Here is a 236,310-nt window from a genome sequence, read left to right as displayed (position 1 = left end):
GAGCTGATATTGCGCCATTGCTCTCCAGCCTCGGCAACAAGAGCGAAACTCTATCTCAAAAAAAAAAAAAAAAAAAAATCAGAAATATTGGTATGGAGATCCAGACTTTCGGCTACTCCTGAAATTACAGAGGGTCTGGCATCTCTAGGCCTGCATGCCCACCAAGAGCCAAGGGCAGCAACGCTGTCTGGTGTGGTGGCATGCTGAAGTGCCCCTGCAGATGCCTTGGTTGGAGGCTGGTGAAAATGAGCCTTTTCACCTGTGCATCTAACACAGCTGTTGTTGAGTGTGAGAAGCACAGGTGCTGCATCGTCAGTGAGCATTCTTAGATCACAATGAGGATGTTAAGTGAAGTGGCTTCTCGAGTCTCCTAGATTCTCCTGATGGCACTCTGCCAGGGCAGGGTGAGCGACGTCGGATTTTAGGAAGTTCAAAAGTAGGACTTGACTAACCTCTGAGGCCCCCAGCTCTACCTTTTAAAACCCAGCACAATTACTTTATGTGGTTGAAAAAAATGAAGCAATGAAACCTTGATCCAACTTTCACTTTCCAGGTACAATGTCTTAGTAATGCCCTGGCACCATCCTGCTACGCTGCCCACAGGTTTTATAGTCACAGGTGAGCATCAAATATGCACAGCCTCATCAAGACTCTGCAAGGAGGACCGAGAGGTGGCCCCTGCATTTGAGGCAAGGTTATCCCCCAGATCTAGTCAAGGTCTGCCTCACACCTGCAGGACAATTTGGATTTCTCTTATACCTGGCCAACATACTCTCTACACCTATAAGGTGATTCTGGGCTTGACAATAGGTGGAAATTTAAAAATTGAGCCACCTGGATAAAAGCGTAACAGCCACAGAATGAGGAGAGGTAAAGCAGAGGGAAGGACAGTGACAGTCTGGGGAATTTTCGGACTGCTATGCAGGTATTCATCCACAGCAGCTTCTTGTGCTGCAGTGGCCAATCTCAACATCCTGCTCACGCCAGGGTGGTCAGTCCCAGCATGCCCTGGTGTGTAGCAGGTGCACCAGGAATTGCAGGTAACCTACTGCTGAATTGTCCACACATCATTCCCATTTCCGATGGAGACACGTGGCTGCCCGTGGAATATCATTTACTTGTGGTGCAGCAGGACAAGGTGGAGAACTGCTGTTTGGCTCCATGCCCATGACTACCAGGACAGCTAGGTGCGTTGAAGGGAGTTGGACAAAGCAGACACCTTTCCAAGCCTATGGGCCAGAATGAATCAGCAGGACATTCCCAGGTCCACAGCTGAGGATGAGACATAGACTGTGGACTGGCCTGTGGAAGGCCATGGCCCCCAGTGGGGAGGATGACAGTAGAGGATGCATCCTCATATTGTCTTCCCTGTCCCTTAGCATCCAGGAGGAGTGAGGCCATCCACAGACTGAGATCTGGAGGGGGAGGTAACATTTTGCCGAAGATAGCTTTTTCTTCTTATATCATTTTATTAAGTGTTCATTCTCACCAACCTTTTAGAAAACTGACTGTGGTCATGCCTGCTCCCTGTTGCAGATATCCCCAAGGGTCCTGCCCCTAAGTTCCACTGATGTTGCCTGGCAACTGTCTTTTGTGTCCACCCATCTCTCTCTCATCCCCACAACACTGCCCTGTTTGGGCAGCCAGCATTGCCTTCCTGGACCGCTGCAGTAAGACCTTTCGGTTCACGTTCAGCACTGAAGCCAGCGTGCTTGAAACCCTGCAAGGGCACCCTCCTGGTTCTGGATTTTCCGGGACAAAGTCTCAACATCTTTGTCCAACTTTGCAGGCCCTTCAGGATTAACCTCTTCCAGACCAACTCCCAAGTTCATCTCTGACCGCTCTCTCGCCGTGTCTCCTGCTCCCACCCTGCCTTCAGCCACAGTCAGCTTCCAGCTGCCTTTCATCTGGAACTTGGCACAAGTTGCTCCTCCAGCCTAGAACTTTCCATGACTCATGCATACTGATCCCTCAGGACTTAACCCAGATGTCACCTCTTCTGAGTAGTCTCCCCTGATTTCTCAAGGCTGGGATCCTGTGTTAGTCTGTTCTTGCATGGCTATAAAGAAATACCTGAGGCTGAGTAATTACAAAAAAAAGAGGTGCTGGGCGTGGTGGCTCATGCCTGTGATCTCAGCATTTTGGGAAGCCGAAGCGGGTAGATCACAAGATCAGGAGTTCACAGCCAGCCTGGCCAACAGAGTGAAACTCCATCTCCACTAAAAATACAAAAACTAGCCGGGTGTGGTGGCGGGCATCTGTAATCCCACCTACTCAGGAGGCTGAGGCAGGAGAATTGCTTGAACCTGGGAGGTGGAGGTAAGAGTGAGCCAAGATTGTGCTACTGTGCTCCAGCCTGGGAGACAGAGCAAGACTCTGGAAGAAGAAGAGGAGGAGGAGGAAGAGGAGGAGGAGGAGGAGGAGGAGGAGGAGAAGGAGAAGGAGAAGGAGAAGGAGAAGGAGAAGGAGAAGGAGAAGGAGAAGGAGAAGAAGAAGAAGAAGAAGAGATTTAATTGGCTCATGGTTCTGCAGGCTGCACAAGAAGTATAGTGCCAGCATCTGCTTTTGGTGAGGCCTCAGGAAGCTTGTAATCATGATGGAAGGCAAAGGAGGGGAGCCAGCATGTCACATGGCAAGAAAGAGAGCAAGAGAGATAAGGGGGGGGTGGCCAGAGTCTTTCAAACAACCAGATCTCCCACAAACTAACAGGGCAAGAACTCCCTGTTACCATAAGGGATGGGGATGGTGATAAGCCATTCATAAGGATCTGCCACAATGGTCCAGTCACCTCCTGTCAGACCCGCCTCTAAAACTGGGGATTACATTTCAGCATGAGATTAGGAGGGACAAGCATCCAGACTGTCTCAGTTCTCCGTTATCATCCCTCGTGGCGACTCATGTCACGCAGGCCTGCTTACTTCCCTGTTTCTCCCATTGGACTAGTGACTTTTTGAGGACAGGGCTCTTGTTTTCTTCCTCTCTGTTTCCTGGCACCATGCCTGGTACATAGAGGTCACATGGTCTCCAAGGGAATACTCTGGAGTTAGGTCACCAGAGGAAGGACCCTGGCTTGACCTCTTAAGAGCTGTGTGATCTTCAGCAATTACTTAACTTCTTCAGTTTCTTTATCTGAGAAATGGAGGAGAAAAATTATACTTAACTTAGAGGGGTTTTGTTGAGTATCAAAAAGAGATAGCCCAGCATGGTGGCTGGCATTGAGTAAAGGCTCAAGAAATGTCCGTACCTGCCAGGCGTGGTGGCTCATGCCCTATAACCCCAGAGCTTTGGGAGACCAGGGTGGGAGGATTGCTTGAGCCCAGGAGATTGAGATCAGCCTGGGCAACGTGGCAAACCTCCATCTCAGGCCTGGCATGGTGGCTCATGCCTGTAATCCCAGCACTTTGGGAGGCCGGGGAGGGTGGATCACCTGAGGTCAGGAGTTCCAGATCGGTCTGACCAATATGGTGAAACCCCGTCTCTACTAAATACAAAAATTAGCCGGGAGTGGTGGTGTGCGCCTGTAATCCCAGCTATTCAGGAGGCTGAGACAGGAGAATCGCTTGAACTAAGGAGGCGGAGGTTGCAGTGAGCTGAGACGCACCGCTGCACTCCAGCCTGGGCGACAGAACAAGACTCCGTCTCAAAAAATAAGATAAAATAAAAAATCCATCTCTACAAAAAATTTAAAAATTAGCCAGGCAGGAGGCTGAGGTGGGGGGATCGCTTGAGCCCGGGTGGTCAAGGCTGCATTGAGCCATGATTGTGCCACTGCATTTCAGCCTGGGTGACAAAGCAAGACCCTGGAGACAGACAGAGAGAGAGAGAGAGAGGAAATAACTGCACCATTATTAACTAATAAATAAATTGAGAATGCTCACGATGTGCTGAGTGCTGTTCAAGGTGCTGAGGACACAAGTGAATGAAACAGATAAAAATCTCTGCCCCTGTCGTTATGGGAGAGAGAAAACAAACAAATAAGTATAGGATAGAATAGATTTAATGTCACATGTAATAAAGGTGATCATGAAAAAGAGTTAGAGACAGGGATGACAGCAGTTGCTTTTCAGATAGAATATACTATAGGCCGGGTGCGGTGGCTCAAGCCTGTAATCCCAGCACTTTGGGAGGCCAAGACGGGCGGATCACGAGGTCAGGAGATCGAGACTATCCTGGCTAACACAGTGAAACCCCGTCTCTACTAAAAAATACAAAAAAAAAAAAAATAGCTGGGCGAGGTGGCGACGCCTGTAGTCCCAGCTACTCGGGAGGCTGAGGCAGGAGAATGGCGCAAACCCGGGAGGCGGAGCTTGCAGTGAGCTGAGATCTGGCCACTGCACTCCAGCCTGGGCGACAGCGCGAGACTCTGTCTCAAAAAAAAAAAAAAAAAAAAAAGAATATACTATAATGCTAATTTACTGTAAGTCAGGATTTCTCAGCATCGACACCATTGGCACTCTGGACTAGATACTTCTTTGCTGTGGGGAGCTGTCCTGTGAACCGCAGGGTGTTCAACAGTGTTCCTGGCCTCTATTCACAGATGCTTGCTGCATTCCATCCCCCATAGTTGTGACAACCGAAAAATGTCTTAGACATTACCAAACATCCCCTGGGGACAAAATTATTCCTGTCTGAAAGCTGCTGCTGCAAATAAATGTCTGCTGAATGGTGCCTCCCCCACAAAAGTGTATGTCCACATCCTAATCCCTGAAACCTGTGAATATTACTTCGTAGGGTGAAATATTTGCTTAAAGATCTAGAAGAAGGGAGCTTATTCTTGATTATTGGGATGGACCCTAACAGCTGTCAGAAATGCCCTATGAAATGACACAAGAGGTTTGGGAAAAAATTAAAATATCAAGTGCTAGAACAAGAAAAAGGCAGAGTGAGATTGGACAGACCCTCACAGAAGAGAGGCCACAAGCCAAGAGATGCCAAGGAACTCCCAGGGCCACCAGGAGGTAAAAGAGGCCAGGAACAGATTCTCCCCTAGCAACTCTTGAGGGAAGGCAGCCCTGTTAGCACCTTCATTTCAGACTTCCAGCCTCCAGAACTGTGAGGGAAGACATTTCTGACGTTTTAAACCACCGTGTTTGTCGTAATTTGTTACAGCAGCCTAGAAAACGAATATAGAAGGGATGCATCATCAATGCGGGTGATTTCACCATCAAGAGCTGTCATTCAAGATTCCCACGCGGTGTGGGGGCACCAAGGGGAAACTTCCCTTTTGCCCTCTGAAGGTTCACTGAAAAATCTCGGAGAAGAGGCAGATAAATAGGAGAAAAGGCATACAGATGTATTTAATGTGTATACACAGAAGCCTACAGAGTGAAGACCCAAAGAGACGAGGAAACTTGTCCACTTTGATGTTTAGGTTCAACAAAGTATGGACAGTCGTGTAGGTACAGAATTGAACAAAAAGGATATGATCTAATGCTCTACCGACTGAGCTATCCAGGCTCCCTAAGGCTATGATCTAATGCTAACGGACTGAGTGGGGAAACCCAGCAAGGCCTGTCTGTCTAGATTCTTCTTGGCCCCTCTGTGCTGCATTCCTTCCTTCTGGGTGTAGGACGGGGCTCTCTCTGCAATGGGAGTCTTACGACCTACATACAATCAAACAAGGCCTGTCTGGCTAGACTCTTCTAGGTATCCTGGGTTCTAGATCCTTCTTGGTATCCCGGGTTCTAGATTCTTCTTGGCCTCTCTGTGTTGCATTCCTTCCTTCTGGGTGTAGGACGGGGCTGTCTCTGGAATGGGAGTCTTACGACCTACATACAGTCAAACAAAGCCAAACCAAGATAATTTCTTGATGGCCAGGTTTTATACAGAAAGGTGGAGGGAAACTTAGAGTAGAGTAATATAATTAGGCTTTATGGATGACTTTGGGGGAAAAAGGTTCTGTTTCTATGATCTGCCTTGGGGAAGAGGGATTCTAGTTTCTATGGCGAATCTTGGGGGAGAATGGGACTGAGAGACAGGAGGGCAGAAGGTTGGAGAAAAGTGGTTGCTTCTGAGGCTACTGTGGAGGACTTTATTTGGGGTATCGTTTTCTAAGCCCCAACAGGGAATTTAGGAAAGAGCCATTGACATGGATGTATTCTATGTGCAGATCACATGAAGCTAGAAGCATTAGTCCATTTGGACAATGGATTCTGGACCACTGACAGGGGAGCTCTGTATGAATGAAGTGGACAGATCTGAATTATCAGGTCCCCTTCTTGGGAACCTAAGACCCAACTGGAAAGGGCCAGAATGATGTGGCTTAGCAGCATCAAGACAAAAAAATAGCCTTGGGATTTTTTTCAACAACAGTAAGTTCAGGAAGAGTCAACCTTTAGGCCACCCTAGGCTACAGCATGATAGTGGTTGTCAAGGTAATGTGACTGTAGGTGACTTTTTTTCATTTCCTAATTTTCCAGAGTTCCTCTAATATAGTTTGGAGGCTTTGATTGTTATATAAAGGTTAAATTTGGTATCAGGGACCTCACTCTGCTAGACCCCAGGCTGATTAGTTCCTTCCCAGACTGTTGGGTTCAGTGGACACCACACTTCAATGGAAACTGATCAGGCACCTTGGAATCCTATACATAAGGGGGAACCAATAGCTGGGCTGCCCCTTGAAGAGAGCATATGTGTCTCAGGTAATGCTTAGGAGAAGAACTAGGTCGGATGTTCAAGATGCTAAGTTTCGGCTCTGAGCACCATGGTTCTTCTCGTCCTTCTCAAAGTGAGGTTCGTGAACCCCTAAGGATCCCTGAAACCCTTTCAGTGGTCCATGAGTTCAAAATTATTTGCATATAAACTTAAAGATACAATTTGCCTTTTTCACTGACATCATTTGCCTGGAGCAAAAGCAATGATGAGTAAAACCACTTGTGCCTTCACATGAATCAAAGCCGTGGCGCCAGGCTGGGCGCGGTGGCTCACGCCTGTAATCCCAACACTTTGGGAGGCTGTGGCAGGCGGATCACTTGATGCCAGGAGTTCAAGATCAGTCTGGCCAACATGGCTAAACCCTAAAAATACAAAAATTAGCCAGGCATGGTGGCACATGCCTGTAGTCCCATCTTCTCAGAAGGCTGAGGCAGGAGAATCATTAAAACCTGGGAGGTGGAGGTTTCAGTGAGCCAAGAACACACCACTGCACTCCAGACTGGGCTACAAAGTGACACTTTGCCAAAAAGAAAAAAAAAAAAAAAAAAAGCAGTGGCATCAAGCTGCAGTAGTGCTGTTGGATTTTTTCATCCTCATGCATCCAGAGGATGCGTTCTTTTACTTAAGAATGTCCTCAGTGAAGCAGTTAAAATTATTAATATTATTAAAGCACAATCTTTATTCTATGTGACAAATGAGAAGTAAGCAAAAAACACTCCTGCTGAATACTACAGTATGAAGGTTGCTCTGGGAAAAAAAAAAGCACTTGTGCTATTTTTGGATTTGCCAGTTGAACTAGATTTTTTTCCCCCTGGAACACCATTTTTAGTTGAAACTATGGTTATTCAGCCTTAAAAGTTTGACTGACAATTGTTTGAAAATGAACATAGTGAGCCTGTCACTTGAAAGACAATGACAGTATTTGTTGCCAATGATGAAATCAGAGCTTTTAAGTAAAAATTCAAATGTTAGAAAACCCGTGTCACGATCTTGACATCTTCCCAATACTCAAAGTTTTCTGATGGGACCAGAGATGATATCGATGAATGTGATTTTCGATACTGTGTAAGGGAATATTTCAACCTGTTATTACAAAATCATGCCTGGATAAGAGATCCATTCAAAGTACAAGATAGAACTATGCACTTTAAAAATGGACTGTAAAACAGTATATTCTACAATGACTGAGGCATGTTATTACAAAATCATACATGGATACGAAATCCATTCAAAGAACAAGATAGAACAATAGACTTTAAAAATATATGAAAGGTCATTGGCATGATTTCAGATTTCATATTGGAGCTAATCTTTAGAAACTATCACTTGTGAACTTTTCTTGTAGTATCAGAGAAGAATATCTACAATTATTTTTAAAAGCTTATTAAAATGCTCCTCCTTTTATCTACTCCATATTGTGATATCAGATTTTTTTCCCACATACTTCAACCCAAATAACATATCTCCACAAATTAAATGAAGAAGTAGATATGAAAATCCAGGTGGCTTCCACAAAGCTGGATGTTCAAGACATTTTCAAAAATATAAAATAATCATATCCCAATAATTTTTTTTTTTGAGACGGAGTCTCGTTCTGTCATGCAGGCTAGAATGGTTGACATCTGGCTCCATCTTGGCTCACTGCAACCTCCACAGCCTGGGTTCAAGCCTTTCTCCTGCCTCAGCCTCCCAAGTAGGTGGGATTATAGGCACCCACCACCACACCTGGCTAATTTTTGTATTTTTAGTAAGGACGGGGTTTCACCATGTTGGTCAGGCTGGTCTTGAACTCCTGACCTCAGGTGATCTGTTCCCCTCGACCTTCCAAAGTGCTGGGATTACAAGAGTGAGTCACCATGCCCGGCCCCCAGTACTTTTGTGGGGCTTGAGATATATAGTAATTTTTCACAGAAAGTGTTATTTATATTGACATGTAATGAGTTTGTTGTTTATATTTTAAAATGTATTAAATTGCATTAAATATTTTAAATATCTTAGTTTATTGTTTAAACGTTTTTTATTTTTAATTTTTGTGGGTACATAGTAGGCATGTGTATGTGTATATATATATATATGTTTATGGAGTACATTAGATTTTTTTTGAGACAGCCTCACTGTTACCCAGGCTGGAGCGCAGTGGCACTATCTCAGCTCACTGCAACCTCCGCCTCCCAGGTTCAAGTGATTCTTCTGCCTCAGCCTCCAATGTAGCTGGAATTATAGGTGTGCACTACCATACCTGGCTAATTTTTTTGTGTTTTTAGTAGGGATGGTTATGTTGGTCAGGCTTGTCTCGAACCTCTGAGCTCAGGCAATCCACCCGCCTCGGCCTCCCAAAGTGCTGGGATGACAAGTGTGAGCCCCCATGCCCGGCCCCATATTTCTCTTTTAACTCACATCTATGGCCTTGAGAAAGCTCCTTCTGATAGAATTGGAAAACTTCAGACCTGGTTCACAAATGGGGTGGCCCAAGAGGTTGTTACTAACCAGAAATGGACAGAAGCTATACTATAGTCTCACTCAGAGGTGGCTCTGAAGGACAATGGTAAAGGGAAATACTGGCAGTGGGCAGAGATGGAATAGTATCTTTGTTCATTCACTGTACATGGAAACGAGTGGAGTTATGGATATCCATGGACTCCTGGGCAGAGGCCTGGAAGGAACAAGACTGGAAAATCCGAGGTAGAAAATCTGAGGTAGAGGCATGTGGATGGACACGATGTATGTTAACGCCCAGTAGAGAAGCTCTACCACAGGGAGGCCTGCGACTGTCAGGAGGACATTAGCCAGTTTCTCTCCATTTGCCACATCAGTGTTGGTGCAATGGGTGGTGGGAATGGAGACCACGTATGGGCAGACAGTTACGAGAACCATTTCAGAAGTCTGAGATGGAGTACTAGTTGTCCATAGTGTGGCCAACTCAATGGGACATCCTTTTATTGACTTTCCTTCTTTTCCTATTTCTCTTCTCTTTGTTCCTCAACCTGTTCCCTCAGATCACATTCACAAATAACCTGTCGCAAAAAAAACCTTGTTCTAGGCTCCATTTGAGGGGGAAGAGGCTAAGCTAAGCTATACTCACTTACAATAGTAACCTCTGTTCAGCACTCCTAGCCTCTCTTAAATGGCTGTTTCTTTTTATCCATATAATCTATTTATTGTGTCTATTGTTTATTATGTTTCTCTCCCACTAAAATGTAAGCTCTGTAAAAACAGGGATATTTGCCTGTTTTGGTCCGCATAGTGTCTCCAGCACCTAGAACACATGATAAAGTTGTGTTGAATGAGTGACTAAGTGATTAGAGTTAATGTATGTACATTTAGATGCTAAATATTTGGAACATGCTAGAAAATTCTGGGCCTCAGGAAACACAAGGTTTGGCTGAAGCTGGTTTGGAGACTGTGGTCAGGACTGAGAAATTTCAGGATTCAAGAGACTAAGGAGTGGGTTTGGCTTGGCCCAGGAGCAGGGCTGGTCCAAAATTTAGAGTCTGATAGAACCAGAGCCTTTCCTGCCCGTGGTGCCATGTTTCAACCAAAGCCTTTATGTTTGTGCCACAATCCACCCCTGTGGTTAAGAGCCCAGGGTCTTCATCCAAACAGACCTGAGTTCAGAGCCTAGCCCTACTACTTCTCAGTTGTGGGATCTTGAGCAAACTACCTCTCTAACTTCAGTGTCACTATCTGCAAGGCTATGCTAAGGACACAATGTACTTGGCTGAGTTGTAGTGAGAATTGAGGGTTAAGATTCCATGTAAAGTGTCTGGCACAGTAGGAAGTGCTCACTAAGTACCGTCAGTGTTAAACTTTCCCCTGTGCCACATGGTGCGGGTGGCAGCCTTTCAGTTCTAGTTCCTCTCTTCCTTCTGGTGGGAGAGTCAGGCTTCCCTCAATAATGTTGCTTATTCCAATTTGCTGGGTCAAGGTCAGGAGAGAGATACAGTCTGGATGAAAAACTCCTGAGCTCTCCACAGGATGCAGAGCCACTGGGTGTCCCTTGCAAATTGAGTTCACAAGGTCCTGCTCCAAGAGTTCTAAATAAAAATGAGCTCATTGATTTGCACACCCAGCTGGGTGCACTTTTCAGCTTCATTTTTGAAGCTTCAAGTCTGTGAAACACGGGCTTTTTGAGGTGTATCATGTCAATCCAGCCCCAGCAACACCCACATTATGCTGTCTTGCCTCTACTTACCCTGTGCCTTGCCAGGAGCATCCTTCCTTCCAGTCTACACCTGAGCTACCTGCCGAAACCTACTAACCCTTCAGTTTATCCTATTCTCCCTTTTGTTTCTTTCTTTTCCTTTCCTGCCCTCTTTGGCTTTATAGCAGGCTTCTCTCACCAACAGTTTCCATTTTATTGTTCAGCTAGTTTAACATGCATGTTTAACTGAAAAAGCTCAAACGCTAGTCAATATTTTGCCCTCCCACCAAATAATAGACCTTTCCCACTGTGATCACTCCTCACCAATTTGTTATTGTTTTATGGTTCTTTAGTTTTATCTCTTTTTTTTCTCCTTCCTTTCTTTCTTTCTTTCTTTCTTTTTTTTTTTTTTTTTTTTTGACAGAGTCTTGCTCTGTCACCCAGGCTGGAGTGCAGTGGCACAGTCTCGGCTTGCTGCAACCTCCACCTCCCAGATTCAAGCGATTCTCCTGCCTCAGCCTCCTGAGTAGCTGGGACTACAGGTGCAAGCCACCACGCTTGGCTAATTTTTATATTTTTAGTAGAGATGGGGTTTAGCCATGTTGGCCAAACTGTTCTCAAACTCATGAGCTCAAGTGATCCAACCACTTCAGCCTCCCAAAGTGCTGAGATTACAGACATGAGCCACTGAGTTCAGCCTATTTCGTTTTTTTCTAACTCCACAAATTGGACATTTTTGTAATTATTGTATGCAATCAGTGCTTATTTAATCCACTTCTGTGTTTACGTATTTCTTTTTTTTTTTTTTTTTTGAGACAGAGTCTCGCTCTGTGGCCCAGGCTGGAGTGCAGTGGCCGGATCTCAGCGCACTGCAAGCTCCGCCTCCTGGGTTTACGCCATTCTCCTGCCTCAGCCTCCCGAGTAGCTCAGACTACAGGTGCCCGCCACCTAGCCCGGCTAGTTTTTTGTATTTTTTAGTAGAGACAGGGTTTCACCGTGTTAGCCAGGATGGTCTCGATCTCCTCACCTCATGATCCGCCCGTCTCGGCCTCCCAAAGTGCTGGGATTACAGGCTTGAGCCACCATGCCCGGCCGACGTGTTTACATATTTCTTTGCTCACCATTCTTACTTGAATCCAAGACCTTTTCTTCTGAGATTATTTTTCTTGTTTTTGAAGAACGTCCTTTAGAATTCCCTTAGGTGAGAGTGTGTTAGCTATAAATGCCTCCAGTTTTCATCTGAAAATGTGTCTTTTAAACCTTATACTTGAAAGATAGTCAGGGTTGACAGTTATTTTTTATTAGTACTTTGAGATGTTGTTCCATTGCTTTCTGGCTTTAATTGTTGGTATTGAGATATTAGCTGTCCATCTACTTCGTAGTTCATCCATCTTCTGTCTAGTGATCAGCAGTTTTGCTACCAAAAGTGTTCGGTGTAGATTTCTTTTTATTTATCATGCTTGGGTTGGGGAAGCTTCCAGAATCTGAGGATTGTGTCTTTCATCAATTCCAGAAATTTTCCATTTTCTTCTAGATCTCTAATTAGATATTTAAATCCTTGTTCCTTGTCTATATCTCTTAGCCCTTTCATATTTTCCATCACTTTGTCCTCCTGTGCTTCATCCTGGGTAAATTCTTCAAATCTATTGTTCACCCCAGTAGTTGTCTCTTCAGCCATATTAATCTGCTGTTTATTTTTATGTATTTATTTATTTATTTATTTGAGACAGAGTCTCACTCTCTCACCCAGGCTGGAGTGCAAACGCTAGTCAATAAACGCTAGTCAACACATTCTCGGCTCACTGCAATCTCTGCCTTCTAGATTCAAGCAATTCTTGTGCCACAGCCTCCCGAGTAGCTGGGATTACAGGCATGTGCCACCCTGTCTGCCTAATTTTTGTATTTTTAGTAGAGATGGGGTTTCACTGTGTTGGCCAGGCTTGTCTTGAACTCCTGGCCTCAAGTCATCAGCCTGCCTCGGCCTCCCAAAGTGCTGGACCTTAATTTACTGTTTAATCTGTATACTGGGCTTCTATTTTCAAAAATTATGTTCTCACATAACTGCTTGCTTTTTTTCCCTCAATCTTCCTGGTCACTTTTAATAGTCTCTTGTTCCATATCTATACTTTCAATTACCAACTTTTAATTCTTGAAGCATATGAAACATCCTGATTCTACATTATATGTACTGTAATTCCAACATCTAAGATGTGTTTGAAGGTCTGCATTTTTAGTTTATTGCTTGGTGCCCCTGTCACCTAAAGCACCTCGTGTCCTGTGTTTTACGATTTTTCTGCTTTACAAACATGTGAACTCATGTTCCATGGAAGTTTCTCTGTGGGACTTCTTTGAGTCATGAATATAGGATGAGTTACTCCAGAGAGGATTTTCACCATTTGTTTCTGCCAAGTGTCTAAGGAGCTATTGTTTACCTTACTTTAAATTCTTATGTAATCTTTTATTTTTTCTGTGGTTGTTTTTGCCACACAGGCACCATGAGTTTCACCTCCAGGCCTATCAGTGGGTAGACTTGTGGTGAGGGGCATTCAGAGTTGACATTTTTCTCCCACTCAGAGTCCATGCTGAGTTAGGCAAGCTCTGTGTCAGCTCGCTTTAAGGAATTTTTCTCTCCGAGTTCTTCACTGTGGATGTTGTATTTCAGTGACCTTTGTTTAAGGCAGAGATTTTGGATTTTGTTGTTCACTCGATTTTGTTTTTCAGCTTTAACTTTTGTCCATGTTCACAAGACTAAAGCTCTTGGTCAACTGGATCAACAGATACTTCTCTGCTGGCTGTGATCTCTTTGGATTTTTGTTGTATTTATTTATTTATTTATTTTTATTTTTATTTTTTTGAGATGGAGTCTTGCTCTGTAGCCCAGACTGGAGTGCAGTGGCTCGATCTCAGCTCACTGCAAGCTCCACTTCCCAGGTTCACGCCATTCTCCTGCCTCAGCCTCCCAAGTAGCTGGGACTACAGGAGCCTGCCACCCTGCCCGGCTAATTTTTGGTATTTTTAGTAGAGACGGGGATTTCACTGTGTTAGCCAGGATGGTCTCGATCTCCTGACCTCATGATCTGCCTGCCTCGGCCTCCCAATGTGCTGGGATTATAGGCGTGAGCCACTGAGCCCAGCCCTGTTGTCTTTATATATTAACATATACAGGGTCTCACTCTGTTGCCCAGGCTGGAGTGCAGCAGCACAATCTTGGCTCATTGCAGCCTTGACCTCCTGGGCTCAAGCGATCCTCCCACCTCAGCATCCTAAGTAGCTGAGACCACAGGTGTGCGCCACCACACCTGGCTAATGTTTTGCACCTTTTGCAGAGAGAGGGTTTCACCATGTTGCCCAGACTTACTGTTGTTTTTGATCTCTGATGATTTTCTTCATTTCTCACCACCTCAGCTACACATTTTAAAGGATGGTTTACAATATTTTTGTGGTGTTTTGTATTACAGGAATTCTTCAGCATCTGCTGTCTACCATATTGTCAGAAATGGAGTCTAGCCATCCTTCCCGGCCCCATTTCAAACGGGTTTCTCTTAGGACCAGGAGACCTCACATTATGTGTGTCCTACCCTGGCCTGTGGTTTGGTCACATGTGTGTGAACTCCATGCTCCTTGAGGGCAGGAATATGGTTTCCTCTCTTTCGCTTCCACAGAGTCCTGTCCAGAGTTCTGCACACCAAGACTCTGTAAATGAATGGAATTGCATCTGGGAGCTTGAGGCACCCATGCAAACCTGTGCTGTCAGTGACTTCCACCAGAGGGCAGTGGCAGCAGGTGCCAGCACTGGGGCAGGACTGGGCGGGGTCTAACTCTGGGGGCGCCTGGCTCCCCGTGGCTCCAATACTTGCCACATCAAAGGCATACACCCACCTTTAGGACCGAACCCAATGGAGGAGGACCCCTCCCCATTCCACATGTTGGAGAAATGAAGACAAGCAAGGATGCAGGAAGTGGAGGGCCAGGAGAAGTGGACCTGGGATGGGACCAACTGGGGCAGGGCCAGGATTTGGAACCAAACCTCTTCTGGATTTGACCACTTCCAGGGTCCTGCTTGGACAACCGAATTATCTATTCCTTTTTTCATTCAAGAAACATTTATTCGCCTCCTACCGTATGCTCCACAGGGAGTACCGTGGTGAATTAAACACACTTGGTCCCTGCCTTCTTCCTATAGCGTCAGTCTGCTGCACTGCAATGGAGCAACTTGGGGTTTCTCAGCAGCCCTGGGCTTCCTTCCTCCAACCCTTCACTCCTGCTGTTCCTTCTGGCCCAGAGGCCTCCCACCATTGCTACTTATCAAAAGCCTGCTCAGCCTTGTAGATCCAGCTCCCATGCCTGACTCCCACAGAGGCATGCCCAGTCTGGTACCTGGAGATGGGATAGCTGGCCCCACTGTGCCATCTGACGGGGCGGCTCCCACAGGGCCTTGGCACCCTTCCCTGTAGAAGGACTTGTGGGATGGTCCTCTCTCAGGCCCTTCCCAATTTATGTTTCTCTGAGGGGAGACTTAGGCTCTTATCTCCAAAAGTGCATTAAGACCACACCCTCCTTCCCAACCACCATTGCCTCTAAGGTTAAGATAAAACTCAGGATTTAATCCATGAGAGCCAAATCGCGCAGACCGGGACAGGCAATGACAGGACCCAGAATGACAGGGTCATTCCCTCCCTCTTCCAATAGGTACTGATTGAGCAGCTACTACACTATCAATTTTTTCTTCTGGGCCACCAGAAATGAGGCATGGCCCCTCCACTTGCCTTCTTAGAAGCCCCTCGGGGAAGTGTGTCTGCATGGATGCGTGTGCATGCGTGTGTCTGGCTCCGTGACTCTTGGGGTGCCGCCTGGATGGGTGGGCTCCCAGCACCGGCAGCTGGGGCTCTCCCCACCAGCCCCTGTACCAGCAGCCCAGCTTCCTGCAGACCAAAACCACAAGCAGAACAGGGAGGCGTGAGACACTCACAGGTTGGGTTTGATCGCATGCGTGTCGGAGGGGAGAGAGCAGCGAGACACAGGAACAGGAACAGCGAAGGGCAGAGCAGACCTGCGCCAGGGGCGCACAACGGCCGTGTCCACCTCCCGGCCCCAAAATGGTGCTTCCCACAGGCAGCCACGTGTAGCAGCCAGAGACAGCTCCAGACATGTGGCTCTTCTTCGGGATCGCTGGATTGCTGACAGCAGCCCTCTCAGGTAGGCCGCCTTCCCTCATCTCCTGCCACTAGTGCTGGAGGAGCCAGATCCAGCCCTCTCAGTCCCCTTTCTGGTTGTTTGCCTGTGGTCACCTTTCTGGGATCTTTTAGCCAAGACTATACTCAGGTACCAGGGAGCTCCAGCATCTGGGGCTAGGATAGGACACAGGAGCCCCTCAAGGGGATGGGGCTGTGCCTGGGCAAGGCGCCCATCCTGAGAAGCCTCCTGGAGTGAGAGAATGTGGGAAGCATGCTTTGTGCCTTACCAACGGGTCCCCAGGGTGTGAGGAGGGAGGTGCCCCTCCCACCCTGAAGCTCAGGAACTCCCCCATTTCCTATGTCTTGCCAACTCTTAAGAAGGAACCATTCACCTTCCAGAGAGGCAGGACCATTGATGGTGGTACTTTCCATGCTGAAGCTGAGGCTTGGGGTCCAGCAGGCTTAGGCCAATCACAGCACAGCACCCCCCGAAACAGGACTCAGGGAAGCCAGGGAGAGTTCTGGACAGCCAGGCGCTGATGGCTTCGGCACAACCAGTTGGGGTAGTCTAGGGCATAAATGAGCATGAAGGCCACCCCCACGTCTCAAACTGTCCCCAAGTGGCAAGGCACCTGGCCACCCGGGCCAGGGAATCAGATGACCAGAAGGTTTGGGGCACTGGACTGTGCTCCCCAGATTCTTGCTGGCCCCTGTTGAACGCAAGGTCCAAGCTGGCCGGAGCTGGGCAGGGGCCTGGAGATGTAAGAGATCCTGACCCCATTGAACTCTCACATTTTGGGGTTTGGGAGACTGGTGTGGAAAGAGAATTCTGGGCCAGGGGAATCTGGGTCCACCCTGCAGCCGGGGAGCCAGGTGCTTTCATTTTGTGATGGGGGAGACCCAGGAAGACCCAGTCAGGAGGGGGCATCGAGCTGGCTTGGAGGACTGGGTATATGTCGGGAGACTCTGGGCAGGGGGTGCTCTCCTCTCTGCCTTGATCTCCTGTACCTTGCCTTGATCTCCTGTGTTCCAAGCCCGTGGCCTCATACTGGTTCAGGCAAAGCCATTCGGCTCTGGGAGCTGGAGTGTGTGTGCCTTCAGCTCTGTGCGTGTAGCTTTGCCCTAACTCTACCAGGAGTTTCCAGGGCAGCAGCTCTGGAATTTCGGCTGCCTTCTGTCCCTGAGCTGAAACAGACTGTCAGAAAGCGGCCCCCTTTCCTCGTCCCCATGAAGCCTAGCCACAGGCTCAGGAGTAAAGTCGGGTCCAAAAGATCTTCCCTGACCCGGGGCTTCAGACCAGCTCCTTCTCAGCTTCCCAGTGGGAATGAGGGCCAGGGGCTGAGCTAGGCATTCGTGCCCTTGGCGTCCGATCCGTGGCAGCTGGCCCAGCAGCCAGCCAGGAGAACTGGCTTTGAATGGTGCCCACAGGAGAGGCGGGAACCCAGAGACCTGGGCAGAGCTCAGGGAGGTCAAGCAAAGTAGTCCTGGAGCCTCCAAGCTCCTTCGTTCAGTCTGTCCCACCCTGGCAGCTCTCGCCCGACTTGCTCCTTCCCAGTACTGTCATCCACTTTATGTTTTTGAAACTCTGTTGATATTTACTTGACTCACTTGTTGTTATCAATGCAAGCTCAGTTTTGAAAGGAAACTTTACATCACTGTTATAAGTGGAAAATCAGTATCACTTGCCATAGGTGAAAGGTAAAGAGAAACATAAAAACAAATGGTGGCAAAATCCAATTTCTATTACGCTTTAGCAAAAAGTGAAAAGATCGTGAAGACCCAGAGCTCGTCCTCTCTGTGAAAGGGGTGACGAGGGAGGGGAGAGGAGATGGCCTCCTGGCTCTAGTAGCTATTTTCTTCTTGACTTTGCAGAAGGACTGAAAACTCCGTGGGCAGGGAATAATTTCCTCACTCTGCGATTTCAGAGCATTAAATGCGGCTTCTGTAAACTCTCCTGAGGGTTGCTAGGGGTGTATGTCCTACTGCTGAAAAATATGGCCTCTCCAGGCAGGAGGAAGACGGCACCTTCAAGCAGCCCCCTTGTCTCTCTCCAGGGCTGATGCAAGGGACACTGAGCAGCCGCACCCCAGGCCTGCCTGAGCTTTTCTTCCTCTGTGTCTGGCTCAGCAGGCCCAAACCCTAGCAGAACCCGACCTCAGAGGGCAAGGTTGACCCACATCTGCTTGTGGGGAGTTTGTGTTCGGCCTAACATATTGGGGAAAGGAGACTAGGACCTCCAAGGAGAAAAAGAAGGAGAAAGAAAAATGATGGCAAAGAGGGAGGAAAGGGAGCTGGGAGAATGAAGTGCGTATGGAAGTTCCAGGCCTTTACCCCAAGAACTATTTTGGGGTGGGGCTCCCTGGCTCTGCCCTGGGACCACAGGCGGGTGGAATCCTGCCCTCCTTTGCACTGGCAGACCTGGCCGAGGACTTGTTGTGCTCGGGCAGACTTCCCCTCTCCTTCTTCTTCTTCTTTTTCTTCTCCTTTTTTTTTTTTTTTTTTTTTTTGGACAGAGTCTTGCTCTGTCACCAGGCTGGATTGCAGTGACCCGATCTCGTCTTACTGCAACCTCCGTCTCCCAGGTTCAAGCGATTCTCCTGCCTCAGCATCCCAAGTAGCTGGGATGACAGGCACGCGCCACCATGCCCAGCTAATTTTTGTATTTTTAGTAGAGGCCTTCACCATGTTGGCCAGGATCGTCTCAATCTCCCGACCTCGTGAGCTGCCCACCTCAGACTCCCAAAGTGCTGGAATTACAGGCGTGAGCCACTGTGCCTAGCCTCCTTCTTCCCTTTCTAACCCTAGCACGAGGTCCTATCTCCTGGGCCTCTGCCCAGGCGGCCTGGGTTCTGGGCCTGGACTTGGTTTGTGTTGTTGGTTTCTGTTGCTTAGAGATGCAAGCCTCCAGTTCTCTGCCTCAGTTTCCTGATCAGACAACTCAAGATGAAGGAACAGAGAGAATGAATTAGAAGCCCTTGACAGGGGAGGTTGGGGTGGCATCATGAGACCCCAGGTTCTGCCCTGGTCGTGCCTCTAATTCACCATATGACTGTGCTGCTTTTCTTCGCCAGCTGTGTTTTCTCATCAGTGGAAGGGGGGTGCTTTGTTCAGACAATCTACAAGAAAGCTTTTGGCCAGATCTGACACTATGTCGCAGTAACAAAGACCCAGGCCTTTCCCGCCAGGGCAGTGCTGAGTTCCGTGACTCTAACTCCATCTGTGCTCTGGCTGGCGAGGTCCTCGAGGGCTGCTTTTGTGTATGAAAAGGCTGTTTGTGGCTACTTTTTAAAAAAATAGTAATTCTTTAATTAACAAGTTTTTAAGAACTTTTTTCTTAACTTGTGAGTTCAACATACTAATCATATTTTATTTTATAAGCCCTGTTATTTTGATCAATGATTTTCAATGGGCCTTTAATATTTGAGCAAATGAGGTTGAACAGACCTAACATCCTTAAATAATAAATGCCCTCACAAACGTAGCTAATCAAACTCCCTTAGTTCTGTGCTGTTCCATAGGGTAGCCGCTACAATCACGCATTTAAAATGTGAGAGTCCAAACTGAGATGTGCGAAGTGTAAAATATACAACAGGTTTTGAAGATGAGTTTCAAGAAAGAATGTAAAATATTTCAACAAATTTTGTGTGATTTATATGTCGAAATGATAATATTTTTGATATGATGGGCTAAATGAATTTTATTATCACAATTAAGTTTACATATTTGTTTTTACTTTTGAAAAATGGGATTCCTGGTCTGGTGTGGTAGTTCATGCCTATAATCCCAGCACTTTGGGAGGCCAAGGCAGGAAGATCACTTGAACCCAGGAGCTCAAGACCAGCTGGGGAAACATGGTAAAACCCCGTATTTCCAAAAAACACAAAAATTAGCCTGGGAGTGGTGGTGCAAGCCTGTAGTCCCAGCTACTCGGGAGGCTGAGGTGGGAGGATGGTTTGAGCCCGGGAGTTTGAGGCTGCAATGAGCCATTACTGTGCCACTGCACTCCAGTCTGGTCGATGAAGGAGACCCTGTCTCAATAAAAAAAGCAGGGGGAGGGTTGTCCTGGAATATTTAAAATTACATACGTTACTTACATTATATTTATACTGGATAGCACTGCCTTTGATATTCTAAACCACATTTACAAATATAATGAATTCCATATTTTATAGAGCAAGAAACAAAATGTTCCCAAGAATTTTAGAAAATGCTTTCAGAACTAAAAAACTAGCATAAGCGAAGTGAATATTAAGTTATTTTTTAAATTTTTATAGCTATGGGGGTAGAAGTGCAGTTTTGTTACATGGCTATATTACGTAGTGGTGAAGTCTGGGATTGGAGTGTACCCAGCACTGGAATATGGTACATTGTACCCAATAAGTAATTTTAATTCCTCACTCCCCTCCCACCCTCCCACCTTTTGGAGACCCTGATGTCTGTCACTCCATTCTGTACGTCAGTGAGTACACGTTGTTTGGTTCCTACTTATAAGTGAGAACGTGGTATTTGACTTTCTGTTTCTGAGTTATTAAAGCGAATATCAACTTCTCTTAAATATTCTAATGTTTACAGACATTGTCGAATTCTCTTAAATTTTCTGCTTCAGAATTGAACCGAAGTCAATTACCTGCTCACATTCCTGAGGAACTCAATGGCCAAATGTTTTTAAATATCACAAATATAGGATTTTATACAACTCACGGAACTTGACCAAACTTACATTTAACCCCAATGGATACATACTATGAGTGTTGGTTTATTTAATCATCTCTATTTTCTAAATTCTAATCTTCCTGGGTTTAAAAGTCACTTACTAAGGAGAAAACAATGTCGCCATTGCAGGTAACTTGGGTTATGCCAAGCAGGTTGGTTTTCCATCTCAGTGGACCGAGCTGAGGTCGGCGTTTTTGTTGTTTTGCCAAAACATAAGATACAGTTCCCCTGTGTTGCTGATGGATGCGCTTCTGCCCTTTTTGATAGTCTGTGCCCTCCAACTGGTCTGGCTTCTTGACCTATGACCTCTGAATCCAAGTTATACAAACCTAATCCCCTACATCTGCCCCGCATCTGGCCTTATCACTTGATTGGACTGAATTAAACACACATGTCTACTTTTCTATGCTGACCTCTTTTCACATTCTTCCTGCCTGGCAACACTTCATCTCATAGATACATAAATAATGTATGACAGGCTTCTGCATCTTTCTCCCAGCTTAGCTTGGCTCTCTGGCCACAGGTCAATGACCGATGAGGACAGTTAGCGTGGCCTTCACTGTATTGGGGCCATGGAACGGGGTAGCTCCTAGGGTGCTGAAGCTCGGACTTTACAGAGGGATCTAGAATGAGTGAGAAACACTGCCCACGACCCTCCTCATTCAGACCACATGAAGGCCTTATTTATTATATTTATAGAACATTCAAGAATTAAATTTGGCCCCCAGCTGTTAGATTCTGAGTTAAGGAATCAGCCTTCTCCCTGGGGCAAGGAGGAATAAACAGGTGGCCCCAACTGTCCTTTGGGACAGGAGCTTGAAGGATAAACCTCCCAGGTGCGTGGCCACCCTCTCCTTGCCTGGACCACAGATGGGACACCACGAGCTTTAACATCCATGCCACGTGCTCAGGCCCGCCCTGAGCAGACCCTGGTGGGGCTGGGATCCCCAGGCTGCATCTACTGCCTCAGCCACCATGGCCTCCAGGCCCTCCATCCTGTCCTCAGCACTGGCCCCTCTCCAGACTCATGGTAAGTTATCCAGAGTAGCTCTTCCCAGAGCACTTTATTCCAGTCCACCTTCCCAGTGTTGTGTTGGCCAACACATCATCCACCGGGCAATTTGCTTAACGTAATTTCCTTCCTTTTTTTTTTTTTTTTTTTTCTTTTTTTTGAGATAGAGTCTCCCTCTGTTGACCAGGCTAGAGTACAGTGATGCGATCTCAGCTCACTGCAACCTCCACCTCCCCGGTTCAAGTTATTCTACTGCTTCAGCCTCTTGAGTAGCTGGGACTACAGGTGCGTGCCACCACACCCAGCTAATTTTTTGTATTTTTAATAGAGATAGGGTTTCACCATGTTAGCCAGGATGGTCTCAATCTCCTGACCTCGTGATCCGCCTGTCTCGGCTGCCCAAAGTGCTGGATTTACAGGTGTGAGCCACTGCACCCATTTCTTTTCCCTTTCTTCCTTCTCTTCTGTTTTCTTTTCTTTCTCTTTCTTTCTTTCTTTTTGATGGGGTCTCACTCTGTTGCTGAGGGTGGAGTGCAGTGGCAAGACCATAGCTCACTGCAGCTTCAAACTCCTGGGTTCAAGGGATCCTCCCACCTCAGCCTCCCAAATAGCTGGGATTACAGGCGCCTGACACCATGCCTGGCTACTCTTTCTTAACGGATGTTTTAAAATGTAAATACATTTATTTTGAGAAGAAACTTTGTATCACTCCCTTAAATGGAAAGCCATTCATTGTAAATCACCATCATGATGATCATTTTGAAAATAAACATAATGGAAATAAAACCATGTCATTAAATGCTAGCCCAGATGCATTTGCTGCTTTCCCAGAAAGGGAGGGTTGTAGATCTCAGAGAGACTTTGGCAACTAACCCCATGGGAGATTTCCTCCTCCAAGTCTGTAATTAGAAAGGCTGACAGGGAAATAAAGAACATGCGTAACTTCCTCACCATGCAGGATAGTGGTAGATAATACCAAGGCAATCACCACCTCAATCATTTTGCATAGTTTCGTGTATGTGCCCTACACTTTGGAAACACTGATCCAGAGAAAGGACAAAGAAGGTGGGCACTGTGTCCCCTGACAAGACAGAGCCTGGGGACGCTGACTGCTCAGCAGCCTGGGGGACATGAGACCCCCATTTCAGGGGCTCCCCAGCACCCTGGAAAGTCCCTGGATTTTCCCAGTGAGCCTTGAGGTTGGGGGGCACCCAAGCTCATGTCCCTTGATTCAGCTCTGGGAAACTGGGCCCCTGCAGCCTGGGGAGGAGAAGGAACCTTGAGGAGGAGTAAGGTGGGTGTGGACTTTGAGAACTAGCTCTGGTCCTAACTTGCTGGGGAATCTTGGGCAAGTTCCTTCCTTTCTCTGGCCCTAGTTTCCTTCCTGGAAAACTGGGTAAACCGAACACTAAGGACCCAGCCTAAACATGCTTGTACTTTATGTACGTTCCTTGAGGTTTTACAGGTTATGGAGCAGGGCACCTGGCTATATGGAGCAGAGATCCAGCCACTAGACACTTAGCCCTAGGAAGGGCACAGTATCAACCCCAGCCGGCATCCTGTCGTATAGAATCGTGGACCCTGGAGCCAGGAAGACGTGGGTTCTGAATTCCATCTCTGCATGGCCCCAGGGTGGTTTCTTTGCCTGCATGCTAGAGATAATAATCTCCAGCTCACCAAAGTGTACAAGTTAACGTAGATGATGTATCTGAAAATAGCCGAACAAAATGCAGTGCTCAGAAATGTTAGCTTATAAATGCTCTACAGCAAGACCAAAGATAATCCCTTGCCTATGTGAATACAGGACTTGGTGGTTAACATAGTGCTGTTTGCACAAGGAGCTCTGTCACCCACATGGCAACCTCATTTTATAGATGAGGAAACTGAGGTTTAGCGAGGCTAAGAGACTTGTTGGGACTTGAGCTTGGGTCTCCCAGCCAGCAGGCTGGTGCTTTTTTCCATTGTGTGGGAGTTGCCTGGCTTGTGTCTAGCCAGCTGCCCTATGGGCTCTATTCTAGTATAGGGTTTCTTCCTTAGATGCCAACTCCTAGCCTTGCAGACTCACCACTGAGTCGAGGAACAGCCCTGAAGGACCTCTGAGGTCCTAGGGCCCCCTGGAAGTCTTAGCAACAGATGGGATCAAGTGTGGCTGCCTCCCTCATCATGGCACGCCCTCATGGGGTTTGCCTGGGGGTTGCCATGCACCTCGGGGCCAGGAGGAAGGCACAATTAAACAGGCACCATGAGCCAGGGGAGAGCTTGCTGCGCAGGAGCCTCCATATTTTGTTTTGTTTTGTTTTGTTTTGTTTTGTTTTTTCTTTTTGAGACGGACTCTTGCTGTTACCCAAGCTGGAGTGCAATGGCACGATCTTGGCTCACGGCAACCTCCACCTCCCAGGTTCAAGCAATTCTCCTACCTCAGCCTCCCGAGTAAAGGGACCACAGGCACCCACCACCAAGCCTAGCTAATTTTTTGTATTTTTAGTAGATAACAGGGTTTCACCATTTTGGCCAGGCTGGTCTCGAACTCCTAACCTCAGGTGATCCACCCACCCGCCTTAGCCTTCCAAAGTGCTTGGATTACAGGCATGAGCCACTGAGCCCGGCCCAGGCTCCATATTTTCTTATTCATTCAGTATCTGCTGAGTACCAGGCCCTGTGCTGGCACTGCCATGGGACATGAACGTTTGCCCTTGAACAGTTTATAGTGTCGTGGTAAGATACACCAGCACCAACCTGGGATAGGTGTGGCAACAGGTGCAATCCAGTGACAGCTGCAACCACCACCCATTACCGGGGACTTAATGTTCTCCAAGCACCAGCTACGCGTATGCTGTTCCACCCTGACAACATGAGGACAATCACCCCTTTTTTATGGGTGGGGAAACTGAGGCTCAGAAAGTTATGTATTTGTCCCAGGCTGGTGGCTAATGTTGAATTGAAATCCATGTCATGATATGTCACCACTGGGGGAAGCTGGCTGATGGGTACCCAGGATTTCTCTTTGCTATTTTGGCAACGTCTTGTGAGTCCATAGTTTGAAAATAAGAAGTTAAGGGGGAATAAAGGATTTCAACCCTTTTTGGTGGCTCACACCTGTAATCCCAGCATGCTGGGAGGCCAAAGTGGGAGGATCACTTGAGTCCAAGAGTTCCAGACCAGCCTAGGCGACATATTGTGACCCTCATGTTTACAAAAAATTAACAAGTTAGCCGGGTGTGAGATTCATGCCTGTAGTCCCAGCTACTCGGGAGGCTGAGGCAGAGAATCACTTGAGCCCAGGAGGTTGAGGCTGCAATGAACCATGATCTCACCACTGCACTCCAGCCTGGACAACAGAGTAAGACCTTGTCTCAAAAAAAAAAAAAAAAAAAAAAAAAAAAGTATTTCAGAAAAAAGCCATTTGAAGGCCAGGCGCAGTGGCTCAAGCCTGGAATCCCAACACTTTGGGAGGTCAAGGAGGGCGGATCATTTGAGGTCAGGAGTCCGAGACCAGCCTGGCCAACATGGTGAAACCCCGTCCCTAGTTAAGAAATACAAAATTTACCCGGGTGTGGTTGGGGGGATGCGGGGCACCTGTAATCCCAGCTAATTGGAAGGCTGAGGGAAGAGAATTGCTTGAACCTGGGAGGCAGAGGTTACAGTGAACCAAGATTGCACCACTGACTTCAGCCTGGGCAACAGAGACTCTGTTTCAAATAATTAATTAACTTAATTAAAAGAAAGAGAGACCCATTTGAGCAGAAACCTGGAGGTGGGACAGCCTGTGAGGGGCTGGCTGAGGGGAGGTGCTGACGAGCCAGCCCCGCTGGTCCTGTTGGTCACGTTGGGTGGGCAGGACCGAAATTCCCAAAGGAGCTGAGGTCCACGCTCTTTTCTGCCTCCTGACCCAGACTGGTGTGCCACGAGGATTCCATGAGCGCCAAGCACGGGGACGGCCCATGGAAGGTGAGCTACAAAATGTACATTTACAAGTGTTAGGCAGGCAGTACGAGGATCACGTCCTCCCGTGCAGCACTCTGCAAATATGTAAACCTGCCTTCCCCTCGTCACAGCCCTAGGAGGTATGCGCTATTGTTTAATACTTCCATTTTACTGAGTAAGCGGCAGGCTCAGAGAGAGAGACTGACTCTTCCTAGATTGCACCACTAATAGATGACAGATACTTGCTTTGACCTCATGACTCCAAACTCGGTGCTTTTTCCCAGCCCGGGAATTGGGACCCCTCCCCACCTCAAGACCCCTGCAGGAAAGGTCCGCTCTTCCCCCAGGGACTTTTCACCTCACCCACCAAGAGCTGGGCTGTCCTGGAACTATGTGGAGCCTGAGCTCTCCTCCTTCGGGCTGAGGGTCCATGCCCAGCCTTCGTTTCCCGGCTGTAAAGCACGGCTAATGGGAGCTCAGGGCTGTGTGGGGCTCTCTAGATGTTGGCGGTGACATGCTTGGAGAAATGCCAGGCTCCTTAGGGTGTTAGGAGAGAGCTGTGGCCGCCGCTGCTACTCCAACTGGGGCCGGGTAGGCGCGCTCAGGGACAACAGAGGGAGGCAGAGGGAAGCCCAGCTTCCCACCCTCCATTTTGTAGGCTCCTGCAGCCCGACCGCCTTCTGCCTGAAAATGGCAGCTGAGAGAGGCCGGGAGGCAGGAGGCAGGGCTGAGGAGGAAGTTCTGGGGCTGGGTCTCTGGTCCTGGGGAGATGCTGAGAGATAGGGAGATGGCCCTATCATAGGAATGTGGTCCCGTTTTCGCTTGTATGGGGGGGTCTCCCATGTGGGTCTTCACCGTGTGCTGGGGGTGGGGGCACACTCAAAAGTCTGTCCAATAAGTGTCCAGGCCAGCCCCAGTCTCCATGAAGACCCTGAGCTGGGCTGAGGTCTCCAGGAGGTGCCAGCAGATGGGCGGGGGGGGGGGGGGGGGGGGGGAGGGCGTCTGTGCCGGGGGCTGGGGACTAGGGTCTTGTGGGGACACGGGCTGTAAGAATGACGAGGGGTGTCAGGGCTAGGGGCTTCTTGGGGTGTCTTGGGAGTCCCATCTGAGGACCCCACTTCTGATTTGGAGTCATGTACTGAGCGCTGTGGCAGAGAGAAGGCAGAGATGAAGTCACTGTGTCCTCAGAGTCAGATGCAAAGCCAAGCATGACTTTGTTCATTCTACAGAAGGGCAGACGGACGCCCAGAGAGCTGAAGTAATGCGGCCAGTTGCTGACAGAGCTGGGAGCAGAGCCACTTCTGGTCACTGGGGTTTGGAGGGAGGATTTGTATCTGCACTTCACGACCCTTTTTGCTAGGGTGTTCACCTCTTTCAGGAGGGGTGCCCGGGAGCAGCCGGGGGCGGAGACAACTGAGGAAGCCCCCCAGGCCTGGAGGAGGCCCGTTCCCCACTCCGCCTGGTGTGCTCTCATTTTATCCCTCCCTCCCTCCTTCAGCCAAACTAAAAGATGCACAGTTGCCAAGTGGATTCAGCTCCTTGAAGAAATGTGTTGCTTTGCCAGGATGGGATTCTAGAAATATCATGACAGTGTCTGAGCTGGAAGAAACCCCAGCGAGCTGCCAGCCATCTCCTATTTGTCAGAGGAGGAAAGCGAGGTGCGAAGTGGGGAACGACATGCCCCAGGGTCTTGGAGCAGGGCTGAGAAGCCCAGGCCACAGGCCTTCTTCCCAGGGCCTCTGCCCACACTGCCTGCCCAGCAGGGCCTGGCGGGGCCTGTGTGAACCAGGCACAGGCTTAACTCCCCACCCTCGCCCCTAGAGAGATTGCAGGGGACTGCTATGGCCCAGTGTGGCCTGACGTGGTCTGACAGGAACACAGGTGACCCTGGGCAGTGAGGAGCTGGCTTCATGCAGCTACTCTGCCCAGCCCCTCCAGCGGCTCCTCCAGTCCTTAGGCTCTGCCTTCTCTTTGTTTTTTTACTTAACTTTTTTTTTTTTTTTTTTTTTTTGAGACAGAGTCTCACTCTTGTTGCTCAGGCTGGAGTGCAGTGGTGTGATCTCGGCTCACTGCAACCTCCACCTCCCGGGTTCAAGCGGTTCTCGTGCCTCAGCCTCCCAAGTAGCTGGGATTACAGTCCTGCTCCACCACACCCAGCTAGTTTTTGTATTTTTAGTGGAGACGGGGTTTCACTATGTTGGTCAGGCTGGTCTTGAATTCCTGACCTCAAGTGATCCTCCCGCCTCAGCCTCCCAAAGTGCTGGGATTACAGACGTGAGCCACTGCACCTGGCCTGTTTTTTCACTTAACGTTTAATTTCAGCCTAATTTCAGGCTTACTGAGAAGCTGCAAGAACAATACAAAGAATTTCCACATGCTCTTTCCCTAGACTCTCCAACTGCTAACAATTTTCCACATTTGCTTTATTATTTCCTCTCAATGTGTCCGTTTTTCTATTGCTTTCCCCGCAAACTGTTTGAGAGAAATTGTAATGTCCCCTTCTCCTAGATACCCCCATGTGTGTTGTTTGTTTTTTTTTTCTTTGTTGCATACAGACATTTTCTTACATAACCACGGTACATTTATCAAAACTAGGCAATTACTATTGATACAATTCTATTGGATAATCGACAGAATTTATTCAGATTTTGCCAGTGGTTCCAACAATATCTTCTAAGACAAAAGAAAATTTTGTTCAATATGCTGCGTTTAATTCTCATCTCTTTATTCTCCTTGAATCTGGAATGATTTCTCAGATTTTCTTTCTCTTTCATGACATTGATTTTTTGAAGCATAGAAGCAGTTATGCTGTAAAACGGCCCTTATCTGGATTGTCTGATGGTTCTTTGTGGTTCGATTTAAGTCGTGCCTCTTTGGCAGGAATATCACAGAAGCAAGTTTTGTCCTTCCCAGTGAATCGTATCAGGAGGCATGCGGGCTTGCCCTGTCCCCTCTCCGGTGGTCTAACTTGCTTGGCTAACGTGTTGTCTGCTAGATTTCTCTGCTGTAAAGATAATTTCCCCCTTTGTATTCAACATGCATCTTGTGGGTAGATTCTTTGAGAATATGTAAATATCTTGATCTTCCTCAAACCTTTGCCTGCTAGTTGTAACATTATTATTGATTTTTGCGGGAATCAGTTATTATAAGGATAGTCACCCGGTGGTGATGTTATAATTCCACTATTCCTTCTGCATTAATAGTTGCTGACTCGGTTCTCTTTGCTGCCTCAGTGGGAGGGAGGCAGGTGGCTCAGTGCATGGCAGGCTAGTGCTAATGAGGCCAAGGTTTGAGCTCCCCTTCCACTGAGGCTCTGGTGGTTGCTGTCTTGCCCCACCTCGGATATTGGAGTCTGGGTCAGCACCTGTCCACCTTAGAGCCGGTTCTCCCTCCATCTTTACAATTTTGCCATTCATTTGTTGAACTACATTATGTGTTGGGCACCTTTTTTCAACTACTGAGGATATGGGACAAAGTCCCAGTCTTCAAGAAGTTTCTATTCTAATGGGAAAAATAGACCAGTAAAGTAAACACATTTTAAAAATAGTGTCATTTCAGAGAGGGGTATGTGCACCAAGGGCAATCAGGCAAAGTAAGGGGACTGAGAGCGGTTGCAATGGAGACCCAGGCAGAGCCTCGGAGGGGATATAGACCTGAGTGATGAGATGAGCTGGGAATGCTGAGATCAGGGAGAGGACGTTCCCGGCAGTGGGAGGAGCAGGGGCTGAGGCCCTGAGGCAGGAATGAGATTGATTTCAGATGGATGGAGGAGTGAAGGAGATGGAGTTGGAGAGGCTAGCAGGGCTTGAGGGCATAGATCATAGAGTTTGGATAATCCAAGGGCAATGGGAGCTCATCAGAGAGTTTTAGGTGTAGAAGGATGTGATTTAATTTGCCCTTTATGCATATACCATTACTTAACAATTCTTTACATCAACTCCTTTTTTTATTCTTTTTTTAAACAAAGATATGCAATGCTTCACGAATTCACGTGTCATACCTGTACAGGGATCATGCCAATCTTCTCTATACCATTCCAGTTTCAGTATATGTACTGCCGAAGCTTACACTCACTCCTTTTTTTCCTTTTCCTTTTTCTTTTTTTTGAGACTGAGTTTCGCTCTTGTTGCTCGGGCTGGAGTGCAATGGTGCCATCTTGGCTCACTGCAACCTCTGCCTCTGGGGTTGAAGTGATTCTCCTGCCTCAGCCTCCCAAGTAGCTGAGACTACAGGCAGGTACCACCACGCTTGGCGAATTATTATATTTTTAGTAGAGACAGGGTTTTACCATGTTAGCCAGGCTGGTCTCAAACTCCTGACCTCAAGTGATCCGTCCGCCTCAGCCTCCCAAAGTGCTGGGATTACAGGTGTGGGCCACCGCACCCGGCCACCCACTCCTTTTTTAAACCTAAGTTTATCTGAACTTAGAAATCTATCACTACCACGTATCTCAAACCAGTACTACTTAAGTAAATAAAAAATATCTATATAAACAAATAAAACTCTGAAAACAAAAGTGTCATTAAATAGCCTGCCGTCCAAGCCTGAGCTGTCTCTCCATTCTTTACAAAGTGTCAGATGGCCAGGCAGTGGCTGATGCCTGTCATGCCAGCACCTTGGGAGGTCAAAGCAGGCAGATTGCTTGAGCCCGGGAGTTCAAGAGCATCCTGGGCAACACCGCAAGTCCCCATTTCTGCAAAAATAAAATTAAAAAAAAAAGTGTTAGGTGTTAAAGACTGAGTAGCGCCATGATGAGACTTTCTCCTTAAGGCAGACAGGACAGAAAAATTGGAAAAGGAATAATTTGTTTACTGCGTGATTCAATTCCATTTAATCTTATATCTTAAATTGTCTTTGTGACTCAGACCTGATTTGAGAAGCATTTTGCTAACTGGTGGAAGGATTTGATAGGCCCAGCCCACCCATTTAACCATGGAGAAACTGAGGCCTTGGAACAGTCCTTAGGCAAGGACTTACCCAAGGTCCTGATAAGGGCTGCCCTCCATTCTACTCACCCTCAGTATCACTCCCACCCAATGCTAGCTGAAAATTCAGATGTGATGTAAACATTAGTCATCCTTATTGTAAAAACGTTGTAACAACCACATTAGAAGGAATGCAAAGAGAGAGAACAAGTCTCAGCCAACACCTTCACACAACACGGCTGTTCGTTCTTGAAGGAGGAAGTTTTTGAGTCTGTGGAGCCTCACGGGCCTTCAGTCTCACCAGCAGGAAGGTGGGCGTGCTGATGGGTGCCGGGCTGGTGTTGATCCACACTTGGCAGGTGGCTCTGAGACCAGCCTCGACTCCAGGCTCCACCACTTCCGCCATGACCTTGGGCAAGTTCCCAAACCTCTCTGAGGTAAAATGGGTGTGGCCATGTCACTCCAGCTTTTGCGCTCTAGGTAGATGCTAAAGCCTTCCCTGAAGATCTCTCTGGAACTTTTCGTCACCCGCGTCTGTGGGGGCTGCCTCAGCCCTAACCATGTCAACATAACGTTGACATTCAGTTCCGAGAAACACTTGTGGGTTTGTAGACTCTGGCATCTGGAAGTGAAAGAGGGACACATCTCTCCCTCTTACGGGTTCCTTACCCCGCTCTCAACACCCCTAATCCAGAATGCCCTAGAAGCTCTTCTCAGCTCCCAGCTCCTGCCCTGGAGGCAGCTTTTGTTGCGGGTTCACCTGTGGTTTAGTTTACTAGAATTGCTACAACAAACTGAGTGGCCAGAGCAACAGAAATGTATTGTCTCTGCCGGGCACGGTGGCGCACACCTGTAATCCCTGCACTTTGGGAGGCTGAGGCGGGCAGATCACCTGAGGTCAGGAGTTCAAGACCAGACTGGCCAACGTGGTGAAACCCTGTCTCTACTAAAAATACAAAAATTAGTCGGGTGAGGTGGCAAGTGCCTGTAATCCCAGCTACTCAGGAGCCACAGGCAGGAGAATCGCTTGAACCTGGGAGGCAGAGGTTGCAGTGAGCCAAGATGGTGCCACTGCACTCCAGCCTGGGCAACAGAGCGAGACTGTCTCAAAAACAAACAAAAAACAGAAATGTATTGTCTCACAGTTCTGGAGGCTCAAAGTCCAAGATCAAGGAGTCAGTGGGACTGGTTCCTTCTGAGGGCTGGGAGAGGGGAGCTGTTCTCTTCTGAGCTTCTGGTGGCTTGCTGGCAATCCTGGGCATTTCTTGACTTATAGAAACATCATCCCAATCTCCGCCTTATCTTAAAATGGCATTCTCCTTTTGTGCATGTGCCTGTGTCCAAATGGCCCCCTTCTGTGAGGACAACAGTCATATTGAATTGGGGCCTGCCCTGATGGCCTCATGCTAACTTGATCACCTCTATAAAGACCCTATTTCCAAATAAGGTCACATTCTGGGGTACTGGAAATTAGGACTGTTTTAAGAAGAGGGGAACAATTCAACTACTCATAGCAATGTATGTAGTGTGTGTATGGCGTGTGTGTGTACACGTATGCATGTGTGTGGTGTGTGTGTGTGGTGGGGGGTAATGGAGGAAGAGGTGGGTCACTGCCCTGCTTAATCTCTGCTCCTAGCCCACTCATCCTCTGGAGAGATGCAAGCTACGTCTCTCAGGTCATCTGGCAAAGGCCTGGAAAGAGGTATCTTTCCATTGATTTCTTACCCTTAAGAACTCCTACTCATCCTCTAAAACCCTTCCCAATTGTCCCCTGTTCTTTGGAGTGAGTTATCCTAACTCTGTTTTTTCCAGAGTACTTTGTTCCAAGCCCGAGGATAGCACTTACAACTGCTCATAATCAACTAGGAGTGCATCTGTATCCTCTACCAGGGTGTGGGGCCTGGCCCAGAGCCTAGCTGAGACAATGGAGTGAATGAGTGGCATCTCCCTGACTAAGGGTTAAGATAGATGGGAACTCGAAAGGACTTTGAGCCACCTCAGAAACATCCTATACGACTTGTGGAGAGGAGTAGGGGACAGTCATCTGGGCTGATAGCTGAGAATATGAGATCAGATGTAGAGAGACCGGAAGTCTCGCTCCACTTCTTAGTAACTGTGGCCTTGGGCAAGTCATTTCATGCTGCAGAGCCTCAGTTTTCTCATCTGGAAAATGGAGCCTTCACAGACTTCTCGTAGAGATGAATAAGAGAGTGTGTGCTGTTTACGTAAAGTTGGGGCACACGGTGTGCATTCAGATGTTACCTTCCTTCCAGGGAACCCATATTTTTTTTCCTGAATTTGAATCCCTGAATCCAGTGGGACTCTGAGCCACATGGATCCATGTGGCCTTTGGCCACTGTCAGTCCCCAGCTGTTAAGGACACAAGGTGGCCACGAAGCATCAGTCTGAACATCCCCGGTGCCTCCCCCAGCTTCTCTTTGAATCTGGGTTTATTTAAAGAGAGGAGATGAGTGGTAGGTGAGGAGGGGGCTGTTCTTAGGATGTGGATGGCCACAGGACATGTGTCTGGTGAGCCTAGCCGGTCCCTGGTGCCCCAAGGAGACTTTCCGGTCCCAGCCCAGCCCACACTCCCACCTGCTCGGGAGAGGCTGTTTCCTTCCAAGGATGGATGCTGATGATGTCTGATGGCTTCTGGATGTCTGATCTCAACGGGGCTTTCTCTTGGGGGGCTTTAGGCCACCCTGGAAAGGTCTCAGCATCACTCCCTGGAGCGGGCAGGATTTTTACCCCTTGCCCACACACAAGCTTTATTCACCCTAAAACTGCTGCTGCTGCAGCTCTGGGAGACCTCGAACCAGGGCCCCTCCTGAGAGCCAGTGGGTGGGGGCAGGCCCCCTGGAAAATCGCTGAGAGCTCAGCAGTTTCAGCCTTCACTCCTCCTCCTCCCAGCCTGCAGAAACCTAGCCCAGCCTTTGCACAGAGGGCCATGCTCTGGGGAATTCTGTTCTTGAATTTCATACCTTGAGTGTCTAGCTTGGCTCACCAGCTTCTGTCCCACCTCCAGGTGTTTGCTCGAGCTGTGCTCTCTCCCTAGAATGCCTTGTTAACTCTTTACACTTGTTGAGGGTGCCTGAAGAGTAGAAAGAGTGAATCTGGGGAACAAATTCAAATTTGGATTTGAATTCTGGCTCTGTCAATGCCAGGCTATGTGACCGTGGGCTAGGAACTTAATTTCTCTGAGCCTCTTTGTCTGTAAAATGGGTTTCATAATAGCACCTCCTCACAAGGTAGCCATGAGGCAACGTCTGCAAAGCACTCGGCACAGAGGAAGTCCTCGGGAAATGTGGATCTGCTCCCCTTGCCTCAGCGAAATGCTCCTTGACCTTCAAGTCCTGGCCCAAAGGGCACCTCCCCCGCAATACCTTCCTGGACTCACTTACCAGCCTCACAACTTGCAGAGCAGCCCTGTCCCTCCTCCAAGTTCCTCAAGCATGTCTCCTGCCTCTGCACCTACCTCAGAGAGACGGGATTCGAGTCAGCTCTTAACGCCTGACCTCCAGGCTGGACCACGGGCTCTATTATCTTTGCTTTCCACGGCAGAGCCCAGCGTGGGCCTGGCCCTGGGCATGGCTCAAGAAATGCTGGGGGAGGTAAAGTGAGCTCTAGGGGCTTTCATTAATAATATGAGTAACTGGAATTTGTTGAGCATTCACAGCACATGCTGAGGTGTTTATCAGAGCCCAGGAGATCCTCTTTCTGGGTTCAAATCCCTGCTCTGCCTCTTAGGGACTCTGTTGTCCAAGAAAGTTCCTTGTCTCTTGAATCCTACATTTCCCCACCTGCACGGTGGTGATAACAACCGTGCCTACTTCTGAGCATTGTTAAGGAGATTCAGGAATTTAAAACTATAAAAATCCATGGCTTTCTTACTTAGAGAAGAGCACAAGAATCATTGGCAGGGTGCATTGATGTGACTCGGACAATTTACAAAGGTTTTTCATATACGCTTTTATTTAAAATTTTTTCTGTTTTTATTTTGTTTTATTTTACTAAAATTGTATTTAGTGAAAATAGTACAGAATTTAGAAAATACAAAAAAAAAAAACTTTAAAAATTTACCAATAGCTACCTTCAAAGATAACTGTTGTTACTAGCCTCTAGTAGAATCTTCCAGACATTTTGTTAGAGAGGAGTATTGCAAACACACAGAAATGCACTAGAATGGGGTTTGTTTATTTGTTTGTTTGTTTTTGAGATGGAGTCTCACTCTGTCACCCAGGCTGGAGTGCAGTCGTGCGATCTCGGCTTATTGCAACCTCCACCTCCTGGATTCAAGTGATTCTCCTGCCTCCTCCCGAGTAGCTGGGACTACAGGCACACACCACCACACCCAGCTAATTTTTGTATTTTCAGTAGAGATGGGGTTTCACCATGTTGGTTACGCTGGTCTTGAACTCCTGACCTCAAGTGATCCACTTGCCTCGGCCTCCCAAAGTGCTGGGATTACAGGCATGAGCCGCCGCACCTGGCCTGAGAATGTTTTAATGAACCCAATGCATCCTCACCACCCCGATTTAGAAAATGTTTACACTTTTGCCATATTTGCTCAGATCTGTATTAATAAAAAAGAAAACTATACAGATACTGTTACTGTTGAAATAATTCTTATCCTTTCCTCCCTAGAACACACAGTCCAAAGTGTGGTGTGTGTACCCTTTTCTCTCACATTTTTATACTCCTATTACACAAAAAACGTCTCCATACACAATGGATGGTGTTGAGACACGTGCTATATTTTATATAAATTGTACCCTACTGGTCATATTGTTCTGCAACTTATTATACTTTTCTCATTGTTTTCAAAATCTAACCAAGTGGGTAGATATGCATCTAGTTCATTCCTTCATCGGAATAATCCAGCCTATGATACAATACAGTCTGTTTATTTCCAGCTGATGGACGGTTAGATTACTTCTACTTTTCTTCTGTTACAAACAGTTCTGCAGAAAATATCCCTGCACACATCTGCACGTGAATATTGTTTTCTGTGATTTATACAAAAGGGTATAGCTTTCAGACCAAAGTATGAGCCTCCTGAAATCTATGAGATATCATCAGCCACGCCTCCCTCCCTCCCTCCCTCCCTCCCTTCCTTCCTTCCTTCCTTCCTTCCTTTCTTCCTTCCTTCCTTCCTTTCTTTTTATTTGAGATGAAGTTTGCTCTTGTTGCCCAGGCTGGAGTGCAATGGCTCAATCTCGGCTCATGGCAACCTCTGCCTCCTGGGTTCAAGTGATTCTCCTGCCTCAGCCTCTCAAGTAGCTGGGATTACAGGCATGCGCCACCACGCCTGGCTAATTGTTTTGTATTCTTAGTAGAGACAGGGTTTCTCCATGTTGGTCAGGCTGGTCTTGAACTCCCAATTTCAGGTGATGTGCCCGCCTCGGCCTCCGAAAGTGCTGGGATTACAGGCGTGAGCCCCGCGTTTGGCCTCATCAGCCATTTTTCTATGCATTATATCTAGAAGGCTATGATCATCTGAATATGTTGTTTTTCATCTGTTTTTTCCATCTACGATGCATATATGCACACATATTCATCTTTCACATATTTGCAGCTATAGTCATTGATTCCACAGGATCTTGGGCATTTGCCGTGGGCCAGGTATTGGGGTTGTTTTTGGTAATCTTACCTTAGCTCTGTGAGGTTTTTGTTTCGTTTTGTTTTTGTTTTAGAGGCGGAATCTCACCCTGTTGCCCAGGCTGGAGTGCAGTGACGATCATAGCTCACTGCAACCTCGAACTCCTGGGCTAAATTGATCCTCCTGCCTCAGCCTCCTCAGTAGCTAGAACTACAAATATGTATCCGGCTTATTTATTTATTTATTTATTCATGTATATTCATATATATATAGGGGGAGAGAGAGACAGAGAGAGAGAGAGAGAGAAAGAGAGAGACAGACAGAGTCTCACTCTGTCGCCCAGGCTGGAGTGCAGTGGCACGATCTTGGCTCACTGCAGCCTCAAACTCCTCGGCCCAAGTGATCCTCCAACCTCAGCCTCTCGAGTAGCTGGGACCACAGGTGTGCACCACCATGCCCAGCTAATTTTTTGCATTTTTGGTAGAGATGGGGTTTTGCCATGTTGCCCAAGCTGGTCTCGAATTCCTGTGCTCAAGCAATCCACCCACCTTGGCTTCCCAAAGTGCTGGGATTACAGCGTGAGTCACAGCACCCAGCCTCATTTTTTTATTTTTAAATTTGTTTTGTAGAGATAGGGTCTCTCTGTGTTGTCCAGGCTGTTCTCAAACTCCTGGCCTCAAGCGATCCTCCTGCCTCAGCCACTGAAAGTGCTGGGATTACAAGCGTGAACCACTATGCCCAGCTTGTGAGGCTTTTTTTAATATATGTAACTGTGAGGTGAGGAAGGCAAGTTGGGCATATGAAGAGATTTGCCCAAGGTCACACTATAGTAAGGAAGACGCTGGGTTTCTAACCCAGGCATGTTTAATTTCAACCCAGTGTTCTTTCTGATGCCTATGATATGGTAGACGGTTTTTTCCCAACCAAGACCTACTGAACGGGAATTCTAAAAGAGGGACCTGAGGGCCAGGCGCCGTGGCTCACACCTGTAATCCCAGCACTTTGGGAGGCCAAGGCGAGCAGACCACCTGAGGTCAGGAGTTCAACACCAGCCTGGCCAACATGGTGAAACCCCATCTTTACTAAAAATGCAAAAATTAGCCGAGCATGGTGGCATGCACCTGTAATCCCAGCTATTAGGGGGACCGAGGCAGGAGAATCACTGGAACTTGGGAGTCAGAGGTTGCAGTGAACCAAGATCACGCCACTACACTCCAGCCTCGGCGACAGAGTGAAACTCCGTCTCCAAAAATAAAAATTTTTTAAAAATTAAAATAAAAATAAATAAATAAATAAAAGAGGCACCTGGACATTCTTCTCCTCCTCTCAGTGGTCTAAAGTCTGGCCGGGGGATCAAGAAGATGGGGCTGGTGACATGCCAGTGTTTCTGGCCTGCTGTGCTCTCTTGGAGCCAAATCCCTACTCTTATCACTTGGGATTTTATTGAGTTGCTTGCAACCCTCCATGAGACCTTCTCATTTTACCGCCTGGTAGCTGGAAAGAAGGCACGGTCTGGCACGGGAGCCTGAGCCAGCCTTGGAGTCAGGACCCCAGGAGCCTTTTCTTTTAGAGGAACTCTGGTTACCACAGCAACTATAGCCCACATCTCCTCTCTAGGAACATTGGGTATTTGCAGAGCTGGGGAAGGATGCAGCCAAGCTGTGAGCCTGCAGCAGCTCTGATAAGGTTCACAAGAAAGGTGGGGAGTGAGGAGAGAATGCAGCCTTCAGAGAACCAGAGTCACCCCCTTGCAGAAGGGAAGGCTAAGGAGCTGTCAGCATCATCTTTCTGCCTGGGATGGAATGTAGAATCAATAGCCAGCTGCCATCCCATAGCCACCAAGGACCAAATGAGGGAAAAAAGATAAAAGCCTCGAGTTGGAGGAAAATAACAACAGCTGCCATATACCGCATCCTAAGCTTTTTACATAGATCACCCACCCGTGCGCTCTTCTTCAGTTCGCTTCATTTATCATGCCCCGTGCCAGGTTAAAGATGAAACCTAGCTGGGCTCAGCAACTTTCCCTAGGTCACACAGCCAGTGATCAGCAGAGATGGGTTTAGATCACTGTTCTATCTGTCCCCAGAGTCCCTGTCTAAATCATGAAAGATGAATTTCCTGAGAATGGAGGCTGTTACACAGATGAATTGGTGCCGGGGATCTCCTGCTCCCTCGATCATCCTGCTCACACTCATCTCCCTCATATCATACCTGCCCCAGTTCCCAGCATACTCAACAAGTTCAGCAGATGTTCATGGAACTGAATGCAGGCCGGCAACAGACTCATTTCTCAGCTTTCAGGAGAAGGTGGCTCACGCCCTCTCACTTTCTTGGGAGAGAAGGAGGGGGAGTCCCAGCAATTGAACATACCTCAAAGCCTACTAAGTTGTGTTGATCTTATCTTTAAGTTTTTTAGTTTTTTACAGAGGAGAGTAGGAAACGTTATCTTTTACTTCCCCTTGGATTTGGTGACAGAGAGGAGGGGAGATGAAACCTGGGCATGCATGGAAGATACCACGCAGGTGAACAGCGTCTGTCCTGTGACATGGGGGCAAAAGAGAGTTAAAGAGGCTGAATTTCTGGCCAGGCGCAGTGGCTCATGCCTGTAATCCCAGCACTTTGGGAGGCCGAGGAAGGTGAATTGCTTCAGCTCAGGAGTTTGCAACCAGCCTGGGCAACATGGTGAAACTCCATCTCTAGTAAAATATAAAAAATTAGCCAGGTATGGTGGCACAGACCTGTAGTCCCAGCTACTCAGGAGGCTGAGGCAAGAGAATTGCTTGAACCCAGGAGGCAGAGGTTGCAGTGAGCCAAGATCATGCCACTGCAGTCCAGCCTGGGCAACAGAGTGAAACTCCGTCCCCCTTCCCCACTCACCTCCCCCCGCCAAAAAAAAAGGCTGAATTTCTTTGACCTGAGTGACTACAGTCCTCTTGGGCTGGGGTTCTTTGAGCCTTTACTGCCATCTCTCTCTGTCAATTGAGCAAATTGTTTTATTTGAGTCCCCAAGCCCTGCTTTGGTATAACCAGGGAGTGTGAAAACAAACCAAAATCCTGTAACATAATGCCAAATAATACTCTCTTTCTCTTTCTCTCCCAAGAAAGTGAGAGCACATGAGCCATGTTCTCCTGAATGCTGAGAAATGAGTTTATTACCGATCGATATTCCATTTCATTAACATTTGCCAAACTTGTTCCACATGCTAGGAACTGGGACAGGTATTCGGGAGATAAGTGCACGTGTAAAATACCAAAGCACCGAACTGTTGACTTTCCTTTGGGCGCCGGGGAGAGAAGTCACCCTAGCCTTCCTGGCCTCGGAGAGCCAAGTGGGTAGAAGCTGGTCTAGTCACTGCAGTCAAGCACCTCTGCAGGCTGGGACAGCATTGTGTGACTGAGCCCTCAACAGCTGCAGTTTCTTGACAAAGTAAACTCAGCCCAACCGGGCGTCACAGCCTCTCCAAGTCCCCTCAAAGGTTGAACACAGGTATCCCCTCCCAATTGAATTGTGTTACTTGCATGAGCCAGCACATGCGTCTTTTTTTTTTTTTTTTTTGAGATGGAGTCTTGCTCTGTCACCCAGGCTAGAATGCAGTGCTGCAATCTCGGCACAGTGCAACCTCCTCCTCCCAGGTTCAAGCAATTCTCCTACCTCAGCCTCCCGAGTAGCTGGGACTACAGGCATGCACCACTACACCCAGCTAATTTTTCTATTTTTAGTAGAGATTGGATTTCACCATCTTGGCAAGGCTGGTCTTGAACTCCCGAACTCAGCTAGTCCGCCCACCTTAGCCTCCCAAAGTGCTGGGATTACAGGCGTGAGCTACCACGCCCAGCCAGCATCTTTCTAATTTTAATGGAATTACAGGCATTCCTTTCTTTCTAGTTGTTTTGTTGATTGCTCACCATTAACAACACCAAGGGCATTTCTAAAAAGAAAGTAGTTACGACAGTTCCAGCACCCTCTCACTGAGAGCCTCCTCCCCTAAATTCACTGGCCCTCCTCTCCCAGTTGGCCAGTGCATCCTCAGGCGCTGCACAGTGCTGGAGCGAGCCCCATATTCGACAGCAAGTAGGGAACGGGTGGGGGCAGTGCGAGGTGAGACTATTAAGTCTCATCTTTTCCCTGCTGTGGGGGCTGTGGGATGACACAAGCCACCCAGGACCCCCTGCCCTGGAGAAGGAAGGTCTCCTGGTTGTTGCTTATCCTTGGAGTCCGGGATCTTTTGGGAAATTAGTCCCGGGATCTTGGGTTCTGAGCTGTGTCACTGTTGCGGGGGAAGGGTGGGTTATCGCTTCTAAGCTCAGTGCTGGTTGACCCTTGCAGAGGAGAAAGGAGTTTGGAAAGCCTCCGGGGTTGTCAAAACTTCCTGCCTCTTGCCCTTGGCATGATCACCAAAGCAGAAATCAGGGTGCTGGATTCCAACCCCGGGCAGTGGCGTGGTTAAGAATGTGGTCTCTGCAAGCAGACAGCCTGGGTTCAATTCCCAGCTTGGCCATTTTCTAGCTGTGTAATCTTAGGCGAGTTACAAAACAAACAAACAAACAAAAACTCTCTGTGCCTCAGTTTCCCCATCTCGTGGTCTTGCTTTGATAATTAAGTCATACTGAATAAATGTCAGCCATTACTGCTGAGCTGTGCCAGATTTGTGATGGGTGCTCGACGTGCCTTGGGGCCTCCCCTTTTCCTATCAGAGCAGAAAGCATCACAACGTCCTTCCCTTATCCCTCTGCACTCTGGACCCCAGATGCCCTAGATAGGTAGCTGTTCCCATCATTGTGGGTTGGGAGTAGAAAACTAGGAGTCCATCTGGCTGCTTCTCAAATGTCCCCCTACAACCAGGAATACCAGTTCAGCTGCCCGGCCACTGGGCCACGGGCAGGTGAGTGTTTCTGGACAGCTCCCTGAACCAGTGCTGCTCCACTTGAATACCTGGAGCCTGAACCAGGGCCTAAGGAGGCAGGCCAACCAGGGCTCATGTAGCATCTGTCATCACTGCTCGGGACACAAAGACCAGTCTTCTTATACAAGACGAGTGGTGGTCTGCAGGTCAGCAGGATGCATGCCTCTCCCAAGGTTCGGGGACACTAGTCGCAAGGGCCTGGTGCCAGTCTTGCAGAGGGGCAGACCTTGCCCTGTCTTGGCAGTGCTCCTGAGCAGCAGCTGGGCTATCTGGGAGATCACTGCACTGCACTGGGAGCCTGACCTCCCCGTGGGCCTTGGGGATACTCTTCCCTTGGGCCTCAGATTTTGCAATAATTCTGACAAAATACTTGCTGACAAAAAGCCTTCTGAGAGAAGCATTATTAACTCCAGTTTATGGATGAGAATCTAAGGCTCAGACTGGCAAAGTGACTGGCCGAAGGTCACTCTACTAATAAGGGACAGAGCTGGACTCCAGCCCAAGCCTTTGGATGCAAGGCCTGTGTACCTTCCCTCCATATGGCACGGTCTGATGCCAATATGTGAGCCACATTTATAATTTTAAATTTTTGGCCTGGCATGGTGGCTCGTGCCTGTAATCCCAACACTTTGGGAGGCCAAGACAGGTGGATCACCTGAGGTCAGGAGTTCAAGACCAGCCTGGCCAACATGGTGAAACCCCATCTCTACTAAAAATATTTTAAAAGTAGCCAGGCGTGGTGGTGCATGCCTGTAGTCCCAGCTACTCAGGGGGCTGAGGCAGAAGAATCGCTTGAACCTGGGAAGCGGAGGTTGCAGTGAGCCCAAGATTGTACCACTGCCCTCCAGTCTTGGGTGATAGAGCGAGACTCTGTCTCAAAATAAATAAATAAATAAATGAAATAAAAATAATTAATAAATTTTTAGCAGCTGCATTTTTTCAAAAAAGTAAAAAGAAACAGATGAAATTACTTTAATAATATATGTAATTTAACCGAATATATCCAAAATATCATTTCTACATGACATTAGTAAAAAAATTATTAACGAGATACTTCACATTCTTTCTTCTTACTAAGCCTTTGAGACACAACCTGTACTTCACGCTTAAAGCGCGTCTCAATTTGGACACTCAAGTTTCATAAAAAATATTCAATCCGTATTTAGATTTCATACTAGCTACAATTGAAAAAGGAGAATCACGTATCTAACTTACTCCAGCTGTTTGAAAAAGTTTTCCAACGATTGGATTGATTATGCCTTTAAAATTCAATGGAAAACATTTTGTAAATTAAGTAGAAATGAATTGAATTAAACAAAATGAAAATTTGAGTTTCTTATTGGCACGAACCCTATTTCAAGTACTCAGCAGCCTCACGTGGCTGGTGGCTGTTATATTGGACAGCCCAGCAACATACGATTCTCTCTCCCAGCTGGACTAAGTGATCTCTAAGCCCTTCTACTGTAGGCTCCTCCCCTGCGTTTATACAGATGAGTACTTTGTGTACTATGGACCCACTTCTGTGATGATAAATGGACTGTGTAGGACAGATTTTCCATTTATATTGACAGCATACTGATAATAGCACGCTGTAGTGGTTAAAAGGGTGATTTCTAGAGCCAGACTGTCCAGGTTCAAATCTTGCTTTGATTGCTGACTAGCTGGGTGACCTTGGGTGATTTACTTAAGCTCTCTATGTCTCAGTTTTCTCAGTGATGACACTGGGATGATGATATTAGTAGTATGCACCTCATAGGGTAGTTGTAAGGATTTGCTAGTTCATGCAATGCACACAGATAACAGCTATCGCCTATGGGGCATGCAGTAAGTGCTCAATAGATGTTGTCTTTCATTACATATTTTATCTCATTATAATCAAAGAATGTAAGGACTGGATGAGATCAAAATCTCATCAATCTGTCATTATGCAAGTGAGAAAACGGGGCCAGAAAGTGAAAGAACTTGCCCAAGGTCATGTAGCAAGTTAATGATAGAAGTCAACCCTCATCTCCTGATGCCCAGCCCAGTGACCCCCTCCATTGTGCAGAAATCAGCCATCATCTCCTGATGTCCGGCCCAGTGACCCCCTGCACTGTGCTCCCAACAATGCTGACATTTTCCGAGAAAAAACACCGTGACCTGCCGGCCACATGAGCTCTTCATTTCTTCCCTGGGAATGAGTATGGCTTTGGCTGACATGGCCACACTGTCTGCCCAGGTGCTCTCTGAAGGCTCAGTGGAACAGGGTGACTGGGTAGTCAGTGTTAAAGCTCATTGTATTCGTACTTCAAGCTAGCCCAGGAAAAAAGATCTGTGTATTTATTTGGAGACCTTTAATTTTTATTTGAAGACCTTTAATTTTTATTTGACATAGAACATTTGAAAAAAGTAGAATACAAGGCAGAAAGAAAAGAGGAAAACAGGCCAGGCGCAGTGGCTCACGCCTGTAATCCCAGCACTTTGGGAGGCCAAGGTGGGCAGATCACCTGAGGTCAGGAGTTCAAGACCAGCCTGGCCAACATGGTGAAACCCAGTCTGTACTAATATATATAAATTAGGCAGGCATGGTGGCACATGTCTGTAGTCCCAGCTACTCAGGAGGCTGAGGCAGGAGAATTGCTTGAACTCAGGAGGCGGAGGTTGCAGTGAGCTGAGATCGCACCACTGCACTCCAGCCTGGGTGACAGAGCAAGACAAAAAGAAAGGAAAGAAAGAGAAGGAAGGAAGGAAGGAAGGGAGGGAGGGAGGGAGGAAGGAAGGAAGGAAAGAAGGAAGCAGGGAGGGAGGGAGGGGAGGAAGGAAGGAAGGAAGGAAGGAAGGAAGGAAGGAAGGAAGGAAGGAAGGAAAACTTATTAATACCATGTTGGCATGTATTTTCTTTCCCTATAGTAGAGATTAAATTTTATTTATTGATATTCTTTTAGCATCTCTCCAGGCCAAGGCACTGTGCAAGATGCCGGGTATATGGGGGTGATGCTTAGAATCTAGTGAGCCAATGGTTGTCAAACAGTTCATGACCAGGATAGCTATGTAATTAAATGTCACTGGGCCCACAAGAAAAAAAAATCTCAGAATACAGTGAGAGGACAGAATGGGGGATAGAACTCAGGCTCTCTCTGGGTCCTGGAAAACCTTCAGAAGCTCGAAACCTGGCTGGGGGTGAGGACGGGGACTGGAGGGGAGAGCACAGCCATATTTATAACACAACCCTGTATTCTGCTTCTGCCACTTAACATTGTGGCATAAACTTACCCCCGCATCATTAACTACTCCCTGTAATTTTTTTTTTTTTTTTTTTTTGGCAAGTATTTTTAATGTGCTATGTTTTTCTAACCAACTCCCCAATCACTTTTAGACAATCTGGTTGTCTCCAGTTTGGATTTTTTTTTTTTGGTGGTTTTTTTTTGGTTTATTTTTATTGTACTATCAGAAACAGCACAGGGTCGGGCGCTCACGCCTTTAATTCCAGCACTTTGGGAAGCTGAGGTGGGCGGATCCCTTGAAGCCAGGCATTCGAGATCAGCCTAGCCAACATAGTGAAACCCCATCTCTACTAAAAATACAAAGAAAAAAAATTAGCCAGGCATGGTGGTGGGCGCCTGTAACCCCAGCTACTCAGTAGCTGCGGCATGAGAATCGCTTGAACCAGGAAGGTGGAGGTGGCAGTGAACCGAGATCGTGCCACTGTACTCCAGCCTAGGCGACAGAGCGAGAACAAGACTCTATCGCAAAACAGAAAAACTAAAAACTAAAAACCAGCACATCACAGCATTCTGGGGCTCCAATGGATGGAAAAGGGAATCTAGAACCATCTAGTTCCAAAGCATGGACTTTAGTCTCCAGGCAGTGTGGTACTTGAGATAGTTTTCTTTAGGATAGGTCTCCAGATGTGGAATTACTGGATCGAAAGGGCCTGGTTTGCTGCTGTTGTTAAGGCTGTTGGCATCTGTGTTTGCAAACACTTTGTGCTTTTTTTTTTTTTTTTTTTAAACTGTACTTCTAGCAGGTGACACATGCACCTGGCTACACTGCTTGTAGATTCCACCTCCGTGTTTCCATCGTCCCTTCCCACCCTGCCTCTGGCTCTGTACGGCATCTCTTCATCCATCATCCACTCAACTAGCTTTCAGGATGCAACTGCGTTTTCCTCAGCACCTTTGACAGAGCTGGAGGACAGAGAATAACCTCAGCTGTAGCTGGTGTTGACCTGACACTGGTCACTGGGCATGGCCAGGGCGGCAGTCTGGGGAGTGAAAGTTTTCCCACCAGGCTTGCTCTGACACTGGGATGGCCAGCGGGAGGCTCAGCTTTCCCTCGATGTCTATGCCTCCTTTCTCCACAAGTCCCTCACCTCTCAGATGCCCGTGGGACATCTCAGGGGCCTGGGTGACACAACAGGAGTGTCAGTGTCCCGTTTTCTCAGATTCCAGGCAAGGCAGGTCTTTTGTGCCTTCATTCTTCCTGTGCTTACAGTCTCCTTCGCAGCCCGTTCCACTGGAGTCTTCTTCAGACTACCCCATCGGAGGTCCTGTCCCACTCGGAGGCATCTGCTTGGGACTGGCCTGAAAAAGCCGCCTTCTTCCTGGGCTGGAGTCGGGGCTCCCAACCTTTTTCTTCTCCTATTCTGAAACCAACTGCTCCCCTCCATCCCTTCCCTGTCTTGTTCCATCACTTTCCAGAATATGGGGCACAATTAGAGAAGATTTTCAGGGGCACACAGTATAACTTCAGGTAGTGAATGAACTTAGCATTAAATAACACTGAATCACATGGCAATAAAAGTTTAAATTTTTATTATTTTTTCAATATTCTGTCATTCCTTGTATCAGGTAGTCTGATGAGGATGTGGTGGTTTTTTGGTTTTTTTTTTTCTTTTTTGAGATGGAGTCTCGCTCTGTCACCCCAGCTGGAGTGCAGTAGTGGCTCGATCTCAGCTCATGGCAACCTCCGCCTCCCAGGTTCAAGCGATTCTCCTGCCTCAGCCTCCCGAGTAGCTGGGACTACAGGTGCCCGCCACCATGCCCTGCTAACTTTTGTATTTTTAGTAGAGACAGGGTTTCACCATATTGGCCAGGCTGGTCTCAAACTCCTGACCTTGTGATTCACCCGCCTCAGCCTCCTAAAGTGCTGGGATTACAGGTGTGAGCCACTGCACCCTGCGGACGATGTGTCTTTTAAAATCTTTAACATGGCTTTATTTTTAGTATGCTTATTTTTACAATTACCTTCTATTTTAGGCAAGTCATATAAATAGTCCCTTTAGTTTTAATATCTTCTAATTTTTTTCAAATCAACATACATACCTAATTTTACATACATAGAATCATATCATACATGATTTTTAAACTACAGTCTTTTACCTTCATTGCTTGCTTTTCCTCCCCTAATCTTCCATGGCTGTGATTGTGTCCCAGGATCAGCTGCGTAATTTGCAGGGCCTGGTGCAAAATGGAGATGCAGGGTCTTTGGTTCAAGAAATTATGAGGAATTTCAAGATGGCAACAGCAGAGCATTCAAGCAAGGGCCGGGTCCTTCTAAGCACGAGGCCCTGCACACAGTCCACCAGCCCGTGGAGCTAGTCCTTCTCGGCCCCTTCCCCTGAAGCCCACCCTTTTAATTTTTCCATTTTGATCATCTGCTGTGTGTTCTCCCACACTTGTCTTCATGTTCCTGTAATCATACCAGTTCACAGAGGCGGTTTTTGGCCTTGTTTTACAAAAATTGTATCATATTCTATTCTATTCTTTGCGTCTTGCTTTTCCTACTCGACACAGCTTGGAAATCCTGCCAACCCATCTGGGTCTATTTCATTCTTTATAAAGGCTGCATAAGATGCCACGCTGTAAATGGACCATAATTGATTCAATAATTTCCCCTGTGAATGGGCATTCACGCTGTTTCTAACTTTTTGCCATTCAAAAATCTGCAGTGGACTGGGTGCGGTGGCTCACACCTGCAATCCCAGCAGTTTGGGAGTCCAAGGCAGGCAGATCACTTGAGGTCAGGTGTTCAAGACCCAACCTGGCCAACATGGAGAAACCCCATCTGTGCCAAAAATACAAAAAAATTAGCAGGGTGTGGTGGTGGGCACCTGTAATCCCAGCAACTTGGGAGGCTGAGGCAGGAGAATTGCTTGAATCTGGGAGATGGAGGTTGCAGTGAGCCGAGATCACACTGCTACACTCCAGCCTAGGTGACAGAGCGAGACACTGTCTCAAAAAAAAAAAAAAAAATCTGCAGTGAACATTTTTATGTTCAGGTGTCTTTAATGATGTAAAAAAGCAAATTCACAGGAAAGGGTAAAGGTTTGCTCTTACTCTGTTTTGTGTTGCTTTAACAAAGTGCCACAGAATGAGTAATTTAAAACAAAAAGAAATTTGTTTCTCATAATTCTGCAGGCTGGGTAGCCCAAGATTTAAGGGCCACATCTGATGAGGGCCTTCTCCCTGCGTCATAACACAATGGAAGGCATCACATGGCCAGAGAGTGCACAAGAGACAGAGCAAGAGAGGGTCGAATTCACTTTTACAACAAAGCCACTTCTGCAATAACCAACACACCCCCGTGATAACCAGCATTAATCCATTCATGAAGGCAGAATCCTCATGACTAATCAGCTCTTTTCTTTTTTCTTTTCTTTTTTTTTTTTTTGAGACAGAGTCTTGGTCTGTTGGCCAGGTTGGACTGCAGTGGCATGATCTCGGCTCACTGTAACCTCCGCCTCTCAGACTCAAGCAATTCTCCTGCCTCAGCTTCCTGAGTAGCCGGAATTACAGGCGTGTGCCACCACACCCGACTAATTTTTGTATTTGTAGTAGAGCCGGGGTTTCACCATGTTGACCAGGCTGGTCTCGAACTCTTGACCTCAGGTAATCCGCCTACCTCAGCCTTGCAAAGTGCTGGGCTTACAGGCGTGAGCCGCCACGCCCAGACCTAATCAACTGTTAAACATCCAACTTCTCAACACATTGGGGGATGAAGTTTCCAGCACATGAACTTTGGAACACATTCAAACCATAGCAGGCTGCTTTTCAAATACATTTATTGTAGCAAAAAAGTGAACCAATTTAAAGAAAAGTGTGAGGCACAGGGCCAGGCAAAAGTGGTAACAACAGGCCGGGCACGGTGGCTCATGCCTATAATCCCAGCAATTTGGGAGACTGAGGTGGGCAGATCGCTTGAGCTCAGGAATTCGAGACCAGCCTGGACAACATGGGGAAACCCCGTCTCTACAAAAAAATATACAAAAATTAGCCGACATCGTGGTGAGCGTCTGTAGTCCCAGCTACTCGGGAGACTGAGGCACGAGAATCGCTTGAACGCAGGAGGCAGAGGTTGCAGTGAGTCGAGATTGCGCCACTGCACTCCAGCCTGAGCGACAGAGCGAGACGCTGTCTCAAAACAGAAAAGGTGATCATGATGTCTGAGAAACGCTGATCTTGCATTCGGCCCTCTGTGAAATGAGGCCTGGATGGAAAGATGGTTCCAGGTAATTTCTGTTTTTCTTCCTATAGCGCAGAAGTCAGAGAACAGAGAAGCCAGGTTCCCTTCCTGGGATAGGGGATGGGAGAATGCTCGTCGCAAAAATAAAGCCCTCGAGGTTATGTGCTTTCAACCAACTGCCTTGGAGCTGGCAGCTGCTGCTCACTTTTTCATTCGGTCAGTCAATCAACAAACACTGCCTTGGACACTGTGGGGGACACAGGGCGGACCCAGCCGTGGGCCCTGCCCTCTAGGGTTTTCTGATCTAGGAGAACTCGTTTGTGTCTTTATGCATGAGAGAGTGGTTTTCCAGACCCAGAGAGAGAAATGATACTAAGCTGAGTTAAAGCCCCCCCACCCCAACACACATCACATTCACACACACAGTCGTAATCACATATGCACAGTCACTCACACACACTCACATGCACACACCTCACAGTCATACACACTGCAGCCATCGTTCAATCCCCCTCCCCCACCGCATGTCGTAACATTGAAAACTATGCTGGAGCACTGGGACCGTTGCTGTGGGAACCGAGATTCTGAAATCCCAACTTGTGGGCATCTGAATTCTCACGCTGAATATTATAATACATCAGCCACGGAGTCTGTGCTCTGAATTTGGAGTCATTTCTCCTCTAGGCGGTCAGGCTGGGCAGATAGCCAGGGAGTTAGCGAGGACGGCAATTAGAGGGCTGATGACTTTCTGCCTGATGATGGAGAGGCCCACACGGTTTCCTGGAGAGGGCTGTCTGCCAGGGTGTGTACACGCACACGCACATGCTCAGGCTCAGGAGGCGTGTCCGTGGAATCTGCTCAGGTGAAACTCCAGGAATGTGTAGCGGTCATTCCAAGTCTTCAGCCTCTGTATCGGTCAGGCCAGGCTAGGCAAGGCTGTAGTAACAAGGACACCCCCAAATCTTCATGGTTTAACATGATAATGGTTTACTCCTCCTTACTCACACAAAATTCAAGCCGGCTCAACATCCCCTTCCCTCTTGCAGTTCCTCGGCAACCCAGGGCCTCTAATATGCTTCAACAGGGAAGATGTAAGTGGAAAAGGCTCACTGCCTCTTTCCTGCTTTGGCTCAAAAGTGGGCACACGTCTTCTGCCTAGGCTTCAACCAACCCACCCTAAGTGCAAGAGAAACCAGGAAATGCAGAGGAGTTCGTATGCAACCACAAAAGTCCCTGCCCAGAGCCTCCCTTTGTGCTTTGCAAGCCCAAACCTCCCAGCCCAGAGGGGAGGCAAGTCTTTGGAGACAGTTTAAATCCAGGCTCTGCAGCTTGCTCACCGGGTGGCCTCAGGCCACGCATCAGTCAGAGTCCCAGCAGGAACCAGGTGGCACACCTAGAATAGGAATTTAAAGGGGACTCATTTACAGAAGAACTATTTACCAAGGGTAATGCAGTAAGTAGAATCTAAGAGCAACTTCTGGCCAAAGGAGACACAACCAGGGAGCGGTCAGTGAGTCCGAGTAGGAGACAGTCAAGGAGAGGTCACCTTGAATAAACAATGTCCTTCACATGAGGGACACAGCCTACCTGAGGGACCTCACAGGTGGGGCCAGAGGAATAAGTGTCACATCTTCGCTCTCCTCACTTCTTCCTATCTCTGCTAAGGCTCCCCATTGGCTGAATCTGGCAGAAGCCATAAGGCCCAGGAAGACAGGGGTTAATTCAAACAGGTCGGCCTCCCAGGGCAGAATGGATAGTAGCTCTGGTGGAATAAATGGACCCTATCTGGCAGGGACAACTGAGTTTTGCTTTTGGAGCCTCCTTTTCCTAATCCGTAAAATAAGAACGCTAATACCTGCCTCATTGTGTTGTTGAAAGTAAATGGAATAGGCTGATGCGGTGGCTCACACCTGTAATCCCAGCACTTTGGGAGGCTGAGGCAGGCAGATCACCTGAGGTCAGGAGTTTGAGACCAGCCTGACCCACATGGAGAAACCCCATCTCTACTAAAAATACAAAATTAGCCAGGCATGGTGGCCCATGGCTGTAATCCCAGCTACTCGGGAGGCTGAGGCAGGAGAATCACTTGAACCCGGGAGGCGGAGGTTGTAGTGAGCTGAGATTGAGCCATTGTACTCCAGCCTGGGTGACAAGAGCGAAACTCCGTCTCAAAAAAAAAAAAGAAAAGAAAGAAAGTAAATAGAATAATATATGCAAATACCTGTCCTTAGCGAATGTTAGTTTCTTAGTGCCTGAAAACACTTTGCAATCCAGTGGTTCCCAGTTCAGGATGTGCCAATTATTCTAAAGTCTGGTATGAAATTCTCAAACAAATTCTACAAACAGAAATTTTTTTTTTCTAAATCGCTCCCATTTTCGAGCTTTTTCTATATGTCAAGTATTTCATGGGCTGTCTCATTTCAGTCTCATGATATTTTCCTAAGTATCATTGTTGAAAAATTGGGACTGGCACAGAAAGATTAAGTCACTCATTCATGGTCACGAAGCCAGTTTGTGTGTCTGGCCCCAATGCCCACTGCCATTCCTACCTGTTCTCCGATTTCTGAAGATGTGTGTGCAATGAATAGATAAAGCGGAGGATCTTGAAACACCAATGTTTGAGAATTTTCCCTACCCTGAAGGGAGGCAAATGCTGATGCACCTAAAGTTGAGGACCATGTCTTTTCCAAAGGCCTCATGTAGCCACCACAGGCTCCAGGAAGTGCCCCCTGCTCATCAGGGTGCGTCTGTGGCCTCCAGACCTGAGCTCACTCACCCACCACGTTGCTGCTGGTTCATTTCAGGTCATCTGTCTCCAGCCCCACCTGACCAGCTCAACGCCAGCAGTGCAGAGAGCGAGGTCTGGGAGCCAGGTGAGCAAACATTGTCTCTGGGGGTCCATGGTCAGCTTCCTGTAGGTGGTCCGCCATGGTAATAAAGGAGGGAAGGACGTTTAGGATACCAGGAGGCTCCCTGACTTCAGACAACACTTCTTCCTGACCCATCACCCGAAGTTGCGCTATCAATTCACTTTGAGATCGTAGAACTACCATTTTTTGAGAGGCCACTGATAAGTCATATACAGCTGGGCAGGTATGCCTGGAGCATTTTAAGGGGATTTGTTGAGAACAAGCTAGAGTTCTTGGTGGGGGTGGCAGGGTTCCACCAGATGGGTCCTTGATTTACTCAACAGACATTTATTAAGGACCTACTCTATGCAAAGCTGCATGCTAGCACCGGGGGTACAATCCTAGGCTAAAAGGGGCAGGTGATTCCCAAAGAAGGGGTTCTGGGGAAGTGAGGACCACCATCAGCTAAAGCAGCCCATCATCAACCCCATGGCCAGCCCTTTGGCAATCCTCCAGGGTTCCCTGGTTACTGTGGCAGCCTCTAGGACAGTACCCTCAGAGGAGCAGAGGGGCCTTCAGGGGAAGCACGCACCCATTGGACCAGGTGGCCCCTGAACTCACAACTCTGCCTTTCTTTCACAAACGGGTTCCCCTGGAGACAGGAGCAAGTGAGGAGGGTTTGTGGGGGCTGGACCCCTGGTTGTCTGTCACCCATCTTAACCTCTAGAGTCACTCCTGAGCCCCACCTTCGCCTGACTCTAAGGAGAATCACAAGGTCAGGCCTCAAGGGGGGGATCAGGGATGAGCCAGCCCGGCTCCATTTTGCAGATTGGAAAGCTGAGACCCAGAGCCAAGCAGGGCGTTGTCAAAGGTCACGCAGAGTCAGTGGCAGAGTCTGGGCAACCGCCTGCCCCGGCCCCACCGGTCTCAGCTCACTGGTCTGACACTTCCAGGGCAGCGGCTTCCGGTCCGTCTGACGAACGGGAGCAGCAGCTGCAGCGGGACGGTGGAGGTCCGGCTCAAGGCGTCCTGGGAGCCTGCGTGCTGGGCGCTCTGGGACAGCCGCGCCGCAGAGGCCGTGTGCCGCGCACTGGACTGCGGCGGGGCGGAGGCATCCACCCTGCTCCCCCGGCCGACCCCGGAGCTGCCTCCCCCGCCGGCAGCTGGGAACACAAGCGCTGCAGCTAACGCCACTCTGGCCGGGGCGCCCGCCCTCCTGTGCAGCGGCACCGAGTGGCAGCTCTGCGAGGTGGTGGAGCACGCGTGCCGCAGCGACGGGAGGCGGGCCCGCGTCATCTGTGCAGGTACGAGCGCACCCCCTCCACAGGCCCCCATCTGCCCCACTCCCCAGGCCTTCAGCCACTGCCCCGGCTCCAGCCCCTGGACCCAAGCCTGGCCCTCCAGACCTCCACCCTCACAGGCTACCAGTGCAAACGCACCGGGTTCCCACACCGGAGGACGACCTCGAGTCATTTACAGATCTGAGCATTTCCTTGGATCTGGCCCCCAGACTCCCCTACACTTGGTCCCTAGTCCCACTCCTGGGTTCCCAAAGTTAACCCGGTCTCTAACCCCACTTACTGGGCCGCTTCCCTGTCCCCGCCCGCTCTGGGTCTCTATCTCCTCCCCTTTCCCCAAATACATAAACATGCCAGGTTCACAGGATTCCCCTTAGCGCTGTGGCTCCCAGGATACCAAACCTGCCCTCCAGGCCCCGCCCACCAGGTCTCTGGACCTTCCCACCAGCCTGCTGCTCTCTACCTACCCCATCTGCAGTCCTAGGGGGATTCCCAGTCTTGCCTACCGGGCTACAGCCTTCTCACTGGGTCCACAACACGCTCACAACTCTCCTGCCAGTCCAACCATCACCCCAACCCTCCCTTCCTCGCCGGGTGCCCCAGCGTCCACAACCCCCTCCCACCCCTAGAGAACCGCGCGCTGCGCCTGATGGACGGTGGCAGCGCCTGCGCCGGCCGCGTGGAGATGCTGGAGCATGGCGAGTGGGGATCGGTGTGTGATGACACTTGGGACCTGGAGGACGCCCACGTGGTGTGCAGGCAACTGGGCTGCGGCTGGGCAGTCCAGGCCCTGCCCGGCTTGCACTTCACGCCGGGCCACGGACCTATCCACCGGGACCAGGTGAACTGCTCCGGGGCCGAAGCTTACCTGTGGGACTGCCCGGGGCTGCCAGGACAGCACTACTGCGGCCACAAAGAGGACGCGGGCGTGGTGTGCTCAGGTCAGTGGGCGGAGTCACTGAAGCGCGGTCACCACCGACACTCACCATAGGCCTACTGGGCGCCAAGCCTGGAGTTAGTGCCGGAGAGGTGGTCCCTGTCCTTGAGAGGTCACAGTTCAGGAAGTGAGATGAGACTGAGACAAACGTAATTCAGGAGAGAAAGTGGTAAATGCCGCCAAGAAAGGCAGTCAGGTGGCGTCTAGAGGCAGCAGGCAACGTGGAGCTGGAGGCTAAGGCGGACCACCTCCTGGAAGAGGTGACATTAAAAGTGAGACTCTTCCCAAGTGGGAGTTGGTCACCTGCATTCAAGCAGCAAGGAGAGACTGAAGGCAGGGAGGCCTCTGAGGAGGCTGTTGATCTGTCCAGGTGAGGCCAGAAGGTTCTGGACCAGCCAGTGCCTCTCTTTGATATGCAGGAGATGGGGGAGGTGGGAGTGTTAAAATGTGGATTCTGATTCAGTAGGTCTGAGGCAGAGCTCCAGAGTCTGCGTTTCTAACAAGATCCCAGGCAATGCCAATGCTGCTGCTCCACAGACCATACTTATCACAACAGGGCTGGCCAGAGCAGATGGGGCAGGTGACAGGGAGACACAGACACAGGAGGGAGAAGACACAAGATCTGGAGACCAAATGGCTTCATTGGTGCCTGCCCTGGTGGGTCTGGGCTGACGGGAATATCTGCCCAAAGGATCCTGACCTGACTCTGTCCCCTGCCCCTTTCCTGCAGAGCACCAGTCCTGGCGCCTGACCGGGGGCGCTGACGCCTGCGAGGGGCAGGTGGAGGTACACTTCCGAGGGGTCTGGAACACAGTGTGTGACAGTGAGTGGTACGCATCAGAGGCCAAGGTGCTCTGCCAGTCCTTGGGCTGCGGAACCGTGATCGAGAGGCCCAAGGGGCTGCCCCACTCCTTGTCCGGCAGGATGTACTACTCATGCAACGGGGAGGAGCTCACCCTCTCCAACTGCTCCTGGCGGTTCAACAACTCCAACCTCTGCAGCCAGTCGCTGGCAGCCAGGGTCCTCTGCTCAGGTACCCCATCCCACTCCACCCCCCAGATATAAGCCAGAATACTACCTGAATCCATGTCCTAAAAACTTACAGTCCAAGGACCACAATAGGCACCAGATCGGCAATGGCACATATGGCATAAGAAGGACCGTTGTCCTTACGGTGCCCAGGCAGACAGTGCTAATTCATCGAGGCATTTTCAGATGCTCCACTCAGCCCCAGAATGATGAATCGTATATGAAGACATATGCTAAGCAACGGTTCCTCTTGACTGGGATTGACTCAAGAGTTGAAACCAATTTGCCATCCCAGGCCTGGTGGTGATAGTAAAAATAATATTAGCAGGCCCTAGTAAAAATATCGGTGACAGCTTCTGGAACCCTGATGATATGCTAGGCATTGTTGAGCACTAAGAAGCTCTTATTTCAGCTAAGCCTCATACCTACTCTATGGGTTGGGTTCTACCATATTTCACCAAATCTAAGATGGCATTGTTTATAAGTTGCACCATTATTATTTTATGTACCGTAAAGAAGAACAAACGCTGCCAAAATAAACCACCAAACGTAATGATTGAGGCCATGATCCCAGTTTCAGACGTGTTAAAGTCTGAAAAAATGTGAGTGTTAGATAGATCTGAAGAAACATCATATTTACATTCTTACGGCATTCAGACACCTGGTTACAAATTCCAGCTCTGCCATTTACTAGCAAGGAGGCTTCCAACAGTCCCTTAACCTACAAGTGTGGATGCTGATACTAGGCACTTCGCAGGATAGCTGGGAAACCTGATGGTAACTGCTGAGGGACTTTTAAGCTCCTTTCTTTGTGAGCATACCTGCCCAACGGGAATGCCGATGATGATAATGAAGATAATGTCAGCTCATCATCTCCCTAGGCCGATTAAGAACAAACTGAAACTGAATGGAACAGGGATTTGTGGTCTGTAGCAGCTTACACAGGAAGAAGGGATAATTCTATTAGCCCTTTATTCTAATCAAAGAGCTTTCCCAGCATTTAATCCATGAGTTCCTCCTTACTGTTGGGGGAGGAGGGCAGGGATGTAAGTTTCCTTAGCCACGTGCCCCTGATAGGAGCACAACCCTAGTTCTGGGTTCCTTGTCTGTCCCATTCAGTTTCTAACCCAAGGCCTGGCACACAGTAGGTGCTCAGCAACATGCATTGAGTGACTGGGCGGTGTTTTCTGACAGCTTCCCGGAGTTTGCACAATCTGTCCACTCCCGAAGTCCCTGCAAGTGTTCAGACAGTCACCACAGGTAAGTGTTGCTAGGTACTACACGGTTTCTCAGAAGCTTGGACGTGTGTGTGTGTGTTTCTGTGCACACCTGTGTTGGGGTTGAGGATGGTTTGGTCCCCATCCTCCACCTCCAGCCAATGGACTTGCCTCCCCGGGGCTCTCCGGGCATCACTTTCTACTCTTTCTACATCCCCTCCTTGCCAAGTCAGCCCGTAGATTACTGAGTCCTGAGACTTCCTGGACAGGAGTCCATTCCCCCACTTTCCTGTGAGCTCCTGGAGGGAAGAAGGAAAGAGCTGGAGAGAGCTGATACCACCTCGAGCAGGGGTCAGGGTCAGGGGGCGGCAGGGGTAGAGTGATCTTGGCCCAGCTGGGTAGCGGGAACATTGGGACACAGCCCTGTGTTCATAACAGGCCAAACACTGGGCCTAGTGCTTTGTAGATTGCTGGCCAGAACTGACAACCAAGGCTCTGAATTCCAGATCCATTCTTGGTCTACCCACCAGCTGTCTGTAGCTTGGCTGGCATCAGAGCAGACTCCCAGGACTCAAATCCCAGCTATGCCTCTTGCTAGCTGTGTCCTGTTGGGCAACTCTTAACCTCTCTGAGCCTCAGATGCCTCAATTATAAAATGGGGGTGATACGCATATAGCACCTTTCTCCTAGCATTGCTGTGAGGCTCCAGTGAATTAATTTTTGTAAAGCACTTAGAACAGAGCCTCGAAGACTGTAAGAACTGTCTGAAGGTCTGCTGTTGCTATGAGTATTGAGTTCAGGCATAGAGCCCCTTTGCAGTCCTGGGAGACCCACAGGGGCTGGCCCAGACTCCCTTGCTGTGCCTCCTAGCTCTCTGTCATCTTCTCTCAGACACCCCAGAAGCAGTGAACAGGGGTTTGGGGAGAGGGCACAGAGGCCCTAGCCATAGATGACAGCACAGAGAGGAAATGAAACACACAACTGCACAGGCTGCCGGGCGAGCTCCTGCCAGGCCCTGCAGACAACCTTCACACACTTTCTCTTCCTGAAGTTGGGGTGGGGATCCACGCCATCCCGGAAGGGCAAAGAGTGAAGCACAAAGAGAGATCCAGGGACCACACCCCGGTCCTTGGTTCATCAGCCCCTCCCTCGGCCACGGCCCTCTCGGCCCACATTCACGGGTCTCCCCATGGCCGCAACACCCTGCCTCACTCTCACATCTACTTCTTGCTGCCAGATCCAGCTCCCATCCTGGCCCAAACTTCCCCCATTTGCAGACAGAAAGGGGAGAGGAGAAAATGAAGACAGGGAGAGGGCTCCCTCCTGGGGAAGCAGACACTGCCTCCAGCAAGGAGGTCTGGATGATCTCATCTCCCTCCCCTTCACTGTCACTACTAGTCATCTAGCCCTGTGGTCTGCTCACTCCAGGCACCCTCCTCACTGCCCCCTGTATCCATTCTTGTGCTTTGCATTCTTTTAAGCAGAGGGGAGGCTGAGGGAGGGGGAAGGCAAGAAGTCACCCCAGAGTGGGGCTGCAGAGGTGGGAGACCCTGAATCCCAGACCCCACTCCTGTCCTCGTGGAGGGGATGTCTGGTGGGAAGGAGGGGGTCTCAGGCACAGCTCTCCTGATGGTCTGTTCACTGCCAGAGGTGACTCAGAGTCGCTGTCTCTGGGAAGTCAGCCTTGGGCTTCCCTCACAGAGAATGGGGTGCCTTTTATAGGGCCTCATGCCCCCAGTGTCGCTGTTCAAACCTCCATCACAGCAGGTACCTCACCATATTGGATTGGGTTACTTATTGATCTCTCCACTAGACAGAGCCCCGCAAGGCCTGTGATACTGTTGTCATATGTGTAGCCCCAGGGTCTAGTGCCAGGCACACAGGGTACTCAATAATTGTCTATTGAACAAAGACTAAATACTGAAGAGCTAGCAGACAGATAGATATCTGCAGCCTGGTGGCCAGAGTTGTATTTCAGGCAGTAATTCATTTAATCAATTAATCATGCATGCAATGTGCATTTATTGAGCCCCTAATGTATACCACACACTTAAAAGCAGATGGGGAAAAAATAGAAAAAGGAAGCAAGGAGGAAGATAACATAAAAAGGGAAGCAGGTCAGCTTTATAGAGAATGGAAAGGCAAAAAAAAGGTTGAGTGCCCATTCTTCTTTCTTCCTGCATTGGAATTCTTGTTTCCAGAATCTTCTGTGACAGTGAAACTAGAGAACAAGGAATCTCGGGAGCTAATGCTCTTCATCTCCTCCATCGTTCTGGGAATTCTTCTCCTTGGCTCCCTCATCTTCATAGCCTTCATCCTCTTGAGAATTAAAGGAAAATATGGTAAGTGCAAGGTTCTGGGAGCCACTGCCATCCCAGGGAGGTGTGAGCCTCGGCAGAACCCCAGCAGCAGTGGTGTGGTCCAGCAATGGCCAACCGACCCTGGCCCTGGGGAACTCCCCATGGTGGAAAGGATTTTCCCAGCATGCCCAGCAGTCGTGTACCCACCAGTGGGGAGGACCAGGCTCTGTGCATGTGTGTGCGTGTGTGTGTGTGTGCGTGCGTGTGCCTGCAAGTGTTGGGGGAATGAGGAGGGTGGTGTCTCGATGAGAACAGAATGGAACCAGGTAGACTGGGAGAGGGCAAAAAAATGACTTGTAGAATTTCTGCCTCCCCTCCCTCAGCCCTCCCCGTAATGGTGAACCACCAGCACCTACCCACCACCATCCCAGCAGGGAGCAATAGCTATCAACCGGTCCCCATCACCATCCCCAAAGAAGGTAGGATGTCCCCCATCCTGGGTGTGGGAGGGCTGGGGAGGACAAGAAGGGTGCACTTTCTGGAAGGTCAGCACTGCTTAGGTCCAAGACGTACATACGGCTGGAGATGAGATCTGGGCCAGCCCATTCACAGCCCTGGGACCTTGAGCAGGCTCAAGTCATCCCTAGACGTTGAAGGGCAGATGACTTCCAATTCAGTCACACTAGGACTCTAGAGTTTTGAATTCTGAACAAATACAGGCTAAGCACGGTTTAGATCTTTGTTCTCAGAGGAAAACTCTGTTCTGCTTTGCTCTGCTAGTTGGCTGGTAGGCTTGTGATATCATCATCCCTGTCAGCGTCCTGCCCAATTGGCCTTGCGAAGCCCCATCAAGATTCTCCTAGAATGTGGTTTTATTTCATATTTCATGTTTCCTAAGCAAAAAAAAAATTGGGGCCAGGCACAGTGGCTCACACCTGTAATCCCAGCACTTTGGGAGCCTGAGGTGGGCAGATCACTTGAGGTCAGGAGTTGGAGACCAACCTGGCCAACATGGTGAAACCTCGTTTCTACTAAAAATACAAAAATTAGCGGGGTGTGGTGGTGTGCATCTGTAATCCCAGCTACTTGGGAAGCTGAGGCAGGAGAATCGCTTGAACCTGGGAGGTGGAGGTTGCAGTGAGCCAAGATCGTGCCACTGCACTCCAGCCTGGGAGACACAGCAAGACTCTGTCTCAAAAAACAAAAAATAGGTCAATCATTCATCCTTTATGATATGTGGACTTATGCCTCTTGAAAGTCTTGCAGAGGAATTTGAGCTTAATCACCTTGCATTATGAATATATTCAGTCACCTTTATGGGAAAGAGTTCAATGACATAAAAACTAATACCAAACTCAGCCAAATATTGTAAATATCCTTTGCACAGAGTGTCCATATGTTTGAGAAGAGAATGTGAATACAGCATCTAGCACAAGGCTTAGCACAGGGCAGTTGCTCACCAAATAGCACAGTCTAGAGGTTTAGAGCCAGACTGCCAGCTCTGGGCCAGGTAAGAACCTGTCTGTGCCTCAGTTCCCTCCAAGGTAAAATCGGGATGGTAATGTACCTACTTCACAGAGTTATCATGAGGGTTAAATGAGGTAATACTTGTAAGTGTTAGAATAGTGCCTCACATATAGCAAGTACTGTGTTAAGCGTTTGCTAAATAAATGTTTAGTTCTCCATATTGGAAATGAATGAAGGCAGCCTAGAAACTTCAGACTGGGTGGTTTGTACAAGATGGGCTACCCAGGCCGGGCACGGTGGTGGATGCCTGTAGTCCCAGCACTTTGGGAGGCCGAAGGGGATGGATCGCTTGAGCCCAGGAGTTTGAGACCAGCCTGGGCAACATTGTGAAAACCTGTCTCAATTCAAACATTAGCTGGGTGTGATGGTGCATGCCTGTGGTCCCAGCTACTAGGGAGACTGAGGTGGGAGGATCACCTGAGCCCAGGAGGTCAGTGCTGCAGTGAGCTGTGATGGCACCACTGTACTCCAGCCTCGACAACAGAGTGAGACCCTGTCCCAAAAAAGAAAAAAAAGAAAAAGGGCTACTTGGTGCTCTCCTGCCACTCTGCCTCTCACCTCTGCTGTTCACGCTCTTTACCATCTCTCCCTATACCTTTCTGCCCACCACTTTGCCATGCCCCCGACTCTGTTCTCTCCCCAGTTTTCATGCTGCCCATCGAGGTCCAGGCCCCGCCCCCTGAGGACTCAGACTCTGGCTCGGACTCAGACTATGAGCACTATGACTTCAGCGCCCAACCTCCTGTGGCCCTGACCACCTTCTACAGTGAGTGCCTGGCTGGGCTCCCGAGGGCCCACCTGCCTGAATCAGGGAGGGGACCCCGAGGGGACTGTTAGTAGTCCCACCTAGTAACCCCTGCATGACGCGGACAGAATCCCCCTGGTTACCCATTGGATTGACTGTAAATGGTCCCACATTGACGTTTTCACAGTGCTTTGTGACCCTGGGGTCATCTCGATGTCTCAGGACATCTCCACTCTGACCTCTGTCTCTCCCATGTTTGTCTCCGGCCATGTAGGGTCTTAAGACCAGGCCTTTGACACTCACCTAAAGATGGCTCTCTGTGTGAGAGATGGGGGAGTGCCGATGAGACACACAGTTGGCAGGGGTTCTTGTACGCCCATATCCCTCCGTGTCCCATCCTGCCCTGTCTGACCCCATCGGCCCCACCCACTTCCTTACCTCCACTCTCATGCCAGCTTGTGCCTCATAGCCGGCTCTTTTCTTTGCCTTCTGGGGATAGGAAGAGGAAAGATAACGCTGAAGGCAGGGCCCGGGCAATGCTGGGAGGTTGGAATAGACCAGCGCGTCTCACACCCTATTGTGGAATCACTTGGGAGCTTGTCCACAATTCCTGAGCCCCTCCCCACACCTAATGTATCAGTCAGCATGAGTTTGGCTGTGTATGACCGAAGGCTCCAAATGACAGGGTCCTGAGAGGTTGGCAGGGGCCCAGCCCCTTCTTTCTTGTTGCTGTGCAGCCCCTAAGATGTCACCTTCATCTGCATGGTCCAGAATGGCTCACCTCCATGTCCACGTTCCAGGCAAGGGCAAGGGAAAGACAGGATGCTGGAGATGGCCACAGCATTCCCGCTCACAACCCAGCGCCCAGCATACAAACCCACTAGCTGCAAGAGAGGCAGGGAAACGAAATCTCTGTCCTGGGCAGCTGTGTCCAGATAAAAGCCAGAATGGATATTGGGCAACAGACAGCTGTCCCGGCCCCGCCTGCTAACCCAGGGCTTCTGGGGCTGGGACACAGATGATTCCACTTCTTCTGGCCTGAGGACCAGTGTTTGGGAGCCACAGGGATGAAGTGTCTATCAAACCTGAGGTTCTGAGCCCAGGCATATAAGATGCAAGACTAAGAGTCCACAATGCTATAACATTGAAATTAAAGGTCAGTGATACCAGATTCAAAAGAGCTGACTCCAAGATCCCAGACAATCATATCCTCCAGACTCTATAAATCTGTTTCTGAAACTTGAAGATGCCGCAGAGCCTGTGATGCAGTGATTCCAGACCATCTGGGTTTCACTCTAGGAAGGCTTCTTGAAGGAGCGAACATCTGTCCTTCTCCTGCCCAGAGCTGCCAGGTCACAAGGACAGAACCCAGACTCTTGATACCTCTCTAAGTAGTAGGAGGGACAGCTGGGGCTGGGGGCTGGGAGATTGCAGGGCACTAGAGTTTCTGGGCCCAGGCTAGTTAAACACGTTGGTCCTAGATTGAGGCGAAGGGTCTGTTGGATTGGGATATGAACCTGGAATTTGATGGGAAATGCTAAGCCCTCTCTGCCTGTAGAGTTGTCCTCCCACCCTGTTCAGCCACCTTGGGCCCAAGGAAATCCAGTCCCTTCTCCAGACTCCTAAATGATGAAGTTGAGCCTTCACCCCTCTCCACCACTGCCTCTGCTTGCAGATTCTCAGCGGCATCGGGTCACAGATGAGGAGGTCCAGCAGAGCAGGTTCCAGATGCCACCCTTGGAGGAAGGTGAGTCAGGTTGGGGAGGGGGGTGAATGGCAGCCCCACCTCCGGACAGTAGCTCAGCTCACCTTGAGACCTTCCAGCAGGAACCTCCCTCAGTGAGTCTTTCTGGACTTTAACCAATCCTATAGGCAGTAAGTGCTTTCTGAAGTCTGACTTAAAGTCTTCTTGCTGCACTGCTTCTTTCGTCACCATTCTCCGTTTCCTGGCTTAGGACTTGAAGAGCTGCATGCCTCCCACATCCCAGCTGCCAGCCCTGGACACTGCATTACAGACCCGCCATCCCTGGGTCCTCAGTATCACCCGAGGAGCAACAGTGAGTCGAGCACCTCTTCCGGGGAGGCTTACTGCAATAGTCCCAGAAGCAAGCCGCCTCCATGGAACCCCCAGGTGTTTTCTTCAGAGAGGAGTTCCTTCCCGGAGCAGCCCCCAAACTTGGAGCTGGCCGGCACCCAGCCAGCCTTTTCAGGTAAGCTGTGCCTCCCCCGAACCCCATCCCATAGCCAGCCTGGCTGGAGGGGGCATGAAGCTGGGAGCCCTGAGCCAGGCCGAGGTCAGGATTCTACCCAGTCCCACAGCCATTCGCTGTGTGCCCTTGGAGAAGTCTCCTCCCATCTCTGAGCCTCCGCTTTGTCATTTGTCAAGCTAGGGACTTGGCTCTTGTGAGTCACGTGGGCCCCCCAGCTCTGGCAACTTGAAAAGTGGCTGTGTGCTGGCAGCGGGTGACTGGTTCTGGGGGTTTCCAGCAGGGCCCTCGGCTGATGACAGCTCCAGCACCTCGTCCGGGGAGTGGTACCAGAACTTCCAGCCACCACCCCAGCCCCCTTCGGAGGAGCAGTTTGGCTGTCCAGGTGCCAATATCTGGGGAAGCGATTTTGGGAGGGGGACAGAGAGGGACTGGGGAGTAGATGAGTGGGGAACTATGGGATACATTAACTCAAGGGGAAAAGGAGAAAGGAAGGGTGAAAGAAGAGAGGGAAAATAACTTTTTAAAAAACAAAGCAAGGCCAGGCGTGGTAGCTCAAGGCTGTAATCCCAGCACAAGGCAGGAAAATTGCTTGAGGCCAGGAGTTTAAGACTAGCCCCGGGAACATAGCAAGACCCAGTCTCTACAAAACTAAAAACTAATTATTAGCTGAGCGTAGTAGCATGTGCCTGTAGTCCTAGCTCCTCAGGAGGCTGAGGTGGGAGGTGGGAGCCCAGGAGATCCAGGCTGCAGTGAGCTATGATCGTATCACTACGGATCATGCCACCACAGGGCCAGAGCAAGACTCTCTCTCTGCAAAAGAACAAACACAAACACAACAAGAATACGAAGAGGTGGGGTAAATGGATATGGATGGCATGAAGAAATAGTGAAACAGGTTGCTTTGATAAGAAGTGAGCTCCCTGTTAGTGGAGGCATTCAAGCAGAAGCAGCTGGTTGGCCCCTTGGGGGAGACTGTGGTAGCAGAGGGGCTCCTAGCATTCAGCCATCCACCATGTCATGCAGCGTGCTATCGTGGAGACCACAGCCCTGAACCAGACAGACGAGGCTCTTCCCTTAGTGCTGATGTCCCAGCCAGGGACATGGCCGGAAGCAAGATGATCAGATGACTTCATGCAGCATCCCACAGGGATAGTGATGTGGAGCCACACCCACTCTGCTCTGTCCCGCGGGGCAGCAGGGGCAATGACTGGGTCTCCCACTAACCTGGGCCTCTCTGCCCACAGGGTCCCCCAGCCCTCAGCCTGACTCCACCGACAACGATGACTACGATGACATCGGCGCAGCCTAGGCCGGGCCAGCCGAGGCCTCTGGGGTGGCTCCAACCCTCTGGCCTCCTGCTCTACCTATTCCCTTTCCCCTTCCCCTCCCTTCCAGCTCACCTCCCCGTGGGGCTGAGTCCTCTCTTGGAGAGATGGAAGGAAACGTCACACCTTGTACCGCTCAGTCTCCATCCATCGAGCCAAACCTGCTGGCACCGCTCTCCCCCGGCCCCAGATAGCAGCCCCAGGGCGGATGCTGCCTCCAACAGGTGTGAGCCCTCTGTCTCGGGGATGAACAAGCAGAGTCTGGGCTACCTCTCGGCAGCTGGTGGAGGGGAGTTGGGGAGCTGGACTGGATGACTCTGGAGGCCCCTTCCAAACCTCAAGTGTCCGACGCTTTGATTCCCTGAGTTTCTGACACTTCAGGGCCCAGAAGTCCTGGGAGGGGCAGAACTGGGCCCCCGTGCCAGTGCTGCTGCAGGAGGACCCACGCACTAGGGGCTGCCGGGCTGTTGTCACTGATAGGTGACAACACCTATCAGTGTTGGGATGGGGTAGCACACCAGCTGTCCCAGGCTTTGCTCGGGGTGGTAACTGCACCTGGGCAGGGAATACAGCCTTCCTGGGCACAACCAGCTGACAATGACAGGTTGACTGTGTACCCCCAACCAAGGAACTGGGGCCCAAGGCCAGTCCTGCCCCAGAGACACTCCAAGTCCGCCAGGGGCACAGACCAGTTCTACAGTGACTGTCCCTGGACAATGGGTGTTTATTCTGAGTTTCCTATGGTTTACAAAGAAGATTCCAGCCCAGCCCCACCACAGACCCCAGAGATAGGGGCCCAGTCCCCATGGGGGCAGGAGCATAGGGATGTCTTCCAGTGAGGGGCTCAGAAGCTGCACTAGGCCCCGAGTCCCCATGTGTCTCCTCGAATTGATGAGGATGCTCCTGGGAGGGACGCATGAATACGCAGTGTTGTACTCCGTGCAGCCCCCAGAAAGAGGCCCACGGGCTCAGACCAGGCTTTGTTGTCCTGCTCTGAGTATCCTGAGATTAAACTGAATTGCTGAATTAAACCAGGGCGTGGAATGACAATTTCTTAAATGTCATAGAACCCAGGCTGCATGTGTGTGTGCATGCGTGTGTGGCATGTATGTGCATGTGTGTGGCATGTATGTGCGTGTGTGTGGCATGTATGTGCGTGTGTGGCATGTATGTGCGTGTGTGGCATGTATGTGCACGTGTGTGGCATGTATGTGCATGCGTGTGGCATGTATGTGCATGCATGTGTGGCATGTATGTGCATGCATGTGTGTGTGGCATGTATGTGCATGTGTGTGTGTGCGTGGCCTATGTTGGATACAAATGAGACAAAGAGTTGAGCTCAAATCCTTTATTTGGGACGTAATCCCAGGGACCAGCAGTAAGAAAATAAGGAAGGAAAAGGGGGAAGGAAGGAAGACAATGTTCATGAATAGGTTGCTATTATGGGCAGCCAGGGCTCAGTGGTGCTGGGGACCTCTGGGAGACATACCTCAGAATTGTCCCACCAAGGGGGCAGGGAGCTGAGATACTGACCCACCGTCTCTGCCTGTCATTGGTTGAGGAGCATTAACCCCCAGCCCCAGCACTACCGAGCGGCTTGTGAGTGAGCTGAGCGCGTGCTGTGTCCAGAGAAGCCACAGGCAGAGGGTCAGAGGCACGTGCTATAAGAAGCCATCTTCCATGGGAATGGTCCAGGAAGGGCACCAACAGCAACTGCTCCATGTGCAGAGTGTGTGTGTGTGTGTGTGCATGCATGTGTGTGTGCGTGGGGGAGAAGTCAGGTCGGGGCAATGGTGGGAGCAACTCTTACCTGTTTAGGTGGAAATGCTGGGGAACTGGAAAACCCACTGTGGCTCAGCGCTGTAAAAATCACTGGGGAGGCCAGGCACAGTGGTTCACGCCTGTAATCTCAGCATTTTCGGAGGCCATGTCAGGAGGACCACTTTAATCCAGAAGTTCGAGACCGGCCTGGGCAACATAGTGAGACCCCATCTCTACCAAAATAAAAATAAAAATTGAAAATCATCCAGGTGTGGTGGTGCACACCTGTAGTCCCAGCTACTTGGGAGGTGAAGCAGGGAGGGAAATTGAGCCCAGGAATTTGAGGTTGCAGTGAGCCATGATCACATCACTGCACTCCAGCCTGAGTGAGAGTGAGACTCTATCTCAAAGACATTTTTTTAAATACTGGGGATAGGAAAACAGAATCTGACAGACTCAGAGGCAGAGTCTATGAGAACTCAACCTCATTGCCTCCCTGGGCTGCTCCACAGCGGCCCTGGGCTCAGTGGCAGGGGTTACTGCACTGAATGAGTTCCCGCCTGAGCCCCCAACTGCTTCAAAGGTAGGATAATTCCAGGGAGTTGTATGCTTAGAGTTGCCTGGCAAAGGGCTGCACCACCCCAGAAGGAGGTGGGGATGAGGCCAGTGGAGCTGGAGGGGACCGGACCGGATCCGCACAGAGAAGGAGGTGGGGATGAGGCCAGTGGAGCTGGAGGGGACCGGACCGGATCCGCACAGAGGAATCGGCATTTCCTCCAGTCCTCTGCCCACTCAGGGCTGTGACTTTCATCCTGCTGCCGTGGCCAGTGCCCAGCTCTGCCTGCAGGGTGAGGGTTGGGGCTCAGGTTTTCTCAGAGCCCTCCCAGGAGGGGCAGGTGATGAAGGAGGTGGGACTGTGGGGCTAGGCGGGGCCTGCTTTCCATTCACCTGTTCCAGAGGTAGAGAGAAAGCCACGATCCCCAGGGCAACCGTCACAGGATGTGGCTGGCACTGATGGGCCCCCTCCTCGGGCGTTCTGAACCCTCCCCAGGGTGGCGGGGGATTCCTAGGGGAGGAGCCACTGCTGGGGTAGGTGGGGCAGACTCAGGGGCAGGGGGCTTGTGAATGCCTGGGTTCAGCTCCCCACTCCACCCATCCTGGCTGTGTGGCCTCAGGCAAACCACTCAACATCTCTGAGCCTTTGTTTGCTGTAAGTTGGTCTGTAGAATGTGTGGGCAGTCGTGGGTAGCTCGCAGGTGGTGGTGAGGGTTAGAGGGTTGGCAGTAAATGCCCATGTCATTGGTAGATTAATCACTGCAGGTAAGAGCACTCTTTAAAAGGAGAAAGGGGAAGCGAGGAGACACTCAGCAGCGCCTGGGTCTCCAGTGCGTTAGTGCTGGGGGTGGGGCAGGGCGGGGGCTGGGGGAACATGGAGAACATCTTGTCCCACTCTCATTTTACAGGTGAGGACAGTGAGACCTAGGGTGGGAAAGGACCTGTCCAAGGCCACTGAGAGTTAGTCACAATTCCATCTTTCCCCACCCCATGCCCGCCCGGCTCACACACGGAGATGGCAATGCCTTCTGAGTCACCCCCATTTCTCCAGCTTCCCCGGAGCTGCCTCTCTCACCGCAGCACTCCCACCCAGGCCCCCACCCCCACAGTCTCAGAGAAATTGGGACGCTCTGCCCCAGCTCTGGGCAGTCTGGAGACACAGCATCGTACACAGTAGGAGGCTGATCCCAGCTGGCCCCTTCTCTGTGCCCCCCAGGAACTCAGACCTGGGACCTGCTCCTTATTGAGCCGACGTGGGCCAGGCCTATGCTGGGACTGGGAAAGCTGAGATGAATGACAGCCAGGTTCTGACCTGAAGGAGCACCAGCCAGCCAGGGAAGTCACAAACATAAGCAGGTGGCTTCCCCGCCAGTCCTGGGAGACCTCGTTATAATACGCCTCAAGGATCTGGGAGAGGAAACACAAAGAGGCTCAATGGACTTGGCAACAGAACCCAGTGGTTTCAGAAACATTGGCGTGGGGGGAAGGGCTGTCCCAGAATGGAAGCACGCAGCAATTTGACTGACAGCTCTGCAGGCTCAGGCAGAGAGTGATACACAGGGAATTCCTGGGAAGCTGACGCCTGATCTGGGCTGTGGAGGATGAATAGGCGTGAACCATGGACGTGGAGAGGGAAGAGCATTCCAGGCCGAGGGAATGACACGAGCAAAGACAGAGCAAGAAACTGCACAGCTCGCGAGGTCAAGGGAGGTCCAGCTTGAGAGGAGATGAGGCTGGGGATGGTCGAGTCTCACAACCCCATTTCATGAGTGAGAAAATTGAGGCCCAGAGAGGTTAAGTAAAATACCAAGGTCACACAGCTAAATAATGACAATGCTGGGACTTAAATACAGCCTCGCTTCAGAGTCTGAGTGTTCATCATGACTCTTCCAGTGTCCCTGTGCCACCACAGCCACATGGCTGGGCATTACCAGAGCCCCGGCCTAGAATCTGGAGACACCGGCCTGTCTGCCCACCAACAGCACAGGCACTGGCTGCATTCTGGGATGAGGGGTTCGGGAATGTAAAATCAACACTATCAGGGCACCCTTATAGAGCCAGCTCTGTGCTGAGCTCTGGGAGGCACAGAAAGGACTGGGGCCTGGCCCTTGCCCTTGGGGAGTTTACAGGACCTGGGGCAGAGAGAGACCAGTAACTGCCATTCGTCACCATGGTGATGATGTTGGTGGGTAGCATTTACTATGTGCCACGCATGTGTTGTTTCATGCAATCCTCATAAGGGCACTCTGAGAAGGTATTATTCTCCCTAATTTGTAAATAGAGCAACCGAAGCCCAGAGAGGTTAGGTGACTAGCCAGAAGCCACACAGCTTGGCAGGTAGCACAACTTTTCCACCTAATGCCAAAGCCCCAATGTGAAAACACCACGCTGCACAGCGAGGGCTCATCATGAGCATGTTTAACCCCCATGAGCTTAAGTGTGTGCTCAGCAGCAAAGAGAAAGACAAGGGGCAACCCAGCCCACCACTTCCCTTGGCTGAACAAACACCCAGGAGGAGACAGACAGGAGCTGTGGACCCTCCATTCCCTCAGATCCTGGAAACTGTTCATCCTGTGGGTACCTTGCCACACGGGGTGAGATTTTAGCTGCTGGGGATTCGTTTTTCATACATGGTGGGCCTGAAACAAAGCCCACCATTTCAACGAGCTGCTCTAACGCTGCCGGAAGAACATCTGGTTTGGAGCCAGAGCAGGGCAGACTCACGTACAGGCGTCTTCCTAAGCGACTGCTCTTTCCTTTCCCTCACTCTCTCCCTCCCTGTCTGCCCTCCTCCCTACCTTTCTCCCTCCTTCCCTCTTTATCTCCCTCCCACCCTGCCTCCCTCTACACCCTCCCTCCCTCCATCCCTTCCTTCCTTCTTCTTTCCTTCCTTCCTCCCTTCCTTCTCTTTCTCTCTCTTTTCTTTTTTTCTTTTTTTTTTCTTTTGAGATGGAGTCTTGCTCTGTTACCCAGGCTGGAGTGCAGTGGCACAGTCTCATCTCACTGCGACCTCTGCCTCCCAGGTTCAAGCAATTCTCCTGCCTCAGCCTCCCGAGTAGCTGGGATTACAGGCACACGTCACCATGCCCAGCTAATTTTTGTATTTTTAGTGGAGATAGGGTTTCATCATGTTGGCCAGATGGGTCTTGAACTCCTGACCTCAAGTGATCATCCTGCTTAGGCCTCCCAAAGTGCTGGGATTACAGGCGTGAGCCACTGTGCTGGACCTTTTCTGTTTTTAAAATGGGAAATACCTTAACATCATTAAAACTCCAACAACATGAATTCATACCATTAAAATCTTGCCCCCTCCACCCTCTCCCTTCCTCCCCACCCGGCCCACCCCAGGTAAACACAATTGTGTCTCTGATGTAGAAACAAGCAGATGTGAACCCCTCTTGCTGCCTACCCCTTCGTATACAGAAATGACATCCAGGCACCCTCTTGGGCTCCTTGCTTCTTTTTACTTCTCTAGTATCCCACAGAACGTTCCCAAGGGCAGAGTGATGCTACCCGTATTTGAGTTTTCTCCCACATGCTGTCCAAGCAGATACCTTTTGCCTCACATAGGACTCCACCACACCGCTACAGAGGCTGTGTGGACAGAGAGGAAGGAGCCACTGCCAGGGTTCATTGGGAAAACCATGACAAAAGAGGGAACAATCAAGTCGGCCATTGAAGGATGCGTAGGAGTTTGCTGGATGGAAGAGTGAAGGATGTTCTCAGTAGCAACATGTGCAAGTATGGTGCATGCTGCCTGAAGCCCAGGGGAAAAGGGGGTGCGCAGGTGGGAAAGACCATGGGGAGCATCTCCAAGGGTCTTGTGTAACTTGACCCTTGTCATTGTCTTAAAAGTGTTGGGAGTCGCGAGCAGTTTCTAAGGCAGGGAAGTGATCTGATGAGATGGATGCTCTAGAAGGGTTGCCGCTATGAAGTGCAGGGAAGTTTGACGGGGCTGGGGCCTGAAGGAAGGGAGGCCAGTCGGGGGGTAGGGGGTGGTTAGCATTGGGAGATAGAGAAGAGGGAACGAGTTGGAGAAGGATTCAGGACTTGGAGAGTGATGAGAAACATGGGAGACAATTCTCCAACACAGCAGCCTCCAGCCATGATGACAATATGACAGTGACATTAATGATAGCTTCGATTCCTGAGTGCACACTCAGAACCTGGGCATCAGGCACTGTTCTGAGCACAGGTACTGACTCATTTATGCTCTCAACAGCCCCACGAGGAACCAGCACCATCCCCATCTTATGACTGAGGAAACTGAGGCTCAAGAAGGTTCAGAGTTTTTCCCAGGGCTATCAGCCGGTCATGCTGTGGCTGCTGCCCATGCCCTCCTCCTTCCCACGTGAAGGTACAATCCATGCCAAAGTCTCACTTCTGTGCCTCCCAATGCCCAGCTGGAGCCACACACAGTTCTTCAGGCCCCACAATTAACTGGTATCCTCCAGATATCTGAGAGAGCCCGAGGGGACCAGGTCACGAGCACGCTGTGGCAGGATTATGCCACCAGGACCCACATGGCTGTGGCTCCGAGGCTCTGAGGCCCCTCCCAGGGAGCACAGGTACGGGCTTTCCTTCCTTGGCAGGGCATCACCTGCTAGTCCCTAACCTTGTCCCCTGGAAACCTCACCTCCGACGTACACCTGTCCATCCCCCACCCCTTGCTATCGCCCCATCTGCGGTTTCCACTTCCGCCCCTCTCAAAGACCCTCTTGACGGTTCTGGTGAACGGACAGAGCGGCTGGAGCCCGTGTGGCTGCCTGGCATGGACCTCTCTTGGCCGCTGTCCCAGGTCCCTGTCCTCGCTTCGTTAGGATGGGATGGAGTCTCCAGAGCAGGGAGGCGCAGGGGAGCCCCAGGGAAGGGATGGGTTGAAAGAAGCCTCAGTGGAAAGTTCATCTCCCACCACATCCTTCAGCTGTTTACCAGTTTGACGGAGTTCGGGCATCCTGACATGAAAAGAGGCTCACCTCTTACCAACATCATCGAGGAAGGACCGAAATAGCAACAAAGGGAGATAAAGGAGCAGGGCGGGGGGTGGGGGATGGGGGGAGAGAGTCATGAGACAGAGAGGAAAAGAGGAAGACAGAGGGAGAGAGCGGCGTGTCTGCGCAGACAGTGGAAGGCAGGAGCAGCCAGACAACTTTGTCTTCCCTGGCCCCGAACCCTGCACTTGCTGGACCCCTTACACTGTGGCCTCAGTTAATAATTCTCAAAACCTCCCAGAGCCTTAAAGTCTCCTAATGTCTGTTACCTTCCCCACGAGAAAAGCGAAGCCCAGAGAAGTCATGGGACTAGTTCAAGGTCACCCAGCTAGGACCAGGGGAGCCAGGTTCACAGCCAGCTGGTGCAGCTACCACAGGCGAGCAGGAGGGAGGAGAGGAGAGAAGATGGAAAGGTGATAGGCTGGAGGGGCAGAGGGTGGGCGGGTGACCATGACACTTTCTTTCCTGGGGAAGGATCCCCCACCCCCTCCACAGACGACCCCAGCCCTATCCTGGCTGAGGGCAGGTGCCTCCTCCCTGGCTCCCTCCCCCCAGCCCCTCCCACCTGCCCAGTTGCCCACCAAGTGCAGGAGGAGGGGGGAGGGGAGGGAGTGGTCCCCAGGGCCATGGGCTCTGGCTGAGATTCATTTTCCTTCAAGCCCCCTGCTCACAAACAGCCCCTCTGCCTGTGGGGTCTCCTGCCTCCGCTCCCCGCGCTGAGCCCGACCAGGCCCACACTCACTGCCTCCTCTCCATCCTTCCACACAGTGGGGAGATAAAATGATCCTCGTCCAGACACTCACGAACACATTCTCCTCCATGGCCTCCAGGCCACACACACAGCTCTCCCTAGAAACACCAGCATTGGGCCCAGGGGACTCCGCTTCCCTCCCATGGCCTCCCCTCTGGGGTGACCATCCCTCCCTCCAGGCCTGCCTCTCTCCCCTGGTTTCGAGGCAGGTGAAGGCTGTTTCTTATCTGAGGATGAGATACTAAAATAACTGGGGTCAGTAGCCCCCCTCAACTTTTCTGCATAGCCAAGCAATACCCTTCATCGCATCACTCTGACAGTCACCCTCTTTTCCCCCTTCTGTGGCCGGTGCCGTGACTTCCTGCAGTCTGCTCCGCGTTTGCTGCCCTCGCCTGCATCCCTCCCACCTTCTTGGCAACCTGAAGAGTAGGTGGGTGCATCCTGCCTGCGGCAGGAGAGACTCGGCACACGCTAGAGATGCACAGCCCCAGACGCACGTCTGTCCCTGCAGGACCCCCTCAGCTCATGCCCACGCTCACGCTCTGACAAGAACAACCCATCCTGTGAAAGAGCTCTTCTGTGGTCCAGGGCCAGGCAAGGCCACCCACTGTGGCCTTTTGTCCCCAGGCCACCTACCCTGGGGATAGTTAGTGCAGGGCTGGAAGTAGCCAAGTCTTCCTGCTAATGTCAAGGCCCCTCTAGCTGTGGGGACCCCTCTGAAGTATAGGGGTGATGGCGGTAGCATTAGCCCTGGAGCTCTGCCCAGTAGAAACCTCAAGATCTCCTCCCTCCCTTCCTGTTCCAGGAAACTCACCTCTTCTGCCCATACTCAAGTCTTCCTACTGCTTTCTCAAGCTCTCTTCTCTATTCCTGATTTTATGGCTTCTTTCTTTCTTTCTTTCTTTCTTTCTTTCTTTCTTTCTTAGCCAGGGTCTTGCTCTGTTGCCCAGAGGGGAGTGCAGTGATGTGATCATAGCTCACTCAGCCTTGACCTCCTAAGCTCGATCAATCCTCCTACCCCAGCCTCCCAAGTACCTGGGATTACAGGCACACGCCACCACTCCTGGCTAATTCTTTCTTTCTTTATTCCCATTCTTTTCTTTCCTTCCGTCTTTCTTTCTTTCTTTCTTTCTTTCTTTCTTTCTTTCTTTCTTTTCTTTCTTTCTTCCTTCCTTTTTTATCTTTCTCTCCCTCTTTTTCTTCTTTCTTTTTTTCTCTCTGTCTCTTTCTTCTTTCTTTCTTTCTTTTTCTTTTTTCTTCCTTTCTTTCTCTTTTTCTTTCTCCTTCCTTCCTTCCCTTCCTCTCTCTTTTTTTCTCTCTCTCTCTCTTTCTTTCTTTTGACACGAGGTCTCACCACGTTGCCCAGGCTAGTCTCAAACTCCTGGGCACAAGCGATCCTCCCACCTCAGCCTCCCATAGTGCTGGGATTACAGGCATGAGTCACCGCACCCGGCCTGCCTGTTCTTTCTTTGAGACACGTTTGAGATTTGCATGTACCGTGCACCCACCCAAAGCATGCTTTCCTCCCAGCCCCTCACTAGTATCTGGTAGAGAGCCAAGAACCCTGACTCTGCCTCTGAGAGTGAGCTCCCTGCACACAGGCTGGGACAGCCTTGTGTCACCACTTTATTGACTGTTCTTAACTCAGTGACCCAAGGCCTGACCATCCCAGTGGGATGAAGCCCCAGGGGCAGAAGGAAGTTGATTTAAGGCAACATTTCTCAAAACTGTAATCCACGTACCTCTTCACAGTTTGTGCTTCATCTGTAGACCATTTGTTCTTTGGGTTGCTTGATAGTTTTTCTTTAAGTGGACTCACGTATTTAAAACTTAAATTTATTTAAAAAGGAATCTTTAGATATCTTACAAAAGATCTGGCAGGTACTTTTCAAAAATGCCAGTGTCATAGAATACAAAGACTCAAGGACTGTTTCAGATGAACAGAGTCAAAGAGACATCCCGCTTAAACGCAAGGCATGACCTGACATTTTCTTTTGCCATAAAGGACATTATGGGGACAAGCAGTGAAACAGGAAGGAGGTCTAGTGATTACAGGGTTATATCAGTGTTAGTTCCCTGATTTTGAAAAGTGTACTACACTTATGTAACAAAATAGTCTTGCTGTTAGGAAATACACACTGGAGTACTGACACATTCGGAGGTAAAAGAGGCCGGGCGCTGTGGCTCACGCCTGTAATCCCAGCACTTTGGGAGGCTGAGGCAGGCAGATCACCTGAGGTCAGGAGTTCAAGACCAGCCTGGCCGACATGGTGAAACCCCGTCTCTACTAAAAATACAAAAATTAGCTGGGCATGGTGGCCGACGCCTGTAATCCCAGCACTTTGGGAGGCTGAAACAGGAGAATCGCTTGAACCCAGGAGACGGAGGTTACAGTGAGCCGAGATCACGCCATTGCACTCCAGCCTGGGTGACAAGAATGAAACTCCATGGCAAAAAAGAAAAAAAAAAAGAGGCATCTTGACTGAATGCAAGGCATGGCCTGGGGTTTTCTTTTGCCAGAAAGGACATTAGCAGGACAGGCAGTGAAAGAACAGCATGCTTTTAAATAGTTCAGGAAAAAAGTGTGTGTGTGCGTGTGTGTGTAGTTAGGTAGGTAGTTTGGTGGGGAAGGTAGGGGGAGAGACAAAGAGAGAGAGGGAGAAAATATTGACACTAAGAGAATCTGGGTGAAAGGTATCCAGGAATTCTATTATGCTTGCAACTTTTCTGTATGTCTGAAATTGAATTAAAATTTTTAAAAAACTTAAGGGAAGGTACGTTGCCATTACAAATGGAAAACCAGTATCACTTGGTATACATTGAAGATAACTCTAAAGTAATGCTGTTACTTTTGTTGGACACATTCGTCCACCAGAGTCTGAGTCTAGGACCCGCCTGTTCTTGGTTCTATGTGGAGACGGGCAAGGGTGAGAGAGTTGTTGAAGACATCCTCGAACCAACCCGAGACACTCTTCTTGCTGTTACAAGAAGGACTGGATCATTCTCTCACTATGTGATTCAGTGATCTTCAGAGTCCTGTCCTATGGCTTCAAGTTCAGGAACATTCGTTTCGTGAAAGTTTAACAGACACTGTAGGGGCCAGTTCCAACATGGAGCCTTGGCTCTGAGAGAGAAAACAGGGTCCCTGCCCTCAGGAAGCTCAACAGCGTGGGCAGTCGTGGGTCCCGGGATGGAAGAACTTGCTTCTCTGGATCCCAAAGTTCCAAGAGTCCCAGGAATCCAGAGGGGTGATTCAGGGCCAGCAGATACCCCAGAAGCAGACACCCAGCAGTAGTGGCTCAGAGCCGGCGAAGACAAAAGAATATCATCAGTGTGCGAGAAGTGAGGTGGCAGAACCCAGGCCCACAACCTTTCACGGGGCAGCCCAATGCTCTCATCTGTTTAGTGTTTGTTCTGATTCTTCCTGCTACCTGCTTCCCATTCTGCTTCCTTCTGACTGCCAAGCAGCCTTTCTATCCATCTTTTTTTAGGGCATATTTCATTTTTTTAATTAACTTTTTATTTTAGAACTGTTTCAGACTTACAGAAAAATTGCTTAGTCATTTTGTACACCCCATACTCAGCTTCTCCTACTGTTAACATCTTACATTAGCATGGTAAATTTCTCACAGTTAATAAACCCATATTGATACATGATTACTCACTGAAGTCCATACATTATTTGGATTGCTTCAGGATGTTTTGTTTTGTTTGGTTGGTTGGTTGCTGTTGTGTGTGTGTTTTTTGGTGTTTGTTTGTTTGTTGTTTGTTTGTTTTTGAGATGGAGTTTTACTCTGGTCGCCCAGGTTGGAGTGCAGTGGCACGAGTGGCACGATCTCAGCTCACCGCAACCTCCGCTTCCCAGCTTCAGGTGATTCTCCCGCCTCAGCCTCCCAAGTAGTTGGGATCACAGGCATGCGCCACCACACCCAGCTAATTTTTGTATTTTTAGTGGAGATGGGGTTTCACCATGTTGGCCAGGCTGGTCTTGAACTCCTGACCTCAGGTGATCCACCTGCCTCGGCCTCCCAAAGTGCTGGGATTACAGGCGTGAGCCACTGCACCTGGCTGGTTGGTTGGTTGTTTTGTTTTGTTTTGTTTTTGTTTTTGTTGTGTTTTTCCATAGGAGCAGTGCTTTAATTATGGGATACACTTTCATCCAAAGACTCAACATCAAATATATCAGAAATGGTAAACAAAGAATGTCTCACAAAAGAAAAAAGAACTTCAAACAGTTGAATTATGTTCTGCCCATAATCAGAGGTGAAAAAGATCATGCATATCCTTGCTATTTAAGTGTGGTTTTGTTTTGTTTAAGAGACAGAGTCTCGCTCTGATCCCCAGGCTGGAGTGCAGTGGCACAATCACAGCTGACTGCAGCCCCTGCTTCCAGGGTTCAAGAGATCCTCCCACCATCGAGGCCATCCTGGCTGACACGGTGAAATCCTGTCTCTACCAAAAATACAAAAAATTAGCCGGGCGCGGTGGTGGGCACCTGTAGTCCCAGCTACTCGGGAGGCTGACACAGGAGAATGGCGTGAACCTGGGAGGTGGAGCTTGCAGTGAGCTGAGATCGAGCCACTGCACTCCAGCCTGGGTGACAGAGAGAGACTCCATCTCAAAAAAAAAAAAAAAAAAAAAAAGATCCTCCCACCTCAGACTCCCAAGTAGTGGGACTACAGCACGCACCACTACAACCAGCTAATTTTTTATGTTTTGTAGAGATGGGGTCTCCCTATGTTGCCCAGGCTGGTCTCAAACTCCTGGGCTCTAGCAGCCCTCCCAGCTCAGCCTCCCAAAGTGTTGGGATTACAGGCATGAGCCACTGTACCCAGCCCAGATTGCTTTAGCTTTTATCCAATATCCTTTTTGTTTCCGAGATCTTACCCCACATACCAAATCCCATTTAATCATCATGTCTTTCTACGCTCCTCTTGGTTGTGACAGCTTCTCAGACTCTGTTTTTGATAACCACGACGGTTTTGAGAAGTGTTTGCTCAGGTGTTTTGTAAAATGATCCTCAACTGCGATTTGTCTGTTTTTCTCATACTTAGATTTGGGTGGCAGTTTTGGGGGAGAAAGACTGCAGAGGACAAGTGCCATTCTCATCACATCATTTCAAGGGTACCTGCCGTCAACATGACTTGTCACTGTGGACGTTGGCCCTGATGACCTGGCTGAGGCTACGTTGGTCAGCTTTCTCCACTGTGCAGCTAGTCTTTTCCACACTGTCCCCTCTGGAAGGAGGTCACTATGCACAGCTCACACACTTAAGGAATAGGTTGGAGAGGAGGGAGAAAGCAAAAAAGGAAGAAAAGAAAGAAATAAGGAATCATGCCCAGGCTCTTTAAGGGCAGAGCAGCTACATAAATTATTTGCAAGTTTTTTTCATGGGATATTTGTCTACATTTATTTATTTATGTATTTTGAGACGGAGTCTCACTCTGTCACCTAGGCTGGAGTGCAGTGGCGCCATCTTAGCTCCCTGCAACCTCTGCCTTCTGGATTCAAACGATTCTCCTGCCTCAGCCTCCCTAGTAGCTGGGACTACAGGTCCACACCACCACGCCTGGCTAATTTTTGTATTTTTAGTAGAGACGGGGTTTCACCATGTTCGCCAGACTGGTCTTGAACTCCTGAACTTAAGTGATCCACTTGTCTCGGCCTCCCAAAGTGCTGTGATTACAGGCATGAGCCACTGCACCCAGCCTACTTTCTTTCATTTATTCTATCTTCTATTTATATCAGTATGAGCTCGCAGATATTGACTTTGGATTAGAGTCCAGCGCTACTTTGTGACTCAAGCTGTTCCAGGTTTGTAATTACGGGATACACTTTCATCCAAAGATTCAACGTCAAATATATCAGAAATGGTAAACAAAGAATATCTCACTAAAGAAAAAAGAACTTCAAACAGTTGAATTATGTTCTGCCCACAATTAGAGGTGATTGGGAGTTCGTTCCATGGGCTCCTGTGACAGTTTCACAGACCTCTGTCATTGTGGGTTCCATTGATCACGCCTTGATTTTCTGACACTACAAGATGCCCCGGGCTTTAAAAAGTAAGGAAATTCCGACACATGCTACAACAGGAATGAACCTGGAAGACATCGTGCTAGGCGAAATCAGCCAGTCCCCAAAAGGCAAATACTATATGGCTCCACTTACAGGAAGTACTTAGAATTATTAAATTCATAGAGACAGAAAGTAGAAGGGTGGTCGCCAGGGGCTGGAGAGCAAGGCTTGGGGTATTCATGTTTAATGAACACAGAGTTGCAGTTTTGCCTGATGAGAAGAGTCCTGGAGATGGAGGGTGGTGATGGTTGTGCAACATTATGCTTGTATTTAATACCACTGACTAGTACACTTAAAAATGGTTACAATGGACCAGGCATGGTGTCTCATACCTGTAATCCCAACACTTTGAGAGGCCAAGAGAGGAGGATCACTTGAGCCCAGGAGTTCGAGACCAGCCTGGGCAACACAGCAAGACCCCTTTCTCTGCAGAATAATAAATAAGTTAACTGGGCATTGCGGCACACACCTGTAGTTCTACTTGCCTGGGAGCCAAAGTGGGAGGATCACTGGAGCCCAAGAGTTTGAGGTCACAGTGAGCTATGATCACACTACTGCATGCTAGCCTGGGCAACAGAGCAAGATCCTGTCTCAAAAAAAAAAGGTAAAGAGGAGCTCATACTAATGCCACCAAATCTAAACCATAACACATGGATTATTCCACATTTTTCTTGTTGATCCATAACCTCCCACTCCAACAGTGAGAAACTGTCTCCCACTACCTGCCAACCGTTTCCTTAATTGTTTAATTCCACATGTCATTTTTCTATCTTACATGTTTCCTACTTTCTCCCCAAGATTATAAGTTCCTCAAAGACAAGGCCTGGGCTTGGTTTTGTTCTTTCTGCCCCCACTCCTGTAACCCAACATCCAGTAGAATGCCTTTAAAACAATAGACTTAATATTTTATGTCTGCTGATCTCTAGGGGTGCAAAGGTGGGTAAGACGTGGCGCTGGCTGCCTGGTGGATCCCAGTGCCAACAAATATTTGTTGAACACTGAACGCAATGGAGTGACAAGTCATGCACATCTCCCATAGAGAACCACAAGGAAGGAGAGGCAGACTGGAACGCCAGCGTTGTGCAAGCAGGCATGTGTGCTTGCTGTGGTCACTGGTCCCCCGCACCCAGAAGAGGGTCTGGCACATCATACATGCTTAATAAATGCTTGAGGAAGGCGAGTAGCAGGTCTCCATTTTTGCATGAGTGCCTTTCAGACCCCTTGCAGACATACACTCCTAAATGTCCCCTTCTGTGCGGAATCTGAACCACTCACATCCGTGGGTGAATGAGCTCCGGGGCTACCCATCCTCCTAGATACCTTTGCTTGTGCAGTTATTTTGACACCTGGTAAAGTATTACTTTACAAAGATGAGTGGAACATGGAGACATAAAGGGCCAATTCCAGTGAAAGGATTAGACCTCATTCATCTAATCCTGTTAGGGCAAAGTAGAAACATCTGGCCCACTCGCTCTGGGAAACTCTCGGGAAAATCCCTAACACTGTCTGCCTTGTACCCCGTGGCATGATTTTTCCCTGTTGCAGGGAAGGATGACATGAAGAGGCCCTGATTGGCTTCGTGTCAGGTCCAGCAGGCATAGGCCCCCTTCAAGAAATTGATTACATAGCTTTTATGCAGTATAGGAGGGTCTTCAGTTACTGTCTCTCTTTGTTTAAGAAGCAGGCTTGCTGTTCCTTTGACGTATGTTTCTATAAATAGGTTATGCTGCAACCAGCAAATCTGTGTCCCAAAAAGGTTTTTTTTTTTTTTTTTGAGACGGAGTCTCGCTCTGTAGCCCAGGCTGGAGTGCAGTGGCCAGATCTCAGCTCACTGCAAGCTCCGCCTCCCGGGTTCACGCCATTCTCCGGCCTCAGCCTCCCGAGTAGCTGGGACTACAGGCGCCCGCCACCTCGCCCGGCTAGTTTTTTGTATTTCTTAGTAGAGACGGGGTTTCACCGTGTTAGCCAGGATGGTCTCGATCTCCTGACCTCGTGATCCACCCGTCTCGGCCTCCCAAAGTGCTGGGATTACAGGCTTGAGCCACCGCGCCCGGCCTCCAAAAAGGTTTTAAAAAGTTGTAAATGAGCTGGGTGTGGTGGCTCATGCTGGTAATCCCAGCACTTTGGGAGGCTAACGCGGGAGGATCACTTGAGTCCAGGAGTTTGAGACCAGCCTGGGCAACAAAGCAAGAGACTCCATCTCTACAACAAATTTGTAAAACCTAGCTGGGCTTGGTAGTATATGCCTGTAATCCCAGCTGCTTAGGGGTCTGAGCTGGGAGGATCACTTGAGCCTGGGAGATCGAGGCTGCAGTGAGCCATGTTCATACCACTGCACTCCAGCCTGGGTGACACAGCAAGACCCTGTCTCAACAACAACAACAATAAAATAGTAAGTGAATGTTACTGTCATCCCTCATTTCTGCCCCAGTCTGAAACACTGAAAGAGCTCAGCCTTGCCCCTCTCGGGCCCCTGCCCCCAGCATCAGCTCCCTCTACCCCACCCCCACCCAGGCATCACGCCCTGAGTCAGACACAGGTTTTCTGAAGGTCCCAGACACGACCCTGGGTTGTCCTTCTCCAGTCAGTGAGTCCCAGGCTGTAGGAGCCCAGGCCTTGCCTGTGGAGGGGGGAGACCCCACTCGCCAGTGTAAAGCCCTGCCTGAGCCGTGAGCGACAGCTCTGAACCCCAGATTCCCTCGGTACATCGCTTTTTAATTAAGTAAGATGAAAAGACAAGACATAATGAGAAAGCAAGCCTTGGGGGCACGGCGGTGGGAATCATAATATGTTATTCCAAAGGCAGAAAGAAATCATTTCTGTATGATCTGTTTATAACGAATGTTACTCCTTCTCTCGTTTCTGTTTTCATTCAATTTGCAAACATTTATTCCGTTCCTACTCCAACGGCGCCTCTTCCTCCCCTTCCACACACTTGCGCTGTGCCAGGCATTTTCCAGACATCATTGCACTGAATCCTAACAACCGTCTGTGGTCGTTACTGTTATTATCCCTGTAGCTTAGGCAACAAACGGCTAGCAGCAGAACCAGAACTCACACCCAGATCAGAGGAGTCGGAGGCCTGGGCTCTGCCACTACCCACTGTGGTCCCCCGGGCCTAGGCTGGGCTGGGCACCAGGGGCTGCAGGCTTTTCTCCGGGGTTGTTCGCACACTGGCCTTGGCCCCCAGAGGAGGGAGGACAGAATGGACCCCTCTCATACATCAATTCAAGGACAACCGATTTTTCTCTAAGAGGAAGACACCCACACGAAAACCGGAAGGCAGCCTTGAGTGTCGTGTGATAAGTTTATCAGCACCATCTCACCAGCCACCCCCTCCCCAGGGTCTCGATCAATGGGACACAGTGCGCCTCCAGTCTGAGAGGCTTCCTTGGGTGGGTGGTGGAACTGCAAGGTGGCCCTTTGGCAGAGCCTACAAGAGCTAAATGAGGTCGCCAATTGGCCCATTACCCACGTAATCTAGCCTTCCCCTCCAGAGCAACTGAGAAATGCCTCGGTGGACAGAGCCTCAAGTCCACCAGATAACGGGCCCCAACTTGACCTCTCTTGTCATCAGAAATCACTGCCAAGTTTCCAAGCCAGGAAAACAGCAACATTCGTGAGGCCGGTTCCACGCACCCACCTACAATCCTCTCACTGGAGGCAGAGTTGAGCCTCAGCATATGCCTGCAAAGTCCAGGACCGTTTCCCGACTTCGGAGAGGAGGAAATTGAGGCTCACAGGGCTTCAGCCATAAGCCCACAGGCCACACGGCCAGTGCCAGAGCTGAGACACGAGTTCCTCCTCTTGAACTCAAAGTTTAGGTCTCAGACTGGCAGCCTGGGGACCCAATTTAACCTACGGATGCGCTTTTTGAGGACAGCTCAGTGTTTTAGAATTTCCTTTGGAATGAATTGCCAACATTTGAAACACAGGAGATTTTCATATAGAATTCCAGTTTCTTGGTTTCTTCGGAAAGATTGGAAATTCTGGCCACCCCAGGCCTGAAATCGTAACAGCAAGCTATAATCAGCTGGACTGGAGCCAGGAGAGGCTGCCTTCCCAGATGGGTTTGGGATCCTGTTGGTGTTTGAGTTTGTCACCCCTGCCCCACTGCTCATGGCCTCTCCCTCCCCAAAAGCCAGCTCAGGGATACTTGGCCCATGGGGTGGCCGAGCACGGCGGTATCCTGGCCAGCTATGCTGGGGGAGACCTTGAATGCCCAACTCTCCCCCTGGCAAAGACCACACTGCACAGCCCGTTGGAGTGGGTTAGGGGCTGCACAGTGTCCTCCCAGGCATCTGGAGTGCCAGGGCCTGCAGGTGTGACCTGTCCCAGGTTGGCCTGTACCTCACCTGGCACTGCCCACTGCACCCCTACAAGGCCTACACAAGGTCCCGCTCTGTCGCCCAGGCTGGAGTGCAGTGGCGTGATCTCAGCTCACTGCAACCTTCACCTCCCAGGTTCAAGCGATTCTCCTGCCTCAGCCTCCCAAGTAGCTGGGATTACAGGCGCATGCCACCATGCTCGGCTAGAGATGGGGTTTCTCCACATTGGTCAGGCTGGTCTCATATTCCCTACCTCAGGTGATCCGCCTGCTTCTGCCTCCCAAAGTACTGGGATTACAGGCATGAGCCACCGTGCCCGGCCGAGATGAGCTTTTCATAGACAAGGACAGAGGACATGAAAGGCCGATGTGCTGGCCCGATCCTGAGGCTGGCCGAGCACAGCACTGCTTCCAGTGAAAGGAGCTGGGCGCATTCCTCAGCCCCGAGCTCAAGACTCCCTGAGCCTAGTACAAACACATTCCATCCTCCCATCTCACCACATATCGCCATATATCTCTCAAACTCCCTGAGACCAGTATAAACACCACCTGGAAAGCCTCTGATAAGGAGACAGCCGTTCAAGGTTCCACTGAAAGCGCGGGAGCCAAAAGAATTTCTTTGTTCCCCTGTAACTTTCGGGCTATAAAAAGCAAACGCTCGCATTGTTCGAGGCCCTCTCTTGTATGCTGTAGAATGGAGGGACCAGGTTCGAACTTGTAATAAAGATCCTTGCCGCTTGGCTTTGACATTGGACTCTGGTGGTCTTCTTTGGGGAACAAACGGTCTGGGCATAACACCAGTCCCTCTGTGCCTGGCCTTCCCTGAGGCTTCTGTGGGGTCTGGGAAGTTTGTGAGCTTGGAATGGGCCAGAATTGGCCTCCAGGGACGTTGGCGGATATCTGTAAATGGACAGATTGATCTGTACAAACCTTTGTCTATTCATCACAAACTGACATCAACCCATGCTGGGAAAAGCCCCTTTGAAATCGCCACTGACAACCCATTCAGGTGCACGAAATCCTGCTGTTAGCACCTCACCCCTTTGCGTTAAAGGGGTTGCCTCCTCTGGGCTCATTTTTAAAGGCAGGCACTCCTGGGAAGCGTCAGCGGTTAATACCCGCGTATGAATCACTTTTCCAGACTTAAATTTTCAGAAAACTCAGAGGCCACTTAGTCCGAACAGTACATTCGCTTTTCTGATTTATCCACAGTCAGGAGCAGAGCAGGAGCCACAAGGAGGCTTTCCTGAGTCTGTGGTCTAGGGCAGCGGGTGGCAAACTCTTCCAGTCAATGGTCAGTAACAAATGTCAGGATTCGCCAGCCACACAGTCTCTGTTGCAACTGTTCAACTCTGCCATTAACTCTGTTAAAAGCAGCCAGAGACAGCACAGAAAGGAATGAATGCGGCTGGGTTCCCATCAAACTACCCATGCATGCTAAGATTTGAATTTCATATAATTTGTATATGTCACAAAATATGATTCTCTTTCCTTTTTTCCAACCATTTAAACATGTGAAAGCCACACTTGCCTTGTGGGCAGGACAAAACCGGGCACCGGGCCAGGTTTGGCTGGAGGGCCATAGTTAGCTTACCCCTGGTCTAGTGGAATGGTTTCAAGAAAGCTGCACTGCAGGCTCTCACACATTTCAGAGCTGTTTTCTAAAACGGTTGGCATTCATTTGGACGAAGCAGGATGTGATTCATATATCATATCCAATGTCATACTTTCAATACTGACATTTTAAAACTTATGTCATCCTTTTAAATAAACCTAGTGGAATACAATGTTGATACCCACCATCTTCCATTTTAAAAATATATGAGTACGCCTTTCTTGAGTGCCTAGTGCCATTACACCATTCCTTTTTCTCCTTGGGTTCTTGTTCCACCGTTTCCATATAATCTTTTTTTTTTTTTCTTTTTTGAGACAGAGTTTCTCTCTTGTTGCCCAGGCTGGAGTGCAGTGGCACAATCTCGGCTCACTACAACCTCCATCTCCCAGGTTCAAGCGATTCTCCTGCCTCAGTCTCCCAAGTAGCTAGCATTACAGGCATGTACCACCATCCATGGCTAATTTTGTATTATTACTAGAGACAAGGTTTCTCTATGTTGGTCAGGCTGGTCTCGAACTCCTGACCTCAGGTGATCCACCCACCTCGGCCTCCCAAACTGCTGGGATTACAGGTGTGAGCCATCGCGCCCGGTCTCACATATTCTTATCTCAATATATTTTCATGATTGGAAGTCCTGCAGTAATCATCCTTTGATTCTTCTTTTTTCTTTTCTTTCTTTTTTTTTCTTTTTGAGACAGTCTTGCTCTGTCCACCAGGCTGGAGTGCAATGGCACAATCTCGGCTCACTGCAAACTCCGCCTCCCAGGTTCAAGCGATTCTCCTGCCTCAGCCTCCAGAGTAGCTGGGATTACAGACGTGCACTGCCACACCCAGCTACTTTTTTTGTATAGACGGGGTTTCACCATGTTAGTCACGCTGGTCTCGAACTCCTGACCTCAGGCGATCCGCCTGCTTCGGCCTTCCAAAGTGCTGGGATTACAGGCATGAGCCACCGCACCCGACACCCTTTGATTCTTTGAAACAAAATGTATATAAATTAAAATGCTAAAACTTTATCATTTCCTGTGATCATAAGGCTCTGACAAAATTTTCCTCTAGATTATGTTGTCATTATGATTATTCACACACAAAGCAAAATAATAAAGGTACTACAAATTTTGATGCTATTTATTATATCAGTATAAATGATGATTAGCCACAGAAAGCTAAATGTTACTGGAAAGGTATCTGAATGGGGTATTTAGGGTTTTCTCTCTCACTTAGTTAACATACCCAGAGATGGATATTATTTGTCGCTAGAACAAGACAGGAATTAACATCCTGTTTTCATTTTTCTAGATATGACCACTGAGTCCATGGAGCTAGAAGGAATTTATTATAGTGAATTTTTCCAACTCTGTCCAAGTTGGAGGCCAAAAATGTCACAAGGTAATCTAGAGTCAAATTATTTTTTACTTTTTAAAATGATGTTGAAGGCCAGGTGGGGTGGCTCACATCTGTAATCTCAGCACTTTGGAAGGCAGAGGCGGGTGGATTACCCAAGGTCAGGAGTTTGACACCTACTTGGCCAACATGGTGAAACCCTGTCTCTACTAAAAATACAAAAATTAGCTAGGCATGGTGGCAGGCGCCTGTAATCCCAGTTACTTGGGAGGCTGAGGCAGGAGAATTGCTTGAACCCGTGAGGCGGAGGTTGCAGTGAGCCGAGATCACGTCCCTGCACTCCAGCCTGGGCAACAGACCAAGACTCTGTCTCAAAATAAAAAAGTAAAAGTAAAATAATAATAATAATAAAATGATGTTGGAGGTAAATATTAAAAGCCATCTGACCTGCAAAATGATTTATTACCTGTCTTAGTTCCAATGCCGACACCTCAAACTGTCCCTTTATTGGTGCCCCAGAAGTTTTTTCACCCACTAGGATCCAGGATGGGTTAGGTCTGCATCATTTTAAGTCAAGTAGAAGAGCAATTAAGAAAGGCAGCTGGGAAAGGCAAACTGATGGGATGCATTGGTGAGGAGGAAGGAAGTCCAGAAGGAAGCTGACTTGGAAATCCGCTCCCGTTAAGACTCCCCATACCCCTTTCTATCTGAAGATCACCAGCCTAGAACAAAGCTGAAGAAAGACAGACACTCTGTGTGGAAAATTGCAAAAGCTCTCTGCAAGAACAACTCCATCCAACCCTGCGCTAAGACCCTCAGCCAAGCTCTAGCAAAGCTTCTGGCAGCCTCAGGCCACGCCACAGGGACAGCCCAGCCCCGCTTTGCACTCCTGTGTGGAAAAGCTGGGGCTGCCAAAAGAATTTGTTCCAGCCAACACGTGAGGATGGACATTTATGTAAAAACTTCCAGTTGTAAATCCTTTCTCTCACCCTTTGAGTCCCATGTGTGCCTCCTACCGCCCAGAAGTATCTTTCTCAAGACTTGACAACCATTTCTTTGAAATGGTACCATCAGCAAGGGTAGGGTCTGTCCCCACCGCTGAGGGAGGGCAGGAGCCTGACTTTGATAGAGGCCAGTTAGTCTACACAGCTGGTCTCATTATGCTGATGTGTAATTTTTCACTTTTCTGATTGTTTGAGCCCCGGCTCACTCCTCCCTACTCCCTCATTCTCTCTTAAAAACAGAGGGCACCGAGGGAACCCAGTCAGAGGGCACCCAAGACAGGTGCGGTGGCTCACACCTATCATCCTGGCACTTTGGGAGGCCAAGGTGGGAGGATCCCTTGAGCTCAGGAGTTCGAGACCAGCCTGGCAACATAGGGAGCCTTCCGTCTCTACAGTTTTTTTTTTAATTAGCTAGGTGTGGTGGTGTGCACCTACAGTCCCAGCTACTTGAGAGGCTGAGGCAAGAGGACTGTTCGACCCTAGGAGGCTGAGGCTGCAGTGAGCTGTGATCACACCACTGCACTCCAGCCTGGATGAGAGAGCAAGACCCTGTCTCAAAAAACAAACGGAAAAACAAATCACCCAGTTACCTCTGCACAAATCAGAGTTGAGCTCAGCTTACACTAGAGCCTCTTCCCTACTGTAGAAGCTATCGCTGAATAAAATCTGTGTTTACCACCTTTAACGAGAGCCGATTTTGTTTATCTTTGACCATGTAATATCCCCTCTCCCTGGCAGATCGATGATCAGTCACAGTAGGACCCTTAATCCAGGTGGGGCTGGAGGAGCCTTTCTCCAGGGTGCTCGTGGCGATCGCTACACTGATCACAGAGGCCACCAGACCAAGGGGACACACAGCTGCCCATCCAGACAAAGCAGAAGGTGCCACTGCTCCCATGGAAGCCCCCTCCCACTGGAGCCTCTCTCTTTCCTCGGTGCACTCTTCACCAAGGATTTATGTGTGGTGCTGTGGGGAGCCCAGCTCAGATGCCCTGGCAGGACAGACTAAATTGCTTCTAAATTGAGGGAAGTGCCTCCTGTTGCGGAAGAAAAGGAACCAGCCACTTGGCTGGACCCAGTGGCTCACATCTGTAATCTCAGCACTTCGGGAGGCTGAGGCGGGCGGGTCACTTGAGGCCAGGAGTTCAAGACCAGCCTGGTCAACATGGTGAAACCCTGTCTCTACCAAAAATATAAAAATTAGCTGGGCGTGGTGGCACACGCCTGTAGTCCCAGCTACTCAAGAGGCCGAGGCAGGAGAATCGCTTGAACCTGGGAGGCGGAGGTTGCAGTGAGCCGAGATCATGCCACTGCACTACAGCTTTGGCGACAGAATAAGACTCTGCCTCAAAAATAAAACAAAACAAATTTTTTTTTAAAAAAGAAAAAGAAACAAGACCTTGACATTTTGGACTGTTAAGTGTTCTCCATAAGGCCCATCTACGGCACAGATCACATTATATAGCAAAAGTGGAAGGGGACGAGGTAGCAGACTTTCCCAAGGCCACTGAAGCTAGTCAGAGGCCACTGTCCTCTCCCACTTCAAACAGCCCTGATGGCTATAAACACTGCGTGGCCTGACACGTGGCCAGCAGAGGGTGACCCCAAGTCCCCTGACAGCACCCATCAGTTTGCCTGGGCAGACCCTAAGAGCCAGCAGCCCAAAGATAGTCCTGGGCATGGGAAGTCAACATGAAGCTGTATATGGTGAAAATACAGGTTGAGTCTCTTTTGAAACTGAGAAGTGCCCCCTCGCCCATGGGGATATAAAGCTGTCTCATGGTGGATTCTGGAAATCCCAAGACTCAGAGCCCTTCACAGGGCATGGCAGGGCTGAGGGGAATGTTGGATGACAATGCTGGGGGCATGGACTCTTGGGCCCTAAGGAGCCCCGGCTGTGCCTCCTGCAACTCCTTCCAGGCCTCTGGAGTGACAAGGCGTAATTCAGGTGCCAGGGCTGAAGCTGCAGGGGCCCTGGAGGGGGTGTGGTGGCAGCAGCCTCTGAGCTAAGAAAGTCGATCATTCTAGAGCTCTCACCATTCTATTTAAAGCTCAAGACGAAGAGAAGGCGGGAAGGGAAATGCTCAAGGCAAACAACCTCCGAGCAGCACCCAGAGACCACGCCTGGGGAGGAGGGGCCCGGGCTGCTGCCTGAGGGCTCAGAAACGGCTGCTGTGCAGAGAGAGCCCTGCATTGCATGGGGCTCAGTGATGCTGAGTGTGAGAAATGGAAAACATCCTCAAAGGCTATCAAAGGGAGACGGGTTCGTCGGTTAGACACACCCACAGCGGGATGCTCTACAGAGAATGACGCAGAGCTCAATTTATTGACTTGGAGAGGTGACCCCAGCACATTACTATTGAGTTAAAAAATAAATTTAAAAATGGCATTGATAGTAAGATCCCATTTATGTAAAGTACTCTCTCTCTCACACACACACAAACACACACACACCCACCCACCCACCTGGTATCGGAAAAGTCAGGAAACAGCATCAGGGCCAACTTCATGTGCAGAGCCCCAAGCTTGGTTTAACACTCTGCCGCCACCATCTTAATTTGTAATTCTGTGACGGGCCCTGCGTGGAGTAAGCTCACTTAAAAAAAAAAATCAACTTTGATGGGAGATAATTTACATACAATAAATACACCTATTTTAAGTGGGCAGTTGGATGAGTTTTGACGAATATCCATCAACGACCTAAACTAAGATATAGAACCTCTCCTCACTCCCATCAAGTGCCTCCCGCCCCATGTAACCACACTCCCTGCCCCAACCCCACACAACCACTGTCACTGACACTGTCCCTATAGCTTACTCTTGTCATTTCCAGAATATGATACAAATGAAATTGCACGCCGTGCACTCGTTTCTGCCTTCTTGCCTCCTGGTCATGGTCTGGGAGTCCACACTGTGCTATCAGTGGTTGGCTCCTTTTGTATTGCAGAGCAATGTGGATATACATGTTGATGTACGTGCATCACCATTCACCTCTTTCCCCATTAGTGGACATCGGGATGGTTTCCAGCGTGGAGCTGTTAACGAGCAGTGCTGATGTGAGCTTTTGTGTACAAGCTGTGTAGCAACAAATGCTTTCACTTCTCTTGGGCAAATACGTAAGAGGGCAATTATTGTGTTGTATGGCAGGTGTATGTTTAATTGCCTAAGAAATTGCCAAACTATATTCCAAAATGTTTGGACCATGTTTAAACAGCACAGGACATTTTTGAATACTACGTGCAATATGTTTTTCTGCAACTTCCAGTGCAACAAATCCATTTCAGAGTATCCAGAAATTCTGGCAACAAGGGTCAAATACTGATAATTTATTGTACTTTGTTCAGGTTAACATTTGGACCTATTGCTCCAAATGTAGAGGTACTACACCCGAAAGAGTGTCTAGCAGTTAAAGAAAAACATATTGAGCCCAGAATGTGGAGGTGTAACAAATATAATGTTTTAAAATAAGTGTATCCTATGTTTCCTGAATTTTGGGCCACGCTGAGCCTGGAAAAACAAACAGGAGGGTCATCTCAATATGTTACGCATTTTATAATGATAGCTGTGGTTTACTTCCCAGCTATAAAATCTACATTTATTTGTTGTAGAAAATTTAGAGAATACCAAGAAGAATAAAAATATAGTTCCTACTCATCATAATGCTATTTTCTCCTGTGTGTTTTGCTAGGTGCTTGTGTGTATTTAATATTAATCATATTTTTCATCTCACGTTAACTTCCTAAAATATCTCCTTATTTACAAAAGCAGTACTCCCTCATAGCAAAAGTTTAAAAAGAAAATATTAACAATTTAAAATTAAAAATTGAAATAAGAGCCTCTTCCCCAAAGTTAACAACCTGCTCTATATCCTTCCAAAAATTTTTTATGTGGGTTCAGTCCTTTATACGCATATATGTGTATGAGCATTGCATTATAAAACATGTTATATAACATTGTGTTATAAAAACATGTATACAAGATGTTTCTGAACACATATATTTTAAAATTCATATGATTTCATATCATATTTTTACCTAGTAATAGGCATTAAATATTCTTAGAAAAAAGTTTTAAATATCTACATACTATTCCACTGTATAAGTGCGCCTTAATTTATTAGACTATTACTCAAATGTGAAAGCTCTTGGGTGAGTCTGTGTGTGTATGTATGTGTGTGTAGTAATGCTGTGATAAGCAATTTTTGTCCGTAAAATTTGGCCTCATCTCTAATTCAATGCTTAGGATAGAGTCCTCGAGCTAGAATTTCTAGATCAAATTATATATCATATTAATAATCTTAAACAACTGTTATCAAATTGTGTCCAAAATGTTTTAACCAATTTACCCTTCAACTGGTCAAAATTCAGTGCAACCATTCTAAAATTTTTTAACTTTTAGAGTGAAAAATCATGTGTCACTGTTGAACTAATTGACATACTCATGGTTATTGGGGAGCTTAGCATTTTTCTCATATGCTGATGCCTTTTCTATCTTTCCTTTTGTAAACTGCTTACATTTTAACCTATTTTTCATTAGGCTCAGTCTTTTTCTTATGGAAATATAAAAGTATTTAATATGTTTTGCATTTCTAGCATTTATAACAGTGCATCAACCATTATAAGCACTTAAGAAATGTTAAATGAAGGAACATATACAAGGGATAGTAATCATTTTTTCTATATGTTGCAAATTTGTGTTCTTAGCAAATAAATAGCTTAATATTTTGCTCATGGTGTTTTTTTATTTAAAAGAGAATTTAAAATGCTATTTCTCTTTTTCTTCTGTAGTTCCTTCATATTCTATGTCTGATAAGTCTTTCCCTCATTCTTAAATCAGATAAACTTTGGCCTATATTATCTTCTCGTTCTATTTCTATAAAATACTTAAATCTTATTATCTGGAAGGGCAAACTCGGTTTCATTACTCCCATTTTTCAAAAAATTCTCAGTAACTCTCTCCAGCTTATCTTTTAGGTAAACTTTAAAATTACCCCACCATGCACATACAAATACCATTTGGGTTTAGGGAGAACTGCCTTCAACCTACAAGTTATAATACTTGCGGTCTCTGTCCCTCATGTCCCTGAGATCTTTGTTGGAGTCAGTCAGAAGGGATGCCAAGGTCACGAAGCCAACATGATATGATGCCCATAGCACCCCAGAGCTCTGCATCAGACTCCAGCTTGCTGGGCAAGCTCAAAGACGATTCATTAATTAGTAAGTATTTTTAAAAGACAGTCACCGAGTCCATGAGATTGGGGTCAAATAGGTACTCTCTTGCGGTTCAGGTTGGAATGTAAATTGAGAGACAGATTCTAAAAGCAACTGGAAAATGCGTACCAAGGGCTTTACCAATGCCCGTGCCTTTGACCAGGAGAGAAACTGCCAAGAAAACAGTGTGGACAAACATATACGCACAAAGATGTCCTCTGCTATATAAGGAAAAACTAGAATGAGATGTCTAACATCTAGGAAACCCATCTGGTAAATTCCGGTGTACAGATCTAAGAGAATTTCATGCAGTTTTCCGAAGGGATTCTTCTTACAAATCCCAGCGAGATGTACCGTAAACAAACCTAGCGGCTGCCCACGATGCTCTGGATGGCAGATTTGGATGAGATTCTGTTTTTTCTTTCTAGTTTTTAAAATCGTTTTCCAAGTGTTGTGCCATAAACATGTATTTCCTCGATACTTTTTTTGAAACCTATTTTACATGAGCAGTTAACATGTTTAAAAATTAATATAACTTTTTATGATAACAAATCCACACTCATGAAAAGGAAAAAAGAAAAAAAAAAAAAGGCTGAACACTGCACAAAATCTCTAAAGAAGAAGGTAAAAATAATCTGAAATCCTACCACCCGGAAATAACCACCTCTATACATCCACATACCTATATGTAGACACACATACAGAGACACGTGCACGTTGTTTTGCAAATTGCTTCTGTTCCTCATCAATATGTCATGGACATCCTCCCACAGCAATAAAAGTCCATCAACCTCATTCTTTTTTAATGGTCTTTGTTAAAATATTTCCACCCATACATCTTGTCGTATGAACGTACCTTTATTTATTTAACCAATGCTCTATTGATGTACCTCGAAGTTGCTTGCAACATTTCACTTAGTCATTAACATACCAATAAATGATCTGGACTGTGGGGGATCAGCCTCTGCCGTAGTGTTAATATTCTACTGTGAATTCACTATTCGGGTCAGGGCGTCAGTTTCGTCCTTTGTAAGACAACGACATGGCGATTCCTGAGATGCCTCCAGCTGTAGTGTTCTCTGGTTTCTTGCAGTGGCAGCTGGTTTCTCAAGAATATGAAGTGCTCGATGTAATTTAGAGCAATCTGCACAGCTAGGAATAGTGATCCTCTCTAAAATGATACTGTGGAAGCCCTCAAATTACCGCCAGACTCCAACAGGACATATTTCCCTATCTGCAGGGTGACCGGAAGGTGGCTTCTGATGCCAACTTGGGCTACAACCATGCTGGAATGCAGCTCTGTCTTCAGTCAGGCCAGCAGCATTCAAAGAAGCACAACTGTGCAACCATCTGCCTCTCTCCCAGTGGTCGAGTTCTCTTTTTCTACAGACTGCTCTCAGAGTTCTGCCCGCTTCTTTTACCTGCGTTTTTCCTTGAACCTCAAACATACATACATTATTAGGATGCCTTGAGCTCCGTGTTTGCTCTGCAGCAAATCTCTCAATAATCCACCTGCTATCAGCATCACACCCCTAACAAATGCTCCCAACGGGCCTCTTCCCAGCAAAGAGCTTTTGACGTTGCATAGCAAGCATGAGAGTGAGATTCAACCCGGCAGACTGGCTTTATCCAACCATAGCAATGACAGACCTTAACTGGGCACCTACTACGCGCCAGACACACTTCGCTTTTGTACATCACTTCATTTCTGAAGACTGGCCAGTTTCTGAAGGCAGTTAGGGAAAACCCTTGTTGAGAATGCCAACTTTAAAAAGTGTCTCTGACTCTAGAAACCAGGTTTAGAAAAGCCAGTCCTCTGATGCATAAATCCCCGCTACGACAGTCATCGCACCTAGCAGCTTACATCTTTCACAAGCGTTCACATTCACTTGCTTTGGCCCTGAAGAGCTGCTTTTACTGACTTGTGCTTTGGGGCAGACCTTCAGGCATTGAGGGATTTTGTAGGCAACAGCACCATGACACTTGTTGCTCATAGAGATGATGAGAATGTGTTTTGAGACAGTAGAGAGGGTCCTCAAGCCTCTGGGTTTGCCTCTTTGCTTTGGCCACCTGGAAGCTCAGAATCAAACCAGTGTCCCACCACCTATAACATGAACAGACCTTTTGATATGATGCATCATAAGGATAACTTTCGCATCAATTCATCTTTTCCTCCGTGTTTTCCTATCACCCAGAGTTTTCTGGGTTATTTTTCATTCTGTTCCGTTTTGTGTACTGTTTCCTCACACCCATGGTGAATGGGAAGGGAAATAAATAAATGTTACAAGTCAGAGACAGGACAAGAGACTGGCCCCCTAACTCCCAGCCCTTTCCCCACCTTTGATGTTGGGCCATCTGAGGAGGGGGAGTCACTTTGATAGGCTGATCCGAGTCACCCCCCGTCATTGCAACTTCAGAACAAAGTGCACCATGGGCCCTTTCCACATCTTCTTCAACCACCTCACATTTTGTTCTTACCCATCAAAACATCTGATCTCTTCCCTGTCCACCAGGTAAAGGCGACAAAGTCAGTAAATCAAAATCACACTTAAAGGGTCATCTCCTATGGATCCAGAACTCTGAATTAGTAGCCTTTCGGGTTCCAAGGTGACTGAAAGAAAGCCTGAATTTAAAACCAAAACCCAAAATGCCATCTACCACCTGAAGCCCCCACACTGCTGCAAAGCACAGGCAAGAAGTTTGCATCAGCTGCACGTCTGCAATGAACTGCACAAGCATCACCTTCCTTCGCTCATTAAGCTTCAGTGCTCATTGCCTCGCTGTCTGGCCCACCCTCCCTCCTGGTCCATCCACCCTGGTGCCACTGTGAACCCTGCATCCTCCAGGAAGCCTTCCCTGACCCATCCATTCAGGCCTCCACTCTGCTTCTACCTATTGCTAGCTCAGCACAGTTCAGCAGGTTACTGCTTCCAATCCTGCCCTGTCCCCCCACCTCTCCCTCCCGGCTGCTGCCCTCAGCTAAAGCCACGTGGATGCCTGTTCTTGAAACACCAGCCCGGTTTCAAATGAGATCACAGAAAGCTACCTGCTTGGCTACATACAGCATTTCCTTTTTAACTAAAGTTCAGCCAAAGTTGTCATTAAGACCTGGCCTTAGGCAAGAAGTGATGGTAAATTCCCCATGCTGCAGCATCTTGTAAATGGTTCAAATTAGGATAAACCCCAACACCCAGCCCAGCATCACAAAACAACAGTTCAAAAGAAATGCACCTCCACACAATGTGTCTCAACATCTACTGCACTATACCCGTGACCTTGAGTTAGTTACCTCGTCTCCTCTGAATTTCTTATCTGGTGGAATGTAGGTAATCACGGCGCGCCCAGCTCACATTACCAAGTAGTTGTTTATTTCCCTGCTGTGTGTTTCAGTTTCCTCATCTCACTGGGTTGTTGTGAATCTATGTGAACTAAGGCATGAAAAGTGCTTAGAATGGGGCCAGCAATCTTCAAATGCCGGGGACTAATAGTGATACAACCATCAAATCATCGTGACAATCTTAGCACAGTGGCTGGCATTCAGTAGGCACTTGATAAACCCTAGCTGCTGATGCTGTATGCCCCTTACTAACTTGTAAGATTTCAAAGCCCTTTACATGTATTTTTCACACACGGTCATAGCACGTTCAACTGAATTCCGTGTTCTTTGTACAACTACACAGTTTCACCACTGTGGGAAGAGGATACTTTTCTTATTTTGTAATGAAACAATGATTTAGGTGGCACATCATAAGTTTAGTTTGCTTTTCTTTGCTTTCCTTATTAAAATTTAAATCAATTTTGAAACAGGGCACCACTCTGTCTCCCAGGCTGGAGCCTAGTGGCGTGATCATGGCTCACTACAACCTCCGCCTCTTGAGTTCAAGTGAACTACAGGCACGCCCTGGCTGTTTTTTGTATTTTTTTTTTTTTTAAATATAAATGGGGTTTTGTTATGTTGCCCAGGCTGATCTCAAACTCGAGGGCTCAAGCAATCTGCCTGCCTCGGCCTCCCAGTGTGCTGGGATTACAGGTGTGAGCCACTGCGCCAGGCCTGTTTTCCTTGTGAAAGTAAATGAATTGACTGATTATTTTTAAATGAATGTTTTAAAATGGCATGAATGAAACAACGTTCACCACAGAAGTCCACAGCCTACAACCCCACTTTTTGTCTGCCACAAACCACTGTGTCCTGGCCCTGCCTCCCTCTGCTCTGGCTCCAGGTGACTCTGTTTCCCTCTCCGTTTCCTTCCCCTTCCCATTTCCCCTGTGGTCTCACAGGGTTGTGTCTCGTGATAGCTCATAGTCTTTTCTGGGCTGCTCCATCAACCCCTGCTCCCCAAAGTCTGTCATTTTTAATGGCTGTTTAATCTGAGTGGCTTTTCAGTCCTTTCCTTAGTTATGATTTCAATGGCGTATGGGTTTTCCACCCAACGGGTAAGTTCACGGTGGCCACTTTAAGCGCACAACTCTTTCCCCTTTAAATTGTGTCCTTAAAGTTAGGACATTTAAAACAAGAAATGTAATCACATTTTTTTTTCCTGGTTTAAATGTAATATACAATGAAAGGAGATTGGAGTATGCTATCCCCAAATATGCCACTTTGGCATAAAGACTAATTTGAGCTGAAATTGATAAGGTCTCTGCCCTGCCCCTTTCTGAAAGCAGGAAACAGTGACCCATGCCTGTAATTCCAGCACTCCAGGAGGCTGAGGCGAGAGGATCACTTAAGCCTAGGAGTTCAAGACCAGCCCGGGCAACACAGGGAGACCTCATCTATACAAAAAGTTAAAAAAATTAGCCGAGCCTGATGGTGCATGCCTGTGGTCCCAGCTACTCAAGAGGTTGAGGTGGGAGGATTGTTTGAGCCCGGGGAGGTGGAGAGGTGGAGGCTGAGTGAGCTGAGATCACACGCTGCCCTCCAACCTGGGCAACAGAGCAAGATCTTGTCTAAAAAAAAAGAAAAAGAAAAGTTTTCTTTGTAAAAGTAACATAAAATTCCATTTGCAAAGGTATCTCTTTCTCATACCAAGAAGAGGACAACTCTTTTTGGTTTGTTTGTTCGTTTATTTATTTATTTTTATTTTTTTATTATACTTTTAAGTTCTAGGGTACATGTGCACCATGTGCAGGTTTGTTACATATGTACACATGTGCCATGTTGGTGTGCTGCACCCATTAACTCGTCATTTACATTAGGTATTTCTCCTAATGCTATCCCTCCCCCCTCCCCCTGCCCCACGACAAGTCCCAGTGTGTGATGTTCCCCACCCTGTGTCCAAGTGATCTCATTGTTCAATTCCCACCTACGAGGGAGAACATGCGGTGTTTGGTTTTCTGAAGAGAAGGACAACTCTGAAACACAGGTGACCACTTTTATTATGCAACTCGAGTTTGCATAACAAATCTTACTAAATAACCCTAACCTTCCATTAGTTCCCCCCATATATTTACCTTCCAACAATTTACTGCCCTTAGAAGTCATAAACTCCTTTTTTCTTCATCTAGTTGCTTCTCCAAGATGTACTGGCTTTTGTTAAAATAGTATATAACCCCTTCTTTGGGTTTTCACTTCGTGTCTGTGAAATCCTCACTCGCCTGTGAAATATTTTCTCCTGTTCAATCGTCTTTTACCAGTTCGATTCTCAGGCCCAAGTCACTGAACCTCAGAGGGGAGAGGAAAAGTCGTTGTTGCTGTTGTTATTTTCTCTCTCCTACATAGTCATATGTTGACATTTTAGAAAATCCACAAATGTCTAAAGAAAAACTGTAATCACTCATAAATAACCAACCTACCCCAGAGACCATGAAGCACCCATGCAGCCACCTTTTCCTCTAGCCTCCCACCCTCTTCTGCACAGACGCAGAGGAAGTGTGAGCTGATCGAACAGCACAGAGAGCGGGGGGCTGGAGGTGCAGGGAATCTGGCTACTTCACCTCTGAGCCATGCAACCTGGGGCAAACATTGAACCTTCCTCAGTCTTCTTTCCTCATCTGTGAAATGGGGAGAAGACGAGGATCTGCCTCACAAGGCTGCTGTGAGGACTCTAGGACACAGCAAGGGCTGTCTACACACCTGGCATGCGGTCAGGGCCCACTGAGTGACAACTACTTAAATATAAACTGTCATTTTAGTACAGAAATATCAGTGACTGATATTTTATAAAATAGAATGATATATATTTAAACACGATGTATTCAAAATTTTATACATTAAACATGTAAAGTTATAAATTACAAATTAAAATATATAGGCCAAGGCAGGAGGATCCCTTGAAGCTAGGAGTTTCAGACCCGCCCGAGCAAAAAACAAAGAAAGGAAAACCATAATAAAATACATGATGGATCAGCGACCACACTGTAAATCTACACAGGCAGCTTGCTACTGCACTTTATACACTAGCGTTTCCCATCATTACAAGTTGCTACATCATTTTTTAGTACTGCCCAGACCTCATTTCACAGCGTCTTTGATATTTAACAGGACCAACTGCTAATTTGGGTTCCATAACAGCACAGCTAGGATAGGAGAATCATTGAGATTCCCTGTTCCAAAAAAGCCATCTCCAACCCACACTCCCTTCGGCTTCATTAATGCCTCGGTAGAAGTGGCTCCCTGTGCACTTGGCCTTTGATTCACAATCACCAGCTAACACCAACAAACCAGCTCTGGAGGAATCAAACAGCGAGCATTTCAGTGAGCATGGCCCCACAGATGGGGGCCCCCGCCTTGCCCCCATCTCCCAACCATAGCCTGAACTCTGCACCCTGGGGTAGTCCTGCCCTAGGGGCTGGAGACCTGGGACAGCGGGTGGAGAAGATGGATTTCCTGGCAGTGCTATGAGCAATCAGTCCCCAGAACAGCCTACATTGTCTTCCCAACACTGTGGAAGAGGGAACAAAGAGCAGAAAAAAACGCAGTTTGTGTGCTCAGGAGCGGCCTGTTTCTGGGTCTAGTCTCAGCACCTGGGAGCTGTCTTTAATTAACGCTGAAGAGCGGTGTTCAGTGCGTTCCTGGCTCTCCTACCTGGGGGAATCAGGTCAAGCCCAAACCACACATCACGGTCCTCCTTCCCACTGCAGGAAGTAAGCCCCTGTCTCTTGAGAGACGGTGAGCCACTATTCAATTTAAATTGGTTTCCTGGCCTCAGCAGCCTCAGGAAGTTCTCCGTGGCTGGCGGCTGCCCCTCTGTGGGAAAGCTGGAATAGCAAAAGGATAGGGATTCTCAAAAGCAAATGGGGCCAGGTGCGGTGGCATGTGCCTATAATCCCAGCCCTTTGGGAGGCTAAGGCAGGTGAATTGCTTGAGCCCAGGAGTTCAAGATCAGCCTGGGCAACACGATGGAACCCCATCTCTACTAAAAAACATACAAAAATTAGCCAGGTGTGGTGGTGCACACCTGTAGTCCCAGCTACCTGGGAGCCTGAGGTGGGAGGATCCTTGAGCCTGGGAGGCCGAGGTTGCAGTGAGTCGAGATCACGCTACTGCACTCCAGCCCGGGCAACAGAGCAACAAGACCTTCTCTCAAAACAAAACAAAAACAAAACAAAACAAACAAACAAACAAACAAAGCAAATGGAAAAAAAAAACAGGTGCTCAGACTTGTAGCTAAAGCCAAGGGTTATCAGGGACCATGGATGAGTTTGGAATTGGGTTGATGGGGTTCGAGTCTGACTCTGAAGCTTTGTGGCAGGTTAACCAGCAAGGAATTTCAGCTTTAGAGTGGGACAGTAATAATCCTCAGAACTCAGTTTCTCCGGCTGCAGAACGGCACAATAACAGGAAGAGGACCTGGTGGCAAAACTAAACACAACCCAAAAGTCCAGCAACTGGCGAATGGAAAAACAAAAACAGTATATCCATGCAATGAAATAATATCCGGCAGGGAAAAATAACACATATGCATACCTGCTACGGCATGGATGGACCTCAAAGACAGTGTGCGAAGTAAAAAAAAGCCCAGCACGGAAGACCACATATTGCATGATTCCATTTATCTGAAGGCAAAACTATAAAGACAGGAAATAGATTGGTGGTCGCCTTAGTCTGGGGTAGAAGTGAAGAGTGACTGCAAATGGGTACCAGAGGATCTTTCCAGGGTGATAGAAACATTATAAAATTGGGCAGGGTGAGGTGGTTCATACCTGTAATCCCAGCACGTTGGGAGGCTAAGGTGGGCAGATCACATGAGGTCAGGAGTTCAAGACCAGCCTGGCCAACACAGCAAAATCTCATCTCTACTAAAAATAGAAAAATTAGCCAGGTGTGGTGGCGCGCGCCTGTAATTCCAGCTACTCGGGAGGCTGAGGCACGAGAATCACTTGAACCCGGGAGACAGAGATTGCAGTGAGCTGAGATTGGGCCACTGACTCCAGCCTGGGTGACAGAGCCAGACTCTGTCTCAAAAAAAAAAAAAAAAAAAAAGAAAAAGAAAAAAAAGCATTATAAAATTAGACTGTGGTTGCACAGCTTCATAATGTTAATAAACAAAATTAAACTTTTAGTTTCAACCAAAACAAGTGAATTCACCTGTAGTCACGTCTACCTGGGAGGCTAAGGTGAGAAGATCACTTGAGATCAGAAGTCTAAGTCCAGCCTGGGCAACACAGTGAGGCCACATTTCTTTTTAAAAAGTGAATTTTACAGTATATAAATAATACTTCAACAAAGTTGTTTTTAAAATGTGCCTGGCACATTGTATATTGTAAGGATCAGTTCAGTTACCGTACAGGAGAGTGGTTTTGAAAATTGTCATGTGCTATGGAGAGGCCGGCCCTAGTGATTCATAAGGCTATAGTGGAGAGTGGGTGTGACCGCACTACCAGACCTGGAATCAACACAGAACTCCAGAACTTACTCGCTGGGACCGTGGGCAAGTTCCCTAATGCCTCTGGGCCTCTGCCTCTTCATCTCTGCTGTGGAGACGGTAACAGTTTCAGCCTCACAGGGCTGATGTGAAGATTAAATGAGTTAACGTGAGCAAGCCGCTGAGGACAGCCTTGCACACGGTCACGCACTCGGTAAACAGCAGCTCTTGCTCTCATCCTCCTCCTCACTCTTCCTATCCCAGCAGCTCAGAGGGGGCCCCCAAGACCAAAAGCAGGGCTGGAGACACGTCCTGTTCATCACAGCGTCCCTTCTGCGGTTCATGCCATTTGTCTGAGTTCCTTGATGAAGAGCCCTCGCACCTGGCACAAAGAAGCGTAAGAAGACTGGCTCACTCTCATTGAGCCCTATATCGTCCCCTGCATTACAGCCAAGAAAACGCAGGCTCCAAGACACGGAACGCATTTTCCTGGGTCAGAAGCACAGTCAAACCTGGTCTATTTATGCCAAAGCCGAAGTGCAGGTGCCCAGAGGAGGCATGTTAAGGTGGGGCAGGAGGCTGGGGATAAATGAGGGAGGGAGGGAATGGGGGCTCAGCTCTACCTCCCTCACACACACACACACACACACACACAGGGCTTACCTCTCCCCTCAACACACACACTCTAGATAACACTTCCTCCAAGGGCACTTGTGAAAATGCAGATTCCTGGGCCCCACTCCGAACCAACTGAATGGAACCTCTGGCCTAGAAACAGGAAACCTGCATTATTTAAGTGTCCCCTGGTAATTCTTAAGCAATTTTAAGCCGGGCGCAGTGGCTCATGCCTGTAATCCTAGCACTTTGGGAGGCCGAGGCAGGTGGATAGCTTGAGCCCAAGAGTTTGAGAACACCCTGGCCAACATAGTGAATCCCTATTTAAGCAAAGAAACAAAAAAGAAATTTGAGAACAGCATCCCCCAAATAAGGTGGGAAAATAGCTGCAAAAATAGAAAAAGATCCATCAGAAGAGATCATCAATTTACCCCTGTCAAAACAAAGAATCACGAAAAACTGAGAAGGCCTCAGCCTGCCACTAAGGCTTTCGGCATTTATCACAGTGAACAAATGGGGATTTTTTTATTTTGAGACCTCAGAGTGTGTTGACGAGCAAAAGCCTCACACTGAATTCTCACAGCAACGTGGTGGCCCCCACACCTGTCCCCATGTACAGAGGGGAAACTGAGGCCTGGAGAAGGGAAAGTCCAGAGCCGCCCACATGAAGCTGGTCACTGCACCATTGCCTGCAAGTTCAGGTCGATGCAGACCTCAGAGCCGCAGCCTGAAGCGCCCAAAGGTGCTTTTCTTCATCTAGTCAATGCCCCACTGCAGGTAGCCATGACCAAAGAGTAAATCCCAAACCGGGGCCTGCCCAGTGACACTCATTAGTCAGTAGGTGCCACCCCAAGTGACCAGCCGGATGGATTGATGGCTGTGACCTTATGCCTGCATGGCCCCTCGTGGTTTACCAAGTGCTTTTCCAGCATTGCCCGATTTGCTCACAATGGTAATTAGTCGTCACAGTAACAAATGGGTCTGCAAATGAGGATGAGACCCAGAATAGGGGCTGAGCTCCAGCGCACTGCCTGGAACCCTGGCACTCAACCCTAGTGGAGCTGCAGAAACTGCTGAGGTCTGTGCCGACCCCAGAATCCTGCCTTAGCCTGGAGTGCCGCCTGCACAAAAGGATTTCTTATTTGAAGCTCCTCAGGGAAAGCTGAAGAGCCCCAAAGGCTAGATTTCAGGCTCCTCTGCCACGGAGCCGCAGCTTGGTCAGAGTCTGGGTACTTCTCCCTGGATTACCTGGAGAACACCCACCGCCCCATGGCCCTGGCAGGCTCACCGGCTCAGCCTTCCTTGCCCCCAGCCCCCTGACTGTACCTTACCAGCCCCTCCAGTTCCTGGGAAACAGGTCTTACCCGGATCCCAGAGTGCGCCTCAGCCCACCGAGAAACCAGCTTCCCACTCTAGAAACTCAACTCCAAACCCACCCCCTCCATGAAACAAGCCAGGAGTCACAAACACCCCCAGCACCACCCCTCTGAGTTCCACAGGCCTGGCTCCTGGCGCCAGCATCTCAAGCATGTGGGCCGAGGCCCAGCTTCCTACCCTGGGAGCTGGTCAGGCCATTGTTCATCCTCAAGGAGGCGTCAGTGATGGTGGTGGAGGCTGTGGATTGCCTCAAATGTTTTAGAATGTGACTCTTCCCCCAGGGGCCCAAGGGTAACTGATTCCAAGCACTCGTCAGTGCTAAGTGGAGCCGTGCATTCTCTCAGTGCATCCTCAAACCAAGGCTATGAAGCAGCTATTGTTACTACCTCCATTTCACAGGCATGGAAAATGAGGCTCAGAGAGGTTAAGTAACTCAGGGGGGTAAGTGGCCGAGCCAGGATTCAAACCCAAGTCAGACGGACACCAGAATCCATGCTCCTCTTTACAGCCACACTGCTCCGCCCGCCTTGCCGTCCTTCTCACAAGAAGACACAGGAGGAAAGAGTCTCAGATCAGGAGTTGGAACTGCACGGCCATGTACTAGGCGTGTTGCCTCAGGAGGCCAGGAAAATGGCTGAGTCCCAAGTCTATGGCTAGGGCTGAGGCCCATAGTGTGACCTGTGATTTATCCCCCAAGCAGAGCACTTTGAAGAGTAAAAGACGCTATAAAGCTATTAATAGTGATGATAGAACAACCAGTGTTGGTCAGGACTGTCCCAGGCAAGAAGGATGTGGGGTCACCCAACATGGAGTTGAAGTTAGCTCAATTCTCTGAACCTCAATCTCCTTATATTTAAAGTGAAGATATCATGAGCACCCACTAAAATAATTTGTGTGACCACACTAAACTATAAAACCTTACATCCAAATGCAGGTGTTTTGTTTAGTTTTTTAATTTACAACAACAAACAAGACTGGGTGAACTCATTCATGGTCTACTTTCATGCTCAGGACCTCAGCAAAGTAACTGGTGGTGTAACGAGGGGCCTGCCTGCATTCGAGTTGTGGGCCACATTTTCCCTATATGACAAGTTTTGTTTGGTCAATAGAGTGTTGAAGTTCTTGAATTTGAATGCCACGGCCCTGTCACACCCTGTCGGCTTGTACCTGGCCTGATGCACAGGGTATGGACATCTGCCTGACCCCTGTAGGTGCCCAGGTTTGCAACCCCTGGAATAGACCCATTCGAAAGCCCCTTCTCATCCTGACATCCTACGAGTCTTCCTAGCGCTGATAAACATCCCAGCGGAAGATGTATAGGATTAGTTGCAACAAATGTTCCACGTTAACCTCTTAGATGAGTAACGTTCAACATTAATCAAAACACAAGAAAATCTCCTCCCGCGCAATATCAAAGCCTTAATTCAACAGTCAGTCAGGAAAAACAGAGTCGCAGAATCAAAGGGTCGTCACGGCTGGGTGCAGTGGCTCATGCCTACAATTCTAGCATTTTGGGAGGCTGAGGCGGGAGGATTGCTTGAGCCAAGGAGTTCGAGGCCAGCCTGGGCAACATAGTGAGACCCTTTCTTCTAAAAAAAAAAAAAAAAAAAAAAAAGACATTCAGTTGGGGTTTTGGTTTTCCACAAGTTGAGGTTGCCAGCCTCATCAGATTAACCTTGAACTCTGACAACTAAGGAAAGAGAGTGGAGGAAGCAAAGAGCCTCTGCCACCTATGTGAGCCTCAGGTTCCTCCTCCATAAACCCGAGAGACTGACGTGTACCTGGCTGCATTGAGAGGGCTTCGTGAGCTCTACCGGGCACAGAGCCCAGCATGCATAAATGCTCAGTAAACAGAGCCCTACCATCCGCGTTGCTCTCATCCACCACAATAGGCAGCCTTAAAATGGGGTCACTCTCCATAAAGAACAAACACTCATCAGCAGCTCCACCCTGCCATCTTTCTTGTGCTCAGCTTCTTGGAGAGGCAATGTGGTATTCATTGAAGGAGCACTACATTTGGAGTTTTGATGACTTGCATTTGAATCCTGGCTGTGCCTTTTGTGGCAGTGCAACCTCCAATGACCTCCTTGACCTTTCTGGGTCTGTTTGGCATCTGCTAAAAGGGGATCATGATGACCTCTGCCCTGCCCACCTCACAGATCCTCATCCTATCCACTGATAACCCCGGCTGTGAGATCCTGTAGTAGCTGATGTACATGTTAACTGTCATTATCAGTTGAGAAATTTCTCAACTAGGACCAAGCCCTTCACATCTACTCCTGTTTCTGCCACTGAAGCGAACTAAAAAAAAAAATATATATATATATATATATATATGGCCGGGCGCAGTGGCTCATGCCTGTAATCCCAGCACTTTGGGAGGCCGAGGCGGGCGGATCACGAGGTCAGGAGATCGAGACCATCCTGGCTAACACGTTGAAACCCCGTCTCTACTAAAAATACAAAAAAATTAGCCGGGCGTGGTGGCGGGCGCCTGTAGTCCCAGCTACTCGGGAGGCTGAGGCGGGAGAATGGCGTGAACCCAGGAGGCAGAGCTTGCAGCGAGCTGAGATTGCACCACTGCGCTCCAGCCTGGGCGACAGAGCAAGACTCCGTCTCAAAAAATATATATACATATATATATGTGTGTGTGTGTGTGTGTGTGTGTGTGTGTGTGTGTGTATCACCTTGGACCTTTTCTTTTCTAGCAAGGGCTATCCATAGTTATCTACACAGGGTGGCTGGTCCCAGGGGCCCAGGGGTGTGATTCCCATTTGGGGTAATAAGTAAATGCTCTTCATAGCAACTGCATATAAGATGAACAAATACACCATGCCAACAGCTGGACCCTATCAACAGATGAAGCCAGGATTCCAGCACTGACTCCCAGAGTCAGTTCTTCATTATTCTAGATACAAGATCAAGGCTGGGTCCAGGTTCTGTTGAGCCTGAAGCCTATACAATTTGGGGGTCCCTCTTTAAAAAATAGAATAAACAAATAAAATTAGATAAAGGGTACCTGTAATGCCAGCACTTTGGGAGGCCAAGGTGGGTGAATCACTTGAGGTCAGGAGTTTGAGACCAGCCTGGCCAACATGGTGAAACCCCGTCTCTACTAAAAATGCAAAAATAAGCTGGACATGGTGGCAGGCACCTGTAATCCCAGAACTCAGGAAGCTGAGGCACAAGAATCGCTTGAACCCAGGAGGCGGTGGTTGCAATGAGCCAAGACCACACCACTGCACTCCAGCCTGGGTGACAGAGCTACACTCAGTCTCAAAAAAAAAAAAAAGATAAACGACCTTGGGACGGCCCTAAGACTGACCTCCAGCCTTTTGGTCAGTCTGTCTGGATTTGTCTGCACATTGTCGCTTTAATTATTTCCCAAAAACTCTACATCACAAATGCATTGTTGAAGATGAGGAAACGGGGCTAAGAGAGGTAGAGGAATTTGTCCAACCCAGTTGTCCAGGAAAGACCAGGCATGGTGGACTCCAAATCCCATATTCTTCCAGCCACAACATGCATCTCTTGAATAAATGTTTAAAGATGTTGCGGGTAATTGGTATTGATGAATGGAACACAAATTTGGGGCAAGTTTCAGGTTCACCCTATCCACACCCTACCCGACTCCCACCAGAACTCCTGAATATCACAAACATCCTTCCAGGACCCCACACACAAAAAGTCCCAGGTCATAACTATATTAGAGTCATGGAAAATGAGAAAATGGAAAAAACCTCCATCATTCCCAGCAAAGACTCAACAGGGCCCTCACGAAGCTCCACCTTGTTCCCACTGAGGCAGCTTCCGGCAAGTACCTGTTTGTACAACCAACGAGAAACACAACTCTTGCTGATCTCAATTCTTACCCCCACTCGTTCAGTTCTCTTATGACGACAGGCACCTCAATTCAGTTTCACAGCATCCCAAAACGTGCCGGAGTAGGCTGGGTGAGACTCTCGGGGCTCAGAGTCTATCATTACATCTTGGTTGCGACCACAGAGGGTTTTTTTTTTCTTTTAAACACCAGATTAAGGGCAGAAGAATTAGTCAGGGCTCAGATCTTCCAGATCGCTACTGTATGGGGACCATAACATCACTGTAAGGCCCCTCTGCTCAGCCACAAACCCCACTTGGAACGAAGAAAACTCCCAGGTACTTTACCAGACACCGATTGCGCCATCCTGTTTGGAACACAGTCATTTGGCGCTCCAGGTTCTCAACCCATAGTAATAACGCCTCATGCTTTTGAAACTGAAAAATGCATCCAAAAAAATCTCGATGACACACCATGACTCATGTCCCATCCCCACCCCCACCTCCCTCCTGCCCCACCCCAGGGAGTGGGGGGCTCGTCCTTTTCATTCACCCCTGATGTGAAACCAGGTTGGTCAGTGCCTGTCAGTTTCACTTCCTGTTTCCTTGCTTCCATCAGAGAGGGGAACTGTGAGGAGGGATAGATGTCATGCTGTGGTGGGGCCAGACAAGCCCCACCTTTTTGTGCCTCCAGAAGAAGCACATCCTTGGCCTGGGTGGTAACAATAACAGCTGGGTAGAAATATCAAGTGGTATCAGGCTTCCAGACCACCGTTCATGCAAGGTGCATCCACTCGGTAAGCCTCTATGGAGGCCTCTTCCGGGCCAAGCATTTGTTCGAAGTTGTGCATGGAGAGAAAGATATTCCTCCTCTCAAGGCGCCCACAGCCCAGGGGGTACTGAGAAGCCAACAGATAATCAATGCAGTGAGATGGCTGTGGGGATGGGGTGTGAAAGAATTGGGATGGGGTGGGGACAGCCTGCATTCAAGGAGTCTAGGCAGGCATCTCAGAGGTGACAGCCAAGACTAGATGGAGGACAATAATAAGGATGATGACGATGATGACACTGATGAACAATATGTCAAGCATTTTCTAACACTTTGCATTTGTTAACTCACGTATTCTTCCCAGTCACCTTTATTCCCACTTTATAGAGGAGGGAACTGAGGCATCAAGATGGTGAGTAACTGGCCCAAAGTCACATAGCTGTTACAAGCACTATATGAGGACAAGTTGACCTGCCAAAGACAGCATAGGGACCAGGACGGAGAAAGTCACAGAGAGGAAAGGGCATGGCATTTATGGAGAGCTGCCAACATCTTGGGGCACACAGCAAAGGGCAAAAGTGGTCCCAGCATGTGGGTGTGTGGCCCACAGACATGCTTTGTTGATGGCCCATACAGTGTTTTAAAAAATATAAACCAACGCTTGAAAATTAGGCTCTTTCATACAAAAACCCAGATTCCCCCAATTATGTTGAACAATCAGGATCTGGGAACATGGTGGCCATTTTCTCCCATGGCAATAATCAGAGTTGGGTTGGTTCTCTTTAGATGGTGTGTAGCCTTCAACCCTGGTTCCCTACAGCCACTTCAACTGCCTGAGGTCCCCTTCATCCAGTCCCATTAATCCACCAAGACCTGCCTGGTGTGTGTACGACAGGACTGAGTCAGGGCACAGAGCTGCAGAACTTGGACTGAAGCATTTCCAGTAAGGGGAGGGCAGTGGTGATACGGCCAGATTCCTACTGCATGGAGATGAGTCCAGCGGCTCCCTGGAAGAGGGACTGCATGGAGCACAAGACTGCAGCAGGGAAGAGGATAAAGTACTGTTCATGCAGGATCAGAACTGGGGCACGCGTGAAGAGGCCCCTCTATTGAACTTCCATGGAGGTTGATTTTACCGGAAATCTTTTCTCTGTTTTCTCCCTGGGGCTCAGGATATAAACTATACTTAGCAAGCAGCACTTTTTCATAAGGAAGCCTAAGATTCGCAGAGACCCTGCCAAAGAAACTTACATAGAGCCAAAGGAGAAAAATAAAGCAGATGCTCTCGGGGGAGTTAATTTGAAGGCATTACCGCATTTAATACACAGATTCCACTTCAGTGTTAAACCAAACCAGTCACAGAAGCTTAAAAAACAGTGGCCACGTCAACCACTTCACTTTACTCCCAGCCCCCAAAACCTCTCCTGCCCACCATGTTTTCAACTTGAAGCCACACTGAACCACGGAGCACTGTTAGGAAGGCTAGGGGTGGGCAGAGGAGACAGCCTGAGATCATGTAACATGAGAAGCTTCCCTCCAGTTGGGGAGATGGAGACCAAGCCCCACGGACCACGAGTGAGAAAGACACATCGTGTTTCCATTTCAGTTGTGCCATTCACGTGCTCAGTTCTGGGGCGCTGCAGAGGAGCAGCAGTTACAGACGTGCTGATGGTGTGGTCGGGTAAGAAGCAGGAAAAGGTTTCGGCCACAGTGGCTCACGCCTGTAATCCCAGCACTTTGGGAGGCCAAGGCAGGCAGGTCATCTGAGGTCAGGAGTTCAAGACCACCTAGCCAACATGGTGAAACCCTGTCTCTAGAAAAATAAAAAGTTAGCCAGGCATGATGGCGGATGCCTGTAATCCCGGCTACTCAGGAGGCTGAGCCAGGAGAATTGCTTGAATCTGGGAGGTGAAGGTTGCAGTGAGCCGAGATCGCGCCAGTGCACTCCAGCCTGGGTGACTGATCAAGACTCCATCTCAAAAAAAAAAAAAAAAAAAAAAAAGACAGGGAAGTAATTTGACAACTAGGAGATCTATGACGACACCACTCAGTTGTGGAAAGGTCTTGGGTGTTAGGGGCACATTTGACAATTCTGCCTGTTTGCTCTGTGGCACTGATGCCTGGCTGAGCTTCTCTGTGTCTGTCTCCTCATCTTTAAAATGAGAACGCTTTGTACACTGGGAAGTGACCTGTGGAAGTGAGAGGCCCTGTTGCCATGTGTCCTTTTCATCATTGCTTGCCTGTTTTACCTTTTTTTTTTTTTTTTTTTTTTTTTTTTTTTGAGACAGAGTCTCGTTCTATTGCCCAAGCTAGAGTACAGTGGTGTGATCTCGGCTCACTGCAACTTTCACCTCCCGGGTTCAAGCAATTCTCCAGCCTCAGCCTCCTGAGTAGCTGGGACTACAGGCACGTGCCATCGCATCCAGTTGATTTTTGTACTTTTAGTAGAATGGGGTTTTACCATGTTGGCTAGGCTGGCCTCAAACTCCTGACCTCAGGTGATCTGCCTGCCTCGGCCTCCCAAAGTGCTGGGGTTACAGGTGTGAGCCGCCGTGCCTGGCTGCTTGCCTGTTTTTCAATCCAGGACGGGCCCCCAGGCTGGAAGTCCACAGACAGGGTCAGGCCCTCCACTTTTCCTTCTCTCCCTTCCCAAAGTTTCCCAGCTCTGATGCTGTCCCAGGACCCTTTCTCAGGCTATCAAATCCACACTAAGGTACTATCCAAAAAGATTCCCCCATTCCTTACTTTTAAAGAGCACCCTAAGCAGTGACTAACGGTGATATTTCAGGAGGCACTGAGTGGTCGTGTCTTGAGTGCTCAGATTCTACCCCATGAGCATCTACATTAAATTGAGTCAAAGACCAGGATAAAAGTGAAAAAACCCAACCAAGTTTCCAGGTTTTCATACTGCTTGGCTCTGTGTAGGCTGGAATGAGCAAACATTTCGATCCACGTGCCGGATCTGATGGTATGAAACACTGATTATGGCCGGGCACCGTGGCTCATGCCTATAATCCCAGTACTTTGAGAGGCCAAGGCGGGAGAATGGCTTGAGCCCAGGAGTTTGAGACCAACCTGGGGAACACAGTGAGACCCCCGTCTCTACAAAAAATAATGATAATAATAATTAGCTGGACATGGTGGTGTATGCCTGTGGTCCCAACTACTCGGGAGGATGAGGTGGGAAGATCACTTGAGCCTGGAAGGTTCAGACTGCAGTGAGCTACGACTGTGCCACTGCACACCAGCCTGAGCAACAGAGTGAGACCTTGTCTCAAAAAAAAAAAAAAAAAAAAAAAAAAAAAAAAAAAAGAAAAGAAAAGAAAAAGAAACACCAATTATGTGGAGAATAAGTCTGAGCCGCGTCTGGACTCAGCAGACACAAACACTGTGATGGAGGAGAGACGTTGTCAGGAGCACACAGAGCAGTCATATGCATGTTGCATATTTGTTACTGTGTAGACAAAACACCTAGGCCCAGGGTGTCCAAGCTTTTGGCTTCCGTGGGCCACACTGGAAGAAGAATTGTCTTGGGCCACGCATGAAATACACTGACACGACCGGGCGCGGTGGCTCATGCTTGTAATCCTAGCACTTTGGGAGGCCGACTAGGGTGGATCACCTGAGGTCAGGAGTTCAATACCAGCCTGGCCAACATGGAACCTGGCCGTCTCAACTAAAAATACAAAAAGTAGCTGGGCGTGATGGCGGGCACCTGCAATCCCAGCTACTTGGGAGGCTGAGGGAGGAGAATCCCTTGAACCCGGGAGGCAGAGGATGCAGTGATCTGAGATCACACCACTGCACTCCAGTCTGGTGACAAGAGTGAAATTCTGTTTCCAAAACAAAAAAAAAAGAAATACACTGACACTAGCGATAGCTGATAAGCTAAAAATTCACACACAAAAAATATCTCATAATGTTTCAAGAAAGTTTACAAATTTGTGTTGGGCCGCATTCAAAGCCGTCCTGGGACGCGGGCTGGACAAGCTTGACTTGCCTGTCTGTCTTCCCCGGGGCACCCCCAGATGTCTGGCCTGTGTAGACCAGCCTCAGTGCATGCAGCTGGAAGGTGCAGTGCCTGTCAGAGGCGCCCGTTTCCCCACCAAGGGCCTCATGTTCACATGCCCACTCCAAGTTCACTCCATCATCCATCTCACTCTGTTTTCTATTGAAAGCACCCTGTCACCTTTCATGTTTCCAACTCAGGAAACAGCAACCACGGAACAGAAGAAAAATCGAGATCCCGTTTGCCTTGATGGATTCATTTCGATACAACTTCACTCAAAAGCTCGCCGCTTCCTGATTTCACATTTCACCATCAAAGACGAGGCCGGGGCAGAGCAGGGGGATGTGGCCCAATCGGCAACACGCGTGGCTAAGCAACAGGTTTCTGCCGGGAGAGGCGACTCTGGGATGGCAGCTTTGGAATCCATTGGCCCATCCCAACAGCCAACAGAGGCAGAACGTTCTGGAACATCACCCACCTCTTCCATCCTACAGGCTCCCGCAGCCAACTGTGGCAAAGGTGAACCAAAGCCCTGAGAGAACTTGAAGTGAGACAAAGCCAGGCTCTCTGTGCTGATGAGGGAAGCAAGGCCCAGAGAGGGCAGTGGTGTGGCCACTGTCACACAGCAGGGCTCTGGGTCCAGTCCCTCTGTCTGGTTTGGGCACTTCCCCCCTGCAGCCAGCATTGATGACTTCAGGTTACATGATGTAGGAATGTCTCCAACCCTTTCCCCAAGGTGAGGACAGGGCTCACATCAGTTAGTTGCTCAAGCAACCCCAGAACCAGGATTATAACAAGGTGGTGCTCTGCCACAGGGCTGATAGAGAGGACGGGCCCTGGCCAGAGCAGAGGTGAGGCAGGGACTGTGGACCACAGGCCCTTCCCAGAGCTTTTCATGAGCAGCTGCTAGGCCCTTGCTAGAGAAGCCCAGCATGACCGAGAGGCAGTCTATGAATATGGTGACCATGCCACATTGTGAGGATAGAACCCAGCCCCGGCTAAAGCCCACTGAAGGTAAGAGCAATGATTCATTCATTCATTCATTTGACAAAGTCCGTGCCTGGCTCTGTGGCTACAGTCCTGAAAAAGACATAGTATCTATGTCTTCAGGTTGCTTAAGTAAAATCATTAGCACTAAACAAAACGTGATATTCATACAATAACACACAACACAGCAACTAAAAAGCAGGAGCTCCTGTTACACTCAAACACGTGATGAATTTCATGGGTATAACGAGGAGCTGAAGAGGCCAGGCACAGAAGAGTCCATACGCTACAATTCAAAACTACTTATGGAAAGCTGGAGAACAGACCCACGGCGAGAGACATCAGAACAGTGCTTAGCTCTTGGCAGGGGTGGGGTGGCTGATAGGAGAGGCTCTAGGGAACCTTAATGGGGGATGAAAATGTTCTAGATCTTGAGCTGGGTGGAGGTTACACAGTGTACGTGTGTGTGGGTGCGTGGGCGTGTGTGTGTGTGCATGCAGTATACATCAAAACAAAGTTTTACGTTTTTTAAAATCATTAACAGTGTTTACACCTCTTTTCTCAGAGCTAACCTTACATACACTTGATCAAATGACAAACAGCTTCAGCCAGAGACAGTTTTGCCTGGGTTCTGAATCTTCCCTGAGCTCTTAAATTCTACCCAGTGAGTATCTAGGTTAAAACCTGGATGAAACCTGGATAAAAGATTAAAAAACTCAACCAAGTTTCCAAGTTTTTGTACTGCTTGGCTCTGTGTAGATCCGAGTTAACAAACAGGTTTCAATCCACATACCAGATCTGATGGTATGAAACACTGATTATGGCTGGGCACTGTGGCTCACACCCATAATCCCAACACTTTGGGAGGCCGAGGCAGAACGATAGCTTGAAATAGGAGACTGGGGCCCCTGCAACCCATTGAATTTCCTGGTGGTCACAGTGGACAGTTAGCCTGGGGAACAAGTCTCTCTGTGAAAATGCAATGAACACAAGGTCCCTTTCCATGGCCTGTGCCTGCAACCAGCAAAGGAGTCGGCCATTCTGCATCCGGAGCTCAGACAGAGGAGCTGTGGGTGACAGATGGTGCCTGCCAGGAGCAGGGAGGCACGAGTCTCAGGTCAATGACAGATGCGGCTGGAGCCCAGTGTGGAGGCCCCAGGCTCCAGCGTGACCTAGTTTTCGAGATTGATGGGACTGGCGTTGACGGCCTCTCATGCACTTTCCTCTGTTCAGTGGGGGGCAGAGAGAACCCAAAATAGCAACGCCCTCCCCCAACCCACACTTAGACAACAGGTGACTAAGAAAGGAAGGCAGGAGGGGAGGTGGAGAGGCGAATGGCTGGCGGGCCAAGTGGGGTGGGCTCTGGGGCAGATATGTCTGCCTCTCTTCTCTGAGGCACGACTGCGGGGCAGAGAAAGGCCAGGCAGTGACGGTGACTTCACATGCTCTGCTGCCAACGCCCCCCATCCCTCCCCATCCACCGTGGTAACACCAATATGTTCCCAGCTTGGTTCTCTCTCTCTCTCCCCACCCACCTCGGACCCCAGGCTCATACCCAGCCCTGTCTGCTCAGCATCTCCACTTGGGTGTCCGAGAGCAAATCAAGTGTCCTATGGCCAAAAGCTAACTCCTGACCATCCCTATCTCAAGACAGGGCTTCTCCATCCTTCCAGGTGCTCTGGCCAAAAACTGTGGCGTCACCTGTGATTCCTCTTTCTCTCACATCCCAGCTGCGATCCAGCCAGAAATCCTATGGGTTCTGCCTTTGAAATGTAACCAGACTCTGGCCACTTCCCACCACCTCCACTGCGACCGCCCTGGTCCCAGCCACCATCATCTCTGCCTCCTCATCTGCCTTCCTGCTTCCTGCCCTCGTTCCGTTCAGGGTGTTCTCCCCCGCTGGATGCGGAGTGATACCGTATAGAAGGCCCCCATGACATCTCCCGCCTCATAGCCTACTGCTCTACCTGCTCACACCACTTGGGCCACACTGGCCATCAGACACACTGCATGGCCTCAGGGCCTTTGCTGGTCCTGGGCTGGAAGGCTTTTCCTCTGGAGAGCCCTCAACTCCCTTCCTCGCCTTGGGTGGGGCCTTCCTTGACAGCCCTATTTAAATTGCCACCCTGCCCTCCCCCTTCCCCCTTCTTTTCTCCTGCTTTAGTCCCTTCCATAGCATTTATTGCCACTGGATACACAATATATTTTTACTTATTTATTTCATTCATTGTCAGTTGCCCCAGATTAGACTGTAAGGAGCATGAGGGCAGGAAGGTTTGGAGTCTGTTTTGTTCTTGCCATATCTCCCAACACCAAGGACAGTGCCTAGTGCATAGCAGGCACCTAGTAAGTTATTGAATAAGTGAATGAGTCGAGGAACAGTGACCTCCCTCTGGAACCACAGGCTTGGTAGCAAAGCTCTCCCCCTTTCTTCTGGCCCCTCTCAGTGCCCCGCTCAGGGCAGAACTCTAGGTACGCAGCGTGTCTCCAGCAGGTCCCTGTGTCCCCTTAAAGGTCAGAACAAGGGATCCATCAGTTCCAATGCCTCAAGATGCCTCTTGCCTCCTTTGTCATCTGTCTCCCTCACATCTGCCCTGCCTTTTACAATTTACAAAGAGTTTTGAAGCCCTGTAAGGTTTCAGCATCCTTGTTGTGCATGCTGGGAGACTCAGGCAGCAGCCCAAAGACACACAGCTTAGAATGGAGGAGAACACCCATCCTGACAGCAAGCTCGGTCATTGCTCAGATTCACCCTATCCCTGCCACCTGCTTCCTCCAGGCCAGCACTGCAAGCACCTCATGATGACGACGACGACACTGGACAGAGAACAGACAAAACCAGTGAGATTCTTGCAACAGGGGAAAATGCGTCCACCAGCAACAAGAAGACTGGGACTGGGGAGGGGGTGCAGAAGGGATTAAGGGATTCAAGGGGACCTGGGAGGACAGAAGGGGATTCTGTTTGGGTTCCCCTCACCCAACCTAAAGCATATCCTGCTGGAAACACAGGAGGCAATACCCTGAGCCTTTTAAGTGCATATCCCATGACCCCATAGCCCTACACCTAGAGGTTTATTGCAAAGCCATCAGGGAAAGAGTGCACACAGAACAGTCCTAGTTAACTGTACGGGGTGCTTGGCAGAGCAGTGCTGGTGAGAGGAGGACAATGGAAACCTTCTCAGTGTCCCCAGGTAGGGGAATGGGATTTATACACCATGACTCCCTTGAAAACAATGAATGTGCACCTGTATTTCCTAACTCGGAAAGCCGGTAATGACATTGAGCCTAAAATTATGTGTCGTATGGGCCCATCTGTGTGTGTGTGTTTGTTTGAAATGTATGTGTTTGCAAAGAAAAGTGTCTAGGAAGAAGTAGATCAGAGGCAACAACGGTGGCTGTTGCTAGTGAGCCTAGAGGGAGCCTACTCTCTTTTTTATTCTTTTCTGTATTCTATTGCTGCAGGATAATTAAGGAATCAGAGAGACCGAGGGGTTGAGGAGGAATTATTTAATTATTTAGGTGCACCAATCCAGTTGGATTAACATCCAAAGCACTAAGCCCCAAAGAGTCCAGTTACCTTTTAAGCATTTTGTGGGGCAGCGGGGGGGAATCTGTGCATATTACAGAGGCAAGAAACAAAGACAGTTATTCAGTTGAGACATGCATTACATTATTTCTTACTTTTTAAGGAATAACATGTTTTACAACTTGAGATTATCTGTTTAGCGACCTTGCAGCTGCACAGCTAGAGAAACAGAGTCTTCACAATGCCTGGGAAAGGGAGAGATAAGGCTCACTAGCCTCAGAAAGAAAAACAGGCAGTTAATTTTAAAGGACTCCAGCCCTTTCTCTTCCTCAAGGGGAATTGGGTTTTCTTACACACAACTGAGTTTTTGTAACACAATTTTTAATTTCTTTTAATTCCTGTTTCACTATGAATAATTTTATGACCAGCATATATCAATATTTTTAGTAAATAAAACAGTAAAGGTGCATGCATTTTACAAAAACAAATTAAATGCTCCAAAGACTTCCCCAAGGGGCCAGGCCCACCAGGGCCCTCTCTCCAGCCAGACCCCACACCTGCCCGTTGATGGCAGCCTCTAAGCCTCTGAAGCTGAGGGCCTGACACCTCCAGCCAAGCCTCTGTGTGTGAGTGAGGGGGAAGAAACAGAAAAGAACCACTTCCTGCAGAGCTGGTGGTGGTGGCAGATCTCGGGGAGGAGAGACACCCACCCGAGGTGAGGACCAGAGGCTCCTTCAGCAAACGTGAACACGACTCAGGGCGCTGCCCTGACTCACAGGGCAGTGTGGCCCTCACGGTGGCCAGGGCTTAGCCGCACTGTCGCTGCCATCGACCAAAGGCCAGTGATCACAGGCAGAAGAGGCCTGCGGGTGGGATGTGCCCAGTGGGCCTTGTGGGGATAGAGCTGGTCCTGCCTTAGGGGACAGAGTCTGAAGCAAGAGCCAGCAGGTAGCCTCAACCCATGGATTCCCCTGCGGGTCTCTAGGGCCACACCCATGGCACAGCCTCCAGATAGGATCCCATTGCTCTTTAAGGAGCATTTGGGCAGGTCCCCAACAGCCTGGAGGAAACCCCTTACCAAACCCCTTACAGCCACCAGCAAAGGAAAGCCATGCTTGCAGGTAGAATGTGGATCCATGAGGTGGACTGTGTTCTATCCACTTCATACTCAGGGTGCTCGGCCCAGGCCAGGTGCTTAGTACTCATTTATTAAATGAAGGGATGAATGAATGAGGATGAATGAATGAACGAGCCCTCCACAAAGATGACCCACGTCCCTACTTTGGAAAGAAATGTCTGCCGTGAGCTGGGCTTCTCAGCGGGTGGAGGTGCAACTGTGTTCCAAACAAAGAAGCTATTTTTAAAGAGAGAGAAGAAGGAAGGACTGAGCCCGGAATGCCTGAGGCCTGGTTACTGGACAAACCAGGGGACTGCTCCTGATCATGCAGAGGAAGGGCAGCCAGCTTCTGGGAAGAAGTGGGGCCCACCCGGAGCAGTCTCACAGGAGGGAGGTGATGACAGTATTGCTGGGCCTCAGTTTCCTGCCTTTAGAGGGTGAGGGCCAGTCTACAGGAGTTCAGATCATAAGGCCCAAGTCCCATTCTCTGCTGGCTCCCCACCTCCCAGATGAGGACACCAGTCAAGGACTTCTGTTACACTGAATCACTTGGGAGACTTAGCTCTCTTTGGGCACAGCTTGGCCCCCTGTGCGTGTGGCCAGATGCCAGAGGGCTGGGCGCTTCTGGGAGATGGACCTCTCGGTGCATCAAGACGGCTTCACAGTGAGCGTGAGTGTGAGGCCCTTGTGCCCCTCCTCCTTGATCTTCTGCCACGACCCTGGGGCCCACTTCAGTCACCACTGCCAAATCATCACCCTCCACCACACACACTCGGGCTATGGTCACACCCAGACCACCAGGATGGACACACAGAGCTGCAGACCCAACCCTTGGCAGATACCATAAAACAGCCCAGCTGGCTCCAGCGAGCGGGAACCCTGGTAGGAAGACATGGAAGCCATCTGCTCAGGTGTCCTCTTTTTGCAGGCCCAGAGAGAGAAGACTTGCTCAAGCTCAGGTCAGAATCCAATCCGGGATCAGAAGCCAGGGCCCCAGGCCCCAAGTGCAGTGCATCACGGGGAGTTTTAGCAATAAAAGTCAGGGCTTCCCAAGAGCCCTGAATCAGCAGGAAGTGGTAGCACCTTGCTTTCCTGGGGCACGTCCCCACTCCTCACCCACCAGACCCTTCATCAACCCTCACGCTACCCATCCGGGAGCTGGGGCGGCCACGGTTGCAATTGTCCCCGACAGAGAAGAATTGTGCCCCAAATTCCAGAGGCCAGGAGGGAAATAGGATAAACCATAAGGCACCCACAGCGCCTTCAGGAGTCTTCCTGCCTCTAATTTGCTGTGTGACCTTGGGGAAGTCCCTTCCCCTCTCTGGGACTCATTTTCCTGATCCGCATGATAGAGTTTGGTCTCCAAGGTTTCATCTGACCCTGAGAAGCTCTGAGTCCAAGCCTGGACACATTCTTACTGTGTCAGAGGCAAACACTCAGCCAAACTAGCTGGTTACTAAAAATAGAAAGGCAGGCTGGGCAAGGTGGCTCATGCTTGTAATCCCAGCACTTTGGGAGACCAAGGGGGATGGTTCACTTGAGGCCAAGAGTTTAAGACCAGCCTGTCCAACATGGTGAAACCCCATCTCTACTAAAAATACAAAAATCAGCCAGGCATAGTGGCGCATATCTGTAATCCCAGCCATTCGGGAGGCTGAGGCAGGAGAATTACTTGAACCCAGGAGGCAGAGATTGCAGTGAACCGTGATCACGCTAGTGGACTCCAGCCTAGGTGACAGAGCAAGATTCTGTCTCAAATAAAAACAAAAATAAAAAATAAAAATGGAAAGGCACTAAAAAAAGGTGGGGGGTGGGCTAGGAATTTTTAGATACAGGCACCATTGGTATTTTTATTTTTATTAAATTTATTTCCCTTTTTTCATATTTTTATTTCACAAAAATTAGTGAAAAAAGTTTCCATGTACAAAGCATTGTCAACAATGTTTATTGGCCAGATTGACAGCTGCAGCTCCCTCCAGCCATTTATTAATGGTTTTTTAAAAAAAATCTACTTCTGCCCATGAATCTGCAACACATTAACTGAGCATTTGGGTCAAAATTTCATGTACGTGCTACATCTTCCCTCTGGATGAAAAACTCCTGGGGAATGGAGATCATGTCTTCCATAACTTTCTCCCCTCGTGTCCAGCCTGGCTTTAGGCCCGATAATGACTGTTGTCATCATTGTGGCTGTTATTATTGATTTTCATTATAGAGCCTGAAGGAAACTTCAAAACTAATCCAGCCTCCTCTCTTTACCAATGGGGAAATTGAACCCAAGAGAGTAAATTTTATTTGGTCTAATACTAGATCCTCGGTGGAAAGGCTCAATGTTGTAAACATGTTTATTCTACTTCAAATCAATCCAGAAATTCACTGAAATTTAAATCTAGTTGGACTGGGGGGAGTTGGGGAGATCTGACAAATTTATTTGAAAATGAAGAAGGATAGCTAAGAAGTGTTAGAAGCAGAAGAATAATGTCCTTCCCCATAATAAGAGTATAGTTCAATCTAAACATTTACGTAATTTAAAACTGGGTATACCATTTTAGGAACAGATTAATTAATGGAAAAGAAGAAAGAATTCAGAAAAGGAAATTCATATCATTTATTTTAAAATTCAATAATGTAGTGCTAATCCTAAGCAGTGGAAGAAAACCTGGAATTTTCAAAAAGTGATGTTGAAGCAGTTGTTCTCCTTTTGGGGAAAACAAACTGAAAAATAAAAAATTTTAAAGGTAATTTTAAATAATTAAAACAAGTCACGTCTCACACCTACTCAAAAAATAAAGTACAGTTGGATTAAAGATTTCTGTGTAATAAAAAAAGATACTAGAAGAAAATATAGGGGAAATTTTTTATAACTTGAACATGGAAAATGTCTTTCTCAGCATGGTATAAAAACTAAAAATCATGAAGAGAAAGAATTTTGACCCTATGAAAACATAAAATATATGAATAGTGGAAGATATCATTAAAAAAGTAGATAACAAATGACAGTCTGGGAGAAAATATTTTCAACACATGGAACAGACTAAGGATTAATATCCATTATATATAAAGAACACCTACAAATCAATCAGGAAAGGACTGACAACCCCCACCAAAACAGGTAACAAATATGAATAGATAACCAGTGAAGAAACACAAATGTTTTGCGGACACAAAACATATTTAAAAAGTGTTCAATCTCTCTGCTAATTAAAGTAATAAAAATTTTAAACTCAATTGATATTTTATACCTACCATATTGGTAAAAGTCAAAAAATATTGGTAACATTCAGAATTGAGGATGTAGAAGGTAATCAAAGCTTTTCTTCCTTGACAGTAATAATGTCAATGGTTCAGCTTTCTTAAAAGAACCACTTGGGCCTTATCTTTCAACATTTTTAAATGTTCATATCCATGCAGCAGTATCATATGTGGAAATACATCCTCCAAGATACTAAACACAGGCGCCTAAAGACATGTTTGCTGTGCTTTCCTTGTAACAGGCAGACAAATTGTTGATGAATGATAAAGAAGGATAAAATAAATCATGGTAGTCCCAGCTACTTGGGAGGCTGAGGTGGGAGGATTGCTTGAGGCCAGAAGTTTGAGCCCAGCTTGGGCAACATAGCAAGACGCCCATCTCAAAAAAAAAATTATTGCACATTCACGTTATGGATGGCTGTGCAGATATTAAAGAGAATGACATAAATCTGCCTGTATTGACATGGAAAGTCACACACAATTTATTGGAAAGTGGGAAAAAAAGAAATAATTATATAGTAATCAGTATAATATTATCCCATTTCCATTTTGTAAAACAAACAAATAAAGATTCAGACAAAACTTTTAGTGGTGACTACTGCTGAGGAGTGGGGCTGGTGGGAGTGATAGGATGATGGAACATTGTTTTTTAAAAATGTATGTTGGTCAAATTGAAAAAAATTAAAAATATCCTTCACATATTTCAATAATGAGAAAAGCAAGAAATAAAAATAAAATAAATGTACGTTGGTGCTCTTTGAATGCGTTTTGATGATATTTGCAGTTTTGCATATACATACATTGTGTGTGTGTGTGCAGGCCTATATAATTAACAACAAAACATATCCTCATTGGCACTGTGCAAAGCAGTTACAATGTTTATTTTAGGAATGAGGAAACAGTCCTGAGTTATGTCACTTGCCCTAGAAACTCACATGCTGCGAGTGACTACAAAGGAATTCTAGTCCCAGCCCGAACTGAAAACCAGGGAGTACCCTTCCCTGCCAAGTCCCCTGCCCTAAGCACAGAGCTTGGCTGTGCAAATTGCAGACTTGGTGGATGACGGCTGTGGGGAGTTAGAGGTAGCGAGTGAGCATGCATTGTTTCTCCAAATGCTGTTTCAATATTATTTGTTTGATGATATTTCAGATCATCAAAAATACTGGGGAAGTATTGAATTGTTAAGAAGCAGGAAAAAAAATACCAACCCCCAGAGACAATTACCATTAATATTTTGTAATATTTCTTCCAATATTTTCATTGCATTTATAAACACGGTTCATATTACATTGTAGGTGTGATTTTGCATCTTTCTTTGAAAACAACACTGTATCAGAGTCATTTTCTTTTGTCATTAAAGTCTTCCTAAACATCAACATTTTTAAATAGTAGTATTTTACTTACTATTTAATTTCATCCTGCTTACCGACCGCCCACCCAAACCCAACCAGCAGGGCACCAGTGTCCCATCTAAGATAAAATATACTCGGTATATATTCTACACCAAGCAGAGGGGTGACGAAGACACGCTGTACCTCATACCACACAGCAAAATTAACTCTGGGTGGATTAAAGAGCTAAAGGGAAAAAAAATCACAGAAAGACTTGAAAAAGTTGATGAGAGTATTTATCAAACCTCTGTGTGGGGGAGGACTTTCTAACCCTAAAGCTATGGGAGAAACCACAAAAAAAAAAAGATCACTAGATTTGGCTACCTAACATTTTGATACCCTGTAAACAACCTGAACAAAAAAGTAAAGGTCAAATAGCAAGTGGGGTAAAATGTTTGCAATAAGTGTAAAAAAGATTAGTAGCCATCATAAATAAAGAGCTCATACAAATCAATATAAATCACCCACTGAGACCCAAATGCCTAACTGGGGAAAGGCTTAGGAGTGTACTATCCAATATAGTAGCCACTAGCCACACGTGGCTATTTACATTTAAATTAATTTAGAATTTAAATTAAAACCTTAGGTAAATTAAGTCTAAATTTAAATAAAATTAAATTTAAAATTTACTCAGTTAACTAGCCACATTTCAAGTACTCAATGGACACATTTGGCTGGTTGCTATTGGACAGGCAATATAGGCCATATGGACCCTACTAAACAGGAAGATATAGGCCATTTCTATCATCGCAGAAAGCTTGATTGGAAAGCACTGCTTTAGACAGTTTGCAAAAGAAGACCCGAAAGTGACCAATAAACACATTTAGAAATTCAGCTTCATTAGCAATAAAAGGAACGCAAACTAAAACAAGGTCACATATTCATCTAGTTAGGAGTAAATAGGGTATTGCTAATTGAAGAGTAAAGAGTTACGGACCATCTGGAAAATAATTTGGCAATATAAGTTAAGAACTGTAAAAACCCATAGCCCAGCAATTCAGTTCCTGGGATTATGTGCAGCCTAAAGAAATTGTCAGAAATACACAAACCGTTTTGTGCAGAAACGTATTGATTCCTAAATTATTTATAATTTCAGAGAGCCGCAGCCTGAAAGCTAAACCTCAGAGAAGCGATTCCACCCATCAAGACCAACCACTCAATAGACGGACAAACCATCAATAAACATTATGTTTTGCCAAGAGGAACTAATGACTTGGAAAATACTTACAAAAATACATATAAAAAACACCTCATTCGAAACTGAACGGTTAGGATAACATCAACTATAAAAATATGAAGACTATGCGCAAAAAACTGTCAATCGCCAGAATAAATATCACTGGGTGATAGGATTCTGAATATTATTTTTGCTGTTCAGTAATTCCTGAATTTTTAACAATGGCCATTTTCTGGTTTTATACAAAACTGGAAAGGTCATTAAAAATTCACAGGAGAGGTAACTTAGTGATTAAGAGCAGGGACATAAGCCGGCTGAGCCTTCGACACCAATCCCCTGTTGCTCCCTGGCTCTCAGACCTCAGATGAGGTCAGCTCAGCTTCCTTGTCTGCAAAATTAACAACAACACCCGCCTCATGAGGTTTCTTGAGAACTGAGCAAGATGGTGCCTGCACAGTGCTGGGAAGAGTCGGTGCACATGAGCCCAGAACATAAGTGAGGGCTGCTCTTTGTATTAACATGGGAAATGCTTATGTTACTCAGCTGCTGCGTGACAAACCAGGACCCAGAATCCTCTATAGATATACATGCTCTCAACTGGAAAAAATATATGCTTTTTTTTTTTTTTGAGCCAGAGTCTTGCTTTGTTGCCCAGGCTGGAGTGCAGTGGTGCGATCTTGGCTCACTGCAGCCTCCGCCTCCCAGGTTCAAGTGATTCTCCTGCCTCAGCCTCCAGAGTAGCTGGGATTACAGGCGCATGCCATTGTGCCCGGCTAATTTTTGTATCTTTAGTAGAGACAGGGTTTCACCATGTTGGCCAGGCTGGTCTTGATCTGACCTTGTGATCTGCCCGCCTCGGCCTCCCAAAGTGCTGGGATTACAGGTGTGAGCCACTGCGCCTGGACAACATACACTTTTTCAAAAGTCCACAAAGACCAGAAGCTACTCCAAACTGCTCATGGCAGTCACCTTGGGGAGATGGAAATAAATGTTCTCTCTTTGCTTAAAGAAACATAAAAATATCTTTCTGTGCTTTCCAAATTGTCTCCAATGAGCATGCTATCTTCATGGTGAAAGGGCAAAAAGCTTTATAAAGAAAGAAAAAAGCTGAAATAAATAAAGGTTTAACTGGTTGTGCTGAGGAGGTCATCAGTTGGCACACAAGTGAGGCACACGGCCTCCGCAGCTGGGGATTACTGGGGAGACCTCTGCCTTGTGGGATTCTGGGCTTATTTAATTTTTTTTCTTTCTTGAGACGGAGTCTCGCTCTGTCACCCAGGCTGAAGTGCAACGGCTCAATCTCGGCTCACCGCAGCCTCCAGCTCCTGGGTTCAAGCAATTCTCCTGCCTCAGCCTCCTGAGTAGTTGGGATTACAGGTACCTGCCACCACACCTGGCTAATTTTTGTATTTTTAGTAGAGACATTGTTTCATTATGTTGGCCAGACTGGTCTCGAACTCCTGACCAAAAGCCAGGTGAACTGCCTGCCTCGGCCTACCAAAGTGCTGGGATTATAGGCACAAGCCACCATGTCCAGCAGATTTAATTTTTTTCTATATATTTTATGTATTTCCAAACTGTACAAGAGGTAGTAAATAAGTATTATTTTTCCTAACCAGAAAAAGAGAGGTAGTTAAGAAAAGTAAAGAAAACCTGGCCCTCTGCATTGGGACTGGTGAGAGGGACGAAGGTAGATGGAAACAAGAACTGAGGGGCAGGGTGGGGGTGAGTGTTAGCACAGGGGCCCACCCTGCTGAGCCTGCGGGTGGGGCTGCAGAGCAAAGGCCTCCGAGCCTCCCCCTGCTCCACGCTGAGCCTTGTCTCCTTATCCACCCACAAGCCCAGGCCCAGCACAGCTGCAGACACGCCAAGGTGATGGGGGGGGGGGGGGGGCAGACTACCTGGACTGAGAAGGGGTTCTTTTTTATTTTCTAACCTTCCACTAAAACATCCGTGAATTTTTTCACTGTCAGATCAAATAGGAAAGGAACTTGCGTTTTGCAGTGCGTGGAGCTGGTAACAGATCTATTGCAGTTCTGAAACGTACAGAATTTTTTTCCTCTTGAGAACCTGGGAGTAGTCATCCCCACCCTGTCCCCAAAGCTAGCCCTAGTCATGACAAGCACTCCAAAACCCACGGGTCCCAGGTCCCCATATACCTGGGAAACCAAAGCATCTAACATCAAAAAGGACCACGGCCATAAAGAGGAAGAAACACCTTCTCAGGGTGAGGCTCGCCCACCCGCTCTCTGCCAGGCCAGGCTTTGCTGTGTGCGATCCCCTCTCCTGATCTCTGAACTCCTCAAATTCCTGGGAGAGACGGAGCCTGTGAGGCCTTTTTGTCCACTAAAAGTAGGGGCCAGTGGGACTTAGGTTCAGATCTGTCCGGCTGGTCATACTTCTGAGGTGCTGAATTTAGAATTTTGGTTGACACGAATGGGCTGTTTCTGGAGTCAAAGAAGCCTGTGGTGATGCAAAAAGAGATCCAGAAAATCCAAAGGAACAGGATAGTTTTGTGGGACACTCAGGGACTCTGGGGTCAGACAACAGAACCATCCATTCTGGGTCACAGCTGTAATGCACAGACAAGAATCCATGCGTGTAGGGTGCTGGGTGCAGTAGGTTACACGGCGGCTGCATGGGAAGTACTAGGATTAACCCTCTCTGGCCCCTTTTGTTGTTGCCACAGCAACAGGAAAGGTTGGGGAATAATGGGATGAATGGACCCGGGATCCAGAACCTTAAGTCTGGACCAGCTATGTGGGTCTGTGTCAGTCACTTGACCGTGGGGGGGGACTCAGCTTTCTTCTCTGTATAACCGATTCATTTCAGCTCCAACTCTGAATCAGACAAGCCCCAGCACCCTACCCGAGGCTCCTCAGAACAGGGGCATCCTCACCTCACTGCAGGAGCTGGGAAGACGAAAGAAATGCTACAATCTCTAGCAGAACAAGCAACTGCACAAGCAGCTCAACAATCAAGACACAGCAAGTCGCGGTCTCCGAAGTGGGGAGAAGTTGCATTCTCTGCGCAAAACCTGGCAAACCAACAAAACATGAAACCACACTTCCAGGCAGAGCCGTCTTGTACTGCACCAGAGCTTCTAGAGCCTTTTCTTTTTTCTTTTCTTTTTCTTTTCTTTTTCTTTTTCTTTTTTTTTTTTTTGAAACTGAGTCTCACTCTGTTGCCAGGCTTGAGTGCAGTGGCGCGATCTTGGCTCACTGCAACTTCCACCTCCTGGGTTCAAGCAATTCTCCTGCCTCAGCCTCTTGAGTAGCTGGGACTACAGGCGCACACCACCACGCCCAACTAATTTTTGTATTTTTAGTAGAGACAGCGTTTCACCATGGCCAAGATGGTCTCCATCTCCTGACCTCATGATCCGCCTGCCTCGGCCTCCCAAGGTATTGGGATTACAGGGGTAAGCCCAGCATAGAACCTTTTTTAGGGGCATGGGAGGCACTGAGGCGCAGACTAAAGGTGCAGGCCTTCTCCCCAGAAAAACACACAAACGCCCATCCATGATGCCAGGCAGCTGGTGGAACACTGAAGGACAAACCTGGATCCCAAGGTCAGGACACCTGTTCCACCCAGGGCTCAGTGTGCCCCTAGACAACTTCCTATGCCAGGGGCACCCTCGGAGGAGCCAGAAACCAGATTAGAGCCCCAGTAGCTCTCAATGAACTGCCTGGACAGGGAGTTCTGTCCCCGGCTCTGGGGCCCACGTGTCATTCTGGCTACCTTGAGAACCTGGGAGTAGAAACTCCTCCCCGCTCCCTGGGATTCCCAAACTCTGGCCAGAACCAAGGGAGCTCATTAGCTGGGCCCCACAGGCCTGCCTTTAGATTCACTCACAACCAAAGGGCAGTGAATAACAGGACCTCAACAAAGGAGTTCTCTGTCCCAAGGCCTTTGAGGGTCTCTTGGGCTGAAAGATCCCATTTCCAGGGGTGGCTGCTCTGTGGCATGCCCGACTCTGGACCTCAACATAGGGAAGCCTCTCTGTTCCCCGACATCAGCCCTTGTCCCCAGCATGCAGCCTCCCTCTTTGGGATCCAGATGCTGGAAGGACTTGCAGCTAAGCTCTGGACCCCACAGGAGAAATCCTCATTTGTGCTTTAAATAACCCCTTTTCTCCACACATCCTGTATCAGAAATTGTCCTGGAACCCAACTGGACAAGCTCTGTCCACACTGTGTATTAGCGGGGTCTGGAGAGGAACGGGCTCTCAGGATTACAGAATTGGAGACTTCTCACTTTTCTATCCAACCCCTCTGTCAGAGGGGAAACTCAGAAGGGAGCTTAGACTGCAGAAAAGATGGAGGAAGAAGGAGCAGGCCATACCTCACTGCAGAGGGGGAACCGAGGAGGTCTTCCTGGTGGAGGAAGCCTTGGCAGGGCCTGGCTGAGGGTGAGAGTGGAGGCAGGGCCAGGTCCAGCTTCCTTCCACTCCCCACACTCCTTTCCACACCCTACCCAGACCTCACCCGTGGGCGTGTTGCCCAGCATCAACCCCGGGGCTTCCTGCCCAGTGCCTGTCTCATCCAGGGACCTCGGCAGCTCTGCACACTGGTCCGAGAAACCTCACAGGGGCACAGAGAGCCGGCACTGAGAGTGACCCCCTGGAGGGCAGGAGCCAGCCCCCACAGAAACACACAACCCAGTAAAGGGACTCCCCTGCAGCCCCCTCCCTGCCGGGCAAGCGCATAGGCAGGGTGTGGTTTGTATGCCATGGGGCACGCTTGACTTTCTAGCCTGGTACCAACGCGGCAGAGGGGTCTTGGTACAGAATCAAAGGAACGACACACTGAGGTCACAGATTACCCGGCAGGTGCCATCTGCTTCTGACAGCTGGGTTGTGTTTTTCACAGTTACAACTCACATCCCTTCAGGAATATCGGGAGGGGCCCTGTGCTTGCAGGCACACACCCATCCCAAGCTGCCCTCCTTGGCAGAGCATGTGGGGAAGCGGGTGAGCAGTGAATGTTCCTGCCAGACGCTGGCCTCTGCTCTACCTACCTCACCCCATTTAACAATCCGATGAGAATTTCATGACAATTTCATGACAAGCCGATGAGGGAGGTACTAGTGTTACTCCCACTTTTCAGAGGAGCTTGCACAGCTGGTGATTGACAGAGAAGAAAAGGGGGCTCTAGAAACCCATTTTAACCCCTTGTCCCTGCCAGGGAGGGAGGCTGCCCTGAGAACCAGTCTGTCCCGGGACCTCCTGCGGACCCTCATCCCCCCCAGCCTCCCTGCCATCCCACCCTGTCCTGCAGAGAGGTTAGGACGAGGGAGCTGTGGGTTCCCACCAGCCCAACCCTTCTTCCTGAGCATCCTGGGGAAGGCCCCTAGCGTTGCTGGACCACCATGCCCCTGTGTGTTGGGCCCCATGGCCTCAGGTGGGGTATGGCCTAACAGAAGGCCTCCCATAGAGAACAACGCCTGATGGAGCGGAGGGTGTCCTCTCAGCAGGAGAATCAGGAGCCCTAGGTCCCTGTTGGTTCCTTAACTTGCTGTGTGATCATGGGCAGGGCATTTCACCTCTCTGAAAGATGGGGCAAATGTCATCTTTGCTGTCTTCCTCCCCAGGTTGTTATAAAGATCAGGTTGATCTCAGTGATGAATGTGAAAGTGCCACACTCGGTGAGGATGACTCAAGGCAGACACAGGCAGGGGTTGTTATTGACAACGGTGACGACAACCCTTGCCCTGCAGGGGAGCAGCGACCCTCCCCTGCTTTGCAGATGTAGTAAAGTGAGGCTCTAGGGAAGGCAGGTTTCCACTCCAAAAACATCAGAGACTTATTTTGCCTTTAAACCCTTCACAGAGGGAGACTCAAATCCCAGACTACAAGTTCCCTGCAAGGGGACAGAAAGGATCTCCAGGGACCCAGATCTCCCCTGGATTTACCAGGCAACTGGAACAAGGTATAAACAGCCAAGGACTTAGTGTCCGGAGATGCAAGTGCAGATTCTGCTTCTGTTTCTGTCTCACTGTGGGTGTCGTAGTCAGTTTCCTCATTGATCGTGCGGGGACAGAGCACCTCCCTGTTTGATGGGGCTGTCAGGGACATGAAGTGTGATGCTTCCGTGCAAATGCTTTGTAAAGTGTAGTGCTCCAAGAGAGGCATTAAGAGTGTCCAAACCATACACCACCCAGGCCACCTCAAGGCCACTCTACAACTGGGAAAGCACCCCGCCTCTGTAGTTGTGGCTTTGTGTGTTTCACACCCTCCTTGTCTCCAGCTCTCTGAGAGAAAGTCCTGTTTACTGTGATATGCAGGTATCTGCGGGTGGCAGCAGAGCTTCAAGGTTAAAAGATGTAGACTTTGTATGACCAAATGCCTGTCGTGGTTGAATGTGCAAATAAATGGTGGTTGTCTCTATAGAGACAACAGAATACTATACAGCAATGAAAAAGGACAAGCTCCTATACACAATAATATGAATGAATCTTCCAAGTATAATGAGTGAAAAAAATCAAAACACAAAAGGTATAAACTTTGTGATACATTTAAAGTTCAAAGAAAAGGGCCGGGCACGGTGGCTCACACCTGTAATCCCAGCACTTTGGGAGGCTGAGGTAGATGGAGCACTTGAGGCCAGGAGTTCAAGACCAGCCTAATCAACAAGACGAAACCCTGTCTCTACTAAAAATACAAAAATTTGCCTGGCGTGGTGGTGCACACCTGTAATCCCAGCTGCTCGGGAGGCTGACGCAGGAGATTCATTTGAACCTGGGAGGCAGAGGCTGCAGTGAGCCAAGATGGCACCGCTGCACTCCAGCCTGGGTGACAGACTATGGTCTCAAAAAAATAAATAGATAAAATAAAGTTCAAAGAAAAGGCAAAGCCAATCCACGATGACAGAAGTCAGGACCGTGGATACCTGGGTAGGGAGCAGTGGGAGGCAGTGGGGAACCTCCCCGGTGCTAGTTACACAAGCACGTGCAGTGTGTGAAGTTACATTTATAACACACCACATGCACTGTGCTGTGTGTATCCTGTATTTAAGTAAAAAGTTGTTGTTGTCATTTTAAATTAAGCATCTGGGTTCCAGTCCAGCTTTACCACCTGGATGGTGTATAATCTCAGGCTAATTAAACTCTCTTGAGTATCTACTCACTCCTCTGCAAAATAGAATAAAAATGATATCTGCCCCAAATGCTTCCAAATGTCAATGATTTCAATTTCCGTTCACGTTTACCTTATCCAAATACCAAGTATTATTTTTCACTTAATATTTTTGCTTTAAATCAACTCACTAGTTAATCTAAAAATGAAATGTGTAAACCATGAATCTGGGGAGCTAGTTATTTTCAGTATATATATAAATATAAAGTAAAACAAACACACTATTAAGATAAAAATGCTCATCTGTGAGCCACCTCAAGTCATCCTCCATATCAGTGAAGGTGGCATGTATACATTCACTCTGTCACCCAGGCTGGAGTGCAATGGCATGATCGTAGCTCACTACAGTCTCAATCTCCTGGGCTCAAGCAATCCTCCCATCTCCGCCTCCCAAGTGGCTGGGATTACAGGCACACATCACCATGCCTGACTAATTGTTTTTTAAATTTTTTTATAGAGACAGGGTTTTGCCATGTTGCCCAGGCTAGTCTTTAACTCCTGGGCTCAAGTGATCCTCCTGCCTCGGCCTCCCAAAGTGCTGAGATTACAGGCATGAGCCACTACGCCCAGCCAAGGTGGCCTACTCACTCTGGGGAAAAAAACAAGATAATATGATTACATAGAGTCCCTAGCACTGTGTAAGCCCTTAGTAAATGGTAGCTATTATCATCATCATCATCATCATGGACATCTTCAACATGACTGACATCATCACCATCATCTTCATCATTTCATCATCACCGTCATCATCATGACTGCCATTTTCATCATTGTCATCATTGACACCATCATCACTATCATCCTTATCACCACATATAACACCAGTAAGTACTTGTTACCAGATCATCCAACAGAGTCAACCCAACCCAGCCCTGGCCTCAGAGGAGCTTACAGAATCAGGAACATATAACGCATGCTGAAGTGTTGGGGTTTGCTGGGACGCATATCGAGGTGAGCGCTCCACATGGGTGTGGATGGGGTAGAAGTTGTTGAGCTATGCCCTCCCACCCTCCACACCAGACCAGAACTGACTCTCCCCAGATTGCCTTGTGGACCTGCCTCTTGCCGCAGGCCAAGGCTGACGGCACCTGGACCCATCCCCTCATCTCTCAGAACTTCAGTCTCCTCATCTCTGAAACCAAGCTGGTGACCTCGGCTCCTCCAAACCTCCCAGCAACAGGCCAAGGGAAGGACACGCCATCAAAGACAAACAGAAGTCACTCGAGGAGTGTCCTGGACACTCAGTAAATGATCACAAACATGTCTTATTCTTCTATCAAATTTGTCCCCTGAGGTAGGCCTGCACCTCTTCCACACTGACGGTCACAGGGCACCTGGAGTGCCCATCATGGAACAGAAACATCCTGATCCCTAAAGTAGTGATAAACCTACTCAAATGTGTCCCTCTTTAAGTCAACTCAGCCAATCAGTTTTCAGATCTACTAGAACTAAGTTGGGATGGACGTTTTTAATTCAATTTTTATAGTGTGCTTTTAGTATTTAGAATGGTCATAATCCTTGACTCAAACAATTCTAATGAAAGGAAATAAGGATATGATTGTGCAAAAATATTTATCACAGTTATTTTTAACAGCAAAAAAAAAAGAGAGAGAAGCTGGGCAAAGTGACTCAAGCTTGTAATCCCAGCACTTTGCAGGGCTGAGGCAGGAGGATTGCTTGAGCCTAGGAGTTTGAGACCAGCCTGGGCAACACAGTGAGATACTATCTCTGCAGAAAATTTGTTTTTAAAAATGACCCAAGCATGGTAGCTCATGCCTGTAGTCCCAGCTAAGGCTGAGGAGGGAGGGTCACTTGAGTCCAGGAAGTCAAAGTAGCAGTGAGTTGTGATCGCACCACTGCACTCCAGCCTGGGCGACAGACTGAGATACTGTCTCAAAAAAATCAAAACAAAAGAAAGAGTAAACAACACAAATGTCTAATAATAGGGATTGGTTAAGTAAACATCAGAACTTTTATTAGCTATTGTAGACCCATTTTTTTAAAACTGTGTTATATAAGTCTATGACATGGCACGACATTCAAGATATATTTTAAGAAAAAAAAGCAGGATACAAAGATATTTCTCTCTCTGTATCTACATATAGATATCTTTGTGTATGTATATATCCTTTTAAGTATATTTATAAAAGATATATAATTTATATAAAATATATATACCTCGTACATATAAACATGTATATCACAAATACATGATAATAATTTTGAAACAGTAGATTATCGTAATTATAAATTGAAAATAATAAAATATATGACATATTAACAGTGGTCATAATGAATGGTAGGATTGTGACTGGTTTTATTTTTTTCTTTATATTCTATAGTTTTGCTAATTTTTCACAAAAATATGCATTATTTTTATTATTAAAAAATCATGTTGGGCCGGGCACAGTGGCTTACATCTTTAATCCCAGCATTTTGAGAGGCCGAGGCGGGCACATCACAAGGTCAGGAGATCGAGACCAGCCTGGCTAATGCGGTGAAACCCCATCTCTACTAAAAATACAAAAAATTAGCCAGGTGTGGTGGCATGCGCCTGTAATCCTAGCTACTCGGGAGGCTGAGGCAGGAGACTTGCTTGAACCCGGGAGGCGGAGGTTGCAGTGAGCCAAGATCGGCCACTGCACTCCAGCCTGGGCAACAGAGTGAGACCATGTCTCAAAAAAAAAAAAAAAAAAAAAATCATGTTATAAAAATGTTATATGTTATATATAATTATACAAACAAATACCAGAACTTTCTTCTATAAAATATTTTCTGCAGACCCCTTTTATGTGCATAAAATAAAATCCCTACCCAACCTCACGCTGCTATCTTGATCGACTCTCAGCCCCACAATTAATTGTTATTATTATTTTGATGAATATTCTGCAAAACCTTTTTCTGTAAATGTAGAAACTGTTCAACTCATTCATATTTTTATTTTATGAAAATAAGATTGCAATATATAAATTGTTCTGAAATTTAATGTTTTCACTGAGCAAAATATCATGGCCATTTCTCTGTGTCAGGATACGGGGATCTATGAGCCCTTTCTTGATGGCTGTAGTCCGACTATTCCAGAGTGTAGCTGGTTTCGAACTTATTTGCCCTTTGCCCTATCTTTCCATGTTTTTATTATCCCTTGGTGGCTTCAACACCCCTGTGCAGACTGCCTTGCCCCCTGGTGAGTATAGGAGGCCTCTCTAAAGGTAATAGTGTATATGAGGTTTTTTTTAAATGTGGCTTTTGCCATTTTGTCCCTTAAAAATGGATGTATCGATTTTCCAGCTTCTGGTAACTGATATTCTTTAAATGAGATTCCAAGCTTCAACTCACAGATTGAGGAATCTGGCAGACCATCTGGTGCAGTGCCTTTATTTCACAGATAAACTGAGAGCCGGGGGAGAGAATCCACCCTAGGCACAGTGCCAGTGAGGGACTGAGCCAGGATGCTGCCCATAGCACCCCACTTCTGGACCCATCTACAAGCTACTACGCTAGCAGGACTCAGAAACCATTGTCCTTATGCTTCCCTCAGCCTGGAAAATTGATCCCATCACCAAACTGGAAAACTACTCATCCTTTGGGTCTTCATCTAGATGTCACCTCCTCCAGGAAGTCTTCCCTGATTTTCCCAGAGGCTGGATTCGACACACATCCCCCACTGTGCTCCCTCAGGCCTGGCCTTTCCATGCTGTGTCCCAGTTGCCCGTCCGGTAACCTCCCCACTGGGCTGGAAGCTCAGGGAGGTGAGGGGGGGTGGGCAGGGTGTGCTTGTCAGTCTGTTTCATGTGTCCCTGCTGAAAGCTTCCCTGTCAATCATTTATTTGTTCAAGAAATAGCTTTGTGCCAGGTTCTAGGTACGGGGGAGAGAAGGCAGGAGCACTCCTGACCAGTGTCGGGCCTTCAGGAACTGCTCTAAGAAGCTGAGAGCCATGCTGAAGTTCGGCATGCTGACCACCACCGCGAGCCTTTGCCACAGGCGTGCCCAGACAGCCTCCCAACATCCCTTCAAGGCAGGCTGTGTTCCACACGTTTTATAGATGGGATCTGAGGCTCCAAGAGCCACACTGAGGACGCACAGCTGGGTCTGCCGGCCTCCTAGGCCCCCAGGATCTCAGCAAAACCCCCAGATGGCCAGGGGAAACACCAGCCTGAGATGAGAGAGAGAGGCTGCGCCAGGGAAAGGGGTGTGTGTAGAAGAGGAGGCCTGGCGGTCCAGTCCAAAGTTCACTGTGGGTTATCTGTGCACCTTGGGGAACTCACGTAACCTCTCTGATCCTCAGTTATTTCACGTGAACAACAGCTTTCATTAACACCTGCCGTACACTACTGGGAGGCCTTATTTTCTCAGCCAAAGCCTATACCGTGTGGTGGAACAAGTCTAATCTTACAGTAGCAGCGGAAGAGTGAACAGGAATGCTGAGTCCTCGGGGCCTCAGGCTGTGGGATGTATGACTGGCACCCCGGGTTGTGGGCAGGCCTGTAGCAGGCCTGGGTGGGGGGCAGGTAGCAACGGAAAGGGGCTCCAGGAACACAGCCCCATTGAGGGGAACTTGAGGGGGCCCAGCAGAGGCGGGGGTGAACGCGGCCTGAGCCAACCAGCCCTCCCACTCCAGGGTACCACTGATCACAGATCTTCCAGAAGCCACAGGAGGCTGTCTAGTGTTGTCCGTGAGGGGCTAAGAAAGTAGGGGGTCCGTGGGGGAGCCTTATCTGTCCCTCCAGGCAAGACAGTCCCCTCCCCAGCTGACACTGAGACACCTTCCCAAGCCAGCAGGACCCTGTTCAGGCACTTGGAATCCTCAGTCTCCTGCCCTTCCCCAAAGCCCTGACGCTCACTCAACACTCAGCCCCCTCCCACACTAGCAAAAGAGGCAAACCTCCAGGCCCCACACAGAGAAACTCCCCACCTCCGACTGGACTCCAGTCGAACACTTTCATGCGGGGTTCCTAGGACAAGAGAGCTGGGCCTCGGGATCATCCAATCTCCACATTTTACAGATGCGCCAACCTCGGTCCAGAGCATGACAGGGACCTGACCACAAAGGTGACAAAGGCGGGACTCGAATGCAGGTGCCACCAGGCCAGCGCGTCTCCACCACACTGCACACCACATGCATGTCCAGACCTGGATCCTAGGTCTCTCCTTCTCCCCTTCCCCACCCTCCACCAACAGCCAAACTGGGTGGGAACGAAGCTGGGGGTGGGGAGGCACTTTCTGAGCTGGCAGGGAGGGGAGTGTTGCAAAGTCGGCTCCCTGGGTTCCCCCACCCCCACAGCCAAACAGGTTTCCAAGGATCCGGGTCACTGAGTCATCCACACACACCTGCAGGCCTCTCCTGCCCTTCTCATCTGGCCACCAGGCCATCCATCATCTTTGGGAATCATTCCATAGATTTCTTCCTTCATTCATTCAACACACCCTGAGGTCCTACTATGCACCAGTCACATTCCTCAGTCTCCTTCCTCTCCTCCCTCCTACCCTCAGCTCCTCCCTCTTCCCCACATCCCTAGTGCCCCTTTGCCCCGGTGAAGAGGGCACACCTGGGGGCATTGAGGAGTCACCGAGTCCAGAGGGGAGACAGACACAGGCACACCCCACCCCAGGTTACCTGGTGTGGCCCAGGGCAGCACCGGCAGGCACCTCTCCGGGAGAGGCTGAGGAGGTTCTGACACCTGGCCCTGGGGGCTCAGCAACCCCCTCCCCCACCTTCAGCCTCTACTGGGCTGTGCTGCCTGGAAAACCCAGCCTGGGCTCAGCTGACTTCCTCTTGTGTCATGGAAAGTGCAGTGATGGGGACAGGAAACTCCCGCCAGGGATCTGGGGTCTGAGCGGGGACCGGGGCCCAGAGGTTTCTGGACCTAGAGGCCCGGAGGGGTAAAAGGGGCAGGGGGGTAACTTATGGGGGTGGGCAGCAGGGAGGGAGCCTACGGGGCAGTGTTCTTGGAGGGCAGAGACCCCTTTCTCTAGGGTTGAGGCAGTGCCAAGCCCTGGGGGCCTGAAAGACAGCAACCTGAGGCCCTGAGCTACTTTCAGTTTTCCAACACCAAACTAACAAACAAAAAGAGTAGAAATTATGCCATGATGAAGACTCCGAGATCAAAGCAAAGCCCAAATGTTTGGTTTGTTTTCTTTTCTTTGGGTAAAGAGGTGGGGAGTGGTGGCAAGGGTGGCAGAGTGAGGAAAATGTGGGATCATACTTCAGCATTGACCTCCTGGGGCCAAATACTTTACCCTCCGAGCCTCAGTTTTCTCATCTGTGAAATGGAAAGCTGTGCCCACTCCCATGATAATTGAGAAGACTGAAGGAGCTGATGCCCCTGGCTAGAGGAAGGTGCTTAGTAAAACTTCCCTCGCTCTTTTGGGCTGCAATTATGTACACTGAGTGTGGGAACAGGGGCTGTGAAGGGCTGGTTACGATACACAGTTGTGTGACTCACGAACAGCACTCATCAAGAAAAAACATCCCTGCAGAGTCTTTGGTGCTAAGAAGGGTGGAGCCATGTCTGTCTCTTTCGTCTTCACATCCCTGTGCTTAGCACGGGGCAAATATTGATGAATGAATGAGTGAATGAATGAAGGAACGAACAAACAAATGCATGAAAGAGGTTGGGATTTCCAGAGTCAAGGGACCAGGAAGGATGAATGTGAGGGATGGGTCAGGGAACTGGGCCAGGCCTGGCCAGGAGGGGCTGGGTAAGGTCTCCCCATCCCAGGCTGAGGCCACCTCTGGCAAGAGGAAGAGGCACCTCTGAAGGCTGAATGAAGGATGGGTGTGGCCCCAATCACAGCTACCTTAGGAGTCCTCTTTCCTTGATCCTGGGGTGGGGGTCAAAGCTTCCCTCTACTAAAGAGGTTCAAGCACACAGTACCTTCCAGCCCTGAGTGAGTAGAAACCAGGGAGTGTCTAAGTGGGTCTAAGACAATATGAGGACCACCCCTCAGATTGTCTTGTGCCCAATTTCTGCCTCCAAAGAAAGAAGAAGTAAAAACTAAAAGGCAGAAATGAAATCCACAAGCAGACAGCCCGGTGCCACACCCTGGGCCTGGTAGTTAAAGATCGACCCCTAACCTAATCAGTTACGTTATCTTTAGATTACAGACATCATATAGAAAAGCACTGTAACAATCCCTGTCCTGTTCTGTTCCATTCTAATTACCGGTGCATGCAGCCCCCAGTCACATACCCCCTGCTTGTTCAATTGATCACGACCCTCTCAAGCAGACCCCCTTAGAGTTGTGAGCCCTTAAAAGGGACAGGAATTGCTCACTCGGGGAGCTCGGCTCTTGAGACAGGAGTCTTGCTGATGCTCCCTGCCGAATAAACCCCTCCCTTCTTTAACTCGGTGTCTGAGGGGTTTTGTCTGTGACTTGTCCTGCTACATTTCTTGGTTCCCTGACCTGGAAGCAAGGTGATTAATGGACAGTCGACGTAGGCCCTTAGGTGGCTTAGGCCTGCCCTGTGGAGCATCCCTGTTGGGGACTCCAGCCAGCTTGAGCAACGCGGATCCTGAGACCGCTCCCAGGTAGGCAATTGCCCCGGTGGAACACCTCGCCAGAGCAGCACGTGGCAGGCCCCTGTGGAGGATCAATGCAGTGACCGAACACCAGGAAGGAACTGGCACTTGGAGTCCGGACAACTGAAACTTGGTAAGACTAGTCTCTGGAACTTGCCCACTCCATTTGACTGGAAGCAGGGCCTGATCACACATGGTATGCCTGTACCGGCACTTTGGTTTTTGTTTTCGACTTGAATTGGATTGCTTGATACTTTGGTTTTGGTTTTGACCTGGCTTGGATTTCGTGATACTTTGACTTTGGTTTTGATTCTGGTTTGATGTAAACTGTAAAAGTGTGTATGTGCCCTTTTTACCCATTCTTTATTTTGTGGTGTGCATGTGGTGTGAGCATGGTGTTTTGTCTCAAGGAAACATGGGTCAGGCACAAAGTAAGCCCACCCCACTAGGAACTATGTTGAAAATTTTCAAAAAGGGATTTAAGGGAGACTATGGAGTCACTATAACACCAGGAAAACTTAGAACTTTGTGTGAGATAGACTAGCCAGCATTAGAGGTGGGTTGGCCATCAGAAGGAAGCCTGGACAGGTCCCTTGTCTCAAAGGTATGGCACAGGGTAATCTGTAAGCCAGGGCACCCAGATCAGTTCCCATTTATAGATTCTTGGTTACAGCTAGTTTTGAACCCCCCATAGTGGTTAAGAGGACAGGCAGCAGCAGTACTAGTAGCAAAGGGACAGTTAGTTAAGGAAGGTCCTCGCTCCCACCTGCTGAGGGAAGTCGGTACCCCCAATGGGACCAGACATGGAGAGGCTAAGACAGTATCATGAGGCATTAATAGAAGGTCTAAAGAAAGGGGCTCAAAAGGCTACAAATATAAATAAGGTCTCTGAGGTCATCCAAGGAAAAAAGGAGAGTCCAGCGCAATTCTATGAAAGACTGTGTGAGGCTTACCATGTGTACACTCCTTTTGATCCAGATAGCCCTGAAAATCAGCACATGATTAACATGGCCTTAGTTAGTCAAAGTGCAGAAGATACCTGGAGAAAATTGCAGAAACAGGCTGGGTTTGCAGATATGAATATTTCACACTTACTTGAAATAGCCAATCAAGTGTTTGTGAATAGAGATGCAACAATCTGCAGAGAAAGTTGTAAGGAAGGCGAACGCCAGGCTAGGTGAAACGCCAACTTACTGGCCACATCCATTATGGGAATTCCCCCGAAAAGAGAGGGAAAGGGGGGTTCTGGGACGAATACCCAGTCTAATCACCCACGCTTGCAACGTAACCAATGTGCCTATTGTAAGGAAGTGGGACATTGGAAAGATAAGTGTCCCCAACTGAAGGAAAAGCAAGGTGATTCGGAACAAAAGACCTCAGATAAAGACGAGGGAGCTTTGTTCAATCTGGCTGAAGGGCTATTGGACTGAAGGGGACTGGGGTCAAGTGCCCCCAAGGAGCCCACGGTCAGGATTACAACTGGGGGCAAGGACATTAAGTTTTTTGTCGATACTGGTGCTGAACATTCAGTAGTGACCACCCTGGTTACCCCTTATCCAAGAAAACCATTGATATAATCGGAGCAACAAGAGTTTCCACTAAGCAGGCTTTCTGTCTACCACGGACCTGCTCGGTGGTGGGACCTGAGATAGTTCACCAGTTCTTGTACATGCCTGACTGTCCCTTGCCCTTGCTGGGAAGAGACTTGCTTAGCAAGCTGAAAGCCACCATCTCCTTTACAAAGCAGGGCTCTTTACAGCTAAAGTTACCGGGAACAGGAGTTATCATGGCCTTTACGGTCCCCCGGGAAGAAGAATGGAGACTTTTTCTAACCGAGCCAGGCCAAGAGATAAAACCAGCTCTAGCTAAGTGATGGCCCCGAGTATGGACAGAGGATAATCCTCCAGGACTGGCGGTCAACTAAGCCCCCATACTCACAGAAGTTAAGCCTGGGGCCCAACCAATTAGACAAAAGCAGTATCTGGTTCCCAGAGAAGCTCTTGAAGGAATCCAGGTTCATCTCAGGTGCTTGAAAGCCTATGGAATTATAGTTCCTTGCCAGTCTCCATGGAACACCCCCCTTCTGCCTGTTCCTTAAGCCAGGGATCAAGGACTAGTGGCCAGTACAGGACTTGGTCCAAGGAGAAGTTTACAAATGCTCTCCTGAGCCAGTGTTTCAAACTTTCTATGATGAACTAAATGTGCCAGTACCAGAAATTCCAGGAAAAACAAGAAATTTGTTTTTGCAATTAGCCGAGCATGTAGCCCAGCCTCTCAATGTCACTTCATGTTATGTATGTGGAGGAACTGTAATGGGAGATCAATGGCCATGGGAAACCCGAGAATTAGTACCTACAGACCCAGTTCCTGATGAATTCCCAGTTCAAAAAAATCACCCCGATAATTTCTGAGTCCTAAAAGCCTCAATTATTGGACAATATTGCGTAGCTAGAGAAGAAAAAGAATTCACTCACCCCATAAGATGACTTAGTTGTCTGGGTCAGCAAGTGTATAATGGTACCACAAAAACAGTCACTTGGTGGAGTTCAAATCACACAGAGAAGAATCCATTTAGTAAATTCCCAAAGTTGCAAACTGTGTGGACCGACCCGCAGTCCCACTGGGACTGGACAACCCCCACTGGATTAGACTGGATATGTGGGCATAGAGCTTATGCCAAATTACCTGACCAGTAGGCAGGTAGTTATGCTATTGGCACTATTAAACTGTCTTTCTTCCTACTGCCCATAAAAACAGGCAAACTCCTGGGCTTCCCTGTCAACGCTTCCTGCAAAAAGAGAACCATAGCTGTAGGAAATTGGAAAGATGATGAATGGCCCCCTGAGAGAATCATACAATATTATGGGCCTGCTACTTGGGCACAACAAGGCTCGTGGGGATACCAGACCCCCATTTACATGATCAATCAAATCATATGGTTACAAGCTGTCTTAGAAATAATCACTAATAAAACCGGCAGAGCCTTGACTATTCTGACCCGGCAAGAAACTCAGTTGAGAAATGGTATCTATCAAAATAGATTGGCTCTTAGCTACTTGCTAGCAGCTGAAGGAGGGGTCTGTAGGAAATTTAACCTTACTAATTGCTGTCTACAAATAAATGATCAAGGGCAAGTAGTTGAAGACATAGTTAGAAATATGACAAAATTGGCACATGTGCCCGTGCAAGTATGGCATGGATTTGATCCTGGGGCCATGTTTGGAAAATGGTTCCCAGCGCTAGGAGGATTTAAAACTCTTATAATAGGAGTTTTAATAGTAATAGGAACCTGCTTACTGCTCCCTTGTTTGTTCCCTGTACTTCTTCAAATGATAAAAAGCTTCATCGCTACCTTAGTTCCCCAAAATGCTTCAGCGCAGGTATACTATGTGAATCGCTATCGATCTGTCTTGCAGGAAGACATGGGTAGTGAAAATGAAAGTGAGAACTCCCACTAATGAGTGAGATTCTCTAAGGCGGGGGGGGAAAGGGAGGAGACCACCCCTCATATTGTCTTGTGCCCAATTTCTGCCTCCAAAGAAAGAAGAAGTAAAAACTAAAAGGCAGAAATGAAATCCACAAGCAGACAGCCCGGCGCCACACCTGGGCCTGGTAGTTAAAGATCGACCTCTGACCTAATTGGTTATGTTAGCTATAGATTACAGACATTGTATAGAAAAGCACTGTAAAAATCCCTGTCCCGTTCTGTTCCGTTCTAATTACCGGTTCATGCAGCCCCCAGTCACATACCCCCTGCTTGCACAATTGATCATGACCCTCTCAAGCAGACTCCCTTAGAGTTGTGAGCCCTTAAAAGGGACAGGAATTGCTCACTCAGGGAGCTCGGCTCTTGAGACAGAAGTCTTGCTGATACTCTCGACCGAATAAACCCCTCCCTTCTTTAACTCGGTGTCTGAGGGGTTTTGTCTGTGGCTTGTCCTGCTACAGGTCTAAGTGGAATCTAAGTGGATGCATCACCAAGCCAGTGTCTCCAGCCCAGGGAGGGGGATGCCCCTGGCCCTGGTGGACCTGGAGCAGTGATCACATCCTTGAACTGCTTCCCACCTGCCTGGGGTGGCCCAGAGTACAGGAAGCCCCAGGAGCCAGGAGCTTTCTCATCTGGGAGCACAAAGGATGTGAGGAAAAAATGGAACCCAGCCCAGGGAAACACATGGCCTTTCCCCTGCCCCAGGCTTCCCCATCTTCTTTGCAGAGACCCTGCCTCTTCTTCAACGGGGTTGATTCCAGACCCTCCAAGAGCAACAGGGACACGGAGCTCACATACATACCCACACACCAACACAGAGATCACACATCAACACAGAGATCACACACATCAACATGGAAATCACACACGCACATATCAAATGGGGATTACACACACATCAACATGGAGCTCATACATACACCCCAAGATAGCAATCACACACACAACATGGAGATCACACAAGTCAACATGGAGATCACACACACACACATCAACATGGAGATCACATTCACACACATCGACATGGAAATCACTCACACACATCAATGTGGAACTCACATTCACACACATCAATAAGGAAATCACTCACACACATCAACATGGAGATCACATTCACACACATCAACATGGAGATCACATTCACACACATCAACATGGAGATCGCATTCACATACATCAACATGGAAAAATCACTCACACACATCAACATGGAAATCACTCACACACATCAACATGGAAATCACTCACACACATCAACATGGAGATCACATTCACACACATCAACATGGAAATCACTCACACACATCAACATGGAGATCGCATTCACACACATCAACATGGGGATCACACAGACACATCAACATGGAAATCACTCACACACATCAACATGGAAATCACACACATCAACATGGAAATCATTCACACACATCAACATGGAGATCACATTCACACGCATCAACATGGAAATCACATTCACAGACATGAACATGGAGAGCGCATTCACACACATCAACATGGAGATCACATTCACACGCATCAACATGGAAATCACATTCACAGACATGAACATGGAGATCGCATTCACACACATCAACATGGAGATCACACACACATCAACATGGAGATCACACACACACATCAGCATGGAAATCACATTCACACACATCAACATGGAGATCACATTCACACACATCAACATGGGGATCACACAGACACATCAACATGCAAATCACACACATCAACATGGAAATCACACACATCAACATGGAAATCATTCACACACATCAACATGGAGATCACACACACATCAACATGGAGATCACACACACACATCAGCATGGAAATCACATTCACACACATCAACATGGAGATCACATTCACACACATCAACATGGGGATCACACAGACACATCAACATGCAAATCACACACATCAACATGGAAATCACACACATCAACATGGAAATCATTCACACACATCAACATGGAGATCACACACACATCAACATGGAGATCACACACACACATCAGCATGGAGATCACATTCACACATATTAACATGGAAATCACATTCACACACATCAACATGGAGATCACATTCACACACATCAACATGGAGATCACATTCACACACATCAACATGGAGATCACACACACATATATCAAATGGGTATTACACACACATCAACATGGAGCTCATACATACACCCCAACATGGAGATCACACACACAACACAGAGATCACACAAATCAATGTGGAGATCACACACACACAACCTGGAAATCACACACACATCAACATGGAGATTACACACACACACATAGACATGAAGATCACATTCACACACATCAACATGGAGATCACACACATGCAACAGGGAAATCACACACACATCAACAGGAGATGACACACACATCAACATGGAGCTCACATATACACCTCAACATGGAGATCACACACACAGCACAGAGATCACACAAGTCAACATGGAGATCGCTCTCTCTACACACACACACACACACGCACACACACACACAGGCACAAGCCCATCATTCATGACAGAGCCATCTCTTGTATCTGCTAGCGAAACAACACCCGTGGAAAGTCACCTCAAACTTCCAACCTCATCCCTCACAAAGGAGAAACGGAGGGTTTGGTTTCGGCTTTCACTGGAGTCTGCAGCAAGAACTGGCATCATGCTGCCCACTGCCCGCCTCTCCCGCCCGGACCCCTGCCTCAGGGATGCGTGTCCTCAGCCCAGCCCTCAGCCGCAGCCAGGCCTTCACCCTCCATAACCCCTCAGAGTCCCCACTCCCTGCAGCCCTGTCCCTCCAGGATGCATGGCCTTGTCCTGTGTGGGGGTGGCCGAGGGCACTGCCCCAGCCCCGGGTACCTTGGGCAGGAAGCTGGCAGAGGCCAGGGCTGCCATTCAAACAGGGGCAGGTGGTTTTGCCAGGAGGAAGTTGACAGTTCAACTTCAAACATGGGTGACGCAGGCCCCACACTGCCTGCTCCCCGTCCCACCCCTCCCTGAGCATGCCGCCCCGCCCTCTCCCTCCCTGAGAGCGAGACACCGGGCCAGACATCCTCACCTGCAGTGCCGAGCTGCCCAGGCTGAGGCAAGAGAAGGCCAGAGACCATGCCCATGGGGTCTCCGCAACCGCTGGCCACCTTGTACCTGCTGGGAATGCTGGGTGAGTACCCCTTCCGGGTGTCCTGCGAACATCCGGGCTCGCTCCAGTGCAAGGAAGGAGATCCCAGTTTTACCCAAGGCTGACTCTGGGGTCCACATGTCACCCCTCTGGAGCGTTGTGGAGATTTGGGGCCACTGGGATCCCAGCCTGCCCCCTCTGCCCAGCTGCAACTTGGCCCTCTGCCCTGCATGTCCCACCCACCAGGAGCCCAACCTTGCCTCTCTCCTGCGCTGTTGAGAGCCCTGCTTTACCCTTCTAGTGCGAGAGAGACTGCAGGGGGACCCGCATCCGATGGGGCCCAGACAACTTGATTCCTAGGCTGAGTTGGATTTTAGCAGCGCATACAGGCCTCCCTCTGCAGGGTCCCCCCCGACAGCCCAGCCTTTACTTGGTGGCCTCCAGAGACATGGAAACGCCGTCTCTGAAGCAGCTCTGATGATGCTCTGGACAGAGAGTGGGCCAAGGGAGGGTGGAGCGGCCTCTGAGGACAATGTCTGAGCAAATGTCAAGGACTCAAAGCGGAAGTCCTAGGCCCTCTCACACCCAGTCCTGGGTCAGTCCCAGAGGGGCCCAGCCAGGCCAGCTGGGATGAGTACACGCTGGGCCTGCTTTCACTCGAGCCCTGGGTTGTAAGCCCGACGCTGTGTGACCTCAGATAGGTCCCCAAGCCTCTCCAGGCCTTGATCTCCCCATTTATGAAATGTGGGGGTTGGGGTGTGAACTGGATGAGACCTGACCACTTCCTGAGGATTTGGAAGGTCTGGCAGGGTGACAGAGGTGCGCGACTCCGGGCTGGAAACAGGAGGATGCAAGCAGCTTCCAGGCTGGCAGGGAAAGGGTCTGGAGGCCTCGCCTGCCTGAGCAGGGAGCCTCGGCAGCCTCCTAGGGAAGCTGGGTGTGCAGGTGTGAGTGTGGGGAAATGTGTGTGTGTATGAGTCTGTGTGCATGTGTGTGAGAAATGTGCGTGGCGGAATGTGTGAGTCTGTGTGTGTGCTGTGTGTGTGTGTGAGTCTGTGTGTGTGAGTGTGTGTGAGTCTGTGTGCATGAGTCTGTGTTCATGTGTGTGAGAACTGTGTGGGGGGAATGTGTGAGTCTGTGTGTGTGTCTGTGTGTGAGTCTGTGTGTGTGTCTGTGTGTGTGAGTCTGTGTGTGAGTCTGTGTGTGTGTCTGTGTGTGTGAGTCTGTGAGTCTGTGTGTGAGTCTGTGCGTGAGTCTGTGTTCGTGTGCATGAGAACTGTGCATGGGGGAATGTGTGAGTCTGTGTGTGTGTGTATGAGAGTCTGTGTGAGTCTATGCGCATGTGTGTGAGAACTGTGTGTGGGGGAATGTGTGAGTCTGTGTGTGTGTGTGAGTCTGTGTGTGTGAGTCTGTGTGCATGTGTGTGAGAACTGTGTGTGGGGGAATGTGTGAGTCTGTGTGTGTCTGTGCGCATGTGTGTGAGAACTGTGTGTGGGGGAATGTGTGAGTCTGTGTGTGTGTGTGAGTCTGTGTTCATGTGTGTGAGAACTGTGTGTGGGGGAATGTGTGAGTCTGTGTGTGTGTGTGAGTCTGTGTGTGTGAGTCTGTGTGCATGTGTGTGAGAACTGTGTGTGGGGGAATGTGTGAGTCTGTGTGTGTCTGTGCGCATGTGTGTGAGAACTGTGTGTGTGGGAATGTGTGAGTCTGTGTGTGTGTCTGTGAGTCTGTGTGCATGTGTGTGAGAACTGTGTGTGGGGGAATGTGTGAGTCTGTGTGTGTGTGTGAGTCTGTGTGTGTGAGTCTGTGTGCATGTGTGTGAGAACTGTGTGTGGGGGAATGTGTGAGTCTGTGTGTGTCTGTGCGCATGTGTGTGAGAACTGTGTGTGGGGGAATGTGTGAGTCTGTGTGTGTGTGTGAGTCTGTGTTCATGTGTGTGAGAACTGTGTGTGGGGGAATGTGTGAGTCTGTGTGTGTGTGTGAGTCTGTGTGTGTGAGTCTGTGTGCATGTGTGTGAGAACTGTGTGTGGGGGAATGTGTGAGTCTGTGTGTGTCTGTGCGCATGTGTGTGAGAACTGTGTGTGTGGGAATGTGTGAGTCTGTGTGTGTGTGTGAGTCTGTGTGCATGTGTGTGAGAACTGTGTGTGTGGGAATGTGTGAGTCTGTGTGTGTGTCTGTGAGTCTGTGTGCATGTGTGTGAGAACTGTGTGTGGGGGAATGTGTGAGTCTGTGTGTGTGTCTGTGAGTCTGTGTGCATGTGTGTGAGAACTGTGTGTGGGGGAATGTGTGAGTCTGTGTGTGTGTGTGTGAGTCTGTGTGCATGTGTGTGAGAACTGTGTGTGTGGGAATGTGTGAGTCTGTGTGTGTCTGTGAGTCTGTGTGCATGTGTGTGAGAACTGTGTGTGTGGGAATGTGTGAGTCTGTGTGTGTGTGTGTGAGTCTGTGTGCATGTGTGTGAGAACTGTGTGTGGGGGAATGTGTGAGTCTGTGTGTGTGTGTGAGTCTGTGTGTGTGAGTCTGTGTGCATGTGTGTGAGAACTGTGTGTGTGGGAATGTGTGAGTCTGTGTGTGTGTCTGTGAGTCTGTGTGCATGTGTGTGAGAACTGTGTGTGTGGGAATGTGTGAGTCTGTGTGTGTCTGTGAGTCTGTGTGCATGTGTGTGAGAACTGTGTGTGTGGGAATGTGTGAGTCTGTGTGTGTGTGTGTGAGTCTGTGTGCATGTGTGTGAGAACTGTGTGTGGGGGAATGTGTGAGTCTGTGTGTGTGTGTGAGTCTGTGTGTGTGAGTCTGTGTGCATGTGTGTGAGAACTGTGTGTGTGGGAATGTGTGAGTCTGTGTGTGTGTCTGTGAGTCTGTGTGCATGTGTGTGAGAACTGTGTGTGTGGGAATGTGTGAGTCTGTGTGTGTCTGTGAGTCTGTGTGCATGTGTGTGAGAACTGTGTGTGTGGGAATGTGTGAGTCTGTGTGTGTCTGTGAGTCTGTGTGCATGTGTGTGAGAACTGTGTGTGTGGGAATGTGTGAGTCTGTGTGTGTGTGTGAGTCTGTGTGCATGTGTGTGAGAACTGTGTGTGTGGGAATGTGTGAGTCTGTGTGTGTGTCTGTGAGTCTGTGTGCATGTGTGTGAGAACTGTGTGTGTGGGAATGTGTGAGTCTGTGTGTGTGAGTCTGTGTGCATGTGTGTGAGAACTGTGTGTGGGGGAATGTGTGAGTCTGTGTGTGTCTGTGTGCATGTGTGTGAGAACTGTGTGTGTGGGAATGTGTGAGTCTGTGTGTGTGTGTGAGTCTGTGTGCATGTGTGTGAGAACTGTGTGTGTGGGAATGTGTGAGTCTGTGTGTGTGTCTGTGAGTCTGTGTGCATGTGTGTGAGAACTGTGTGTGTGGGAATGTGTGAGTCTGTGTGTGTGAGTCTGTGTGCATGTGTGTGAGAACTGTGTGTGTAGGAATGTGTGAGTCTGTGTGTGTGAGTCTGTGTGCATGTGTGTGAGAACTGTGTGTGTGGGAATGTGTGAGTCTGTGTGTGTGAGTCTGTGTGCATGTGTGTGAGAACTGTGTGTGTGGGAATGTGTGAGTCTGTGTGTGTGTCTGTGAGTCTGTGTTCATGTGTGTGAGAACTGTGTGTGTGGGAATGTGTGAGTCTGTGTGTGTGTGTGAGTCTGTGTGCATGTGTGTGAGAACTGTGTGTGTGGGAATGTGTGAGTCTGTGTGTGTGTGTGAGTCTGTGTGCATGTGTGTGAGAACTGTGTGTGTGGGAATGTGTGAGTCTGTGTGTGTCTGTGAGTCTGTGTGCATGTGTGTGAGAACTGTGTGTGTGGGAATGTGTGAGTCTGTGTGTGTCTGTGAGTCTGTGTGCATGTGTGTGAGAACTGTGTGTGTGGGAATGTGTGAGTCTGTGTGTGTGTGTGAGTCTGTGTGCATGTGTGTGAGAACTGTGTGTGTGGGAATGTGTGAGTCTGTGTGTGTGTCTGTGAGTCTGTGTGCATGTGTGTGAGAACTGTGTGTGTGGGAATGTGTGAGTCTGTGTGTGTGAGTCTGTGTGCATGTGTGTGAGAACTGTGTGTGGGGGAATGTGTGAGTCTGTGTGTGTCTGTGTGCATGTGTGTGAGAACTGTGTGTGTGGGAATGTGTGAGTCTGTGTGTGTGTGTGAGTCTGTGTGCATGTGTGTGAGAACTGTGTGTGTGGGAATGTGTGAGTCTGTGTGTGTGTCTGTGAGTCTGTGTGCATGTGTGTGAGAACTGTGTGTGTGGGAATGTGTGAGTCTGTGTGTGTGAGTCTGTGTGCATGTGTGTGAGAACTGTGTGTGTAGGAATGTGTGAGTCTGTGTGTGTGAGTCTGTGTGCATGTGTGTGAGAACTGTGTGTGTGGGAATGTGTGAGTCTGTGTGTGTGAGTCTGTGTGCATGTGTGTGAGAACTGTGTGTGTGGGAATGTGTGAGTCTGTGTGTGTGTCTGTGAGTCTGTGTTCATGTGTGTGAGAACTGTGTGTGTGGGAATGTGTGAGTCTGTGTGTGTGTGTGAGTCTGTGTGCATGTGTGTGAGAACTGTGTGTGTGGGAATGTGTGAGTCTGTGTGTGTGTGTGAGTCTGTGTGCATGTGTGTGAGAACTGTGTGTATGTGCTTTCATGAGTACAACGTGGCCTCCAAATACAGGATTATCTCCCCAACGTGTGACAATGGCACCTGTGCATACATGTTCACATGGCTCTTCTCACATGTAACAACAACAGGTACAAAATGCCTTCTGTCCCAAAGTAAGAGGCCTAGAGACAGACCCCTGGCTGGCTTCGGGGACCCTGCTGAGGAGGGACCAGGCCCTTAATCCCCCGCACCTGCTCCTCACCTCTGGCCTCAGACTCCATTGAGATAGGGAGGCTCCCAGTCAAGTATGGGAGCCCATGTCCCGCTCTAGGGCCCTCCCACCTGAATCCCATCATGGGTGAGGCTCCTGATGGGACCAGGCAAGTTCCCTGGCCCAACACAGGCCAGAGTCAGGAAGGCTTGGAGGTAGCCCCTTCACCCCCAGTATGGGGGCCAGCTGGAACCCCAGGAACAGGCAGTTCCCAGCGTCTGAGTGAGCCGGTGGGTACCAAGCATTCCCACTTTTCAGTGCGTCACTGTTTACAAAGCACTTTTATAGCCATTTTCTGCTGCAAGCTTCACAGCAGCCAATGACGTAGGTGGGCCCATTGGCCCCATTTTACAGTGGGAAAAAGCAAGGCCCAGGAAGGCCAAGTGCAAACCCAGAGTACAGCAGCTGGTGCATAACCGAGCCACCCCCAGCCCAGCATTCCTGCCTTCACAGAGGCCCCTTCCTGTACCCTTAGCTAAAAGGGAAGGCCACCAAAGGGAAGGCCACTCCCCTGCGGGAAAATGGCCCCGGGACACAACCTCCACCAGCAGAGATACAGCCACCAGAGCTGGGGACACCAAGGGCCAGGGCTGGGGCTGGAGTCAAACAGTGCAGGCACCCTTTGAGCCATTCTAAGGAGAGATGCCGCAATGCCAGAGCCCTGGGGACACCGCAGCCTCCTGACTGGCATCGGGGCTTGGGGACCTTTGGACCCTGAGGCATGAAGATGCCCCCAGCATGTCTGGGTGCTCGCGACAGGCCAGGGCTTCCCACAGCTACTCCCCTCTCAGCCCTAGCCTGCCTGGACAGCTGCAGGCAGTGAGGTGGGGAGGCGGCTCTGACAACTGCATGACCCTGACTGGCCCAGCCGATACGACTCTAAAAGCCAGCATTGGGACATGGGAAAGTCATGGACTCTGTAGTTTGAATTCCAGTCTGCCACTTACCAACTAGGCGATCTTGGACTAGTTCTGTAAGCCTCAGTTTCCTCATCTGTAAACTGGGTACAACAGTACCTCATAGAGGCTTATAAGGATGCAATGCATCAATGCACACAGAGCTTGAGTACAATCCTGGCATATAGTATAGTAAGTATCCAATAAACAATAACAACAGCAACAACTATTATTATTATTACCAGGGTCAGCAAGAAACAATGCGAGGTAGGAGCCAATGGGGAGAAGGGTCTTGCCAGAGGCCTGCACGGCCATCAATCTCTCTACCCCTCAATCCTCTTGTACAGGCTATTTATTCACTAATTCATTCATTTATTCATCTACAAATATTACTGAGCATCTCCTGTGCATCCGGCTCTGTGCAAAACACTGGGGATACAGAGACCAAGGCAGGACTCCTTGCCCTCAAGGATCTGACCAGCTAACAGGAGACCTGTTAGAGAACACAAGTAAACAAACACCAAAGACCGGGCATGGTGGCTCATGCCTGTAATCCCAGCACTTCGGGAGGCCAAGGTGGGTGGATCACTTGAGGCCAGAAGTTCAAGACCAGCCTGGCCAACATGGTGAAACCTCATCTCTACTAAAAATATAAAAATTAGCCAGGCGGGGTGGCCGGCACCTGTAATCCCAGCTACTCAGGAGGCTGAGGCAGGAGAATCGCTTGAACCTGGGAGGCAGAGGTTGCAGTGAGCCAAGATCACACCATTGCACTCCAGCCTGGGCAACAGAGCAAGCCTCCGTCTCAAAAAAAAAAAAAAAAAAAAAAAGGCACCTGAAATATTTACACATTTTGAAATACTGAGTGCAATGCAGGGATCAGCAAGTGCCTCGGGTACAATACAGTCTGCACTAGGAGGACATCCCTTTGGCTGGGCAGGCAGCGAGGGCCTCTCTACGGACGCGAGGTCTCATCTGAGAATCTGAGACCTGAATGAGGGATGGAGCCAGCCAGGCAGAGAAAAAAGGGAAGAGGGTCCCAGGCCGAGCGGATGGCAGGGCAAAGGCAAGAGGAAAGGACAGGCCTGAGAGCGTGGGGCTCCTACTGCAGCAGGGCAGCAGGCCCACTGTCCCAGGCTGGGTGAGGCCCTGGGTGGATCATGCGCCTCGAAGACCCAGAGCTCCCCACCTCCAGCAGGGAATGAAGGGAACCTGGGGGCCCAGGGGCTGGCACTGGCCTTCCTGGTCACTCTGTCGCCACCAGTTCAGAGGGGTTTTCCCTGCAGTGACCAGGCGGCAAATTCAGCTCAACCTGACAAAACTGATTGAACATCTGCTCTGTGTGTGTGTGTGTGTGTGTGTGAGAGAGAGAGAGAGAAATTGATTGAACATCTACTGTGTGTGTGTGTGTGAAATTGATTGGACTACTCTGTGTGTGTGTGAAATTGAACATCTGCTGTGTGTGTGTGTCTGTGTGTGTGAAATTGAACAACTACTGTGTCTGTGTGTGTGTGAAACTGATTGAACATCTACTGTGTGTGTGTGTGAAACTGATTGAACATCTACTGTGTGTGTCCATGTGCACATGTGCTGTGTGTGCCTGTGAACACAGATGTGCACAGCCCTGTGGAGGGGAGCTTGGGAGCAATGCAGACCTAGTTTGATTTCTGCTTGGCCACCCACAAGGGAACATCTCTCAGGGTCTCATCTATAAAAATAGGGGTTCCTTGCTGTGCCCACCTCAAAAGATCACTGCAATCATTACATTGGGTTTATTCAGAGACTACCTATGGACTGAACACTTACTATGTGCCAGACACTGTTCTAAGTGCTGAGGACACAGCAGTGAACAAAACAGTGGAAAATCCCTGCCCTGGTGGATCTGCCATAACAGTCAGGGTGTGATGGGGAGACAGACAAGAGACAAGCTAAGCTAGTGGTTATGCGAATACTAGACAGTCAGGAGAGGTGTGGAGACAGACAGAGAGGAGGGCTGGGACCGGAAGCCTTGGTGGGGTGTGTGGTACCTAGGGAGGATTCAGCGGTTCTCATGAGAAGATATTTGAGTCAATGTTTGAAAGAAGGGAGTGAGCCCACCGTGTGGGACCTGAGGAGGAGCGTTGCAGGCAGAGGGGCATTCAGCCGCAGGTCAGCGAGGGGGTCCATGAGACAGCCACGAGGACCACAGAGGCCTCCCTGAGGACTTGGGCTGTTTCTCCCATGCCCTGGAGAGCCACACAGGGGCAGAGAGGTGAGCATAACTCTCACCTCTCCAGGTCCTCAAGTGCATCTGGAACCCCAGGCCAGATGCATTTGGAAATTCAGAAGGTTTCAGATTGTAGAAGGAAATCCTGTGGACATACTGTGTGCTTTGAACACGCGCAGTGAGGCCTAGGGCAGCGCCCTGCGTTCAACACATCCCATTTCTGCAGTGAAACATGCATTTGCACACTTACAGGGATGTAAAGACAGCAAACACCCTCCCACCAAATGCATTAGAACAAGACTTTTAGATTTTGGATTTTGAATTGCAGATAAGAGATTATGGGCCTGGATCACTTCCTCTATAACTGCCACTGTCACCACGACCAGCATCATCATCAATCAACATGTACCTTTCAAGGCCTGACTTTCATGGTGTCCAGAGGGACCCTAATACTCCTCTCCGGGGGACAGATACGGTAGGAATAGCGTAGGAAATGGGTGGTGGCAGTCTGCAGAGACGACAAGGGTCCCAGGCACTGCCACAGACTCCCACAGAGGCATCTGGAATGAACGCCTCCCTCCTTCTGGCCCCCGTTTCCCCCATCTGCACTCCAGAGCAAGCAGGCTCTGGGGCCTCCCTGGGGTAGACTCCCACAGGCCCTGTCAGGCGATGGAGACAGGGTTTCTCTCCTGACTCTACCACTAGCTAGCTGTGTGACCTTGGGCAAGTCACTCAGCCTCTCTGAACCTCGGTTTCCTGATCTGAAAATGGGGGTGAGCATGGTCCCTTCTTCACAGGTCTGTGGGTAGAAAGAATGAGCCCAGTGCATGAGAGAGCTTTGGGGTAGGTAAAGCTCTAAACAAAACCAAAGGCTTATCGCTGTGACGGCAGAGACACCGTATATGGTGCGAAACTCATGCAACAGCAGACCACTAGCGTGAGAGAGAAATAACAATTCCAACAGCAAAGGTCATTCTGCCCATGACCCACTGTCCGCTCACTGGGACAGGCCCTGGGGGAGCCAGATTAGAGACCTGAATCTGCCATTCTTTCCCGCGGGCTCCACTCCCAGGCCTCTCCTGGTTTCAGCCCAGTGCGATTCTGTATGTGTTTTGCACATAAAAGCCGCCTAATCATAAACCAATCATTTCATCTGTGCGTAACCCAAGAAAGGGAATTTTGGTCCTTTACGATCTTCGTTTCCCTAAAGCCCTGACACGGCTCCAACTCCACAGATGACTGTCGTTTCAGAAAAAGAGGGACTTCTTGCCTTTCAACTCAGCCAACATAGAGGATTCAAGGAAGATCCAGAATCCTCCCCAAAACACAGGCAGAGCTACTGTATTTGATGGATATCGATGGCTGCAGCTATGGGGAGGTCTGTGGACTGTTAGAAGCAATCATGTTTATGGGAAAAAGGGAACATCTGACTTGCAAACTACACTAAATCAGTCATAGGTTTCTTATCTGTGAAACAAACTGGTGATAGCGCCCTGTCCTCTGAGGCTCCAGGAGGAAATGGGGTCTTCTGTGAAAAATCCTCATCCTGGGGTCTGCACAGGGTAAGGATGCTGTCATTTTGTTATCATCGGTCATTATCACAGGCCCCTCCCTGTGAATCTGGGTGCCTGCGGAACCCTAAGCAGGCCACACCCTTGCCTCCATTTCTCAGGGTTCAGGGGCGTCAGAGGCAAATCCCGAAGGGTCCACGCAGGACCTAGGAGTGAGCCAGAGGCGGGGGCCAGGAGGGCAGGTCACAAAGCCAGCTGCCCTGGGCTGAATTCTGGCCGTGCCAAGCTCTCACTCCCGTGCACCACGACGGCCTCCTCCTCTGTAAACTGGGACCCATCATGGAAGACAACAATATTCATCTGTAATTCCAAAACCCAAAAAACATTTGTAAGTTTCTGGCAAATGCATTTGGTGCAAATCCTGACCTGATCGAATGGGAGGCTATTTATAATCTTGACGCATCCCACTTAGGGTGAAATTGCATATGTTTCGCTGCAGACACTGCCATGTGTTTGAAGCCCGGGCTCTCCAGACACATGGCGACTGTAGGGTGCCAGCAAGGCGTTGACAAAACAGAAGGCAAGGGCCACCGCCACTGCCTGGGGCCGCCAGAGGCGCAGCCAATGGAACCAGGATGTCCTATTTTTCAAAAACACCTGGATCTTGAAATGTGTTTAAAAAGCAAAACAAAAATAAAAGAAACCTTTTTTTTTCAAATTTGGCTCAAAAAAATTTTAAACACTGTGCAGCGCAAATAAAACTCATGGGACGCCGTCATGAGAGCCAAAGTGAGTATTACCCCTGGATACTGTGCGGGCAAGAGGAATGAGAGGGATGGGGAGGCGGATATAAATGTCTTGGAGCTGCTTTCGAATCCTCCCCAAGACCTCAGGGCAAGCAGGGCCAAAAATATTGTCTCTGCCAATGCAAAGACAAGAGACGGGGGCTCCTGGGGTGTGATAAACCGAACTTCTTTAGCCCTGAGTTTTGCCTGGGTTTTCCCAGTCCAGGCCCTAAATTGTGAGAGCTCCAAGGGTAGGTGGGCAGGAAAAGGAAGGGGTCTTCAGAGAATTCTCATCCGTAGCCCCAGTTGCTCGGAGTGAGGTGTGGCTGGTGGATAAGGAAACGGCATAGTGCTTCCAGGCCTCGGGAGGCCTCCTAGTCTCAAGTGTCAGGGATTCTGTCCACAGCTTTGGCAACAGCAGGAGCCTCAGGCTTCTGGAGGCTAGAAAGGACGGCGCAGGAGTAAGCTGTAGACTCCCCAGAGGGGATCAGAGAGACCCTGAACACAGACTGCAGGGTTCGGGGGAAGGAGGGTGCTGGTCTGACCCCTGTGAGAAGCAACTAAAAAATGAAAATAGGTTGTGGACCCTCAAAACCTCAATGTTCATTCTGCTCCCTAGATTATAAGTGAAAAACAAACCAGCAAACAAACAAACAAAAAAACCCTGAACACGTTCATGGACAGGCAGAAAGAATATACACTACACATTCAGGAAGCTTCCAAGTCAGCTACCCATCTCACTGCCCTTCCCCAACAGCCGCTGAAATCCATCAGGAGCTAAAGATTAGAGATCGTAGGTGTTTGAACCAGGGGGAAGGTGAGGGATTGTGGAATCTAACTTCCTTACTTTACAGAGTAAGGAACTGAGCCCAGAGAGGTTGAGTGGCTTGCCAAGGTCACACAGCACATTCATAGCTAAGTCTTCCCACTGCATGTTTTACTGACTGAACGGTATCACAAGTTCGTTCCCTTTGATCAGGATTGCACACCAGGGCCATGCAGGAATCAATGAAACCTGGGGCAGGCCATCCTGGGCTTCCTGCTGGAGTAAAGGGAGGCAGTTCGGGCCTCACTGGCAAAAGCTCAGACTCGGTGCCAGACAGCTAGGGTGGAGTTTGGGCCCCAGCACTCATTAGCTGCTTGGACAAGTCATTTAACCCCTCTCAGTTTCCTGGTCTGTTAAAATCGGGACCAAAATAATAGTACCTACTTCATAGCATTGGGGTGAGGACTGGGAGAGTTAACGTGTAAAAGACTCGAAAGAGTGAAAACTTTTAAAATGTTGGTGATGGTGACAGTGATGATGATGGTGATGGTGATGGTGATGATGATGGTGACAGTGATGGTGATGATGGTGACGGTGATGATGGCGACGGTGATGATGATGATGGTGACAGTGATAGTGATGGTGATGTTGATGGTGATGGTGATGATGGTGACAGTGATGGTGGTGATGATGGTGACAGTGATGATGGTAACGGTAATGGTGGTGATGATGGTAATGGTAATGGTGATGGTGATGGTGACAGTGATGGTGATGATGATGGTGACAGTGATGATGGTAACGGTAATGGTGGTGATGATGGTGACAGTGATGGTGATGATGATGGTGACAGTGATGATGGTGACGGTGATGGTGACAATGATGGTGACAGTGATGGTGATGATGATGGTGACAGTGATGGTGATGATGATGGTGACAGTGATGATGGTAACGGTAATGGTGGTGATGATGGTGACAGTGATGGTGATGATGATGGTAACGGTGATGGTGATGATGATGGTGACAGTGATGGTGATGGTGATGGTGACGATGATGGTGATGATGATGGTGATGGTGATGGTGATGATGATGGTGACAGTGATGGTGATGATGATGGTAACGGTAATGGTGATGATGATGGTGACAGTGATGGTGATGGTGATGGTGACGATGATGGTGATGATGATGGTGACGGTGATGGTGATGATGATGGTGACAGTGATGGTGATGATGATGGTGATGGTGATGATGATGGTGACAGTGATGGTGATGATGATGGTGACGGTGATGGTGATGATGATGGTGACAGTGATGGTGGTGATGATGGTAACGGTGATGGTGATGATGATGGTGACGGTGATGGTGATGATGATGGTGACAGTGATGGTGATGATGATGGTGACAGTGATGGTGATGGTGACGATGATGGTGATGATGATGGTGACAGTGATGGTGATGGTGATGGTGACGATGATGGTGATGATGATGGTGACGGTGATGGTGATGATGGTGACAGTGATGGTGATGATGATGGTAATGGTGATGATGATGGTGACAGTGATGGTGATGATGATGGTGACGGTGATGGTGATGATGATGGTGACAGTGATGGTGATGATGGTGACGGTGATGATGATGGTGACAGTGATGGTGATGATGATGGTGACAGTGATGGTGATGGTGATGGTGACGATGATGGTGATGATGATGGTGACGGTGATGATGATGGTGACAGTGATGGTGATGATGATGGTAACGGTAATGGTGATGATGATGGTGACAGTGATGGTGATGATGATGGTGACAGTGATGATGGTAATGGTAATGGTGGTGATGATGGTGACAGTGATGGTGATGATGATGGTGACAGTGATGGTGATGATGATGGTAACGGTGATGGTGATGATGATGGTGACAGTGATGGTGATGGTGACGATGATGGTGATGGTGATGGTGACGATGATGATGATGGTGACAGTGATGGTGATGATGACAGTAACGGTGATGGTGATGATGATGGTGACAGTGATGGTGATGATGGTGACAGTGATGGTGATGATGGTGACAGTGATGGTGATGATGATGGTAACGGTGATGGTGATGATGATGATGATGGTAATGGTGATGGTGATGATGATGGTAATGGTGATGGTGATGGTGACAGTGATGATGATGGTGATGGTGATGGTGACGATGATGGTGATGGTGATGGTGACAATGATGATGATGGTGACAGTGATGGTGATGATGACGGTAACGGTGATGGTGATGATGATGGTGACAGTGATGGTGATGGTGACAGTGATGGTGATGATGGTGACAGTGATGGTGATGATGATGGTAACAGTGATGGTGATGGTGATGATGATGGTAATGGTGATGGTGACAGTGATGATGATGGTGATGGTGACAGTGATGATGATGGTGACGGTGATGGTGGTGATGATGGTGATGATGATGGTGATGATGATGGTAACGGTGATGATGATGGTAATGGTGATGGTGACAGTGATGATGATGGTGACGGTGATGGTGACGGTGATGGTGACAATGATGATGACGGTGATGGTGATGATGATGGTGACAGTGATAGAGATGGAAGGAGAAGAGAGGAAGTACTGCTCATCTGGGGACCAGAGAGGCACCCAGAGGAAGGTTCCAGGGCGACGCTCTAGAACGCATAAATATCTTTTTTATTAAAGCTTTTGTTAGAGCATTTTTTTAAAAGAATTTCAATTGGTTTTCCAGCTTGTTCAGTCTTTCCCAAGAACGTTCTCTGAGAAAGGCCTAGGCTATTCTGTGTGGAATTTACCACGATTGTCAGGCCTGGTCCCTGTCCCCAGGCCTTCAGGGTCTGACTGCACGAGCACTTCCCAGTCAGTGTCCATCTCTGCATCTCCAAACCTGGCACTCTGGAGGAGCAATTGGGTGGCTGGGAGCAGAAAGCATGGGTTTTGGAGTCAGACACATGGTTCGACTCCACCTGCCAGCCATATCACCCGGGACAGGGCATTTGCCCTCTTCTGACATTTATACCAGGAGCGTACTCAACTCTCGTGATGGGGCTGTGTGGAAGACTAACAACAATATCTATGATGAACATCCCGAGAGCTAAGTATGCAGCAGGTGCTCAATAGTTGGCAGCTGCTGTTAATAATGAACATTGAGTATGATGACTCAGGAAACAGAGATGCTCCTTGACCTATAGTGGGGTTACCTCTCAATAAACCCATTGTAAGCTGAAAACATCCTAAGTCAAAAATCATTTAATACCCCAATAAACCCATTGCAAACTTGAAAAGTCATAAGTTGAATCACCCTAGGTCTGGGCCGTCTGCGCAAAGTTTCCAAGTTAGAAGAAAGAAGTGGTGAGCCCCATGGTCTCGCTCTCCGTGCTCCTGGACAGGGAATCTTCCCACTGGGAAATCTCCCCGAGGGTCTGCCGCCCTGGGCATAGCGTCCCCCAGCCCAGCCTACTCTGCAGACCAGTAGCACCAGCTCTGAGCACCGAACACAGGCCAGGAAGGCACTGGGCTGAGCCCTTTACACCGATCAACTCATCTCGTCTTCACAACAGCTCGAGAAGGCTAGTCTCATGCTCATCCTCATGCTATGAGTGAGGAAATCAAGGCTCGGAGGCACAGAGACAGGACAGACGTGCTCCCGAGACTCTATAGGCAGTAAGTGGCAGAAATGATACTCAGAACTGGAGCAGTAGAAAGTTATCGGTGACTGAAAACCCATCCTGAACTGTGTAGCACTGAAGGGCAGATCTGCGGACTCCCACTCCCCCAGGTGGCACTTCAAGCTGCCTTAGCCCTCGAGACTTAGCCAGAGGGATGACTCTTTCAAGGCAGACTGCCCTGCTTCTAATGGGCGGCTGGGATGAGAGGGAGGTGGGAATGAGAGGTCAGGAGCCAGAGGTGAGGGCAGAGCAAAAGGGCCTCCCTCCAGATCTCTCTCGCTAGCTGGACATCTCCCCAATGGCCTCCTGCGGCTGCCCTGCCCACTGCAATAAATCAGATGATTGGTTGGGCGTTGTGGCTCATGCCTGTAATCCCAGCACTCTGGGACGCTGAGGCAGGTGGATCACCTGAGGTCAGGAGTTCAAGACCAGCCTGGCCAACATAGTGAAACCTCGTCTCTACTAAAAGTACAAAAATTAGCTGGGCATGGTGGTGCATGTCTGTAGTCCCAGCTACTTGGGAGGTTGAGGCAGGAGAATTGCTTGAACCAGGGAGGCAGAGGTTATAGTGAGTCAAATTCATGGCACTGCATTCCAACCTGGGCAAGAGAGCAAGATTCTGTCTCAAAAAATAAAAATAAAAAATTGATCAGATGATTGACAACTGGGCCATCCCTTTCCACCCAGGCCAGACCTCTGCACACTTCCCTGTTGATGAGAATAACCTTCCCCTTCCAAGGCCCATGACTCCTAGAGCAACAGTTGTGAAAGGATCTTGCAGATTCAAGGGAAACTTACCACAGGGCCATGGTGACTTCATCATGAAAAGTCTTGATTTGGGGGCAAGGATGAACTGTGGGGCATGTCATCCCTTAAAATTCAACCAACAGCTTGAGAACACTCAAGCAAGAACAGCTTTTTCAAGGCACACCTATTTTTTAAGAGATGGGGTCTTGCTATGTTGTCCAGGCTGGACTCGAACTCCTCGGCTCAAGTGATCCTCCTGCCTCAGCCTGCTGAGTAGCTGGGACTACAGCCTTGAGCCCCTGGCCCAGCTCAACACACCTATTTTTTAACACCCAGCAACAATTTCTCACAAACAATTTGAACACAGCCTTTCACTATTAATATATAAAGCAGTCTCCTTGACCCAGTGCCGTAAATCCAAGAGTAAACCCAAGTCAGACAGATGGAAATCAAAATACTCTACCTGTACCCTAACTGATCATGCTAGGTGGTAAATACAGAGGTTAAGCTTTGAAGTCACGTGAGCTTGCTGCTCCACCTTGTCCCCACCCAAATTAAACCTCTTCCCCAGCCACAGATGAGCTGGCCGGCTGCTGCTCTGCTGAGAGCCCTGCAGTGGGCCACTTTGCCCCGCTCCACAGTGAGACAGGGCTACAAGGAGGCAGAGCTTCCATGTGGTCCACACGGAGGAAGGCTGGTTCCCTACAGAACCCTGTTCCCTGGGCCTGTCGCCTCGGCTCCCTTGCCAACTAGCTGGCTACACTACTGTGGGCAGGTCCCGCTATCTCTTTGAGCTTCGTCTTCTCCAGAAATGGGCAGCTGTTAAAGATAAGTGGCTGTCATTCTTACTCTGCCTTGGGAATGCTGGAAAGTAGCAAATGTTCTCTTGGGTTCCCTTTCTTGCTCATTTCTTTCTTTCCTTTTTTTTTTTTTTTTCTTTTAAAGACAGAATCTCACTCTCTCACCCAGGCTGGAGTGTAGTGGTGAAATCTCAGCTCACCGCAGCCTCCACCTTCCAGGTTCAAGCAATTCTCCTGCCTCAGCCTCCCGAGGAGCTGGGATTACAGGCATGCACCATCACGCCGAGCTAATTATTGTCATTTTTAGTAGAGACAGGGTTTCACCATATTGACTGGGCCAGTCTCAAACTCCTGACCTCAAGTGATCCGCCCACCTCGGCCTCCCAAAGTGCTCGGATTACAGCCATGAGCCACGGCGCCCAGCCCCTTTCTGGCTCATTTCTCCATTCTCTAGAACTAAGGAGCTCAAACATTTTCGAGAGGAAGCAACACACAGGACATTTTTACATTGCAACCCCCAACACACAAAAAGTGATCCTCACCCTCACAATGTATAGTGCATTCTGACATTCCTTTTTATTTTATCTTTATGGTTTTGAGACAGTGTCTTACTCTGTCACCCAGGCTAGAGTGCTGCGGCATAATCATAGCCCACTGCAGGGTGCAACTCCTGGGCTCAAGCAGTCCTCCCACCTTGGCCCCGCTAAGTGCTGGGATTACAGTCATAAGCCACCATGCATGGCCTCTCTATTCTATTCCATTTCATTTAAAAAAAAAAAAATTGATGGCCCGAGTGCCATGGCTCACACCTGTAATCCCAGCACTTCAGGAAGCAGAGGCATGAGGATCACTTTAGCCCGGGAGTTCAAAACCAGCCTGGACAACATAGTAAGACTCCGTCTCTAAAAAAAAAAAAAAAAAAAAAAAAAAAAAAATTGTAAAAAAAAATTAGCCAGGTATGGTGGCTCATGCCTGTAATCCTAGCTACTCAAGAGGCTGAGGTGGGAGGATCCTCCTGAGCCAGGGAGGTTGAGGCTGCAGTGAGCCGTGATCGTGCTACTGCACTGTAGCCTGGGTGAGGAGAGTAAGATTCTGCCTCAAAAAGTAATAATAATAATCGATGGTTACATTATTACAAAGGTTAGCATGAGGGAATTTGAGGTAGGCAGTAATGGAACTGGTATATACCTTGATGGTGATGGTGGTCACACACATCTATATACGCGACATTCACGGAATCATGCAGTAAAGGAACATCAACTTCATGTATGTTCATTTTAAAAGCAATGGGTTTTTAAGAAGAAAAAAAATCGATGGTTGCAACCCACTAAATAGAATTCACATCACTCAGGGGTTCCAACCTGGAGTGCGAAAATTCCTGTCCCTAAAACCCATGAGTGTGGATGGGGGAGGCAGAAAGGGCCATTGCTCAGGCTGTGGGCGGGTGAGCTGGGGAGAAGGGAGAGGGTGGGAGGCTTCACTTCCTGACCCTCCTCTCTCCTTTCTGCAGTCACTTCCTGCCTCGGAAGGCTCAGCTGGGATGACCCAGGTAAGGAAGAGCCACATGGAGAAAGGCCTGGGGTAGGGGGAGAGTGGGGCTGTGGGTTCGTCAGGCCATAGGGGACCTCTCGATGAAGCCATCGCTTCTGCCAGAGTGAACCCCACCCTACAGAGAGCGTGAACCCCAGCATATACACAGGCACATAGATGCAGACACTGCACACTGAAGATGCTCACATGCAAGTGGGTGCCCTTGATAGCCGTAAATCACCCACAAATGCCAGATCTCATGATAATTATTACCATGACCCGCTCCCCATACACAGAAAACATTCTAGCTCATAAATGCACCTTGCAAAGTCCTATTTCCTACCCAATCCTAACAGACACTCCATGGTCAACGATGTTTAGAGGGGAGTCTGCGGAGACAGGCTGCAGACTGATTGTGAGGTGTGTGGAATGTCCAGCCTTAGAGGTTGGACTTTAGTCAGAGAGACTGTTTCCCAAATAGGGTTCCATGGAGCATGCTGGACAAAGAGCAGGCAACACCACATCTCCCACTGGAGACTGACGGTGTCCACCAGCCTAGTAAAGGCTCTGAGAAATCCTGCAGCGAATAAATATATTACACTTTTTAACCCAGCAGTTTGCACCCTCATTTCGCCACAGACCTCTCCTTCACGTTGACTGGGATAACATCGGGCTGACTGTATCTGGGGAGAACTGTGGCTGAAGGGTCTTGAGATGCCACTGTGCAGCCAGAGGGAGTGACAGGGGCCTTAGCAGGCCCTAAGCACAACCTGGACCCTGCACTGACATCCTGGCTCCAAGCTTTGGCACACTGCTTGACCTCCTTGAGCCCCAGTTTCCCCAGCTGTGAAATGGGCAGAAAATCTCTTGCCTGGTGAAGCTGCAACGAGCCAGCTCGCTGGGCAGACGGCCTGCAAAGCACCCCACCAGTGTCAGGTGTTGAGATGCGCTCGCTCTGCCTCTAACTAGCCAAGTGTCTTTGGCAAGCCCTGGCCCTCAGCTTTGGCCCCAGACTGTCCTCGTCGGAAGAAAAGGGCAGCCTGACCCGTGGTTCCCGACCAGAGAAAACCTCCCCTCAGAATCACTTGGAAGAGCCTTTCACATTTCTAAAAATTTCTTGAATTGGTAACACATTCATCCAGCTCAAAAATTTTAAAAAATATATAAAGATCTATAGTGAAGAGTCTCACTTCCATCTCTATTCCTGTCTATCCCAGTCACCCCCATGTCGGCCCCAACACCCCAGGTAATGACATTTATTTGTTTCTTGCATGTTCTTCAAGAAGCTCTTTATGCACACACACACCCCCCACACACACCCCACACACCACACACACCCCACACACACCCCACACACACCCCACACACCACACATACACACCTCACACACACCCCCCACACACACCACACATACACACAACCACACCACACACACACCACACACACCACACACACACATCACACACACACCACACACACCACACATACAACCACACACACACCACACATACACACAACCACACCACACACACCACACACACACCACACACACACCACACACACAGGCCACACACACAATATGCACTACACACCCCAAACACCCCACACACACCACACACCCCACACACCCCACACCACACACACCCCACACATACCCCACACGCACACCCCACACACACCCCACACACACACCCCACACACACCCCACACACACCCCACACACATGCCACACACCACACACACACACCCCACACACACCACACATACACACAACCACACCACACACACACCACACACACCCCACACACCACACATACAACCACACACACACACCACACACACACCCCACACACCACACATACACACAACCACACCACACACACACACCACACACACACACCCCACACACCACACATACAACCACACACACATGCCACACACACACCACACACACCACACACACACAATATGCACTACACACCCCACACACCCCACACACACCACACCACACACCCCCCACACACACCCCACACGCACACTACACACACATCACACACACCCCACACCACACACACCCCACACACACACACTACACACCACACACACATACCTACCACACACACTTCACACACACCACACCACACAGACACACACACCGCACACACACGTATATTTTTCCCCTCATAGAGTTTGATAAAATCACACAAGCCACATGTCTGCCCATGACCCAGCAATTCCACTCCTAGGTATTTACCCAAGAGAAATGGAAACGCCCACACAAAGACCCGTATGTGAATGTTCACAGCAACTTTGTTTGTAGTAGGCAAAACCCGGAAACAAATCAAATGGTGAATGGAAAACAAATGTGGCATGTGCATGTAGTGAACTGTTATTCGGCAATAAAAAGGAATGAACTACTCATGCGTCCAACGACATAGCTAAATCTCAAATACGTGCTAAGCAAAAAAAGCCAAACCAAACAAAATAAAACATCTGCTGTGTGAGTCCATGTCTATGACATTGTAGCGCAGGCAAAACTCATCTTTTGTGACAGAAAGCAGATCAGTGTTTGCCTGAGGCTAGATTCAGGGAAATTAACTATAAAGGGGCCTTAGGGAACTTTCTAGATGATGGAAATGTTCCATATCTAGATTATGATGGTGGTTATATGCATGTATACATTTGTCAAATTCCATTGAACAGTACCCTTAAAATGAGTGCATTTCACTGTATAAATTTACCTCAATAAAATTAATTTTTTTTTAGATGGAATCTTGCTCTGTCACCCAGGTTGGAGTGCAGTGGCACGATCTTGGCTCGCTGCAACCTCTGCCTCCCTGGTTCAAGCGATTCTCCTGCCTCAGCCTCCCGAGTAGCTGGGATTACAGGCGCCTGCCACCACACCCAGCTAATTTTTGGTATTTTTTCTTTTTTAGTAGAGACACTGTTCCACCATGTTGGCCAGGCTGGTCTCGAACTCCTGACCTCAGGTGGTCTGCCTGCCTCAGCCTCCCAAAGTGCTGGGATTACAGGCATGAGCCACCACACCTGGCCTAAAATTAATTTCTAAAGATCGTTTAAAAAGCAGACACCAGCCCCAATCTCAGACCCCTTGAGACAGAATTTCTAGGACAGGGGCCATCCTGCTGGACAGAGGGTGCCAAGAACACCTTGCCCATTTATCTGAGCTCCCTCTGGCTCTGAAATCTGGAGCCCCACCCTCCTGGGTCAGGGCCCTCTGGGAAGCCCCTGCGGTGCCCCAGAAGGGATGAAGCTCACAAGGGGTGAGGCAGGCAGCCCACGGGGCAGGAGGGAGCTTGACTGGGCGTGGGGCCTGGTAGGGAGAGGGTAGTGAGGGGTTCCAGTGGGGAACCCCTCCCAGCCTGACCCCCACCACACCTTTCTGACCCCCAGATTTCCAGACAAGGCTCACCCGTTCCAACTCGAGGTGCCAGGGCCAGCTGGAGGTCTACCTCAAGTACGAATGGCACATGGTTTGCAGCCAGAGCTGGGGCCGGAGCTCCAACCACTGGGAGGACCCCAATCAAGCGTCAAAAGTCTGCCAGCGACTGAACTGTGGGGTGCCATTAAGCCTTGGTCCCTTCCTTATCACCGACAGACATCAGAGCCAAATCACCTGCTACGGACGCCTGGGCTCCTTCTCCAACTGCAGCCACAGCGGAAGAGATGTGTGTCGCCCTCTGGGCCTGATCTGCTTAGGTGGGTAACTAGCCAGCCACATGGGCACCCTGGGCCTGGGCGCCAGCCCGGAGGAGACTGCCCAAGGCCTGTGATCTAGGGTCTGAGCAGGCTGGTGGAAGGGGTCGGGGGACCCCAGTTTATAACCACTCCCCAAGACACATACCCAGGAGGGAGACTGGAAGGGGCCAGCACCCATCTGTAGGATGGCAATGGAGGACCTAGTTCTGCCAATCACTGACTTCATCAGTGCCTCTGAACCTCTATTCTTCCATCTGTGAAGTGGGGTGGTACTTCCCGCCTCTCAGGAGGCTTACAGACAACGTGTGGGTCAAGCGGACCTGGTGTACCAAGCAGCGTTCATGCCAGGAACTCCTAGTCCTCTCAAGGTTGCCAGCTGCCCCCGGCCCTCCCCACACCACCCATTCCTCCCTCACCAGACTGTCTCATTGCAGAGCCCCAGACGACAACACCTCCACCCACAAGGCCCCCGCCCACCACAACTCCAGAGCCCACAGGTAAGAGGATTCTGAACCCCCCACAGGGAGTCAGAGCTAGCAAATAAAAACCCAGGATGCCCAGTTACATTTGAATTTCCGATAAAGTGGAAATGTTTAGTATTGGTGTGTTCTACGTAATATTTGGGACCCCACCACCTCCCAAGGCCAAGTGTTGGTCAGCAGCTGTCCACAAGTTGGGGCCAAACAGCAAGGAGTGCCCAGGAGCCTTCGGCGCTCAGCTGTCTCCCCCTCCCGCTCTCTCCTCTCCCAGCTCCTCCCAGGCTGCAGCTGATGGCCCAGGCTGCAGGCCGGCACTGTGCCGGCGTGGTGGAGTTCTACAGCGGCAGCCTGGGGGGTACCATCAGCTATGAGGCCCAGGACAAGACCCAGGTCCTGGAGAACTTCCTCTGCAGCAGCCTCCAGTGTGGCTCCTTCTTGAAGCATCTGCCAGAGACCGAGGCAGCCACAGCCCAAGACCCAGGGGAGCTGCGGGAACACCAGCCCTTGCCAATCCAATGGACGATCCGGAACTCGAGCTGTACCTCCCTGGAGCATTGCTTCCAGAAAATCAAGCCCCGCAACAGTGGCCAAGTTCTTACCCTCCTCTGCTCAGGTAAGTGAGACCTGGCCAAGCCCCATGACACCTTCTGCTGCATCCCAGAAGGTCAGGGAACATATGTGCGGCACAGGGCACTATGGAGAATACAAGGGAAGTGGAGGCCTGGTCTTGGCCTCTAAGAGGCAAGAAGGGTTGGGGTGGGGAGGATGCATCCACACTCAATGCCTTGGTAATCTCTGCAAAGCTACACACCCCAAGCCCAAAGGAACCACTGGCTCAGCTGCCACATGGGGAAGGGGAGTCGGCAGGACTTCCAGGAGGAGGCAAGGTCTTTTCGTGGGTTCGGGGGAGAAAAAAATGTCTAGGTAGGAATTGCGGCGTGTGCCAAAGATGGGGCGCTTGGAGGAGTGGGCCTTGTAGGAGGGGCGTTTGTAAATCCCAAGGGTTGACACTGCAGCAATGGTGAGAGGTGGGAGGGCCCTGAGGCCCGGGGGTAAGAGCACAGCAGGCAAAGAGAGACACAGAGACAGCCCCCAGGAGGGCTCTGCAGAGGGTCCTGCACCGTGCGCTGACAAAGTAAAGAGAATGATGCCGCTGTGTGGTTGAGGGGAGGAGGCAGGTGAGACTGAGTCTGTGAGACCCCAGTGGGCCAAACCAGGATCAATGAAGAAAACTAAAGGGAAGAACCCGCAGCTGAAATGAAGGGAGAATCCTCGCAGCACGCCTCCCTCCGGAAGAAGCGGGTTCCTATGGTCAGAAGCGTTCTCAGTAGAATCCGGATTGTACTTACCGAGAGCTCACTTCGTGCAGGGACCGTTCCTGGGCCTTCTAAATTTTCCACATGGCCTTAGGAGGCGGGTGTTATTATTATCACCCCTCTTTACAGTGAGGAGGCTGAGGTTTAGACAGGCTAAACCTCTTGCCCAGTACTATGGAGCACTTGCTGGGATTTCCGTTCAAGCAGGCTCACTCTAGAGCCTGTTGTCTCAGCCTTGGTGACTCCGTGTGGTCCTGGACCAGCAGCAGCCGGTTAGAAATGCAGGTGCTCAGGCCCCAGCCCAGACCTTCCGAATCAGAATCCACTTTTCAGCAAGGTCCTCAGTGATTTACGTGCACAAATCTAGGAATCACTGCTCGGGGCCACCTGGCTGTCCTGCCAGCACGCTGAGTATCTGGTGTAAATTAGTAAAATGCTGCCCCTCCCCCAGCAGAAGCAGCTCCCAGGGGTCTCTTGGCCCGATGAGGGGAGCAGGGGCTGGCTCACACTCCCACCCGCCCCTCAGCTACTATCCTTCCTGCAGGCTACAACCCGTAAAACCATACCCAGGGTTCTTACCTTTGAAGCTTCTTCTAAACAGATTTACTAGGGCTTTGAAGGTGGATGTTGCTATAGAAACTGGCCAAAGCTGGTGAGATCCCAACTCTCTCTAAACTGAGCGTGCGTGGGCCTCAGCTACGGACTCCCAGGCCCCACCTCGGCAGGCAGAAATAAATGCGTGCCTCTGTTGAGCCAGGCCCCCCTTGTTGAAAGCCTGGCCCTCAGCGTTTAGTGCCTGGGCAGCAGGATCTGTCCCAGCTGTGAACTGCCAGGACTCAGGGCAGTAGGTCTTTCCAACCCTTGGGCCTCAGTTTACCTCTTCTGAAAAGTCCTTCTTCTTCCCAAAGTGCAGCGGGAGAATGATAGGATGTTTCCAAGTGGAAGTGGACCCAGGTGGAGCCGATTTCCCACGCTCTTCTCTTATCTCCACCTGGCATGGGGCCGACTCCCTGCTGGTGACTGCCAACAGGTTCCTTGCAGAAAGCGCCTACGCTGCTGTGTCTCAGGATGGTGCTGGCAGCTGCCCAGAGGCACCAGAGACAGTGCTGGGTCAGGGGAAGAGCCACAGAGGGTACCAGAAGAAGGGAAGGGCAGAAAGGAAGGCTGCCTCTTCTGGTGGTCCCACACAGTGCCTTCCCCTTGCCAGGGCCCCGATTTGCCAGTGGCATGGGGCCCCAGGAAGCAGCACAAAGGCTCAGGGCCACATTTGCACCCTCCTTTCCCATTGCTTCCCCTCTCAGGTTTCCAGCCCAAGGTGCAGAGCCGTCTGGTAGGGGGCAGCAGCATCTGTGAAGGCACCGTGGAGGTGCGCCAGGGGGCTCAGTGGGCAGCCCTGTGCGATGGCTCTTCAGCCAAGAGCTCGCTGCGGTGGGAGGAGGTATGCCGGGAGCAGCAGTGTGGCAGCTTCAACTCCTATCGAGTGCTGGATGCTGATGACCCAACATCCCGGGGGCTCTCCTGTCCCCATCAGAAGCTGTCACAGTGCCACGAACTTACAGAGAGAAAGTCCTACTGCAAGAAGGCGTTTATCACATGTGAGTTGGCCACAGCCCACAGTGGGTGGAAGCAGTTACAACTTTACCTCTAGGACCTGGTCAGGGTGCATGTCTCTAAAGGGCAGCCTTGGGGAGCTAGACAGAGAGTTCCAGAGACCCAGAAAGGATGGAGAGAGGGAAATTGGAGGGCCAGGGAGCAAGAGTACTCAGACAGCAATGGGCATGAACAATAACAGGAGACAGGGCAAGCAACAGGCAGAGATCACTGTCAGGCAGCTGATGAGTCATAGAACTTCTCTTTCTACCTTCTACTTTTGCAAGGTGGAAGCCAGAAAATCAAATGGTAGATAGCACATATTTGCTACATGAATGGTAACTAAATGGCAAGTAAAAGAGAGAAATGGATGGATGGATGGATGGTTGGATGGATGGATTGGTGGGTGGGTGGGTGGATGGATGGATCAGTGGGTGGGTGGATGGATGGATGATGGATGGATGGATGGATGAACAGAAGGATGAATGGACAGATGGATGGATGGATGAATGGATGGATGGATGGATGGATGGATGGACAGAAGGATGAATGGACAGATGGATGGATGGATCAAGAATAGAGGCCCAGCCGGGCGCGGTGGCTCACGCCTGTAATCCCAGCACTTTGGGAGGCTGAGGTGGGTGGATCACGAGGTCAGGAGATCAAGACCATCCTGGCTAACACGGTGAAACCCCGTCTCTACTAAAAATACAAAAAATTAACCGGGTGTGGTGGCGGGCACCTGTAGTCCCAGCTACTTGGGAGGCTGAGGCAGGAGAATGGCATAAACCCAGGAGGCGGAGCTTGCAGTGAGCCGAAATTGTGCCACTGCGCTCCAGCCTGGGCAACAGAGTGAGACTCCATCTCAAAAAAAAAAAAAAGTATAGAGGCCCAGCTGGCTATTGGTGTAAGATCATATGTTGCTTTATGATGGTATATGATGGCAAAGTGATCACTAACAACTGGCAAATGGTAGAAAATTAAATAACTTATAACAAGTGTGGCAAATGATAGCTAGATGATCAACTGTTAGATGATAAATGGTGGGTGGGTGAGTGGGTAGCAGGGAGTTCTAGAGATGGATGGAGGGACAGTCAAATAGATCATTGCCTTCCGTGCATGCTGGTGATTTCTCGGATGAGCAAGGGTAACTGGTGGAAGCCAGGCAGCCAGCAGCTTCCCTCCCACAGTTTTTCTCCCCCAGGGCTAGGACTGACCTAACTCTTCCTGCTTCCCCAGGCCAGGATCCAAATCCAGCAGGCCCAGCCGCAGGCACCGTGGCAAGCATCATCCTGGCCCTGGTGCTCCTGGGGGTGCTGCTGGTCGTGTGCGGCCCCCTTGCCTACAAGAAGCTGGTGAAGAAATGTAGGTGTCGTGGCCCCTAGTGGCTCCATTCCCATGTGCAGAGACTGGAGGGGCTGCACTGGAGTCTCCCAGAGGAGGGGTTGTGCCTCCAGAGAGCTGGACGTGCAGGGCACCTCTGCTTCACCCCCCAACCTTCCCTTCTCCTGCCCATTAGCCATTTTCTGCCCCAAGTAACAGAAACAGAAAGTAAACAAAATTGTAATTGCCGACTTGTCCATCTCTGGAGCCCAGCGGAGACCCACTCCAGGCCAGGGGTGCAGCCATTCCCGAGGCTGTGGCAGGCCCAGAGGGTGTTCAGCACGGCCTCTGATGACAGGAAACACACATCCCAGGCCTAGCCCCACCACTTACCACTGCCCGGGATGCTGATTGGGACACTTCCTCTCTCTGACCCTCAGTTTCTTCATCTACCAAATGGGCGATCGCACACCTTGTGAACGTGGTGGGTTGTTCTCCTTGCCTTGCAGAACTTAAGACGAAATTATTCAGACAAAGAAGTGAGAGGGGAGAGATTGGGAACAGGAGGCCCAGCAGGGCAGTGTTGGGTCCTAGTGCCTGCCCAGGTCTAGTTCTAAATGCCTGTGGTCTTTTCTCCTGGGGAGCCAGCCACCTCTCCACCATCCTTGGCCTCTCTTTTGGCACATGATGGCTCCAATTCCCTTCCCGAGCAAGTTAGGAAACCGAGGCCGACGAGAGACTCCAGGGGGCGGAGCCCAGCAGCCCTGCCCTCAGCTGCACCTGCTGCCACCATCTCCCTCCCAGGCCCTGCCCCGTCCCCACCCCTGCCTGCCCCCACCCCCACCTTCCCCCACCACTCTGATGCGCCTTTCCTGTCTTTTGCCCAGTCCGCCAGAAGAAGCAGCGCCAGTGGATTGGCCCAACGGGAATGAACCAGAACAGTAAGTGTCCCTGCAGGCAGGAGCCTCCCTCAGGTGCTGGACAGAGACCATGGAGGCAGAGTCGAGGCTCTCTGCTGACCACAGACGGAGCCTGTGGCTGCTTGAAGCCTCTGATCTCCACGGTGCTTGTCTGACGTGTGACTGTGGCCAACAGACGTCCCCACACCAGGGAGGGCGGAGGCTTCTTGATGGGCAGATGGCTGAGCGGCTTCTACCACGGAAGCCTCAGAGTGTAGAAACATCTCATGGTATCCTTTCCGTGCCTCGCCTCATCTCTAGGGTCCCCAACAGCGTTCGCCTCCTCCAGCAGTATTCCCCAACACAGTGGCCAGTGGATGTTAACAGGCAGCACTCACAAAAGAGGCCTCCCTGATCAACAGATCTGGAAAACCATGAGTTAGGCACAGCTAAGCATGGCTATGTCAGGACTTATCAGAACCTTAATGGGCATTTTTGTATTGCCCATCTCCAAAGCAAGGATCCATTAAGAAGGGCTGTCCAAGCTATTTTTATCATGGAACAATTTACAGTATTAGGACATTTTGGTGCAGCCAGCCCAACACCATCCTGGTCTTCATCCTCCCTCCTTCCAGCCACAGCCAGAGACACCCTAATGGATGGAGACATGGCGCTCTTCCTGCCTCCCATTCCACCTTCTTCCTCCTTCCCAAGTCCAGGGCCAAATCCTTCAAGAAGGTTCTGTGTTGCCCAGCCTTGCTTAATAACATACAGACCCTCAGCTTCTGGAGGGCAGGGAGCATATCTGTCCTATCACCTGTGCTCCAGTCTCCTGCTTGGCAAATGCTTGATGACTGACTCACGGAAGCCCCCACCCCGCCAGTCAGATTGCTGGGTTCCCAAACCTGCTCTCAAAGTCTGCTGCTGATCCTGCTAGCATGAACCTCCTGGGAAGAGAAGGGGCTCTGAGTACCTTTGCCCTCTCCCCACTAACATCATGGGAATAGGAGATTAACGTTCTGGGCACCTGCTGGGGAAGGAGGCGGAGGACACAGCCACAAGTCTAATGACACTGTCTCCTACCATCTGCCCAGTGTCTTTCCATCGCAACCACACAGCGACCGTCCGGTCCCATGTTGAGAACCCCCCAGCCTCCCATGTGGATAACGAATACAGCCAGCCTCCCAGGAACTCCCGCCTGTCAGCTTATCCAGGTAAGCACCAGCGGGTGCTCCCAGGCACGCAGGCAGGGCTGCAGCAGGCCGCCAAGGCAGGTCACGTGATGCCCTTGAAGGTGGGGTGATGGCCCAAAGAGAGAAGGGAGACCCCGGGGCGGAGGGGGATCAAACGTCGCAGGATGCAGCAGGGGTGCGGAAGGGATGTAGCCTTTACAGGCCCCAGCTGTCCTGTTTGAGACCATGAACTACTCATTTGGAGAGAAGAATGCACTCAGAAAGCCATCAACCCCAGCCTTGCTGTGACCTAATGGGCCTGTTTCACTGCAGGGCCTTGAGGGGCCTGGATGGTAAATGAGGCCCCTTGGATTCCCCCGGGCCAGAAGAGAGCCATTAAGTGGGCTGCAGGAGCGCTGCACTAAAGCCTGCCTGACTGGCTGTTACCAATGAAGCCCCAGGGAGCCTGGAGTTCAGCATCATTAGTGAACGTTTGGCTGATTTGATCAAAACAGATACCGGGCTGTCACCGGCTCATAAAGCCGCTGTGATCTTCCAACCCGCTGTGGGCAGCGGCTCTAGGACCCAAGGGGCTCTGTGGAGTCACAAACCCTCTGCAAACAGCGTCCTTTCTTTCCCCAGCTCTGGAAGGGGCCCTGCATCGCTCGTCCACACAGCCTGACAACTCCTCCGACAGTGACTACGACCTGCACGGGGCTCAGCGGCTGTAACGGTGAGCCTGTCTCCAGCCTGACCCCAGCACCCCGGGGTCCCCCACAGTCCTGGGGGTGAGCAGCAGCCACTCAGTGCCTCCCCGCGGTCCCGCCCTGCCCATACATGAATAGGGGACCCCCAGCATCTTTTTTTTTTTTTTTATGAGACGGAGTCTCGCTCTGTCGCCCAGACTGGAGTGCAGTGGCCGGATCTCGGCTCACTGCAAGCTCCGCTTCTCGGGTTCATGCCATTCTCCTGCCTCAGCCTCCCGAGTAGCTGGGACTACAGGCGCCCACCACCTCGCCCGGCTAGTTTTTTGTATTTTTTAGTAGAGATGGGGTTTCACCGGGTTAGCCAGGATGGTCTCGATCTTTCGTGATCCGCCCATCTCGGCCTCCCAAAGTGCTGGGATTACAGGCTTGAGCCACCGCACCCGGCCCGGGGACCCCCAGCATCTTGATTCTTGTAAAGGGAAAGACAAATGTCAGCTGTTTAGGTTATACGAGCTGGTCTGACAACTAGAGCAGAGGAATCATGGACCTTAACAATCAACTCTTAACTCCACGCGGAAGGCCACACAGGCAGTCCCTGCGAGCTCCGTGATGGAATCACACGCCTCCAGAGCTGCCAACCTGCCAGCGGGGAGAAGGAGCCCCCGGCTCAGGACAGCAGCCATCCCCAAGATGGAGCCCGAAGCATGGGTCCTGTCCCCCACCTCCCTGCATCACCTCTGCAGTGTCTTCCTCTAACACGTTTCCTTCTCACCCCACAGAACTGGGATCCAGGAGCAAAATGCCAAGAGCCAGACCTGCTTGTCCTGAGAAAACTGTCCGCTCTTCACTTGAAATGATGTCCCTATTTCTACCCCGGCCAGAACATGGACAGAGGCCAGGAGCCTTCCAGACAGGTGCTGCTGCTCCGAGTGGCAGGCCAGCTTACACTGCTGCATGACAGCTCGGCCGCCCCTCCACGCGTGGAAGCTGTGATGGGCAGAGCCCCAAAACAAGCAGCCTTCCAACTAGAGACTCGGGGGTGTCTGAAGGGGGCCCCCTTTCCCTGCCCACTGGGGAGCGGCACCTGAGTGAAATCGGCTTTCTTCTCAGACTCTGTCCCTGGTAAGCAGTGACAGGGAAGCTCACAGCTGGGCGAGTGCATTTTGAATAGTTCTTTGTAAGTAGTGCTTTTCCTCCTTCCTGACAACTCAAGCGCTCCGGCCTCTTCTGTGCAGCCTCCACCCCTGCGGATCCCTCAGGGGAGGCACAAGAAGAGGACTCCCAGGGACCTCTGCAGCCGTGGTGGTCAGAGGCTACTCACCTGAGCACAAAGACAGCTCAGTGCATTCACCACAGCTGCCAGCCAGGGTGACCACTGACCCACAGCCTCACCCCACTCCCTCTGTCTTACGACTCCCCTCCCCAACCCCCTCATCTAAAGACACCTTCCTCTCCAGAGAGCAGGGACCACCAGCTGTCAAGCCCACAGGGCACCAGTGCCAGCCAGGGCCCTGCACAAAGGGATGCCTAGTAAACCTTAACCAACTTGGTTTTTTGCTTCACCCAGCAATTAAACGTCCCAAGCTTAGGTAGTATCAGCCCATCACAGTTCATCTTCTAACCCAAGAGTCAGAGATGGGGCTGGTCATGTTCCTTTGGTTTAAATAACTCCCTTGACTAAAACAGACTCCTCTAGTACTTGGAGATCTTGGGCATACACCTAATCCAGTGGACCTCGGCTTCCTTAACTACAAGTGAGAAGAGGAGGTCCACCCAGGAGCCTCGGGTCTGATCAAGGGAGAGGCCATGCGGAGCTCACTGTGGCGGCTCCCTAAGAAGGTGAAGCAGTGTGGGAACACATCTTGAGGACAGGGCCTTTCTCCACACCATTTGATGCTGTATCTTCTGAGAGCATAGGCATCAATGGTCCAAGCCACAGAATCTAAGTCTGGAAGAGCAAAGGGAAGTTACTAGTACATGAGGTGGGGTAATCCCAGAATCGTCTCAGCTTTCTACCCACCACCACCACCTTCCAACCAGGCCTTGCCTTCTGAGAGCCCCCGTGGCCAAGCCCAGGTCATAGATCTTCCCCTTACCATGCTGGGAATCCAGAAACAGGGACCCCATTTCTCTTCCCACATCTGGTGGAGGTGAGGGGGCTCCTCAAAAGGGAACTGAGAGGCTGCTCTTAGGGAGGGCAAAGGATCTGGGGCAGGCAGTGTCTCCCATCCGTGCCTTTTTAAATAAAAGCTCTTTCATCTATAGTTTGGCCACCATACAGTGGCCTCAGAGCAACCATGGCCTACTTAAAAACCAAACCAAAAATAAAGAGTTTAGTTGGGGAGAAATGAGTCTTTAGAAAACTGTTTTTCAAGGGGTGGCTGACTTGGGTGATGCATTTCAAAAAGATGTTTGGTGATGCGATGGAATAGAAGCATTTTAGTCTTCAAGGCGTCGTTGTTGAGTTCCTGCCTTGGCTAGTGAAGGCAACCCACTGCTCCCCCAGCCAGTGCTCAGGGGGCTGGTGTCCATTTCCCCCGGCTGTGGAGGACGCACTTCCGTGACCTGGACAACCTCCCCATTCCTGCATCCCAGCAACCTGCTAGAGCAGGGCCACCCCTTCCTCTCACCTGTGTGTCTCTCAAACCCTGCCCATTCCCTAAAGTAAATTATGTTCCTGGGTAAATCATGTGACCTGGCCAATGAGTGTTTGGGCGTGCAACCCCTGATTCTAGCACATTAGGTCAAGGATACCAAGGACCAAGCAACAAGTCTAGCTTTCACATTGTCACGTGGCCGGGCATGGTGGCTCATGCCTGTAATCCCAGCACTTTGGGAGGCCAATGTAGAAGGATTGCTTGAAGCCAGGAGTTCCAGACCAGCCTAGGCAACAAAGTGAGACCCCATCTCTACCAAAAAGAAAGTTTTCAATTCGCTGAGCATGGTGGCACATGCCTGTAATCCGTTATTCAGGAGGCTGGTGCAAGAGGATCACTTGAGGCCAGGAGTGAGGCTGCAGTGAGCCATGATCTTGCCATTGCACTCCAGCCTGGGCAACAGGCTTTTTTTTTTTTTTTTTTTTTTTAAATATACAAATAATTAGCCAGGCATGGTGGCACACACCTGTAATCCCAGCTACTCAAGAGGCTGAGGCAAGAGAATCGCTTGAACCTGGGAGGTGGAGGTTGCAGTGAGCCAAGATGGCACCACTACACTCCAGCCTGGGAGCCAGATGAGTGAGATTCTCTCAAAAAAAAAAAAAAGTTATCATGCACCCAGGGATCTGGGAGTACGGAGAAGAGAGAGCTGTAAAGACGTGACATTCATATGGCCTCACCACATCCAGCAGAGCAGTGTCCTAAGCTAGGAATCTAGAGACTCTAAATTTGATGCTTAGGGTCTGTCCCCCTGCAGCGGGAGGCCCACTGTAGTCTGGTGAAAGGCAGCCAGTGATCTCCCAGGGATGCAGGGAGGGAGGCGCGAGGAGTGCCTGTGTGTGCTGCCCTCTGAGGTGAGGTGGCCAGGGAGAGCGGGAGGTAAAAAGCACGGGGTGGGACACGTGGGCTGACCAGCTGAGGCAGCTCATGACGGTCCTTCTTAGAAACGTCGGCCCCTCCGTGCCCCCTGCCACCACTCTGGCACCAACCCAAGGCAAGTGACCTATGTGCCTAGAGGGAGATTTGCAGCCTCTTCCTACAAAGCCAAATTGCTTCCAGCTGTCCCTGATGTCCTGTGTCCTCAGCCTTGGACACCTGCAGGGCAAGGCCAGAGTTCAGCTGGGGGTGAAGGGCAGTAAACATTTGACCGGAGCCCAGGGACTCTCAACTCTGTCCTCGGGAGGCACTTCTGGCACCACCAAGGCAGTGGGGAGGAGCCCCTGCGCCTCTGAAATCCAACCGACCCAGTCCAAGTCCCACCTCCTCCCAAGGCTGTGCAAGATGCTCACCGAACCTCCCGCCCTGTGGTTTCCTCCCATTTAAACTGGGGATGAAAGGGCTGTTGCGAAGACTCCAGGAGATAATGCGCCTGAAAGCACAGCACAGCCTGCAGCCCTGCTGAGCATTTAACACTAGTGATTCAGGGCATCTCTAGGCATCCTCCGCAGGCGGCCACCCCTGTCACCTTGCAGGGAAGGAGAGGCGGAGGGCTGACTTGAGGGACTGTTAGAAGTCCGGTCTAAGGACTCCCTCGAAGCTGCCCGTCCTGCTGAGCTGAAGACGCCCCCCCCCCACCAGCTGCGGGATAGGCAGCTCAGCAGCAGACCTCAGGGCGACACTGGGGAGGGAGGCAGGCTGGGCCAAGGCCTAGAAGACCGTTGGTGCCACAGCCAGTTTAGCGGCCCGCTGTCCCTCTGAGCACATCCTGCAAGCCCAGGTTAGAATTAGATGGGTCTCAGACAAGCCCAGGTTAGAATTAGATGGGTCTCAGACAAGCCCAGGTTAGAATTAGATGGGTCTCAGACAGGCCCAGGTTAGAATTAGATGGGTCTCAGACAGGCCCAGGTTAGAATTAGATGGGTCTCAGACAGGCCCAGGTTAGAATTTGATGGGTCTCAGACAGGCCCAGGTTAGAATTAGATGGGTCTCAGACAGGCCCAGGTTAGAATTAGATGGGTCTCAGACAGGCCCAGGTTAGAATTAGATGGGTCTCAGACAGGCCCAGGTTAGAATTAGATGGGTCTCAGACAGGCTGACATGCCGATGTCCCGCCAGTCCGGCAGGTGGCAGGATCACGGCACCTCCCGAGCGGGCTGAGGACCAGACGCCCCCTCGTGGCATCCTGTGGCCTTGCACACCATTGCTCTCGGTCCAGGACAAGGCAAAACGCAGGCTCCAACAGGAAAACCGCTAAGAAGGAAAGTGGAAGAGCGGGAGAGGGAAGGTAAATGCTCCCAGGGCCAGCCCTGGGGTGAGCAGGCAGGGGAGGGCTGACATCCAGACATTGGGACGGGAATCACAGAGGCCCTTCCAGAGAGCATGATCTGAAGGCCGCAGAAGAAATCAAGGCACCCACATGCAGCCACGTCTTCACTCAAACCCACCACCACCACACCACATGTGACTCATCAAAGTTTATTATGGCAATTAATTACACAAACATACAGGCGGTCGGTCATCCAGCTCAGAAGCACTCAAACCAGTAGAGTCCATTAGTGATTTCTCTTTATAAATAACTTAGGAGAAGCAAGCACATTTGGTAAAGAACCGGCACCGCTGACCGAGCGTCACGCAGATGGCACGTAGGCCGGGGAGGGGCAGGCACCAGAAGGTCAAGGTCCCTCCTTGGTCCCAGCAGCCCCGGGCCCACCAGACGCTGGGTCCTCAGGTAGTGGACATTTCAAGGCACGTACAACTTCCTAAGCAATAGCAGCTCCAGGCTCTTCCCTGAGACCTGGTTTACCTCTGGAACAACCAAGTTAACACTCATCACACCCCTTTGTCTATTGTCTTCATTCTTATTACTGAACATGCCCCAAACCCCACAGTGCAGGGGGCTGCATATTAAACAGAGCCATAATCCCCACCCTTTACATTCTGAAGACAGGGAGGTGCGAAAAAACTGCCCCTAATGTAGTGATGGTGTTTTTTAAAAAGCACCATTTGGGAAGTTACGTTAGGGCCTCTTTTGATGCCTTAGGATGGACAGCGGGGGTGGGAGGTTTACATCAAAGGAGTGAGGGGCAAGGGAGGGAAAGGGAGGGGGCTGCTTGTGAATGAGATTCAAGGCACTAAAGGAGTGGATGGATGCGTGGGCCTCGGGCAAAGTCACCCTAAAGTGGGGGGTCCCAGAGGAGAGAAGGGTGGCTGGGGAGGTGACCTGGCCCTCCACTCCTAAACGAGCCCCAATGTGACCACAATCTCCAGGGCTAGAGCTGCTCCCTTCCCTCTGGCCAGAGGGCCCAAGGCAGCCCCCTGGGTTCTCCAAATAGTGCAAGCAAGGTCTGGGGACAATCTTCACGACCCCCAGCCTTCCTGCTGCGCTGGCGCTGCCACCACTCAAACAGGACACAGGACAAGCTTGTCTGACATCAGGTACTAGAGTTAAATTATGGCTTTATAGGACTCAAACTTGTTGTTTTTCCCAACTCTGTTCTCTCCCTCCAATCCAACCCCTGCCACAGCGCGTGGGCAGGCTAGCCTTGAATGGACTGGACAGACACCAACAGCTGCATCCCTTGGCATGGGGCTCCACGTCAAATACGCCAAACCCCAGGGGAACCGGAGGGGCTGGAGACCCGGGGCCTCCTCATCGAGATAACTCTGCACTGGGTTCAGACGGCCCTGAGCGCAGCCGCAAGTAGATGCTCATAAATGTGCGCACACGCTCACTCACACAGACACCGGCGAGAGGTGCCGGACTCCAGCCTGGCTAGCACCGCTGCAGCCAGGCACTGGAAGTAGGGGCTTCTAGGAGGACCTCCGGCCAGAAGGCCAGCAAGTGCCGTGACCAGTCACACTGCCCAGTGCCTTGTCCCTCCAAGGCCTCTGGGTGCCAACGCAAGTCCACAGGGAGCACCAACGCCACCTCCAGTTGACCCTCGAATCTCGGCGATGGCTGGGCCAAAGGTTGAGCGTGGGTGGGACTCGGGAGGGGCCGAGGGCCAGGAGTACGGCTAATACCCAGGCCAGGCGGGCCCCGGGGGCGGTGGAAACCCATAGGGAGGGGCGGGCCCGGGGGGATAAGGGGGCTGCGGGGGCAATGAGGGCTGGGGCTGGCCTGGGAAGCTGGGCAGCTGGGGCTGTATTGGGTAGGGCGGTTTTCCTCCTGTTGCAGGGTATGGAGACTGCTGAGGATAACCAGGACTGGGGGCCCTGCCTCCCGCCAAGGGGTACCCAGGCCCAGAGGTGCCAGTCGGGGTCCCAGGATAGCCCGACTGGGGTGGCGTGCTCCTCTGTGGGGACCAGGAGTAACCCACGGCACCCCTGGGTCCAGGCTGGGCTGCCGGGTAAGTGGGGCCCAGAGGCCCACTGTAGAAGGAGGGCTGGGACACCACCGGGAAAGGGGCTGGTGGCAGGGCTCCATGGGCAGTGGGGCCCACAGGCAGGCTGGGGGACGGGCTGTAGGGCAAAGGGTAGGGAGGCATGGCTGATGGTGGCTGCGGCTGCTCTTCAACCACAGGGGGCGTTGCCTGGGGGACTGGGCGCGCCGGGGGTGGCGGGCGGGGTGGGGGAGCATCGCCGGCCAGCTCCTGGGAAGCCCTGGGCTTCCTCACCACTTCCTGGAGCTTTTCCACGCGAACCCGGCGCAGGTGGGACAGCATCCTCATGGAGGAAAAATTCTCCAGGAACGTTTCCAGGGGCACCTCGCCCTCCAGGAACTTCTCAGCCATGGCCTGGAAGACATAAGGTCCAGTGACAACAGGGGCCAGCTGGGATCAAGGTCTCTGTTTTTCCCCAGGGTCCAAATTCAGCTACAGCCCTCCCACCTCGCGCTGCCTCGGGCACCCCCTCCTCCTCCCTGGCCATATGCCCCGTCTCACAGCTGACAGATGGTACATGCACTGTCTCCCCCACTAGAATGTCAGTCCCTCGAGGGCGAGAACTGCCTCTGTCATGGTCACCTCTGTCCTGGCACCCTGGCATCAGGCCAGGCCCACAGTGGCCACTGCATGTATGTACTGAACACCTGGCCGAGCACTAGCCCAGGACTGGCAGGGCCTGGAAGCTTCTTCCACCCAAAGTGGACAGCACCAGTTTGCCCACAGAGGCTGAAGAGGTGGCCCGGACGGAAGCGGGAAGCAAGGAGAGCAGAGTGGGGGGCTGGCCTCAGCCCCTGAGGGCCTCCTGCTGTGCTGCCCTCTCATCCAGGGCTGCAAGCTGCCGTTGTCCACTATCACTCGTTTCTGCTTCAGCTAGTGGGACTGAGTTCCTGTTATCTGTACCCAAAAGGCCTCCCCAGGACTAAAGATGTCCTTCACCTCTGCCATCTACGAAAGCTCCTTTGTCCCATGCTTTGCAGACATCTGCTCCTCCTTCCAAGGGCCCCTGCTGCAGGGACTGACACCCCGTCGAGGGAAGAGGGGCGTCGCCTTGCCCTCTCACCTCGGACTCTTCTTCAATCTTCATGCCTTCTACCTGCAGAAGGTCTAACAAGGTCCCTGGCTGCAGTGCTGAAGAAAATCTCTCTGGAAGGGAGGAGGGAGGGCAGAATGACTGGCATTTGAAAAGTGCTTCCTGATTCGGTGTTAAAGGCACTTACCATGCCCTCTGTGTGCATCCAAGCCCAGCCACCACCCCAGGGTCCACCAAACGGTCCTTTCGGGTGGGCTTGATGGGCACGTTTGGTCCAGTTCCTTAGACTACTTTCCTGAGCAGAGAAGGGCCCAACTGAACCCAGCCTCGACCTTGGCCAAGCCTCCCCTGCACCATCCTGGGAAGGGAAACGACTCGGGCTTCAGAGCCCGACCGACCCGGTTCTGCCTGCCAGCCAGGGGAGTCATCTAACCTGAGCGTCAAGTTGTCTCACCATCAGGACGACTGCCCTCCCACCTTCAAACGTGACAGGTCCTGAGACACAAAGAGCCCAGAGCAGCTCAGGAGCAGCTCAGCAAAGCAGAGAAGCCGAGCTGCCAGGGGTAACAGCGGCAGCAAAGGATGCAGGCTGTCTGGATTCAAATCCCAACTCCACCTATTTCTAAGCTGGGTGACCGTAGCCAAGTTCTTGAATCTCTCTGAGCCTCATTTTTCTTACCTACAAAACGGAGTAACAACAGTACCCACCCTTCTACAGCTGTTGTCAAAAACTGTACATAAAGCACTTAGCACAGGGCTGGGAACACGGTGGGCCTCAGTAGCTATGGGACAGGGAATCCATCCTTCATGCTGTTCCAGCTGCTCAGCCCCATCCAACCCTGAATGGGGACCCTGAGTTCACAGAGGAGCCACCCTACCCAGCTTTGCCTTCTGCTCCTGGCACCGCTCCACAAGCTTCCGGAGCTCCTGGTATTTATCTGAGAGGTTTGAGCGGCTAATCTCCAGGGGGCCCTGGAACTCCAAGTTCTGCTCCGCCAGGCTCCGGTTGGTGGCCAGTGCCATCTCCCGTTCCAGCTGCAGGTCCTGGACCTAAAAGGACAGGACAACAGAACCTAAGGAAAACGTCCATCATCCTGAACCTCCTGGCAGCCTGGGTCAGGGCCTTCGGGGCACATCCTCACCTTGGGGTGGAGAGGCTCATCCATGGGCGATACTCAGCCCTCAACTAGTCAGACAAAGCCAGGTTCAAACCCTGAACGAAGTACTCTGCACCTCACTTAATCTTTTAACCCACAGCCACGAGGTGGAGACGCATGGGAACCTGGAGCTAAAGGTGAAGAGCTCGCCCAAGGCCATGTGACTGATATCCACGATGGAGTGTGCAGAGCCCCAAGGAGGGGCTGGACCAATTTACATGAGAAAATCAGAGGCTTTCTGGGAAGGGACCAAAAGTCCCAATTACTTATCCCCAGGCTTCAGAGTGAAGAAACCTACCATGGTGGACTCAGGTGGCCCTGGCCAGATGCACAGGCAAGACATGCAATGAGGCCCCAAAGTTATTGTGAGGGGTGAGAGAGCCAGGGCCCTGGACCAGACCATGCCACTGACTTAGGAGAGACCTGGACCTGCCTCCTACGTGGCACGTGTGTCCTGCAGAGAAGCTGCACAGATGAGCCAGAGGGGCCACCCTGGACATTCCCTGCTGCAAACACTTCCCCAAGCCAAGTGGCACACTACTCCTCTGCCAGCTCTTCGTCACTGTCAGCCAGTGAGGCAGAAGCCAAGGCACCCTTCCCAGCTGCTGTGATCTCATGCCCCGTGAATCCACCAAAGAGTCCTCTTCCTGACAGGAGGGCTGAGGAGCCAGACCCACACGCTGAGCCAGCGGTGACAGTACACTGACAGCAGCATGGGGCACCAGAAGACAGGCCTCGGCACCTGCCACAGGGCACAGGGAACAGCTCAGCAAGACCGACTCTGAGTCAGGCCCTCACTGTGCAGCTTCTCTGTGCAGCTTCTCCACCATGGTCAGCGTGTGACAGACCAAGCCGGACTGGCTCATGCCCCACCAGACATAGGAAGCCCATGGGCATTCTGAAAGAGGAGGCTTCAGGGAGAGGCTGCCCCTCCTGCTGTCCCAGCTACAGGGGCCTAGGCCCTGCACTCTGGGGCAGGCCCATAGCCTCTTCTTTGTGCTCCAGATTGGAAAGAGGAATGCCACAGTTCCCTGCCCTTCCTAAGCCCTCCAGACAAGGCTGCCACGGTTCAGGGATTGTAGGGCCCAGGGGTCTATCCAGCCTAGAGCCCATGCTGTTGCCTTCCAGAGACATGGTCTCATTCTGTCGTCTGGAGTGCAGTGGCATGACCATAGGTCACTGCAGCCTCGAACTCCTGAGCTCAAGCGATCTTTCAGCCTCAGCCCTTCCAGTAGCTGGGACTACAGGCACGTACCCCCACGCCTAAGTTCTTTTATTTTCTGTAGAGATGGGGTTTCCCTATGTTGCCCAGGCTGGCCTCGAGCAATCCTCCCATCTCATCATTCCAATAGCTGGGATTACAGGCACTAACCACCATACGTGACTCTCAATCTAATTTTTATTAGCCATGGAAACTTTATTTACATGGCTGACCCAGAGTGAAAGGCCTAAAGCCCTCCTGCTCACCCACCCCTTGCAGGGCCCCATGGACCCTCTGGCCTTCCTATACATCCACTGCCTTTTCATTGTGTCTAAACCAACAAATCTACGCTGTATCATTTTCCCCTAAATCTTGCCCTACTTATTTCTGCTCCCTGTCCCCACAGCCTTCTGACATCTTTCTCCATGAAGTGGGTCAATGGGTAGAAACATACAGTTAGAAGAAATAAGTTCTAATGTTCAACAGCAGAGTAGGGTAACTATGGTCAGCAACAATGTATAGTATATTTCAAAGTAGCAAGAAGCATAAAATGTTCCCAACACACACAAACCACAAATACTCAAGGTGATGGAGACCCCAAATGCCCTGACCTTATGATTACACATTCTTTTTTTTTTTTTTGGACAGAGTTTCGCTCTGTTGCCCAGGCTGGAGTACAATGGCGCAATCTCGGCTCACTGCAACCTCTGCCTCCTGGGTTCAAGTGATTCTCCTGCCTCAGCCTTCCTTGTAGCTGGGACTACAGGCATGTGCCACCATGCCCAGCTAATTTTTGTAATTTTAGTAGAGACAGGGTTTCACCATGTTGGCTAGGCTGCTCTCGAACTCCTGACCTCAGGTGATCCACCCACCTTGGCCTCCCAAAGTGCTGGGATTACAGGCGTGAGCCACCGCGCCCAGCCTGATCATCACACATTCTATGCATGCAACAAAGACTTGGATCTACCCCATAAATATGCAAAATATGCATCAATCTTAAAAATTGCATATCGATGCATATTAGAGGTTCAGTGTGAAGTCCTCCCCGTCACTGAAAACAGGTAAGACTAAAAATAGGTAAATAAAAGCTGTTTTCACATGTTTTGCTGCTTCTGAATTCAGTCTGTCCTAGTATATTACTTTGGTGGAAATAAGCAGGAAGAATCTATACTCATACAGATATATAGCTAGAAAAGGAAGGAGTCGCTACTAACCTTTACAGATAATTATCAATTTTCTTTGAATCTACAGCAAAACTCGACAAGAAGTATCTAAGTTCTTAAAAGTTGCTATGTAAAATTTAAAACTTAGCCAGGTGTGGTGGTGTGCACCTGTAGTCCCAGCTACTCGGGAGGCTGAGGTGGAGGGCTGTTTGAGTTCAGGAGGTCGAGGCTGCCGTGAGCCATGATGGTGCCACTGCACTCCAGCCTGGGCAACAAAGTAAGACCCTGCCTAAAAAAATAAAACTTTTAAAAAATTGCAAAGTGGGAGATAAAACCACTCTGATTAACTATCCTTACTAAGTTACAGTGTTTCCTTTCTACATCCGGCCCCCACCCCAAAGTAGCTCCCCTCCACACGCCCCTCCATGCACACTCTTCTACATGGAGAGCCCCTGCCACCTCCCTTCTCTCCAAGCCGCGTCCATGCCCCAAACTAAGAGAGAGCTCCTGTCTCTTCTCACAAACCCACAGTGACTCAATTACTGTCTTACAGCCCATGATAAAAAAGTTTGCCAGTGGTCTGAAGTCTAAGTGGCTTGTCCTGCTTCATTTCCCCCTGATCCACGAGTGTTTTTTTCCCTCAGAGAGTTCAGATCGATGGGACAGGTGTGGCTGCACACCACAAAATACAAATGCCTTCTGCCCAAGAGGTCACTTCTGCTCACATTTCCCATGATTCTCTGCTTTGTCACAATTCTGTCCGCCTGCTCAGTTCTGCACACTCTAGAGGCAGGCCTTGAGCTTCCCATGGCACCACACTCACAGTGCTTCATATGTGACCAAGGAATGCAGGCAGAGCCGCACTGTGCCTAGCACCAGGCCAGGCAGGAGCAATGCCCTGGCAGAGCTCACAGCCTCACAGGCCATTTGAGTCGGCCCTGGGGCTTCGACAAGCAAGCTTTGCTCCATGTCCTTGCTGAGGACTGAAAAAGCCCTAGGGTGGCAGGATGTGCCCCATGGTGTCCACCTCTCCTCACAATCTGCCCACCAGGAGGTCTTTTAAACCCAATGCTCAGTCACCTCCAACCCCAGTGAAGATTCCTCACTTAGGAAGTAGAGCAGGCAGCAGGCGGCAAGAGTGCAAGCCAGAACAGAAGCAGGGGACTCACCGGCCTGGTGCCCTGCCATGGCATGGAAGCACAGAGACACTGGATGGGGGAGCGTCATTCTTTCTTTCAAAATACTACAAGTTCACAGAAGAGATGCACCATACCTGCTCATCCATGCAAGTAAACATGTACTCCAAATACAAACCAAATGACTGGCATGACTTGCATTCGTGTCTCTCCCTCACATTAGGGACAGGAAGTGGGAGCTTCCAGAACAATGGATGAGCTGCAGTCACTCAATGGGTGACCGTGGGTATTTCTGGCTGTGTGGCCTCACCTCTCCCATCTCGCAGGGGACATCCCAGGGTCACAGGAGATACGGGGCAAGGAACATCTTTTATTAAGTGTAAATCTCTGCACAGGCAGGATTCTGTTTGTTTCCACAGGGACTCTGTGATTAAGAGCAAGAGGATTAGGGAGCAATTATGAGGAGAAACAGGATCCGATGGGAGATGAGCCAGATCTCAGCCCGAGAATGGCTCCTAGAAGCCTGAGAGTCACCTGGAGATACAGGCTCGCACAAGGCTCTTGGGGAAAAGTGGGTACAAAACCACGCCAGTGCTTTGAGGAGCTGCCTCCAGATCTGGGCTGGAACGACAGTGTGGGGACCTGGGACATTTGGGTCCTGGGAAGGCACCAGGAGGCGCGGACTCCCTAGCACTGCCAAGAACTCCCAGGAACTGGTCTGAAGCCTCAGGGATTCCTCTGAGTCCAAACCAGGATGAAGTTCACAGAAAAGGGGGATGAATTTGGCCACAACTTCCAATAAGCCAGCATCCTTCACAAGTGCCTCTTAACAAGCCTCATCTGCAGGCCTCTGTTGGACCCCATACCAGCCTCCCTCTACCTCAGGGGACTCCAGGGCCAGCTGGTCAATCGCCTCCGAGTCATTCTGCAACTCCTCCAGCTCCTGCAGGGTCTTATCCTTCAGCGTCTCCATCCTTCCCTGTGAACACAGCGACACCAAAGTAACGAACGGGCAGCCCAACAGGAAGGGACCCCCGAGCCTGTACATATGATTTACCAAAAACAAACTGGAGTTTTCCTGCGATAATACCACCCCACTGGGAAGCTCGAGGAGGGGCAGAGATCTCTGAGAGCACATTCCTGCGGCTCAGCCCACCCCCTCCCCAGGGAGACCAAGGAGCTGCTTCCTCCACCCTCTCCTGAGCAACAGGATATGTGAAAGTACTTGCAGCCAGAAGCAAAACCACAAGCCTCGGGTGCTAGATGGAGCTCCCCAGGGAGCAGAGAGGAAAAGGCAGGAGGAGAGGGCCAGGCAGCAGGGACAGAGACTAAGTCTGGCCCAAGGCTGCCTGCAAGCACTGATGCCATCATGCCCTCTGGTAGGTGTCTATTTCTGTCCGAACCAGAAATACACCAAGCTCCTCACATGGGGGCTTTGCTGGCTTCGACATCACCGGTTCAACTATGTCACTGCTTGTTACATTTAGTGCTCCAGAAACCTCAGGTTTCCCTCCAGAATTCCCCTCAACTGCAGCCCTCTCCATGTGTCACCAAAATGGACTGTCATATGTGCACCCTCATAGGAGCAGGAAAAAAAAAAAAAATTCAGCCAGTTGGCCTCGCAGGCAATCAGGAAGGAAGGAAATTGACTGACCCAAAGAGGACATCTGCTTTGACGGATAGCTGGTGTCAGCAGCCCTCTCCCTGTCACTCTGCCTAGAGGGCCATCAATTGTCTGTGTGGTAGATGGGTCACAGCCAGGCCCAGGAGGGAACCCCAAGGACTGAAGACAGGAAGCACAAATACACCCAGCACCTGCTTCCTTTCTGCTGACAGGGTCCTCCATTTTCATCTGGTATCTTTTCCAGAGGTGCATTCCATAGGTTTTTTTTTTTTTTTTTTTTTTGCTTTTTTTTTTAGACATGGTCTCGCTGTTGCCTAGGCTGGAGAGCAATGGCACAAACAGGGCTCACTGCAGCCTTGATTTCCTGGGCTCAGATGATCCTCCCACCTCAACCTCCTGATAGCTGGCACTATAGGCGTGCGTTACCACCTCCAGCTAAGTTTTACAATTTTTGTAGAGACAGGGTCTCACTAGTTTGCCCAGGCTGGTCTCGAACTACTGGGCTCAAACGATTCTCCTGCCTTGGCCTCCCAAAGCACTGGGATTACAGGTGTGCGCCACCATGTCCAGCTCCATAGCTTTCACGTTGGTTTTTCTCATTACAAAGGTTATGTTAGTTTTCAAAAGATTCCAGCACCACAGAAATCTAGGGTCCTCCACAGCCCACCTGCACCAGGACTCAGCTACGGTGAGCCAAGGCTGACAACCCAGCTGAGAAGGCGTTCTAGAATCAAGGACCAAGGTTACAGCTGTGTGGTCAGATGCAACCTTCTCCAGGTCTCAGTTTCCCCATTTGCAGCAGGGAAGGGAATGACATCTCCCAGGGCCATCAGAAAGATAAGAGGAGGACTGAGAAACGATACATGTTCCCATGTACCAGGAAGTCCCAGTGCACTCCTCAGGGGACCCCTCACCCGCTCAAGGGTGCCCTGGTTTAAACAACAAATCATATGGCCACTGATAAAGAGCTACCCATACAGGGACGTGACCAGTGTTTGTTATGTCCTGAGGGTTAAAAGTGGCCCCAACCTCTAAGCAGGGATTGCCAAACTTCAGTGTGCACCTGAATGCCAGGAAAGCTCACTGAGGATACAGGTGGCCGGCCCCTCCCACAGAGCTCTGCATCAGTAGGTCAGGGCAGGGTCCAGAAATCCGGAATTCCTCCTGGAGAGACTGACACAGTTGGTCCAGGGCCAGATTTTGGGACGATAACAGCTCCATGCCAGTCGTATCACAGTGGAGATCCCTGGTTTCTGAGCAAGGACAACGTCAGCTTTCCCTGTGCCGTTCTCCCCTAACAAGGAGAGGTAGCAGCAGCCATGTCATATGCAGACAGGGTATCAGAAAGGTTAGAGTCACAGCCAGCAAACGGCAGAGCCAAAATTCAAACCTGCCTTCTGTCCACACATCACCTTACTGCTCCAAAACCCTTGGTCTAAAAGCCCCAGAGCCAGGTCAGACATGGTGGCTCACACCTGTAATCTCAACACTTTGGGAGATCAAGGTGGAAGGCTCATTTGTGGCCACGAGTTCAAGACCAGCCTAGGTAATATAGCATCTGATTGTAAAAACTGTAAAATGAAATAAAATAATGAAAATAAGTAAAAGCTGGGCCAGGCGCAGTGGCTTATGCCTGTAATCCCAGCACTTTGGGAGGCCGAGGTAGGCAGATCGCCTAAGGTCAGGAGTTCGCGACCAGCCTGGCCAACATGGTGAAACCCTGTCTCTACTAAAAATACAAAATTAGCCTGGCGTGGTGGCGCATGCCTAAATCCCAGTTACTCAGGAGGCTGAGGCAGGAGAATCACTTGAACCCGGGAGGCGGAGGTTACAGTGAGTGCAGATCATGCCACTGCACTCCAGCCTGGGCAACTGAGAGAGACTCGGTCTCAAAAAAAAAGAAGAAAAAAAAAGAAGTAAAAGCTGGCACTGGCGCAGTGGAAGAGCAGCCTGCAGTTGGCCTGGGCTGGAGCAGAACTCTGGGAGGAACACTGGCAGCACACTCCAAATCCAAACCCAAATGAATTGGCCACAAACAGGAGATACTGAAACACATCAGGGGAGCAGGCTCCAGCCAGCCAGAGACAGCTCGAGTCCAGGCCCCGCCCCTCGCACAGGTGGAACCTCCCTGAGCCTTGAGTTCTTCACCAGTAAAATAAGACTCACAACAGCACCTCCCTCACAGGGCGGGTGCGAGGTTCAGTGGAATAGCACAGGCAAAGTGCTGGCTCCGTGCCAGGCCTGGCCTGGAACAGGACTTGCCGGGCCACAGCAGCTGCACCCACACCGGCTCCACCCCAGGGGAGGCCCGCCACCAAGCATCTGCTCACTCCGCAGTCAGGGCACAGCACCACAGGTGCAGCCAAGTGGAGGACGGAAGCTCTGTCGCGGGCAGCTGGCCGACCACACACACACAGCACAGTCAGCACCACCATCTGTCCAGCAGGTTCAGGACTCAGTCTCATACTCGGAGGTCTCACGTGTGGGGAGGCCCCACGTGTGGGGAGGCCCCGAGAAGAGCCGAGATTCCCTGGGACAGGCACCAACTCCCCCGCCCAGCTGCTTACCATGGGAGGTGCCACCAGATGTTCAACAAGTATCACATTGAATAAGGTTAACACAGCCTCCAACAACACAAACTTTTTGGTCTCAGGAACCCTTTTCGCTCCCAATGTTACGGAGGACGCCAAAGAGTTTTGTTTATGTGGATTATAGCTATCGGTATTTACCATGTTAGAAATTAAAAGTGGAAGAAAAGATTTTTGAAACCAGGTCTCGCTCTATCGCTCAGGCTAGAGTGCAATGGCATGAACTCAGCTCACTTCGGCCTCACATCTCCCAGATTCAAGCAATCCTCCCACCTCAGCCTCCTGAGTAACCAGGACTAGCAGGCATGTGCCACCACACACCCAGCTAATTTATTTTTTTAATTTTTTGTAAAGATGGGGTCTCACTATTTGATCCAGGCTGGTCTCAAACTCCTGTACTGAAGTAATCCTCCTGCCTTGGCCTCCCAAAGTGCTGGGATAACAGGTGTGAGCCACCACACCCAGCCGAGAAATTTTTAAAACACAAGAATACACAAACAACACCTTCCATTAGCTTCCTGAATGACGACATGATCATGGGCCATGCAGCCTCTGAAAACTGCACTGTACACTCATGCAAGAAAAGAGGGTGACGAAAGAAAGTCATGTCTCAGAATGATGATGAAAACCACTCTAACCTCATGGATGTCCTGAAAGGGTTTTTGGAAACCTCCAGGAGTCCCCCTGAAACACACTTTGAGAGCCACTGGTCTAGAGGTTAAGAGATGAGACTCTGGAGCCGAACTGCCTCAGGATGAACCCAGGTCTGCCACTTACTAGCTGTGCCATCGAACCCCTTTGTGCCTCAGTTTCTCACTCTGTAAAACAGAGCAGTGTGAGGAACATACTAAGCACCACTAAGCATTTGCTGCTATGACACTGGCAACCCTCTTACACAGTGGGCGTCAATATCACCCCAACCTCACAGGGGAGGCTGAGAGAGGTGACGTTACTTGCCCAAGGTCATGCAGTTTGGAATGGCAATGTCTTTACTGGTCCAGGAATTCTCAACACGTGCCTCTTTTTAGAGTCCTTGAGTCCTAAGTCCTCCTCCAGACCTAGAACCGCAGAATCTCCAGTATTCTTTTTTTTTTTTTTTTTAATGGAGTCTTGTTCTGTCGCCCAGGCTGGAGTGCAGTGGTGCAATCTCAGCTCACTGCAATCTCTACCTCTCAGGTTCAAGCGATTCTCCTGCCTTAGCCTCTTGAGTAGCTGGAATTACAGATGCCTGACACCAGCCTGGCTAATTTTTGTATTTTAAGTAGAGATGGGGGTTTCACCATGTTGGCCAGGCTGGTCTTGAACTCCTGACCTCAAGTGATCCACCTGCCTCAGTCTCCCAAAGTGCTGGGATTATACGTGTGAGCCACTGCACTCGGCCAATTCTTTTTTTTTTTTTTTTTTTGAGATGGAATTTCACTCTTGTTGCCCAGGCTGGAGTGCAACGGTGCAATCTTGGCTCACTGCAACCTCCACTTCCCGGGTTCAAGTGATTCTCCAACCTCAGCTTCCCCAGTAGCTGGAATTACAGGCATGTGCCACCACGCCCAGCTAATTTTGTATTTTTAGTAGAGACAGGGTTTCTCCATGTTGATCAGGCTGATCTTGAACTCCCAACCTCAAGTGATCCACCTGCCTCAGCCTCCCTAACTGCTGGGATTACAGGCATGAGCCACCGCGCCTGGCTGATTCTTAATTTTTAATGAAGTTTTCATTTTAACTAGGCTACCCGGGTCTGACGAGTTTGGCATCTATTATCCTATTTTCCCCTTTCCCCACCACTCTGGGGGAACTCAGGTGGATGCAACCCCATTTGACAGAGGAAAAGCAAAGACCCCAGGGGAGGAAGGCCCTTGTCACCCAGTCACAGCAGAGGCAGGAGGAGAACACAGGCAGTGCTGTTTCTACAGAGTGAGTCCCCGCACAGGACCCCAAGGGCACTTCCTAAGACTTGGCTCTGTGTGGACACAGCGGGACAGGTGACACCCAGGTGCACAAGACAGGAGTCTTCATGCTGGGATTTAGGCTTCAGATTTGTAGTGATGTGACAATGCACGTTACAGAGGGAGGCAGCGTCACACACTGTCAAGACCAAGAGGCTGAACGTCACGGCCACGGCTCATGAGAAGAGTGCCCAAGCTCTGGCCAGCTCCGCAGGGGAGATCCACGTGAAAACAGTGCCTGCCACAATGTCAGGCTTCTAACAGGCCAGGAGTCCCCCCTACACGGAGGCTGAGTCTGGGAAAGGGACTGGGGGCCTCCACCAAGCTGGTACCTCCTCTGCTCATGGGGCTCCCATTTCAGAAGGCACTGCCGGCATGTGCCAGACAAACATGTCCCAAACGAGGAGTGCTCAGAACCCTACTACCAACTTTGCCAAATAGCTGGAGGCCAGATGTTCTTTTGGGGACTCAATTTTCCTTATCTGTAAAATGGGCAAACAAACCCTTACATGGCTCTGTTCTTCTGAAATCAAAGCCCTCTGCACATCACACTGGTCTTTAATTGAAACAATAAAGAGATCAAGGCCCTCTGTACACTCCACATCCTCTCCAGTGCGTAAAACCAGCATGAGCTTAAGTGGTCCCTATTTCACAGATAAAATGAATTCCAGACAGAAGCAGGAAGGATACTACCCCTGTGTGGGTGTTTCCATTTCACCAACATCTTTGCCCCACCTGCTCGGCCTATCAGAGGGCTGTGATGAGGATAAGGTGTTTAGCCATAAGGCCCGAGATCCAGAGATTAGGAGCCCACGCAAGCACGCTGATTATCCCGTCCCTCCCTGTTCTGCCTCCAGGTTGGGGAGGCCCACCTCACCGCCCTCACACAGCATCTCAGGCTGGGCAGGCAAGTGCCACCTTGTGGGGTTTACTGCAGCATCGCCCACCCCTGGAAATTACGGGTCCCTTTCTCTCACCAGTGCCACAGCCATCACCCGCTCCTCAGAGCCACCAGCGAGGCTGAAAGCAGCAAGGCACTTCCCTGGGTCCCTAATATGGAGAAGGAAGAACAGGAAACTCTTTTGCCCACAGCCCACAGAGCTACCAACTAAGAAGGTGCCACTGAAGCCCGGCCATCCACTGCTGGCGGCGTCTGACTCCATCACCCAACGGGAGGGACAAATCCAAAATAACACTTCTCAGAGTGACCCCGGCCACCGTGGACATCTCAAAGTAGAGAACTTGGGGGTTCCTAAGATATCCTTCGGGGACCCAGAGTCCTTGCGCTTTTGCTTCTGGAGGGTGTGACGAGTCCAACTACCTGGGCCCCTCAATACCAGGGCCCTGGCCCAGAGCCCCTCCCACTGCCAAGATGCCCGGGAGGATGTGGCATTGCTCTGGTGACCTCCGGGGTTTGCTACGCAGGAGTGGGGAGTTGTTGAGGGTGAGAATAAACCAATCCCTTGAAGACAAGAATCTCTCACTCATCTTCATCAACCCAAGCCCAGTAGACTGGCTCTCAGATGGCTCACAATAACGTTTGCTCAAAAAGTGATGGAGACAGGAAGGAGAGAACGAGTCAGTGAAGACATGGGGACATAGAACGGGGCCTTCTTCCCCTCACCCCCGCCTGCTCCCATTTCTCCACTCCCTTATTGAATCAATACTTATGAAGCAATTGCATTGCCAAGAACACTGGGAGACCCGCATCAAGGGAGGAAGGATAAATGGGGTAAGCAGGATGTGAGCAAATATTTGTGGAGTTCTTACTATGAGCCAGACACGGCATTCACAGGTAAGAGCTGATCCTAACTCTCAAGTAACTCAGTTTCATTTTAAAAAGCCAAAAATACTCACAATAATTTATCATGAATATAGGTGAGAGTGGTGGAACAGAGGCAGAGACCAATGGACTAAGGAGGAGAGACAGGCCACTCTGTGGGCCTGGAAAGCTTGGCCACAGGGGTCTGCGCGTGCCAGCCCAGGTGGAGCCACTGCAGATCCAAGTGGCTGGGAGGGGAGAAGGAGGGAGGGCTGCGGGGCAGGCGGCTGCACAGCTTCACAGGTACAGCAGAAAACACCTTTTCTGGAGCGATATCATCAACTCGAAAGTGATCTGGCTGGGAGGGAACAAGGTGAGAAAGCTATGCGTGAGCCAGTCTGTGTTCCTTGCACAGAGAAGAGGAATAGTGCCCCTGGTTCTTCACTAACAGCATCTGAGAAGGAAGAACATTTGCTTTTGTTTTTTCCTTTTGCTTTTTAAAGTTGTCTCTCTGCAGTTCTCACCCCCATCAAAGGTCCCAAACCCAGTGGCCTGCAAGGGCCAGGCCGGCAATAGGAGGCCAAGCACCAGGCAGGGAGTGTGTCTGGCTAGAAAGCTGCCCTGCTGATTCCAGGCCCCTCCTGCAACCTTGCCAGCTTTCCCAGACCCTTCCGCTCTCCAAAGGGAAGCCAGAAATCTACATCTAGGTGCATCTTCCCATTTTTAAATTTCAGCTCAAAGCTGTGAGAAACTCTGAGTGGGCCACCAAAACCCACCGGCTGCTGTGTGTGACCTGAACTGACGCCATATCCTCTATGAGAGACAAGTGCAAGGGTACGGATCACAGAAAAGGGAGTGGGGCAGAGGGGAGAGGTGACAAAGACATCCCACGGGAGTCCTGGAACCCCACCGTTTGCCACAATGCACTGAAAGGAGGTTGGGGTGGGGACACAGGCTGAACGCGCTGGAGCTTTGCTATCAGAACCAAGCAAGCAGCATTTCTGGGTGCAGCCGGACCGGCCATCTGGCACCTGTTGCTTTGATCTCTGGTCTCAACTTCTTTCCATTACTTTTTATCTTGACTAAATCGATCCCACAGGTCTCGAGCACAGGGTACATGATCTGGTAAAAGATAGCGCAGGGCTGGTGGATCTACGCCAAAGGCAGGGCCATGTCCCCAGCAGGGGAGGCCACAGAACTTCCTAACAGACATGGAAGGGGGACCCCGGGGGGGGGTTCAAACTTGGGACAGCCTTCCAGATCTGTTCTTATCGGAAAAAAAAAGTCATGCACTGATGGTTTTGCTCAATGAGCTAATCAGCTCAAAAACAAATCGTTTCCACTGATCAGAGATCCTTTCCAAGGATAACCTTCAAAAAAAAAAAGCTGAACTGTAAAATGCAGCATTTTCTAGACAGTGAGGGCACTGAGATCAGACTGTAGGATGCCAGTCCCAGAGACAACTTGCACTGCCCTCACCCCTTGCCCCTAAGTGGTTCATGCCAAGTCTCCCCCAAAATTCTGCGTCTGCACAGAATTCTGTCCTGTGCAGCAAGTAATTTGAAAACAGAAGCCTTGAGTTTGTGCTTTGGCTCCACAGCTCTCTAACTGTGTGGCCGTCATCAAGTCTTTTAACCTGGATTTCCTTAATGGGGCACCATGGTGATAATCCCACCTTAGGGGTTGCTGTGTGGCTCAGAGAAGCAAACAGCCCAAAAAGAGCTTTGCAAACTCCTGAGCACTGAACAAATATAAATTACTCCACCTCCTGGCGTTACTCCTGCAACCCCTGGGCTGCAATCTTGTGTCAAGTGAAACAGCTGCTGACATTGGGCAGGGGGGTTCCAGCCTCCACTGGCTCCAGCACCCAGGAGCCGAAGCACAGCTCCCACCACTCCCCTCGCCTTACCAACAACACTTACTTGTCAGTGACCTCAAGCCCGAAATCACACTGCAAGGACAGCTGTGATATCCCCTAGTTTCTTAGAATTCCCCACATCCACCTATGGTACCAGAAAAAGCTAGTACCAGAAAAAGCAACCTGCAAAGTCCAACCTGCACGTGTTAAAAAGGAACTGGCCCCATCTTACCCCATGTGTCAGAAACACCTGCTGTTGCCTTAGAAACCTTCCTAATTGTGCTACTGAATGAGGAAATACTTGTGGGCCTGATCTGGTTTTCTTTTCCCAGAATGATTCCAGCTGTGTATCCAAGTGCCAGACTGTTTTGTTTCCTGACTTCCCACAGGAAGTTAAAAAAAAAAAAAATCAAATCATCAAGTTCTTCTCACTGGTCCCAAAGCAGCACTGAACTGACCTTCCCACAACTGGAAAAGTTACCGTGTAAACCATGGAGAGGGAGGCGTATTTAGTTTTCTTTGTTTAAGAGATGAAGGCCTCACTCTGTCACTCTGTTGTCCAGGCTGGAGTGCAGGGGCGCAACATGAGCTCACTTCACAGCCTCAAACTCATGGGCTCAAGCAATCCACCTCACCTCCCAAGTAGCTGGGAGTCCAGGCCTGTGCCACTGCCCCCACCTGTTTTTCATCCTTTCTAAGGAACTGCTGGGGTTGGGGCTGGGGTGGGGTTGGAGATTCCTCCCACCCACCCGGGATAAACAGTTAAGACGACATGAAGAGGGGCCGGACGCGGTGGCTCAAGCCTGTAATCTCAGCACTTTGGGAGGCCAAGGTGGGCGGACCACGAGGTCAGGAGATCAAGACCATCCTGGCTAACACAGTGAAACACCGTCTCTACTAAAAATACAAAAAAATGAGCCGGCTGTGGTGGCGGGCGCCTGTGGTCCCAGCTACTCGGGAGGCTGAGGCAGGAGAATGGCGTGAACCCGGGAGGCGGAGCTTGCAGTGAGCCGAGATCTCGCCACTGCACTCCAGCCTGGACAACAGAGTGAGACTCTGTCTTAAAAAAGAAAAAAGAAAAAAAAAGACTACGTGAAGAGGCTTTAGAGACGAAAACTCCTGGATTTCAATCCCATCCTGACCCTTCACTAGCTCTATCACCATAGGCACATTATTCGGCCTTTCTCATTCTGTTTCTCATTTGTAAAATGGGGCTAATACTACCAACACCATGGGATTGTAAGGATTAAATGAGAATTAAATAAGACCACCAAGGAGCAGGTCCGGCGCCCGGCAGTACTCATTCCCACACCCTCACAGCTTCCTGTTAGGAAATGCTGCCTGTCAGCTGTGCCAGGCACCCAGCTAGGTCTGGAACCAGAGGACTCTGAAAGCGCTGATCCCAGACGGAAGCAAAGGGTGTGGCTTTCTGAAAGAAGCTCCAAACCAATCTAGACAAGAGGCCTCAAAAATAAGCATACATGGGGGAATGCACAATCTCTCATAAGGAAATTGCTTTATGAAGGAAACTGTCATCTTTACATAAATATTTATATAACAACTGACTGTTCCTCAATCCACTGAAAAACTCCATCTGACCCCCCTTTGCCCAGAGGCAGGGCCGTCAAGTGAGAAGACTCAAGAATAATGAGCCCACTCACTGTGCCAAATGCTGGGAGGCACCCAGAGTGGCAGAAGACCAGGAAACTAAGCCGCTCGGCTGGCTGGGAGGCTCTAACAGCACCGGGCAGGCCGCAGAGCCCAGCGCTCACACCCTGCCCCTTACCCACAGGCTTGGCTTTGCTGACCCAGTCCGTCCCCTAAAGGGACTCCTCCCAAACCTGCTGAACCTGCGCACACACCTGCATTCCAGCATTCCCAGATCTCCACTCCCCTCGCTCATCAACGTTTTTTCTCCCCTAACCAGACTCTCCTCCCAGTCTCCTTTCCTATCAGTGACTTCAGCTCCTGGCCCTGACTTCCAGGTCAGCTCAGACATGTGAGTCCCTCCACCCGTGAGGTTCAATCACCAAGTTTTAGCTAGTCAGTGTTCCAAAGGCTCCCACACACACCCATCCCTGCCCTGTGCAGGCTGCAAACTAGTCCTCCCGTCTCCAGGGTCTCCTCCTCACAACCATCCCACCAGGCTCCCCGGATGTGTGTCCTATCACGCTGCTTCCCTAAGGCTGGCCGTCTTGCCCCGCTCCTCCCCTCACCTACCACCTGTCAAAGGGTGGCAGCAGAGGGAGACGGGTCGAGGAGCCTAACCAGTCTGGACAGGACGCCTCCCTCCTCTGCCCATTTGCCCAGTTTGGCCTAATCCTGTCACTTTCAACCTTTTTCAAAGGAGATTTTTTTTTTTTCCCCCCAAACAGAACATTTAATCCAAGCCATACTGCACAGAACACTTCACAACACATATGTTCTGGGCAAACGGGTCGGGGAGAGCCCTGCCCTCACAGTTCAGTTTCCCCCTTGACCTAGAGTTGGCCCCTGAGACCACCGTCCTAACCCCTTATCCCTGCTGCTCCCAACCCTCACCAGCCCCTCGCCTGGTCCCCTCCTCCACTCCCTTTCAGCTGTGATGTCTTGCCAGCAGTGCAGAGTGTGGGGAGTCATCAAACCAGGCCTTACCGCCTCCTGCCCAGTTGCCCTCCGGAGCCTCACTGTCCCATCAGTGTCAGGAACGGTGACAGGCCCTGGGTCTGAGGTTTAGAGGCTGCTCACAGGCCGGTGGCTGGCCCAGGTGTTCTACACGCAGCAACTCAGGTAACCCTCACCGTGCCTACGCCGCTGTCCATCCTCAGGCTTTCCTCATTTTAAATAGGAGAACGCTGAGGTTCTGTGCCTGCCCACAGTTTCCCAGGGAGGAAACGCAGAGCCTGAACTGCAACAGAGGCCGTCCAGCGTCATGGCCCATGCGCCTCACTGTGCTCGGCTGCCTCGATCAAGTCCACATCCACAGAACACCAGGCCTGGCTCTGGGGACCAACTTCATCAATGGTCATTGGTAAGGATATCTTCAACTAGACCCCTCAAGAGTAGAACCTGTTCTATTTTCTTTAGAACCCAGCATGATGCTGTCCTAACAAATACTAAAGTGGTAACTACTCTCCTTCACCAACCCTCAGACTGAAGTCTGAACAGGTGTACAGGCCCAGGAGCCCCGGCAGCACAGGAGCAGTGCCTCCTTTGAACCTCAGCTCTGCAGGGAAGACCCAGGGATTAAAGACTCTGAATCTGTAAGGCAGACAGCCCTGCACTCTCGCTTACTGGCTGGGGAGAGCCTGGGTGGGTGATTTAAAATCTCTGTGCCTCAGTGTCTTCTATAAGATGGAGCTTTTGTAAGAATGAATTGAGTTTCATGGCTAGAAAGTCTAAAGTCTGGCTCTCAGGCAAGGATCAATAAACAGCCGCTCGTGATTTCTATCACTGTGGCTGGGCACAGAAACTCAGCCCATTCTTACCTCTGCAACTCAAGCACTTCCCGTGTGGACTCTGAGGACAGAGAATTTAAGATTCCTCCAGAGATGGCATCAGTCAACAGAGGAACATAACTCCAATGGCTGGATGTGATCAGATCAACAGCATTCAGCGTCAGTCAAAATGATGGCCAAGAAACAGGTGATTGAATAGGCAGCTGGTTTTTGAAACTTCCTGCCAGTAAAGCTCAGCCACTTGGCAAGGCCTCTTCTTTGGCCCACAACTGACTTGAAAAGAAAAACATACTGACTTCACCCCAACTTCCACTTATATCTCCTTTGTCCCTACTGTTCAGATGACTCAGACAGGATTTCAATCTGCAGCTGTCCATCCGCCCCCACTTCTAATCTGCACAGAGCAAGCTGAGCAAGAGGATTCAACTGTCCCTTAAGGAGGGATCAAGAGGAAGGTCAAGGCAAAGACACACTCAGGATGAACATCCAGGAGTGTGCACCGGTCATGCAAGGTGTGTGTTCAAAGCCCAAGATGATGAGATCGCTGAGGTGTGGCCATCCTAGGCGGATATAAGGTGGTGCAGCTGCAGATCCTACCCCTGCCAGTGATAAGCCAGACCCAGAACTTCCGGGTCCAGTGGAATCATCCACAGGCAGACGGGTATAGCCACAGAAAAAGAGAAACCAAGCCAGGCCTTCTCAAATCAATTCTTGACTCAGGCAGGAATCCATGAAGGCCATTATCAAACAAAGGGTGGCAAAGCTGTATCCGTGACCACACTGAGCTCTGGACTCATTTTCATCCTTGTACAGAAAGTCTGCCCTGAGCCCGCCTCAGCCCTCTCCAGCCCTCTTTGACACCCCCCAGCAACCTTGGGAGAACACAGTCAGAGCTCCCACGGCCCTCCCATGGCTCCCCAGCATTTGGAATTATGTTCCAAATCTTGTGCTCTTTGGGTTGGTATACAACGCCCTGTATCAGCTGACCCCGAGCCTCTCTTTCTCCATGGGTTGCTCACACCATTCCGACTCTCTTTGTTCTACCTACTAGTCCCAGAACAAAAACCACACTTCCAGTCACTTGACATATATCCATCTCTAAAGATCAGTAAGACAGGGATCCTGTCCGGGAAGGAGTTCACAGCACAAGCTGCCCTGCCTTTGCTCTTCCTCTCTACTCTGCCCGGAATACTCTTTCCTACACTTTCCCCATCTAGAAAATGCCTGCTCCATCCCTCAAAAGCCGGCAACTCTCTAAAGCTTTCCTTGCTCCTTCCTCCCGAAGAGTTCATCCTGCCCTTCATGGTACCCTGTACTCAGCACATAGCATTTCTTATTTAGAAATCAGCATGTTCCTCCAGCAGGAGTGTGAGCTCCCCAAGGACACAACCCATGTCGTGTTTGTTTCTGCATCCCAGCGCCTAGGTCAACACTGGGCACATACAAGGTGATATGGTTTGGCTCGGTGTCCCCGCCCAAATCTCATCGTGAATTGTAATCCCCATAATCCCCACATGTGGAGGGAGGGACCTAGTGGGAGGTGATTGGATGGATTATGGGGGCAGTTTCCCCCATGCTGTTCTCGTGATAGTGAATGAGGTCTCATGAGCTATGATGGTTTTATCAGTGTTTGACAGTTTCTCCCACAGACACTCTCTCACCTGCCACCATGTGAGACGAGCCCACTTCACCTTCCGCCATGACTGTAACTTTCCTGAGGCCTCCCAAACATGCGGAAGTGAGAGTCACTTAAACCTCTTTCCCTTATTAGTTACCCAGTCTTGGGCAGTTCTTTTTATTACAGCAGTGTGAAAAAACAGACGAATACACCAGGCATCCAAGGAATGCTGACTGGACAGGGACTTCCGCTTTTGGCTAACATGGAGGGAGAGGCACTAGATTTACTCTCCTGCCTCAAAAAACTAAAAAGCCAGACAAAGCCAAAAAAAACACATAGAACGACAGTTTGTAAACGCTGGACATCAGACAGCACAGAAGAGTGACCCCTGACAGTGGGAAACAAAAAGCTGAGTACTACAGCTGCTCCAAGTTACTCCTAGAGGGACTCCAGGCCCAAGGCACAGGGAGTGGAGGAGAGGAATTCCAACCCCAGGGAGGCCAGCGTAGCCAGAGTTCACAGAGGGTCCCCCTCCGGCTCTCAGCTGGTACTGATCTGTACCCGTCCAAGGCAACAATCCTTGGACCTCAAATTGAAACAGGAATAGTCTTGTGTGCCCACCAGCCACAGTGGAAAAACCTCATCATTCACAGGACATTGGTAAAGTACTAAGGACAGTACTGCCTCAGTGGTGAGGAAAAATCAGGCCTGGGCCTAAGGCTGTTCTGACCCCAACTAACAAGCCTTGAGAGCAGCCTTTAAAGAATCAAACTGTTCCCAAGTAACTTAACAGTGTTCCAAAACAATGCCAGGAACATTTATAGAAATACAAAAATACCCAGCACCCCACAAAGTAAAATTCGCAACATGTGATATACAATTAAAAATTACCAGACATACAAAGAAACAAGAAAATAAGACCCATAATGAGGGAAACAATAGAAACAGACCCAAAAAACACACAGATAATGAATTAGCAGGCAAGGACATTAAAACAGTTACTAAAACTGTATTCCATATGTTCAAGAAGCAAAAGGAAAGATTAAGCATGTTAGAGACAGGGAAGATATTTAAAAGACCCAAATCAAACTTCTACAGATGAAAACTACAATGTCTATGACAAAAAGTACACTGAAAGGGAGTATCAGCAGATTAGACAATGCAGAAGAGACCAGTCAATTTGAAGACATAGCAACAGAAACTATCCAGCACAAACCACAGAGAGAAAAAAAAAAAGAGAGACTAGCGGGAAAAATAAATGATCAGAGAGCTATAGAACAACTTCTAGCACCCTCATATACATGTAACTGGATTCCTCGAAAGAGAAGAAAGAGAAAAGGGAATGAAAAAAATATTTGCAGAACTACTGACTGAAAAATTTCCAAATCTGATGAAAGCTATAAACCCACAAATCCAAAAAACTCAATGAACCCAAGCACAAAAAAACATGAAGAAAACTACGCTACACAAAAGCACATCATCACTACATTGTTTAAACTCAGAAAAGCAGTTAGAGCCAGGCACGGTGGCTCATGCCTGCAATCTCAGCACTTTGGGAGGCCAAGATGGGAAGACTGCTTGAGCTCAGGAGTTTTTGACCATCCTGGGCAACACAGTGAGACCCTGTCTCTAGAAAAAATTAAAAATTAGCCCAGCATGGTGGCACACACCTGTGGTCCCAACTACTTGGGAGGCTGAAGTGGGAGGATCCCTTGAGCCCAGAAATCTGAGGCTGCAGTGAGCTATGATCATGCCACTGCACTCTGGCCTGGATGATAGAGTGAGACTCTGTCTCAAAAAAAAAAAAAAAATGGAAGAAAGAAAGAAAAGCAGTTAGAAGGAGAAAAAGATACATTAAAAACAAAAGAGCAAAAAATAAAAATAAACAGGCCAGGTGTGGTGGCTCATGCCTGTAATCTCACCACTTTGGGAGGCCGATGCCATAGGGTCACTTGAGGCCAGGAAGTCAAGACCAGCCTGAGCAACACAGCAAGACTCTATCTCTACAAAAATAAAGAATAATCATTTAAAAACAATTACCCAGGCATGGTATACACACCTGTAGTCTTAGCTACTAGGGACCCTGAGGTGGGAGGATCACTTGAGCCCAGAAGTTTGAGGCCTCAGTGAGCTATGATCATGCCACTGCACTCCGGCCTGTATGACAGAGTGAGACTCTGCCTCTTAAAAAAACAAGAAGAAAAAAGGAAAGAAAAACAGCAGATTACTCATATGAAACAATGCAAGCAAAAGACACTGGAACATCTTTAAAGCACTGAAAAAAAAAAAAAAAGTTAATCCAGAATTCTATACAGGGAAAATGCCTTCCAAAAACAAAGCCAAAATAAAGACTTCTCTAGACACCCAAAAGCTGAAAGAATCCATCACTAACAGACCAACACCACAAGAAATGTTAAATGGACATCCTCAAGTCAAAAGGAACATGAAACAAGACAGAAATGTGGATCTACATGGAAGAATAAAGAGCACCAAAAATGTTAAACAGATGAGTAAATATAAAAGAACTTTACATTGTAATCTCCTTAAAAAATGATTATTTAAAACAAAAATAACAATGTGTTATGGGATTTATGGCATGTGTAGAGGTAAAACAGGTGACAACAGTATGAAGTCCAGGAGGAAGGAAATGAAAGTAAACTATTGCAAGCTTCTTACACTAAAGTGGTATGACATCACTTGAAGACAGGCTGTGGCAAATTAAAGATGCATACTATATACCTTAAAGCAACTACTAAAAAAAGTGTTAGAATAAACCAACAAAGGAAACAAAATGGAATCATAAAAATTACTCGATCCCAAAGAAGTCATAAAAAAGGAAAAAGGGAACAAAGCACATGGGACAGATTGAAAACAAACAGCAAGAAGGCAGATTTAAACTTCACCATATCAATAATCACATTAAATCTAAATAGTCTTAACATCCCAATTAAAATGCAGCTTGTGAGACTGGATTAAAAAGCAACCCCCGGCCAGGTGCAGTTGTTCACACCTGTAAACCTAGCACTTTGGGAGGGGTGGGCAGATAACTTAAGGTCAGGAGTTCAAGACTAACCTGGCCAACACAGCGAAATCTCGTCTCTACTAAAAATACCAAAAAATTAGCTGGGCACGGTAGGCACACGCCTATAATCCCAGCTCTCAGGAAGCTGAGGCATGAGAATCATTTGAACCCAGGAGGAGGAGATTGCAGTGAGTCAAGATCACACCACTACACTCTAGCCTGGGCAACAGAAGGAGACTCTGTCTCAAAAAAAAAAAAAAAAAAACAAAAAAAACACCCGTCTATATGCTGCCTACAAGAAGCCCACTTTCAATATAAAGACACAAATTGTTTAGAAGTAAAAAAACTTTTTAAGAGATATACCATAATTTTTAAATCTTCTATTTTTAAAAACCCTTTTATACGCAACAAAATTTACCATTTTAATCATTTTTAAGTATACAGTTATCTCACATTAAATACATGTGTTTTGTTGTATAACCATCACCACCGTTCCTCTCCAGAACATTTTCATCACCCTAAACCGAAATCCTGTACGCATTAAGCACTAACTTCCCATTCTCCCTTTCTCCCATCTTCGGGCAACCACCATTCCACTTTCTGTCTCTACAACTGGACCACTCTAGGAACGTCATGTAAGAGGAATACGACAGTATTTGTTCTCTTGTGACCGGCTGGTTTCACTTAGGATAATGTCTTCAAGGTTCACCCATATCACAGGATATATCAAGTCTTCTTTCCTTTTTAAGACTGAATAATATTCTATCTAATATATATACCACATTTTGCTTAGCCATTCACCTGTCCATGGACACTTGCGTGGTTCCCAACTTTTAGGCTATTGTAAATAATGCTGCTACGAACATGGGTATACAAATACTTGTTCAAGTGTCTGCTTTCGCTTATTTGGGTATATACCCAGAAGTGGAATTGCTAGATGATATGGCAATTCCATGTTTAATTTTTTGAGGAACTGCCATACTGTTTTCCACTGGCTATACCATTTTCCATTCCCACCAAAAAAGCACAAGGGTTTCAATTTCTCTACATCCTTGTCAACATTTATTATTTACTGTTTTTTTTTTGTTTGCTTGTTTGTTTTAATAATAGCCATTGTAAGGGTGAAGTGGTAGCTCACTGTGGTACTGATTTGCATGCCATAATGACTAGTGAAGTTGAGCATCTTTTCATGTACTTATTGGCCATTTGTGTATCTTCTTTGAAGAAATAGCTATTCAAGTCCTTCACCCATTTTTGAATCGGGTTGTGCTTTTTGTTGCTGAGTAGCAGAAGTTGTTTACATATTCTGGAAATCAATTCCTAACACTAATTTTTTAAAGCTGGATTAGCTATACTAATATCAGACAAAGTAGATTTCAGAGCAAAGAACATTTCCTGGGGCTAAAAGGGTCATTTCATGGTAAATGATATAGTTTGGCTATCTGCCCCCTCCAAATCCGTTAAAATTTGACTCCCAATGTTGGAGGTAGGGCCTAGTGGTGAGACATGTTTAGGTCACAGGACAGATCCCTCATGAATGGCTTGGTGCCCTCCCCGCAGTAATGAGTTCTTGCTCTCTTAGTTCACATGAGAGCTGGTTGCTTAAAAAGGCCTGGCATCTCTCTTGCTCCCTCTGTGGCTGTGTGACACACCTGTTCCCCTTTCACCTTCTGCCACGGGTAACAGCTTCCTGAGTCCTCACCAGAAGCAGATGCTGATGCAATGCTTCTTGTACAGCATGTAGAACCGTGAGCCAAATGAATCTCTTCTCTTTATAAATCGTTTGCTTCAGGTATTCCTTTACAGCAATGCAAAACAGCCTAATACAATACAATAAAGAAGGTCAATTCATACACAGAATGTCATACTCACAGAGGTTTGTGCAATTAACAACGGCGCTTCGAAACATGTGAAACACAAACCGATAAAACTACAAGGGGAAATGGAGAAATCCACAATTATAATCAAAAGTGTCAATGTCCCTCTCTCAATAACTGAAAGAACAGAAGACCAAAAATCAATAAGGACACAGAAGACTTGAACATTACAAACTAACCTGCCTGAATTGAAACTTATAGAACACTTGATCCGGCAATAGCAGAATAGGCAATCTCCTCAAGGGCTCACAGAACATTTACCAAGATAGACCATACTCTGGGCCATAAAACAAGTCTCGGCCAATTTAACAGGGAAATATGTTCTCTATTTAAAAGAAAATAAATTAGAAATCAGTGTTTACCAGACAGGAGAATAAAGTAATCCTGTAATGCTAACTTTACCTGTGACTAGTTGTAATCCTGCTTGAGATGGGACCAGATAAATCAGTAGCGGGACTAAAAACACTTACAGGTCTTCAAAGGTAGGTCTACCTGCCTGGGCTATCTGTTTGACGTTCACTGGGGAGACTCTTCTCCAGCCCATCCTAAGCCCCAGGGGTCCTACCTGTCAACCTCAGCTAAATCAAGACAAACCTGTTTGATATTTGCTTAGTCTTTCACGTAAACCAGTAAAAGAAGATAAAGAGGTGAGATATGAATTGGAAGGAGCACCTACTAAGTAAACACGCCTTTAAACCTAGCAAAACCTCAGACAGGGCTGCCATTAGATACCTCTCTCTCTCGGTAAGCACCTGGGAACAGACCAAAACCTTGTGGAAATGCCACATCTTTCAAGGACACTTCTAACAGAATTTCCACACAACAGAGATCCAACTGGATTAAAAGAGCTAAATCCATTAAGCCAGGTCTTCAGTGATCTGACTTTGTCAGCCTGGAAAACCCCTACTATTACCGGCCAACAGTGTCCAGAAATGATTCGTACGGCTAGCTAACCCAAAGGCCTCTTAAGGGCAAATTAACAAATTTCAAAGCAATAAACAAAAAGAAAACAAGAATCCTCAGGAATAATCTCACTTCCAAGCTACCAGTGGCCTAGCAAATCTACAAAGTTCTTACAGGCGGTGTTTCCCAAACTTGCCTTACAGTAAGAATCACTCAGTGCATTCGTTAAAAATAAATTTCTGGGCCCTCCTCCAGACAATAGCACAGGAATCTCTAGAGGTGGAGCTCTGTATTTTTCACAAGCATCAGAAATTATTCTTAAGGTCCAGCACTTTTGGGAAACTAAAGGGTCTGAGAGGCAGTATCACACAGTTAAAAGCACATTGACTTCGAAATGAGACCGATGGGTTAGAAATCCCACTTGCGGCCGGACACAGTGGTTCATGCCTGTAATCCTAGCACTTTGGGAGGCAGAAGCAGGTGGATCACCTGAGTTCAGGAGTTCGAGATCAGTCTGGCCAACATGGTGAAACCCCGTCTCAACTAAAAAATACAAAAATTAGCCGGGCATTGTGGCAGGCACCTATAATCCCAGCTACTGGGGAGGCTGAGGCAGGAGAATCGCTTGAACCCAGGGGGCGGAGGCTGCAGTGAGTGGAGATCACACCACTTCACTCCAGCCTGGGCAACAGTTCAAGACTCTGTCTCAAAAAAAAAAATCCAAACTTGGTCACTTACTGGCTGTGTGACGCTAGCCAGGTTATCTAACATCTCTGCAACTCACTTCATCTGTAAAATGGGATCATCGCCTATTTGGATATGTTCACAAAATTCGGTATGTTCAGAAAGCCCTAGAACAGTGCCCAGCATATGAAGCCAAGCAACAAATCACAGCTATTGCCACCTGCAAAACGGGGGCAGAAACTGCTAAGAATGTCTACAATGAAAATGTGCTACTTAATGGAAATTACAAAGGCACGGAACCACATTTCCAAGATAATCTAGGAAAAAGGCTTTTCTGGGCACTACCACCGCAAAGAACAAAGACTCACTTTAGCGTCCAGTATGTTCACCGCAACAGTCCCCAATCCCACCTGGAACTACAGAGTTCAGGTCTCTGCAGGGTTGCAGCTTTGGACAACAGAGTCTTTCCTTCCCCAGTTCCTCAGTCACCACCACCTCCAGCTCTAAGGCCAAGAGTCACAGAAATGAGAGTCTGGTGGCGGCATCTCGACGCATTAGTAGGAAATGGGATTCCTGGAGCTAATAAAAAGGGTGGAAAAGGCCTTAGGCAGCAACAGGAGAACTGAGCGAATGGAAATGAGTCTGGGAAGCTTCTGGAGCTGAAGACTGTCATTTCCAGGGTAAGTGAGCCCAGACAAGGTGTAGCTAGGAAAGCACTGCCTCAGCTCAGCGACTAAAACCCCAGGTTGCAGAGTCAACTCTGCCAGTAACTCGCAAAACAGCTCCAGGTAACTCCTTCTCCCATCGGTAAAGTGGGAAATCTCCTCATCGGCTGAGGAGGAAATGGAGAGGAACCAGGCACATAATGGGTATGTATGCATCACTGCCCTTTGCGCCCAGAGGGTCCCGCGGTAAGAAATGGTCAATGATGCTGGGAGGTCCAAGTCTGAGTCCTGAACAAAGCCAAAGCTGAAAGTCCCATCTCTCAAAGCCCTGGAGAAAGGGCACAAGCCAGTAAGTCAAAGACAAAGTCCCTCCAACTCTCACCCTGCCACTGGTCTCCCGCGTGCCCTCTGGCAAGTCAGACCCTACTCTTAGGCCTCAGCTTCCCCATCTATACAATGGGCTAATTGACTCTAATGTCATCAGAATTGTGACCGCAAGATGCTCACATACGGGGCGAGGGCCTGCGGAGATGGAGAAAGGAGGGTGGCGGTGAGGGGTGAAGTGGAACTGGAGGTGCGACCCGCAGAGGAGCTGGGGCGGCGCCTCGCGCTCTCCCCCCTCCGTCCCATCGCGAGGGGCAGGGGCGCCGGCCCCCGGCGCGAGTCACGCGCCCCTCGTGCCCAATCATCGGCCTCTGCCAGGATGAGGCGGGCAGGCGGGGGCGCTCCGGGAGCCACCGCCGGCGCCGCCCCCACCGTCGTCCTCTGCCCCGCCCGCCTGCGGCAGAGCTGGGACCCTCCCCAGTCCCGGCTCACCTGCCAGGGCCGCCGCCGCCGCCGCCACCGCGGGTTAAACCGCAGCCGCGCCCACACTTCCGGGGTCCGCCAGGCCCGCCCCCTGCCGGATGTGACCCCCCTTTCAACGTCCGGCGCCCCAGTGGCGCGCGTGCTCGCCCCGCGACCCCGTTGGGCGCCCCGCCTCGCGCGCCTCTGGGTTACCACGATATCGTGCCACACACACACGCTCGCAGTCACCCGTGCCACAACCACGGGAGCACCCACGAGACCCCTCCCGCGCACGCCACACGCCCCCCGGAAGAGGCCCCGCCCACTGGGCGGAGACCAGGCCGCTCTGGGCGAGTGCGCCGGCGCGGACGTCCGCAGCCTTCCGAGTGGCCCCGAGGACTCGCTCAGTAGACAGCTCGACCTTGGGAGGCTGGTCGGAGGGACCCAAAAGGAGCAGGAAGCAGATGGAAGCCCAGAACCTAGGAGGAGCCCCAGATGGGCTGAGCTCAGACTGAGGAGCCCCAAGGCCACCCCACACTCATTTCTATTTACTAGTTAATCTCTTTCCCCCACCCATTTATTCTACAGAATTACTGATATTCCCCATCTCCTCCCTTCCCCTCTGGAAACAGGAGATTGCAGCATAATAAGGAAGCCCCCTCTGCTCTAACCCTTTAAAAAAGGGACCTGAAGTGACCTGATGTTAACTAATCAAGTTTTTTTGTTTTGGTTTTTTTTCTCTATTCTGTTTCCTTTCCCATCTACGAAACCCACTGCTCTGCTATTTCCCAGCGGGATTTGAGACCAAATAAGTCTATTTACAATGGTAATTGATGTCAATGTCTAAAGTTTCCAACCTCTCAAAATCAAGAGGTTGACCAAAGGGGGCGAAGTGTTAAGCTTAACCTAAAGCTCTCTCTTGGCATATTTTAAGTTTGTCCTAAAGGTTTATCCGTACATAGTGAACTGGAACCTACTCATACCAATCGCAGAGTTTCAGCCAATCACAGGCAGCCAACTGTTCAACCCTTGTTCCAATAAAGCAAATGTTAATCTGTCATTATTAGGGAACCAAACTGGATCCCTTTGCCCTCAGAAAGCCAAACACCGAAGTATCAGGTTTTTGTAGAGGGAAAGATTTGTTGCAAGTCAACTGGCAAGGAGACATGCTCAAATCTGTCTCCCCAAGCCAGGGGCTGTGGCAGGTGTTACAGGCAGAGGGTAATGAGCCGTGATCTGATTGAATCTTGCAGTGAGCAATGATCTGACTAGATCTTGCCATGGGATGATGCCATGCCTCAATCTGATTAGATCATGGATTATACCATGTATCTACTTAATTCTGTTCTCGTTCTTTGGTCTGAGCATTTAAGTTGCGCCTGTGGTTGCATGCTTGTTTCTTCTGGGCACGCTCAGGTTACATAACTTGCAACCTGGGATCCTGGCAACTGAAAAAACAACTCACCACTTTATTACACAAAGTTGAACCAGATAGGGCTGGTTCTGTGCTTACATAACAAGTCCAACTCTTTCTGTACTTCGCTTCTGTTTTCTGGACATCTCTTTCCTTTTTCTTCTCTTATTTTTAATTTTTAATGACTATTATTTTTTAATAGAAATGGAGATTCGCTATGTTGCCCAGGCTGGTCTGGAACTCTTAGGCTCAAGCAATCCTCCAGCCTCGGCCTCCCGAAGTATTGGGATTACAGGTATGAGCAGCCAAGCCCAACCTACTTTCTGTTTTCTATCCATAAATGTTATCTGACCACGTGGCAGCCTCAGAGTTACTCTGAACCTATTCTGGTTCTGGGGGCTGACTGATTCACAAATCATTATTTGCTCAATGAAACTCTGTCAAACTAAATTTGTCAAAACTCCCTCTTGTAACAGAAGGGGTCCATGAAGAAGGTAGTCTCAGCTGCTGCTGACCCTTCCGAGACACTGGTGACTCCTTTGGGGGGGGCCATGTTGGTGTTTGCAAACGTGTCACGTGGTACATAATGTCAGAGTGACTCCCATTGACAGCACCTGCCTGAAAGCTAGGTTGAAATTGTTTCTGAGGGGTAGGGAGGGCCAGGCCAGGTGACCTTAATTTTTTGTCATAAGTCTTTTTGTACTATGTGATTTTTTTTTTCTTTTTTTTTTTTTAGACAGAGTTTTGCTCTGGTTTCCCAGGCTGGAGTGCAATGGTGCGATCTCTGCTCACTGCAACCTCTGCCTCCCAGGTTCAAGTGATTCTCCTGCCTCAGCCTCCCGAGTAGCTGGGATTACAGGCGCCTGCCACCACACCCAGCTAGTCTTTGTATTTTTAATAGAGACAGGGTTTCACCATGTTGGCCAGGCTGATCTCGAACTCCTGACCTCAGGTGATCCACCTGCCTCGGCCTCCCAAAGTGCCGGGATTACAGGTGTGAGCCACCACGCCCAGCTGCTATGTGATTTTTAACTCTGCATGTGTTTCATTTCTGAAGGAAAATAATTAGGAAACACTATTGATGGATTAGCTTGAGTTTATATCCAGCAATCTCTTCACTGATTGGTACCATGTTGGAAGGCAGAACATGGACATGATGGCTGGAAAAAGTGTAGTCATCCTGAACCATGAGGCGACCATAGGAATAGAGGTCACACTAGTGGCACAACAAAATAGAAGAAACCTGAGCCCTGATTCCATAAAGGACCATGACACCGCAGGATGGCTGCCTCTAGGCTCTGTGTGAGAGAGAAATAAACCACCTCTTGTCACTGGTGTTTTGGGTTTTCTGTCACTTGTGCCCTTTAAGTCTTAGACTCTACTTCTGGAAAGCCCCTATACCCTAAGACTGGGTAAGTGCCCCCCTTGTATGTTATTCAAACACCCCACCCTTCAACCCTTTCTTAGCATTTTCTACACTTTTCTGTAGTTGACCTTTCACTCCCCCTAGATAGTAACTTCTCTAAGGACAGGCAGAGACTCTATTTTACACATCATTTTATGCAGATGCTGGAAACCGCTAACGCTAAAGAAGAAGAAGAGGAAGAGGGAGAGGGAGAGGGAGGGGGGGAGGGGGAGGGGGAGGGGGAGGGACTTGTGAATGAGACAGACACGATGATTCTACCAAGGATGTTGAGGGGAAACGACACACTATGCTCTCTCTGCGTGTCCTGAGTCACTGCCACATTATCTTATGGGGGCAGAGGGTGCTGGCCCTCCTGAATAACCAAAGATAAGAGAATTAGGACAAAGGAGGGAGGAAGAGAAAACTGCAGGAAATTCAGGTCATGGGAGGGACGTGGCACTGGGAAAAAGGGTACTCTTTTTATCTGGTTCCTGCTATTTTCCACTTTGGACCTTTTGCAGCTTCCCTTGGCTCTAGCCCCATCCCCTCCAGTCCTGGTCTCCTATCGCATACACCTATGTTCCCACATTCTGTACCTCAATTACACCCAATTTCATTTATAACTGGAGTGGCCCTGATAAATGAAAAATTTTAAAAAGTTATAAACACAAACAACCCCAGTTAGAGAAGGCGGTACCTTACTCTGTTTCTCACATTCACTTAATTCCTTTGTTCATTTCACATGCATTCACTGAATACCCACACTGCTAAGACCTGCGGATACACAGATGAACAGATACCCTCTCCAGCCTCAAGGGAGTCACGTTTTTGGTTGAGATTGGAGAGAAAACAAGGTATCTCTAGCCCAAGATGCCTCAGTCCTTCGAATGACCCTGATCAGGAACAAAAAAAATTTGACAGTACCTTGCAGTATATATTTCATTGCCTCTCTACCCCCTTCTAAAAAGTGGAGTTTGGTTTTGCTTGTTTGCTTGCCTGTTTGTTCAGCTGCTCAGCCCTGGACCTTGTCATACTGGTTGAATGGATGGACAAGTGACATAAACAGGTAAGGAAGACGAGACAAGGAAGTTAAGAGTTCGAGGTAACGAGACATTTGAGAAGCTGAGGTATTGTGAGAGATTTGGGAACTGGGTTGGAAGAGCAGTTTTGTTGTTGTTTTGGGGTTTGTTTGTTTTTGGAGACGGAATCTCGCTCTGTCACCCAGGCTGGAGTACAGTGGCACGATCTCGGCTCACTGCAACCTCCGCCTGCTGGGTTGAAGCGATTCTCCTGCCTCAGCCTCCCAAGTGCTGGGACTGCAGGCACCCGCCACCACACCTGGCTAATTTTTTTCAGTAGAGACAGGGTTTCACCGTGTTAGCCAGGATGGTCTCGATCTCCTGACCTCGTGATCCGCCCGCCTTAGCCTCCCAAGTGCTAGGATTACAGGTGTGAGCCACTGTGCCCGGCTGGAAGAGCAGTTTTTAAAGGAAGTTTTGATTTGTGGCATGTAGAATCTCTAATTTGGTCTTCAGAAGATCACCAGTGAAAAGTTACTTTATCTTTTTATTTCTAGAGTTGGGAGTCAGATCTGTCTGGCTGGTTTCTCTCTTCTACTTCCTCCTTGTGGCTCCTGTGCTGTGCTGAGCCGTTCAGCCTGCACAACTCAGACAATGGATTATGCCTCTGAGGTAGGGGCTGGCAGCTGCCTACAAAATTATCTATTCTCTGTTTTTCCTTAAAAACAGTACATTTCATTCAGGATTGCAATGTGCCCCGTCAGCTAAAAGACTGCATTTCCCAACCGCCTTTGCTGTTAGTTGTGACTAGGTGACTCTGATATAAGCAGGAGTGTTGAGGGGGATTTCCTGGAAAGCTGCTTTAAAGGAGCTGATTCAGCTGGGATGTGAGTCTTTTTGCCTTCCCCCGCCTTCTTCTAACTACTTACTAGATGTCAGATGTGCTGGCTGGAACTCCTGCAGCCATCTTGGACAATGAGGTGACTTTGGAAATGGAAACCATTCAAACTCTGAACAGCCTATCTCCAGATTTATTTAAGGGAGAAAAAATAAGTTTTATCTTTTTAAAGTTGTGGTTATTTCAGGTTTTCTATAATATGCACCTAAACTTAAACATGATACTACTACACAGTTACAGTGTGTCTTAGTCTGCTCAGGCTGCCATAAAAATAAATAAATAAATAAACAATAAACAAATAAATAAATAAAACACAGACTATTACAGGCTCACGCCTGTAATCCCAACACTTTAGGAGGCCAGGGCGAGTGGATTACCTGAGGTCAGGAGTTTGAGGCCAGCCTGGTTGACATGGTGAAACCCGCATCTCAACTAAAAACACAAAAAAGTACCTGGGCATGGTGGCGGGCACCTGTAATCCCAGCTACTCCAGAGGCTGAGGCACGAGATTTGCTTGAACTCGGGAGGCGGAGGTTGCAGTGAGCTGAGATCAAGCCACTGCACTGCAGCCTCAGCAACAGAGGAAGACTCCGTCTAAAAAAAAAAAAAGCACATATACATAATCTTGCATAAATACAAATTGTGATTATAAACATGGTTAAGCATAGTTTGGGGATGTTTTATTTTCTTTTTCTTCTTTGGTGTTTGGTTGGTTCTCCTGCTGATAGACAGACTAGTACACATCCTCCTGTATAATCTTATCCAAGTCTGCATATGTTGGCCAAAAGAGGCTCAGGGCAGGAGTGGAGAGAACCAAAGGTGAGTGAGGCATGAGCACATTGGTGAAGGGTGTGGCCATTGTTGCTCTTCATAACTACAGCAGCAGAACCACAGTTCCTCTCCCTCTTCCAAACCACCATTCCCCTCCCGCCCTCATCCCTCCCACCACCCAACCCCGCTTGCCACGGCAGTGGAATATACTTTGACCAATGGAATGTGAGCAGAGGTGGTGATGTGTGTCACTTCCAGGTGGAAGTCTTTAGGACCCAGAGTCCCATTACTCACCCATCCCCTTCCCCAGCATCAGGACAGAGTGTCCTTCAGCCTGAGTCCCTACGTGGCTGCGAGGAGCAGAGCTTTCTGACGACCCAGGTCGGCTGTGAGTGAGAAATCAGTCTTTGTTGTGTTGATCCTCTGAAATCTGGAGGGTGGAAACTGGCTTATCTTCACTGAAGCAGGAGGGTATAACAGGAACTGCTCATCATCTACTTCCTCCAGTAATCCAACTCCAACTATCACCCTAGTCTGTGGCCACCCAGCTAAAGACTACATTTCCCAGTCTCTCTTTCACCTAGCAGTGCCCCTGTTAACTTCATTATGGCTAGTGACATATGAGCAGAAGTAATCTTTGCAACTTCTGGACTATGCCTTTTAAGGAAAGGGGCGTATCCCACTTCCCTTTCTCTATTTCCCACTGGCTGGAACGCAGATGTAATGACATGAGCTGAAGCAGCCATAATGGACCAAGAGACGAATACCACATGTTGAGGAAGGCAAGGCAACAAGAAGGAATTTGGGTTTCAACCACTGGAGAGCCACCTGGACTATTATATGAAAGATAAATAAAATTTTGTTTTGTTTTGTTTTGTTTTGAGACATAGTCTTGCTCAGTCACCAGGCTGTAGTGCAGTGGCTCTATCTCGGCTCACTGCAGCCTCCACCTCCCAGGTTCAAGTGATTCTCCTGCCTCAGCCTCCGGAGTAGCTGGGACTACAGGCGCCCGCCACCTCGCCCGGCTAGTTTTTGTTTTTTTTTTTTTTTTTTTTTTTTTGTATTTTTTTTCAGTAGAGACAGGGTTTCGCCGTGTTAGCCAGGATGGTCTCGATCTCCTGACCTCGTGATCCGCCTGTCTCGGCCTCCCAAAGTGCTGTTATTACAGGCTTGAGCCACCACGCCCAGCCTGTTTTTTGTTTTTAGAGATGAAATTTTGCTATGTTGCCCATGCTGATCTCAAACTCCTGGCATCAGGTGAGCCTCCTGCCTCAGCCTCCCCAGTAGCTAGGATTACAGGCGTGCCCCACTGCACCCAGTAGGAAAAGATATTTCTGGCGAGCTGTGGAGAAGCCAGCAACTGGAGGAAGAATGCATTCACCCCAGTGGCACCCATGGCATTTAAATCCCTGCCCCCCAACACAAATTTTTTTAAGAGCAAGATTCAGGGAGTGGTGTGATTATTATAAAGCTTTCAGCCAAGACCAGCAGGCTCCATTCCATTAGGTTGAGCCCCCAGAACTCTGAACTTTGGCGGCCCCTGCAGCTCCCTACACTTGGATCCGTATTGGTCTCTGAGCAAGGACCTGCCCAGGAACGTTGCGAAGGTTCTCAAGTCTTTGGAAATGACATGGTATCAGCAGATAAGGCCACAGGAAGTCAAAGAAATCCCCCCAACCCCTAAGATCAGCTGGACATCAGAATGAAAGGGCAGCCTCTCTTCTGGGCAGCATCCCAGAACAGCCCTCGGACCAGCCGGAGGTCGAACAGCCTCTGCTCGATCCTCGTGCAGGCCTGGAGGCTCCCAAAGCAGCGCATTCATTCCTTCCTCCCACTCCATAGAATCCTGTGAGATTTCCAGACTACTACGGTGTCAGAAAAACTAGGGGGAGGCAGGGCTCAGTGGCTTATGCCATAATCCCAGCACTTTGGGAGGCCGAGGTGTGTGGATCACTTGAGGTCAGGAGTTCAAGACCAGCCTGGCCAACATGGCGAAACCTTGTCTCTACTAAAAGTACCAAAGTTAGCCAGGCATGCCAGCGAGTACTTGGAGTCCCAGCTACTCAGGGGGCTAAGGCAGGGGAATTGCTTGAACCCGAGAGGCGGAGGTTGCAGTGAGCCAAGATTGTGCCACTGCTCTCCAGCCTAGGCAACAGAGCGAGACTCCATCTCAAAAAAAGAAAAAAAAGAAAAGAAAGAAAAGGAAAACTAGGGGGAATGGGGACTAAGTTTAGACACCATGGTGATCACCCTCTTAGCCACAGCTTCCTCTGCCACAGGGTGATATGGCAATGCCTTCTGTCACTGGGCAGGTCACAGAGTGCCACTCCAAGGGCCCAAGCCAGGGCAAGGACCATTCCTAGGGTATCCTGCCAGCTCCTCCCAAAGACACATGCTCAGAAATGAGACTCTGGCATCTACCTACCTAGGACCATAAGTTCTGCCCCTTTCTGTGGCCCAGAATTGGTAGCATAACCAGCCTCAGCTGTGTAAGGAAGTCATCACCCCTCTTTCCCCCAGAGAAGGCCTCCTCTTTCTTTCATTTTTGGGGGGATTTTTGGTTTTCTTTTCTTAGATATGGAGTCACACTCTGTCTTCCAGGCTGGAGTGCAATGGTGTGATCGCAGCTCACTGCAGCCTCCAATTCCTGGACCCAAGTAATCCTCCCACCTCAGCCTCCCAAGTAGCTGGGACTACAGGTGTGTGCCACCACACCCAGCTTTTTCCTCTTCCTTTCTAACATGGCACTTACCCCTCTATTTGCCTCCCCATTCTCATTTGACTTCATCTTCTAAACACTGGCTTGGGTGGGAGTTTTCTTCAGTACAGTCCTAGAATACCACAAAGCCATTAACTGTCACCTCTCACTCTCAAAGAACAGTCCTAGCCTGCAGTATTAAATATTCATTCATTCTTTCCTTCAGCCATGAGAACAGAAAGGAAATTAACATTTCAAAACATTACACGCCTCTTCACCCCAGCAAGGTGCTTGTACATAGTTCAAACAACAAGCTTAAGTTGATAACAGAAGTTGTTATCAAATAAAAGTTAAATCTGCCTCCCTATAATTCCCAGGTTTTGTCCCTATGCTACTCTGAACATTTGCCATCAAATAAGTCTAGTCCCTTGTTTTTGTGAAAAGCTTTTAGATATTTGTGGTTGGCCCCCAAGCTCCACTGAAGTCTTGATTTTCCAGTCTAAGCAACCCCTCAAAATGTCTGTCTGGTCTCTGTCTTCCCCACCTCCTCCCTCCATCCCTTTCTCTCCAGTCTCTCTCTTTCCAGTGAAAGGAGGGTTGGAGGCAGGAGGGCCTGACTTCCGCTCACTGTCCAGTGCTTCCCCAGCCCATTTCTCCGGCTTCCCTCTCTGTTTGATGTTTCATATTTCCTTCTTCTTCCCTTGGCTCTGGCACCCTTCTCATGTTTAAACCTCACTTTCCTCTCTTCTGTTGCCTTCTTTGCAGGCTCACACCTCATCCACTCACCCAAAGCTCCTCATTGCCTATAGGAAACATTCCAAGTGCCTGACCATGGCACTCAAAGCCTACTGTGATGTGGTCCTTGCTCTCCTTCCCCATGTTAAGCCGTATATCATTAGCACTGTTCTTCAGATTTTCCTAGTCCTCATTCTAAAACCGTGTTGAATTATACTTCCATAGTCCCTTGAAATTCAGCGTCGCTTGGGGCAATGAAATGCAAATAGTAGTGACCCATTTCACTCCTGCAGACACTCCTGGCGTGGTGGGTGCATGAGTTGGCATGTGCCTCTTGCCCTGCTGTAGCCACCAGTGACACCATAGATGGGGAAGTCTCCATCAGTCTGCATCCCTGAGTGAAGATGTCTCAAACCAGAGCCCTAGATGACCTGTAATGGACAAATAGGGAAAGCAAAAGAGAAACCTTCTTATTGTGAAATTGGGTGTTGCTTGTTACTGCAGCACATACTGCCCATGCTGACTAATACCATGCATCAGTTGGGCCCATGACCCTTGCCATCTAACCTTACCAGGTGACTTACAATCCCTTAGGTCTATTATCATGTCAGTGCTGCCCTCTTTGGTGTTCCCTCCTCCCCATGCCCACTTGGCTAAGTTCTCTCATCCACTGAGACTCGGCTCAGTTACCACCTCCACTAGGGAGCCTTCCTAACTTTCCACCTAAGGCAGCATTGGGCATCCTCTTTGCAGGATGCCCGGGGCATGCCTCTATTGCAGTGCTGCCACATTGCCTTTCTAAATGTTTTGTTTCCTGGACCTCAGGGCCACTGCTAGCCCAGTTAGAGCCTCTGTTAGATTCAGAAAAAGCTGGCCCCCTCCAGGTGGCTGCAGCTGCCCAGGTGCATGGCTCAGCAGTGAATCATGACTTGACTCAGGCCTCCTTCCCCCATGGCCTGACACCTGTGTTCTGGGCACAATTTGTACACTGTCCTCCATAGCCCTGTCTGCAAGGCTATTCACAAACAGTGAGCAATTTATGAACTTGGCTTCGAGCACCCTCAAGTGTTCACTGAAAGGATCAATATTTCCTAATAGATGAGACCTGTCCTCAGTTATCCCCTCCTCCTCCCACCCATCCTCTCCTCCTTTGGTTCTGCCTCATTTCCTGATCTCCCAAGCCCAGTACTAATGAGCCGCAGAGTGGCCAAGAGCCTGGAATTTGTAGTCAGACAGACCTAGTTCAAATCTTGACTCTACCACTTACTTGCTATAAATCCTTGAGGAAGTTACTTAGCTCTGCTAAGCCTCTGTTTCCTCATCTGTAAATTGGAGACACTATCAGCTTCACAGGGCACCCACGAAGAACACATGGGAAAAGGCATTCAACAGGTGTCTCCAGGGCTCCTCCGAGTCAGGCTTCACTGCTGGGAGACCAGAGTGACCACGGAAGGCTTCACTGAGGAAGGAACATTGAGATGGCGGCTGAATATTGAGGAGGAGCCAGCCAAAGAACTGGCAGAAGAACCTTCTAGACAGGGGGAACAGCAATAGCAAAGGCCCACTTTTCCATCTCCAGTCTTCCATCCATGGCCAAACACACCATCGTCAACCAGGCCATCGAGGCCACAAGTTACACACCATGACCTCATCACGCACTTGATTTGTTGACTCGGAGCAAGTTACCAGCAATGAGTTATCAACCCCTTTCCCAGAACAGCAAGCCCTGGGGCTACGTGCAAACTGAGGTGGGAAAATAAGAGGTGTCAATAGAACTGAGTTTGCTCTGGGCCCAGGGCCACGTAGATAAGCTGGTTATCATCAGCAGCTCCAGCTCCAAGAGGCACAGTGGGTGCCACTGCCACCACCAGGAACTCTGGGGTTTGCTTGTCCTCCTGGGTGGAACCCCCAGCACACCCATAGGGCCAGGAGGAAAGTAAACGCTCCTGTCTAATCTCCCCCAGTGGGATCACAGGGGCCCCCCGAAGGTGGCTGCTCCTTTGGTAGGGTCTGGTTCTTCCATTCCTTCTTGGAAGATGGCCATGGGGCACCAGCACCTGACCAGGAGGACTGGTGGCTAGAATTCAACCTGAGATAAGTTGAGACCTAAGTAATGCCCGGGCTTTCTCGGTGGGTTTTCCTTGATCCATTCTTTGTCTCCATACAGCGAAGCCCCCAGAAAGCATGAGGTGTTCATCCCTCATCAGGGCCTTCAAAGTTCCAAGGTCTTTCCTGAGCATCAGAGAGGCAACAGGTCCTCGAATGCACCCTTGTCTGACCCTCCCAACTCAGGGGATTCTTATCCCCTAAAGATGAAATAGAACGTTGGGTTTCAGCTGTCAAAGTCTGACCAGAAGATGTTCCTTGCTCTAAGTACAGGCCAGTGCCACACCAACTTACGAGGGTCGGTGTGGTATGAACAAGGAGGGGAAGCTGTGGGACTGCCAAGCTGGGCACAAGTCAAGCACTAACCGGCACCACTGCCTCCTGCTTCCTGGTGCCACTCCAGCCGGGGCTGCCCACACTGTGTCTGGCAGCTTCCAATATTGCTTTCCTGCTGCCATAAGACGGCAGATCTGGCAACAGAAGTGGAGCCGGACTTAAGGAGAAAGAGGAAAGAACTTCAGCTCTGGCACCTGCAGACCCCTGAAAGTGACCTACGGAAGCTGGCAGCAGGGACTGCAATTGGGCATTCTCTCACCTTTCCGTTTTCGGAGCTCCCCACGCCTATGCCCAGTGGGAAGAGAGCCAGAAGCCCTGGGTCCCAGCACTTCACTAACCTACCTTGCACCCATTCGGTAAATTATACACCCCAGCTCTCAGTTTCCCCATCTCCAGGATAACAGACTGGACTTGTCCAAGAATAGCAATCATTCCCGATCCAGTGCTGACGCTGGTTGCTAGAACACATGGCTGAAGGGATCGCATGTTACTCAGGATTCTGGGGCCACATCCAGTGGTCGGGGATGCTGTGGTTCGCTGGCAACATCTGCCTTGGACTCAGAATGGAGCATGGTAGACCAGGTGCCATGTCACTGACATGCAGGAGCTAAAGGACCTTTGCACCCCTGCCCGATGGAACATTCTAACACTTGGATTCTGTGGGATGAGATCTGACAGCCACAGGCAGAAGTGACCAACTGGGAAGCTCATAGGATTCTTCAACGGAAACTCGTCAGGCTGATGAATTACCTTTACTAAAGGAATGAATAACAAAAAAAAAGAAAAGGTTCTATGTCCAAGACATGCCAAGAAAGGTTAGATAGATTAGACAATATTTTAAAAGGAGAGCTGTTTCGGGTGACCTGCTATTTTGCTGTCCAGCTTGAGATGATGCCAATGGTCACAGAGTAATAAAAGGGTCACTGAATGTGGCCTCTTTCCCATGGCTCACCAGCAGCAAGCATCTCTAGCACCTCCATGTCTGGAGCAGGAATTCCAGCAGCAAGGACACAGCCTCCAGCACCATTTGACCAGAAGATCCAAATGGGATTGGACTGCTGGTAGGTACTACAGAAATCCTAGCTGTCTCCTCCCCACAGCCCGCTGTTCTCTGTTTAAACTTGACTCACTGCATACGTCCCACTGCCAGAGGAGACCCTTTTCCAACATCTTGTTCTGCTCTGCAGACCCTCTGTTCATGCCCCGGGCTTCTCTCCATCCCAGTCTGTCTTGCATCTTGTGCAAGCTGCCCTCCTCTCTGTTATTTAGTTATGAATCCCTCCTCCCTTCCCTTCAACACACCCCCACTGCTTCAGTCTTTGGCTCCCTCCCTACCCAGGCCCTTGCTCCTTCCCTGAAGGTGATACTAAAGCAGACAAAGCTGGGAGGGAGACCCCCATTTTGTTGTTTCTAAAGCTGTTCTCATCCTTTCCACTTCCAGGCCCTAATACGGCTCCTCAAAGTCTCAAGCTGATGGTCAGACAACCTCGAGAGGTAGTGGTGGGAGACAGCAGGATGACGGCTGGAGCCGTGGGCAGGGGACGCTCAGGAGCAACTCAGCCAGTGTGGGGCCAACCAAGTCGGCCTTGCTTGGGACCCTCAGGATACCACTAAAGACAGAAACTTCAAAATGGAAATGTTTTCAACTTATTACAAAAAAGGGTCAAACATAAAAGTAAAAATGAATAGTGTCATGAAGCTCATATTCCATCATTCAGCATCAAGAATTACACACCGTTCTGCAAATCTTTGTTTTTTATATACCCACCCCCTTTTTTTTTTTCTTTTGTCTCACTTCGTCACCCAGGCTGGAGTGGACGGGTGCGATCCCGGCTCACTGTGGCCTCTGCCTCCCAGGTTCAAGCAATTCTCATGCCTCAGCCTCCTGAGTAGCTGGGATTACAGGCATGCACCAACATACCCAGATCATTTTTGTATTTTTAGTAGAGACAGAGTTTCACCATGTTGGCCAGGCTGGTCTCAAACTCCTGGCCTCAAGCAATCCACCTGCCTCAGCCTCCCAAAGTGCTGGGAGTATAGGCATGAGCTATGGCACCTGGCGACACTCTTTTTTTTAAAATTTTATTCTTTATTTGCTATAATATTTTAAGGCATACAGCTTACCATTTCACTGTAAATATTTTGTTGTACATTTCTAGGAGACAAGGGTCATATATATACATACACAGCTGTAATTAATATATATATTCAAATATATATATATGTATAGTGGCAATGCTCTTTTATTCCAAACAAAATTACCAACTTTATTTTTTTAATTACCAACTTTAATATCACCTAATATCCAGTCCATGTTCAAATGTCTTTGATTCTCTCAAAAATGCCTTTTAACAGTTGATATATTCAGATCCAGGATCAAGATCTCGAGATTATCTGCATGTGTTGCCTTTGGTGGCTGTTTCTTAAGACTTTTAATAGGCCAGGTGCAGTGGCTCACACCTGCAATCCAAGCACTTTGGGAGGCTGAGGCAGGTGGAACACCTGAGGTCAGGAGTTCGAGACCAGCCTGGCCAACATGGTGAAACCCATCTCTACTGAAAATACAAAAATTAGCCAGGCCTGGTGACAGGTGCCTGTAATCCCAGCTACTCAGAAGGCTGAGGCAGGAGAATCGCTTCAACCCAGAAGGCGGAGGTTGCAGTGACCCAAGATTGCACCATTGCACTCCAGCCTGGGCAACAAGAGCGAAACTCCATCTCAAAAAGTAATAATAATAAATACTTTTAATAGATAGCAGTCCCCCTTTCTATGCCATTAATTTATTTATAAAGTAAGTGTATGGGGCCTGTTAGAATGGCCAAAATCCAGAACACTGACGAGACCAAATGCTGGTGAGGATAAGGAGCAACAGAAACTCTCATTCGTTGCTGGTGGGAATGCAAAATGGCACAGCCACTTTAAAAGATAGCTTGGCAGTTTGTTACAAAATTAAACATACTATTGCCATATTACCCATCAGTCACACTGCTTGGATTTACCCAAAGGAGTTGAAAATGTATATCCACATGAAAACCTGCATATGACTATTTATAGCAGCTTTATAATTGTCAAAGCTTGGAAGAAACTAAGATGCCCTTCAGTAAGTGAATAAGTAGATAAACTGTAGTCCATCCAGACAATGGATTATTATTAAGCACTAAAAAGAAATGAGCTATCAGCCGGGCACGGTGGCTCACACCTGTAATCCCAGCACTTTAGGAGGCTGAGTCAGGTGGATCCATTAAGCTCAGGAGTTTGAGACCAGCAGGGGCAATGTGGTGAAACCCCATCTCTACAAAAAATATATACATAGAAAAATTAGCCAGGCATACTGGCGTGCACCTGTAGTCCCAGCTACTTGGGAGGCTGAGATGGGAGGATGGCTCGAACCTGGGAGGCAGAGGATGCAGTGAACCGAGATGGTACCATTGCACTCCAGCCTGGGAAACAGAATGAGACCCTGTCTCAAAAAATAAAAATGAAAATAAAAAATTTAAAAAAGAAAGAAATGAGCTATCAAGCCATGAAAAGGAGGAACCTTAAGTGCATATAACTAAGTGAAAAAAGCCAGTCTTAAAAATGTGTATGCTTTAATTAAGCATTAAAGCATATTAAGAAATAAAGCACTTTAGGAGGCTGAGGCGGGTGGTTCATGAGGTCAGGAGATTGAGACCATCCTGGCTAACGAGGTGAAACCCCGTCTCTACTAAAAATACAAAAAATTAACCGGGCGTGGTGGCGGGCGCCTGTAGTCCTCGGGAGGCTGAGGGAGGAGAATGGTGTGAACCTGGGAGATGGAGCGATGGAGCTTGCAGTGAGCAGAGATCGCACCACTGCATTCCAGCCTGGGTAACAGAGCGAGACTCCATCTCAAAAAAAAAAGGAAAGAAATAAAGCACTTTAAAAAAAAAAAGACAGCTCTTGGACACTTCTTGTGAGTGTAAACTGATATAGTCTTTTTGGAGATGATTTGTCCTTAAAATGTGTATGGCCAGGCCCAGCATGGTGGCTCACACCTGTAATCCCAGCACTTTGAGAGGCCAAAGTGGGCGGATCACCTGAGATTGGGAGTTCAAGACCAGACTGACCAACATGGAGAAACCCCATCTCTACTAAAAATACAAAATTAGCCGGGTGTGGTGGCACATGCCTGTAATCCCAGCTACATGGGAGGCTGAGGCAGGAGAATCGCTTGAACCCAGGAGGCGGAGGTTGCAGTGAGCCGAAATCGCACCGCTGCATTCTGGCCTGGGCAACAAGAACGAAACTCTGTCTCAAAAAAAAAAAATGTGTACGGCCTTTGTCCCAGCAATTTTGCTTTCAGGATTTAGGCTAACACAAGGGTCAGAAATCCCCAGAAACATATATGAGCAGGGATATAATTTTCAGAGTCTCTTATACAAGGGAAAATCTGGAGCCTCCCAACATCTCTTAAGTGCCCACAGCATAGGTAGACAAATCACACAGCCATCTTTTTGGTTTTTTATCGTTTTTGTTTCTTCTTTTCCTTTTTTTTTTTTTTTATTTTTTATTTTTTAGAATGAGAGGATCTCAATATGTTGCCAAGGCTGGTCTCAAACTCCTCAACTCAAGTTATCCTTCTGACTTGGCCTCTGAAAGTGCTGGGATTACAGGCGTGAGCCACCACACCTGGCCTTTTTCTTTTTTTCTTTTATTTATGTATTTATTTTTTTTTGAGACAAGGTCTCACTCTGTTGCCCAGGCTGAAACGCAGTGGCATGATCACAGCTCACTACAGCATCAACTTCCCAGGTTCAAGCAATTCTCCTATCTCACCCTCCCGAGTAGCTGGGCCTACAGGCATGCACCACCAAGTCTGGCTAATTTTTTTTGTATGTTTTTGTGGAGACGATGTCTCACCATGTTGCCCAGGCTGGTCTTGAACTCATAGGCTCAAGCCATCCTTCTGCCTCAGCCTCCCAAAGTGCTGGGATTACAAGTGTGAGTTGCCACACCTGGCCTTTTTTAAAAAATATTTTTATGCCTGTAATCCCAGCACTTTGGGAGGCCGAGATGAGTGTATCACGAGGTCAGGAGATCGAGACCATCCTGGCTAACACGGTGAAACCCCGTCTGTACCAAAAATACAAACAATTAGCCGGGCGTGGTGGCGGGCACCTATAGTCCCAGCTACTTGGGAGGCTAAGGCGGGAGAATGGCGTGAACCTGGGAGGCAGAGCTTGCAGTGAGCTGAGATTGCGCCATTGCACTCCAGGCTGGGAGATAGAGTGAGACTCCGTCTCAAACATATATATATATATAATTTTTTTTTAATTTGTTTTTTTCTGCAGCCATCTTAAGTCACGTGACCCTGGTCTTGCTGAGCGCACATCAATGTTAGACTTCCCGCATGTGAACAATGTGACATTGCCCATGTAAGCAAATGTCTTTGGAGACACACACTAAAGATCTAAGAGCAAAGGATCATGATGTCTGCAAGCAGCCAGGCATTCAGGGCCCAGAGCCTTTCTGCCCGAGTTCAAATCCCAGCCCTGAGATGTACGAGTCACACGACCTTGGAAAAGTTTGTTTCTGGGTCTCAGTGTCCTCATCTGTAAATCTGGGATAAGAATAGTCACTTCTAGTCGGGGGTAAGGGCAAGAGTAGGTATGCTAATGCTTGTGGATTTCTTCCTGGGGTATTGGAAATGTTCCGAGATTAAATCACGGTGATGCTTTTACAACTCCGTAAACATGCCAAAGACCACTGAACTACGAATCTATGATATGTGAAACACACCTCAATAAAGCTGTTAAATTATAAACAACAACAAAAAATCACAGGAAAGAACAGTTTCTGCCTTCTAGGGCTACAGTGAGGACTCAATGAATGTATCATATAAAACATTTAGAACATGCCTGTCACCTCGTAGCATGAGCTATTTCTATTTTAAACAACACCAGACAAAGACCAAAAGATTAACAGTTAGCCAAAGGATGTAACACTCATTCTATCCAAAAGGCAACTGTATGGACAATTTTTTTCTCTCATACTTCTCTGAGTTTTTTCCGTGATTACTTTTAAGATCGTGGCAAAGCTAAGCATTATTCTATAAAAGAGAGAGAAAGACCCGCAAGAGAGAGGAGGCTATATCTTTGCTGGGGTTGCCTGGATTCCTGCTGGAGTGAAATGTTCCGCCAGAGAAAAAAGGCCATCAGGAAGCGGACTGTCAGTGGAGGACTGACGCCTACTGGCCAAGGCGGATATTACATGCATGCATGCACTGGCACACACTCCGCGTGGTGGTCCTAGACCCGCCCATTGGTTCCATCTACTTGAACAGTTACTTGGCGACAGGAAACCACTGTAATATAAACTCTCCTACCTTTAGACCTGCAAATTCCACTTTGAGAAATACATCTCACATTAGTAAATATATGTTTATTATTATTAGTTATAAAATATGTATTGGCTACAAACATTTTCCCAGGGAATCTATTACCAGTGAGAGATGGAAGCCGCCCCAGATTCTAACAGCAGGAAATTATCAGTAGGAAGAAATCTGCTCCTGGCTCTTTTTCTTTTATTTATTTATTTTTTTTGAGACAGGGTCTTGCTATGTCGCCCAGGCTGGAGTGCAGTCCACAATCTCGGCTCACTGCAACCTCTGGCTCCGGGGTTCAAGAGATTCTCCTGCCTCAGCCTCCCGAGTAGCTGGGACTACAGGCACGCATCACCATGCCCGGCTAATTTTTGTGGGTTTGTTTTGTTTTGTTTTGTTTTGTTTTGAGACGGAGTCTCGCACTGTCACCCGGGCTGGAGTGTAATGGCGTGATCTCCATCTCAGCTCACTGCAACCTCCACCTCCCGGGTTTAAGCGATTCTCCTGCCTCAGCCTCCCAAGTAGCTGGGATTACAGGTGCCCACCACCATACCCACGTAATTTTTTGTATTTTTAGTAGAGATGGGGTTTCCTATGTTGGCCAGGTTGGTCTCAAACTCCTGACTTCGTGATCTGCCCGCCTCGGCCTCCCAAAGCGCGGGGATTACAGGCATGAGCCACCATGCCCTACCTGCTCCTCGCTCTTAAAGTGATGAGCATGGACAACATCTGCCCATCCATTTAAAGAAAAGCACAGACCATTTTTATGGATACACAATTTTGATATATTGCAAAAATGTGTTGTGTAGAACAGAATACAATGAAAAATTAGCTGCCTGAGTTTTTATTACAAAGGTTATATGAACTATAGAATACAGTTTTACAATAAATATCCTATTTCCTAGAGAAAGTCTACATTTAATGTTATCTTCTAAATAAATACTATGACTTTTAAATGTTTCCAATGGTTAGATGCTTATATATTTGGCTATTTAAAAATATTTCCTAGGTAGACAATGTTTTACTTTAAGGGCTATTCATTTACTTTTTAAAGTTTTTAAATTTGTTTCTTGTTTAGACGGGGTCTCACTTGTTGCCCAGGCTGCAGTGCAGTTGCACAATCATGGCTCGCTGCAGCCACAACCTCCTGGGCTCAAGCCATCCTTCCACCTCAGCCTCCCAAGAACCTGGAACTACAGGCACACACCACCATGCCCCACTAATTTTCAAATTTTTTTGTAGAGATGGCGGTCTTGCTATGTTTCCCAAAAGTGGTCTACAACTCCTGGGCTTAAGCAATCCCCCCACCTTGGCCTCCCAAAGTGCTGGGATTATAGGAGTGAGCCACTGCACCCAGCAAGATCTAATAATAAGAATGTAGCTGGGCGCAGTGGCTCACACCTGTAATCCCAGCACTTTGGGAGACTGAGGTGGGTGGATTTCCTGAGGTCAGGAGTTCGAGACCAGCCTGGTCAACATGGCAAAACCCCATCTCTACTAATAATACAAAAATTAGCTGGGTATGGTGGCGGAAGCCTGTAATCCCAGCTACTCCGGAGGCTGAGGCAGGAGAATTGCTTGAACCCAGGAGGTAGAGGTTGAAGTGAGCTGAGATCGCACCATTGCACTCCAGCCTGGGCGACAAGAGCGAAACTCAGTATCAAAAAAATGTTAAAAAGTATGTAGATACATAATGGATAAACAATGGAAAAGATAAAATGCAAACTAAAAATAAGTTGACTTGCCTATAAAAAGAAAAAAAGAAAGAAAAGAAAAGCACAGCTCAAATCATGAGTAACAAGCACTCTCCCTCCCTCACCTCCTTCCAGTCTCCACGCACACAGCCCTTCCAGGGTGGGGCCCTCTGTTGTCCCTCTATCTAAAATATCAACCCTCCTGACATTCCCCATCTTCTTCCTTACTGTAGTTTCCTTCTGGCTTCACAGAATCACACACTATAATTTGCTTATTTATCTTGTTGGTTATCTGTCTCCTTCCCTGGTGTGTAAACTCATGAGGGCAAAGATTTGGGTCTGTCCTGTTCCTTGATGAATCCTCTGTGCCTAAAATAATAGCTGCTCAATAAATACTTTTGGAATGAACATCAGGTGAACTCAATGTTAAGAAAACCCAACGTCGTAGGTGGACGCTGAGTGCAACTCCGCAAAAGCAGGAAGCGTGGACATTGCCGCCTGCATGAGTTTGCTCAGGCTGCCACAACAAATACGGCAGATGCGGTGGCTTAAACAACAGAAATCGCTGGGCATGGTGGCTCATGCCTGTAATCCCAGCATTGGGAGGTTGACACAGGAGGACTGCTTCCATCCAGGAGTTCAAGACCAGCCTGGGCAACATAGTGAGACCCCATCTCTACAGAAAATCAAAAATTTGCCAAGCGTGGTGGTGCATGCCTGTAGTCCCAGCTACTCAGGAGACTGAGGTGGGAGGGTCGTTTGAGCCTGGGAGGTTGAGGCTACAGTGAGCCATGATTGCACCACTGCACTCAGCCTGGGCGACAGAGTAAGACTCTGTCTCAAATAAAACAAAACAAAACACCAAAAAAAAAAAAAAAAACCCCAGAAATCTATGTTCTCACAATGCTGGGGTCTAGAAGCCCAAGCTCAAGGTGTTGGTAGGGTTGTTCCTTCCGAGGCCTCCTTCCTTGCTAGTAAATGGCCGTCTTCTTCCAGTGTCTTCACAAGGTCTTTGTGTGTGTTTGTGTCTTAATCTCCTCCTCTTATAAGGACACCACTTATACTGGATTAGGGCCCACCCTGATGACCTCATGTAACCTGGTGTTTTCTGTTTTTTGTTTTTTTTGAGATGGAGTCTTGTTCTGTTGCCCAGGCTGGAGTGCAGTGCTGTGATCTCGGCTCACTGCAACCTCCAACTCCAACTCCAACTCAGCCTCCCCAGTAGCTGGGATTGCAGGTGCCCACCACCATGTCCGCCACCACGGCTGGCTAATTTTTGTATTTTTAGTAGAGACAGGGTTTCACCATGTTGGCCAGGCTGGTCTCGAATTCCTGACCTCAGGTGATCCACCCGCCTCGGCCTCCCAAAGTTCTGGGATTACAGGTGTGAGCCTGTAACCTCACCCGAACCTCATTTAACCTTAATCACCTCTTTAAAGACCCTGTCTCCAAATACAGTCACATTCTGAGGTACTGGGGGTCAGGGCTGTTATATGTAAAAATGGTTATTTAGAAACAGAATGCTTGCTCCCCAGTGCTGCAAAGAAATGGTGCTTGAACATAACTTTAATTCTCTCAGCAAGGCCATTTTTACTTTCTGCAGAAAGGGTGCTCATCGCAGATGGAACAAGGGCGAGAGCACACCTGAACAAAGGAGGGAAGCAATTTTTATCCCTTACGCAGTTTGTCCCTGCTACTGTGTCCTGTCTTCATTGGCTGGAGCCAGACCGCATGATCTAAACTAAAATCCGATTGGCTAACAGTTTAAAACTTTTCTAAATAGATAAAAGTAATGGAAAAATAAAGGAAAAGAGGAAGTTGCTTATGCCAAGTAGGGAAGGGGCATAGGCTGCGAGCTGGAAAGTGCCTGTGAGCATGTCTAGCACAAATAGACTGGTTAAGGTACAAGGACGTAGAACGTACCACTTGCCTGTGAGCATGTCTAACAGCTACATAGGACAGGGCCCAGCAAAGAGTTATTAGCATAAAGTACGGAGGCTTGAAGGAAGTTAGTTTTTGAAAGAAACTGTTATTTTTAACACTTATGATTTATTCTTTAACAAGAAGGGAAACTTTGAAGAGGAACCTTTTACTTTCTACAAGGACTTCAATGTACGAATTTTAGGGGGGACACAGTTCAGCCCATAACAAGAAACACAAAAAGTGCTGGAATGTGTTTAAAGAACACTGGACAATTTAAGCATGAAAATAAATGGCAATAGTGGGTTATAACTCACTGACCAAAGCAGAAATCTTTGACACCACACTGATCAAGAAATACAAACAGATAGACAGATAAATAAATAGATAGGATGAAGAAAAGCTCTTCCTTGCCATAGAATGCCAAGTAAAAATGTAAAAGAAATGATAGAATCAGAAAGTCACCCCTAGGCCGGGCGTGGTGGCTCACGCCCATAATCCCAACACCTTGGGAGGCCGAGGTGGGCAGATCACTTGATGTCAGGAGTTTGAGACCAGTCTGACCAACATGGAGAAACTCTGGCTCTGCTAAAAATACAAAAATTATGCCAGGTGCGGTGGCTCACACCTATAATGCCAGCACTTTGGGAGGCCGAGGGGGGCGGATCACCTGAGGTCAGGAGTTCAAGACCAGCCTGGCCAACATGGTGAAACCCCGTCTCTACTAAAAATATATAAATTTGCTACTGAAAATACAAAAATTAGCTGCTTGAACCCGGGAGGCGGAGGTTACAGTGAGTCAAGATCATGCCATTGCACTCCAGCCTGGGCGACAAGAGTGAAACTCCATCTCAATAAATAAACAAATAAATAAAAATTAAAAAAAATTAGCCGGGCATGGTGGCACGCACCTGTAATCCCAGCGACTGGGGTCGCTGAGGCATGAGAATTGCTTGAACTGGGGAGGCGGAGGTTGCAGTAAGCCAAGATTGCGCCACTGCACTCCAGCCTGAGCAACAGAATGAGACTCACTCTCAAAAAATAATAATAATAAAGAAAGAATACATCAAACAAACCCTAGTTGAGGGACATTCTGCAAAGCAACTGGCCTCTACTCTTCAAAAGTATCAACGTGATGAATGAAAAAGGCAGAGGGAGGGACTGTTCAAGACCAAAGGACACCCGGGAGACCTGGAACCCAAAAGAATGTGCGATCCTGGATTGAGTTGTGGATCAGAATATAAAAATCACGAAAAAGAGCCATTTTAGGACAACTGGTGAAATCTGAATATGTGCTGTGTATTAGATAATAGTATCATATCAATGTTAGATTTACTGCACGTGGTCTTTTTGACATCGTCCACGTAAGCAAATGTCTTTAGAAACACACACTAAAGATTTAGGAGCAAAGGATCATGATGTCTGCAATTGACTCAAATCATTCAGCCAAAATGATAATAATACACATGTATGCATGTGTATGGAGAAAGAGAGTAAATTCTGTAAAATGTCAATAAGTGAATCTAAAAACAATTATAATAATCATGATGAATCTGAGTGAAATATACTTGGGAATTTGTAGGGAGTGGGGGTTGTTTGTTTTGAAGAGTTTCACTCAGTTGCCCAGGTTGGAGTGCAGTGGTGCCATCCTGGCTCACTGCCACCTCTGCCTCCCAGGTTCAAGCCATTCTCCCACCTCAGCCTCCCTAGTAGTTGGGATCACAAGCATGAACCACCACGCCCGGCTAATTTTTTCTATTTTTAGTAGAGATAGGGTTTTGCCATGTTGGCCAGGCTGGTCTCCAACTCCTGACCTCAGGTGATCTGCCCTCCTCAGCCTCCGAAATATATGGGAATTTGTTGCACTATTCTGGCACTTTTTCTGTAGATTTAAAAGATTTTCTTTTGTTGTTGTTGAGACACAGTTTCACTCGGGTCACCCAGGCTGGAGTGCAGTGACACAGTTATGGCTCAAGGCAACCTCGACCTCCTGGGCTCAGGTGATTCTACACCTCAGCATTCTGAGTAGCTGGGACTACAGGTGTGCGCCACCATGCCCGGCTAATTTTTTCTATTTTTAGTGGAAACAGAGTTTCACCATGTTGCCCAGGCTGGTCTCAAACTCCTGGACTCAAGCAATCCACCCACCTTGGCCTCCCAAAGTGCTGTGATTACAGGAGTGAGCCACCGCGCCCGGCTCTCCTTCCCATTTTCACATACCTCTGTGCTCTGTGCCAGACTAGGGTGGGTGCCGGAGGGAAAGGATAAGACCCTGCCCCTGCCCTCATGCACAGGGTGGACTGCAGGTAGTCACACACCATCTGCTGGGTGCTGAGGGGCAAGGCGGCCGCAGGACATGGGAGGAAGGTACAGGGGAGCAGGGTCTGAAGGGGAGCATTAGCAGGGGCCCTCCTCCTCCTCCTCTCTCCTGCCTTCCACCGGGATCTCCCCTTGCTCTGAGGCTGAGAGACTGGCCCACAGGTTCCAGGGCCCTCCACCTCCAGCCCCAGCTCAGGTCCTGGCACTGCTGGTCCCTCCCTGTGCTCCTTTTGATTTTCTACTGCTGTTGGCTTGCGGTGCCTCAACATCGCTTTGGGGGTCCTTTACCCTTGCCCACCCCTTCACTAAATCTCTTCAAACCTCTAGGTGGGCCACCTGCTTCCGCAAGGACCCTGATACTCTAGGTAATGACAGAGAAACGCATTCAAAAGGAACAGCCTGTGCCAAGGCTCAGAGCCAGGGAAGGACGTGGCCCAGCAGGAGAATTCAGATGGCCCAGGGCAGAAGGGCAGGAAGGGAAGCTGTTCCAGCCCAGGTCACAGCTCTCAGCATTGAAACTGAGAACTCTGACACCTCCCACCTGAGCCCCACCTCCACCACCCCCAGAGGACGCATTGGCCAGGGCCTGCCTACAGCCTTACCTGAGCCCGTCCTGGAACGTGGACTGGGACAGAGGAGCAGGCTCAGGGCTCCACCATGGGTGACCCAGGCACACCCCTTGCTGAGGTCGAAAACAGGAGGCTTGTGCTCCTCCTCCACAGTGGTGTGATTTTGGAGCCTCCAGCCCGGCCCAGAAGCTCCTTTACCTTTTCTTTTCTTTCTTTCTTTTTTTTTTTTTTTTTGTGAGACAAAGTCTCATTCTGTCGCCCAGGCTGGAGTGCAGTGGCGCAATCTCGGCTCACCGCAACCTCTGCCTCCCAAGTTCAAGTGGTTCTCTTGCCTCAGCCTCCTGAGTAGCTGGGATTATAGGCAGGTGCCACCACACCCAGATAATTTTTATAGTTTTAGTAGAGATGGGGTTTCACCATGTTGGTCAGGCTGGTCTTGAACTCCTGACCTCATGATCCGGCCACCTTGGCCTCCCAAAGTGCTGGGATTACAGGTGTGAGCCACCATGCCCAGCCCTCCTCTACCTTTGCTAGCAATGAAAACTTCATACCTGACAGTCAACCTGGATGCTTAATGCTCAACCATTTCCTCAACATCTACACTGCCCCAGGTCCAGATCCTTGTAAAAACGAGATGTTCCCCTAGAAAGGAGGAACACACTCCTGGGTTGATTTCAGCCTCCAGATACCAAGACAATTTAAATGCCTCCTCCTCCACGATGGCTTCCCATATGTCCCCTGGAAGTGAGCTCCTTTTCCTGAATGACCCATAGCACTCTGTCCCTTTTATACCCTTCTTAGTGTCTGCCCTAGTTAATAATTTCTGTTTTCTGATTTTTATTACAGTGACTGAGGTGTGGGTCTTACTACTCCCACTCAGATGTAAACGCACTGAGGGCAAAACTCATTGCTGATTCATCTCTATCAAGCCTACTTCCTGGCACGTGGAACGAATGAATGAGTGAATGAGAAGATGAACAAGGCAAAGGGCTCATGAGCCTGGCCAGTTAGGCTGTAAGAAGGCGGCAGAGCCTTCTGCTTGAATCTGCTGCCTTGCTCCCCACCGCAGGCTAAGGCACGAAGACCCTCGAAGCTGCTGCTGCAGGTCCTTTGGAGGGGAAGGCAGCTGGGCTCCCTGGCTCTCCCATCTGGAGCAGGAGGCCCAGGACAGGTGCTTTAAATACCCTCCAGCCACACCCCCAGTCTACTGCCCCTGGGACCAATGATGACAGAGTCACAGGTCAGAAACCAGGATTCAGGTCACCCCTTAGAAGGAACAGGGTGTAGATGGGATCACATTGAATCAGAAAAGGCTGAGGAGGCCAGGTCCAGAGCTGTGCACACTTGGGAGTAACGTGGTGTTTGAGATACCGAGGACAAAAGAGCTGCGGCCGTCGGGGGCAGGACGCACTATCAGAGGACCTTAACCTCTGCCCCCAAGAGGGGTTCACACCCCAGGCCACCGGCTTCAGTGGGTTTACAGTAGGGCTCTGGGCAGGTGCAGCTCAGGGCAGGTGCCCTGAGGGAGAGCAGGGCTGTGAGGGGCTGAGGAGGCTGGCCCAGAATCTCCCTGTGCCTGCCTGGAGACTGCAGGCCAACTTCCTGGTCATGCCCCAGTTCCCAGGAATTTTCCAGCTCCTGCTTAATAGCTCCATCCTCTCTCCACCTGCCCCCAGCCCACTCTCAATTTCCAAACATTTTCTTTTCTGCTTCCAGTTAACCCTTGCTCTGCCCAGTACCAAATTTCTGTCACTGCCTCCTCCAAGACCTTCTCTTGTATTTTGCCCAAAGCAGGTGTCAGAACCCTTTCTGAGGGCCAAGCAGCTTGGTGTTAGGAGGCTGTGGTTGAGACTCCCGGCTCTCCTACTCCCTTCCCAGGGCTTGGGCACATTGCCTCCAGTGCCTTCTCTCTGCTTCCTGATTCTCCCTTGAGAGCTTGGACCATAGACCCGAGCACCCTTCCTGCTCAAGGATACACTCCATTCTGGGTATACACCCAACAGAAACACATACTTATGTTCTCTAAAAGATGTGTATTAGAAGCCGGGCGCAGTGGCTCACGCCTGTAATCTCAGGACCTTGGGAAGCCAAGGCATGTGAATCACTTGAGCCCAGGAGTTTGAGACCAGCCCGGGCAACATAGGGAGACTCCATATATACAAAAATAAAAAAATTAGCCAGGCATGGTGGCACAAGCCTGTGGCCCCAGCTACTTGAGAGGCTGAGGTGGGAGGATTGCTTGAGCCCGGGAGGCCAAGGCTATGGTGAGCCATAATTGTGCTTCTGCACTCTAGCCTGGGTGATGGAGCAGGAGCAAGACACTGTATCAAAATAAAATAAAATAAAATAAAATACTGTGTATTAGAAATTACACATTAGAATGTAGACTGTAATTAGCTATAGTATGTAATATAGTTTCAAATATCTAGAGGGAAGATATTGAATGCTCCCAAAACAAAGGAATGATAAGGCCAGGTGCAGTGGCTCACACTTGTAATCCCAGCACTTTGGGAGGCCGAGGTCGGCAGATCACCTGGGTTCAGGAGTTCGAGACTAGTCTGGCCAACACAGTGAAACCCCATCTCTACTACAAATATAAAAATTAGCCGGGCGTGGTGGTAGGCACCTGTAATCCCAGCTACTAGGGCAGCTGAGTCAGGAGAATCTTCTGAACTCGGGAGGCAGAGGTTGCAGTGAGCCGAGATGGCGCCATTGCACTTCAGCCTGGGTGACAGAGCAAGATTCTGTCTCAAAAAAAACAAAGGAATGATCAATGTTCAAGATGATAAATATGCTAATTACTCTGATCTGATCACTAAACATTATATGTACGGAAACATCCGTATGTACCCATAAATTTGTACAATTATTACATTTCAATTAAAAAAAAAAAGAGCCAGGCACAGTAGCTCATGGTGTAACCCCAGCACTTGGGAAGGCCAAGGCGGGAGGACTGCTTGAGGCCAAGAGTTCAAGACCAGCCTGAGCAACATAGCAAGACTTCACTTCTATTGTTTTTAATAAATAAATAAAAGGAAAAGAAAGAAGATGTGTGTTATAAGAGAACGTTCATAGAGCACTGTTCCTAAGAACCTCACACTGGAAGCTACCCAAATGCCTATGAACTGGAAAAGAGATAAGTAGAGGGTATATTGATGCATTGGAATGATACACAGCAATGAACAGGACTGAGTAACAACTCCACACGACACCATTCATGGATGCCTCTCCTAAACGTGATTTTGAGCAAAGAAGCTCAACACATAAAAAGTGCTTGTTATGTGGTACTTTTGATGTGTATCAAAAGTACAAAAACAGGTGAAATGAATCTTTGCTGTTTGGAAATTAGAGTAGTGATACGCTTGCTTTGGCACTGGGATAGTGACTGGTAACAGCCTGGGATGGGGTCCGGGGGTACCTGAAATGCTCTTTTGCTGGGTCTAGGTTGTGGTTACATGCGTGTGCTTGGTTTGTGAAAATTCATCAAGCTGTTTCTTATGATATGCACCTTTCTGTGTGCATATTATATTTCAAGAAAAGTTTAAAAATGATAATGTATATTCATTAAAAATGACTTGGAAAATACAGGACCGTGCATTTTCTTTTAAAAGCAGGTTCAGGTTGCAGCGCAGCAGAAGCAAGCTGGTCCCATCAAAGCGGGTTGGTTGCAAAACAATGTGTGCCATATCTTGTGGTCCTATCTTTGTAAGTAAGTCAATATATTCATTTACTATGCTAATTAGTTCTGGGTAGTGGGATTATAAGTCATTTTAAAATTTTTATTTACTTATAAATAATCTATAGTGATCATGTATTACTTCTATACTTGAGCCAAAAAAGTTATCATAAATTTAACTTTTAAAAGCTGTATGCATCTCTGGAGAAGCAAGCCAGGTCTAGGACTGGGGAGTGGAGAACACAATGTTCTCTTTCTTGTTGGAAGATTGTGTCCCTGGGGTGAGACGTTGATTGAAAGCT

The 236,310-nt window shown here is 49.1% G+C and overlaps 3 protein-coding genes, 1 long non-coding RNA gene and 1 other non-coding gene across 14 annotated transcripts; 2 read left to right on the top strand and 3 right to left on the bottom strand.

Moving 5' to 3' along the window:
- The first annotated feature begins 15,736 nt into the window (after positions 1-15,736).
- Positions 15,737-64,956, top strand: CD6 (CD6 molecule). Of its 4 annotated transcripts, none has more exons than XM_007996509.3 (13): positions 15,741-15,991; positions 51,294-51,362; positions 52,292-52,642; positions 53,266-53,577; positions 54,304-54,606; positions 55,797-55,862; positions 58,021-58,161; positions 58,503-58,598; positions 60,290-60,412; positions 62,067-62,138; positions 62,347-62,601; positions 62,882-62,983; positions 63,846-64,956. In XM_007996509.3, exons 1-13 carry the CDS (start codon positions 15,943-15,945, stop codon positions 63,908-63,910), a joined length of 2,004 nt encoding a protein of 667 aa, XP_007994700.3. In that variant the 5' UTR covers positions 15,741-15,942; the 3' UTR covers positions 63,911-64,956. The 4 variants fall into 4 exon arrangements, with proteins under 4 accessions (XP_072871864.1, XP_072871862.1, XP_007994700.3 ...); XM_007996500.3 differs by having other exon boundaries at positions 62,879-62,983; XM_073015763.1 differs by lacking the exon at positions 60,290-60,412 and having other exon boundaries at positions 15,737-15,991; positions 62,879-62,983.
- Positions 29,582-29,686, bottom strand: LOC119624568 (U6 spliceosomal RNA). The gene has a single exon (XR_005240732.1). It is a non-coding gene; the product is annotated as a U6 spliceosomal RNA (small nuclear RNA).
- Positions 58,057-168,272, bottom strand: LOC119624452 (uncharacterized). Its single transcript, XR_012093063.1, has 3 exons — positions 167,558-168,272; positions 65,737-65,920; positions 58,057-58,138 (listed from the first exon to the last, which is right to left on the bottom strand). It is a non-coding gene; the product is annotated as an uncharacterized lncRNA (long non-coding RNA).
- On the top strand, positions 143,613-174,933 carry CD5 (CD5 molecule). Its single transcript, XM_007996490.3, has 11 exons — positions 143,613-143,739; positions 161,444-161,482; positions 164,878-165,183; positions 165,618-165,680; positions 165,934-166,275; positions 168,280-168,573; positions 169,808-169,933; positions 170,779-170,832; positions 171,885-172,004; positions 172,605-172,695; positions 173,449-174,933. Exons 1-10 carry the CDS (start codon positions 143,685-143,687, stop codon positions 172,691-172,693), a joined length of 1,488 nt encoding a protein of 495 aa, XP_007994681.3. The 5' UTR covers positions 143,613-143,684; the 3' UTR covers positions 172,694-172,695; positions 173,449-174,933.
- Positions 174,934-177,725: 2,792 nt separating this feature from the next.
- On the bottom strand, positions 177,726-208,415 carry VPS37C (VPS37C subunit of ESCRT-I). 7 transcript variants are annotated; one of them, XM_073015743.1, is made up of 6 exons: positions 208,136-208,415; positions 204,858-205,010; positions 186,219-186,317; positions 181,560-181,731; positions 180,712-180,794; positions 177,726-180,002 (listed from the first exon to the last, which is right to left on the bottom strand). In XM_073015743.1, exons 3-6 carry the CDS (start codon positions 186,309-186,311, stop codon positions 179,283-179,285), a joined length of 1,068 nt encoding a protein of 355 aa, XP_072871844.1. In that variant the 5' UTR covers positions 186,312-186,317; positions 204,858-205,010; positions 208,136-208,415; the 3' UTR covers positions 177,726-179,282. The 7 variants fall into 7 exon arrangements, with proteins under 7 accessions (XP_072871844.1, XP_072871835.1, XP_072871855.1 ...); XM_073015734.1 differs by having other exon boundaries at positions 204,843-205,010; positions 208,136-208,414; XM_073015754.1 differs by having other exon boundaries at positions 204,893-205,010; positions 208,136-208,288.
- Positions 208,416-236,310: the final 27,895 nt, after the last annotated feature.

This window comes from Chlorocebus sabaeus, chromosome 1, assembly GCF_047675955.1.
Source record: "Chlorocebus sabaeus isolate Y175 chromosome 1, mChlSab1.0.hap1, whole genome shotgun sequence".
Lineage (NCBI taxonomy): Eukaryota > Metazoa > Chordata > Mammalia > Primates > Cercopithecidae > Chlorocebus > Chlorocebus sabaeus.
Note: the sequence above shows the minus strand (reverse complement) of the source record. Positions and strands in the feature narration are given on the sequence as shown.

Bases quoted from the DNA above. Each gene is read 5' to 3' on its own strand.
- CD6 (XM_007996500.3), top strand. From the start codon at position 15,943: ATGTGGCTCTTCTTCGGGATCGCTGGATTGCTGACAGCAGCCCTCTCA. The intron at 58,599-60,289 runs GTAGGATGTCCC...TTCTCTCCCCAG, and splicing joins CATCACCATCCCCAAAGAAG to TTTTCATGCTGCCCATCGAG. The intron at 60,413-62,066 runs GTGAGTGCCTGG...CTCTGCTTGCAG, and splicing joins GGCCCTGACCACCTTCTACA to ATTCTCAGCGGCATCGGGTC.
- CD5 (XM_007996490.3), top strand. From the start codon at position 143,685: ATGCCCATGGGGTCTCCGCAACCGCTGGCCACCTTGTACCTGCTGGGA. The intron at 143,740-161,443 runs GTGAGTACCCCT...TCCTTTCTGCAG, and splicing joins GTACCTGCTGGGAATGCTGG to TCACTTCCTGCCTCGGAAGG. The intron at 165,681-165,933 runs GTAAGAGGATTC...CTCCTCTCCCAG, and splicing joins CACAACTCCAGAGCCCACAG to CTCCTCCCAGGCTGCAGCTG.
- VPS37C (XM_073015743.1), bottom strand. From the start codon at position 186,311: ATGGAGACGCTGAAGGATAAGACCCTGCAGGAGCTGGAGGAGTTGCAG. The intron at 181,732-186,218 runs GTAGAGGGAGGC...CTGTCCTTTTAG, and splicing joins TGGCCCTGGAGTCCCCTGAG to GTCCAGGACCTGCAGCTGGA. The intron at 180,795-181,559 runs GTAGGGTGGCTC...CCTCCCTTCCAG, and splicing joins GGAGCAGAAGGCAAAGCTGG to AGAGATTTTCTTCAGCACTG.